Source organism: Hyperolius riggenbachi, chromosome 10, assembly GCF_040937935.1.
Source record: "Hyperolius riggenbachi isolate aHypRig1 chromosome 10, aHypRig1.pri, whole genome shotgun sequence".
In the NCBI taxonomy this organism is placed as follows: domain Eukaryota; kingdom Metazoa; phylum Chordata; class Amphibia; order Anura; family Hyperoliidae; genus Hyperolius; species Hyperolius riggenbachi.
This window is the reverse complement of record NC_090655.1, coordinates 279393733-279682090: the sequence shown is the minus strand read 5'-3', so window position 1 is coordinate 279682090 and position 288358 is coordinate 279393733. Positions and strand designations below refer to the sequence as shown.

At 48.6% G+C, this 288358-nt stretch overlaps 2 protein-coding genes and 2 pseudogenes across 2 annotated transcripts in view; all 4 read left to right on the top strand.

The window, feature by feature from the left end:
- The window catches only part of LOC137537242 (zinc finger protein 208-like), a 154282-nt pseudogene extending 123868 nt beyond the window's left edge, over nucleotides 1–30414 (top strand).
- A 22126-nt stretch (nucleotides 30415–52540) lies between these two features.
- On the top strand, nucleotides 52541–151389 carry LOC137537241 (zinc finger protein 208-like; annotated as a pseudogene).
- Nucleotides 151390–152200: 811 nt separating this feature from the next.
- Nucleotides 152201–216002, top strand: LOC137537240 (zinc finger protein 83-like). Its single transcript, XM_068259333.1, has 5 exons — nucleotides 152201–152233; nucleotides 162158–162209; nucleotides 175478–175575; nucleotides 175678–176266; nucleotides 213837–216002. Exons 1-5 carry the CDS (start codon nucleotides 152201–152203, stop codon nucleotides 215135–215137), a joined length of 2073 nt encoding a protein of 690 aa, XP_068115434.1. The 3' UTR covers nucleotides 215138–216002.
- Nucleotides 216003–275294: 59292 nt separating this feature from the next.
- Nucleotides 275295–288358, top strand: part of LOC137537238 (uncharacterized) — a 37960-nt gene continuing 24896 nt past the window's right edge. The window contains exon 1 of the mRNA XM_068259332.1: nucleotides 275295–275769. Within this exon, the coding sequence (XP_068115433.1) occupies nucleotides 275614–275769 (156 nt within the window). The 5' untranslated portion in view covers nucleotides 275295–275613. The remainder of the gene's footprint in view (nucleotides 275770–288358) is intronic.

Here is a 288358-nt window from a genome sequence, read left to right as displayed (position 1 = left end):
CTCTTGTTTTGTCCATATTGTGTGCAGTCACAGAGATGCAGTGAAAGGTATGCACTGACTGCTGGTATAATACAATGTGCAGCCACACAGATGCAGCGAAAAGTATGCAGTGACTGGTAGTATAATACAATGTGCAATCACACAGATGCAGTGAAAAGTTTGCAGTGACTGGTGGTATAATACAATGTGCAGTCACACAGGTGCAGTGAAAAGGTATTCACTGACTGGTATATAAAACAGTGTGCAGTCACACAGGTGCAGTAAAAGGTATACAGTGGCTGGTGGTATAATACAATGTGCAGTGAAAAGGTATTCACTGACTGGTATATAAAACAGTGTGCAGTCACACAGATGCAGTGAAAGGTATGCTGTGACTGGTGATATAATACAATGTGCAGTCACACAGGTTAAGTGAAAAGGTATGCAGTGACTGCTGGTGGCATAATATAATGTGCAGTCACACAGGTGCAGTGAAAAGGTATGCACTGAATCTGGCACAGTATAGTAATTAGCAAGTGCCAGCTGTGACAGACAGGGTTGTATATGCAGTGTCAATGGCACGCACACACACACACACACACACACACAAAACACATCACAAGAAGATTAGCTCTCAAAAGAGCTGTTTTGTGGTGCTTTTCAGCAACAAATTTCAGCAAGGAGCAAGCTAACAAGAGCCTAACTAAGCTTTCCCTATCTCAAGCAACCTCTCTCACTGAGCAGGCAGCAGACAGAGTGAGAACATGGCCGATGCTGCTGCCTTTTATAAGGGGGGCTCCAGGAGGGAATGGAGCCTGATTGGCTGCCATGTGTCTGCTGACTGTGATGTAGAGGGTCAACATTTAGCCCAATGATGTAGTATAGGGGGCGGGTCGAACTTCCTAAGTGTTCGCAGTTCACCGCAAACATCGGTTGTTCGTGCGAACAAGTTCGCCGGCGAACCGTTCGGGCCATCTCTAGCAGTCACACAGATGCAGTGAAATGTATGCAGTGACTGATATAATACAGCGTGCAGTCACAAAGATGCGGTGAAAGGTATGCACTGACTGGTATAATACAATGTGCAGTCACAGAGATGCAGTGAAAGGTATGCACTGACTGGTATAATACAATGTGCAGTCACACAGATGCAGTGAAATGTATGCACTGACTGTGCTGGGCCTGGCACAGTATAGCAAGGGCCAGCTGCGACAGACTGGGCTGTATATGCAGTGTCAATGGCACACACACAAAAAAAAAAGATCACAAGAACATTAGCTCTCAAAAGAACTGTTTTGTGTTGCTTTTCAGCAACAAATATCAGCAAGGAGCAAGCTAACAAGAGCTAACTAACGCTTTCCTTATCTCTCCAGCAATGTCTCTCCCTTCTCTCACTAAGCAGGTAGCAGACAGAGTGAGAAAATGGCCGACGGGCCATCTGTGTAATTAATAAGAATTCTAATTGGTCAATTGGTTCTTCCTTTATGCTGGGTACACACTATGAGATTTTCTGGCCGATTTACTGTCAAATAGATTATTTTGCTTTCCGATCGATTTCCGAGCATTTTCCGATCGATTTCCTATTAGGCTTAACCGAAATTGATTGGAAAATGCTCAGCAATCGATCGGAAAGCAAATCGGAACAGGTTGGAAATAATCGATCTGACAGTAAATCGGACAGGTTGGAAATAATCGATCTGACAGTAAATCGGACAGAAAATCTCATAGTGTGTACCCAGCATTATACAAACAACTGCAGATCAATGGCAGCCTCTGTCAAGGTCATCAGATTTGCTGATGCCACCCACCACCATTGTTGGCCTTGTCACCACTAAAGACGAGCGGGCCTACCGCCAGCAAGTTGTCAGGATACGTTACTGATGCAGGGAGAACAGATTGGTCCTCAACACAGCCAAAGCTGTCAGGATGATCACAGATTTCAGGAAGCAGGTCGCTCACCACCTCCAATCCACATTGAGGGCACTGAAGTGGCAAGAGTACCCTTTGTCCACCTCCTGGGCACTATTATCTCCAATGACCTAAGCTGGAAAGCCAACACTGGCTTCACCCTGGTGAAAGCCTTGAAGAGACTCTTCTTTCTCCGCTAGTTGAAGAAGTTTGGTAACACTAGACTGCGCTGTAGTGCAGCAGAGGTGGCCTTTGGGAGGGGCAAGTGGGGTGATCTCCCCAGGCCCCGCATTTGAAGGGGGCCCCGCAGTCATGCCCGCCATGCCATGCTCATTTTGATAGTGGTGAAGGAAAGGTCTACAGAAGACTAGCTGTTTGTGCTCTGAGCAGTGTGTCATCAACAAATACACAGATCTTCCTATTTTGTTTTACGCACCTTATATTCTGCACCAACCTCCCTTTTATTGCTCAGGTTTTGTCTTCAGCATGCTTTACTGTACTATGCTGGTTGCATTTTTGTAATGAATTTGTGCACTGACAGGAACCTTGCCAAATGTCAGATTAAGGTAACGTGCAAGAGCCTCAGCCTGAGGGGCCCAATTTGGCTAAGGATGTGTGTTAGTCTGGATAGGGAACTGTGGATTGGTGCTAGGCTGGCTAAGAAACTGGAGATGGGTGCTAGGCTGGCTAAGAAACTGGAGATGGCTGCTAGGCTGGCTAAGAAACTGGAGATGGCTGCTAGGCTGCGTTGGAGAGCTGGAGATTGGTGCTAGGCTGGCTAAGAAACTGGAGATGGGTGCTAGGCTGCGTTGGAGAGCTGGAGATGGGTGCTAGGCTGGCTAAGAAACTGGAGATGGGTGCTAGGCTGCGTTGGAGAGCTGGAGATTGGTGCTAGGCTGGCTAAGAAACTGGAGATGGGTGCTAGGCTGGCTAAGAAACTGGAGATGGGTGCTAGGCTGGCTAAGAAACTGGAGATGGGTGCTAGGCTGCGTTGGAGAGCTGGAGATTAGTGCCAGGCTGGCTGGGGAGCAAGGAATTGACAAAAAAGTCATAATTGGGACATACAGATAGCAGTGAAACGTCCCAATGGGACAACAGTTATCATGGAAAATACATAACTATGCCAATTGGTTTTATCAAAATCACATAACAAAGACAAACTTAAACCTTAACAACAATGTGCCTGAATGCAGCAAGGATTATATAGGTCTGAGAGGGACACAGTGCTTCTAGTCACACATTTCACTAGGGCAGAGGGCTTAGAAGCCCGAAGATCAGAGAGGACTAGTAGCCCTGAGGCCTCCCTCACCAGGAAGTGAGAGCCAAGGCTGCCAGGCTTTGGTAAAGACGTCCAGTGCATCATTTACTATAGCGATCAGATGCTGAGAGATAAGGATATCTGATACCATTTTCTTTGTAAGCTCTAAAGATAGGGAAGGTTGCAGCCATTGCCTGGGAATATGCAGCCTGATAGCCTAGGCAATATGCTGTGCTAGCCGGTGGGAATTTCCAGCTTATCACCCAAAAGCAGCACAAGTGGATCTGGGACAATATATTCATCCAGAACTTGATTAATAAGGACCAAGACCTTAGACCAGAATTTCCTAACGATAGGACAAAACCAAATGACATGAATGTGTGTGCCAACCTGACCGCAGTTTCTAAAACATAATTCTGATTGGGCGGGGCAGATGGAGTGGAGGATTGCAGGTGTCCAGTGGGATCTGTGCAGTATTCTCAGCTCAGTCTCTATATGGGAATAGTAACTACTCCCTTTCGCCACTGTTAGGCAGCCCTTAGACCAGCGGCTTTCTTCAAGGCCATCTTCCCAGCACAACATGTGAACAATCTTGGCCATTTCAAGATTATTATCTTTTGTAAATATGGTGTGCTGAGCAATGTATGTGCCAAACCCAATTCCCGGCACAACCCAGTCATGCTTGGCAAAATAAATGATTCTGAATAAATTGGCCCTAGAGTGCGGTCGACATATGACTATAGTAGGGATTAGTTAGTGACAAGACTATGTACGCTACATCACTGCAGAAGATGGTGCTATACTAATGCAAAATAACAATAATACTGTGAAAAAAAGCGGAAAAGCCGCCGCTTTAACTCAGTGTGAGGCGGCTGTTTCCGCGGCTGGCATGGCGGAATGCGGAGAAACTGCCGCGTCTGACGCGGCGGTTGGCGCGCATGGGCTTGCTACTGACAGTCTGACCAAACGCGGGGAGGCCGCCGCCTGTGCAGATAGCGGTACGAACAACCGCACGCGCAGGCCAGCAGAGACATTGCAAAACATGACTGATGTGGCTGAGACTGATAGTCCACCTAGGTTCAGAATGACGCGCGTGCGCGCTGAGAGGCAGAGCTTATATGACAGCCAGAAGAGGGTCAGCTGACATTTCCAGCTCTTCTCATTGGTCCAGCACTTTAGGGAGGCGCTGGAGAGCGCTCTAGTATATATACTGGGTGCTGGTAATTTCTCTGGTGTCTGGCGTTGCGATCACTACGTGGTAGCACTCAGACCTGAGTCAGATCCCAAAGTGTGCTAGAACCGGCAGGAGCTGGGGATCCACACTTAGTCAGATTCTGTTGATAGTTTAAAGTCCTAATTTTGATTGTGATTATCTGTTATGACCTTCTGCTTGCCTGACCATTCTCCTGATCTCTGATTCTGTACCCTGCTATTCTGATACTCTGTTGCCAAACTCTGCTCGTCCTTGGATTCCGCATCTGTCTCCTGATTCTGTACCTTGCCATTCTGATACCCTGTTGCCGAACCCGGCCTGTCTTTAGGATTCCGCATCTGTCTCCTGAATCTGTACCTTATCTGTCTGTGTGTTAACGACCTGGCTTGTCCGACCTCGAGAACTGACCTTACTGTTAGAGGCAGTTCCCAGATCTGTTAGTGACACTCCCTCTTTGGTGTCACTCACGTTCTGTCCTTCCTACTCTCAGCCTGACTCCTCCCCCGGGAGAGTCCAGGCCTACGGAAGGAACTTTCATTTGTGCAGTACTCCTTACTGCCCTGTACCTGCTCCTGAGGCGTAGTCCTCAAAGTATTACTGTTGCACCAAACACTCTCATTACTCGGGTGTCCAGAGGTTAGAGATATATCTGATTATCGGTGATACTGCAGATCATCTATAATCGGGTATATATCTGCATTCTCGGTGATACTGCAGATCACCGGTAATCAGACCCTTTCTGTGTTACACCGATCGTTACAAATACTAGTCATGATTGTCACTGACTGTCCTCACTATCTCATAGGGCTCAAGTGCCACGTTTTCACCGTGGCAGTTCCGTTTTGGAGCCCCCTTCACGGTATAATGGGGCAGCGTGCATTCCTCATGAGGAGTCGGAGAGAAGCCTAGTCCCGCCTTCCTCACAGTGCAGGAGAATCTGGCCAATAGCAGCAGCTTCCCACCAGCCAATGCTGTTGCTGCTGTGGCCATCTAGTAAGAAGAGGAGGGAGGGGCGTTATGTAAATGAATCCCTGCGCTGTCCTCTGCACTGGAGACATGTGCAGAGGCAGAGAGGATGTGATGTTGGAGACCCGTGCTGCTGATCCCCAGGAGATTTTGACAAGTGACCTGTGCTGCAGACCAGGAGGAGATAAGAGTGACACTGTCCAGATCAGTGAGCTGCCTGAGTCCCATGCTCTTCACACACTGGTGAGTCACTTGATTTTCAGGGCATGGGACTGTCACTGAATTCTGGAGGGGGAGGGGGGAAGCTTCAGTCATTTGATGACAGGGGCTCAGGATATCATGGCATGGATATACAGTGCATGAAATGAAAGTATATAGGGCAATGGCATTGTGAGCCCTGATACAGTATGAGTTTCTGTAATACAGAAAGTGTATCAGGGCTCACAATGACATTGCCCAATGTACTTTGTAATTTTGCATCTTGCATTTTTTTTTCTCTTCAAACTCAGCCGGTATGTGACCCAGATATGACCATGTGACAGCTGTGAAGCCATCATACGTGGGTCTCAGGTTTGCATCATAGTTTGAGTTTCTCTTCTCCTCCCCTCTTCCCTCATTCCATCATCACTATACTATACCGTAAATATTTATATAGCTAAACATTCCACCTACCCATCTTAACACCTATCCATCTTAACAGCAGAGGCTCTACTTCCTCCGCCAACTGAAGAAGTTTGGCATGTCACAGAATCTCTTGACGAACTTCTATACCGCAACTATCGAATCCGTCCTCTGTTCCTCCATCCTTGTCTGGTATGCTGGCTCTACCGAAAGCGACAGACGCAAACTACAGAGGGTGATCCGGTCAGCGGAAAGGATCATAGGGAACACACTCCCTGCCCTAGACCACCTCTATAATGCCAGGTTATGCTCCAGAGCATTGAAGATTGCAAATGATCCCTCTCACCCTGGCCACCAGTTTTTCAGTCAGCTCCCCTGGGGGCGGAGGTATCTGAGGTACCGGTCCATCTCCACTAAGACCACGAGACACAAAAATAGCTTCTTCCCCTCAGCCGTAAAGTTGCTGAACTCTACAAACGCTGCTCATTCTCTCCCCCCTTAGGCTGCCCCCTGCCCCCTCCAGGCCGATCTTCTGCCTGCAACCCACATGGCTGGGGTAAATGTGCTATGTATATGTTTTGAAATGAAGTGATGTCTAACATGTTCTATGTCTCTTATGTTTCTATGTAATGCCCTGTATCTATGTGCCAAACCCAATTCCGGGCACGATTCAGTCGTGCTTGGCGAAATAAAAGCGATTTTGATTCTGATTAATATCCCTTTCCGACTACCCACTTATTTATGGGCGTGGCGGGAGCCTCCAGGGCCAGGCTGAACCTGCATTTTTTTTCTATTGTTAAATGTGATTCTGTGGAAAAGGGAAAAAAAAAGCAGTTTATCTTACCTGGGGCTTCTTCCAGTCTCCTGCAAGCGTCCTGTGCCCTCGCTGTGATTCCACGATCCTCCGATTCCCCGCAATGCTCCTCTGTCAGCTGGCAACTCGCTTGGGTACTGCGCATGCGTGGCGCAGTTTTATGCACAGCGCATGAGCAGAATGCTCCTGTCCACGGGAGTGCAATCAGTAGACACTCAGACTGGGGCTATGCATCCAGCTGGCAGAGAGGTACTACAGGTGAACAGACAGTTCACAGAATCATGGCGAGGGTGTAGAACGACTGCAAGAGGCTTAGGTAGGTTAAACGTCTATTTTTTCCTCCCACTTCAGGTATCTTCAGGCTCCAATTTTTTTTCCTCAGGGAGTGGGGAAATCCCGTTTGATAAATTGTATATTTGGTCACGTCTACCATACAGTGACCACGCCCACTCAAAGCATGGTCACACCCCTTTAATTTTCTTCAACTAGCTGTCCCTTTTTCCTGGCTACAAAAGTTGGGAGGTATGCTATCTGATCCCATTGTACAGCACCACAGAAGGCGAGAGAGTTTTATATAAATAAATAAGATTGGTGAAACGCCTCCAAAATCCTGGCCACGCACACATAATATTGTCCCCCATCTTTATACCTTGCGGTACAGACTAACCAGCAAGCTCATGGTGACCCAGAACTCATTGGAGTGTGTAAGGGACTACAATGGTCCTAAAAGCCCCCTTACTAAGATGTTAAGAAAAACAAAAATTTGCTTTCCTAAAACAGAAAGAATTTGCGATAATTCAGGTTGGAGTGAGCTCGAGATGTCTCCCAGAGCACCACTGCTGAATATATGCAAATTAACCATTGCACCCTTAGAAGCTAAACACACCTCCAGAACCACTGGAATGCAATGATGTGTCAGTTTGTTAAATTGTACAGAGCCATAATAATCCAACATGCATACAGACTGTTTTGGATTGTTTGATCCTCATCAGTGCATGGCATGGATTAATTTGGCTCTATGGAGTAGGGCTTGTAAACCGAGAGGTACAGACTAACCAGCAAGCTCATGGTGACCCAGAACTCATTGGAGTGTGTGAGGGACTACAATGGTCCTAAAAGTCCCCTTACTAAGATGTTAAGAAAAACAAAAATTTGCTTTCCTAAAACAGAAAGAATTTGCAATAATTCAGGTTGGAGTGAGCTCGAGATGTCTCCCAGAGCACCACTGCTGAATATATGCAAATTAACCATTCTACCCTTAGAAGCTAAACACACCTCCAGAACCTTGCACACCCCTCTCTCTCCCGGATACTCCCTGGCTGCTCTCCCTTCCTATGTTTGATAAATGAGGCTGCAGTTAGCAGACTGGCCACAAGATGGCAAGCTCCCCTCCACTGGAACGCAGAAACCGAAGATACAAAACCACAAAGCGGAAGTGATGAGAAAGGCCGGAAGTTGCTGGGTGGAGCATATTGTCCTGCAGCCTCTGATAGCGCTACAATCACCCAGAGGAGATCACGTGGAGAGTGACGTCATCTGGGATCTCCGCCCTCTGCTCTGCACTTCCTGTCCCAGCTTTCTTCGGAAGGTTGAGACCGGAAGTGGTGAGAGCAGAGCTCGTGCTGGAAGGGAAAGGTTACTTTGTTGATATTTTATTTCTATTATTTGCCGTCTGTAACATTTGTAAAGGGCTTTCCTCCTGTCACACTCAGTGCCTGAGAGCTGCAGCCACCAGGAGGGAGGGGAGGAGCACATAGTGGGGGAGGGGAGGACAGGTATTGGGGGGGGGGGGGGGGGGGAGGACAGGAGTGGGGAAGGGGAGGACAGGAGTGGGGGAGGAGCACATACTGGGGGAGAAGAGAACAGGTGTGGGGGAGGAGCACATAGTGGGGGAGGGGAGGACAGCTATTGGGGTGAGGGAGGAGCACATAGTGGGGGAGGAGTACATAGTGGGGAGGACAGGTATTGGGGTGGGGGAGGAGCACATAGTAGGGAGGGGAGGACAGGTATTGGGGTGTGGGAGGAGCACATAGTAGGGAGGGGGAACAGGTATTGGGGTGAGGGAGGAGCACATAGTGGGGGAGGGGATGACAGGTATTGGGGTGTGGGAGGAGCACATAGTAGGGAGGGGAGAACAGGTATTGGGGTGAGGGAGGAGCACATAGTGGGGGAGGGGAGGAACACATAGTGGGGGAGGGGACTACAGGTGTGGGGAGGGGAGGTGCAGCCACCAGGGAGCGCTCAGTAGGCAGGAGCAGTATTAGGGAATCCAGACTGACTCCTCACTGAATAGCTGCTGGATTACTGAACAGGAACAGCTGAGATTCCTTCCCAGGTCTCTGAGAGCTGCAGCCACCAGGAGGGAGGACATAGTGGGGGGAGGTATTTGGGTGGGTGTAGCGCAGAGTGGGGGAGGGGAGGACAGATTTTGGGGTAGGGAAGGAGTACAGAGTGGTGGAGGGCAGAACAGGTGTTCATTATATTCACTTCCTGTCACCAAAGCAGATAGACACGTGACTGGAGAGGTGAGAAGGATTCTGGGAGTGTCACATGACTGGAGAGGTGAGGAGGATTCTGGGAGTGTCACATGACTGCAGAGGTGAGGAGGATTCTGGAAGTGTCACATGACCTTATCTTCAGTCTCTTCATACAGAGTGTCCCTTCTGTGAAGTCTGGTGACCATCGCGGTGCCCCCACCTCACCCCCTGATATCTGAGAGACACAAGAAGCCCACAACATCCTCACTGATCTGCTGTCGGGGTGAGTTGAGCATTAGCAGGAATTATGGGACAGTATCCAGTGACAGCTAGTGATTTGTATGGTGGTGACTGTATCATTCTGTGTGTCAGGTTCCTATAAGGAGGCTCATTGTCTCATCTATTTCTTCAAGGAGGAGGGGCAATATATAGATGGACTGTACAATAAGGCATAAACTGGGCACTGACGTGTTAGGAGGGCGTCCTGTCATCATCCCCTGGTCACCTCACCTCTTACACTCGAACACCCACTTTGGATACACTTTTGATCTAACCATGTTGGACTGTATTCTGATGGCTGCATTATTTGTCAATAAATGCATGTAACAGGTCAGTGCCTGGTCTATGCCTTATTGTACAGCAAATGTGAATGCTCTTTCTTTCTTCAATCACCCGCACCACATCCTTCTGCATAAAAGCACAGCCAGTAAAAGGTGGTTGTAGAACATTGCTACATACAGTGTGGTGCAACCCCTCCACTTGCCGGGTGCTGAGCAAGCCTTTTTCTTCGTGTACTTCAGTATATAGAAGGACACCAGGACCTCTACAAGGACGCCAGGATTGAGAGTCAGCCGCTCCTCACATCAACGGGTAAGAGGAGACTCTCATTTCCTGTAAAGGAGAGAGCAGTACTTGGGGTCCACCTATATCCAGCAATGTTTCGGCATGGGGGGGGGGGGGGGGGCAGAGCTGAACTGTAACTGGCTGTAAACTATTTACTTTACACTGCGAGGCAGAGAGAGAGACAGGATCAGGATCACAGACAGAACTGCAGCTGATGTTATTTACACACATATGAAGCTATATTTCTGCTTTCTATCATTCTGAACAGATTCTAGTCACACTATTAGAGCCAGTGAAGATTGTTTCTGTATGCTGGATCTGCTGGACACCGTCCTCCACAGTAATGCCCACAGTGAAAGCTGTTCTCTGTAAATGTCATATTTTCTTCTCATAAGACCTGAAAAGATGTAAAAAAAAGCCTTTGTACTGCTATTTGCTAGTATTTCCTGGAAATATATGTGACATTTAACATTTTAGTTATCTTTCACAGTTGTCCATTAAGGGAAGAAGGTCAACATTCTTCCCAAAGTGTGAATATGTTGCGTGGCCACCATTACTCTCCAGCACTGCCTCTCTTGGGCATGGAGGTCACTAGAGCATTACAGGTGCCACTGGAATCCTCTTCCCCTCCTCCATGATGAAGCTGGTGGATGTTAGAGACCTTGCGCTCCTCCACCTTCCATATGAGGATGCCCCACAGGTGCACAATGGGGTTTAGGTCTGGACACACGCTAGGCAAGTCCAGCACTTTTACCCTCAGTTTAGCCAGGCAGTGGTCATCTTGACGGTGTGTTTGGGTCATTATCATGGTGGAAGGGAGGGGATCATGCTCTGCTTCAGAAGGTCACAGCACATGTTGACATTCATGGCTCCCTCAATAAACTGTATCTCCCTGCTGCTGACAGCACTCATGCAGCCCCAAACCATGACTCTCCCACCTCCATGCTGCACTGTAGGCAATACACACTTGTCTTTGTACTCCTCACCTGGTTGCCGCCACACACGCTTCACTCCATCTAAACCAAATAAGTATATTTTGGTCTCATCAGACTACAGGACTTGGTTTCAGTAATCCCTTTCCTTAGTCTGCTGATGCATTCAATCAGTGTGGGTGTTTTCTACAGATGTATACAGTAACAGAGACCCACCAGAGAGATGTACAGGTCCTCTTTATTCCCAGGATTGTCCACCTAGATCCCCCATCATCTGATAAACACATAGAGACAATGTATGCAGTCAGTGTGTGTGTTTCCTGCAGATGTATCCAGTAACAGAGACCCACCAGAGAGATGTACAGGTCCTCTTTATTCCCAGGATTGTCCACCTAGATCCCCCATCATCTGATAAACACATAGAGACAATGTATTCAGTCAGTGTGTGTGTTTCCTACAGATGTATCCAGTAACAGAGACCCACCAGAGAGATGTACAGGTCCTCTTTATTCCCAGGATTGTCCACCTAGATCCCCCATCATCTGATAAACATATAGAGACAATGTATTCAGTCAGTGTGTGTGTTTCCTACAGATGTATCCAGTAACAGAAACCCACCAGAGAGATGTACAGGTCCTCTTTATTCCCAGGATTGTCCACCTAGATCTCCCATCATCTGATAAACACATAGAGACAATGTATTCAGTCAGTGTGTGTGTTTCCTACAGATGTATCCAGTAACAGAAACCCACCAGAGAGATGTACAGGTCCTCTTTATTCCCAGGATTGTCCACTGCAAGGTCACACCACCCCCCACCATTATCAGGTAGGTGGGGCTGAGGGTCTCCAGAAACTCCAGACTGTATTACATTTTTCCTTTTGCATATGTTGTTATTTGTGTTCACAATTCTTATTATGTTTTATTTTGTGAACTTAGGTGGGAGAACTGATACATGGAAGTGCTGTGTTTTAAAGAGGAAGAAGACAAGACGTATGTGAGGAGTGATCAGCAGTCTATGGAGGAGGGTGACAGGATGGTGACAATTAAAGAGGAAGAAGAAGAGACGTATGTGAGGAGTGACCAGCAGTCTATGGAGGAGGGTGACCTGCTGAGGACAATTAAGGAGGAAGAAGAAGAGACATATGTGAGGAGTGATCAGCAGTCTATGGAGGAGGGTGACATGATAAGGACAATTAAAGAGGAAGAAGAAGAGACGTATGTGAGGAGTGATCAGCAGTCTATAGAGGAGGGTGACATGAGGACAAGGAAAGAGGAAGAAGATGATACATATGTGAAGAGTGATCGGCAGTCTATGGAGGAAGGTGTCATGATGGTGACAATTAAAGAGGAAGAAGAAGAGACATATGTGAGGAGTGATCAGCAGTCTATGGAGGAGGGGGACATGATGAGGACAAGTAAAGAGGAGGAAAATGTTACAGAGGGCCGAACAGGTGAGTTTTCAGCGCTAATTTAGAATAAATGTGTTTGTATATTGCTGGTGTGATTGTGTCACTGCTCACAGACTGGCCTGTTTTGGGGTTATGCGATGTAGGGGTGATTTAGTGTTACCAGCCTGTAATAATCTGATAATGGTCACTGTACATTACTGTACACAGATTGGTCACAGTAGGGGTGACTTAGTGTTACCGGCCTGTAATAAGCTGATAATGGTTACTGTACACAGATTGGTCACAGTAGGGGGTGACTTAGTGTTACAGGCCTGTAATAAGCTGATAATGGCACTGTACATTACTGTACACAGATTGGTTACAGTAGGGGGTGACTTAATGTTACCGGCCTGTAATAAGCTGATAATGGTCACTGTACATTACTGTACACAGATTGGTCACAGTAGGGGGAGTTAGTGTTACAGGCCTGTAATAAGCGGATAATGGTCACTGTACATTACTGTACACACATTGGTCACAGTAGGGCTTACTTAGTGTTACCGGCATGTAATAAGCTGATAATGGTCACTGTACATTACTGTACACAGATTGGTCACAGTAGGGGTGACTTAGTGTTACCGGCCTGTAATAAGCTGATAATGGTCACTGTACATTACTGTACACAGATTGGTCACAGTAGGGATGACTTAGTGTTACTGGCCTGTAATAAGCTGATAATGGTCACTGTACATTACTGTACACAGATTGGTCGCAGTAGGGGTGACTTAGTGTTACCAGCCTGTAATAAGCTGATAATGGTCACTGTACATTACTGTACACAGATTGGTCACAGTAGGGGCGACTTAGTGTTACCAGCCTGTAATAAGCTGATAATGGACCCTGTACATTACTGTACACAGATTGGTCACAGTGGGGGTGACTTTGTGTTACTGGCCTGTAATAAGCTGATAATGGTCACTGTACATTACTGTACACAGGTTGGTCACAGCAGGGGTGACTTAGTGTTACCAGCCTGTAATAAGCTGATAATGGTTACTGTACACAGATTGGTCACAGTAGGGGGTGACTTAGTGTTACAGGCCTGTAATAAGCTGATAATGGCACTGTACATTACTGTACACAGATTGGTTACAGTAGGGGGTGACTTAATGTTACCGGCCTGTAATAAGCTGATAATGGTCACTGTACATTGCTGTACACAGATTGGTCACAGTAGGGGGAGTTAGTGTTACAGGCCTGTAATAAGCTGATAATGGTCACTGTACATTACTGTACACACATTGGTCACAGTAGGGGTGACTTAGTGTTACCGGCATGTAATAAGCTGATAATGGTCACTGTACATTACTGTACACACATTGGTCACAGTAGGGCTTACTTAGTGTTACCGGCATGTAATAAGCTGATAATGGTCACTGTACATTACTGTACACAGATTGGTCACAGTAGGGGTGACTTAGTGTTACCGGCCTGTAATAAGCTGATAATGGTCACTGTACATTACTGTACACAGATTGGTCACAGTAGGGATGACTTAGTGTTACTGGCCTGTAATAAGCTGATAATGGTCACTGTACATTACTGTACACAGATTGGTCGCAGTAGGGGTGACTTAGTGTTACCAGCCTGTAATAAGCTGATAATGGTCACTGTACAATACTGTACACAGATTGGTCACAGTAGGGGTGACTTAGTGTTATTGGCCTGTAATAAGCTGATAATGGTCACTGTACATTACTGTACACAGATTGGTCACAGTAGGGGCGACTTAGTGTTACCAGCCTGTAATAAGCTGATAATGGACTCTGTACATTACTGTACACAGATTGGTCACAGTGGGGGTGACTTTGTGTTACTGGCCTGTAATAAGCTGATAATGGTCACTGTACATTACTGTACACAGGTTGGTCACAGCAGGGGTGACTTAGTGTTATCGGCCTGTAATAAGCTGATAATGGTCACTGTACATTACTGTACACAGATTGTTCACAGTAGGGGTGACTTAGTGTTACTGGCCTGTAATAAGCTGATAATGGTCACTGTACATTACTGTACACAGATTGGTCACAGTAGGGGTGACTTAGTGTTACCAGCCTGTAATAAGCTGATAATGGTTACTGTACACAGATTGGTCACAGTAGGGGGTGACTTAGTGTTACAGGCCTGTAATAAGCTGATAATGGCACTGTACATTACTGTACACAGATTGGTTACAGTAGGGGGTGACTTAATGTTACCGGCCTGTAATAAGCTGATAATGGTCACTGTACATTACTGTACACAGATTGGTCACAGTAGGGGGAGTTAGTGTTACAGGCCTGTAATAAGCTGATAATGGTCACTGTACATTACTGTACACACATTGGTCACAGTAGGGGTGACTTAGTGTTACCGGCATGTAATAAGCTGATAATGGTCACTGTACATTACTGTACACACATTGGTCACAGTAGGGGTGACTTAGTGTTACCGGCCTGTAATAAGCTGATAATGGTCACTGTACATTACTGTACACAGATTGGTCACAGTAGGGGTGACTTAGTGTTACTGGCCTGTAATAAGCTGATAATGGTCACTGTACATTACTGTACACAGATTGGTCACAGTAGGGGTGACTTACTGTTATTGGCCTGTAATAAGCTGATAGTGGTCACTGTACATTACTGTACACAGGTTGGTCACAGCAGGGGTGACTTAGTGTTATCGGCCTGTAATAAGCTGATAATGGTCACTGTACATTACTGTACACAGATTGGTCACAGTGGGGGTGACTTTGTGTTACAGGCCTGTAATAAGCTGATAATGGTCACTGTACATTACTGTACACAGGTTGGTCACAGTAGGGGTGATTTAGTGTTCCTGGCCTGTAATAAGCTGATAATGGTCACTGTACATTACTGTACACAGATTGGTCACAGTAGGGGGAGTTAGTGTTACAGCCTGTAATAAGCTGATAATGGCACTGTACATTACTGTACACAGATTGGTTACAGTAGGGGGAGTTAGTGTTACAGGCCTGTAATAAGCTGATAATGGTCACTGTACATTACTGTACACAGATTGGTCACAGTAGGGGTGACTTTGTGTTACCGGCCTGCAATAAGCTGATAATGGTCACTGTACATTACTGTACACAGACTGGTCACAGTAGGGGTGACTTAGTGTTACCGGCCTGTAATAAGCTGATAATGGTCACTGTACAATACTGTACACAGATTGGTCACAGTAGGGGTGACTTAGTGTTACCGGCCTGTAATAAGCTGATAATGGTCACTGTACATTACTGTACACAGATTGGTCACAATAGGGGTGACTTAGTGTTACTGGCCTGTAATAAGCTGATAATGGTCACTGTACATTACTGTACACACATTGGTCACAGTAGGGGTGACTTAGTGTTACCGGCCTGTAATAAGCTGATAATGGTCACTGTACATTACTGTACACAGACTGGTCACAGTAGGGGTGACTTAGTGTTACCGGCCTGTAATAAGCTGATAATGGTCACTGTACATTACTGTACACAGGTTGGTCACAGTAGGGGGTGACTTAGTGTTACCAGCCTGTAATAAGCTGATAATGGTCACTGTACATTACTGTACACAGATTGGTCGCAGTAGGGGGTGACTTAGTGTTATTTGTTCTGTAATAAGCTGATAATGGTCACTGTACATTACTGTACACAGATTGGTCACAGTATGGGTTGAATTAGTGTTATTGGCCTGTGAATACCTGTGACAGTGGTCGCCTAGTAACCAGTTGTAGTTAACTGATGCTCGAGTAACTCCGCCTTCACCCTTATGCTGGTCCAGAAGTGCCTGAAACGTGTTGGTGGGAGTGACCAATGCACAGGCGCCTCCACACTCTATGCTTCTAGGTGCCTGCAATCACACTACCGACCTGGAGACCGTGCGATCCCACCCCTTCATCTAGCTGACAATCTGCAGTTTGATTTCGTCCCTCCCCCCACTAGCCCTAGGGGGACAGCCGAGTGTCACAGCTTTCCCTAGTATAGCGCTGCCTTAAATCACATACAAAAACGCCTACTGACGGTCGAGCTCGCTCATGGACAGTCATCCCTGGCTGGCCAATCATAGAGTGTGACGTCATTGAGGAGACGGACGCATCCAAATGGACGCCTGCGGCTATGCACATACGGAACCTCATGCGTTCCTAGCCCGAATTCCCTAAATACCAGAAGTGACGTGCCGCTTCTCAAATTGTCACCTAGCAACTAATAAACGAAAACACAAGCGTACAGTACATCATGCCTCAACACTGATAATGTCACTAGTGATGACTCACTTCCGGTATTTAGGGAAGTCGGGCTTGGAACGCATGTGGTTCCGTATGACGTAGCGCTCTATGTTTGGCCAGCCAGGGATGACTGTCCACGAGCGAGCGAGGACGTCAGTAGGCGTTTTTGTACGTGACCGTCCCCGTTTGACGCAGTGCGCCTGATTGGCTGATGAACAGCCAGGAAGTGGCACTGACGTCAATGGATTTAACTGATCGGCGGGTGTTTCGGAGGTGCTTTTGAGCGTTGCCTCACCTGGCTGTCTTGTGTAGAAGGTAATAGGTAAATGGTTAACATTTTTAATTTGCATATAGACATGCATGTTCCCCATCAGGTCCGCCATGTAATCCCGCCCAGCAGGACACCGATTGGGGTTTTATTGGGGGTGGGGTATTTAAGACACTGCACTTGGTTTGTTTTGTATGGCTATTGCAATTTGAGAAAGGGCTATGCCCGAAACAACATTTGTCATTGTACATGCCACCACTTTGATGCAATAAAAGAGCTTATCATTTACTTTTGGAGGGGTGTCGGCTTCCTTGCTGATTTCATATAGGCTAGCGAGGTACAGGTGTCCCCTAGTATAGGCAGGTAGGTACAGGTGTCCCCAGTATAGGCTAGCTAGGTACAGGTGTCGCCTATTATAGGCAAGTAGGTACAGGTGTCCACCAGTATAGGCAAGTAGGTACAGGTGTCCCCTAGTATAGGCAAGTAGGTACAGGTGTCCCCTAGTATAGGCTAGGTAGGTACAGGTGTCACTCAGTATAGGCAGGTAGGTACAGGTGTCCCCTAGTATAGGCAAGTAGGTACAGGTGTCCCCCAGTATAGGCTAGGTAGGTACAGGTGTCCCCAGTATAGGCTAGGTAGGTACAGGTGTCCCCTAGTATAGGCAAGTAGGTACAGGTGTCCCCCAGTATAGGCTAGGTAGGTACAGGTGTCCCCTAGTATAGGCAAGTAGGTACAGGTGTCCCCCAGTATAGGCTAGGTAGGTACAGGTGTCACTCAGTATAGGCAGGTAGGTACAGGTGTCCCCTAGTATAGGCAAGTAGGTACAGGTGTCCCCTAGTATAGGCTAGGTAGGTACAGGTGTCGCTCAGTATAGGCAGGTAGGTACAGGTGTCCCCTAGTATAGGCAAGTAGGTACAGGTGTCCCCTAGTTTAGGCTAGGTAGGTACAGGTGTCCCCAGTATAGGCTAGGTAGGTACAGGTGTCCCCTAGTATAGGCAAGTAGGTACAGGTGTCCACCAGTATAGGCAAGTAGGTACAGGTGTCCACCAGTATAGGCAAAAAAACAAAAAAAACACATATATCCAGGCACATCGCCTCTAGTTAGGACATTAAATAAGTTATTAGGGAAAAGGGAGGTGCTGAAGGGGGTGTGGCCAGAAAACAGCAAAAATCTATTAACCCTTCGCACTCTCGCATGCAAATGTTCAAACAAATGCATTCACAGATTCACTCATCCAGGCACCACTGTTATCCCTACAGCTAAGGTAAAAGCCGGGGTCTTAGTTCACAGAAGAATGCATTCTTATGCTTTTTTTTTTTTTTTTTTTTTTGAAAGAATATTTTTATTGAGTTTTAAGTGGCGACAGTGCCACTACAGCATAACAAATTCAACATTATAACATTGGTGCAATACAGTCCAGGGGACGGAATATTGCTCGGCAGGATGGGGTTCTGTAACCCAGAAAAAAAAAAAGGTGGGGGGGGGGGTCTGGTCCAGTCGCATGCCTCTCCAGAAAACCGTGGTATCGGCAGTTAGATTAGTAAGTAAGTACTAATCAATTAATTCTAAATCGTAATACGAAAGCCACTTGTTCCATGTTTTAGCAAATTTCTTGGGGCATTTCCTCTTAACATATACTCGTTTAATATATATTAGGTCCTTGTGGACGTACGTTTTCCAGTGTTTCATGCGTGGGGGGATTTCTTGATTCCATTTTAACACTATCAATTTTCGTGCATAACCTACCAGTGTCCTGAATGCTGTCAGCTTGTGAGTGGATAAAAGGCTATCCTCAATACTACCCAGCAATAGGGCCTCAGGAGTAAATGGTATAAGAATACTAAATATTCTCTGAAGTTCTGCGTGGATATGTTTCCAATATGGTGCTATATGTGTGCATTGCCAGAAGACATGGAAAGAATCTGCCTTGGCCTGCGTGCATCTATTGCATGCTCCCGTTGAAGTTGGATACATTTTAAGTAATCTTGCTGGGGATAAATAGCATCTGTGGATGAATTTGAGGGCAATTAGCCTGTCTCTGGATGCAATTGTAGTCGTAAAGAAATAATTGAGGATAGCCTCCCATCTCTCTATGGTGAGGTCCGGGATGTCAGATTGCCATTTTTTGAGAAGATCCTCAGCGATTCCTCTACCCCTTGGAGGAAATAATTTGTAAAAGGTGGATACGACATGTTCAAGGTGTTCCTTGATGATTTCTGCCTCAATAGGGTGTGACTGTATCAACAGAGGGCCGTCTGTGGGGTGAAATTGTGCATTAAATGCATGCCTTAATTGTATGTATCGGAAGTACATAAAGGGGGGTACGCTAAACTCCCGTTTCAGCGTTGTGAATGATTTGAGGGAGCTAGTGTCTGTAATATCCGCTAACTTAGTAATACCGTGGTCTGCCCAGATTTTAGGGTCTGGAACAGTTAAAAAATGAGGTAGGGAGTGGTTAGCCCAGAGTGGGGTGAACGGCGAAATTTGCCCAGGGTGAGACATTAGGCGGTTTACTTTTTCCCATATTCGGACTGTATTAAGCATATTTGTGGTTGAGCGCGGGATTTGTTTACTGCCTCTGAATGGGAGGCTAGTGAGGGCGTTAAATGAGCCCATGATTTCAGCCTCCAGGACAGTAGCAGGATTTAGTGGGGATTGAGCAAACCACCAACGTATGCTAACTAAGTTAGAGGCCCAATAATAGTACTCAAAGTCTGGAAGGCCAATGCCTCCCTGGGTTTGATTGAGCTGCAAGGCTGAGAGTGCGATACGGGGATTTTTCGGGTACCACAGTAGGGCAGAAATATTTTTATTTATTTCTGCAAAGAATTTTTTGGGAAACAATACTGGACAGTTCCTGAAGCAATAAAGAAATTTGGGTAACATGTTCATTTTGATGGCGTTTGCCCGCCCTAGTAGTGTCAAAGGTAAGGATTTCCAGGCTTGGCATTTCTGTTTGAGTTTGGTTAGAACGGGGTGGAGATTTAAGCGGGTGTAGTCTTGTGGGGTTCTTGTAATTTTGATCCCTAGGTAGGTAAACTCCGACACCCATCTTTGAGGGTTTGTGGGAAGGGCAGGTATAACTTGTGTATCTAATGGTAGTATCACCGATTTGTCCCAGTTGACTTTAAAGCCAGAGTGGGAGCCATATGTTTTTATGGAGGAGAGTGCAGCTGCTAAAGAGGGGCCGGGGTCTGCTAAATATAGTAATATATCGTCTGCATAAAGAGAGATTTTTTCTGTGCAGGACCCATATTGTAACCCCCGAATCTGTGTATTGGCCCTGATCATAATGGCTAGCAGTTCAATTGCGATAGCGAACAGTGTTGGCGATAACGGGCAACCCTGTCTCGTTCCCCTTGATAGCAGGAAAGGGAGAGAAATATTTAGCCCAGTATGTACTAAGGCCCTCGGCGTGGTGTAAAGCACTCTGATCCATTGCACAAATTTAGCACTAATGCCAAACTTAAGCTTAGTCCCCCATAGAAATTCCCAATCCACCACGTCGAAGGCCTTTTCGGCATCAAGGGATACTACCACACACGAGCCAACTTGCTCATGAGTTATTTCAAGATTAGTCATCAACCGTCTCAGGTTAATGTCGGTCCCCTTACCCGGAATAAACCCAGATTGGTCTGAGTGTATTATTTTGGTGATAATTGAGTTTAGTCGGATGGAAAGTATTTTAGCTAACAATTTGTAATCCTGATTTAGTAAGGATATCGGCGGTATGATTGACATAGTGTTAGGTCTTTGCCTTTTTTAGGGAGGACAGTAATTAGCGCTTCTTGCATTGAATGAGGAAGGTTGCCAGTTTCGAGAATGTGTTTGAATAATCGGAGAAGGCGTGGGGTGAGCATTTTTTTGTATTGTTTATAGAAGGCCGCTGGCAGCCCGTCTGTGCCAGGGGACTTAGAGTCCGGCAGACCCTTGATGACTTCTCTAATCTCTTCCTCAGTGATGTCCGCTTCCAGGAAAACTCTGTCATCAGCAGACACCACTGGGAAGTGCAGAGTATCTAAAAATGCCATGATTTGTGGTGATGGGCTAGGCTGGGGTGAGGAGTATAGTTCTTTATAGTAAGCTGTGAATTCATTATTTATAGCTTGGGCGTTGCTCAAAGTCTCACCTGCTCGGTTTTGAATTAAGCCAATATGATAGCTAGGTCGCTCTTCCCCTATCAGGTATGCTAGCAGTTTGCCAGTCTTATCTCCCTGTTCATATATACGGGTGCATTTTGCTAGGTCAGCCTTTGACAGAACGGATTTTTGTTTATCTGATAGGTGTGCCAGTGATGTTTGCCAGGTATCGTATGATGCTTTGGATTTATTAGTGATGTATTGCCTCTCAGCCTCTGTTGCTGCCTCTTCTGCTTTGGTTGAATATATCTTATCCTGTGTTCTGGCTTCTGAAATGGCTCTGATAAATTGACCTCTTGCCACGGCCTTAAAGGTGTCCCAGACTACTCGGGGTGTGGCTGATTTGACATTCTCTGGCCAGAAATGTTGAAGTGGTTCTATAACGCTCGTTTGTACGGAATCATGTGAAAGCCATCGTTCTGACAGTTTCCATAGAGGTCTCGGTTTATTATGGGGTAAGTCTAGTGATATTAATAAAGGGGCATGGTCGGAGATCCCCCAAGGAAGAAGTTTGATCGAGTTTACCCATGTCGCAGCCGCAGTGTTTGCTAGTGCTAGGTCTATTCTAGATAGGGAGGCGTATGAGGAGGAGTGGCATGTGTATCCTGGTTCTGTGGGATTTTTAATTTTCCAGAGGTCTAATAATCCAAAGGATTGGGCCCAGTGAGTTTAGCCCTCGTACATTCCAAAATATTATGTTAGTCATAGTGAAGAATGAGTGATTACCTTGATCAGGATAAAAACACGTAGCGTGATGGTTTCTGGAGAGCAAGACGCCAGGCATGTGACCAGACCAGGGCCATTACAGTCAGATGTGCCGAGCAAGCAGGACTGCATTAACAAAAACAAGTTAAACATTTTAACATTTGAAAAATAAAAAAATGGGGGGAAAACCTGGGAGTGTTTCCCCATATTCGTAACACCCATTGCCCACCTTGCTACAACTTGCTAACTGATGTAGCTTAGTCCCCGAACAATGATCGCCCCTTTGGTAGGCTATCCGCCTGTGAAGGGACGAATTTGCAGGCTAAGACCGGTACCCTAAGGGTCCGTCTTAGTGTGGGTAGTGGCCAAAGGCAGAGGTCCGCTGCCCAGCGGCTCCCGACATTTGTCAGGAGGTTAGAACTTGGTTGTCAGCTTTGTCATATATGTTTACTGTGCTGTAATGGAGTAGCAGTGGACAGGAATTAAATCTATGTATGACCAGGCGTTTTCAGGCTTGAACTTGTAAGGGTGAGGGCAGGTGAAATGTAGAAGGGAAGGAGAGAAGGGGAATGGGGAAGGGAGAGGGGGGAAGGGAGAGTGGGAACAAAGGGGGGGGGGGGGTATCTAGGTAAGGCCAATAGGTGAGGGAGTAGGCGGGGTTAGGTCAATTATTGAATAGGCTTATCAGTTATTAATTTTATGGGAATTGTCCTCTTTTGACGTATATAACAAATCTGAGAAGGATCATTGCAGGTCAGATATCTCTCAGTCTATGATAAAGTTGAGTAAATGTTGATAGCAATAATTGTATCATTGTGCCATTGTCTACAAGCACTGGCTTAAGATAACGTCAGTATGGGGTAGCTCTCTATTTAGGTAGTTAGTAAAGTCCCCCCCCCCCCCCCCCCCCATAATGGCGCAAAATGTATGTTAGAAAAGGATATGATGTCCGCTTACTATTTATACAAGTATCCAGCCAGGCTGCGCTTTAAGGAGAGAGATGTAAGTCGAAAAAGGGGGGGGGGGGAGTAAAGGGGGGGGGGGTGATGGAAGGAGAGAAGGGTAAGTATAGTTAAGAGGAGGGGAGAGCAGAGAGAGCGAGTATTAAAGAGAATATAGCTTAAGATACAAGGTGTCAGTGTGTGCGCCATTGCAGGTTAATATTTACTATAATCATTGCTAAAGCTTTGAAGGAGGATGTTGTTATCTGACCTGCAATTCCATGTGGTGCCCCATAGATATACAAGTATAGTGCTCATCAGGCCTCGTCTCGTGGAGCGAGAACGCAGTGTTTTACAGTAGCTTCTGTGTTTAGTTAGCCTGAATATGTGGTCACAGTGCCACCTATTGGTTCATAGCTTAATTGGCCAGAGTATTACTCTGGCAACTTATCATAGCTTAAAGGTGCAGTGGTAATTTAACTTATCAAGCGTATAACAATCTTAGCATATAACAGTTTTCTGCTTTCTAAAACCTTCTAAAAGTGAGGAACATTTAACTCCAATGTATAACAGTAATTATCTATTATGATAAGAAAGAAGGTTGCTCCCATCCTATAATAAGCCTCCATATTATGGATTCCTCTTATGTAACAAAGTTCAGTTCCAAAGGTTAGAAAAATTCATGCAGCAGTAAGCCATCGGTATAATGTTGTTCCTCTGCAGAGTTGTTTTATAATACAGGGCGTACAGACGGTGAAAGCGCAGGAGGGTTCCCGCCAAGGTAAACTGCTTGAGCTGGACAACGTAAGAGTAATGACAGTTACAGTCTAGAAATTGAAATTCCGTGTCTTGTTGCGAGGGGGAGTATTAAAACATTTATGGAGGCGCTGCATATCGTTTTCTTTCTAAATACGAGATGAGAAAATTCAGCTTGGAGGGGAAAGCAGTTATGCAACCATGTATGTTTCCTCGGGTATCCGAGTATTCCTTAGGATAACAGCTCCCTTGGTAGCATGGGTCAAAGGAGACATATCGTTAAATACATGTAGTTCCCCTGTCGGTGCCTATTTGTGGAGGGAGAATGATTAGTATAGTGGGTACGGGCCTATTTACACCATTTCTTGAGAGACATATATAAATTGCTGGACTATATTAATCTTTAGCCCGTGGCTGGGGAGAAGAAAATGTGTCTAAAGCTGCATTACAACAACATTCTAAGTAGCTCCCTCCTGGATAGAATAATGTGCAGCAACGTGATCTAACAGTGCTCTTGTCTCCACCTGCCCTGTTGTATCGGGCTGCTCCTTATGCAGTATTCATGTCGGAATGGAGCAGGAGAAAAAGAAGTTTAATTAAAGCTAAAGTCAGACGTTCTGCAGCACAGTGTCTCTAAAGGAACCGACAGGAAAAAAAAAATTTTGGTCTAATGTTCTTCATTACGAAAATATAAAGTTTAACTCACCGGTCTTATTGGAGGTATAATGGATGAGAGCATAAACCAAGTGGTAGAAATAAACACCCCTTACTCATTTCCATTAGAAGCAGGGAGTTTTTCAAGCCAGGTTAAGACTTCTCCTGGTGTCTCAAAGAAGAGGACGGTATCCCGATGTTGGACTCTGAGTCTGGCTGGGAAAAGCATGGCGTACTTGATTTGGTTGTCACGCAGCTTGGCCTTGACATGTTGGAAGTTTTGCCTTTGTTTCTGGGTTTCTGTAGTGTAGTCAGGGAATAACATCAATCGGGCATAACCCAGTTTCAGGTCTGCTTTTTTCCTTGCTGCGGCGAGGATTGCATCCCTGTCTCTGTAGTTGAGAAGGCGGAAGATGATCGGTCTCGGATAGGCGCCCGGGGGGGTCCTTGCGCGCCGGCAGTCGATGTGCTCTTTCAATTACAAAATGGGCTGAAAAGGTGTCATCTGGTAGCAAATCTCTAAGGAGGTTTTCAATGCAGGATTCAACATCTGCACCTTCTGTTCCCTCAGGGAGGCCCAGCAGTCGGAGGTTATTTCTCCTGTTCCTATTTTCGGCATCATTAGCCCTGGCCTCCAGCTGTGTGATTCTTTTGGTATTATCCGGGATGGAGGCCTCATGGCGCTGGAGAATGTCTTCCACTGCTGAGGTGCGGCGCTCCAGGTCGGTGGTTCTGTCTCTGATCACAGCTACGTCTTGCCTGAGCAGCCCAAATTTGGCTTCCATGTGGTCAATTTTTATAGTAAGGGCCACTTGGCATGTTTTAATGGCCTCCATGAGCTCCGCAGTATTAGGTAGGGCGGCGCCTTCTGCCATGCGGTCCTCCGCCATGATGGAGTTGTTCGGCGGGGAGGTAGCTGCAGCGGGTTTCTGTGCCAGCGGTGTTGGCGGGGGAGCTTCTAGTGTAGATCCGCTGTCTTGCTTTTCCTTCTTCTTTCCCCCCATGTCGCCGTAAGGTGTAAAACGGCGTGGGGATCTCTGAGAGCGGGCAGGGCCGGGAGAGTCAGCGAGGTCCGGCTGGTACTCTGCACTGCCTTCTGCTGACGGCTCCAGGGGGGAATCCCAGTCCTCCAGGGTGTGCAGACGGGAAAAACCTTCCAAGAGGCAAAGTTTAAACGTGTCAGCAGGGTGATGATTATGGATTCTGTATGCTGGGCAGCGGAGCTCCGGTAAAAGCCGTCTGCCTAGTTAGCCATCTTGGCCACGGCCCCATGCATTCTTATGCTTAGTCACCTATACTTTACCTGGGTACTTCTGCGCAGTATAGGTGACTAAGCATAAGAATGCATTCTTCTGTGAACTAAAACCCCGGCTTTTAACTTTGCTGTAGAGATAACAGTGGAGCCTGGATGAGTGAATCTGTGAATGCATTTGTTTGAATATTTGCATGCGAGAGTGCGAAAGGTTAATAGATTTTTGCTGTTTTCTGGCCACACCCCCTTCAGCACCTCCCTTTTCCTTAATAACTTATTTAATGTCCTAACTAGAGGCGATGTGCCTGGATATATGTATTTTTTCCTTGTTACTGACCCCTGTGGCTAGGGTCTAGTTCAGTGCACTCCCTCCTTACCCTGTATGTGTTTGTCAGCATGCACACAGCTTATGCTGGTGTATGTGCATGGTGCACATGGATACATTACGTTAGCTCCCTTGTGCGATTGGTAAGATGCGCTGTATGTCCCAGGAGAGGACGTCAGGAGGTGTGCTCCTAATCCCTAATTAGGTTTGATGCAATAAATGTGTTTGCATGTCTGCACTATGCATGTTTCAGGGCCAGAGTTAGGACACCTATGTTTACCTGGGTACTTCTGCGCAGTATAGGTGACTAAGCATAAGAATGCATTCCTTTGTGAACTAAAACGCCAGCTTTTAACTTAGCTGTAGGGACAACAGTGGTGCCTGGATGAGTGAATCTGTGAATGCATTTGTTTGAACATTTTCATGCGAGAGTGCGAAGGGTTAATAGATTTTCCCTAGTATAGGCAGGTAGGTACAGGTGTCCCCCTGTATAGGCTACCTAGGTACAGGTATTGCTCAGTGTAGGCTAAGTAGGTTCAGGTGTCTCTCTGTATAGGCTAGGTAGGTAGGGACAGGTGTCACTCAGTATCAGCAGGTAGGTACAGGTGTCCCCCTGTATAGGTAGGTAGGTACAGGTGTTGCTCAGTATAGGCTAGCTAGGCACAGGTGTCCACTAGTATAGGCTGGCTAGGTACAGGTGTCGCTCAGTATAGGCTAGGTAGGTACAGGTGTAGCTCAGGATAGGCAGGTAGGTACAGGTGTCCCTCTGTACAGGCTAGGTAGGTACAGGTGTTGCTCAGGATAGGCAGGTAGGTACAGGTGTCCCTCTGTATAGGCAGGTAGGTACAGCTGTCCCCCTGTATAGGCTACAGGTGGTAGTATAGGCAGTTATGTACACGTGTCCCCCTGTATATACTAGGTAGGTACAGGTATTGCTCAGTATAGGCAGGTAGGTACAGGTGTCCCCCTGTATAGGCTAGGTAGGTAGGGACAGGTGTCACTCAGTATAGGCAGGTATGTACATGTGTCCCCCTGTATAGGCTACCTAGCTACAGGTATCGCTCAGTATAGGCTAGGTAGGTACAGGTGTCGCTCAGGATAGGCAGGTGGGTACAGGTGTCACTCAGGATAGGCAGGTAGGTACAGGTGTCTCTCTGTATAGGCAGGTAGGTACAGCTGTCCCCCTGTATAGGCTAGGTAGGTAGGGACAGGTGTCACTCAGTATAGGCAGGTAGGTACAGGTGTCCCCCTGTATAGGCAGGTAGGTATAGGTGTCCCCCTGTATAGGCTAGGTAGGTACAGGTATCACTTAGTATAGGCAGGTAGGTACAGGTGTCCCCCAGTATAGGCAGGTAGGTACAGGTGTCCCCCTGTATAGGCAGGTAGGTACAGGTGTCACTCAGTATAGGCAAGTAGGTACAGCTGTCCCCCTGTATAGGCTAGGTAGGTAGGGACAGGTGTCACTCAGTATAGGCAGGTAGGTACAGGTGTCCCCCTGTATAGGCAGGTAGGTATAGGTGTCCCCCTGTATAGGCTAGGTAGGTACAGGTATCACTTAGTATAGGCAGGTAGGTACAGGTGTCCCCCAGTATAGGCAGGTAGGTACAGGTGTCCCCCTGTACAGGTATCGCTCAGTATAGGCTAGGTAGGTACAGCTGTCTTCTTGTTTTGGCTACCTAGGTACAGGTTGTCACTCAGTGTAGGCAGGTAGGTACAGTTTTCTCCCTTTATAGGCAAGGTAGGTACAGGTGTCCCCCTGTATAGGTAGGTAGGTACAGTTGTTGCTTAGTATAGGCAGGTAGGTACAGGTGTCCCCCTGTATAGGCTAGGTAGGTACAGGTGTCACTCAGTATAGGCAGGTAGGTAAGGGTGTCCCCCTGTATAGGCTAGGTAGGTACAGGTGTCACTCAGTATAGGCAGGTAGGTACAGGTGTCCCCCAGTATAGGCAGGTAGGTACAGGTGTCCCCCAGTATAGGCAGGTAGGTACAGGTGTCCCCCAGTATAGGCAGGTAGGTACAGGTGTCCCCCAGTATAGGCAGGTAGGTACAGGTGTCCCCCTGTATAGGCAGGTAGGTACAGGTGTCACTCAGTATAGGCAAGTAGGTACAGGTGTCCCCCTTTATAGGCTAGCTAGACACAGGTATCGCTCAGTATAGGCTATGTAGGTACAGGTGTCCCCTAGTATAGGCTAGGTAGGTACAGGTGTCCCCTACTATAGGCTAGGTAGGTACAGGTGTCCCCCTGTATAGGCTAGGTAGGTACAGGTGTCGCTCAGTATAGACTAGGTAGGTACAGGTGTCCCCCTGTATAGGCTAGGTAGGTACAGGTGTTGCTTAGTATAGGCTAGGTAGGTACTGGTGTCGCTTAGTATAGGCTAGGTAGGTACAGGTGTCGCTTAGTATAGGCTAGGTAGGTACAGGTGTCCCCCAGTATAGGCTAGGTAGGTACAGGTGTCCCCCAGTATAGGTTAGCTAGGTACAGATGTCCCCCAGTATAGGCTAGGCAGGTAGGTACAGGTGTCCCCAGTATAGGTTAGCTAAGTACAGGTGTCCTCCTAGCCCCACAGTACAAGTTAGCTAGGTGTATGGGCTGCTGTACACTATAGGCAGCGATAACAAAGGGAGGTAAAGTGCCCCCCCCCCTTCCTGTCACTGTGTTAGGCATTCCGCTTTCTGCAAAAATTCCTTGCCCAACACAGTGTCAGGCATACTGCTCAGGAGTTTATTATTGCACTTTTCTTCTGGTGGATATAAAGTGTCAGAGCTGCATCCACTAGGGGGCACTCTATAGGCGGTAGCAGTGTTAGGGAGGCTTGCCCAAGGTCTCCTACTGGATAGGTGAAAGTCTAATGTTTCAGTACACTACAGAAAATAATGAACTTTATCATAATATGCTAATTTTTTTAGAAGGACCTGTATGTGCCGGGATCACGCGAAAACGGCTTGACCGATTTGTACGAAATTTGGTATGCAGATCCACTACTACCTGGGATGATATGTTCTGGGGGTCTCGCATCCCCCCCTGCACACTTCGGCGGAGCTACAAACAGCAAATCAGATTTCACCCATTTATGTCAATGGAAAAGGCTGCCATTCTCACAGTAATCGAGACACAGTCCCCACACTTGGCACAGTTGGTCACTTGGTGACCGAGGTTACAAATCCAGGAAAAGTGGGCGGAGCATAAAATAGCCAATCAAATTTCAGCCATTCATTTTAAATGGGAAAATGTATACTGCAGCCATTCTTACACTGTTAATCGCAGGTTTTTCAAACTTGGGACACTTGGTCACTGTGTAAATAATATTAAGATTCAGGAAAGTGGATAGAGCCTACAACAGCCAATCAAAATTCACCTATTGATTTTCAAGGTGAATATTTTTACTGCTGCCATTCTTACACTGTTCAGGAAGTGATGATGTTTCTCTATTTGCAGCGCGGAGTCCCCACATCAGGAACCTCTCAGAGACTCGTCTCTCTGTATCCACAGACTGTACAACGGATGATGATGTCACTGGACAAGAGTCTCCTGCAGATATCCTGGTGACCCCAAATATTCCCCCAGACCCCCCTCACCTGTCTAACCCTGAGGGGCCTCATACCCAGCACAGCTCTCCCCCTGCTGGGGGGTCACATTCCTGTGCCACATGTGGGAAATGTTATGCATGGAAATCACATCTTGTCATACATGAGAGATCTCACACTGGTGAGAAGCCCTATTCATGTGCTGAGTGTGGGAAATGTTTTATTCAGAAATCACACCTTGTCAGTCATGAGAGATCTCACACCGGTGAGAAGCCATATTCATGTGCTGAGTGTGGGAAATGTTTTATGCGGGAATCACAGCTTGTCAGCCATGAGAGATCTCACACTGGTGAGAAGCCATATTCATGTGCTGAGTGTGGGAAATGGTTTGTGAGCAAGTCAGACCTTGCCAGACATGAGAGAACTCACACTGGTGAGAAGCCCTATTTATGTGCTGAGTGTGGGAAATGTTTTGTGAGTAAATCAAACCTTAGCCAACATGAGAGAACTCACACTGGTGAAAAGTTCTATTCATGTGCTGAATGTGGGAAATGTTTTGTGAGTAAAACAAACCTTGGCCATCATGAGAGAATTCACACGGGCGAAAACCTCTATTCATGTGCTGAGTGTGGGAAATGTTTTGGGCGAAAATCAAACCTTGGACAACATGAGAGAATTCATACTGGTGAGAAGCCCTATACATGTGCTGAGTGTGGGAAATCTTTTGCATATCAATCAAGTCTTGTCATACATGAGAGATCTCACACTGGGGAGAAGCCCTATTCATGTGCTGAGTGTGGGAAATGTTTTGTACAGAAATCACAACTTATTAAACATGAGAGATCTCACTCTGGAGAGAAGCCCTACTCATGTGCTGAGTGTGGGAAATGTTTTGTACAGAAATCACAACTTATTAAACATGAGAGATCTCACTCTGGAGAGAAGCCCTACTCATGTGCTGAGTGTGGGAAATGTTTTGTACAGAAATTGCATCTTATCAGACATGAAAGAATTCACACTGGAGAGAAGCTCTAAATTGCTGCTTGTCAAATATTTGTCAATTATTGTATTGTATTGAATTTATTAAAACTACTATTGTTGAAAAAAACAAAAACACCCACTTAGGGCCAAGACACACTCTAAGCGATTTCTGAGCACTTTAAAAAAAACACTCCCATTCACTTGCATTAAAATCATGCTAAAATCGCAGTGATTGGGAAAAACGCCATCACGAAAATTTTTCTGCTATTTTAATGCAAGTGAATGGGATAGTTATTTTTTAAAGCGCTGATGACCAGAAAGTGCTCAGAAAATTGTTTATAGTGTGTCTCAGCCGTAAGGATTTTTTTTTTCAACAATAATTTTGTTGTTGTTGTTGTTTTAATAAAACCCTGAGTACAAAACATAAATGCAATAATCCTACAGAACTTGCACAAGATATGAAATGACGTGTACACTGAGTCATGATATGTCAAACAGAAGTATATAAGACAGAAAAAGCTAAGGAACAAGGAGACCGTCACAGGTAGGATAGAATTATCATCATTCTAATGCTGGGAAACTTATCCTAAATCCATCCACAGATGTAATATCAGGCTGATTGGGCAGAACGAGCGAGTGATCGCACACAAACCTTCCTGTATCACACAGAGTAATGCTTTGTGCGCGGCAGATCTGGTGATAACTGCTGTAATATCAGGCTGATTGGGCAGAACTAGCGAGTGATCGCGCACAAACCTTCCTGTATCACGCGGAGTAATGCTTTGTGCGCGGCAGATCCGGTGATAACTGCTGTAATATCCGGCTGATTGGGCAGAACGAGCGAGTGATCGCGCACAAACCTTCTTTTATCACATGGAGTAATGCTTTGCGCGCGGCAGATCCGGTGATAACTGCTGTAATATCAGGCTAATTGGGCAGAACGAGCGAGTGATCGTGCACAAACCTTCCTGTATCACACAGAGTAATGCTTTGTGCGCGGCAGATCCGGTGATAACTGCTGTAATATCAGGCTGATTGGGCAGAACGAGCGAGTGATTGCGCACAAACCTTCCTGTATCACGCGGAGTAATGCTTTGTGCACGCGGCAGATCATGTGATAACTGCTGTAATATCAGGTTGATTGGGCAGAACGAGCGAGTGATCGCGCACAAACCTTCCTTTATCACACGGAGTAATGCTTTGTGCGCGGCAGATCCGGTGATAACTGCTGTAATATCAGGCTGATTGGGCAGAACGAGCGAGTGATTGCGCACAAACCTTCCTGTATCACACGGAGTAATGCTTTGTGCGCGGCAGATCATGTGATAACTGCTGTGATATCCGGCTGATTGGGGAGAACCAGCGAGTGATCGCGCACAAACCTTCCTTTATCACACAGAGTATTGCTTTGTGCACGCGGCAGATCCGGTGATAACTGCTGTGATATCAGGCTGATTGGGCAGAACTAGCGAGTGATCGCGCACAAACCTTCCTGTATCACGCGGAGTAATGCTTTGTGCGCGGCAGATCCGGTGATAACTGCTGTAATATCCGGCTGATTGGGCAGAACGAGCGAGTGATCGCGCACAAACCTTCCTGTATCACGCAGAGTAATGCTTTGTGCACGGCAGATCATGTGATAACTGCTGTAATATCAGGCTGATTGGGCAGAACGAGCGAGTGATCGCGCACAAACCTTCCTGTATCACGCAGAGTAATGCTTTGTGCGCGGCAGATCATGTGATAACTGCTGTAATATCAGGCTGATTGGGCAGAACGAGCGAGTGATCGCGCACAAACCTTCCTGTATCACGCGGAGTAATGCTTTGTGCGCGGCAGATCCAGTGATAACTGCTGTAATATCAGGCTGATTGGGCAGAACGAGCGAGTGATCGTGCACAAACCTTCCTGTATCACGCGGAGTATTGCTTTGTGCACGCGGCAGATCCGGTGATAACTGCTGTAATATCAGGCTGATTGGGCAGAACGAGCTAGTGATCGCGCACAAACCTTCCTGTATCACGCAGAGTATTGCTTTGTGCGCGGCAGATCCGGTGATAACTGCTGTAATATCCGGCTGATTGGGCAGAACGAGCGAGTGATCGCGCACAAACCTTCTTTTATCACACGGAGTAATGCTTTGCGCGCGGCAGATCCGGTGATAACTGCTGTAATATCAGGCTAATTGGGCAGAACGAGCGAGTGATCGCGCACAAACCTTCCTGTATCACACAGAGTAATGCTTTGTGCGCGGCAGATCCGGTGATAACTGCTGTAATATCAGGCTGATTGGGCAGAACGAGCGAGTGATTGCGCACAAACCTTCCTGTATCACGCGGAGTAATGCTTTGTGCACGTGGCAGATCATGTGATAACTGCTGTAATATCCGGCTGATTGGGCAGAACGAGCGAGTGATCGCGCACAAACCTTCCTGTATCACACGGAGTAATGCTTTGTGCGCGGCAGATCATGTGATAACTGCTGTGATATCCGGCTGATTGGGGAGAACCAGCGAGTGATCGCGCACAAACCTTCCTTTATCACACGGAGTATTGCCTTGTGCACGCGGCAGATCTGGTGATAACTGCTGTGATATCAGGCTGATTGGGCAGAACGAGTGAGTGATCGCGCACAAACCTTCCTGTATCACGCAGAGTATTGCTTTGTGCGCGGCAGATCCGGTGATAACTGCTGTAATATCAGGCTGATTGGGCAGAACTAGCGAGTGATCGCGCACAAACCTTCCTGTATCACGCGGAGTAATGCTTTGTGCGCGGCAGATCCGGTGATAACTGCTGTAATATCCGGCTGATTGGGCAGAACGAGCGAGTGATCGTGCACAAACCTTCCTGTATCACGCGGAGTAATGCTTTGTGCACGCGGCAGATCATGTGATAACTGCTGTAATATCCGGCTGATTGGGCAGAACGAGCGAGTAATCGCGCACAAACCTTCCTTTATCACACGGAGTAATGCTTTGTGCACGCGGCAGATCCGGTGATAACTGCTGTGATATCAGGCTGATTGGGCAGAACGAGCGAGTGATCGCACACAAACCTTCCTGTATCACGCAGAGTAATGCTTTGCGCACGGCAGATCATGTGATAACTGCTGTAATATCAGGCTGATTGGGCAGAACGAGTGAGTGATCGCGCACAAACCTTCCTGTATCACGCAGAGTAATGCTTTGTGCGCGGCAGATCATGTGATAACTGCTGTAATATCAGGCTGATTGGGCAGAACGAGCGAGTGATCGCACACAAACCTTCCTGTATCACGCAGAGTAATGCTTTGCGCACGGCAGATCATGTGATAACTGCTGTAATATCAGGCTGATTGGGCAGAACGAGTGAGTGATCGCGCACAAACCTTCCTGTATCACGCAGAGTATTGCTTTGTGCGCGGCAGATCTGGTGATAACTGCTGTAATATCAGGCTGATTGAGCAGAGCTAGCGAGTGATCGCGCACAAACCTTCCTGTATCACGCGGAGTAATGCTTTGTGAGCGGCAGATCCGGTGATAACTGCTGTAATATCCGGCTGATTGGGCAGAACGAGCGAGTGATCGCGCACAAACCTTCCTGTATCACGCGGAGTAATGCTTTGTGCACGGCAGATCCGGTGATAACTGCTGTAATATCCGGCTGATTGGGCAGAACGAGCGAGTGATCACGCACAAACCTTCCTGTATCACGCAGAGTAATGCTTTGCGCACGCGGCAGATCCGGTGAGAACTGCTGTAATAGCAGTTTTCACGCTTTACCGAATCGAGCCCAAGATGTATTACCATGTTCTAATGAGGTGAGATACATCAGTGAGGGGCGTTTCACACTGACCTTTTTAGCTAAATGGATCCGGTTTCCACTTCAATGGATCCGTAAGCTTGGTCCACACTGGCAAACAGATCCATCAAAACGGAACTGATCACTAGTTGATCTGATCCATTTTCACTCCGTTGCCACTCTGGTCTGCTGAGCAGGCGGTTGATGGAAGGAAGGTTTCTTACCAAGGCTCCCGTCTCTTCCCCTTGCGTATCACGTCACGTCACTTGACTACCGCGCTTCCTCCAACCCGGAAGGAGGAAGTGTGGTAGTCACATGACAGAACATGGGACGGAATTGAAGAGGAAGAAGACTGAAGCTTGGCTAAGAAACCCTCCCTCCCTCACCCGCCCGCTCAGGTACAGTTTAGCATCCCCACATTCCCACCACCCCCCGTGGAGCAGACCCCCACCCCCCAGTGGATTTTACCCTTAGAACGGTCAATTTCTTCACTAGTGTGATTTTCTTTTTTTATTGATTTTTTTTTTTTGATGTGCTCAATTCAGAGTCATAATTTGACCCCATAAAGTGAAAATGAGAATTTTAGACTTCCAGAAAGTTCTATATGTCCTTGTTATTTACCAATTGGGAGCTGTAGATGTGGGGTTATTAGAAGCTCCCATTCATCCATACTGACCTGAGGACAGGAGATTTCCCTCTCTGTCTCTCTGTGTCTTTGTTTTATATTCAGGAAACATGAAGAGATTTAAGCTGAATGCACAAAGTCCAGTAAGATGAGCAGAGAGGGATTTGTCTTCCAGCAATCTTACGCTGGACACACCCAGGACTGATATTCAGAGAGACTGGATCACTGTGACTGTGACGGGATCTTCCAGGCAACTCCTGATTTCTCTGCATAATTTTAGGGGTAACTTTATAGATCTATATTGTTACGCCCTCATAGAGGAAGACTGGCAGCTATATTACCTGATAATACTATAAATAGGATAGCAGCAAAATATAAGGTATTAGTAGTCAGATGTATTCCCAGGTCATATTATACTCCAGCATAAATAATGCAGATACACCCCAATGCCTCAGTGCTGCACCCCAAATGTAAATTAGAGGTGAGATACAGGAATTCTGGGGTGGGGAGGGGGACAGGTTATTGTTATATGTGTTACAGTCACTGCTATAGACACCCCAATGCCTCAGTGCTGCACCCCAAATGTAAATTAGGAGATGATTGGATACAGGTGATTGGGCTGGAGGTGAGATACAGGAATTCTGGGGTGGAGAGGGGGACAGGTTATTGTTATGTGTTACAGTCACTGCTATAGACACCCCAATGCCTCAGTGCTGCGACCCAAATGTAAATTAGGAGATGATTGGATACAGGTGTTTGGGGTGGAGGTGAGATACATGAATTCTGGGGTGGAGAGGGGGACAGGTTATTGTTATATGTGTTACAATCACTGCTATAGACACCCCAATGCCTCAGTGCTGCACCCCAAATGTAAATTAGGAGATGATTGGATACAGGTGTTTGGGCTGGAGGTGAGATACAGGAATTCTGGGGTGGAGAGGGGGCAGGTTATTGTTATATGTGTTACAGTCACTGCTATAGACACCCCAATGCCTCAGTGCTGCACCCCAAATGTAAATTAGGAGATTATTGGATACAGGTGTTTGGGCTGGAGGTGAGATACAGGAATTCTGGGGTGGAGAGGGGGCAGGTTATTGTTATATGTGTTACAATCACTGCTATAGACACCCCAATGCCTCAGTGCTGCACCCCAAATGTAAATTAGAAGATGATTGGATACAGGTGTTTGGGGTGGAGGTGAGATACATGAATTCTGGGGTGGAGAGGGGGACAGGTTATTGTTATATGTGTTACAATCATTCTATAGACTCCCCAATGCCTCAGTGCTGCACCCCAAATGTAAATTAGGAGATTATTGGATACAGGTGTTTGGGGTGGAGGTGAGATACATGAATTCTGGGGTGGAGAGGGGGACAGGTTATTGTTATATGTGTTACAATCACTGCTATAGACACCCCAATGCCTCAGTGCTGCACCCCAAATGTAAATTAGGAGATGATTGGATACAGGTGTTTGGGCTGGAGGTGAGATACAGGAATTCTGGGGTGGAGAGGGGGACAGGTTATTGTTATATGTGTTACAGTCACTGCTATAGACACCCCAATGCCTCAGTGCTTCACCCCAAATGTAAATTAGGAGATGATTGGATACAGGTGTTTGGGCTGGAGGTGAGATACAGGAATTCTGGGGTGGAGAGGGGGACAGGTTATTGTTATATGTGTTACAATCACTGCTATAGACACCCCAATGCCTCAGTGCTGCACCCCAAATGTAAATTAGGAGATTATTGGATACAGGTGTTTGGGCTGGAGGTGAGATACAGGAATTCTGGGGTGGAGAGGGGGACAGGTTATTGTTATATGTGTTACAATCACATGCTATAGACACCCCAATGCCTCAGTGCTGCACCCCAAATGTAAATTAGGAGATGATTGGATACAGGTGTTTGGGCTGGAGGTGAGATACAGGAATTCTGGGGTGGAGAGGGGGACAGGTTGTTGTTATATGTGATACAATCACTGCTAAGACACCCCAATGCCTCAGTGCTGCACACTAAATGTAAATTAGGAGATGATTGGATACAGGTGTTTGGGCTGGAGGTGAGATACAGGAATTCTGGGGTGGAGAGGGGGACAGGTTATTGTTATATGTGTTACAATCACTCTATAGACACCCCAATGCCTCAGTGCTGCACCCCAAATGTAAATTAGGAGATGATTGGATACAGGTGTTTGGGCTGGAGGTGAGATACAGGAATTCTGGGGTGGAGAGGGGAACAGGTTATTGTTATATGTGTTACAATCACTGCTATAGACACCCCAATGCCTCAGTGCTGCACCCCAAATGTAAATTAGGAGATGATTGGATACAGGTGTTTGGGCTGGAGGTGAGATACAGGAATTCTGGGGTGGAGAGGGGGACAGGTTATTGTTATATGTGTTACAGTCACTGCTATAGACACCCCAATGGCTCAGTGCTGCACCCCAAATGTAAATTAGGAGATGATTGGATACAGGTGTTTGGGCTGGAGGTGAGATACAGGAATTCTGGGGGTGGTGAGGGGGACAGGTTATTGTTATATGTGTTACAGTCACTGCTATAGACACCCCAATGCCTCAGTGCTGCACCCCAAATGTAAATTAGGAGATGATTGGATACAGGTGTTTGGGCTGGAGGTGAGATACAGGAATTCTGGGGTGGAGAGGGGGACAGGTTGTTGTTATATGTGATACAATCACTGCTAAGACACCCCAATGCCTCAGTGCTGCACACTAAATGTAAATTAGGAGATGATTGGATACAGGTGTTTGGGCTGGAGGTGAGATACAGGAATTCTGGGGGTGGTGAGGGGGACAGGTTATTGTTATATGTGTTACAGTCACTGCTATAGACACCCCAATGCCTCAGTGCTGCACCCCAAATGTAAATTAGGAGATGATTGGATACAGGTGTTTGGGCTGGAGGTGAGATACAGGAATTCTGGGGTGGAGAGGGGGACAGGTTATTGTTATATGTGTTACAGTCACTGCTATAGACACCCCAATGCCTCAGTGCTGCACCCCAAATGTAAATTAGGAGATGATTGGATACAGGTGTTTGGGCTGGAGGTGAGATACAGGAATTCTGGGGTGGAGAGGGGGACAGGTTATTGTTATATGTGTTACAGTCACTGCTATAGACACCCCAATGCCTCAGTGCTGCACCCCAAATGTAAATTAGGAGATGGTTGGATACAGGTGTTTGGGCTGGAGGTGAGATACAGGAATTCTGGGGTGGAGAGGGGGACAGGTTATTGTTATATGTGTTACAGTCACTGCTATAGACACCCCAATGCCTCAGTGCTGCACCCCAAATGTAAATTAGGAGATGATTGGATACAGGTGTCTGGGCTGGAGGTGAGATACAGGAATTCTGGGGTGGAGAGGGGGACAGGTTATTGTTATATGTGTTACAGTCACTGCTATAGACACCCCAATGCCTCAGTGCTGCACCCCAAATGTAAATTAGGAGATGATTGGATGCAGGTGTTTGGGATGGAGGTGAGATACAGGAATTCTGGGGTGGAGAGGGGGACAGGTTATTGTTATATGTGTTACAGTCACTGCTATAGACACCCCAATGCCTCAGTGCTGCACCCCAAATGTAAATTAGAAGATGATTGGATACAGGTGTTTGGGCTGGAGGTGAGATACAGGAATTCTGGGGTGGAGAGGGGGACTGGTTATTGTTATGTGTGTTACAATCACTGCTATAGACACCCCAATGCCTCAGTGCTGCACCCCAAATGTAAATTAGGAGATGATTGGATACAGGTGTTTGGGCTGGAGGTGAGATACAGGAATTCTGGGGTGGAGAGGGGGACAGGTTATTGTTATGTGTGTTACAATCACTGCTATAGACACCCCAATGCCTCAGAGCTGCACCCCAGATGTAAATTAGGAGATGATTGGATACAGGTTTTTGGGCTGGAGGTGAGATGCAGGAATTCTGGGGTGGAGAGGGGGACAGGTTATTGTTATATGTGTTACAGTCACTGCTATAGACACCCCAATGCCTCAGTGCTGCACCCCAGATGTAAATTAGGAGATGATTGGATACAGGTTTTTGGGCTGGAGGTGAGATGCAGGAATTCTGGGGTGGAGAGGGGGACAGGTTATTGTTATGTGTGTTACACTCACTGCTATAGGCACCCCAATGCCTCAGCGCTGCACCCCAAATGTAAATTAGGAGATGATTGGATACAGGTGTTGGGGTTGAGGTGAGATACAGGAATTCTGGGGTGGAGAGGGGGACAGGTTATTGTTATATGTGTTACAGTCACTGCTATAGACACCCCAATGCCTCAGTGCTGCACCCCAAATGTAAATTAGGAGATGGTTGGATACAGGTGTTTGGGCTGGAGGTGAGATACAGGAATTCTGGGGGGGAGAGGGGGACAGGTTATTGTTGTATGTGTTACAATCACTGCTATAGACACCCCAATGCCTCAGTGCTGCACCCCAAATGTAAATTAGGAGATGATTGGATACAGGTGTTTGGGCTGGAGGTGAGATACAGGAATTCTGGGGTGGAGAGGGGGACAGGTTATTGTTATATGTGTTACAGTCACTGCTATAGACACCCCAATGCCTCAGTGCTGCACCCCAAATGTAAATTAGGAGATGATTGGATGCAGGTGTTTGGGATGGAGGTGAGATACAGGAATTCTGGGGTGGAGAGGGGGACAGGTTATTGTTATATGTGTTACAGTCAGTGCTATAGACACCCGAATGCCTCAGTGCTGCACCCCAAATGTAAATTAGGAGATGATTGGATACAGGTGTTTGGGCTGGAGGTGAGATACAGGAATTCTGGGGTGGAGAGGGGGACAGGTTATTGTTATATGTGTTACAGTCACTTCTATAGACACCCCAATGCCTCAGTGCTGCACCCCAAATGTAAATTAGGAGATGATTGGATGCAGGTGTTTGGGATGGAGGTGAGATACAGGAATTCTGGGGTGGAGAGGGGGACAGGTTATTGTTATATGTGTTACAGTCACTGCTATAGACACCCCAATGCCTCAGTGCTGCACCCCAAATGTAAATTAGAAGATGATTGGATACAGGTGTTTGGGCTGGAGGTGAGATACAGGAATTCTGGGGTGGAGAGGGGGACTGGTTATTGTTATGTGTGTTACAATCACTGCTATAGACACCCCAATGCCTCAGTGCTGCACCCCAAATGTAAATTAGGAGATGATTGGATACAGGTGTTTGGGCTGGAGGTGAGATGCAGGAATTCTGGGGTGGAGAGGAGGACAGGTTATTGTTATATGTGTTACAGTCACTGCTATAGACACCCCAATGCCTCAGTGCTGCACCCCAAATGTAAATTAGGAGATGATTGGATACAGGTGTTTGGGATGGAGGTGAGATACAGGAATTCTGGGGTGGAGAGGGGGACAGGTTATTGTTATATGTGTTACAGTCAGTGCTATAGACACCCGAATGCCTCAGTGCTGCACCCCAAATGTAAATTAGGAGATGATTGGATACAGGTGTTTGGGCTGGAGGTGAGATACAGGAATTCTGGGGTGGAGAGGGGGACTGGTTATTGTTATGTGTGTTACAATCACTGCTATAGACACCCCAATGCCTCAGTGCTGCACCCCAAATGTAAATTAGGAGATGATTGGATACAGGTGTTTGGGCTGGAGGTGAGATGCAGGAATTCTGGGGTGGAGAGAGGGACAGGTTACTGTTATATGTGTTACAGTCACTGCTATAGACACCCCAATGCCTCAGTGCTGCACCCCAAATGTAAATTAGGAGATGATTGGATACAGGTGTTTGGGCTGGAGGTGAGATACAGGAATTCTGGGGTGGAGAGGGGGACAGGTTATTGTTAGATATGTTACAGTCACTGCTATAGACACCCCAATGCCTCAGTGCTGCACCCCAAATGTAAATTAGGAGATGATTGGATACAGGTGTTTGGGCTGGAGGTGAGATACAGGAATTCTGGGGTGGAGAGGGGGACAGGTTGTTGTTATATGTGATACAATCACTGCTAAGACACCCCAATGCCTCAGTGCTGCACCCCAAATGTAAATTAGGAGATGATTGGATACAGGTTTTTGGGCTGGAGGTGAGATACAGGAATTCTGGGGTGGAGAGGGGGACAGGTTATTGTTATATGTGTTACAGTCACTGCTATAGACACCCCAATGCCTCAGTGCTGCACCCCAAATGTAAATTAGGAGATGATTGGATACAGGTGTTTGGGCTGGAGGTGAGATACAGGAATTCTGGGGTGGAGAGGGGGACAGGTTATTGTTATATGTATTACAGTTACTGCTATAGACACCCCAATGCCTCAGTGCTGCACCCCAAATGTAAATTAGGAGATGATTGGATACAGGTGTTTGGGCTGGAGGTGAGATACAGGAATTCTGGGGTGGAGAGGGGGACAGGTTATTGTTATATGTGTTACAGTCACTGCTATAGACACCCCAATGCCTCAGTGCTGCACCCCAAATGTAAATTAGGAGATGATTGGATACAGGTGTTTGGGCTGGAGGTGAGATACAGGAGTTCTGGGGTGGAGAGGGGGACGGGTTATTGTTATGTGTTACAATCACTGCTATAGACACCCCAATGCCTCAGTGCTGCACCCCAAATGTAAATTAGGAGATGATTGGATACAGGTGTTTGGGCTGGAGGTGAGATACAGGAATTCTGGGGTGGAGAGGGGGACAGGTTATTGTTATATGTATTACAGTTACTGCTATAGACACCCCAATGCCTCAGTGCTGCACCCCAAATGTAAATTAGGAGATGATTGGATACAGGTTTTTGGGCTGGAGGTGAGATACAGGAATTCTGGGGTGGGGAGGGGGACAGGTTATTGTTATGTGTTACAGTCACTGCTATAGACACCCCAATGCCTCAGTGCTGCACCCCAAATGTAAATTAGGAGATGATTGGATACAGGTGTTTGGGGGTTGAGGTGAGATACAGGAATTCTGGGGTGGAGAGGGGGACAGGTTATTGTTATGTGTGTTACAGTCACTGCTATAGACAAATGTGGGAAGCTATAGAAGGTATGTCAGTATCGTGCCTAGAGTGTAGTCAGCAGCTCAACCTAAAATGGGGCAACCCCAGAACCCCTAATGTGTAAACAAATATATATCAGAAATAGGCAGCACTAAATACTAGAAATATTTATTAATAATCCTCTCAATTGCAAAGTTTAAGATCTAGCGACTCAATGTGGACGTATCCACTCACTAGCAATGAAATATGGCAAATATCATGTCCACATGCACGCACCAATCGCCTCCACAAACCTACTGCAGTAGGAAAAAATTGATAAGTGCACTAATCGTGTTGCTCAAAAATATATAAAAAATATATATAAAAATGTATAAAAAATCAATCAATAAAAATTCAATAATAGACCATTTGATAGCAACGTAATTGTTTGGCAGTATAATTGAATTGGAGTATCTTCAATGAGTGCACCATATATAGTCCATTTAAATTTCATATAAACTGATGCAAAGTATTCAATGTTGTCCGTATAAGGAATTATCCACACTCCACAGCGATTAAGAGGCTACAATATATGATGCAAAATGTCCATAATGGGAAAGGATCTTCACAAAGTAATGAGTGCTGTACTCACGATCCCCCACGTAGATAGGATGATGGTATCCGGAGCCGCTCGATCCCGTGTGTCCCGGCCGGTGACTGCACGGGAGAGTCTTGGACCCACTGCGGATGGATTAGCAGTGACGTCGGGCTAGCTTGCCCGGCTCCAGCGCGGGTAATGTAGCGTCCCTTCACTCGCTTGAGGAACGGTTCCCCGGATCTCCGTGTTGCGGTGTGTTAGTGAGACACACCTCCTTCCTCACTGGTCGTCACGTCACTGGAGGATTAGCCAATCGCTGACGCGTTTCGAAGGAGACGTCCTTCTTTCTCAAAGCTGGCTGTGGGTTGGAGGGGTCTGTCTTTTAAAGGGATTGTGATGTCACTAACATTACGGCAAGGTTATTCAAAAGCATAAAGCTCCAAATCTTAATCCAAGCCAGCCGGCACAAGGGTATTCAGGTTGTAAATCCAGTTCGTTTCGTGTCTAGACATTTCAAGAATATAATCTCCTCCCCTCCACGGTTTCTTCACCAGTTCTACGGCACAGAATCTAGTACCCTTAATCTTGCAATTGTGTTGCTGTTTAAAATGATCAGAAAGCGGGTGTTTTTTATTCCCTTTTATGATGTTAACAGTCAAAGAAATGAGGGGGGAAACTAATGGGGGTTATTTTAAAAATTGCGGATTCTGTAGGATGTGTAGGGAATCATGTATGCCAGTTGAACGATTGAGCGAGATCGTCTCCACTACAGAGGGTAACAGTTTTTCTATTAAAGACATCGTGAACTGTGACACTAAAGGTGTCATTTATGTTATTGTTTGTCCATGTCAAAAACAGTATGTGGGGAGGACGAAACGCCCCCTTAAAGAACGCCTAGGAGAACATTGTGCTAACATCATAAAAGGGAATAAAAAACACCCGCTTTCTGATCATTTTAAACAGCAACACAATTGCAAGATTAAGGGTACTAGATTCTGTGCCGTAGAACTGGTGAAGAAACCGTGGAGGGGAGGAGATTATATTCTTGAAATGTCTAGACACGAAACGAACTGGATTTACAACCTGAATACCCTTGTGCCGGCTGGCTTGGATTAAGATTTGGAGCTTTATGCTTTTGAGTAACCTTGCCGTAATGTTAGTGACATCACAGTCCCTTTAAAAGACAGACCCCTCCAACCCACAGCCAGCTTTGAGAAAGAAGGACGTCTCCTTCGAAACGCGTCAGCGATTGGCTAATCCTCCAGTGACGTGACGACCAGTGAGGAAGGAGGTGTGTCTCACTAACACACCGCAACACGGAGATCCGGGGAACCGTTCCTCAAGCGAGTGAAGGGACGCTACATTACCCGCGCTGGAGCCGGGCAAGCTAGCCCGACGTCACTGCTAATCCATCCGCAGTGGGTCCGAGACTCTCCCGTGCAGTCACCGGCCGGGACACACGGGATCGAGCGGCTCCGGATACCATCATCCTATCTACGTGGGGGATCGGGAGTACAGCACTCATTACTTTGTGAAGATCCTTTCCCATTATGGACATTTTGCATCATATATTGTAGCCTCTTAATCGCTGTGGAGTGTGGATAATTCCTTATACGGACAACATTGAATACTTTGCATCAGTTTATATGAAATTTAAATGGACTATATATGGTGCACTCATTGAAGATACTCCAATTCAATTCAATTATACTGCCAAACAATTACGTTGCTATCAAATGGTCTATTATTGAATTTTTATTGATTGATTTTTTATACATTTTTATTTATATTTTTTATATATTTTTGAGCAACACTATTAATGCACTTATTAATTTTTTCCTGCTGCAGTAGGTTTGTGGAGGCGATTGGTGCGTGCATGTGGACATGATATTTGCCATATTTCATTGCTAGTGAGTGGATACGTCCACATTGAGTCGCTAGATCTTAAACTTTGCAATTGAGAGGATTATTAATAAATATTTCTACTATTTAGTGCTGCCTATTTCTGATATATAAATGTGGGAAGCTGTTGCTGGAAATGATTCTGTGTTACGTAACAAAATAAATCCTTTCAGAATGGAAATCTGATGCATCTCCAAGTGTCTCTCCTGTGATTGAAGCTGCTAATAAAGATATTCCTCTGGACAATGTGCTGTATATTGTACTCTTTTATTTATCTCTAAGTTAGCCAATAAATGGTATTATCCTGATTCAAAGCCTCTACTACTTCTAAATAGATAACAAGCCTTTTTTCCTCCATACACAGCTCATGTCCCCTTGTTTGTTGTACAACCCTAGAGAGACAAGGCCCCTCTGCCAAGCTTATGTCTTGCCTTCTGATGTATTTATATATGTTAATCAGGTCACCTCTCAGTCATCTTTATCTGCTGCATTCCAGCGGTTCTGGAGGTGTGTTTAGCTATCAGAGACAACAAAGAGATGATTTGCAGAATGAAGACACAGGCAGAGAGTGTTTCCTGACTGGCAATGATTACATTTGCAGATTAGCCAAAGATAAGCCAGCTTCTACTGCTCTCTGCAATGAAAGTAAACATATTTACCAACAGAAAATGAGTAAGAGTAGTGTCAGTGCACTGGACTGTGCCAAAAAAGACTGCTGGAGTGCTGTAACCCAATTAAGATCCATACATTCAGCTGGGTATGAAAATTAAATGCCAATTCAGTTAATTATATAATGGAAGACGCCGAGAGCCCAGTATAGTGCAGTATGTACTGTAAATTGGGTATGGAAGGTAAGTATACGTAGGTTATACTCACAAACAAGGGTTACCGTCCAGGTAACCACTATGAAGGCAGGTGAGGAGATTAGACCGGTCCCCACTCAGGATTAAGAAGTCGCTCTCTGTAGTTTGGGAAAAAGGAAGAATCCCCCTCCACCAGGGGTGGAAACAACTGCAATGGTAGTACAGAGGTGCTAACAGGGTAAAAACAATATGGCCTCAATTCATAAAGCATTCCCGCAAGCGGTAATGCTGAAAACAGCAGACTTTACCGACCACTTAGCAGAATGTCAATTCATAAAGGCTGTTACCGCATGAAACGCTGACATTACCGACCAGGGAGATAAATTACCGACTTGGCTGTAGTTACCTCCAACACATGTCAGTAAATTGTCAGCAAATGTCAATTCATAAAGCCTTCAACATGCGGTAAGCCTGAGGATAATTACCGACACCTCTGGTGGAGTCTTAACAAGTTACCGACACCTCTGGTGAGGTGTTAACAATGCAAAGTGCATGGAGCCAAAGTCTGTGTGAGTCTTCTGTGTGAGTCATCTGTGCAGGCAGGGAATGTCTGTGTGAGTCGTCTGTGCGAGTCATCTGTACAGACAGGGAATGTCTGTGTGAGTCGTCTGTGCGAGTCATCTGTGCAGGCAGGGAAAGTTTGTGTGAGTCATCTGTGCGAGTCATCTGTACGAGTCATCTGTGCAGGCAGGGAAAGTCTGTGTGAGTCATCTGTGCAAGTTATCTGTACGAGTCATCTGTGCATGCAGGGAAAGTCTGTGAGTCGTCTGTATGAGTCATCTGTGCAGGCAGGGAAAGTCTGTGCGAGTCATCTGTGCATGCAGGGAAAGTCTGTGAGTCGTCTGTGTGAGTCATCTGTGCAGGCAGGGAAAGTCTGTGTGAGTGAGTCCTCTGTGCGAGTCATCTGTGCAGGGCAAAAGAGATATCGCCACACTGCTCTACTCTACCGCTCAATGGGCTGCGGTAATTTACCGACCTTCAACGGCAGCTAGGAAAATCTTTATGAATTAGCTCACAGACCGGGAAAATACCAAGTGCGGTATTTTCCCGACACGATTTTTTTATCGCACTGCTTTTTATGAATCGAGGCCTATTTCTTTAAAATGGATAAAATGAAGTAGGTAGCGGTGGACTTATCCCTCCAAAACAGACACAAAAATTGTTTTGAGCAACAATGCGGACATTCTTTACTCCATCGCCTCGCCTTAGCCCTTCCGGATCCACCCTCCACCAACGCCTGGACCGGCAGGTAGCCGACTACCTGGCCTTAAGTGCGGATATAGACACTGAGCAGCAATGAACCCCTGGGAAGCCTGAGGTCCCAAGGAAGTGCCACAGCACTTTGGCATGAAACAGCTGTGGACACCTCCCACTGCTTCTACCTCTCTCCTGGTAACTGTACTGTAGCCTGTATAAAATTTTTACCATTTAAGAAGTTAATAAACTGAATTTCAATAGTAGTACAGAGGCACCAACAGGGTAAAAACAATATTTCTTTGAAATGGATAAAATGAAGTAGGTAGCGGTGGACTTACCCCTCCAAAAGAGACACAAAAAAAATCAGTTTATTTACATACTCCGAACAAAGTGCAACGCGTTTCACGGGTAGATCCCACTTCCTCAGGCAATACATAGGAGCATATCACCAATGCGGTCCGGTACGTAGCCTGGCGCCTCTGAGGTGCCTCCGGCACCTACTAGCCATCTCCTCTTGCTCTTCCTCAGTGATGTCAGGCAAGTTCTCCTCCTCCCCCCAGCCACAAACAATACCACGAGAAAGGTGAGCAGCACAAGCCCCCTGCGATGCCTGCTGCGGTTGTTCTACAGCCTCAATGCCACCGTCCTCCTCTGACTCCTCTTCCCCAGAGAACTCCTCCTCCCCCCTCTTTGATGCCGCAGATGTTGTTTCCAACAAATCTTCCTGTGAAGGTGCAAGGGAGAAAGCAGCTGAAGATGCTGCACTTGGAGGACGAGGAGGCGGAGGATGGCTTTGCATTTCTGTGCTGCTTTTCCTCAGGTGGTCAACCCATTGCTGTTTGTGCTTCTTCATCATGTGCCTTCATAAGGCAGTTGTCCCTACGTGGGTCTTGGTCTTTCCACGACTCAATTTTTGGTGGCAGAGAGTACAGATGGCATTGCTCTCATCTGAGGCAGACGCACACAAAAAATTCCACACCGCTGGGCCCTGGGGTGATGGCACTTTGGTGGTGGCGGCAGCAGCTGACCTTAAAGGACATGTTGGCTGGCTGTTTCTGACTACGAGCTCCCCCTGCTTCTTTCAGCAACTCGTCTCCTCCTACTTCTCTCTGACTCCCCCTCTGAACTGTCTCCCTGTTCATCTTGTCTATTGGGAACCCACGTGATATCCATGGCAATATCATCATCATCATCATCATAATCATCCTCCACAGCCTTGCTTGTATCAGACACCTCCAAAACTGCACCAACAACAGGTACTTCATCATCCTCACATCTTACGTCCATACTGACACCTAAATTATGACATATGAGGTGGTGTAACATGCTTAGCGCCTTCATCTTGTAACAATAATGGCTGTGAATCAGTTAATTCCCCACCAAATAACTCCTGCGAAGTGTCAAATGGAGCGGATGTGGTGCTAGTAGTGGTGGCTGCCAGCTGAGAGTTAAGTGGGGGGCCAGAATCAGAGCAGGAAGAGGAAGATATGTCACGGTTCTGTGCGGCAGCTGAGAAAGATGAGGTGTTCTGTGTTAAATAGTCAACTAGGTCCTGACAATCTTGGGAGTTGATGGCACGTGCCTTCTGAACACTGTACTTTGGTTGAGGGCAACGCGAAATCACGTCAGCACAACCTCGAACAGACCTGCCGGATGGCCTACCTCTGGCTCTGCCTCTTGTTTTGTCCATATAGGGGGGGATGAAGTGAAAGGTATACACTGACTGGGCTAATACAATGTGAAGTCACAGAGATGCAGTCACTGGTGATATAATACAATGTGCAGTCACACAGGTGCAGGGAAAGGTATACACTGACTGCTGGTATAATACAATGTGCAGTCACACAGATGCAGTGAAAGGTATGCAGTGACTGGTGGTATAGTACAATGTGCAGTCACACAGGTGCAGTGAAAAGGTATGCACTGACTGGTATATAAAACAGTGTGCAGTCACACAGGTGCAGTGAAAGGTATGCAGTGACTGGTGGTATAATACAATGTGCAGTCACACAGGTGCAGTGAAAAGGTATGCACTGAATGTGCTGGGCCTGGCACAGTATAGTAATTAGCAAGGGCCAGCTGCAACAGACTGTATATGCAATGTCAGTGGCGCGCACACACACAAAAAAACACATCACAAGAACATTAGCTCCCAAAAGAGCTGTTTTGTGGTGCTTGTCAGCAACAAATATCAGCAAGGAGCAAGCTAACAAGACCTAACTATGCTTTCCCGATCTCTCCAGCAACCTCTCTCCCTTCTCTCACTAAGCAGGCAGCAGAGTGAGAAAATGGCCGACGCTGATGCCTTTTAAAGGGGGGGGGGGGGTCCAGGAGGGAGTGCAGCCTGATTGGCTGCCATGTGTCTGCTGACTGCGATGTAGAGGGTCAAAGTTTAGCCCAATGACATGGTATAGGGGGCAAATCAAACTCTCTATGTGTTCACAGTTCGCCTCGAACGCGATCCGCTGGGATTCGCCGGCTAACCGTTCGGGCCATCTCTATAATTAATAAGAATTCTAATTGGTCAATTGGTTCTTCCTTTATACAAACAACTGCAGATCAATGGCAGTCTCTGTCAAGGTCATCAGATTTGCTGATGCCACCACCATTGTAGGCCTTGTCACTAATAAAGACAAGCGGGCCAACCAGTGACAGCGGGCCTGTCACTGGTGCAGGGAGAACAGATTGGTCCTCAACACAGCCAAAGCTGTCAGGATGATTACAGATTTCAGGAAGCAGGTCCCTCACCATCTCCAATCCACATTGAGGGCACTGAAGTGGCAAGAGTACCCTTTGTCCACCTCATGGGCACTATTATCTCCAATGACCTAAGCTGGAAAACCAACACTGGCTCCACCCTGGTGAAAGCCTTGAAGAGACTCTTCTTTCTCCGCCAGTTGAAGAAGTTTGGCAACACTAGAGTGTGCTGTAGTGCACTGCAGTGAGTACTGCAAACGATCCCTCTCACCCAGAACACTACTTTAATCAGCTTCCATCAGGCCTGTGGTTTCAGGCTATCTCCACCAGACCTGCAAGGCTCAGGAACTCTTTTTTTTTTTTCCCCTGTATCGTCAGCCTCTTTAACTCCATCCACGCACCTCACTCCACCAGGTTCGGTTCCCACCCCCCCTTCCTTCCTGGTCCACAAGTTGCTGCTAGTGAGTATCTGTCTGCGAGGCATTGTAACCACTGCAGCTTACTGTGTCACTATCACTTTGATGATTAGTCTCCACAGACTGTTATTATTATTCCTTTTACTTTAAAAAAAGTTTTTATTGACAAGAAAGTCATAATTGGGACATACAGATAGCAGTGAAACGTCCCAATTGGACAACAGTTATCATGGAAAATACATAACTATGCCAATTGGTTTTATCAAAATCACATAACAAAGACAAACTTAACCTTAACAACAATATGCCTGAATACAGCAAAGATTATATATGTCCGAGAGACAGAGTGCTTCTAGTCACACATTTTATTAGGGGCAGAGGGGTTAGAAGCCCGAAGATCAGAGAGGACAAGTAGCCCCGAGGCCTCCCTCACCATGAAGTGAGAGCCAAGGCTGCCAGGCTTTGGTGAAGACATCCAGTGCATCATTGACTACTAGCAATCAGACGCTCAGAGGTAAGGATATCTGATACCATTTTCTGTGTAAGCTCTAAAGATAGGGAAGGTTGCAGCCATTGCCTGGGAATATGCAGCCTGATAGCCTAGGCAATATGCTGCTAGCCGGGCCTGATAGCCTAGGCAATATGCTGCTAGCCGGGCCTGATAGCCTAGGCCAGTGGTTCCCAACCCATGTGTCGCGGCAACGTCGGGTATGTGTCGCCATTCTGCCTTTGGAATCCAATAGCAGGCATTAAACCACGGAGGAGATGGCTGTAGTATTTCTTCCACTCCTCCAACGGTGGATCCAATCATGTGCTAGCTGTTGAGACAGGGACGCGACAGGTGGGCGGGCATGTTACATCACACCCCCAGCAGGTGATTAGCATAAAACTTAGTATACTAGTAGAGTGGGTGGTTTTGATAGGTCTTTCTTGCTCATTGGTGAGAGCTACGATGTGGTAGAGGGGTGGGTGGTTCCAGAATGCTCCCTTGAGCCTATTATCTTGGCTCTTATTTTACAGTCCCCACGGCACTGTAGCACTATGGGTAATGTAGTTTGGGACCACATGATCACCCTCCTGGTCCCTGATTGGATCAGATTACAGAAGCTAGTGCCCCATGCACTGACAGCGGGAGTTTGTGAACAGTTGTGGACTCATAGCTGGCTGACTAAATGTAAGTACCTGTTTTTTTTTTCTCTCCTTTTGCACAATCAATCTGTACTTGAAGACTATGCATATTAGAGGTGGGCAGTTCTAGTCAGGTTCGGGTGGGAATGAGAACATTATGTCTGATACAGTGGTTTCACAGCTTTAGCTTGGGTGATGGTGTCTGATGCATGTATTTAGGGGCAGTTCAGCTTGTTGAAAGGCAGACTGAGATACATCCTCCATATGCTATTTTTTTAATAAAAGAGCTATGTTTTAAAGAGCTTTAGTTATTTGGTTGTGGCAACCAGATCTTTGGACTGTAGCATGGCCCCAGCTGCAATTACTATGCAGCAATCACTATCATTAGCATTGTGCCAGTAGCAGCAGTTATCACTGTGTCAACAGCAGCAGCAATCACTGATTAGCAGCTACCACTATTAAATCCGAAACTAGATTGTGGCTCATTGAAAAACAAATGATTTTTATTAATATTCGTGAAAGGCTCTAGGCTTTATTTTTAAGGTATTTAAGGATAATGTGTTTTTTTAAATCCATTTTGTCACTATTATTAGTATTTTTCTATTATACGTATTTGATGTGTCACGGAGATCTGAACGATTGGCGTGATGTGTCACGACTTCAGAAAGGTTGGGAACCACTGGCCTAGGCAATATGCTGCTAGCTGGGCCTGATAGCCTAGGCAATATGCTGCTAGCCGGTGTTGTGGGAATTTCCAGCGTATCATCCAAAAGCAGCACAAGTGGATCTGGGACAATATATTCATCCAGAACTTGATTAATAAGGACCAAGACCTTAGACCAGAATTTCCTAACGATAGGACAAAACCAAAAGACATGAATGTGTGTGCCAACCTGACTGCAGTTTCTAAAACATAGTTCTGATTGGGTGGAATGGATGGAGCGGAGGATTGCAGGTGTCATGTGGGATCTGTGCAGTATTCTCAGCTTAGTCTCTATATAGGAATAGTAACTACTCCCTTTCGCCAGGGTTACATAGCTCCCAACTGTCCCTCTTTCAGAGGGACAGTCCCTCTTTGGGAGCCCTGTCCCTCTTTCTTCCTCATTTGTCCCTCTTTCAGGACTTTGTCCCTCTTTCTAAGTAAATACAGTATATATATTTCTCTACTAAAAAATGTGTTTATTCCCATCCTTTAAATTGATATATTACTAATTATAAAATTTTAATATGAAGGAAAATGAAACAGGATAGAAAGGACCAGTGTGGTTTGAATTATAAAAAAAACCCACATTTTTCTTAAAATCTTTATGGTATGCGTGACTAGGGGTGTGATGGGGGGGGGGGGGTGAGAGCAGGGGTGTGGCAGGGGCGTGGCTTAAGTGTCCCTCTTTCTCATCTGAAATAGTTGGCAGGTATGGGGTTAAGCAGGCCTTAGACCAGCAGCTTTCAGACATGGAAAGTCCAAGGTCATTTTCTCAGCGCAACATGGGACCAGTCTTGGCCATTTTAAGATTATTGCTATTGTCTTTTGTAAATATGGTGTGCTGAGCTATGTGTCATGCTTGGTAAAATAAATGATTCTGAATAAAATGGCCTTAGCGTGCTGTTGACATATGACTATAGTAGGGATTAGATGATATACTCTGTACAGCGCTGTGGAAGATGGTGCTATACAAATACAAAATAATAATACTGTAGTCATATCACTGACCGTGCTCAGAGGAGCTCACTACCCTTACATTGTACAGCACCACAGAAGGTGAAAGAATTTTACATAAATAAGTTTGGGAGACGCCTCTAAAATTCTGGCCGCGCCCAGATGATATTGTCCCCGCCCATATACCTAGCCACACCCCTCTCCCCCGGATACTCCCTGGCTGCTCTCTTCCCGTGATTGATAAATGAGGCTGCAGTTAGCTGACTGATCACAAGATGGCGAGCTCACCTCCACCAGCTGGAACGCAGAAACCGGAAAAACAGAACCACAGAGAGGAAGTGATGAGGAGGCCGGAAGTTGCAGGGCGGAGCATATTGTTCTGCAGCCTCTGTTAGAGCTACAATCACACAGAGGTCAAGTGGGGAGTGATGTCACTGGGAATCCCCGCCCAGAGCCTCTGCACTTCCTGTCCCAGCTGTCCTCGGAAGGTAGAGACCGGAAGTGGGGAGAGCAGAGCTCGCGCTGGCTGCAGAGGAGGGGAAAGGTTACTTTGTTTATATTTTATTTCCATTATCTGCCGTCTGTAACTATAATTAATAATAATTGTAACATTTGTAAAGGGCTTTCCTCCTGTCACACTCAGTGCCTGAGAGCTGCAGCCACCAGGGGGAGGAGCACATAGTGGGGGAGGACACAGGTGTCTGTGGGGGAGGGGAGGACAGAGTGGAGGAGGGGAGAACAGGTATTAATGCTATTCACTTCCCATCACCAAAGCAGATAGACACTAGTGTTGTCCGGATCATGAACGATTCGGATATTTGATCCGAATCTCTTTTGTGAGTCGAATCATCCGGATCATAAAAATGAGTGATTTGGATCGCAAAGGGGGCGGGGACAGAAGTGGCACGCCCCCCTCTCAGCGGGCAGCGGGGTGCTGGAAGCAGAGCAGCAGAGATGAATTGCTCTGTTGGAGGGGAGCCAGCCTTGCAAGGACAGGTAGATGAGAGAGAGGGGACATGGGTGCCACGGCCAGATATGTGTAGAGCACACATACTGGCTATAACGTGCTGCTCATTATAGGCTGTGTGTTCTGTAGTTGTGCATAGTGAACAAATGGGAAACTTTTGGCTCAGAAGCACAGCTCAGTAACTTTGCAGGAAGCGTGCTGGGCAAGGACAGGCACTGTGATTGCAGTGCAATATGATCCTCCTGCACTGCTCTAAACAGCTGCAATTAATTTCTCCCTATATTTATGATGAGTGTTCGAGGTGAGAAAAGGACACATTTGGGGAATGATTTCTTTCACTGTGAGATGTTTGCATTTAAAGTATACAGATGAAGATATAGGTGTAATATTTTTAAAGCATATGATTGCAACATGTGAGTAATGTGTGCAAAAAACATTTCTGCTCTCTGCTCTTCGTCCTCTCCCTGCCCTTCTCTGTCCACCATCTCCCCCTTCTCTGTCTGTCCACTTGCTGCCCTTCTCTGTCCATCCACCCCCTTCTCTGTCCGTCCATCCCCTCCCCTTCTCTGTCCGTCCATCCCCTCCCCTTCTCTGTCTGTCCACTGCAGGGAAAGTCCTGTTTTGCTAGTCATTTCACCCCCCGAATTCTTCCCTAGTAAAATGATTCGAGATTCGGATCAAAGATCCGGATCTTTTCAATGCTACGATTCGAATCATCCGAATCATTGAAAAGATCCAAACTTCCCATCTCTAATAGACACCCCCTGCTTTAATGACAGCAGACTTACACCTGACTGGAGAGGTGATCAGGATTGTGGGAGTGTCACATGAGTGGAGAGGTAAGGAGGATTCTGGGAGTGTCACATGACCTTACCTTCAGTCTTTCCATACAGAGCCTCCCTTCTGTGAAGTCTGGTGACCATCGCAGTGCCCCCACCTCACCCCCTGATATCTGAGAGACACGAGAAGCCCACAACAGCCTCACTGATCTGCTGTCGGGGTGAGTTGAGCATTAGCAGGAATTATGGGACAGTATCCAGTGACAGCTAGTGATTTGTATGGTGGTTATTGGCACCCGGACACACGGACTCCCTGCAATACAGGCACTGCTATTGACCTGACGAAGCGGCTGTGACCGTGAAACGCGTTGTCATCTAGTGCACCATTAAAATTATTCCCTTTTTACTTCTGATTGTCTCTATTTCCTAAAGGGACACCTATAAGGTAGGACAACCTATTTTGTAGTAGTTGGATACTGCCTTATAGAGCAGGGGTCCCCAACCTTTTTAAGCCCGGGGCCCACTATCCCGACCAAACTTTTCTCTGGGGCCCCCCGGGGGAGGGGGGGCGTGGTTAGTGGCGGCGGCAGCCCCCCCCCCCCCCCCTCTTTTCCCTCATTTTGAGTGTAGTATATAGATAAGTAGGTATCTAGGTAAGTAGGTATCTAGGTATAGTTGCCCCCAGTATAGGTAGCTAACACAGTTGCCCCTGTATAAGGACTATAGTTGCCTCAGTATAGTTAGTTAGGTAGTATAGTTACCCCAATATAGTTAGTATAGTTACCCCAGTATAGTTAGTACAGTTACCCCAGTATAGCAAGTACAGTTACCACACTATAGCTAGTACAGTTACCACAGTATAGCAAGTACAGTTGCCACAGTATAGCTAGTACAGTTACCACAGTATAGCAAGTACAGTTGCCACAGTATAGCAAGTACAGTTACCACAGTATAGCAAGTACAGTTACCACAGTATAGCAAGTACAGTTACCACAGTATAGCAAGTACAGTTACCACAGTATAGCTAGTAGAGTTACCACAGTATAGCAAGTACAGTTACCACAGTATAGCAAGTACAGTTGCCACAGTATAGCTAGTACAGTTGCCACAGTATAGCTAGTACAGTTACCACAGTATAGCAAGTACAGTTGCCACAGTATAGCAAGTACAGTTACCACAGTATAGCTAGTACAGTTGCCACAGTATAGCTAGTACAGTTACCACAGTATAGCAAGTACAGTTACCACAGTATAGCTAGTACAGTTACCACAGTATAGCAAGTACAGTTGCCACAGTATAGCTAGTACAGTTGCCACAGTATAGCAAGTACAGTTAGCCCAGTATAGCAAGTACAGTTAGCCCAGTATAGCAAGTACAGTTACCACAGTATAGCAAGTACAGTTGCCACAGTATAGCAAGTACAGTTAGCCCAGTATAGCAAGTACAGTTACCACAGTATAGCAAGTACAGTTACCACAGTATAGCTAGTACAGTTACCACAGTATAGCAAGTACAGTTACCACAGTATAGCAAGTACAGTTGCCACAGTATAGCTAGTACAGTTGCCACAGTATAGCTAGTACAGTTACCACAGTATAGCAAGTACAGTTACCACAGTATAGCTAGTACAGTTACCACAGTATAGCAAGTACAGTTACCACAGTATAGCAAGTACAGTTGCCACAGTATAGCAAGTACAGTTATCACAGTATAGCAAGTACAGTTGCCACAGTATAGCAAGTACAGTTACCACAGTATAGCTAGTACAGTTACCCCAGTATAGCTAGTACAGTTACCACAGTATAGCAAGTACAGTTACCACAGTATAGCAAGTACAGTTGCCACAGTATAGCAAGTACAGTTGCCACAGTATAGCAAGTACAGGTACCACAGTATAGCAAGTATAGTTAGCCCAGTATAGCAAGTACAGGTACCACAGTATAGCAAGTACAGTTACCACAGTATAGCAAGTACAGTTGCCACAGTATAGCAAGTACAGGTACCACAGTATAGCAAGTATAGTTAGCCCAGTATAGCAAGTACAGGTACCACAGTATAGCAAGTACAGTTACCACAGTATAGCAAGTACAGTTACCACAGTATAGCAAGTACAGTTGCCACAGTATAGCAAGTACAGGTACCACAGTATAGCAAGTATAGTTAGCCCAGTATAGCAAGTATAGTTAGCCCAGTATAGCAAGTACAGTTAGCCCAGTATAGCAAGTACAGTTAGCCCAGTATAGCAAGTACAGTTAGCCCAGTATACCTAGTACAGTTAGCCCAGTATAGCAAGTACAGTTAGCCCAGTATACCTAGTACAGTTAGCCCAGTGTAGCCAGTAGTTACCCCAGTATAGTTGCCCCAGTGTAGCTAGCAGAGGTGCCCTCCCCCCCCTGCGGCCGCCGCTCCTGTTACCTTATGAGCGGGCGGCTGCTTCCTTCCTTATATTCCTCCAGCCTCGGCTTTCCTCTTCGCAGCATGTCGTATTACAGCAGCGCTTCCTGCGCGACTGCTGTAAGGAGGGAAGGAGGTGGGGTAGCGGCTTTCTGTAGCGGCGATACGCATCACCATTACTATGGGAACCGCTGTCCCGGCTCCCTTGGCTCCTTACAGCAGCCGCGCAGGAAGCGCTGCTGTAATACGACATGCTGCGAAGAGGAGAGCCGCGGCTGAAGGAATATAAGGAAGGAAGCGGACGCCCGCTCATAAGGTAACAGGAGCGGCGGCCGCGGGGGGAGAGGGAGAAGCTGCGGCCCCCCAGAAATCTGCCCAAGGACCCCCAGGGGGCCACGGCCCCCAGGTTGGGGACCCATGTTATAGAGTATTATATTGAACATCCTTTCCCGGGCGCCTCCTACCTGTACCCAGCATGGTGGTGACTGTATCATTCTGTGTGTCAGGTTCCTATAAGGAGGCTCATTGTCTCATCTATTTCTCCATGGAGGAGGGGCAATATATAGAAGGCCACTAGGACCTCTACAAGGACGGCATGATGGAGATTCAGACACTCCTCACATCACTAGGTTAGAGGAGACTTTCTTGTAAAGGAGAGAGTAGTACTTGGGGTCCACCTAGATCCATCTCCTCCCTTCCCCCTCATCATCTGGTAAACATGCTCAGTATCTCACAAAAAAGTACATCCTTATAGAACAACTATCAAAGAACTACTAAAAAGCTTTTCCGAGGTCTCTCAGCTCAGCCTGTGTTGAAAATATTTTTTTTTACACTGCGAGGCAGAGAGAGAGCGACAGGATCAGACACACAGACAGAACTGCAGCTGATGTTATTTACACACATTTGAAGCTATATTTCTGCTCTCTATCATTCTGAACAGATTCTAGTCACACTATTACAACCAGTGAAGATTGTTTCTGTATGCAGGATCTGCTGGACACAGCTTTCCACAGTAATGCCCACAGTGGAAGCTGTTCTCTGTAAATGTCATATTTTCTTCTCATAAGGTCTGAAAAGATGAAAAAAAAAAAAAAGCCTTTGTATTGCTATTTGCTAGTAACTCCTGGAAATATATGTGACATTTAGAATTTTATTTATCTTTCACAGTTGTACTTTAACCAGCTGAGCGGTCTGGACGAGCTCAGCTCGTCCAGTACCGCCGGAGCCTGCCGCTCAGGCCCTGCTGGGCCGATTTGGCTCAAATAAAAAGCAGCACACGCAGCCGGCACTTTGCCAGCCGCGTGTGCTGCCTGATCGCCGCTGCAGTGCGGCGATCCGCTGCATGCAGCGGCGAAAGAGGGTCCCCCCAGCCGCCTGAGCCCAGCGTAGCCGGAACAAAGAGTTCCGGCCAGCGCTAAGGGCTGGATCGGAGGCGGCTGACGTCCATGACGGCACTCCGCTCGTCGCCATGGCGACGAGGTAAGCGAAACAAGGAAGGCTGCTCATTGCGGCCTTCCTTGTTTATTCTGGGCGCCGGAGGCGATCGGAAGATCGCCTCCGGAGCGCCCTCTAGTGGGCTTTCATGCAGCCAACTTTCAGTTGGCTGCATGAAATAGTTTTTTTTTTATTAAAAAAAAATTCTCCCGCAGCCTCCCTGGCGATCTTAATAGAACGCCAGGGTGGTTAAGGGAAGAATGTCAACATTCTGCTAGTGTCAATGTTTTGTGTGGCTGCCATTATTTTTTTCTTCACTCTCTTGGGCATGGAGGTCACTGGAGCTTTACAGGTGGCCACTGGAATCCTCTTCCCCCTCCTCCATGATGAAGGTGGGGGATGTTAGAGACCTTGCTCTCCTCCACTTTCCATATGAGGATGCCCCGCAGGTGCACAATGGGGTTTAGGTCTGGAGACGCGCTTGGCAAGTCCAGCACTTTTACCCTCAGTTTGTTTAGCAAGTCAGTGGTCATCTTGGAGGTGTGTTTGGAGTCATTATCATGGTGCAATGCTGCCCACTTTTAAAAGATAGGGGATCATGCTCTGCTTCAGTATGTCACAGTACATGTTGGCATTCATGGCTTCCTCAATGAGCTGTAGCTTCCTACTGCTGGCAGCACTCATGCAGCCCCAAACCATGACACTTCCACCACCATGCTTCACTGTAGGCAATACACACTTGTCTTTGTACTCCTCACCTGGTTGCCACTATACACGCTTCATCTAAAGCAAATAAGTTTATATTGGTCTCATCAGACCACAGGACTCGGTTCCAGTAAGCCCAGTCCTTAGTCTGCTTGTTTTCAGCAAACTGTTTGCAGGCTTTCTTGTGCATTATCTTTAGAAGCTGCTTCCTCCTGGGCCGACAGCCATGCAGACTCATTTGAAAGTGTGTGCTGTGTATGACCTGAGCACTGACAACCCCCCCCCCCCTCCCCCTGCCATTTACTAACATGGTGATCCTTAAAGGTCTTTTTCTGGCGGTGCGGCAGGTGCCACATACCGCATTGCTGCCGCCAGTTTGCAGTGTGAAACTGGCCTAACACTTTTGTGAGACATGTATTTAGTCTGTGTGTTTCCTACAGATGTATCCAATAACAGAAACTCACCAGAGAGATTTACAGGTCCGCTCTATTCCCAGGATTGTCCACAGGAAGGTCACACCACCCCCCACCATTATCAGGTAAGTGGAACTGAGGGTCACCAGAGACTTCAAACTGTATTACATTCTTCCGTCTGCATATGCTGTTATCTGTGTTCAAAATTCATATTAGGTTTCATTTTTTGAACATAGGTGGGAGAACTGATACATGGAAGTACTGTGGCTAAAGAGGAAGAAGAGACGTATGTGAGGAGTGATCAGCAGTCTATGGAGGAGGGAGACATGATAAGGACAATTAAAGAAGAAGAACAGGAAACATATGTGAGGAGTGATCAGCAGTCTATGAAGGAGGGTTGCATGATGAGGAAAATTAAAGAGGAAGAAGAAGAGGCCTATGTGAGGAGTGATCAGCAGTCTATGGAAAAGGGTGACATGATGAGGACAAGTAAAGAGGAAGAAGAAGAGGCCTATGTGAGGAGTGATCAGCAGTCTATGGAGAAGGGTTACATGATGGGAACAAATAAAGAGGAAGACGAGACATATGTGAGGAGTGATCAGCAGTCTATGGAGGAGGGAGACAGGATGAGGACAAGTAAAGAGGAAGAAGAGACGTATGTGAGGAGTGATCAGCCGTCTATGGAGGAGGGTGACATGATGAGGACATGTAAAGAGGAAGAAGAAGAGACGTATGTGAGGAGTGATCAGCTGTCTATGGAGGAGGGTGACAGGATGAGGACAAGTAAAGAGGAAGAAGAGACGTATGTGAGGAGTGATCAGCCGTCTATGGAGGAGGGTGACATGATGAGGACATGTAAAGAGGAAGAAGAAGAGGTATATGTGAGGAGTGATCTGCAGTCTATGGAGGAGGGAGACATGATGAGGACAAGTAAAGAGGAAGAAGAAGAAGAGACGTATGTGAGGGGTGATCAGCAGTCTATGGAGGGGGGTGACATGAGGACAAGTACAGAGGAAGAAGAAGAAATGTATGTGATGAGTGATCAGCAGTCTATTGAGGAGGGTGACAGGATGAGGACAAGTAAAGAGGAAGAAGAAGAGACATATGTGAGGAGTGATCAGCAGTCTATGGTGGAAGGTGCCATGATGGTGACAAGTAAAGAGGAAGAAGAAGAGACATATGTGATGAGTGATCAGCAGTCTATGGAGGAGGGTGACAGGATGAGGACATGTAAAGAGGAGGACAATGTTACAGAGGGCAGAACAGGTGAGTTATCAGCAGTAATATAGAATAAATGTGTAAGTACATTGCTGGTGTCACTGCTAACAGACTGGCCTGTTTGGGGTTACGTGATGTACTTATTAGATTTTTGTAAATCTCAACTGCTTCCAGGCCAGCAGTCTCTGGTCCCTTAAGAGCCAGTGACATTTTTCGGTCTAAAAACGGTCATTGATGACCCACCGCTACAGCGGTCCAGAAGAGGTTACACTATCATTCTTGATTGTGTTTTGTAACAGGTTACTAATAATAACAATACAAGACACAGAACATTTATAATACAGTGGGTTGCAAAAGTATTTGGCCCCCTTGAAGTTTTCCACATTTTTTATCACATTACTGCCACAAACATGAATCAATGTTATTGGAATTCCACGTGAAAGACCAATACAAAGTGGTGTACACATGAGAAGTGGAACGAAAATCATACATGATTCCAAACATTTTTTAGAAATAAATAACTGCAAAGTGGGGTGTGCGTAATTATTCGGCCCCCTAAGTCAATACTTTGTAGAACCACCTTTTGCTGCAATTACAGCTGCCAGTCTTTTAGGGTATGTCTCTACCAGCTTTACACATCTAGAGACTGAAATCCTTGCCCATTCTTCTTTGCAAAACAGCTCCAGCTCAGTCAGATTAGATGGACAGCGTTTGTGAACAGCAGTTTTCAGATCTTGCCACAGATTTTCGATTGGATTTAGATCTGGACTTTGACTGGGCCATTCTAACACATTGATATGTTTTGTTTTAAACCATTCCATTGTTGCCCTGGCTTTATGTTTAGGGTCATTGTCCTGCTGGAAGGTGAACCTCCGCCCCAGTCTCAAGTCTTTTGCAGTATCCAAGAGGTTTTCTTCCAAGTTTGCCCTGTATTTGGCTCCATCCATCTTACCATCAACTCTGACCAGCTTCCCTGTCCCTGCTGAAGAGAAGCACCCCCAGAGCATGATGCTGCCACCACCATATTTGACAGTGGGGATGGCGTGTTCAGAGTGATGTGCAGTGTTAGTTTTCCGACACACATAGCGTTTTGCATTTTGGCCAAAAAGTTCCATTTTGGTCTCATCTGACCAGAGCACCTTCTTCTACATGGTTGCTGTGTCCCCCACATGGCTTGTGGCAAACTGCAAACAGGACTTCTTATGCTTTCTGTTAACAATGCCTTTCTTCTCGCCATTCGAAGGGGATAGGAGGCGCCCGTGTAGTGTATTAGGTGTTCTCTTTATACAAAGAGACTCCACAGGTACTTCAAATAGAGTCTGGAGAGCCTGAGCGCCAAGAAGGCTTGGCGCTCAGGCTCTCCAGACTCTATTTGAAGCACCTGTCATTGACCTGAGGAAGCGGCTTGGACCGCGAAACGCGTTGTCTGTTGTGCTAAATAAACCTTCTTAACCTTTTACCAAGTGCAGTCTCTTTGTATAAAGAGAACACCTAATACACTACACGGGCGCCTTCTATCCCCTTCGGAAAACGATCTTGTATTACCCCATTCGTGGGGTTCTTCGTGACTTACGAGAAGCGAAGCCTTTTTCTAAGGAGCAGCGACCAACGATGATAAAGACCGAGTGGGGACGGGACTTCCCTACACGCCTATACAAGTGGTTGCCTTAAAGCAACCTACACTTGTGAGTATACTTACTCTTAATTTTAATTTCCTTATCTGAAGATAATACACCATAAGGGCTCCTGGTACCCCTGCGGGTTTTTCTTCTCTTTTCTCTATACTGACCAGGTTTCTTCTCGCCACTCTTCCATAAAGGCCAACTTTGTACAGTGCATGACTAATAGTTGTCCTATGGACAGAGTCTCCCACCTGAGCTGTAGATCTCTGCAACACGGCCAGAGTCACCATGGGCCTCTTGACTGCATTTCTGATCAGCGCTCTCCTTGTTCGGCCTGTGAGTTTAGGTGGATGGCCTTGTCTTGGTAGGTTTACAAAAAAGTGGGATCAGCGCATCACCAGGCCGCCTCCAAATGGCCTCCGATCAGAGATGCGCTGAGCCCCCCCAGAGACTGCAAACGCACCTTGAACCCAAATAGAGGCTCTGCATATACACCAAAAGCATGGCTGTTAAGTGGGAGCGGCTGACCAAAAATGAATTAAATTAGTACATAGCATTGAAATGAACAGCGCAACTTAAAAACAGATGAGTGCCTACTTGCAAAAGAGTGCAGACCCCACTTATGGGATAAAATACACACTGAGCATACACATGACCTGTCTACCAATGAAGGATGTTGGTTTCCTGTAACAGCTTGGGACGACTGCTTAACAAGTTGCATGCAAGCTGTTACAGGAAACCAACATCCTCCAGTGGTAGACAGGTCATGTGTATGCTCAGTGTGTATTTTATCCCATAAGTGGGGCTTGCACTCTTTTGCAGGTAGGCCTTCATCTGTTTTTAAGTAGTGCTGTTCATTTCCTTGCTATGTACTAATTTAATACATTTTTGGTCAGCCGCTCCCACTTAACAGCTTTGCTTTTGGTGTATATGCAGAGTCTTTGTTTGGGTTCAAGGTGCGTTTGCAGTCTCTGGGGGGCTCAGCGCATCTCTGATCGGAGGCCATTCGGAGGCGGCCTGGTGATGTGCTGATCCCACTTTTTGCGCAATTTTCAATTTTACTTGGTAGCGTGCCCAGGTTATGCATATGCATAGGTAGGATTTAGTTAGTGTTAGATCCCCTCCCGTGGAGGATTGACTTCTTCGCAGTGGGAGGGACGAGTACTTATAATGGTCACTGTACATTACTGTACACAGATTGGTCACAGTAGGGGTGACTTAGTGTTACTGGCCTGTAATAAGCTGATAATGGTCACTGTACATTACTGTACACAGATTGGTCACAGTAGGGGTGACTTAGTGTTACTGGCCTGTAATAAGCTGATAATGGTCACTGTACATTACTGTACACAGATTGGTCACAGTAGGGGGTGACTTAGTGTTACTGACCTGTAATAAGCTGATAATGGTCACTGTACATTACTGTACACAGATTGGTCACAGTAGGGGGTGACTTAGTGTTACTGACCTGTAATAAGCTGATAATGGTCACTGTACATTACTGTACACAGATTGGTCACAGTAGTGGTGACTTAGTGTTTCCGGCCTGTAATAAGCTGATAATGGTTACTGTACACAGATTGGTCACAGTAGGGGGTGACTTAGTGTTACTGACCTGTAATAAGCTGATAATGGTCACTGTACATTACTGTACACAGATTGGTCACAGTAGGGGGTGACTTAAGCAGCGTACACACGCCGGACTTTAGGCAACGACGGGTCCGTCGTTGCCTCCCGCTGGGTGGGCGTGCCAGCGACAGTCCGGCGTGTGTACGCTCTGTCGTCAGACTGATACGGCTGTTTCTGAGCGATCCGCCCGGCGGATCGCTCAGAAACAGCCGTATCAGTCTGACGACAGAGCGTACACACGCCGGACTGTCGCTGGCACGCCCACCCAACGGGAGGCAACGACGGACCCGTCGTTGCCTAAAGTCCGGCGTGTGTACGGACCTTTAGTGTTACTGACCTGTAATAAGCTGATAATGGTCACTGTACATTACTGTACACACTGTCATAGGCATCAGCCTAGGAGAGTTGATCGCTTTTGTGCCTCCCAGGGGGACAGCCGAGTGTCACAGCTGTCCCCAGTACAGCGCTGCCTTAGATCGCATCGCTGTACATTGTAAATAGATGGCGGTCTCCGCTGGGAGACTGATGAGCAATGATGGAGCAGAGCTCCCGCAGGATTTGACGCCAGTCGGCGTTAGGTGGACCTGGAGGAGCCATCGCATTTACCCCCATCAGCGTGACGCGGTTGTAAGACAGTTAATAAAAGCTTGAAACACAAAATCTAAACTAAATTTCAAAATTACTCCCCAAAATCTCTGATCATTTACATTTCCGAGCTGCAGCTGCTCAACCAGCACTAATACAAATGTAAAGGTGGCCACATATCTAGTAATGATGGGCAGATTCCACCTCGAGACAAATCTTTCTCTAATCAAATCTGATCAGAGAGCGATTGGTCAGCTGCCCATACTCCGCAAGCTGATTCCCGATAACCACTTAGGTAAGTACAGATGTCACCTAGTATAGGTAGGTAGGTAGGTACAGGTGTTGCTTAGTATAGGCTAGGTAGGTACTGGTGTCGCTTAGTATAGGCTAGGTAGGTACAGGTGTCGCTCAGTATAGGCTAGGTAGGTACAGGTGTCGCTTAGTATAGGCTAGGTAGGTACAGGTGTCCCCCCTGTATAGGCTAGGTAGGTACAGGTGTCGCTCAGTATAGGCTAGGTAGGTACAGGTGTCCCCCCTGTATAGGCTAGGTAGGTACAGGTGTCACTTAGTATAGGCTAGGTAGGTACAGGTGTCCCCCCTGTATAGGCTAGGTAGGTACAGGTGTCGCTTAGTATAGGCTAGGTAGGTACTGGTGTCGCTTAGTATAGGCTAGGTAGGTACAGGTGCTGCTTAGTATAGGCTAGGTAGGTACAGGTGTCCCCCCTGTATAGGCTAGGTAGGTACAGGTGTCGCTTAGTATAGGCTAGGTAGGTACAGGTGTCGCTTAGTATAGGCTAGGTAGGTACAGGTGTCACCCAGTATAGGCTAGGTAGGTACAAGTGTCCCCCAGTATAGGCAGGTAGGTACAGGTGTCGCTCAGTATAGGCTAGCTAGGTACAGGTGTCCCCCTGTATAGGCTAGGTAGGTACAGGTGTCGCTCAGTATAGGCAGGTAGGTACAGGTGTCCCCCTGTATAGGCTAGGTAGGTACAGGTGTCCCCCTGTATAGGCTAGGTAGGTACAGGTGTCCCCCTGTATAGGCTAGGTAGGTACAGGTGTTGCTCAGTATAGGCAGGTAGGTACAGGTGTCCCCCTGTATAGGCTAGGTAGGTACAGGTGTTGCTCAGTATAGGCAGGTAGGTACAGGTGTCCCCCTGTATAGGCTAGGTAGGTACAGGTGTCGCTCAGTATAGGCAGGTAGGTACAGGTGTCTCCCTGTATAGGCTAGGTAGGTACAGGTGTCCCCCTGTATAGGCTAGGTAGGTACAGGTGTTGCTCAGTATAGGCAGGTAGGTACAGGTGTCACCCTGTATAGGCAGGTAGGTACAGGTGTCCCCCAGTATAGGCAGGTAGGTACAGGTGTCCCCCAGTATAGGCAGGTAGGTACAGGTTGTCACTCAGTATAGGCTAGGTAGGTACAGGTGTCCCCCTGTATAGGCTAGGTAGGTACAGGTGTTGCTCAGTATAGGCAGGTAGGTACAGGTGTCCCCCTGTATAGGCTAGGTAGGTACAGGTGTCCACCTGTTTTACTTATCATCAAGCCTGGATCCAGCGATCGCAGCCTCCCTGCACGGCAGCGGTACCCTTTGGTATGAGGATCTTGATTGAGCAGCATCATGACGTCGATGTCATGACTGTACCGACGTCCAGACGCTGCTCAGTCCGGATCCTCCTCATACCAGAGGGCAGAGCCGGGTCTTCAACCAGGCACTACAAGCGTCTGCTTAGGGCCCCATTCAGGGTCTAATTTAGAGCCCTGTCAGCATGTCATTTTTTTGTCCTAACATGCCAGCTGCTGCTGCTCTGGCTAAGGGGCCCCAGCATGTAATAACTGGACTGCAGAGTGCCTCTCTATCTGCCTGCTTGTTGTAACGAGATGCTCTCCACTCCAGCCTCACCATGTGACTCTAGTCAGCGTGCTCACTGTGGCTGGGAGACGCTGCTGACCTCATGGCGCACTGCAGTGAGACTGAGATCCCGGGCAGCGAGGAAGATGAGAAACATCAGGTCTCCTTCCCCCAGTCAGTGGCACATATTCCTTGTTCTCATGGCATCTCTCTCCAGCTTCAGCAAATGCTAAGGAGAGACAAGATGCAGCTAAGCCCTCCCCATCCCCACAACAAACACTCTGCAAGTAGCAGGAAATATGGTTGTTCTCCATAATATAGGGCAGACACAGGGGCACTGATAGCACAGGAGGACACAGTGACATATAAGTCAGGAAGTCTCAGGACAGAAATCCCTCCAGCGTGCTCCGTAATGCAGAGGCTGTGTGGCTGTGTGACCTCCAATGGACCTCAGCCAGACACAGGTAATAAAGTGCAGCAGATACAAATCAGTGGAGCTGCGTGACATCTCTAATGTTATGTGATTCCTGACAGAGCTTTCCTGTGTTGTAGCCTGTGTTTGTAAATTACATTTTCCATATAAAGGTGCCCATAAGTTAAATGATGACTGAGCAGATCGATCTCTGATCGTAGGGAGATCTCTTGGCTGCCTATACACCCCAGGTTCATTCAGAAGCGAGAGATTTTAGCATAAAACCTCTTGGGAATCAGCCTTGTGATGCCGCCTCCATCACTGCCCCCCACCCATGCAATTAATACTTTACCTGTCCGCTTTCACCCGTCGTGGTCCCCATTCATCTTCTGTATTGCGGACGGGCTTCCGACGTTAAGCACATGGGATGTGTGATGTCACAGACGCTAGGTACGCTGACCAGACGTCCCGCTTTACCCGGGACAGGTCCCGGATTCGGGGTCCCCATGTTGCATGAGGCATCGGGACTCTGGCCACTGTACCATTGCATGAATATCCAGTTCATAGGCCGCAGCCCCGCTCCAGCAGCCTGCATAGTGTTCGGCTGACAGAGCAGGGCTACGGGAAGATGGCGTCCGAAGCCCTGTACTGGAGACTATTTGTGTCTCCAGTACAGGGCTTCGGGCGCCATCTTCCTGTAGCCCTGCTATTCCTCTCAGCACCAGAGATTGCAGTAGCAAGATTGTCCGGGGGGAGCTGCGCGCCAGAGGCCAGCCGGTTGAGGAGACTTCTGTCAGGTGAGTAAATTCTTTGTTTTCTGCTGAAATGTGGCCCAAGTTGCGTTTATTTTCTGCTGAAATGTGGCCCAAATTGCTTTTGTTTTCTGCTGAAATGTGGCCTAAATTCCGTTTTTCTGCTAAAATGTGGCCCAAATTGCGTTTGTTTTCTGCTGAAATGTGGCCTAAATTGCGTTTTTCTGCTGAAATGTGACCCAAATTGCATTTGTTTTTTTTACTGCAATGTGGCCCAAATGGCGTTTATTTTCTGCTAAAATGCGGCCCAAAATGCGGTTTTCTGCTAAAATGTTGCCCAAATTGCGTTTATTTTCTGCTGAAATGTAGCCCAAATTGCGTTTGTTTTCTGCTGAAATGTGGCCCAAATTCCGTTTTTCTGCTAAAATGTGGCCCAAATTGCGTTTGTTTTCTGCTGAAATGTGGCCCAAATTGTGTTTGTTTTCTGCTGAAATGTGACCCAAATTGCATTTGTTTTTTTACTGCAATGTGGCCCAAATGGCGTTTATTTTCTGCTGAAATGCGGCCCAAAATGCGTTTTTCTGCTAAAATGTTGCCCAAATTGCGTTTATTTTCTGCTGAAATGTAGCCCAAATTGCGTTTATTTTCTGCTGAAATGTGGCCCAAATTGCATTTGTTTTCTGCTGAAATGTGGCCCACATTGCGTTTATTTTCTGGTGTCTGGGGTAACAGTTGCTGCATTTATTATTTAACGGTCATAGTTGGCTATATTGGCTGCTTTTTTTTGGCGCCCCCCCCCCCCCCCCCCCCCCCGTCCCAGGTTGGACCCAGAAAAATCTGGTCACTGTATGCTAGGTGATCTACAGAGGCCAGCGGCAATGCGGATGATGCATGGGAACCACGGCAGGAGCGACAGGATAGGTAAAGTATTAATTGCATGGGTGGGGGCACCTTCACATTATGGGAAACATAGCTAGTGGTTCTGCCGTGTTTGCCACACGTCCAAATGTCACACGTTGTTACTGCCGCGCACCCCATCGACCACGTCATTCCAACGTCTTGCAGCATTTCCATCTGATATATTTTACCAATTTCACATTGAGGGAGCCCATGGTGTACAGGGGCTGGAGGAAGCCCCAGGTAAGTATAAATGTTTGTGTACCACTTGCCTTATGTATCAGTGCATGATTGACTTGTATATATAGAGCACTGGGTAAGGGATTGTGCTGGGATTGTGAATTGGTTTGTCTCACACCTTGTGGAAATGGGTAGTGCAATTTTTTTTAATTGCCTACATTTGCCTATTGGGGACATGCGGTGGCTGCATTTATCTATTGAAGGTATATAATGGCTGCATTTGTCGATTGGCACACATACAGTGGCTGTATTTGCCAATTGGGTGGCACACGGTGGCTGCATTTGTTGATTGGGGGCACACAGTGTGGTGGTGGTGGAGGGCCCAAATCTGCTACTTTGCTTAGGGCCCCATTTGGCCTTAATCCGGCTCTGCCAGAGAGTATTGCTGCCTGCAGGGAGGCTTCCATCGCTGGATCCAAGCTTGATGGTAAGTAAATGGCTGGATCGGGGGGATTCAAATAACTCTGACTTTTATGCAAATATAATGCAAATTGTATGCAGATAATCAGATTTGTCAGGAAATGCATTTGATTGGCTGAATTCCTAGCTAATACAATCTTCATGCAAGGCAAAGTTATTGTCATGTGATTGGCCGCCTGTAATGAGCACAACCTTCTGCAGTTCTCTGTCAGGCTGATAACTAGCGATGGTCTGTGACATGCTAATAACTCTGAGCTGGTGCATATTGTATGCTAATTATCAGGGCTGTGAAGTCGGTACAACAATCATCCGAGTCCTCAGTTTATTATTCCACCGACTCTGGCTCCTCCCCCTCAATTCATCACTGCCAAAGCTTAGGAACTTTAACCACTTCTGGATACCGGGTGGTTTTGCTGATCGGTGCTGCGTGGGCTCTCCAGCCCACAGCACCGATCAGCTAGCAGCCAGGCCGATCAGACTTCCCCCCTTTTTTCCCCACTAGGGGGATGTCCTGCTGGGGGGGTCTGATCGCCGCCGGCTGCTTGCGCTTGCGGGGGGGGGCTCTCTTCAAAGCCCCCCTCCGCAGCGCTTCCTGGCCGCCTTCCCCTTCCCTCCCTCTACCTCCCCCTGTGAGCGGCGCAGGACGGAATTCCGTCCTGCGCCGGATAGGATAGGCTTCAGCCTATCAGGTGCCGGCGGTCCCCGGCCAATCAGAGGCCGGGGATCGCCGATCTCCGCCACGGCGCTGCTGCGCAGCAGCGCCGTATACATGTACACACCGGGGAAGATCTTCCCCGTGTGTTTACATTTACCCTGCGAGCCACGATCGGAGGCTCGCAGGGTGTTCACGGAGACACCCTCCGTGAACTGACATGGAACATGCAATCCACTTCAGGATTGAGGGGCGTAGTTAAGCGTACGCCGAATCCTGAAGTGGTTAAAGCTACAGTATTTTAAGATGACATCTGCTTTTGAGAACAAAAACCTCCTGGACAGGAAGCTAACACTCTACCCTGTCAGCCATCCTGGCCTTTCATTGTCCTCGTGAATGCCCAACATGTCATTTGTATACAGTATAATCTATATACAGTGGCTTGCAAAAGTATTCGGCCCCCTTAAAGTTTTCCACATTTTGTCACATTACTGCCACAAACATGCATCAATTTTATTGGAATTCCACGTGAAAGACCAACACAAAGTGGTGTACATGTGAGAAGTGGATCGAAAATCATACATCATTCCAAACATTTTTTACAAATAACTGCAAAGTGGGGTGTGTGTAATTATTCGGCCCCCTGAGTCAATACTTAGTAGAACCACCTTTTGCTGCAATTACAGCTGCCAGTCTTTTAGGGTATGTCTCTACCAGCTGTGCACATCTAGAGACTGAAATCCTTGCCCATTCTTCTTTGCAAAACAGCTACAGCTCAGTCAGATTAGATGGACAACGTTTGTGAACAGCAGTTTTCAGATCTTGCCACAGATTCTCGATGGGAAGATGGATGGAGTCAAATACAGGGCAAACTTGGAAGAATCAACTCTGACCAGCTTCCCTGTCCCTGCTGAAGAGATGCACCCCCCGAGCATGAAGCTGCCACCACCATATTTGACAGTGGGGATGGTGTGTTCAGAGTGATGTGCAGTGTTAGTTTTCCACCACACATACTTTAGCGTTTTGCATTTTGGCCAAAAAGTTCCATTTTGGTCTCATCTGACCAGAGCACCTTCTTCCACATGGTTGCTGTGTCCCCCACATGGCTTGTGGCAAACTGCAAACGGGACTTCTTATGCTTTCTGTTAACAATGCCTTTCTTCTTGCCACTCTTCCATAAAGGCCAACTTTGTACAGTGCATGACTAATAGTTGTGCTATGGACAGAGTCTCCCACCTGAGCTGTAGATCTCTGCAGCTCGTCCAGATTTACCATGGGCCTCTTGACTGCATTTCTGATCAGCGCTCTCCTTGTTCGGCCTGTGAGTTTAGGTGGACGGCCTTGTCTTGGTAGGTTTACAGTTGTGCTATACTCCTTCCATTTCTGAATGATCGCTTGAACAGTGCTCCGTGGGATGTTCAAGGCTTTGGAAATCTTTTTGTAGCCTAAGCCTGCTTTAAATTTCTCAATAGCTTGATCCCTGACCTGTCTTGTGTGTTCTTTGGACTTCACGGTGTTGTTGCTCCCAATACTCTCTTAGACAACCTCTGAGGCCCTCACAGAGCAGCTGTATTTGTACTGACATTAGATTACATACAGGTGCACTCTATTTAGTCATTAGCACTTATCAGGCAATGTCTATAGGCAACTGACTGCACTCAGATCAAAGGGGGCCGAATAATTATGCACACACCACTTTGCAGTTATTGATTTGTAAAAAATGTTTGGAATCATGTATGATTTTCGTTCCACTTCTTATGTGTACACCACTTTGTATTGGTCTTTCATGTGGAATTCCAAAAAAAATTGATTCATGTTTGTGGCAGTAATATGACAATATGTGCAAAACTTCAAGGGGGCCGAATACTTTTGCAACCCACTGTATATAAAATCAGATGTATGTGTCTGTTTGTGCCGCGATCCCTCGAAAACGGCTTGACCGATTTGAAAAAAAAAACTTGGTATAGAGATCCCTTACTACCTGGAATGATATGTTCTGGGGGTCTCACGCCCCCCCCCCCTGCACACCTGGGCGGAGCTACAAACAGCAAATTAGATTTCCCCATTCATGTCAATGGAAAAAATGGAAAAGGCTGCCATTCTCACAGTAATCAAGCCAGAGTCCCCACACTTGGTACAGTTGGCCACTTGGTGACCGAGGTTAAAATCCAGGAAAAGTGGGCGGCGCATAAAACAGCCAATCCAATTTTAGCCATTCATTTTAAAGGAGAACTGTAGAGAGAGGGATATGGAGGCTGCCATATTTATTTCCATTTAAGCAATACCAGTTACCTGGCCCTCCTGCTGATCCTCTGCCTCTAATACTTTCAGCCATAGGCCCTGAACAAGCATGCAACAGATCTGGTTTTTCTTACAATTTTGACAGATATGACCAGTATAGCTGCATGTTAGATCAGCAGGGCTTCCAGGCAACTGGTATTGCTTAAAAGGGAATAAATATGGCAGCCTCCATATACCTCTTACTACAGTTTTCAGTCGCTTTAAATGGGATAATGTATACTGCAGCCATTCAGACTGTTAATCGCAGGGTTTTCAAACTTGGCACACTTGGTCACTGGGTGAATGAGATTAAAATTCAGGAAAGTGGGTGGAGCCTACAACAGCCAATCAAAATTCACCTATTGATTTTCAAGGTAAATATTTATACTGCTGCCATTCTTACATTGTTCAGGAAGTGATGATGTTTCTCTATTTGCAGCGTGGAGTCCCGGCATCAGGAACCTCTCAGAGACTCGTCTCTCTGTATCCACAGACTGTACAACGGATGATGATGTCACTGGACAAGAGTCTCCTGCAGATATCCTGGTGACCCCAAATATTCCCCCAGACTCCCCTCACCTGTCTAACCCTGAGGGGCCTCATACCCAGCACAGCTCACCCCCTGCTGGAGGGCCTTACTCCTGTTCCACATGTGGGAAATGTTTTGTGCGGGAATCAAAGCTTGTGAGACATAAGAGATATCACACCGGTGAGAAGCCATATTCATGTGCTGAGTGTGGGAAATGTTTTGGGAGTAAATCAGACCTTGTCACACATGAGAGAACTCACACTGGGGAGAAGCCCTATTCATGTGCTGAGTGTGGGAAATGTTTTGTGAGTAAATCAAACCTTGGCCAACATGAGAGAACTCACACTGGTGAAAAGCGCTATTCTTGTGCTGAGTGCGGGAAATGTTTTGTGAGTAAATCAAACCTTGGACATCATGAGAGAATTCACACTGGTGAAAACCTCTATTCATGTGCTGAGTGTGGGAAATGTTTTGGGAGAAAATCAAACCTTGGACAACATGAGAGAATTCATACTGGTGAGAAGCCCTATACGTGTGCTGAGTGTGGGAAATGTTTTGCACAGAAAGCATACCTTGCCATACATGAGAGAACTCACACTGGTGAGAAGCCCTATTCATGTGCTGAGTGTGGGAAATGTTTTGGGAGTAAATCAGACCTTGTCAAACATGAGAAAATTCATATTGGAGAAAAGCTCTATTCGTGTGCTGAGTGTGGGAAATGTTTTCAGAGTAAATCATACCTTGTCCAACATGAGAGACTTCACACTGGTGAGATGCCCTATACATGTGCTGAGTGTGGGAAATGTTTTTCATATAAATCAAGTCTTGTCACACATGAGAAATCTCACACTGGCAAAAAGCCCTATTCATGTGCTGAGTGTGGGAAATGCTTTGGGCGTAAATCATACCTTGTCCAACATGAGAGATCTCACACTGGTGAGAAGCCCTATTCATGTGCTGAGTGTGGGAAATGTTTTGTACAGAAATCACATCTTATCAAACATGAGAGATCTCACTCTGGAGAGAAACTCTATTCATGTTCTGAGTGTGGGAAATGTTTTGTACAGAAATCGCATCTCATCAGACATGATAGAATTCACACTGGAGAGAAGCTCTAACTTGTTGCTTGTCAGATATTTGTGTTGAGTGTTGAAACAATAGCGAAACAATTATTGTGTTGAAACAAAAACAAAAAATAAATACCCACTTAGGGCTGAGACACACTATAAGCTATTTTCTGAGCACTTTCTGGCCATTGGCGCTTTCTAAGCACTTTAAAAAAACCGCTCCCATTCACTTGCATAAAATCGCTGCGATTGTGAAAAACGCAATCACGAAGATTTTTCTGTGATTTTAATGCAAGTGAAAGGGAGTTTTTGTTGTTTTTTTTTTTTCCCTAAAACCGCTGATCATCAGGAAGTGCTCAGAAAATCGCTTAACCTCCTTAGCGGTATGCCCGGCACTGTGTTGGTCATACCGCCGGCTGGCCCCAGGAGTCCCCCATTATAAATGTAAGCGATCGGATAGTTGTAATATCTTCAGCTAGCACTAGGCTAGCTAGTAGTGGTGGTCCGGCATCCTTAGGTTACGTTTGATCCCCCCGATCGCCGCTAAATACATTACCCCCCTGGATCCAGCGATCGCTGCAGCCTCTCCGGACACCTCCGCTCTTCTCTATGGGGAGGATCGGGTCTGCGCATGACATCATGATGGCGCTGACGTCATGTTCGATCCTCCCCAAAGAGAAGAGCCGTCCTCTGTCCCTCAGGGGTCTAGTAGCCCTCTGTACAGTGGCGATGTAAATATTTACCTTCCCGACTCCTGCGCAGGCGCTGTGGCGGCTTTCGGCTCCGAAATAGGCGGAAATACCCGATCGCCGGCGGGTCTGCTCTACTGCGCAGGTCACCGGCGCCTGCGCAGTAGAGTGGACCCGACTGAGATCGGGTATTTCCGCCTATTTCGGAGCTGAAAGCTGCCACAGCACCTCCGCTGGAGCCTGCAAAGGTAAATATTGAACTAACAGTTGGGTCTGTCGCCGGCTGTTCTGAGGGCTGTGGCGAGACCCCCGTGGCACAGAGGACGGCGTAGGAAGCCTCATTAGGATCCTGAGGCTTCCCTCCACCCGAGGTGAGTTCCCCCCAGGGGAACTTTTTGAGTTTACAGTGTCTCTTGAAGTGTATTTTTTTTTTTTTTAAACCATATTTTTTTTGTTTCAATAAAACCCTGAGTACAAAACATAAATGCAATAATCCTACAGAACTTGCATGAGATATGAAATAGCGTGTACACTGAGTCATGATATGTCAACCAGAAGTATATAAGACAGAAAAAGCTAAGGAACAAGGAGACCGTCACAGGTAGGATAGAATTATCATCATTCTAATGCTGGGAAACTTATCCTAAATCCATCCACAGATGTGATATCAGGCTGATTGGGCAGAACAAGCTGTCCAGCTGATCTGTACAAGTGGAGCAGTGATCAAACAATCAACCAATTGGAAAGCAGACCATCACTTGGAAGATCACATTCAGTACAAGTTCAGGGCCTGCTGGTATATAATATGTGCACTTTTAATCAATGTGATCTAACTGTAACTATTGTAGATAACAAGTTTAATGTAATTAAAAAAACGGTAATACAAACAATTTCACTTTTCTGCATAAGATGTATTACAACGTTCTACTGAGGTGAGGTACATCAGCAAGGGTCGTTTCACACTGCCATTTTTAGCCAAATGGATCGGATTTCCACTTCACCGGATCCGTAAGGTTTGGTCCACACCGGCAAACTGATCCGTGAAAGCGGATCTGATCACCGGTCGATCTGATCCATTGCCACTCCGGTCTGCTGAGCAGGCGGGTGAGGGAAGGAAGGTTTCTTACAAAGGCTTCCGTCTCTTCTCCTTGCCTACCACGTCATGTCATGTGACTACCACGCTTCCTCCTTCAACTAGAAGGAGGAAGTGTGGTAGTCACATGACATGACATGGAATTGATGAGGAAGAAGACTGAAGTTTGGGTAACAAGCCCTCCCTCCCTCACCCACCCGCTCATGTACAGTTTAGCCCCCCCTGTCCATTTCTTCACTAGTGTGATTTTTTTTTTCTGGGTGCTGAATGAACCAGACATTAGGTCACACTGATATGGCTGCTTTGCTCAATTTAGAGTCAGAATTTGACCCCATAAAGTTCTATATATGATTGTTATTTACCAATTGGAGCTGTGGATGTGGGAATTTTAGAATCTCCCATTCATCCAGACTGAACTGAAGAAAGGAGATTTCCCTCTCTCTGTTTGCTCTAATTACATCAAGTCCAGTAAGATGAGAAGAGATGGATTTATCTTCCAGCAATGTTATTCTGGGCACACACAGGGCTGTTATTCAGAGAGATTGGATCACTGTGACTGTGACGGGATCTTCCAGGGATCTCGTGGTTTCTCTACATAATTTTAGGGGTAACATTATAGATCTATATTGTTAGGCCCTAACACATGAAGTTTGGCAACTATTTTACATAATACTATAAATATGATAGCAGCAAAATATAAGGTATTAGAAGTTAGATGTATTCCCAGGTCATATTACACTCAGCACAAATAATGCAAATACACTCCAATGCCTCAGTGCTGCACCCCAAATATAAATTAGGAGATGGTTGGATACAGGTGTTTGGGCTGGAGGTGAGATACAGGACTTCTGGGGTGGAGAGGGGGACAGGTTATTGTTATATGTGTTACACTCACTGCTATAGACACCCCAATGCCTCAGTGCTGCACCCCAAATGTAAATTAGGAGATGATTGGATACAGGTGTTTGGGCTGGAGGTGAGATACAGGAATTCTGGGGTGGAGAGGGGGACAGGTTATTGTTATATGTTTTACACTCACTGCTATAGACACCCCAATGCCTCAGTGCTGCACCCCAAATGTAAATTAGATGATTGGATACAGGTGTTTGGGGTTGAGGTGAGATACAGGAATTCTGGGGTGGAGAGGGGGACAGGTTATTGTTATGTGTGTTACAGTCACTGCTATAGACACCCCAATGCCTCAGTGCTGCACCCCAAATGTAAATTAGATGATTGGATACAGGTGTTTGGGGTTGAGGTGAGATACAGGAATTCTGGGGTGGAGAGGGGGACAGGTTATTGTTATGTGTTACAGTCACTGCTATAGACACCCTAATGCCTCAGTGCTGCACCCCAAATGTAAATTAGGAGATGATTGGATACAGGTGTTTGGGCTGGAGGTGAGATACAGGAATTCTGGGGGTGAGAGGGGGACAGGTTATTGTTATGTGTTACAGTCACTGCTATAGACACCCCAATGCCTCAGTGCTGCACCCCAAATGTAAATTAGGAGATGATTGGATACAGGTGTTTGGGCTGGAGGTGAGATACAGGAATTCTGGGGTAGAGAGGGGGACTGGTTATTGTTATATGTGTTACAATCACTGCTATAGACACCCCAATGCCTCAGTGCTGCACCCCAAATGTAAATTAGGAGATGATTGGATACAGGTGTTTGGGCTGGAGGTGAGATACAGGAATTCTGGGGTGGAGAGGGGGACAGGTTATTGTTATATGTGTTACAGTCACTGCTATAGACACCCCAATGCCTCAGTGCTGCACCCCAAATGTAAATTAGGAGATGATTGGATACAGGTGTTTGGGTTGAGGTGAGATACAGAAATTCTGGGGTGGAGAGGAGGACAGGTTATTGTTATATGTGTTACAGTCACTGCTATAGACACCCCAATGCCTCAGTGCTGCACCCCAAATGTAAATTAGGAGATGATTGGATACAGGTGTTTGGGCTGGAGGTGAGATACGGGAATTCTGGGGTGGAGAGGGGGACAGGTTATCGTTATATGTGTTACAATCACTGCTATAGACACCCCAATGCCTCAGTGCTGCACCCCAAATGTAAATTAGGAGATGATTGGATACAGGTGTTTGGGCTGGAGGTGAGATACAGGAATTCTGGGGTGGAGAGGGGGACAGGCTATTGGTATATGTGTTACAATCACTGCTATAGACACCCCAATGCCTCAGTGCTGCACACTAAATGTAAATTAGGAGTTGATTGGATACAGGTGTTTGGGCTGGAGGTGAGATACAGGAATTCTGGGGTGGAGAGGGGACAGGTTATTGTTATATGTGTTACAGTCACTGCTATAGACACCCCAATGCCTCAGTGCTGCACCCCAAATGTAAATTAGGAGATGATTGGATACAGGCGTTTGGGGTTGAGGTGAGATACAGGAATTCTGGGGTGGAGAGGGGGACAGGTTATTGTTATGTGTTACAGTCCCTGCTATAGACAAATGCGGGAAGCTGTTGCTGGAAATGATTCTGTGTCAGGTAACAAAATAAATATGTTATAATGGAAATAAGATGCATCTCCAAATATCTCTCCTGTGATTAAAGCTGCTAATAAAGTTAATCTCTGGATAATGTGCTGTATATTGTACTCTTTTATTTATCTCTAAGTTAGCCAATAAATGTTATCATCCTGATTCAAAGCTTCTACTGCTTCTAAATAGATGGCAAGCCTTTTTTCCTCCATACACAGCTCATGTCCCCTTGTTTGTAATACAACCCCAGAGAGGAAAAGCCCACCTGCCAAGCTTATGTATTGCCCTCTGATGTATTTATATATGTTAATCAGGTCACCTCTCAGTCATCTTTAGTTGCCGCATTCCAGCGGTTCTGGAGGTGTGTTTAGCTATCAGGGACAACAAAGAGATGATTTTCAGAATGAAGACACAGGCAGAGAGTGTTTCCTGGCTGGCAATGATTACATTTACAGATTAGGAAAAGATAAGCCAGCTTCTACTGCTCTCTGCAATGAAAGTAAAGAAGTAAAAGAAATTCCTGAAACTTTAGATTTGGGAATATAATCCCACTTTATATAGCCACGTGCCCCTATATAATCAGTATCCTGTAGTTGATGTCCAATTAGCAATATTATGTCTATAGAGGTGCAAACTGGCACCACTATGCAGCAGGAGAGGAGCAGCTGGTGTTGGGAACCAGAAGCGTGCACTCAGGAAGATACAATCACATGGTAATTAGAGGAACAGCGAGGCACTGCTACCTAAAAGCCCCTTAATCCAGTTGGGCGGACGCAGCGGTACAAAACACTGGGCGTGTCAGAGCCTGACCGCTGTTTTACAAGCTAGAACTTGCTGTATCATGTTTTACCTCTGGTGAAGCAAGTTCTAGCTTGGTAACTCCACCTTCAGTATAGGTAGCCAGGTGACCCTTCTCCCTTCAGTATAGATAGCCAGGTGACCCCTCCTTCAGTATAGGTAGCCAGGTTACCTCCCTTCAGTATAGATAGCCAGGTGGCCCCTCCTTTAGTATAGGTATACAGGTGACCCCCTCTTCAGTAAATGTATCCAGGTGACCCCCACTCTTCAGTATAGATAGCCAGGTGACTTCTCCTTTCAGTATAGGTAGCCAGGTCACCCCCCCCCCCCTTTCAATATAGGTAACCAGGAGACCCCTCCCCCTTCAGTAAAGATAGCCAGGCGACCCCACCCCTTCAGTATAGGTAGCCAGGTGACCCCCCCTTCAGTATAGGTAGCCAGGTGACCCCCCCTTCAGTATAGGTAGCCAGGTGACCCACCCCTTCAGTATAGGTAGCCAGGTGACCTCCCCCTTCAGTATAGGTAGCCAGGTGACCCCCCCTTCAGTATAGGTAGTCAGGTGACCCCTCCCCCTTCAGTATAGGTAGCCAGGTGACTTATTTCAGTATAGATAGCCAGGTGACCCCCCCTACCTTCAGTATAGGTTGCCAGGTGACCTCCCCCTTCAGTATAGGCAGCCAGGTGACCCCCCCTTCAGTATAGCCAGGTGACCCCCCCTCCAATATAGGTAGCCAGGTGACCTCCCCCTCCAGTATAGGTAGCCAGGTGACCTCCCCCTCCAGTATAGGTAGCCAGGTGACCTCCCCCTTCAGTATAGGTAGCCAGGTGACCTCCCCCTTCAGTATAGGTATCCAGGTGACCCCCCTACCTTCAGTATAGGTATCCAGGTGACCCCCCTACCTTCAGTATAGGTAGCCAGGTAACCCCCCTCCAGTATAGGTAGCCAGATGACCCCCCTCCCTTCAGCATAGGTAGCCAGGTACCCCCCCCCCCCTTCAGTATAGATAGCCAGGTGACCTCCCTCCCTTCAGCATAGATAGCCAGGTGACCCCCCTTCAGTATAGATAGCCAGGTGACCCCCCCCCCCCCTTCAGTATAGGTAGCCAGGTGACCCCCCCCCATTCAGTATAGATAGCCAGGTGACCCCCCCTCCCTTCAGCATAGATAGCCAGGTGACCCCCCTTCAGTATAGATAGCCAGGTGACCCCCTTCAGTATAGATAGCCAGGTGACCCCCCCTTCAGTATATGTATCTAGGTAACCCTCCAACCCTTCAGTATTGATAGCTAGGTGACGCTACCTTCAGTATAGGTAGCCAGGTGACCCCCCTTCAGTATATGTATCTAGGTAACCCTCCAACCCTTCAGTATAGATAGCCAGGTGACGCCCCCTTCAGTATAGGTAGCCAGATGACCCCCTCCCTTCAGTATAGGTAGCCAGGTGACCCCCCTTCAGTATAGGTAGTCAGGTGACCCCCCTTCCTTCAATATAGGTAGCCAGATGACCCCCCTCCCTTCAGTATAGGTAACCAGGTGACCCCTCCCTTCAGTATAGGTAGCCAGGTGACCCCCCTTCTTCCCATATAGGTAATTCCCTTGAAGCTGAACACAGAAATAGTCACTGCCACATCTTTATCCCTTATCTCCAGTAGCTGGAGACTCTGGTCACATCAGAATTAGATTTATTTTGCTAAGTGTGACGGATGCCGCACTTAGAATTATTTTTGGTACACATTGGCATTGGACATAGCACATTTCATAAAATGGAAAACTGTCATAATGCAAAAAGTAAAAACACAGACAGTATAGAAACAAGCGTGCTGATGTAGGGGCCTATATATCATTTGGCAGTAGTGTGAGGTGACCGTGGCGCTATGCTCGGAGGACATTCTGAGTGGGGATGCTCTAGTTAAAAAGGAGCACAGCTTTTGGGAAAAAGGAGTTCCTGTGCCTGGAAGTTTTAGTTGGAATAGCTCTGTAGCGGCGTCCTGAGCGCTTGTGGTTGAAGAAGCGACTGCCGGGGTGGCGGGGGTCTTGTGCAATCCTGTTTGCCCTGTTGCTTAGCCTAGATGCATGACGGAGGTCCAGTGGTGGCAGCGGAGTCCCGATGATTCTTTCCGCTGCTTTGCTCACTCTTTGTAATTTTTGAAGGGGGGTCACCTGGCTACCTATACTGAAGGGGGCGTCACCTGGCTATCAATACTGAAGGGTTGGAGGGTTACCTAGATACATATACTGAAGGGGGGGTCACCTGGCTATCTATACTGAAGGGGGTCACCTGGCTATCTATGCTGAAGGGGGGCCACCATGCTACCTATACTGAAGGGGGGGGGGTCACCTGTCTATCTATACTGAAGGGGGTTCACCTGGCTATCTATACTGAAGGGGGGTCACCTGGCTATCTATGCTGAAGGGAGGGGGGTCACCTGGCTATCTATACTGAATGGGGGGGGTCACCTGGCTACTTATACTGAAGGGGGGGGGTCACCTGGCTATCTATACTGAAGGGGGGTCACCTGGCTATCTATGCTGAAGGGGGGGAGGTCACCTGGCTATCTATACTGAAGGGGGGGGGGGGTACCTGGCTACCTATGCTGAAGGGAGGGGGGTCATCTGGCTACCTATACTGGAGGGGGGTTACCTGGCTACCTATACTGTAGGGGGAATTACCTGGCTACCTATACTGGAGGGGGAGGTCACCTGGCTACCTATACTGAAGGTAGGGGGGTCACCTGGATACCTATACTGAAGGGGGAGGTCACCTGGCTACCTATACTGAAGGGGGAGGTCACCTGGCTACCTATACTGGAGGGGGAGGTCACCTGGCTACCTATACTGGAGGGGGGGTCACCTGGCTATACTGAAGGGGGGGTCACCTGACTACCTATACTGAAGGGGGAGGTCACCTGGCAACCTATACTGAAGGTAGGGGGGGTCACCTGGCTATCTATTTGTCACTTGCGGTGGCACCTGCATACCATACGATGATAGAGGAGCAAAGGATAGACTCAATAGTGGCTGTGTAGAAGCTTTTCATCAGCTCTTGGGGCATACCGAACTTCTTCAGCTGTCTCAGGAAGAACAGCCTTTGCTGGGCTTTCTTTTGGCATTTGGTGGTGTTTTCTCCCCACCTCAAATCTTTGCTGATGGTTGTGCCCAAGAACCGAACGTTGGGTACTCTGGCCACCTCACTGCCTTCAATGATAACTGGATTGAGAGGGGGAGGGTGCTTCCTGAAGTCCACAATCAGCTCCACAGTCTTTGCAGCGTTTAGGACAAGCTTGTTGCTCTTACACCAATTGCAGATACGGTCAATCTCGCTACGGTAAGCGCGTTCGTCCTCTCTGTTGATCAGGCCGAGGATAGTGGTGTCATCTGCAAATTTAACGACCATAACGCAGTCTGAGGTTGAGACGCAGCAGTTCATGTACAGGGAAAACAGGATCGGGGACAGTACACACCCTTGGGGAGCACCAGTGTTAGTGGTTCTCTCCTGGGAGGAGCAGCTGCTGACTGTTACTAGTTGCTTCCTGTTGGTGAGGAAGTCCTTGATCCACCCGCACAGAGTGTGGTCGACTCCAAGTTGCGCTAAGTTGTCGTACAGGATGTTTGGACAGATAGTATTAAAGGTGGAGCTGAAGTCCAGGAAGAGGATTCTGGCATAGGTGTCAGGCCTGTCTAGATGTTCCAGGATGAAGGCCAGGCTAATGTTGATGGCATCCTCTATGGATCTGTTGGCTGGCTCTATATGCAAATTGAAGTGGGTCCTGGAGAGCGTCAGTGGCCCCTTTCAGATGGGCGAGGAGCTGACTGATGGATACACAGACTAGTGGCTGGCCGAGGAGGAAGAGATGAAGGTGCAGCACTGCTCATCAGTAGCAGGAGACTCTCTGGTCATATGATGGGAGGTGCTGACTGACTGATAGTGACACAGACCATTGGCTGGCCGAGGAGGGAGAGATGAAGGTGCAGCGCTGCTCAACAGTAGCTGGAGACTCTCTGGTCACATGATGAGAGGTGCTGACTGACAGATACACAGACCAGTGGCTGGCCGAGGAGCGAGAGATGAAGGTGCAGCGCTGCTCATCAGTAGCAGGAGACTCTCTGGTCACATGATGGGAGGAGCTGACTGATAGCTACACAGACCAGTGGCTGGCCGAGGAGCGAGAGATGAAGGTGCAGCACTGCTCATCAATAGCAGGAGACTCTCTGGTCACATGATGGGAGGAGCTGACTGATGGATACACAGACCAGTGGCTGGACGAGGAGGGAGAGATGAAGGTGCAGCGCAGCTCATCAGTAGCTGGAGACTCTCTGGTCACATGATGGGAGGAGCTGACTGATGGATACACAGACCAGTGGCTGGCCAAGGAGGGAGAGATGAAGGTGCAGCGCTGCTCATCAGTAGCTGGAGACTCTCTGGTCACATGATGGGAGGAGCTGACTGATGGATACACAGACCATTGGCTGGCCGGGGAGGGAGAGTTGAAGGTGCAGCGCTGCTCATCAGTAGCTGGAGACTATCTAGTCACATGATGAGAGGTGCTGACTGACATACACAGACCAGTGGCTGGCTGAGGAGGGAGAGATGAAGGTGCAGCGCTGCTCATCAGTAGCTGGAGACTCTCTGGTCACATGATGAGAGGTGCTGACTGACGTACACAGACCAGTGGCTGGCTGAGGAGGGAGAGATGAAGGTGCAGCACTGCTCATCAGTAGCTGGAGACTCTCTGGTCACATGATGGGAGGAGCTGACTGATGGATACACAGACCATTGGCTGGCCGAGGAGGGAGAGATGAAGGTGCAGCGCTGCTCATCAGTAGCTGGAGATAATCTAGTCACATGATGAGAAGTGCTGACTGACATACACAGACCAGTGGCTGGCCGAGGAGGGAGAGATGAAGGTGCAGCGCTGCTCATCAGTAGCTGGAGACTCTCTGGTCACATGATGGCAGGAGCTGACTGACAGATACACAGACCATTGGCTGGCCGAGGAGGGAGAGATGAAGGTGCAGCGCTGCTCATCAGTAGCTGGAGACTCTCTGGTCACATGATGGGAGGAGCTGACTGATGGATACACAGACCATTGGCTGGCCGAGGAGGGAGAGATGAAGGTGCAGTGCTGCTCATCAGTAGCTGGAGACTATCTGGTCACATGATGAGAGATGCTGACTGATGGCTACACAGACCAGTGGCTGGCCGAGGAGTGAGAGATGAAGGTGCAGTGCTGATCATCAGTAGCTGGAGACTCTCTGGTCACATGATGGGAGGAGCTGACTGATGGATACACAGACCAGTGGCTGGCTGAGGAGGGAAAGATGAAGGTGCAGCACTGCTCATCAGTAGCAGGAGACTCTCTGGTCACATGATGGGAGGAGCTGACTGATGGATACACAGACCAGTGGCTGGCCAAGGAGGGAGAGATGAAGGTGCAGCGCTGCTCATCAGTAGCTGGAGACTCTCTGGTCACATGATGGGAGGAGCTGACTGATGGATACACAGACCATTGGCTGGCTGGGGAGGGAGAGTTGAAGGTGCAGCGCTGCTCATCAGTAGCTGGAGACTATCTAGTCACATGATGAGAGGTGCTGACTGACATACACAGACCAGTGGCTGCCTGAGGAGGGAGAGATGAAGGTGCAGCGCTGCTCATCAGTAGCTGGAGACTCTCTGGTCACATGATGAGAGGTGCTGACTGACGTACACAGACCAGTGACTGGCTGAGGAGGGAGAGATGAAGGTGCAGCACTGCTCATCAGTAGCTGGAGACTCTCTGGTCACATGATGGGAGGAGCTGACTGATGGATACACAGACCATTGGCTGGCCGAGGAGGGAGAGATGAAGGTGCAGCGCTGCTCATCAGTAGCTGGAGATAATCTAGTCACATGATGAGAAGTGCTGACTGACAGATACACAGACCATTGGCTGGCCGAGTAGGGAGAGATGAAGGTGCAGCGCTGCTCATCAGTAGCTGGAGACTCTCTGGTCACATGATGGGAGGAGCTGACTGATGGATACACAGACCATTGGCTGGCCGAGGAGGGAGAGATGAAGGTGCAGTGCTGCTCATCAGTAGCTGGAGACTATCTGGTCACATGATGAGAGATGCTGACTGATGGCTACACAGACCAGTGGCTGGCCGAGGAGTGAGAGATGAAGGTGCAGTGCTGATCATCAGTAGCTGGAGACTCTCTGGTCACATGATGGGAGGAGCTGACTGATGGATACACAGACCAGTGGCTGGCTGAGGAGGGAGAGATGAAGGTGCAGCACTGCTCATCAGTAGCAGGAGACTCTCTGGTCACGTGATGGGAGGAGCTGACTGACGGATACACAGTCCAGTGGCTGGCTGAGTAGGGAGAGATGAAGGTGCAGTGCTGGTCATCAGTAGCTGGAGACTCTCTGGTCACATGATGAGAGGTGCTGACTGACATACACAGACCAGTGGCTGGCCGAGGAGCGAGAGATGAAGGTGCAGCGCTGCTCATCAGTAGCAGGAGACTCTCCGGTCACATGATGGGAGGAGCTGACTGATGGATACACAGACCAGTGGAGAGATGAAGGTGCAGTGCTGGTCATCAGTAGCTGGAGACTCTCTGGTCACATGATGAGAGGTGCTGACTGACATACACAGACCAGTGGCTGGCCGAGGAGCGAGAGATGAAGGTGCAGCGCTGCTCATCAGTAGCAGGAGACTCTCCGGTCACATGATGGGAGGAGCTGACTGATGGATACACAGACCAGTGGCTGGCCGAGGAGGGAGAGATGAAGGTGCAGTGCTGATCATCAGTAGCTGGAGACTCTCTGGTCACATGATGGGAGGAGCTAACTGATGGATACACAGACCAGTGGCTGGCCGAGGAGTGAGAGATGAAGGTGCAGTGCTGCTCATCAGTAGCTGGAGACTCTCTGGTCCCATGATGGGAGGAGCTGACTGATGGGTACACAGACCAGTGGCTGGCCAAGGAGGGAGAGATGAAGGTGCAGCGCTGCTCATCAGTAGCTGGAGACTCTCTGGTCACATGATGGGAGGAGCTGACTGATGGATACACAGACCATTGGCTGGCCGAGGAGGGAGAGATGAAGGTGCAGCGCTGCTCATCAGTAGCTGGAGATAATCTAGTCACATGATGAGAAGTGCTGACTGACAGATACACAGACCATTGGCTGGCCGAGGAGGGAGAGATGAAGGTGCAGCGCTGCTCATCAGAAGCTGGAGACTCTCTGGTCACATGATGGGAGGAGCTGACTGATGGATACACAGACCATTGGCTGGCCGAGGAGGGAGAGATGAAGGTGCAGTGCTGATCATCAGTAGCTGGAGACTCTCTGGTCACATGATGGGAGGAGCTGACTGATGGATACACAGACCAGTGGCTGGCTGAGGAGGGAGAGATGAAGGTGCAGCACTGCTCATCAGTAGCAGGAGACTCTCTGGTCACGTGATGGGAGGAGCTGACTGACGGATACACAGTCCAGTGGCTGGCTGAGTAGGGAGAGATGAAGGTGCAGTGCTGGTCATCAGTAGCTGGAGACTCTCTGGTCACATGATGAGAGGTGCTGACTGACATACACAGACCAGTGGCTGGCCGAGGAGTGAGAGATGAAGGTGCAGTGCTGCTCATCAGTAGCTGGAGACTCTCTGGTCACATGATGGGAGGAGCTGACTGATGGATACACAGACCATTGGCTGGCCGAGGAGGGAGAGATGAAGGTGCAGTGCTGATCATCAGTAGCTGGAGACTCTCTGGTCACATGATGGGAGGAGCTGACTGATGGATACACAGACCAGTGGCTGGCTGAGGAGGGAGAGATGAAGGTGCAGCACTGCTCATCAGTAGCTGGAGACTCTCTGGTCACATGATGGGAGGAGCTGACTGACGGATACACAGTCCAGTGGCTGGCTGAGTAGGGAGAGATGAAGGTGCAGTGCTGGTCATCAGTAGCTGGAGACTCTCTGGTCACATGATGAGAGGTGCTGACTGACATACACAGACCAGTGGCTGGCCGAGGAGTGAGAGATGAAGGTGCAGTGCTGCTCATCAGTAGCTGGAGACTCTCTGGTCCCATGATGGGAGGAGCTGACTGATGGGTACACAGACCATTGGCTGGCCGAGGAGTAGGAGAGAAGAAGGTGGAGTGAAGCCTTCAAGCGGTGACTATTTCTGTGCTTGCAATGCTGCTATTCAGGGGGCGCCACTAGTATCTGTGTCCCAGCAGCAGGCCCCACTTTAATCAGACATTCCCTCCGGGCCCATGGCAATTTGCTTGTTGCCTTGTGGATAATCCGGCCCTAGTAGACAGCATGGTGGCACAGTGGACAGCACTCTCACCTTGCAGCACTGGGTCCCAGGTGTGGATACCAGCCAGGGCACTATCTGTAGAGTTTGTATAGTCTCCCCGTGTCTGTGTGGGTTTCCTCCACACACTCAGGTTTCCCCCCACATCTCAAAAACATACAGATAAGTTACCGTAATTTCCTTACCAATAACTTAGCCCAATAGTATGGTTGATATGACTATAGTAGGGATGAGATTCTGAGTCACTCTAAGGGACAGTCAGTGACATTACAATATACTCTGTACAGCACCACATAATGTGAGAATTTCACATAAATACATAAATTGAAGAACGCCTCCAAAATCCTGGTCACAGATGACAATAGCCCCTCCCTTATACCTAGGCCACACCCCTCTCTCTCCCAGATACTCCCTGGCTGCTCTCTTTTCCTATGATTGATAAATGAGGCTGCAGTTAGCTGACTGACCACGCCCAGAAGATATTGTCCCCGCCCTCATACCTAGCCACACCCCTTTATCTTCCGGATACTCCCTGGCTGCTCTCTCTTCCTATGACTGATAAATGAGGCTGCAGTTAGCTTACTGACCACGCCCAGATGATATTGTCCCCGCCCTCATACCTAGCCACACCCCTCTATCTCCCGGATACTCCCTGGCTGCTCTCTCTTCCTATGACTGATAAATGAGGCTGCAGTTACCTGATTGACCACGCCCAGATGATATTGTCCCCGCCCTCATACCTGGCCACACCACTCTCTCTCCCGGATACTCCCTGGCTGCTCTTCCTATGACTGATAAATTAGGCTGCAGTTAGCTGACTGACCACGCCCAGATGATATTGTCCCTGCCCTCAAACCTAGCCACACCCCTTTATCTTCCGGATACTCCCTGGCTGCTCTCTCTTCCTATGACTGATAAATGAGGCTGCAGTTAGCTCACTGACCACACCCAGATGATATTGTCCCCGCCCTCATACCTAGCCACACCCCTCTATCTCCCGGATACTCCCTGGCTGCTCTCTCTTCCTATGACTGATAAATGAGGCTCCAGTTACCTGACTGACCACGCCCAGATGATATTGTCCCCGCCCTCATACCTAGCCACACCCCTCTCTCTCCCGGATACTCCCTGGCTGCTCTCTTTTCCTATGACTGATAAATGAGGCTGCAGTTACCTGACTGACCACACCCAGATGATATTGTCCCCGCCCATATACCTAGCCACACCCCTCTCTCCCGGACACTCCCTGGCTGCTCTCCCTTCCTGTGATTGATAAATGAGGCTGCAGTTACCTGACTGACCACACCCAGATGATATTGTCCCCGCCCATATACCTAGCCACACCCCTCTCTAACAGACGCTCCCTGGCTGCTCTCCCTTCCTGTGATCGATAAATGAGGCTGCAGTTAGCTAACTGACCACAAGATGGCGAGCTCCCATCCACCAGTCGGAACGCAGAAACCGGAAATCTATATCCACAGAGAGGAAGTGATGGGGAGGCCGCAAGTTGGTGGGTGGAGCATATTGTCCTGCAGGTTCTGAGCGCTACAATCGCACAGGAGGTCACGAGGTGAGAAAGTGACATCGCTAGTAATCCCCGCCCAGAGCTCTCTGCACTTCCTGTCCCAGCTGTCCTTCAGAAGAAAAGACCGGAAGTGGTGATAGAGCGGAAGTGGTGAGAGCAGAGCTCGTGCTGGAGGGAAAAGGTTACTTTGTTTATATTATATTTCCAATGTTTGCCGCCTGTAACTAATAATTAATAATAATTGTAACATTTGTAAAGGGCTTTCCTCCTGTCACACCCAGTGCCTGAGAGATGCAGCCACCAGGGGGAGGGGAGGACAGGTATTAGGGTGAGGGGAGGAGCACATAGAGGGGAGTACCGGTATTGGGGTGGGGGAGGAGCGCATAGTGGGGGAGGGAGGCAGGTATTGGGGTGAGGGAGGAGCACGTAGTGGGGTAGGGGAGGACAGGTATTGGGGTGAGGGGGAGGAGCACATAGTGGGGGAGGGGAGAACAGGTATTGGGGTGAGGGAGGAGCACATAGTGAGGGAGGGGAGGACAGGTATTGGGGTGGGGGAGGAGCACATAGTGGGGGAGGATAGGTATTGAGGTGAGGTAAGGAGCACATAGTGGGGGACAGGACAGGTATTGGGGTGAAGGAGGAGCACATAGAGGGGGAGGGGGCAGGTATTGGGGGGGAGGGGAGGACCAGTGTTGGGGAGGAGCACATGGGGGAAGGACAGGAGTGGGGGAAGAGCACAAGGTGAGGTAGGGGAGGTGCAGCCACCAGGGGGCGCTCAGTATGCATTAGCAGTATTAGAGGGTCCCGACTGAGTTTTTACTGAATAGCTGCTGGATTACTGAACAGGAACAGCTGAGATTGGAACCCAGATCTCCTGTGTCAGAGGCAGAGCCTTTACCCAGCACACTATCCAGCCGCTTATATAGTGGGGGAGGAAAGGTATTGGGGTGAGGCAGGAACACCGAGTGGGGGAGGGGAGGAGCAGATAGTGGGGGAGGGGAGGACAGGTATTGGGATGAGGGAGGAGCAAATAGTGGGGGAGGGGAGAACAGAGATTGGTGTGGGGGAAGAGAGGACAATTAATTTATTGAAGAACCATAGTGGAGGATGAGGTAGTTGTGGAGATGGGATATTACCAGACTGTGTATTGGCATGTCAGCAGCATCACTTGAAGTAGCTCACAAACCAAAAAAGTGTGGGCACCTCTGGCATAGAGGGCATTCTGTGTCACACCAAAGTGGATAGACACTCCCTGCTTTAATGACTGGAGAGGTGAGGAGGATTCTGGGAGTGTCACATGACTGCAGAGGTGAGGAGGTTTCTGGGAGTTTCACATGACTGGAGAGGTGAGGAGGATTCTGGGAGTGTCACATGACCTTACCTTCAGTCTCTCCATACAGAGTCTCCCTTCTGTGACATCTGGTGACCATCGCGGTGCCCCCACCTCACCCACTGATATCTGAGAGACAAGAGAAGCCCACAACATCCTCACTGATCTGCTGTCGGGGTGAGTTGAGCAGTAGCAGGAATTATGGGACAGTATCCAGTGACAGCCAGTGATTTGTATGGTGGTGACTGTATCATTCTCTGTGTCAGGTTCCTATAAGGAGGCTCATTGTCTCATCTATTTCTCCATGGAGGAGGGGCAGTATATAGAAGGACAGCAGGACCTCTACAAGGACGCCATGATGGAGAATCAGCTGCCCCTCACATCACCGGGTAAGAGGAGACTTTCATTACTCATACAGGAGAGAGCAGTACTTGGGGTCCACCTAGATCCAGACCCCCTCCACCCATCATTTGATAAACACATGCAGGCTCTCACAGAAAAAAAGTACATCCATAAGGGAAGAATGTCAACATTCTGCTTAAAGTATCAATATGTTGCGTGGCCACCATTATTCTCCAGCACTGCTGTATCTCTCTTGGGGGTGTAGATCACTAGATTGTCACAGGTCACCACTGGAATCCTCTTCCACTCCTCCATGATGATAATGGTGGATGTTAGAGGGAGGGTTCACGGAGAAAAAAAATACTAATCCACTTACCTGGGGCTTCCTCCAGCCCGTGTCAGGCAGGACGTGACCTCGACTATGCCCTGGAGGCTCCTGGTCTTCTCCGGTGGCTCACCCAACCTGGTCGGGCTCTTGTGCCAAAAATCAAGGCAGAGCGGCCATGCACATCCCATGTAAAACTTTACTTTATTGAAAAAATGTAAAAGGCATACATTACATTCCGTCAGACAAATGGAGAGAGGTGTACAAGCAGTTCAGGGTGGTCTACAGCCGTTTCGCGCCGTCTGTGCTGTGGCGCATCATCAGGACTGATGATGCGCCACAGCACAGACGGCGCGAAACGGCTGTAGACCTCCCTGAACTGCTTGTACACCTCTCTCCATTTGTCTGACGGAATGTAATGTATGCCTTTTACATTTTTTCAATAAAGTAAAGTTTTACATGGGATGTGCATGGCCGCTCTGCCTTGATTTTTGGAATTACCCTCTTGTTGGCAAGATCGCACTCCCAGTACTGAATAGCCTTACCTGTGCACAGTATACTTCTTCCCTTTTTTTGAAATATACAACTGGTCGGGCTCTTGTGCGCTCCAACGTGCGTCTCACGCCATCGCACTGATGTCATCGGACGTCCTCCAGACTGTACTGCGCTGGCGCAGTACCGTCCGTAGGACGTCCGATGACTTCAGCGTGACCGCGTGAGATGCACGTTGGAGCGCACAAGAGCCCGACCAGGAAGCCGGCCTGGCCAGGTCGGGTGAGCCACCGGAGAGGACCGGGAGCCTCCGGAGTGCCGTCGAGGGCACGTCCTGCCTGCCACGGGCTGGAGGAAGCCCCAGGTAAGTGGATTAGTATTTTTTTTTTCTGTGGATCTTCCCTTTAATTAGAGACGTTGTGCTCCTCCACCTTCCACTTGTGGATGCCCCGCATGTGCACAATAAGGTTTAGGTCTGGAAACATGCTTGGCAATTCCAGCACCTCTACCCTTAGTTTCTGTAGCAAGATGGTGGTCATCCTGGAGGTGTATTTATTATTTACTATTATGTTGGAATGCTGCCCTGCAGTCCAGTTTCTGAAGGGAGGGGATCATTCTCTGCTTCAGTTGGTCACAGTACATGGTGGCATTTATGGCTCCCTCAATGAACTGTAACTTCCTACTGCTGGCAGCACTCATGTGGCCCCAAACCATGACTCTCCCACCACCATGCTTCACTGTAGGCAAGACACACCGGTCTTTGTACCTGGTTGCCGCCACACACGCTTCACTCCATCTGAACCAAATAAGTTTATGTTGGTCTCATCAGACCGCAGAAGGTTCCAGTAATCCCTGTCCATAGTCTGCTTGTCTTCAGCAAACTGTTTGCAGGCTTTCTTGTGCATTATCTCTAGAAGAGGCTTCCTGCTAGGGTGACAGCCACACAGACTGATTTAATGGAGTGTGTTGTGTATGACCTGAGCACTCCCCCCCCCCACACACACACACACTCAGCACTTTAGCAATGTTGCCAGCACTCACTCTTTGCAAAAGACAGGGTTCTGGCAATCTAGTTAAAGCCCAGAGCCATGTTTATGTAGAGCAACAATTCCTCTATAAGCTCCTCAGAGAGTTCTCTGCCATGAGGAGCCATGCTGAGCTTCCAGTGACCAGTATGAGAGAGTGTGAGAGCGATAACACCAAATGTAACACACCTCCTGCTCCCCAGTCACACCTGAGACCTTGTAACACTAACCAGTCACATGACCCCGGGGAGGGAAAGTGTCAGATTGGGCAGAATTCCTCTATAAGCTCCTCAGAGAGTTCTCTGCCATGAGCAGCAATGCTGAGCTTCCAGTGACCAGTATGAGAGAGTGTGAGAGCGATAACACCAAATGTAACGCACCTCCTGCTCCCCAGTCACACCTGAGACCTGTAACACTAACCAGTCACATGACCCCGGGGAGGGAAAATGTCTGATTGGGCAGAATTCCTCTATAAGCTCCTCAGAGAGTTCTCTGCCATGAGGAGCCATGCTGAGCTTCCAGTGACCAGTATGAGGGAGTGTGAGAGCGATAACACCAAATGTAACACACCTCCTGCTCCCCAGTCACACCTGAGACCTTGTAACACTAACCAGTCACATGACCCCGGGGAGGGAAGGTTTTTAATTGGGCACAATCTTGACATTCTTTATTTAGGGGTTTGCTCACTTTTGTTGGGGGTTGATTCACTTTGTAGGACGAGATCCCTGCACTTCGGCCCAAAAGGTTGCCTGTCAAGTGACAGGCAGCCTATTGGGCCAATCAAAGTGTTGGGATCTCTTTCTACGAAGTCACTGGACCTGACAGGGTCCAGAGTGGGACAACTGGAGCGGCCATTAGTTTTGGGGGGAGTGCGAGTAAGTTAGTAGCGCATGCTCCAGCAGTAGCGTGCCTACTTTGAAAATGTTACTTGTGCTGCCACACTAAGCTGCGCTGCTTGAGCAGTATACCTTAGTGAATCAACCCTACTGATTTGTCTGTGAGTCAGATGCAGCCATCAAAAGAGCCACATCTGCCTCCCGAGCCATAGCTTCCCTAACCTAGATCCTCCATCATCTGATAAACACATAGAGACAATGTATTCAGTCATTGTGTGTGTTTCCTACATATGTATCCAGTAACAGAAACCCACCAGAGAGATGTACAGGTCCTCTTTATTCCCAGGATTGTCCACCTAGATCCTCCATCATCTGATAAACACATAGAGACAATGTATTCAGTCAGTGTGTGTGTTTCCTACAGATGTATCCAGTAACAGAAACCCACCAGAGAAATGTACAGGTCCTCTTTATTCCCGGGATTGTCCACCTAGATCCCCCATCATCTGATAAACACATAGAGACAATGTATTCAGTCAGTGTGTGTGTTTCCTACAGATGTATCCAGTAACAGAAACCCACCAGAGAGATGAACAGGTCCTCTTTATTCCCAGGATTGCCCACCTGGATCCCCCATCATCTGATAAACACATAGAGACAATGTATTCAGTCAGTGTGTGTGTTTCCTACAGATGTATCCAGTAACAGAAACCCACCAGAGAGATGTACAGGTCCTCTTTATTCCCAGGATTGCCCACCTAGATCCCCCATCATCTGATAAACACATAGAGACAATGTATTCAGTCAGTGTGTGTTTCCTACAGATGTATCCAGTAACAGAAACCCACCAGAGAGATGTACAGGTCCTCTTTATTCCCAGGATTGCCCACCTAGATCCCCCATCATCTGATAATCACATAGAGACAATGTATTCAGTCAGTGTGTGTGTTTCCTACAGATGTATCCAGTAACAGAAACCCACCAGAGAGATGTACAGGTCCTCTTTATTTCCAGGATTGCCCACCTAGATCCCCCATCATCTGATAAACACATAGAGACAATGTATTCAGTCAGTGTGTGTGTTTCCTACAGATATATCCAGTAACAGAAACCCACCAGAGAGATGTACAGGTCCTCTTTATTTCCAGGATTGCCCACCTAGATCCCCCATCATCTGATAAACACATAGAGACAATGTATTCAGTCAGTGTGTGTGTTTCCTACAGATGTATCCAGTAACAGAAACCCACCAGAGAGATGTACAGGTCCTCTTTATTCCCAGGATTGTCCACCTAGATCCCCCATCATCTGATAATCACATAGAGACAATGTATTCAGTCGGTGTGTGTGTTTCCTACAGATGTATCCAGTAACAGAAACCCACCAGAGAGATGTACAGGTCCTCTTTATTCCCAGGATTGCCCACCTAGATCCCCCATCATCTGATAATCACATAGAGACAATGTATTCAGTCAGTGTGTGTTTCCTACAGATGTATCCAGTAACAGAAACCCACCAGAGAGATGTACAGGTCCTCTTTATTCCCAGGATTGTCCACAGCAAGGTCACACCACCCCCCACTATTATCAGGTAGGTGGGACTGAGGGTCCCCAGAGACCCCAAACTGTATTACATTTTCTCTCTGCATATACTGTTATATCTGTTAAATTCATATTAGGTTTCATTTTGTGAACTTAGGTGGCAGAACTGATACATGTAAGTGCTGTGGTTAAAGATGAAGAAGAGATGTATGTGAAGAGAGTTTACCTGTCTATGGACGAGGGTGACATGATGAAGACAATTAAAGAGGAAGAAGAAGAGACATATGTGAGGAGTGATCAGCAGTCTATGGAGGAGGGTGACATGAGGACAATTAAAGAGGAAGAAGAAGAGACATATGTGAGGAGTGATCAGCAATCTATGGAGGAGGGTGACATGATGAGGACAAGTAAAGAGGAAGAAGAAGAGACATATGTGAGGAGTGATCAGCAGTCTATGGAGGAGGGTGTCATGATGGTGACAATTAAAGAGGAGGAAGAAGAGACGTATGTGAGGAGTGATCAGCAGTCTATAGAGGAGGGTGACATGATGAGGACAAGTAAAGAGGAAGACAATGTTACAGAGGGCAGAACAGGTGAGTTATCAGCAGTAATATAGAATAAATGTTAATGTATATTGCTGGTGGGATTGAGTCACTGCTCACAGACTGCCTATATTAGTTGTTATTAAATGTTCATGTTAGATTTTAGTAAATTTATAACATCTTCCAGACCAGCAGTCGCTGGCCCCTTAAGGACCAGAGACTTTTTGGTCCGAAAATGGGGCTCACTGACATCACGCCGCTAACGCGGTCCAGAAGAGGTTACATTTTCATTTTTAATTGTGACAGTACACAGATTGGTCACAGTAGGGGGTGACTTAGTGTTACCGGCCTGTAATAAGCTTATAATGGTCACTGTACATTACTGTACACAGATTGGTCACAGTAGGAGTGATTTAGTGTTACCAGCCTGTAATAATCTGATAATGGTCACTGTACATTACTGTACACAGATTGGTCACAGTAGGGGTGATTTAGTGTTACTAGCCTGTAATAAGCTGATAATGGTCACTGTACATTAATGTACACAGATTGGTCACAGTAGGGGTGACTTAGTGTTACTGGCCTGTAATAAGCTGATACTGGTCACTGTACATTACTGTACACAGATTGGTCACAGTAGGGGTGACTTAGTGTTACCGGCCTGTAATAAGCTGATAATGGTCACTGTACATTACTGTACACAAATTGGTCACAGTAGGGGGTGTCTTAGTGTTACTGGCCTGTAATAAGCTGATAATGGTCACTGTACATTACTGTACACAGATTGGTCACAGTAGGGGTGACTTAAGGTCCGTACACACGACGGACTGGAGGCAACGACGGGTCCGTCGTCACCTCCCGCTGGGTGGGCGTTCCAACGACAGTCCGGCGTGTGTACGCACTGTCGGTGAACTGATACGGCTGCTTCTGAGCGATCCGCCCGGCTGGTGTTACCAGCCTGTAATAAACACAGGGGAGCAGAGGTGGCACAGAGGGGGACACTGGAAGCACAGGGGAGCAGAGGTGGCACAGAAGGGGACACTGGAAGCACAGGGGAGCAGAGGTGGCACAGAAGGGGACACTGGAAGCACAGGGGAGCAGAGGTGGCACAGAGGGGGACACTGGAAGCACAGGGGAGCAGAGGTGGCACAGAAGGGGACACTGGAAGCACAGGGGAGCAGAGGTGGCACAGAGGGGGACACTGGAAGCACAGGGGAGCAGAGGTGGCACAGAGGGGGACACTGGAAGCACAGGGGAGCAGAGGTGGCACAGAGGGGGACACTGGAAGCACAGGGGAGCAGAGGTTGCACAGAGGGGAACACTGGAAGCACAGGGGAGCAGAGGTGGCACAGAGGAGGACACTGGAAGCACAGGGGAGCAGAGGTGGCACAGAGGGGGACACTGGAAGCACAGGGGAGCAGACGTGGCACAGAGGGGGACACTGGAAGCACAGGCGAGCAGAGGTGGCACAGAGGGGGACACTGGAAGCACAGGGGAGCAGAGGTTGCACAGAGGGGGACACTGGAAGCACAGGGGAGCAGAGGTTGCACAGAGAGGGACACTGGAAGCACAGGGGAGCAGAGGAGGCACAGAGAGGGACACTGGAAGCACAGGGGAGCAGAGGGGGACACTGGAAGCACAGGCGGGCATTAAGAAGGTACAGGGAACAGAGATGGCAGAGTGTTACAGTTCTTATCTTGTTTGTTAACCGTGGACTACCTGTATATTCCAAGCACAGTAATAGTTCTCCCACTCTTGCATATAAATCAGCCCATACAGAGGGTTAGGTAGCCAAACATCCATACCCGCCATGTAATTAGGCAGCCAATAGGCCACTGATACCACACTGGTCATATAATGTGTTCCTGCCTCCTGATACACAGGACAGCAACAATCAAGTCTGCCCAATCAAACTTCAGTTTGTCAGATAGTTGAAGGGGCGGGATCAAGCTCTGTCCAGATCGGTTGCAGAGTGGTTGCAGGCATCTAGATGCATAGAGTGAGGAGGCGTCGTCGTCTGTGCACTGGCCACTCCCACAAATGTGTTTTGATCACTTCCGAATCTTCATAATGATGTGGGAGGAGTTACCCAAGCATCACTTAAGTACAGTTTGGTTACTAGGCAACCACTGTCACAGGTATTCTACAAGCACCAGTCCTAATTCCCATCATGTAACCACATATCACATTCTTAATCAAAGAGCTGAGAGACGATTACTGAGTCATTATTATGCTGATCACATGTCTGATGACATCATTTTACAAGAACACGTTTAGTGTCAGCTCATTGGTCACACCGCGTGCAGCCAGTGTGTGTGTGTGTGTTTTTTTTTCCAATTTTTATTTATTGAGAAACCTTTTTACACAATATAAAAAAACAAAGTGACCACAAAGAATGCACTATAGACCGTATGGTTGACATGATAGTACCTTGATAGGTAAAGATAGGATTTCCCAATCTCCTGCTATCAAACATATCTCGTCATAAAGGCTAATATATAAAAGGCAAAAAGGAAGCGATTCTTCTGTCTCTAATGGGTGGATCCAGCATACATTAATCCAGAGATTTCATTCTTTATAGGCCTTTAAAGCAGGGCTGTGGAGTCGGAGTCAGAGCCATTTGGGTACCCTGAAATCAGAGTTGGAGTCGGAGTCGTGGTTTTGTAAACTGAGGAGGTGGAGTCGGAAGATTTTTGTACCGACTCCACAGCCCTAATTTAAAGAGACATTGAAGCGAAAAAAATTATGATATAATGAATTGATTGTGTAGTACAAATAATTACTAGATCATTAGTAGCAAATAAAATATTCTCCTATTTTTATTTTTGGTTATATAGGTTTTTTTTTTTTTTTTTTTTTTTTTTAATAACATTGCATCATTCTTTAATATTTGCAGTTTACACACTATTCGGCATTCTAAGTGATTTTACAGAGCAGGCCAGTGAACTTTTGACCTCTGTTCTCTGGAGAGGAAAATAAAATGCAATGACAGTTGAGATGATAAGCTTCCGAAGACAGAGCTCTCTGCGACTTTGAAAGTCGTGGAGCTCAATGGCTCTTTTGCATAGACAACAACTGCAATTTCTTAACTCTTCCTGTGCTGGAAACAATATTAGACTTATATCTCTGCTCCTAATGTACAAATCATTATATCATCATTTTTTTTTTCTGCTTCAGTGTCTCTTTAACTTCCAACTTTCCTTTGGTATCTACAGCAGTGCCAGGAGGGCGAGTTACCATTTTTCCAATGGTAACTCGCCCTCCTAGGATTCCTCTATAAAGTCTACAGCAGAAGGCAATATTAAACATTAGCAGAGAGTTTCTAATATTCTGCTGTGCAGAGCTTTGGATGTCTTGTTGGCAGAGTCTATCTTGTATTAAAACACAGAGTTGGTGAACATCAAACAAACTTAAAGGAACCCTGATCTCTCCATAAAATCACAGTATGGACTTACCTAGGGCTTCCTCCAGCCCACCGCAGCTTTGCGAGGTCCCCCCAGCGTCGTCCTGGCTTCTCTCCCGATCCCACTGGTGGCTCTGTTATTTAGCAACTTCGGCCTGAAGCTGTCTGTGCACATCCCCGCCGTGCATGCAAGTAATATTACACTGACTGGCGTGAGAGTCCTGCACATGCGCAGTTCAGTCTTAGAAAACCTCTAGTGCGCTTGGCCAAGACTGAGACTTGCATTTGCCATATACTCCTACACCATTGCCTGATGAAGCAAGGTCCTACCTGTGAATCACGTTGCAATGAACCTTGGAGTACAGTGTTCTCCCCAGGCTCTTTTAGCCGGGTGCTCCACCCGGCTAGTTTTGGTGAGCACCCAGCTGTCATCACCTCACCTGCTCCTATGCTATAAGCAGAGCTGCGCACAGAAGCACCAGCCCTGCATTCTCTCATATTGCCAAACCCAGCAACATTTTCATGCCACCCAGCTGGAAAAAAAATTCTGGGTAGCACACTGGAGTGTATCAATACATTTTCTCTGTTTTTAACGTTAATACATCTTTGTGTCTGCTTGGAGGAGTTAAGTCCTCCACTGCCTCCCCATGTTTTAAAAGTTTTATCTATTTTGGCGCCTCCGTTCACCTTGTACTATACCTGGTGGAGGGGTGTTACCCCTTTCTTCTGATCTACTGACAGCAACTTCTTAACCCTGAGTGGGGACCGGTCTAATCTCCCCACCTGCCTACATAACGAAATGAAGACACGGCACTCAGGAGCTGTTTGCAGCCACAAGCTGTATTGATGCAGACAGTACACTACATGTTTCGGGCGGAGCCCTTCATCAGGTGTGCCTACATAGTGGTTACCTGAGTGGTAACCATGGCTTGTGAGTATACAGAAACTTACTCTATCATCAATTAATCCTTACCGGTACATACTACTCTATATTGGGCTCGTGTCATTCTTTATTTATACATTTGTCAATGTTTCCTGTCGATTCCAGGCAGATACGATCACAGTGACCTCCAGACATGTAATACAGATTGCTCTTACCCTCTCCACAGTTCGAAATAATCAGACACCATAAGGTCACTAGCCTGTGTGTGACTCTAGGGAATGTCTTGAGCGCTGGCTGAATAAGGGCAGTGCACAAATTTTGTCTGCTTTGCCTGTGATTTTGTACATGAGAAGATTAGAACATTGCTGCAGACTGAGACAGATGTTTTTACAAACCCTGGGGAGCAGGGACAGTGTACAAACTCCAACGTTTCTATAATTCCTTATCTGTGTGGTGGGCACATGCAATCATTAGAACAAAGGTACAGATAGTAGACAGGTTGTTTTTACAGACCATTATTTTTTTTCGGGACCCTTATCAGTTTGCCGCCTCTAGAAAGGGCAGCTCTGAAATATTTGCCTCGGGTCGCGTCATGGTAGATCTGGCACTGGAGGCAGAGAGCGTCATCTGCCTTTGACAATGAGACAGGGAGTGTCTTCTGCCTTTGCTGATAAAATAGAGATATGTTATCTTGAGCTGCTCCCTACAGTGAAAGTATTTGTTCTATTACATGCTCAGTGTTATGTAAACATAAAGGCACCTTTTCCATTTTTGATAATCAATTGTGCAATGAACAAGAGTTAAGGTGCCCATACACTCATCAGATTGGCAGCAGATAGATAAGAAATGCATCTGATGATCTATCTGATGCGTTTTTAGAACATTTTTTACCAGGATAGAATTCCAATAGATTTCAGTTTGAAATCTATTGAAATTCGATCTGATGGCATTTTTTTGCCATCAGATTTCCATTAAGGCCAATGCAAACTGATAAGCAATCTCATCAGATCGACCTAAATTTTCCACCCTGCCAGTTCGATGGAAATCCATTGAAATCGATCGAAATCGGCCATTGATCGGTCGATTGGCCAACCGATTTGCAAACGATCAATCGATCGATCGGTCGGCCAGAAAATCGGCTGAGTGTATGGGCCCCTTTAGAAGCAACCTTTGGTTGAAAGACCAGTTGTTTTAGCGTATTGTACTGATTTAGTAAATGGTAATAAGAATGTGTAAAGCTGGCCATACACTGGCCCGATTTGCGCCCGTTTCGACAGCAGATTCGATCACTGGGATCGAATCTGCTGCCAATCGTTCACGCTACACGCCGAATTTCGATCCATTTCGTCCAATCCCGTCGATCGCGCCGTGCGGAAAATAACCGTTGATCGCCCGCGGGTAAAGAGCGCATTGCTTGCGGCGTTCGAGTGCCCGACGACCGACACAATAGAGCCCGCATACATTACCTGCTCCGCCGGCGCGACTCCAGTCTCCCGGTCACCGCTGCTCTGTCTGCGCTCTGGTCTCTAGGTCCGGCATGCCTCACTTCTTCTAGCCCGGCAGGAAGTTTAAACAGTAGAGCGCCCTCTACTGTTTAAACTTCCTGCCGGGCTAGAAGAAGTGAGGCATGCTGGAGACCAGAGCGCAGACAGAGCAGCGGTGACCGGGAGACTGGAGTCGCGCCGGCGGAGCAGGTAATGTATGCGGGCGGGCGGGGGCAGCAGCAGCACCACCACCACCACAACAGATTGTGAACGGTTTCAGGCTGAAATCGGTTCACAATCTGTTTGCTGTAAAGGTAGCCATACGATCCCTCTCTGATCAGATTCGATGAGATAGGGATCTGTCTGTTGGTCGAATCTGATGGCAAATCGACCAGTGTATGGCCACCTTTAGTGACACCACATTGCTCTACAAACATAACACAGATTTCTTGCTATAATTACCTACAGCACATCCAGAAAGTGTTCACAGTGCATCACTTTTCCAGATTTCATTTTGTTATGTTAAAGCCTGATTTCAAAATGGATTAAATTCATTTTTTTTCCTTAGAATTTTACACACAACACCCCATTATGACAATGTGAAAAAAAAGTCTACTTGAGGTTTTGGCAAATGTATTAAAAATAAAACATTTGATAAAGCACATGTACATGAGTGTTCACAGCCTTTGCCATGGAGCTCAAAATTGAGCTCAGGTGCACCCTGTTTCCCCTGATCATCCGTGGGATGTTTCTGCAGCTTCATTGGAGTCCATCTGTGGTAAATTCAGCTGATTGGACATGATTCGGAAAGGCACACACCTGTCTATAGAAGGTCCCACAGTTGACAGTTCATGTCAGACCACAAACCAAGCATGAAGTCAAAGGAATTGTCTGTAGACCTCAGAGACAGGATTGTCTTCAGGCACAAATCTGGGGAACGTTATCGAAAAATTTTTGCTGCTTTGAAGTTCCCAGTGAGCATAGTGGCCTCCAGCATCCGTAAGAGGAAGAAGTTCAAAACCACCAGGACTCTTATTAGAGCTGGCCAGCCTTCTAAAGTGAGCAATTGGGGAGAAGGGCCTTTGTCAAGGAGGTGACCAGGAACATGATAATCGCTCTGTCAGAGCTTCTCTGTCACCAATCCGGCCTGTATGGCAGAGTGGCCAGACAGAAGCCACTCCTTAGTGAAAAGCACATGGCTTCCCCAAAAAGGCACCTGAAGGACTCTCAGACTATGAGAAACATAATTATCTAGTCTGATGAGACAAAGATTGCACTCTTTAGTGTGAATGCCAGGCATCACGTTTGGAGGAAACCAGGCACCGCTCATCACCAGCAAAGTAGAAAAGATGACTGGGTCTCAATCTGGATTCATGCAATTAAAGCAAAATTTTTATTGTGCCATAGCAGTGAAAACACTACATTTCGGCACAAAGCCTTTATCAAGTGTCACTTGATAAAGGCTTTGTGACGAAATGTTGTGTTTTTTACTGCTATGGCACAATAAAACTTTTGCTATAATTGCATAAATCCAGGTTGAGACCCAGTCATCTTTTCTACTTTGCTGGTCTACTGTTGCACCTTTGCTGGATCCCCGTTCGACTGGTTGACTCCCTGGTAGTTACTTGATGATTTGCAGTTGAGCTACTGGACTTTTTTCTACTGTGGACCGCTCATCACCTGGCCAATACCATCCCTACAGTGAAGCATGGTGGTGGCAGCATCATTACCAAGCCAATCCCATCCCTACAGTGAAGCATGGTGGTGGCAGCATCCTGCTGTGGGAATGTTTTTCAGCTGCAGGAACTGGGAGACTAGTCAGGAAAGAGGGAAGATGACTGCAGCAATGTACAGAGACATCCTGGATGAAAACCTGCTCCAGAGCACTCTTAAACTCAGATTGGAGCGATGGTGTAATGCCTGTATACTAGATACTAGCAGATATATAGAAATCGAAAAGTCGGGGATAGCCAAAGGTCATACACATATCAGAAACAGGTACCAGGAGTCAGACAAAATCAGAGTCGTTAACAGGCCGAGGTCTAAACCAAGTATGTTTGCAGTACAGGAAGGGTGAGACTAAACAAAGTGAGGGACACACCGGGTCATACACAGGAAAACAATCAGGAGAATATACAATATACAAGACTGATCTAACTAGAGTACATGTATATCGGCAGTGTCTGCATATATATATATATATATATATATATATATATATATATATATATATATATATATATATATATATATATATATATATATATATATATATATATATATATATATATATATATATATATATATATATATCTATCGCTCTGAAAACTAGCTGACTTAGGCACAATAGCAAGGCAAGGTCCAGCGCTCAGCGAACTGATGGCTTTAACGGACAGCATGTAACTGAATGTCCAGGTCTTATATGGCAGGAATAGAGCACAGACCAAGCCCCCAAGAAAATCAGACCAATCATCAACATCCCTGCAGCAAGTGTCAGCTGACCACAGGAATCAGCTGACACACCTCAGACACGCATCCTTAACCTATAAAGGCAGCTCTGAGCTGTGCACGTCCTCCTAGGGAGACTGCCAGAAACAACACGCTGACCCACATCTACAGCGGAGCCGGGTGTGATGATATACCTGGGGTACAGGAGACCAGTTAGCTGAGGGCAGCAACCCTTGCGGCTCACCGACTGGGGCCCCTGGAAGTGAAACAGTGGAGCCCAGTAAGCAAGGGGCAGGAGCGCTTGTGAAACCAGTGGTAGAGCAGGTTTGGAAACACAGCACTCCCGCAGGCTGAGTCCGGCACTGCAATGACTCAGCAGCCGAGAAAGTCCAGTAACAGGTGCCAGGCAGGAGAAGACGTGGAACTTGGAACAGGCAGGAGTCGGCAACAAATCGGGTACTCGTACAATCCGGGGTCTGGCAACAAATCGGGTCCTCAGGCAAGCAGTGGTCGGCAACAAATCGGGCAGTCGGACAAAGCAAAGGTCGGCAGGGAAGCGGGTAGTCAGGCAGGCCAAGGTCAACATCCAGGAATCAGAAACGGGCAGAGCAAGGCTCACTCACGGGAGTGCAACACACACAAAAGCTGCAATACTACAGCACCCGAGTGTTGCACTCTCCAGACTTTTATAGGCCGTTTTGGCGCGCACAGCGCAACGCGCCACACGCCCGCGCATGCGCACACACGCGCAACATACACGCGCATGCACACGCGCAGACGCGCGCAACCGAATGCACACGCGTACACGCGCGCAATAACAACATGCATAAACAGAACATCCCTCACGCGCGTGCGTGCACAGCATCCAACGCCAGCATCTTATAACGCCAACGTCTTCGCCGCACCATGCAACGCGCATGGGCAAGCACCGACAGCCCACCACGCAGGGAAGACCGCCGAGACCCACCAGGACGACTGCCAGCATCCGTATGTACAAGCCGCCTCGTCTGGACAGGTAACTGACCGTGACAATGCCCCCCCCCCCAAGGGGCAGCCTCCGTATGCCAACTGGAACTGGCTTATCTGGGTATTTCTCATGGAAGTCCTTAATTAGTCTTGAGGCATCGATATTAACAGCAGGTTCCCATGTGTTTTCCTCTGGTCCATAACCTTTCCATTTGACGAGACACTGAACCTGACTACCCCTTTTCCTAGAATCCAGGATCTCCTCCACCTCAAATTCCTCTTCTCCATCCACCATGATTGGTGGAGGTGGGAGTATCTCCCGATCTGGAAATGGATCCACAGATGATGGTTTCAGAAGGGAGGCATGAAACACTGGATGGATCTTAAGATTCGACGGTAAGTCTAGTTCATAGGCCACCTGGCCAATTTTCCTCTTCACCGGGAATGGTCCAATAAATCTGGGTCCCAATTTCTTGGACGGACAAGATAATTTCAAGTTTACCGTAGACAACAGTACACAGTCTCCAGGCTTGAATTCCACTTCACCCCTCCTGTGACGATCCGCCTTCCTCTTAAAGGTGGCTTGAGCTCGGGCCATAACTTGTTGCAACAGCTTATTATTTTCCGAAAAGAATTTTACAATATCAGTAACAGCTGGCGCTGGAGATTCAGGAATGAGATCTGGCAGGAATGTAGGATGATAACCGTAATTGGCAAAAAATGGTGACTGTTGAGTAGAAGAATGAATGGAATTGTTGTATGCAAATTCGGCCAATGGGAGCAACCGGGCCCAGTTGTCTTGAGCGGTAGAAGAGAAGCACCTAAGATATTGTTCGAGGGTTTGGTTGGTACGCTCCGTTTGGCCATTAGATTGAGGGTGGTATGCGGATGAAAAATGAAGTTGTATGTTGAGTATTTTGCAGAGAGCTTTCCGGAACTGTGATGTAAACTGTGATCCTCGATCAGAGGTAATATCAGCTGGAACCCCATGGATGCGGACAATCTCCTTGATGAATGTGTTTGCAGTTGTCTGAGCAGAAGGAATACTGCACATGGGTAAAAAATGTGCCATCTTTGACAACCGGTCTACTATAACAAAAATCGTGTTACATCCCTCGGATACAGGTAATTCAACAATGAAATCCATTGAAATGGAAAACCATGGCCTGGGGGGAACAGGAAGTGGATTCAACAATCCTAATGGTCTCAACCTAGATCCTTTGGAACGATTACAGACCAGGCATGTGGTTACATATGTCTTACAGTCCTTGCTGAGATTGGGCCACCAAAAATGACGTTGGACCAGTTCTTGGGTCTTTACACATCCAAAGTGACCCGCCATCTTATGATCATGGAAGAACTTGAGTACTGAAACACGATTTTTCCTGGGTACAAATATTTTATCTCCATAGAACCAAAGACCCTCCTTCTGTGTCAAAGGATGATTAACTCTCTCGGAGAGCACTGACGCCTCCTGTCGAATCTGATCAACCAATTTTGATTGCATCATCAGGAAGTTATGCTCGGTCAACATGGTGTCAGGTGGAGCTTGAAACTCATCATCTGGAAACATCCGGGAGAGGGCATCCAGCTTTGTATTCTTTGATCCTGGTCTATAAGTTATATGGAATGTGAAACGACAGAAGAAAAGCGCCCATCTAGCTTGTCTAGGGTTTAGTCGTTTGGCTGTTTTAAGGTATTCCAGGTTACGATGGTCAGTATATATTACAATTGGATGAACTGCCCCCTCCAGTAAATATCTCCACTCTTCAAGAGCACACTTGATTGCCAACAATTCTCTGTCTCCCACGCTGTAATTCCTCTCGGCGTCTGATAATTTCCTTGAAAAGAAGGCAACCGGATGAAGTGCTGCCTTAAGGCCTTGGCGTTGGGAGAGCACCGCTCCTACTGCACTTTCAGAAGCATCTACTTCCAGAGTAAAAGCTAAGGCTGGATCAGGGTGCTTAAGGATAGGGGCTGAAGTGAATAACTGTTTGAGCTTGTCGAATGCTGCTTGGGCCTGTGGAGTCCAAAGAAAACGAGTCTGCTGGCGTGTAAGTTGTGTAATTGGTAATATGATTGCTGAAAATTTTTTGATGAATTTGCGATAAAAATTCGCAAAACCTATGAACCTCTGGATTGCTTTTTTATTAGCAGGAGCGGGCCATTCCAGGATTGCTTGAATCTTTTGGGGATCCATAATGAATCCATCTGGAGAGATGATTAGCCCCAAAAACTGAATTGAATGTCTCTCGAATTCGCATTTTTCTGCTTTAACATACAAATGATGTGACCTCAGTCTTGCGAGAACCCGTGAAACTTGGTAACGGTGATCCTCTAGAGACGTGGAGTAAACCAGGATGTCATCTAAGTAAACGATTAAGAACAAGTCGATGAAATCTTTAAGTACATCATTTATAAAGTACTGAAATGTAGCAGGAGAATTACAAAGCCCGAAAGGCATGACGAGATATTCATATTGACCGTAACGGGATCTGAAGGCTTTCTTCCATTCGGCACCCTTCCGTATACGTATTAAGTTATATGCCTCTCTCAGATCTAATTTCGTGAAGACTTTGGCTTCTCTTAATTTCTGGAACAGTTCTGGCATCAAAGGTAGGGGATAACGATTTTTGACCGTTATTTTATTTAGCTCCCGGTAGTCGATACAAGGGCGAAGAGTCTTATCCTTTTTCTCAACGAAGAAGATACCTGCTCCTGCAGGAGAAACAGAAGGACGTATGAACCCCTTTTCCAAATTTTCCTCGATATACTGTTTAAGGATTTTCTGTTCAGGTTCAGATAAAGGGAACACTTGGCCAAAGGGTATAGCCGCACCAGGTAACAAGTCTATGGGGCAATCCTAGGGGCGATGTGGAGGTAGCTGGTCTGCCCCCTTCTTATCGAAAACATCCAGAAACTCATGATATTGGGAAGGAATGAGTTCGGTCAGGTTTGCGGAACATAGCAGAGATCCGGAATCCTTTGCTTCCTCCTGAGAGCAGAAATCCTTGCAATATGAAGAAGTGAATGACACCTTTCCAGTGATCCAGTTAATTGCCGGGTTATGGGCACGAAGCCAAGGCAGCCCCAGGATGACTGGATACAAAGGGGATGCTACAAGATCGAATTTGAGATATTCCTGATGAATTCCGGAAATACGGGAACTCACGGGAGTAGATTCCATAGTTACTGGTCCGGAGCTAATTAATGTTCCATCAGCCAGGTGGATATGGAGAGGTTCCTTCCGGGGTTGAATGGGAAACTGGTGGGTTGTGGCGAGTGATATATCCAGGAAACAGCTACAGGCTCCAGAATCGATTATGGCAGTAGTCTCAAGGATTCTTCCTGGGAGCTGAAAGGAAATAGGGATAATGAAATGGTTTGAATTGAAAGAGGGACAGGTTGGAAGTGACATTTTGGTAGCAGGATCCTTACCCGTAGGTCTTACTGGGCAGGAACGGATGAAATGACCAGTGGCTCCACAGTAAAAACATAGATTGCTCTGTCTCCTTCTTGTTCTCTCCTCCATTGATAATGCGGGACGGATTATTCCCAACTGCATAGGTTCCGGTGAATCTAGAGAGGAGGCGGATGTCGGGGCCGGAGAAGGACTTGAAGGTACCCAGACTGAACAGCTGGTCCCAGCTGATTTTTCTAATTGGCGTTCTCTAAGGCGGCGGTCAATTTGAAGGGATGTTTGAATCAGCTCATCTAGGGTGACGGGTGTTGCAATTCTTGCTAATTCGTCCTTTAGATATTCGGACAGACCTAGGCGATACTGGTGGCGAAGAGCTGGTTCATTCCAATCTATATCTGCCGCCCAGCGGCGGAACTCCGAGGTATACTCCTCCACGGGTCGTCGCCCTTGGCGAAGGTTACGTAGAGAAGCTTCGGCTGTAGCACTCCGCTGGGGGTCGTCATAGAGGATCGCCATGTTTTCAAAAAAAGCATCTAAAGTGGCTAAGCACTGATGTTTTTGCTCCATTAGCTGGTGAGCCCATGACTGCGGTTCTCCTAGTAACAGCGAGATAACAAACCCAACTTTAGTTTCTTCGAACACAAAGGTCCGGGGTTGGAGGGAGAAGAATAGCTGACAGGCATTCTTAAAGGCCCTGAATTTGGTTCTATCCCCTGAAAAGCGCTCAGGTGTTGGCACACGTGGTTCAGGTGCGGGAACTGCTAGTACGGGGCCTGGGGGTGCAACAGCGGGAGCAGGAGGAGCAACGACAGCGGCGGGAGCAGGGGCCGCAGCAGCAAATCTGGCAGGTTGGTTTATATTGGGTAGAGTGTTGATGCGCTCCTCCAGCTGATTGTGAGCTGCTTGAAGCTCCTTGATTGCTTCTGTTAAGTTACTCATCTGCTTGCATAGGGTGCTCAGCACATTTGCTGCCTCAGCGGTCTCCATATTTTGGCTGTAGTATTTTGTAATGATGTACCTGGGGTACAGAAGACCAGTTAGCTGAGGGCAGCAACCCTTGCGGCTCACCGACTGGGGCCCCTGGAAGTGAAACAGGGGAGCCCAGTAAGCAAGGGGCAGGAGCGCTTGTGAAACCAGTGGTAGAGCAGGTTTGGAAACACAGCACTCCCGCAGGCTGAGTCCGGCACTGCAATGACTCAGCAGCCGAGAAAGTCCAGTAACAGGTGCCAGGCAGGAGAAGACGTGGAACTTGGAACAGGCAGGAGTCGGCAACAAATCGGGTACTCGTACAATCCGGGGTCTGGCAACAAATCGGGTCCTCAGGCAAGCAGTGGTCGGCAACAAATCGGGCAGTCGGACAAAGCAAAGGTCGGCAGGGAAGCGGGTAGTCAGGCAGGCCAAGGTCAACATCCAGGAATCAGAAACGGGCAGAGCAAGGCTCACTCACGGGAGTGCAACACACACAAAAGCTGCAATACTACAGCACCCGAGTGTTGCACTCTCCAGACTGTTATAGGCCGTTTTGGCGCGCACAGCGCAACGCGTCACACGCCCGCGCATGCGCACACGCGCGCAACATACACGCGCAGACGCGCGCAACCGAATGCGCACGCACGCAAAGACGCGCGCACATGCATGCGCACACGCGCAATAACAACATGCATAAACAGAACATCCCTCACGCGCGCGCGTGCACAGCATCCAACGCCAGCATCTTATAACGTCAACGTCTTCGCCGCACCATGCAACGCGCATGGGCAAGCACCGACAGCCCACCACGCAGGGAAGACCGCCGAGACCCACCAGGACGACTGCCAGCATCCGTATGTACAAGCCGCCTCGTCTGGACAGGTAACTGACCGTGACACCGGGGAAGCGTCTGAACAAAGAGGAAGAGGAAGCTTCTTGCAGCTGCTCAGAATTGTCAGAGCAGCCTCCAGAGACAACACCAGATAAGTTTGTTACAGATGGTTCATCTTTCAGCTGGATAACGACTATAAGCACACAGCCAAGGTATCAAAGGAGTGGCTTCAGGACAACTCTGTGAATGTCCTTGAGTGGCCAGCCAGAGCCCAGACTTGAATCCGATTGATCTCCCTGAAGGTTTTTTCATATGGCTGAGCATCGACACTCAAATAAAACCTCAAGTAACGTTTTTTCATGTTGTCATTATGGGGTGTTGTGGGTGGAACTCATGAAATGAATGTGATTGTGGAAGAAGTGATGCGCTGTGAATACTTTGCGGATACACTGTATAGATCTGTTGTCACAGGAGTAACACATTGCTTCCATTGTCTCATCAAGCTCTATAATTTACTGCTTTCCATGTATGGCCAATGCTTTATGTGTAGGGAGGGGCAATGACATACAAATAACTCTGACTTGTATGCAAATATAATGCAAATTGTATGCAGATAATCAGATTTGTCAGGAAATGCATTTGATTGGCTGAATTCCTAGCTAATAAACTTTTCATGCAAGGCAAAGTTATTGTCATGTGATTGGCCGCCTGTAATGAGTACAACCTTCTGCAGTTCTCTGTCAGGCTGATAGTCTAGTGATGGTCAGTAACATGCCAATAACTCTAAAATGGTGAATATTGTATGCTAATTAACAGGCCTTATAAGTCGGTTCAAAAATCATGTCTCCTCCTCCTCTTCCTCCTCGTTCATCACTACCAAAGCTTAGGAATTTTAAATCTGCTTTTGGGAACAAAAAGTTCCTGGCCAGGAAGCTGACATTCTACCTTGTCGCCCATCCTGGCCCGTCATTGCCAATGTAAAAACCCCAACACGTCATTTGTATAATAAGATTCACCGAAGCACCATATCTGCTGGGTTCAAGCGTGTAGCCCCACCACCTTGCAGGATAAGCCCTCTGCCTTGTATGTATCTGATATAGGAAAGGCCAGGGCCATTTTCTACAAGGGATGGAGCTATGCAACGGAACCCAGCTGATACGGAATCTTATCAAACAATGTGTTGGGACATTCTAACTTTTAATCATTAGTGTCTGTGTAAGAGTGATGTGCAGGTACTCTGCAGAAGAATGAGGGGATTCTTCCTCCATTACACATTCTTCATGCACAATCTGAACATGGATCAGGACCTAAGCAACTGTGGGTACATGTAAGAGTGATGTGCATGGAGAATGAGAGGATTCTTCCTCTATTACACATTCTTCATGCATGATCTGAGCATGGATCAGGCCCTAGGCAATGTAACTGTGGGTACATGTAAGAGTGATGTGCAGGTACTCTGCAGGGGAATAAGGCGATTCTTCCTCTATTATACATTCTTCATGCACAATCTGAACATGGATCAGGCCCTAGGCAAAATGACTGTGGGTACATGTAAGAGTGATGTGCAGGTACTCTGCTGGAGAATGAGGGGATTCTTCCTCTATTACACATTCTTCATGTACAATCTGAACCAGGTTTACAGATGATGGACAACACCTCTGTGATCAGTGTGCACAACATTCTCAGTGGATTCAAAACAGCCCTGCAGGGAGTGCATATGTAGCATTTATACAGTGGCTTGCAAAAGTATTCGGCCCCCTTTTTCTACATTTTGTCACACTACTGCCACAAACATGAATCAATTTTATTGGAATTCCACGTGAAAGACCAATACAAAGTGATGTACACGTGAGAAGTGGAACGAAAATCATACATCATTCCAAACATTTTTTACAACTAAATAACTGCAAAGTGGGATGTGTGTAATTATTCAGCCCCCTTTGGACTGAGTGCAGTCAGTTGCCCATAGACATTGCCTGATGAGTGCTAATGACTAAATAGAGTGCACCTGTGTGTAATCTAATGTCAGTACAAATACAGCTGCTCTGTGACGGCCTCAGAGGTTGTCTAAGAGAATATTGGGAGCAACAACACCATGAAGTTCAAAGAACACACCAGACAGGTCAGGGATAAAGTTATTGAGAAATGTAAAGCAGGCTTAGGCTACAAAAAGATTTCCAGAGCCTTGAACATCCCACGGAGCACTGTTCAAGCGATCATTCAGAGATGGAAGGAGTATGGCACAATTGTACACCTACCAAGACAAGGCCGTCCACCTAAACTCACAGGCCGAACAAGGAGAGCGCTGATCAGAAATGCAGTCAAGAGGCCCATGGTGACTCTGGACGAGCTGCAGAGATCTACAGCTCAGGTGGGAGACTCTGTCCATAGGACAACTATTAGTCATGCACTGTACAAAGTTGGCTTTTATGGAAGAGTGGCAAGAAGAAAGCCATTGTTAACAGAAAAGCATAAGAAGTCCCGTTTGGAGTTTGCCACAAGCCATGTGGGGGACACAACAACCATGTGGAAGAAGGTGCTCTGGTCAGATGAGACCAAAATGGAACTTTTTGACCAAAATGCAAACTATGTGTGGTGGAAAACTAACACTGCACATTACTCTGAACACACCATCCCCACTTTAAAATATGGTGGTGGCAGCATCATGCTCTGGGGTTGCTTCTCTTCAGCAGGGACAGGGAAGCTGGTCAGAGTTGATTGGAAGATGGATGGAGCCAAATACAGGCCAAACTTGGAAGAAAACTTCTTGGAGGCTGCAAAACACTTGAGACTGGGGCGGAGGTTCACCTTCCAGCAGGACAACGACCCTAAACATAAAGCCAGGGCAACAATGGAATGGTTTAAAACAAAACATATCCATGTGTTAGAATGGCCCAGTCAAAGTCCAGATGTAAATTCAATTGAGAATCTGTGGCAAGATCTGAAAACTGCTAGCAACCAGAAAAATCCCGCTGCACCAGTTGGTTGGGTGAAATAGAAAATCCTTTATTTGATCTGTTAATCCATCATCAGTGTAGCAATAAAAAGCTCACGCGTATCGGAGCATAAAATGGCTCCTTAATTCACAAACGCTGTCCATCTAATCTGACTGAGCTGGGCAAGGATTTCCGTCTCTAGATGTGCAAAGCTGGTAGAGACATACCCTAAAAGACTGGCAGCTGTAATTGCAGCAAAAGGTGTTTCTACAAAGTATTGACTCAGGGGGCTGAATAATTATTGACTCAGGGGACTGAATAATTATTCACACCCCACTTTGCAGTTATTTATTTGTAAAAAATGTTTGGAATGATGTATGATTTTCGTTCCACTTCTCACGTGTACAGCACTTTGTATTGGTCTTTCACATGGAATTCCAATACAATTGATTCATGTTTGTGGCAGTAATGTGACAAAATGTGGAAAACTTCAAGGGGGCCAAATACTTTTGCAAGCAACTATAACTGCTGTATAACTAAAACTATTGTCGAGAACCCCAAATTTAATAACCTCAAATGAATTGATTTCATGAGTAAAGGAAGTTTGAAAATCACATAGAATTGGTACAGGAGCAGACAGTAGTTACATGTGGTAAGTTAACACTCAGTGAGATGCAAATAATTATTGAGTTGATGCAGGATTATGTAAATTTTGTATGAAAAATTATAGTTTGAAATGGACTAATCAGCTCCTGCAAAGGTGGAATTTGATAAGTCAATTTTCTAGCTGCATAAATTTGAATACAAAATTTGCATAAACTTGCATTAACAGAATTATTTGCATCTCATTGACCCTCCTTACTAGTGACACAACTACACATCAGGCTTTATTCTTACAGCAGAGATGTTATTTATTATATATGTTACGGCCAGAACCCCAAGTGTGGCCACTTCTAGTTCTGGCCGGCCAATGTGCGAAGTGGAATGATTCCTGTGAAGATTAATGTATTTTCTGGCCGTCTCTGGCCAAATGTAGCAAAAGTTAGTTAATTTTATGAAATGAAGCCGGCGGCAATGTAACGAGTGAAGCCGCCGACTTCCGTTCTCTCTCCTCCCCAATACTAGCAGCGGGGGGGGGGAGGGGGGGAAAGCGTGTCCCCTCCGGAGTCGTTCGTCGCGGCAGGCAATCCTGCTGTTCCTGCAGAGCGGGTGCTGACAGAAGCGATGTCTGCAGCCTCCCTGCTCTGCTTCCCTGCAGCCACGAACGACTCTCGGGGGACATGCGTGTCCCCCGCCGGCTGCCCATAGGAGAGAGAGAGGCAGGGGGGAGGAGAGAGCGCTGAAGCCGATGGCTTCACCCATTACATTGCCGCCGGTTTCATTTCATTAAATTAACTAACTTTTGCTACATCTGGCCAGAGACGGCCAGAAAATACATTAATCTTCACAGGAATCATTCCATTTCTAACATTGGCCACAGCGCAGCGGCCACTTCGCACATTGGCCGGCCAGAACCCGAAGTGGCCGGCCAGAATGGGAAGTGGCTACACTTCGGGTTCTGGCCGTAACATATATAAAAGATTCCTGGGTACACAGCAGATATATCGTCACAATCGGCTATGTATACGCTTTATTGCAGCAGCACAAGTAACACGTTTTTGATTGGTTTATTATGTCATGTTTGTGGACTAAGCACAGCTATTACTGTATATACAGGTCATTTCTGATGACTATTATTGGAGATATAGAACATTTTATTTTTTCATTTTTTTTTGATAACTTTCAAGCTTTATTCAAGCAAAAAAGAAAAACAAATGTGAACTGTTTTATTCTTTTACTTGCAGTTAAAATGTATTAGGAGTCGGAGCATTTCTGTATGTCTCCAGGTACCCCAAAGTTGCTTCAACTCCACATTTCTGCTAATTAAATGCAAAGTTATTCCAATTTGCATAAACCTTACATCAACTTGGAATTATCAGCAGCTCACTGACCCTCCCTAATGATAATTGCTCCTCCCCTCAGTATTCTCTAACAGGAAGTGATGATGTTTCTCTATTTGCAGCGTGGAGTCCCGACATCAGGAACCTCTCAGAGACTCGTCTCTCTGTATCCACAGACTGTATAATGGATGATGATGTCACTGGACCAGAGTCTCCTGCAGATATCCTGGTTACCCCAAATATTCCCCCAGACTGCCCTTACCTTTCTAATCCTGAGGGGCCTCATACCCAGCACAGCTCTCCCCCTGCTGGAGGGTCTTATTCCTGTTCCACGTGTGGGAAATGTTATGTTCGGAAATCAAGCCTTGTCATACATGAGAGATCTCACACTGGTGAGAAGCCCTATTCATGTGCTGAGTGTGGGAAATGTTTTGTGTGTAAATCAAACCTTTTCCAACATCAGAAAATTCACACTGTTGAGAAGCCCTTTGGGTGTGCTGAGTGTGGGAAATGTTTTGGGCATAAATCACTTCTTATCAGTCATGAGAGATCTCACACTGGTGAGAAGCTGTATTCATGTGCCGAGTGTGGGAAATGTTTTGTGTGGAAATCGCACCTTGACCAACATGAGCGATCACACACTGGTGAGAAGCCCTTTTCATGTGCTGAGTGTGGGAAATGTTTCATGAGTAAATCACACCTTGTCCAACATGAGAAAATTCACACTGGTGAGAAGCCCTATTCATGTGCTGAGTGTGGGAAATGTTTTGGGCATAAATCACTGCTTGTTAGTCATGAGAGATCTCACACTGTTGAGAAGCCCTATTCATGTATTGAGTGTGGGAAATGTTTTGTGTGGAAATCGCACCTTGTCCAACATGAGCGATCACACACTGGTGAGAAGCCCTATTCATGTACTGAGTGTGGGAAATGTTTTGGGCATAAATCACTTCTTGTCAGTCATGAGAGATTTCACACTGGTGAAAAGCGTTATTTATGTGCTGAGTGTGGGAAATGTTTTGTGCTTATATCACAACTTGTCGAACATAAGAGAATTCACACTGGTGAGAAGCCCTATACATGTGTTGAGTGTGGGAAACGGTTTCAGCGTAAATCGTACCTTGTTAATCATGAGAGATCTCACACTGGCGAAAAACCTTATTCATGTGCTGAGTGTGGGAAATGTTTTGCCCAGAAATCCGATTTAGCCAGACACGTGAGAACTCACACTGGTGAGAAGCCGTATTTATGTGCTGAGTGTGGGAAATGTTTTATACAGAAATCAAGCCTTCTCAGACATGGAAGATATCACACTGATGAGAAGTCCTAAAAATGTGCTGAGCGTGGGAAATATTTGGTAATAAAATAAGACCTTGTCGTACATGAGAGATATCATAGTTATGAGACTCTATATTCATGTGCTGAGTGTGGGAAATGTTTTATACAGAAATCACACCTTGTCAGACATGAGAGATCTCACTGGAGAGAAGCCCTAAATCGCTGCTTTGTGTTGAGTGTGGGAAATGTCTTGAACATAAGTGTCCATTTACAACGTTTCTTGTATTTCTTGCACAGAGCACATGGCAGCATATTTACTCAGACTCTCGAGGACTCTTTCATGCTGCTCAGTGCATTGGGATGTAAAGCATTGAAGTCCCTGAACTGATGACATAAACATGGGGGACTGATTCAGGTGCTTCTGATCCAGTTCTGAAACATGCCTTAAAGGACTTACGAGGCCAGATTTTCAAAAAAAACATAAAAAAAGTTAGATACCTGTGCGTGTTTGCAAGGCACGGAGGACGCCGTCCGCGCCCTCCGCGCCGTTCCGCCTGGTCCCCGCTGCTTAATATGCCCCCGAACGACCCCCGACCGCACGGCCCGGGTCGGGCTCTCTAGCCTTCACAAAGATGGCGGCCGGTGCTGGCCGCGGCTGCGCAGTCCGCATAGCCGCGAGTGCGGCTGCGCAGCTCTAAGGCCACCTCCCCGATCCACGCTACTGTTACGTGGATCGGGGGGTTGGCCTTAGAGCTGCGCAGCCGCACTCGCGGCTATGCGGACTGCGCAGCCGCGGCCAGCTCCGGCGGCCATCTTGGTACAGGCTGGGGAGCACGACCCGGGCCGCGCGGTCGGGGACTGTTCGGGGGCATATTAAGCAGCGGGGACCAGGCGGAACGGCACGGAGGGCGCGGACGGCGTCCTCCGTGCCTTGCAAACATGCACAGGTATCTAACTTTTTTTATGTTTTTTTTGAAAATCTGGCCTCGTAAGTCCTTTAAGAAGAAACATAGAGTTTGGAAAGCTTGCAAAGAATTCTTGTACCATTAGTCATTAAAGGTGTCACCTAAACAACTTTTGTTGTTATATCTTCGGATTCTCTGACATTATTGTCAGATCTGACAGGATTAGCTGCATGCTTGTTTCTGGTGTTATTTAGACACTACTGCAGTCAAATACACCAACAGGCAGGACAGGCAACTGTTATTGTTTAAAAGTAAATAAATATGGCAGCTTCCATATCCCTCTCACTTCAGGTGTCATTTAAAGCAAACCTGAACTGAAAATTAAAAGTCAAAATAAACCCACACACGTCATACTTACCTCCCATGTAGTTACTCATCATTCTCTCTCTCTTAAAAATGGTCATTACCCCCTAACAGCTTTCTGCTCCGCACACTGTTAAAACGTTATATAACCCACTTGAGCCATAAGGAAACATGGACATTACCTTGCTCATCAGTTGTCCTTTCAGTTATAACTGGCAGCAACTGGTATTTAACTGACAGCAACTGATAAGTTAAGTTCTGACAAAATCTTCTCAGAACTGGAAGGAATTGTTGTAAGAAGAAAATGTTGAGCTTCTGAGAGGAATTAACGACGAGGTAAGTGTGTAATATTCATTTGTAGGTACATCATGTGTTTATTTTAACCACTTGAGGACCACAGTATTTTCGCCCCTTGAGGACCAGAGCCTTTTTTTCCATTCAGACCACTGCAGCTTTCACGGTTTATTGCTCGGTCATACAACCTACCGCCTAAATGAATTTTACCTCCTTTTCTTCTAATACAGCTTTTTTTTGGTGCTATTTGATTGCTGCTGCGAGTTTTAGTTTTTATTACATTCATCAAAAAAGACATGAATTTTGTCAAAAAAATGACTTTTTTAACTTTCTGTGCTGACATTTTTCAACTAAAGTAAAATTTCCTATACATTTGAGCGCGAAAGTTATTCTGCTACATGTCTTTGATAAAAAAAAAAAAAAAAAACATTCAGTGTATATTTATTGGATTGGGTAAAAGTTATAGCGTTTACAAACTATGGTGCCAAAAGTGAATTTTCCCATTTTCAAGCATCTCTGACTTTTCTAACCACCTGACATGACTTTTCTACCCCCCAAATGACCCCATTTTGGAAAGAAGACATCCCAAAGTATTCAGTGAAAGGCATGGTGAGTTCATAGAAGATTTTATTTTTTGTCACAAGTTAGCGGAAAATGACACTTTGTGACAAAAAAAAAAAAAAAAGTTTCCATTTCTTCTAACTTGCGACAAAAAAAAAATGAAATCTGCCACGGACTCACTATGCTCCTCTCTGAATACCTTGAAGTGTCTACTTTCCAAATTGGGGTCATTTGTGTGGTGTGTTCACTGTCCTGGCATTTTGGGGAGTGCCTAATTGTAAGCACCCCGTAAAGCCTAAAGATGCTCATTGGACTTTGGGCCCCTTAGCGCAGTTAGGCTGCAAAAAAAGTGCCACACATGTGGAGAAGTAGTATAATGTGTTTTGGGGTGTATTTTTACACATACCCATGCTGGGTGGGAGAAATATGACAATTTTTTGATTTTTTTTTTACACACAATTGTCTATTTACAGAGATATTTCTCCCACTCAGCATGGGTATGTGTAAAAAAAGAACACACCCCAAGGTATTCTGTTAGGAGTATGGTGAGTTCATAGAAGATTTTATTTTTTGTCACAAGTTAGCGGAAATTGATTTTAATTGTTTTTTTTCACAAAGTGTCATTTTCCGCTAACTTGTGACAAAAATAAAATCTTCTATGAACTCACCATACTCCTAACCGAATACCTTTGGGTGTCTTCTTTCTAAAATGGGGTCATTTGTGGGGTTCCTATACTGCCCTGGCATTTTAGGGGCCCTAAACCGTGAGGAGTAGTCTTGAAACCAAATGTCGCAAAATGACCTGTGAAATCCTAAAGGTACTCATTGGACTTTGGGCCCCTTAGCGCACTTAGGGTGCAAAAAAGTGCCACACATGTGGTACCGCCGTACTTAGGAGAAGTAGTATAATGTGTTTTGGGGTATATTTTTACACATACAGATGCTGGGTGGGAGAAATATCTCTGTAAATGACATTTTTTTTTTTTTTTTTTTACACACAATTGTCCATTTACAGAGAGATTTCTCCCACCCAGCATGGGTATGTATAAAAGTACACCCCAAAACACGTTATACTACTTCTTCTGAGTACGGCAATACCACATGTGTGGCACTTTTTTTGCAACCTAGGTGCGCTAAGGGGCCCAACGTCCTATTCACAGGTCATTTTGAGGCATTTGGATCCTAGACTACTCATCACGGTTTAGGGCCCCTAAAATGCCAGGGCAGTATAGGAACCCCACAAGTGACCCCATTTTAGAAAAGACACCCCAAGGTATTCTGTTAGGAGTATGGTGAGTTCATAGAAGATTTTTTTTTTGTCACAAGTTAGCGGAAAATGACACTTTGTGAAAAAAAAAAACAATACAAATCAATTTCCGCTAACTTGTGACAAAAAATAAAATCTTCTATGAACTCATCATACACTTAACAGAATACCTTGGGGTGTCTTCTTTCTAAAATCGGGTCACTTGTGGGGTTCCTTTACTGCCCTGGCATTTTAGGGGCCCTAAACCGTGAGGAATAGTCTTGAACCCAAATGTCGCAAAATTACCTGTGAAATCCTAAAGGTACTCATTGGACTTTGGGCCCCTTAGCACAGTTAGGCTGCAAAAAAGTGTCACACATGTGGTATCGCCGTACTTAGGAGAAGTAGTATAATGTGTTTTGTGGTGTATTTTTACATATAACCATGCTGGGTGGGAGAAATATCTCTGTAAATGACACATTTTTGATTTCTTTTACACACAATTGTCCATTTACAGAGAGATTTCTCCCACCCAGCATGGGTATGTGTAAAAATACACCACAAAACACATTATACTACTTCTCCTGAGTACGGCGATACCACATGTGTGACACTTTTTTGCAGCCTAGGTGCGCTAAGGGGCCCAACGTCCTATTCACAGGTCATTTTGAGGCATTTGTTTTCTAGACTACTCCTCATGGTTTAGGGCCCCTAAAATGCCAGGGCAGTATAGGAACCCCACAAGTGACCCCATTTTAGAAAGAAGACACCCCAAGGTGTTCCGTTAGGTGTATGGTGAGTTCATAGAAGATTTTATTTTTTGTCACAAGTTAGTGAAAAATGACACTTTGTGAAAACAACAATAAAAATCAATTTCCGCTAACTTTTGACAAAAATAAAATCTTCTATGAACTCGTCATACACCTAACAGAATACCTTGGGGTGTCTTTTTTCTAAAATGGGGTCACTTGTGGGGTTCCTATACTGCCCTGGCATTTTACGGGCCCAAAACCGTGAGTAGTCTAGAAACCAAATTTCTCAAAATGACTGTTCAGGGGTATAAGCATCTGCAAATTTTGATGACAGGTGGTCTATGAGGGGGCAAATTTTGTGGAACCGGTCATAAGCAGGGCGGCCTCTTAGATGACAGGTTGTATTGGGCCTGATCTGATGGATAGGAGTGCTAGGGGGGTGACAGGAGGTGATTGATGGGTGTCTCAGGGGGTGGTTAGAGGGGAAAATAGATGCAATCAATGCACTGGGGAGGTGATCGGAAGGGGATCTGAGGGTTTGGCCGAGTGATCAAGAGCCCACACGGGGCAAATTAGGGCCTGGTCTGATGGGTAGTGTGCTAGGGGGTGACAGGTGGTGACAGGGGGTGATTGATGGGTGTCTCAAGGTGTGATTAGAGGGGGGAAATAGATGCAAGCAATGCACTGGCAAGGTGATCAGGGCTAGGGTCTGAGGGCGTTCTGAGGGTGTGGGTGGGTGATTGGGTGCCCTAGGGGCAGATAGGGGTCTAATCTGATGGGTATCAGTGACGGGCTGATTGATGGGTGATCAGTGGGTGATTAGATGGCAGAACAGATGTAAACAATGCACTTTGGAGATGATCTGAGGGTAGGTCTGGGGCAATCTGATGGTGTGGGTGGGTGATCAGATTGCCCGCAAGGGGCAGGGTAGGGGCTGATTGATGGGTGGCAGTGACAGGGGGTGATTGATGGGTGGCAGTGACAGGGGGTGATTGACAGGTGATTGACAGGTGATCAGTGGGTTATTACAGGGAAGAACAGATGTAAATAATGCACTGGCGAATTGATAAGGGGGGGTCTGAGGGCAATCTGAGCGTGTGGGTGATTGGGTGCCCGCAAGGGGCAGATTAGGGTCTAATCTGATGGGTAACAGTGACAGGTGGTGATAGGGGTTGATTGATGGGTAATTAGTGGGTGTTTAGAGGAGAGAACAGATGTAAACACTGCACTTGGGAGGTGATCTGATGTCGGATCTGCAGGCGATCTATTGGTGTGGGTGGGTGATCAGATTGCCCGCAAGGGGCAGGTTAGGGGCTGATTGATGGGTGGCAGTGACAGGGGGTGATTGATGGGTGATTGACAGGTGATCAGTGGGTTATTACAGGGGGGGGGTCTGGGGAGAATCTGTGGGGCGGGGGGTAATCAGGAGGGAGCAAGGGGGTAGCTTAGGGTTAAAAAAAATAGCGTTGACAGATAGTGACATGGAGTGATTGATGGGTGATTAGGGAGGTGACTGGGTGCTAACAGTGGTCTGGGGGGTGGGCGGGGGGGTTGTCTGAGGGGTGCTGTGGGCGATCACGGGGCGGGGGGGGAAATCAGTGTGCTTGGGTGCAGACTAGGGTGGCTGCAGCCTGCCCTGGTGGTCCCTCGGACACTGGGACCACCAGGGCAGGAGGCAGCCTGTATAATAGGCTTTGTATACATTACAAAGCCTATTATACAATGTGTCAGCGGCGATCCGGGTGCTAGTAACCCGCCAGCGCTTCCGAACGGCCGGCGGGTTACAGCGCGAGGGGGGCGGAGCCAGTCGCCGGCGGCTGATCGCGTCACAAATGACGCGATCGCCGCATAACCACGCCTGCCGCCACCGCTGATGGGCGTATTGCGATCGTTTGGGCCCAGCCCTTGCCGCCGCCCATCAGCTTAACCACTTGATGACCCACCCTTTACCCCCCCTTAAGGACCAGCGCTGTGTTTAGTGATCTGTGCTGGGTGGGCTCTGCAGCCCCCAGCACAGATCAGGTAGCAGGCAGAGAGATCAGATTGCCCCCCTTTTTTCCCCACTAGGGGGATGATGTGCTGGGGGGGTCCGATCTCTCCTGCCTGCGTGTGGCTGGCGGGGGGGGCACCTCAAAGCCCCCCTCCGTGGCGAAATTCCCCCCTCCCTCTCCTACCTGCTCCCCCCCGGAGATCGGGGCTGCACGCTATCCGTCCTGTGCAGCCAGTAACAGGCTGTCCCCTGTCACATGGTGGCGATCCCCGGCCGCTGATTGGCCGGGGATCGCCGATCTGCCTTACGGCGCTGCTGCGCAGCAGCGCCGTACAATGTGAACAAAGCAGATTATTTCCGCTTGTGTTTACATTTAGCCTGCGAGCCGCCATCGGCGGCCCGCAGGCTATTCACGGAGCCCCCCGCCGTGAATTGACAGGAAGCAGCCGCTCGCGCGAGCGGCTGCTTCCTGATTAATCAGCCTGCAGCTGGCGACGCAGTACTGCATCGCTGGTCCTGCAGCTGCCACTTTGCGACGCGCGTTATGAGTGCGCGGTCGGCAAGTGGTTAAGGCGGTCGGCAAGTGGTTAAATAATGTTACTCGGTTCAGGTTCCCTTTAAAGAGAAAACTGCTTTATCATGAGATGCTATGTAATTTTACATTGTATGATCCGTCTCCGGCCCAGTTCTCATGCTAAATGCCTCATCTGGGTGAGTTAGTGAGGGAAGTGGACTCAGTAGGAAGACTCACCTGACTTAAAGGATACCCGAAGTGACATGTGACATGATGAGACAGACATGGGTATGTACAGTGCCTAGCACACAAATAACTGTGCTGTGTTTCTTTTTTTCATTCTCTGCCTGAAAGAGTTAAATATCACAATGGAGGCACAAAGCTGCAAAGGGGCCACTTCTGACTCCCCAGTCATTCCAGGGCTGCTCCTCTCCGATTGGTTTATATCTTTACAGCAGAAATCATATAGAGCAGTGTTCCCCAGCCCTGTCCACAGGGCCCACCAACAGTGCACATTTTGTGGAAATCCACAGAGGTAGTTAATCAGCTTTGCTGAGACACTAATTACCTCACCTGTGAATATTTGTGATTACCTGCAAAACATGTACTGTTGGTGGGCCTTAAAGAGAATCTGTACTGTGAAAATCTTACATAAATAAACATACTAGCCTGTTTGTCATCTTCTTCTAGCCGCCTCTGTGACATTTTTGCAGCTCCCCACTGCTTTCTTGGTAAAATCAAGGTTTTATTCATTGCTTTTGGAAACAATGAAGATGGACGCAAATATACATCAGAGCAGGTTTGCAGTGGCTCCTCTCAAAAGCGATTTGATTGGTGGAATGTTACTCCCAGTGTTGCCTTAGCTGCTTGTCTGGGCTCTACTCTGATCACTCTGCACTCACAGCTGTTCACAAGGTCACAGCTCCATGAGCTGCAGACACACTGGCTGTGAGCAGAGACCTTGCCATACACACAGCACACAGGAGAGCAGAGGGGGGCGTGCATAACTTCTCCCTATCACAGCAGAGGCAGTGCATTCCTCTCTGGGTCTACAAAGCTTGACAAAGAAAACAATATTAGATATATTACAAAGACAGTTCAACTAGAAAAGGCTGCAGTAATCCAGACCACATTAGAACAGGTATAGGACCTTATAGGATAGAGAAAATAAGGCTGAAAATTTTGTTTCAGAGTCTCTTTAAGGATAGGGTTGGGGAACTCATAAGGTCTCTACAATCCTCAAACTAGAGCTATGATTTTCTTATAACTTCCAAGTGAGAGTCCTCATGCATAGAGGTGATATTCAGATAGAATGGAAATCTTATGACAAGTGTTTTAGGCCAGAACACTCCCTTCTCAGAACAAACTCCACTTCCTGGGTGAACTCCATGAAGCAGGATAGATAAACCTCGCTTTTCACTCAAGCCCTGGTGTATCATATCTGACGCGGATAAAGATCTTTACTTAAAGGGAACCTTAACTGAGAAAGATATGGATTGTTCCTATTAAAATAATACCAGTTGCCTGACTCTCCTGCTGATTCTGTGTCTCTAATCCATTTAGCGACAGCCCCTGAACAAGCATGCAGCAGATCAGGGGCTCTGACTGAAGTTAGACTGGATTAGCTGCATGCTTGTTTCAGGTGTGTCATTCAGCCACTACTGCTACTGCCAAAGAGATCAGCAGGACTGCCAGACAACTGGTATTGTTTAAAAGGAAACAGCCATATCCCTCTCAGTTGAAGCAAACCCAAACCAAACATTTTTTTTTGTATTAAGGGAGGGGGGACACCAACAGCCCAATAGTGTGATATTGTATAGATGATAATTAATAATGAGTAATATAACAATTTAATACTCACAAACCAGGGTTACCATTAGGCAACCACTGTGAAGGCAGGTGGGGAGATTAACCTGACCCACTCAGGATTAAAAGTCGCTCTCTGTAGATGGGAAGAAGATGGGTACAACCCTCCACCAAGGGTGGACTTAGCAATATGTAGAAGCTTTCCAGAGGCGCCAATGGAATAAAAGTCACTTAAACGAGCTTAAAACCGATGGGGCAGAGGTGGGCCTATCCCATCCATGCAGACAAAGCAAACAAAGGAAGGACTGTGGCATCAACAGTCAAACAACAATTTTATTTATACTCCACAGTAAAAATAGGCAACGCGTTTCACGGGCTCAATCCCGCTTCATCAGGCCAATCAAAAAGGAGCATACAGCTTAACAGCATCAAAACCACACTGAGCGCCTCTGTTCCTTAGGCACTTGCAAACCCCTTAGCCGATAGCACTGCTGAATGACCTTCACTAACCAGGCTGAAATAGTTCTGGAAGACACTGACTGCCCCCTTTTACACCCTCGATGGTTAATAAACAAGTTTTCTGAAGACCTAAACGGTGCTGTAGCGGCCATATAGGCTTTAAGACATCTTCCTATGTCCAAGGAATGTAAACCTTGATCTGAGGTTGGCAATGTGAGTTCCTGGTTAATATGAAATGACTTGGAGACCTTTGGTATGTGATGAAGGACCGGTCTAATAACAACTCTGTCTGGGAAAAACTCCAGCAAATTGCCTGTGCATCCCAAGGATTGAAGGTCAGACACCCTTTTCGCTGATGCGATGGCCACCAGAAAAACAGCTTTTAATGTAATTTGCTCCACCGAGGCAGATTCCACCGGATGAAATGGACGAGAGGCTAATACCTCCAGAACTAAGGACAAGTCCCACTGCGGGAAGAAAGGCTTCCTTGGAGGACTTATCTTTGTAACTGCTTGTATGAACTGTATGACTAGTGGGTGCTGTGCCCATCTTGTCCCAGTCAATGCAGACAAGGCTGATATCCGGACCTTAATTGCGGCTAGGCTCAAGCTCTTCTCCACCGCAGATTGCAGAAACTCCAATATATTATGAATGAGTTGAATTCTAGGATCAAAATCCTTTTCTTTTGAAAAACAGATAAACTTCTCCCAAATCCTATGGTAAGTATTGTTCGTAGTTGGCTTTCTTGACCTTAGCAAAGTTGCGATTACTTGGTCTGAGCACCCCACACTCAAGAATCTTTCCCTCTCAAGATCCACACCACGAATCCGTGGTAGACTGTAAGGTTGAGACACACTGAGGCTCATCGCTAGGGAGAACCAAGGTCTTCTCGGCCAGAAAGGAAGAATAGTTATGATCGTGCATAACTCGGTTGAGACCCTCTGGAGAAACTTTGGTATCAATGGAAACGGAGGGAAAGCGTACCCCCGCTTGAACGTCCAAACTTGAGACAGACAGTCCACATCCGATGACCGGGGATGATGGAATCGAGAGAAGAATCTCGGGAGTTTCGTGTTCTCCGGAGTTGCCCAAAGATCGCACTGCGGCAGCCCCCATCTTTCCACTATGTCCCGGAAGATCTCTCTGTTCAAGGACCACTCGTGCGGACTGTAAAACTGGGGGACCTGGAATGTAAAGATTCTGGGGACCTGGAATGTAAAGTGCAGATAATCCCCTCAAATTCCTTTGGGCCCATAACATTATGTGGCTGGTCTCTTGGAGAAGAGTCCGACTTCTGGTTCCCCCTTGCCTGTTTATATACGACACCGCCGTAGTATTGTCTATCCTCAGGAGTACAATCTTGTTCCAGATCTCGTGAGAGAAGGATTATAGGGCCAGAAAGGTTGCACAAAGTTCTAGCAGGTTTGACGGAACCCTGTGCTGAGACACATTCCATTTCCTTTGCACGCAAGCTCCCTCGCAGTGGGCTCCCCATCCTTCCTGACTGGCGTCTGTAGTTATTACTACTGGCTTGTCTTGTACAATCTGATGAGAGTTCTCGAGATGTGTCGGTTCAAGCCTCCAAGTCAGGGACTTCTTCACCTCCTGGGGTAAAATTAGTCTCTGTGACATATCCCCCTTTCCCCAATTTTTTAGGAAAATTTTTTGTAGACCCCGAAGGTTCCAGTGAGCCCACTTGACCATGGGGATGGTTGCTGATAAAGACCCCAGGGTGCTTAAGCACTCTGAGGCTGTCAGGTAACTGCAAGAAAGAACCCATCTGATTTTCTGAATTAAAGATAACATCTTCTGATCTGGTAGACATAATCTGTTCTGTGCTGTCATAAATCTCGCTCCCAGGTAGATCATATCCTGGGCAGGGGTCAATTGACTTTTTGAAAAATGTATAATCCAACCGAGAGACTGGAGGAAGTCCAAGACTATACTCTGATGTTGTAGAAGGATTTCCCGGTCCTGGTGTAACAATAGGATGTCGTCGAGATAATGAAACACTCGGATTCCTCTCAACCTGAGAACTGCAATAGCTGGTAGCAGCACCTTGGAAAAGGTTTGCGGCGCTGTGGATATGCCGAATGGAAGGCACCGGAATTGAAAGTGTTGTCCCTTTACCGCGAATCTGAGATATTTTTGAAATCCTTCGGCAATTGGTATATGAAGGTAGGCGTCTTGAAGATCGATTGTACACATCCAGTCCTGAATCTGCACTTGTTTCACAATTGTCTGGAGAGATTCCATCTTGAAATGATGAATATTTATGAACCTGTTGAGGAACTTGAGATCCAGAATCGGCCGCCAACCTCCTGAGGCCTTTAGGACCACGAATAATGGAGAATAGATTCCAGAGAAGTGTTGATGCCCCGGGACTGTGATTATTGCCTTGCTTGCCTGAAGAGTATTTACAAAGTCCAGGAGTACCTGCCTCTTTAAGGGTTGAGCAGGGATCTTTGTTGCCACAAATCTTGTACGAGGAGGCCTTCTTTTGAAACTCCAAGAGTGCCCCTTTTGGATGGTTCTCAGTACCCATGGATCTTTCACAGCATCCACCCAGACCGTCCAGAAGAGACCTAATCTGGCACCGACTGGAGATGCCTGGGTGGATATCCCCTCAAAAGGGCTTCTGTCCTTGTTGGGAAGACGAAGAGACTTGCTTTGACTTGCCAGCCCTGAGAAATGAAGACTGAGTCCCCCTCCAATTCCGATTAAAGGGTTTCCCTGGCCTGTATGACCTCGCTTGTTGTAATCTATTTGTGTACGTCTTCTTAGGATGCTGAAAAGATTGTCGAGGTTTCCGATCCTGTGGAATCAACCCCGACTTTCCCCCCGTCACTTTGGCAATCGCCTCGTCCATCTCCGGACCGAATAGATGAATACCGTCGAATGGAATCTTGCACCAGTTATTACGCGAGGAAGGATCCGCCGACCAGGGTTTTAGCCATAAGGTTCTCTTCGCCGTAACATTGTACAGCATGGCTTTCGCAGAAGATCGTATCGTATCTATCGCCGCTTCCCCTATATAATCTCCCACCTTAGCTCCCTCTCCACTGCCACGCTAGAGACGCCGGAAGAAGCCGCATCCATAGACGTCAGGCGGCCAATCAGGCGCGTCCCGCCTCTCGCGAGACCAGCAAGCCAATCCAGTGCTCTCCCCTGGCTCTTAACCCGATGGTGGCCGGCTACATACTTAGTCTCATTTAGAGACTGTGATGCGCCACTCAGGCTGTGCGGGAGAGGCTGAACCTGCACAGCGCACTGCTCAAAAAAGGTAGGGAGAAAAAACGAGCAAGACTGGGGGGAAAAAAAAGTGAACTTGTCCAGAGAGGACAGGAAAAAAAGAATGGCGAGGGGGGAGTGGTTCAAGCTTTTCTAGTGGACTGTCCTCCGGGTTTAGGGGGCGGGGCTAAACCCAGTTGTATGCCGCCATGTTTGATCCTGGAAATAAACACTCCTTCAAGCCTATGAGCATTTCAGTGCATGCTTTTCACCCTTCTCTTTTCATAACTAAGGTTATACAGATGGCAGACATTACTTCTGAGCTTAGTAGGAGGTTTTAGATCATCGGTGTGTTTGTCATCAGCTACCCTCCCTCACAGGGGTGTGGTCTATGTGAAATCTCACACAAGCTGAGATCACCTCCCCTGTGACATCAGCAGCAGCAGCCTGTGTTTTGTATTTGTTTTTTTTTATCTCCTTCACCAGTCTGTAGGATTCTGTCCCGGCAATATGAAGGGAAGGGAGTGGTTCTGCCAATAAATGTAAAATATTTTATATTTGTCATCATGCAGCTGAAAAAAGGCTGCTATTTATTATAAGTTAGAAAATAGATTATATTTCTGAAATCTTGTATTTTTAATTTGGGTCCACTTTAAGGTTTCCTTTAACATTATCTCCATAGTGGAGTGCACGGCAGCAAGATGGTTGTCATTTTCACCCTCTGAAAAATTACAATCCAGACTGCAAAGGGTTAATGATCAGTTGTATGTTATTTAGCCCCGCCCCTCAGCACCTGCTCTGCAGTAGCCTGGCTCTCCTTATTAGTGGAGGAATCCGAATGCTCTGCATTTATTCTGCTACGTGGCAAGCTACTTCTCAATAAAATTCAAAACTTACTAAGGGCTGGTGCACACCAATAGCGATTCTGAGCGCTTTTAAAATCGTCAGTGATTGGCTAATTAAAAACGCTTGGCTAATGTATTTGAATGGGATGGTGCACACCAGAGCGCTGGGCGTTTTTCCCAAACGCAAACTCGGGTCCTGCAGCATTTTTGCTGACTTCTGAGACGATTCAGCCTCAATGTTAAAGAGCAACTGTCAGGCTGCAGAAGCTAATTTAAACCTCTATTCTCCTGTGTTAAACAGTTTAGAAGGAAGCCCAAAAGCAATTAGTGAAGATAAAAATCTCAGTTACCTTTGATGTGTGCTTATCAGCAAGTCTGTTATTCTTAAGAAGACGCAAGACGCATACTATACTGCAAAGCATTCTGGGGCTCTCCCCTCGGCTGCTAATGAGACGTTACAGCAGCTTGTAATCGCGTAGCACTGATAAATCTCGGGCAGAGTACACTGCAGGAGTCAGCTATTGTTCCTAGCCACATGGCTCATTAATATTCACTGCACACTGTGTTATTTAGTACCAGCTTATCTGTGATCAGGAAGCAGGCAGGACATGACGACACATTTGACAGAAAAACATGGAGCCTGCCATGAGCTGTCAGGAGCATCTATCTCTGCATATACTATATACAAATTCTGTGAAATCCAAACGTGGACAGTGAAATGCATATGTAATGTAAGTACAGCCAATCTTTAGCTACTGATATATGTGTTTATTTTCTCTGAGACCTTATACCTAACAGCTCCTCTTTAAGTACAGGAAAGTGGAAAATCGCTCTGAAATGCGCTAGATCAGAATGATTTTCCAAGCTTTTTTTGTTACAGAAGCTGTTCAGTTACAGTTCTACTGTACCAAAATATAAAAAATGCTACACCAAAATGCTCAACAAATCGCTATGCATGTGTAGAAAATCGCTCTGCACATGACTAGAATCGCTCTGAAAAATCACTTCAAAAAGCGATGAGTGTTTGCGATGAGTGTTTGCAATTATGCTAGCGCTATTTGGTGTGCACTGGGCCTAAGAAGCAATCGTGCTGACCAACACACTCATGCCTCTAAGCAAGCAAGCAACTAATAATGTATATAGACAGTCACTAGTCTGCAAAAATGATTTATTTAACCACTTCAGTACCAGCAGTCTCTGGCCCCTTAATAATTGTAGGGATAACATAGCTCTATATTGTTACGCCCTCACAGAGGAAGATTGGCAGCTATTTTACATGATAATACTATAAATATGACAGCAGCAATAGATAAGGAATTAGAAGTCAGATGTATTCACAGGCCATATTATACTCCAGCACAAATAATGCAGATACACCCCAATGCCTCAGTGCTGCACCCCAAATGTAAATAAGGAGATGATTGGATACAGGTGTTTGGGCTGGAGGTGAGATACAGGAATTCTGGGGTGGAGAGGGGGACAGGTTATTGTTATATGTGTTACAGTCACTGCTATAGACACCCTAATGCCTCAGTGCTGCACCCCAAATGTAAATTAGGAGATGATTGGATACAGGTGTTTGGGCTGGAGGGGAGATACAGGAATTCTGGGGTGGAGAGGGGGACAGGTTATTGTTATGTGTTACAGTCACTGCTATAGACACCCCAATGCCTCAGCGCTGCACCCCAAATGTAAATTAGGAGGTGATTGGATACAGGTGTTTGGGCTGGAGGTGAGATGCAGGAATTCTGGGGTGGAGAGGGGGACAGGTTATTGTTATGTGTTACAATCACTGCTATAGACACCCCAATGCCTCAGTGCTGCACCCCAAATGTAAATTAGGAGATGGTTGGATACAGGTGTTTGGGCTGGAGGTGAGATACAGGAATTCTGGGGTGGAGAGAGGGACAGGTTATTGTTATATGTGCTACAATCACTGCTATACACACCCCAATGTCTCAGTGCTGCACCCCAAATGTAAATTAGGAGATGATTGGATACAGGTGTTTGGGCTGGAGGTGAGATGCAGGAATTCTGTGGTGGAGAGGGGGACAGGTTATTGTTATATGTGTTACAATCACTGCTATAGACAAATGTGGGAAGCTGTTGCTGGAAATGATTCTGTGTTATGTAACAAAATAAATCCTATTAGAATGGAAATCTGATGTGTCTCCAAGTATCTCTCCTGTGATTAAAGCTGCTAATAAAGTTATTCCTCTGAATAATGTGCTGAATATCAGCTGTATTTTGATTCATTTCTCTGCATGTAATGTAAGATGTACTATTAAGTTCAGATTAACTATAAGAAAATAAATTGCTGAGGTAAGCTCAGTGTTTGCAGCAAGAGCTCTCTGTAACATTGCAAGTAATTTTCGGTTCGCGAACGTGAATTTGCTGCAAAGATTTGCGAACCGACGAACCTCAATAGACTTCAATGGGCAGCCGAATTCTAAAACCTATAGGAACTGTTTCTGGTCACAAAAGTGATGGAACAGTTGTTTCAAGGGGCCTAACGCCTGGGCTGTGGCATGCCAGAGGGGAATCCATGGCAAAAGTCCCATTAAATGTTGCGTAGTTGATGCAAAGTTATGTTTCAATCTCTAAAGAACAGAAATCACATTACATTCCTACATTTGGGGAATAAAGTGCTGCTTTAGAACGTCCGGTGTGTGTACATGTCCATCATCAGGTAGTGTAAGGGTTAGGCCCTCTTTACATGGACAGACCAAACTCCCTGTTTAACGCACCACAAACAACCGCAAAGAGCATTGTCAATAGTTGACACCCTCAGGACATCAACGTTAGTCCTCTCGGCAGCAGTCTTTGTGTACTGTTGTGTAGTGGTCGCCGTTTTTGTGTGCACGGTCATGGGAGTGCAGGCGATGACGGTTTTCCAGCCTCTATAGTCAGGCTGAGGTAGTTCAATGACAGTAAAGTGACCAAAAAAAAAACCACTGATTCTGCAGTGTGGGCTCAGTGTTGGCCAAATACGGTTTTTTGATCACCTGAGGTGACCATAAAAAAAAGAAAAAGTTTTGCCAAAATGTATCCAGCCGATTGAAGTTAGTCAGTCCACAATGAAGCAACGACCTTATCATCTTGGGTGTGGCAACACACTCATATAGGTCATTGCTTCATTGTGATACGCAAGCCCCTTCACCACGACAAGGTAGTGATCACGAAAGGGAATTGGCACATGTACATCCTTTTTTTTTTTTTTTTTTTTTTTTGCAGCCACTGCAAATTAGGTTTTGGAGCAGCTGCTACCTGTATAAAATATAAGATATTGCGGTTTGGATCCTAGTTGGTGGTGGCGGAGAAGGACAGCTGTGTGGGGAGTCATGCGGCGTGCAGAGAGGAAAGACAGCTGTTTGGGGACTGAGTGACAAGTCTTCCTGCATGCAGTAACCCTCCAGGATCCATGCCTCATTCATCTTAATAAAGGTCAGGTAGTCAACACTTTGGTGACCTAGGTGACTTGTCAGTGACAATCCCTCTTGCTGCAATGAAGGTCCTTTCTGACAGGAAGCTTGAGGCGGGGCAAGCCAGAAGTTGGATGGCAAATTGTGACAGCTCTGGCCACAGGTCAAGCCTGCGCACCCAGTAGTTCAGGGGTTCATCGCTCAGAGGGTCAATATCAGCAGTTAATGCCAGGTAGTCCGCTACCTGTTGGTCGAGGCGTTCTCTGAGGGTAGATCCTGAAGGGTTGTGGTAGCTACCACAAGGCAGGCTCGGGGTTACCGCTCTGAGCTGCGGTTTTATTTCCTGAGCTTGACTCGGGGCTACCGCCAGGCAGGGGTGTTGCTAGCCCCAAAGATCAGTGTCCCGTATCTATTCTGGGGTGCCCCGGAAGTCCACCAGGCAGAGTCAGCTGTGGTGCCTCAATGGGGGCATGCTGGGAGCTTTGGGGCCTCAATCAGGGGTAGTATTCTGGGTGCTGTGATGCCTTTATGGGGGCAAGCAGGAAGCTGTGGTCCTTCTATGGGGCTTGCTGGGCGTTGTGGTGTCTCAATGGCAGGGCTGTGGAAGCATAGGAGTGGGTCCAATAGAAGGTCAGAGAATGCTATGGGGGAACTGCTAGAAAACCTGGCAGCAGGCCAGCCAGCACAGAAGCCAATCAACTGCTTAGTTATGTTTAAATGACAGTCTATTTATGTGCTATGCTGCATTTATATATTTATTTTTTGTATTAAAGGACACCCAAAGTGACTTGTGACACGATGAGATAGACGTGTATGTACCGTGCCTAGCACACATATAACTATGCTGTGTTCCTTTTTTCTTTCTCTGCCTGAAAGAGTTAAATATCAGGTATATAAGTGGCTGACTCACTCCTTACTCAGACAGGAAGTGACTACAGTGTGACCCTCACTGATAAGAAATTCCCCTTTTTATCTCTTTCTTGCTCTCAGAAGCCATTTTCTGCTAGGAAATTGTTTTATAATTGGAATTTCTTATCAGTGAGGGTCACACTGTAGTTATTTCCTGTCTGAGTCAGGACTGAGTCAGCCACTTACATACCTGATATTTAACTCTTTCAGGCAGAGAAAGGAAAAAAAGGAACACAACATAGTTATTTGTGTGCTAGGCACTGTACAAACACATATCGATCTCATCATGTCACATGTCACTTCTGGTATCCTTTAATAGAAAGGGGGCTTCATCCAACATTTTGCTAAACAGGCCTTTTTAGACCGCTGTTTGTGTAAATTTGGCTCCACCATGACCACACCTACATTTGGTGCATGGCCACACCCATTTCCCCCCTGAAGTGCCCAAGATCTCTTAGGATCCTAGCAACACCCCTGCCGCCAGGGAGGTTAATAAGGGCTGAGAATATAGACCAGAATTTCCTAACAATAGGACTAAACCAAAAGATATGAATGTTGAATAGTTCTGATTGGGCGGGGCAAATGGAGTGGAAAATTGCAGGTGTCCAGTGGGCTCTGTGTAGTATTCTCAGTTTAGTCTCTATATGGGAATAGTAACTACTCCCTTTTGCCGGGGTTAGGCAGGCCTTAGACCAGCAGCTTTCTGTCATGGAAAGTCCAAGGTCATCTTCCCAACGTAACGTGGGTCAATCTTGGCCATTTCAAGATTATTGTCTTTTGTAAATATGGTGTGCTGAGCTATGTATGTGCCAAACCTAATTCTGGGCACAACCAGTCATGTTTACAAAATAAATGATTCTGATTCTGAATAAATTGGCCCTAGAGTGCAGTCAACATAAGACTATACTAGGGATTAGTTAGTGACAAGACTATGTACTCTGTACAGCGCTGTGGAAGATGGCGCTATACAAAATAATAATACTAATCATATCACTGACCGTCATCAAAGGAGCTGGAGGTGAAAGCGTTTTACATAAATAAGTTTGGGGAAACGCCTCCAAAATCCTGGCCACGCCCAGATTATATTTCCCCGCCCTCATACCCTGCCACACCCCTCTATCTTCCGGATACTCCCTGGCTGCTCTCCCTTCCTGTGATTGATAAATGAGGCTGCAGTTAGCTGACTGACCACAAGATGGCGAGCACCTCTTCACCAGCTGGAACGCAGAAACCGGAAATACAGAACCACAGACAGGAGCACCATGCAACTTCCAGCCTCTCATCATTTCCTCTCTGTGGTTCTGTATATTGGCCTGCAGCCTCTTATAGCGCTACAATCGCCCAGAGGAGGTCACGTGGGGAATGACGTCACCGGGACCTCTGCTTCCTCGGCAGAAAGAGACCGGAAGTGGTGAGAGCAGAGCTCGTGCTGGCTGCAGAGGAGGGGAAAGGTTATTTTGTTTATATTTTATTTCCATTTTCCCGTTTATAATTAATAGTAACTAACATTTGTAAAGGGCTTTCCTCCTGTCACACCCAGTGCCTGAGAGCTGCAGCCACCAGGGGGGAGGAGCACAGAGTGGGGGAGGGGAGGACAGGTATTGGGGGAGGAGCACACAGTGGGGGAGGGGAGAACAAGTATTGGGGTGAGTGGAGGAGCACATAGTGGGGGAGGAGAACATAGGGAGACAGGTATTGTAGTGGGGGAGGAGAGGATAGGTATTGAGGTACAGCGGAGCACATAGTGGGTAGGGGAGGATGGGTATTGGGGTAGCACGTAGTTGGGGAGGGGAGGGTAGGTAATGTAGTGTGGAGGAACTATAGTGTAGTGGAGGATGAGGTAGTTCTGGAGATGGGAATATTACCAGGCTGTGTATTAGTATTTCAGTAAAATGTGCTGTTAGGAAGTGTATAGTGTAGAGGGCATTCTGTGCACTTCCTGTCTGTCACACCTAAGCGGATAGACACCCCCTGCTTTACTGACTGTGGGCAGCGCGGTGGCGTAGTGGTTAGCGCTCTTGCCTTGCAGCGCTGGGTCCCCGGTTCGAATATCAGCCAGGGTACTATCTGCAAGGAGTTTGTATGGTCTCCCCATGTCTGCGTGGGTTTTCTCCGGGCACTCCGGTTTCCTCCCACATCCTAAAAACATACAGATAAGTTAATTGGCTTCCCCCTAAATTGGCCTTAAACTACAATACATACGCTACATGATACATACATACACATATGACTATAGTAGGGATTAGATTGTGAGCTCCTTTGAGGGACAGTTAGTGACAAGACAATATACTCTGTACAGTGCTGCGTAAGATGTCGGCGCTATATAAATACTAAATAATAATAATAATTACTGATGGCAGACTGCATGACTGGAGAGGTGAGGAGCATTCTGGGAGTGTCACATGACTGGAGAGGTGAGGAGGGTTGTGGGAGTGTCACATGACTGGAGAGATGAGTTTTCTGGCAGTGTCACATGAATGGAGAGGTGAGGAGGATTCTGGGAGTGTCACATGACTGGAGAGATGAGATTTCTGGGAGTGTCACATGAATGGAGAGGTGAGGAGGATTCTGGAAGTGTCACATGACCTTACCTTCAGTCTCTCCATACAGAGTCTCCCTTCTGTGAAGTCTGGTAGCCATTGCGGTGCCCCCACCTCACCCCCTGATATCTGAGAGACACGAGAAGCCCACAACATCCTCACTGATCTGCTGTTGGGGTGAGTTGAGCATTAGCAGGAATTATGGGGCAGTATCCAGTGACAGCCAGTGATTTGTATGTTGGTGACTGTATCATTTTGTGTGTCAGGTTCCTATAAGGAGGCTCATTGTCTCATCTATTTCTCCATCATCTATAGGACACCAGGACCTCTACAAGGACCCCATGATGGAGAGTCAGCCGCCCCTCACATCACCGGGTAAGAGGAGACTTTCATTTCTTGTACAGGAGAGAGCAGTACTTGGGGTCCACCTAGCTCCAGTTTCCCCCCTCCCCATCATCTGATAAACACAGACAATAACTCACAACAAAGAGTACACCCTTAATAGAAGGATGTGAACATTCTGCCCAAAGTGTGAATATGTTGTGTTGCCACCATTATTCTCCAGCACTGCCTCTCTTGGGTATGGAGGTCACTAGAGCATCACAGGTCACCACTGGAATCCTCTTCCCCTCCTCCATGATGAAGCTGGTGGAAGTTAGAGACCTAGCGCTCCTCCCCCTTCCATATGAGGTTGCCCCGCAGGTGCACAGTGGGGTTTAGGTCTGGAGACACGCTTGGCAAGTCCAGCACTTTTACCCTCAGTTTAGCAAGGCAGTGGTCATCTAGGAGGTGTGTTTGGGATCATAATCATGGTGGAATACTGCCCTGCAGCCCATTGTCTGAAGCAAGGGGATCATGCCTTGCTTCAGTGTGTCATAGTACATGTTGGCATTCATGGTTCCCTCAATAACCTGCAGCTCCCCAGTGCCAGCAGTACTCATGCTGCCCCAAACCATGACTCTCCCACCACCATGCTTCACTGTAGGCAAGACTTATTGGGCTTGATTCACTAAAGCATGCTAACACTTAGCACAACAGTGATAAGCCGCTTTGCACGTGATATCAAGCGTGTACAGGTATGACTGTTTGCAAGCTCTCTTGTGCATCATCTCTGGAAGAGGCTTCCTTCTGGGGCAGCAGCCACACAGACTGATTTGATGGAATGGGCTGTGTATGAAGACCCCCCCCCCCCCCCACACACACACACACACACACACACACACACACACAGCATTTCAGCAATGTTGCCAGCACTCATATGTCTATTTACAAAAGTCAGGGTGCTGGCAATCTTCTTAATGCCTAGGCCATGTTTATATAGAGTAACAATTCTTCTATAAGATCCTCAGAGAGTTCTCTGCCATGAGGGGCCATGCTGAGCTTCCAGTGATCAGTATGAGAGAGTGTGAGAGCGCTAACACCAAATGTAACACACCTCCTGCTCCCCAGTCACACCTGAGGCCTTGTAACACTAACCAGTCACATGACCCCGGGGAGGGGAAATGTCCGAATGGTCAGAATTATGGCATTCTTCACTTAGGGGTGTACTTACTCCTGTTGCCAATAAAAATACAATAATATATTTACAAAAATGTGAGAGGTGTACCCACTTTTGTGAGACACTGTAGAGACAATGCATTCAGTCAGTTTGTGTGTTTCCTACAGATGTATCCAGTAACAGAAACTCACCAGAGAGATGTACAGGTCCTCTTTATTCCCGGGATTGTCCACCTAGATCCCCCCCATCATCTGATAAACACGTAGAGACAATGTATTCAGTCAGTGTATGTGTTTCCTACAGATGTATCCAGTAACAGAAACCCACCAGAGAGATGTACAGGTCCTCTTTATTCCCAGGATTGTCCACCTAGATCCCCCATCATCTGATAAACATATAGAGACAATGTATTCAGTCAGTGTGTGTGTTTCCTACAGATGTGTCCAGTAACAGAAACCCACCACAGAGATGTACAGGTCCTCTTTATTCCCAGGATTGTCCACAGGAAGATCACACCATCCCCCACTATTATCAGGTAGGTGGGACTCAGGGTCCCCAGAGACTCTAAACTGTATTACATTTTCTCTCTGCATATACTGTTATCTGTGTTAAATTCATATTCGGTTTCATTTTGTGAACTTAGAATGGAGAACTGATACATGTAAGCGCTGTGGTTAAAAAGGAAGAAGAAGAGACGTATGTGAGGAGTGATCAGCAGTCTAGGGAGGAGGGTGACATGATGAGGACAATTAAACAGGAAGAAGAAGAGACCTATGTGAGGAGTGATCAGCAGTCTATTGAGGAGGGTGACATGATGGTGACAATTAAAGAGGAAGAAGAAGAGACATATGTGAGGAGTGATCAGCAGTCTATGGAGGAGGGTGACATGATGAGGACAATTAAGCAGGAAGAAGAAGAGACATATGTGAGGAGTGATCAGCAGTCTATTGAGGAGGGTGACATGATGGTGACAATTAAAGAGGAAGAAGAAGAGACGTATGTGAGGAGTGATCAGCAGTGTATGGAGAAGGGTGACATGATGAGGACAAGTAAAGAGGAAGAAGAAGAGGCGTATGTGAGGAGTGATCAGCAGTCTATGGAGAAGGGTGACATGATGAGGACAAGTAAAGAGGAAGAAGAAGAGGCGTATGTGAGGAGTGATCAGCAGTCTATGGAGGAGCGAGGCATGATGAGGACAAGTAAAGAGGAGGCCAATGTTACAGAGGGCAGAACAGGTGAGTAATCAGCAGTGTATATAGAATAAATGTGTATGTATATTGCTGGTGTGATTGTGTCACTGCTAACAGACTGGCCTGTTTTGGGGTTACGTGATGTACTTGTTAGATTTTTGTCAATCACAACTGCTTCCAGGCCAGCAGTCTCTGGTCCCTTAAGAGCCAGTGACTTTTTTTGGTATAAAAATGGGGCTTATTGATGACCCGCTACTACAGCAGTCCAGAAGAGGTTAGACTATCATTCTTGATTGTGTTTGGTGACAGGTTACTAATAATGACAAGACAAGACACAGAACATTTATATCACGCTTTTCTCCTGGCGGACTCAAAGCACCAGAGCTTCAGCCACTAGGACACACATTGCAGTAGCAGTCTTGCCCAAGGTCACCTGCTGAATAGTTGCTGGCCTACTGAATAGAAAGAGCCAAGATTTGAACCCTTCTTGCCACCTTTGTCAGAGGCAGAGCCCTTACCCAGCACACTATCCAGCCACTAATAACCGTGCAGACACCCTGATGTCTTTAGCTATGTTCTGTTTTGTGGATAGGGGAGGGGGTGATGGAGGGAGGAGCATCCGGCTACATCTCACAGGAGCAATACAATGCTGATCAGGGGAGGACTTTACAACTCTGACAGCCACTAAATTGTCACATGACCGACCATTCATTTCAAGTGATAAAAATCTATTGTGGGAGTGTGGTTTAACCACTTACGGATGACACCAATTGAAATCTACGCCCTGTTTTGATGCTGAACTTGCTGGCAGGGCATAGATTTCAATTCACCGCCGCCGCAGGTTGTGGCCGCTTTTGTCGCTCTTGACAATTTCGCCACAGCTCACTCGCTCTGCCGTCTCTATAATGGCAGAGTCCTGTGAGCCAGTGAGGAGGTTCCTGACCTGTCTATCAACAACTCCCATTGGCTTACACTGAAAGACAGTTAGGAGCCAATGGAAGAGGCTCCTGACCGGCTCACAGGAACTCTGCCGTCATAGAAACGGGCGAGTGGGTGGCTGAGGTTGATGGCGGTTGCGGCGGATATGTGAAGCGATTTGTTGATGTTCCGTCGTTTCTGGTCCTTAAGGGGGCAGAGACTGCTGGTATTTAAAGAGACTCTGAAGCGAGAATAATTCTCGCTTCAGAGCTCATAATTAGCAGGGGCATGTGTGCCCCTGCTAAACCGCCGCTATGCCGCGGCTAAACGGGGGTCCCTTCACCCCCAAACCCACCCCCGCAAGCATTGGTCGCAGAGTTGGTCGTATATTTTCTCTTCCTAGAGGCAGGGCTAACGGCTGCAGCCCTGCCTCTAGTCGCGTCTATCAGACGCGCATCGCCGCCTCTCAGTGAAGGAAGACTGAGAGGGGCGGGGGAGAGGCGGAGATACGAGTTGACAGACACGCGGGGGAGGGCTGCGGCGGTTAGCCCTGCCCCAACCAGGAAGAGATCCCCGGCTTCTCGGAGGGGATTTGTGAGGTGAGGGACCCCCGTTTAGCGGCGCGATTGCGGCGGTTTAGCAGGGGCACACATGCCCCTGCTATCTATGAGGTCTGAAGCGAGATTTATTCTCGCTTCAGACTCTCTTTAAAGAGGAACTGTTGCGAAAATCTTAAAATTTAAAACGCATACAAAAGTACATTTCTTCCAGAGTAAAATGAGCCATACATTACTTTTCTCCTATGTTGCTGTCACTTACAGTAGGCAGTAGAAATCTGACATTATCGATAGGTTTTGGGTCAGTCTATCTCTTCATGGGGGATTCTCAGCATGGCCTTTGATCTTTATAAAGACATTCCCTGAAAAAGATTTATACAAATATGCTGACCAGCCTCCCTGCTCATCGTACACTTCTTTGGCAGTTGGACGGAGCAACTGCCATTCACTAAGTGCTTTTAAAAATAAAGAAAACCCTGGGAACCCCCCTAAGAGAAGATGGGTTAGTCCAAAATCTGTCGGTAATGTCAGATTTCTACTACTTACTGTAAGTGACAGCGACATAGGAGAAAAGTAATTTATGGCTCATTTTACTCCGGAAGAAACATACTCCTTATTTGTGTATGTTTACGTGTATTTTTAATTTTAAGATTTTCATGACAGAGGTCCTTTAAAGGTGCATTATGGTGAAAGATTGTAAATTTTAAAATATGTGCAAACATATACAGATAAGTACATTTTTTTTTTCCAAAGTAAAATGAGCTATAAATTACTTTTCTCCTTTGTTGCTGTCACTTACAGTAGGTAGTAGACATCTGACAGAAGTGACAGGTTTTGGACTAGTCCATCTCTTCATATGGGATTCTCAGGGATTTATTTATTTTCAAAAGCACTTAGTGAATGGCAGTTGCTCTGTCCATCTGCCAAAAAACTGTGTAGCGAGCAGGGAAGCTGGCCAGCATCACTGTTTAAATTATTTTTAGAAAATATCTTTATAAAGAATAAAAGCCTTGCTGAGACTCCCCTATGAAGAGATGGACTAGTCCAAAACCTGTCGCTTCTGTCAAATTTCTACTACCTAATGTAAATGACAGCAACATAGGAGAAAAGTAATTTATGGCTTATTTTACTCTGGAAAAAAACATGCTTCTTATTTGTCTGTTTGCACATATTTTAAATTTAAAAATGTTTCGCCATAGTGCCCTTTTAAGTGGTTAAATTATTTCTACCAGCCTGTAATAAGCTGATAATGGTCACTGAACATTACTGTACACAGATTGGTCACAGTAGGGGTGACTTTGTGGTACGACTTAGTGGTACTGGCCTGTAATAAGATAACGGTCACTGTACATTACTATACACAGATTGGTCACAGTAGGGGTGAGTTAGTGTTACCGGCCTGTGATAAGCTGATAATGGTCACTGTACATTACTGTACACAGATTGGTCACAGTAGGGGTGACTTAGTGTTACCGGCCTGTAATAAGCTGATAATGGTCACTGTACATTACTGTACACAGATTGGTCACAGTAGGGGTGACTTAGTGTTACCGGCCTGTAATAAGCTGATAATGGTCACTGTACATTACTGTACACAGATTGGTAACAGTAGGGGTGACTTAGTGTTACTGGCCTGTAATAAGCTGATAATGGTCACTGTACATTACTGTACACAGATTGGTCACAGTAGGGGTGACTTAGTGTTACTGGCCTGTAATAAGCTGATAATGGTCACTGTACATTACTGTACACAGATTGGTCACAGTAGGGGGGACTTAGTGTTACTGGCCTATAATAAGCTGATAATGGTCACTGTACATTACTGTACACAGATTGGTCACAGTAGGGGGAGACTTATGTATATGAGTATATATGTATGTATATCCAGCTACAGAAGTATTAGTGGTTTGGGATCTCCATGACATAAATGGATAATTCCTCCACCTCGCAGCTCCTATAATTTAGTGTTGTGTAATTTCACAATATTTTTATTCTCACAATTGGAGACAAGAGAAAAAGGTACATTGAAAATTCAGGAAATAAAATCCATTTAGGATACATTGTAAAATGATTAGAGAGAACTTTTTTTTTCTTTTTTAAAGACCTATTCTTTTTTTTTTTTTTTGTTGAGAAAATCAAGTTTAAAAAAACTCAGCTGTGCTATATAAGGCGTTCCGAGATCTGCAGACGCATCCTATACATTGTAATGCAAACCTGTGGTCAGCGCCGGGTGCCTATGGAAGTTTGCATTGATTACAGGAAATCAACTCAATTTCATAATCATAATTATTTATAGTGATACTTGCCAAATGCTAGTAAGCATTTTTTATTTTTGCGTAAGCTTAGTTAGCTGCTACGATCAAGGTAGACACTATTGACCTTGCCACTGAGGTGAGTACTTCCCAAAGCACAGACTCTAAGTGTCTTCACCAAACAGCCCACGGGGGCCGAAGGACTTTGCTGCCTAGTGCCCACCAGGTTGCGCTTCAGGTTGTCCTAACAGCGGCTTCGAAAACAGGTGATCCTGCGCTGTGGAGGAGTACTTGGTAGATGCAAGGTACAGAATCAGTAAGCAGAGGCATAAGTGAGACAGTCCAGGATCAGGACAGGCAGAGTTCAGTCACAAACGGGAAACGAGCAGAGAGTCGAGGCAGGCGGATAGCAAGCGTAGTCAGGGTGTAGCCAAGGTCAATCAGAGGAAGTCGATCAGGATACAGGCGAGCAGAGTAACAGGTACCACTACTGGCAAGCTGCACAAACAGACAGCACTAACATGCAGGGCAGGCAGGTTTAAATAGAGCCCTTGGCGCTAATTGGAAATGCTGTGCATGAGTACAAAGGTACGCCTTACAACGCGCATGCACACAACCATTTGCCTTAAACCGCGCATGTGTACAATTGTCTGCAATAGATTGAGCATGAGCACAGGCATCACATGCATGCATGCGGATGGCGTGACGCCATGGAATAACCCATTTAAGTAACCACCTTTCCTATGCGTGCGTGAACAGGACCCCAAACTGGATAAGCTCTACGAGAAGACTGGTGAGTATAACATTAGCACACTGTGATCATCACTGGGACGGAAGCGGGCAGAGGTAACAAAGAGGGGGACACTGATGGGACATAAGTGACATAGTGGGGGGCAGAGGGGACACTGAGGGATGGGGGGAAAGGTGACATGATCTGAGGCAGAGGTGACAGTGGGGAACATAGATGACACCGAGGGAACAGGGGGAGATGGTGGGGGCAGAGGTGGCTCAGAGGGGGGCACTGAGGGAAATGGGGGGGGGGGGGGCAGAGGTGAAATGATGGGGAGCAGAGGTGGCACAGGGGAGGACACTGGAAGCACAAGAGAGCAGAGGAGGCACAGAGGATGACACTGGAGGCACAGGAGAGCAGAGGTGGCACAGAGGAGGACACTGGAAGCACAGGGGAGCAGAGGAGGTACAGAGGATGACACTGGAGGCACAGGAGAGCAGAGGTGGCACAGAGGGGGACACTGGAAGCACAGGGGAGTAGAGGTGGCACAGAGGGGGACACTAGAAGCACAGGAGAGCAGAGGTGGCATAGAGGGGGACACTTGGAGCAGAGGTGGCACGGAGGGGGACACTGGAAGCACAGGGGAGCAGAGGTGGCACGGAGGGGGATACTGGAAGCACAGGGGAGCAGAGGAGGCACAGAGGATGACACTGGAGGCACAGGAGAGCAGAGGTGGCACAAAGGGGGACACTGGAAGCACAGGGGAGTAGATGTGGCACAGAGGGGGACACTGGAAGCACAGAGGATGACACTGGAGGCACAGGAGAGCAGAGGTGGCACAGAGGAGAACACTGGAAGCACAGTGGAGCAGAGGTGGCACAGAGGGGGACACTGGATGCACAGGGGGGCAGAGGTGGCACGGGGGGGGGGGTCACTGGAAGCACAGGGGAGCAGAGGAGGCACAGAGGGGGACACTGGAAGCACAGGGGGCAGAGGTGGCACAGAAGGGAACACTGGAAGCGCAGAGGAGGCACAGGAGAGCAGAGGAGGACACTGGAAGCACAGGGGAGCAGAGGAGGCACAGAGGGGGACACTGGAAGCACAGGGGAGCAGAGGAGGACACTGGAAGCACAGGGGAGCAGAGGAGGCACAGAGGGGGACACTGGAAGCTCAGGGGGGCAGAGGTGGCACAGACGGGGACACTGGAAGCACAGGGGAGCAGAGGTGACACAGAGGGGGGACATTGGAAGCACAGGAGAGCAGAGGTGGCACAGAGGGGGACACTGGAAGCACAGGGGGGCAGAGGTGGCACAGAGGGGAACACTGGAAACACAGGGGAGCAGAGGTGACACTGAGGAGGACACTGGAACCACAGGGGAGCAGAGGTGGAACAGAGGGGGACACTGGAAGCACAGGGGAGCAGAGGTGGCACAGAGGGGGACACTGGAAGCACAGGGGAGCAGAGAGGGACACTGGAAGCACAGGGGAGCAGAGGGGGAAACAGGGGAGCAGAGGTGGCGCAGAGGGGGACACTGGAGGCACAGGGGAGCAGAGGTGGCGCAGAGGGGGCACTGGAAGCATGGGGGGGGGGCGCAGAGGTGGCACAGAGGATGCACACAACGCTTGCTTTGATGATTTCAAGAAGGCATTTGACTCGGTGTGGCACCCAGGCCTTTTCCTAAAACTAGATAGTGGAATAGGAGGAAAAACCTATGATGTCATCAAGAGTTCATATACTGGGAACCAATGCAGTGTGAAAGTAGATGGGAAGAGAAGTGCGTTCTTCAAGCAGGGTCGAGGAGTCAGGCAGGGCTGCAGTCTGAGCCCAACGCTCTTTAATATATACATTATCCAACTGGCTGTAGCCCTGGAATCCTCCTCAGCACCAGGCCTCCTCTTGCATGACCACGAGGTGAAGTTCCTGCTGTATGCAGATGATCTCCTGCTGCTCTCCCCAACAGAAAGGGGCCTACAGGACAGCCTGGCAGTACTGGAGAGTTTCTGCACCACATGGGCACTGCCCATCAACCCAAACAAGACAAAAGTGATGGTGTTCCAGAGCAAGAATGGAAATAAACCCCCCACCTCCTCATTTATATTAAATGGCTGCCCACTGGTGACCACCAACAGTTACACCTACCTGGGGCTGGAGATCAACCAATCAGGAAGCTTTAAACCAGCAGTACAGGCCCTGAAGGAAAAATCCTGCAGAACATTTTATGCCATCAGAAGACAGCTTTACCACCTAAAACCACCAGTGAGAGTGTGGGCAAAGATATTCGACAGCATCATCACCCCAATCCTGCTCTATAGCAGTGAGGTATGGGGCCATTGAAGCACTTCAAACTCAGCCTGCCGGGCAGAGCTAGGCAGGTTCCCACTATGGCTGACTATCCAGCAGAGGGCACTCTTATACTGGGCGCATATACTGAGCAGCAACCCCAGCACTTACCACCATAAAGCCTCACTGAGCCAGGGGGGCGAGGCCATACCACGCGCTCTCAAGCAAAGCATCAGCAGCCAGCCCAGCCAAGGCCACCAACACAGGCTGACAAAAGCCCAAATAAAACGGACTATAGAAAGCTGCAAGGAACGATACATAGAGGAATGGAGAAGTGACATAAAGAATTCCAAGAAACTCGCTGTCTATCAATCACTACAGAGGGAGTACACAATGGCTCCATATCTGGGGAGGCTACATCACCACAAAGACAGACAGGTCTTGAGTTTGTACCGTCTGAGTGCCCACAGCCTGGAGGTAGAGACAGGACGACACAGACAGACATGGAAGCCCCGAGAGCAGAGACTGTGCAGACAATGCGACCAGGAGGTCTTGGAGGATGAGGCCCACTTCCTGCTACACTGCAGCAAATACGCACCTGTGAGGACCGCCCACTTCCAGAGACTCTCCGCCCACATCCAGGATTTTACCTCCACAGATGAGGAGAGGAAACTCTCCATCCTACTGGGGGAGGAGGAAACAGCCGTGCAAATAGCTGCCCGGTATGTCACAGCCTGCCACCAACTTAGAGGAACATGATACCACATGGACTGTATTCCCCCAATACCCCCCTATGGACTGTATATCCCTGTCCCCATGCTGTCCCTTACATCCTCCACACACCTATGGACTATATACCCCAACCTCCTTTATCCTTCCCTTATTCCCACAATCCCCCCTCCCCATGTTAATGTTTTGTTTTGCTTTGGAAATGCTAAATGTATTTGGTCCTGCCAATAAAGCTTTTTTGGATTGGATTGGATTGGATGACACTGGAAGCACAGGCGGGCATTGAGAAGGTACAGGGAACAGAGATGGCAGATGTTACAGTCCCTATCTCGTTTGTTAGCCGTGGACTACCTGTATATTCCAAGTAGAGTAATAGCACTTCCACACTTAGATATAGATCCATCCATACAGAGGGTTAGGCAGCTAAATATCCCTACCCACCATGTAACTAGGCAGCCAATAGGCCACTGAGACCACACAGGTCATACACTCTGTTCTGGCCTCCTGTTACACAGAACAGCAACAATCAAGCCTTGCCAGGATTCGCTGTGCATTCGGCTCTTAACCCCTCCCCCATCAAATTGCAAATTGTCGGCTAGTTGAAGGGGCGGGATCACTCTATCTCTGAGTTGGTTGCAGGCATCTAGATGCATACAGTGAGGAGGCGGCGCCTGTGCACTGGCCATTCCCACCATTGTGTTCTGGCCACTTCCGGACCTTTATAAGGGTGTGGGCGGATATTCTACAAGTACCAGGCCTAATTCCCATCATGTAACCACATATCACATTCTTAAAGAGCTGAGAGCCGATCACTGAGTCATTATTATGCTGATCACATGTCTGACATCTTTACAAGGACACGTTTAGTGTCAGCTCACCATGTGTGGCCAGCAGATAAGTCACACCTGCCTCTTGTGATACACAATCCTGTCGGATTCCCCAATTATCAGAGAACATTTTAATCTCTATATTCCAGCGAACTTCAAACCAGCCAAAGAACCACCATGGATGGAGATATAGACAGGTACAGATCTCCTTCGGTACAGGAATCTCTGTGTGTATGGTGTCTAGCAGTATTGTTACAGACGACTGCTAGTGGTGGCTGAATCTTGCAAAGTGTGGTTGAGGGCAAAAGTCTTGTTTTAGCTTAACCACTTCTGGACGAGAGCAACTTTTACATATCAGCGCTGCTCCCATTCATTCACCAATAACTTTATTACTACTTATCACACCTAAATGATCTATATATTGTTTTTTTTTCAGGACAAATTTGGCTTTTAGCATGTGATAATTTTGTTTAGTAATTACTTTATTTAAGGGAAAATAAAGGGAAAAATAGAAAAAAAAAAACCACTTTCTTCATTTACATTCATGCTAACTATAAGTTAAACCTACAAATTGTATTTGCTTAGTCATCCTGGTTATTAAAACATTTAGATTTTGTTCCTAGCACAATGTATGGTGACATTATTGTATTTGGAAAGAAAGGTGTCTTTTTCTGTTCTTTTATTTTTTCTTTCTCATTATACACTATCAATGATTACAAGACCTTATTTTCAAAAATAATAGTAATATACACTCATGGCATACATATTTAAAAAGCCATGTTCCTAAGGTAGCAATATATTTTTTTTCTATTATATTCTTTAACTTTATCATTTTACAATCTTTTATTTTGGTACAGAATATGCGAAAATTTAATTGCTTTTGATTGTTTGTGACTAAAAAGAATACACAAGACATGGGCCTCAACCCTAAAACTGTCTAAACCGTATTCTACTACTTATCACGGTTAAAATGCTACCACGTATGCCTCTTGTAGTTTTCTTACAACTTTCCCAAGTTTGATCATAATTTAGAAAATGAATTTTTATATTTTGATTGAGTTTGTCCCTACCTATTCTTTATGTGACGGGGGTCCAAGCTATAAGACACACCAAAATATATTCTACAACTCGTCATGGTTAAAACGATACCACATGTGCCACATTTAGTAACAAACTGGTGGTGCATTGGCCACAAATACAATGGACGTATATATTCGTCCTTTGTCATGAAGTGGTTAAATAAGGTGGCTCCTCCTCTCGATTTTGATTGAAACCCCTCAGGATCTGTTTCTGCAGTCATGGTAGATCCGGTACTGGAGACAGCGAGTGTCTTCTGTCTTTGCCGATGAGACAGAGGGTGTCTTCTGCCTTTGCCGATGAGACAGAGAGTGTCTTCTGCCTTTGCCGATGAGACAGAGAGTGTCTTCTGCCTTTGCCGATGAGACAGAGAGTGTCTTCTGCCTTTACCGATGAGACAGAGAGTGTCTTCTGCCTTTACCGATGAGACAGAGAGTGTCTTCTGCCTTTGCCGATGAGACAGAGAGTGTCTTCTGCCTTTGCCGATGAGACAGAGAGTGTCTTCTGCCTTTACCGATGAGACAGAGAGTGTCTTCTGCCTTTGCCGATGAGACAGAGAGTGTCTTCTGCCTTTGCCGATGAGACAGAGAGTGTCTTCTGCCTTTGCCGATGAGACAGAGAGTGTCTTCTGCCTTTGCCGATGAGACAGAGAGTGTCTTCTGCCTTTGCCGATGAGACAGAGAGTGTCTTCTGCCTTTGCCGATGAGACAGAGAGTGTCTTCTGCCTTTGCCGATGAGACAGAGAGTGTCTTCTGCCTTTGCCGATGAGACAGAGAGTGTCTTCTGCCTTTACCGATGAGACAGAGAGTGTCTTCTGCCTTTGCCGATGAGACAGAGAGTGTCTTCTGCCTTTGCCGATGAGACAGAGAGTGTCTTCTGCCTTTGCCGATGAGACAGAGAGTGTCTTCTGCCTTTGCCGATGAGACAGAGGGTGTCTTCTGCCTTTGCCGATGAGACAGAGAGTGTCTTCTGCCTTTGCCGATGAGACAGAGAGTGTCTTCTGCCTTTGCCGATGAGACAGAGAGTGTCTTCTGCCTTTGCCGATGAGACAGAGGGTGTCTTCTGCCTTTGCGGATGAGACAGAGATAAGCTATCTTGAGCTGCTCTCTGCAGTGAAAGTATTTGTTTATTCTATTACATGCTACATTTTCTATAAACATAAAGGCACTTTTCCATTTTTATTAATTATTTTTCAATAAACAAGAGATAGAAGCAAGCTTTGGTTGAAGGAGCCGTTGTTTGGGCATATTACAAATGTTAGGAGGATTATATTATGAGTTAGTAAGTTATTTTCAGACCATAAGATGCACCTAGGTTTAGAGGGAAAGAAACGGACAAAAATATATATATACTAAACCGGGTGCATCCATGGTGCCCGGGGCATCTTGTGGATCTTCTCCCCTCAATTCCTACAATCATTATGTCCCCCTTTTATCCACCTTTTGCCTTCTTTGCTCCTCCTGTGTTCTCCTTTGCCCCCCATATTGACCTCCTCTATTCCTCTGTGGCCTCCTTTGCCTCCCCCTATATGTATGACCTCCTCTGTCCCCCTCTGTCTTCCTATGTCCCCCTGTGTCCTCTCTTTCCTGCTTTTCCTCCCTGTCTCTGTCCAAGCCATTTCTGATGACTATTATCTGAGAAATCAAACATTTTATTATATTTTTTTCTTTTAATTACAGTTTAAATTTGTTAGGAGTCGGTGCATTTCTGTACGACTCCAGGTACCCCAAAGTTGCTCCTCCACTCCGACTCTATTGCTAATTATATAAAAGTTATGCAGCTGCTGTATGTGGTCTCATCTGCATAAACTTTGCATCAACTTGGAATTATAAGCAGCTCACTGACCCTCCCTAATGATAATTGTCCCTCCCCTCAGAATTCTCTAACAGAAAGTGATGATTTTTCTCTATTTGCAGTGCGGAGTCCCGGCATCAGGAACCTCACAGAGACTCAACTCTCTGTATCCACAGACTGTACAACGGATGATGATGTCACTGGACAAGATTCTCCTGCAGATATCCTGGTGACCCCAAATATTCCCCTAGGCTCCTTCCCTCACCTGTCTAACTCTGAGCGACCTCATACCCAGCACAGCTCTCCCCCTACTAGAGGGTCTTATTCTTGTTCCATGTGTGGGAAATATTTTGTGCGGAAATCAAAGCTTTTTATACATGAGAGATGTCACACTGGTGAGAATGCCTACTCATGTACTGAGTGTGGGAAATGTTTTGTACATAAATCAAAGCTTATCAGACATGAGAGATCTCACACTGGTGAGAAGCCATATTCATGTGCTGAGTGTGGGAAATGTTTTGTGCAGAAATCACATCTTGTCAGTCATGAAAGATCTCACACTGGTGAGAAGCCATTTTCATGTTCTGTGTGTGGGAAATGTTTTGTACAGAAATCACACCTTGTCAGTCATGAGAAATCTCACACTGGAGAGAAGCCCTATTCATGTGCCGAGTGTGGGAAGGGTTTTGTGTGGAAATCACACCTTGTCCAACATGAGAGATCACACACTGGCGAGAAGCCCTATTCATGTGCTGAGTGTGGGAAATGTTTTGTGAGTAAATCACATCTTGCCCAACATGAGAAAATCCACATTGGTGAGAAACCCTATTCATGTGCTGAGTGTGGGAAATGTTTTGGCCATAAATCACTGCTTCTCAGTCATGAGAGATCTCACACTGTTGAGAAGCCCTATTCATGCACTGAGTGTGGGAAATGTTTTGTGTGGAAATCACACCTTGCCCAACATGAGCGATCACACACTGGTGAGAAGCCCTATTCATGTGCTAAGTGTGGGAAATGCTTTGGGCATAAATCAATGCTTGTCAGCCATGAGAGATTTCACACTGGTGAGAAGCTCTATTCATGTGCTGAGTGTGGCAAATGTTTTGTTAGTATATCACACCTTGTTCAGCATGAGAGAATTCACACTGGTGAGAAGCCCTATACGTGTGCTGAGTGTGGGAAATGTTTTGGGCGTAAATCACTGCTTGTCATTCACAAGAGATCTCACACTGGTGAGAAACCCTATTCATGTGCTGAGTGTGGGAAAAGTTTTGTACAGAAATCATGTCTTGTTAAACATAAGAGATTACATACTGGTGAGAGGCCATACTCATGTGCTGAGTGTGGGAAATGTTTTGTGCTGAAATCACACCTTATCCAACATGAGAAATCTCATACTGGTGAAAAGCCCTACTCATGCATAGAGTGTGGGAAATGTTTTGTTCTGAAATCACATCTAGTGAGACATGAGAGATCTCACACTGGTGAGAAGCCGTATTCATGTGCTGAGTGTGGGAAAAGTTTTGTACATAAATCACAGCTTATTAGACACGAGAGATCTCACACTGGGGAGAAGCCCTATCCATGCGCTGAGTGTGGTAAATGTTTTGTACAGAAATCACATCTTATCAGACATGAGCAATCTCACACTGGGGAGAAGCCCTATTCATGTGCTGAGTGTGGGAAATGTTTTGTAGAGAAATTGCATAAGAGATCACACACTGGTGAGAGGTCCAATTCATGTGCTGAGTGTGGGAAATTTTTGGGATATAACTCAAACCTTGTCACAAAGAGGTTTCACACTGGTGAGAAGCCCTAAATTGCTGCTTTGTGTAGAGTGTGGGAAATGTCTTGAACATAAGTGTCCATTTACAATGTTTCCTTTATTTATTGCAAAGAGCATATGGCTGCATTTTTACTCAGAATCCTGAGGACGTTTTCATTTCCATAAAGTGGACCAGAGCTCTTGCAAAGAACAGACTGAAAAGTGTTCATTCCTCATAGAAATGCTGTAGAAATCATCTGCACTGAAATGTGTTTGTTTAATTTGCAGGGCTGTGGAGTCGGTACAAAAATCTTCCGACTCCGACTCCTCAGTTTCTGAAACCACGACTCCGACTCCGGGTACCCAAAATTGCTCCGACTCCTCAACTCTGACTCCACAGCCCTGTTAATTTGCCCCCTGAAAGTTCATTCAGTAAATTTTCAGGGCTTTTGTCGGGATCTCTGTGCATTGTAGCAAAGATTTCCCCTGATTGTTTTCATAGTGTGCCTAATCTTTTAGAGCAGAGAAGACGTTCTGGGCTCAGATCCACTAAGAACCAGTGACTGCTGGTACAAAAACCGGGCCTACCAACATAATGCCGCACTCTCCCGCCACTGCAGCACACTCGCCCTGCTATCGGTATGACAGCAGAGCTGTGTGAGCCGGTCAGGAGACGATTTCATTGGCTGCTGACTCTGTGATCACTGTGAGCCAACACCACAAGAGGAGCTTAATAAGAACCCCCAATGGCCTCAATTCTGGGAGGGTTTTCTAACAAATGACCTCATGTACGGTAATTTACCTCATGAGGTAATGACATTTAGCAATTCTGGTAGGTTTTAGTCATGTTTTACCTCATGCTGTAAATTATGAGGTAATTTTACTGAAATTAGCCATTCTCATGGAAATTAGGAAGCATGCTAGCACATCATTTACTGATCAGTGTAAGACCTGGAGGTAAAGTCAATTTGTGTACATTTAGCAGTTATTAGTTCCTATTGCTGTTTTAGTGGAGTTCCTATTCAGGCTGTGTAATAGAAAAGAATAGTTCAAATAAAACTTCAAATATTTACTGGATTTTTTTTTTTAATAGGGAATGCCTATAAGTATTATTTTCGTAGGTTGCTGCATAATCAAATACATCTCCCCCCCCCCCCCCCCCCAAAAAAAAAAAAAAAAAAAATTCCTAAGACTATCCTAACTTATGGAAGACAAATAAGACTACTTTACTACATACTAACCGCTGAAATACCGCACATTTTACTGAACATTTTACTGCATCTTCAGAAAAGCAGAAAAATCTTTCGGAATTGCTACAAAAATCATGAGGTATTTTACCTACAAAAATATATTTAACTCACATAGCTACCAGAATTGAGGGCAATGAGTGTTGTACTGTGTCACAGTGCGGGTAAAACCCCTTGCTTGTTGGTCTGTCGCAGTTTGACCTCACTGGCTCCTAGCATCCTGCATCTCTGACACTCCTCACTCATCCAAGTCCAGGCCATGACTCCAGATCCAGACACCACAGTGTTCCTGCAGCTGCGCAGTCCCCATTCTTATATACCCTGTGGCTAATTTGTTTTTTTAATCCTACTTCCTGTCCAGTTTGGGGTGGAGAGGTGATCTCTCATGGGTACTGTCCTGAGGTGACCTGGGAAAGATAATTGCTTTTGTTGAGTGCTGAATGAACCAGACTTTAGGTCACACTGATATGGCTATTGTGCACAATTCAGAGTCACAATTTGACCCCATAAAGTGAAAAATAAGAATGTGAGACTCCAGGAAAGTTCTATATGTCTTTGTTATTTACCAATTGGGAGCTGTGGATGTGGGAATTTTAGAAGCTCCCATTCATCCAGACTGAACTGAGGACAGGAGATCTCCCTCTCTCTGTCTCTCTGTCTCCTGTTTTATATTCAGGAAACATGAAGAGATTTGAGCTGAATGCACAAAGTCAAGTGAGATAAGAAGAGAGGGATTTATCTTCCAGCAGTGTTACGCTGGACACACCCAGGACTGATATTCAGAGAGATTGGATCACTGTGACTGTGACGGGATCTTCGAGGCAACTCCTGATTTCTGTTATTAATTTTAGGGGTAACGTTATAGATCTATAATGGTACGCCCTCACAGAGGAAGTTTGGCAACTATTTTACATGATAATACTATAAATATGACAGCAGCAAAAGAGAAGTTATTATAAGTCAGATGTATTCCCAGGTCATATTATACTCCAGCACAAATAATGCAGATACACCCCAATGCCTCAGCGCTGCACCCCAAATGTAAATTAGAAGGAGATGATTGGATACAGGTGTTTGGGCTTGGAGGGGAGATACAGGAATTCTGGGGTGGAGAGGGGGACAGGTTATTGTTATATGTGTTACAGTCACTGCTATAGACACCCCAATGCCTCAGTGCTGCACCCCAAATGTAAATTAGGAGATGATTGGATACAGGTGTTTGGGCTGGAGGTGAGATACAGGAATTCTGGGGTGCAGAGGGGGACAGGTTATTGTTATATGTATTACAATCACTGCTATAGACACCCCAATGCCTCAGTGCTGCACCCCAAATGTAAATTAGGAGATGATTGGATACAGGTGTTTGGGCTGTAGGTGAGATGCAGGAATTCTGGGGTGGAGAGGGGGACAGGTTATTATATGTGTTACAGTCACTGCTATAGACACCCCAATACCTCAGTGCTGCACCCCAAATGTAAATTAGGAGATGATTGGATACAGGTGTTTGGGCTGGAGGTGAGATGCAGGAATTCTGGGGTGGAGAGGGGGACAGGTTATTATATGTGTTACAGTCACTGCTATAGACACCCCAATACCTCAGTGCTGCACCCCAAATGTAAATTAGGAGATGATTGGATACAGGTGTTTGGGCTGGAGGTGAGATGCAGGAATTCTGGGGTGGAGGGGGGGACAGGTTATTGTTATATGTATTACAGTCACTGCTATAGACACCCCAATGCCTCAGTGCTGCACCCCAAATGTAAATTAGGAGATGATTGGATACAGGTGTTTGGGCTGGAGGTGAGATACAGGAATTCTGGGGTGGAGAGGGGGACAGGTTATTGTTATGTGTTACAGTCACTGCTATAGACACCCCAATGCCTCAGTGCTGCACCCCAAATGTAAATTAGGAGATGATTGGATACAGGTGTTTGGGCTGGAGGTGAGATGCAGGAATTCTGGGGTGGAGAGGGGGACAGGTTATTGTTATATGTGTTATAGTCACTGCTATAGACACCCCAATGCCTCAGTGCTGCACCCCAAATGTAAATTAGGAGATGGTTGGATACAGGTGTTTGGACTGGAGGTGAGATACAGGAATTCTGGGGTGGAGAGGGGGGCAGGTTATTGTTATATGTGTTACAGTCACTGCTATAGACAAATGTGGGAAGCTGTTGCTGGAAATGATTCTGTGTTATGTAACAAAATAAATCCTATTAGAATGGAAATCCGATGCATCTCCAGGTTTCTCTCTTGTGATTAAAGTGTTAATAAAGTTATTCCTCTGGATAATGTGCTGAATATCAGCTGTATTCTGATTCATTCCTTTGCATGTAATGCAAGATGTAGTATTAAGTGCAGATTAAGTATAAGAAATAAATTGCTGAGTTTATGCTAAGCTCAGTGTGTGTAGCCAGAACTCTCTGTAACATTGCAGGTCTGCAGTCTGTCTCTGGTGATGGTCAATAATATGCAAATAATTCTGAGTTGATTCAGAGTGTAGCAAACGTTTTATGTAAATATTTTTAGCTTGAAAATGGACCAATGAAATGAAGCTGAGGTCGGGTATGATTGGTCCATTGTCAGGCTGCATAATCCTGCAGCAACTTGGACAGACACGGGCTTGTTCTCCATCCCAACAGGGCGACTTCCCTTCACCTCCATCAACTCCACAAGATGCTGCCACATAATGCCAGATGCCATTGCCGACCTCCACACTGCCCGGACTGCAGAGCTGAGTCACAGGAAGCAGCAGGGAGCAGGGATACCCTTCAGTATGGCCACACTGTGATCTGACATGACCCGGATTGCAGAGCTGAGTCACAGGAAGCAGCAGGGAGCAGAGATACCCTTCAGTATGGCCACACTGTGATCTGACATGACCCGGATTGCAGAGCTGAGTCACAGGAAGCAGCAGGGAGCAGGGATACCCTTCAGTATGGCCACACTATGATCTGACATGACCCGGACTGCAGAGCTGGGTCACAGGAAGCAGCAGGGAGCAGGGATACCCCTCAGTATGGCCACACTGTGATCTGACATGACCCGGATTGCAGAGCTGAGTCACAGGAGCCGGAAGCAGCAGGGAGCAGTATGGCGACGCTGCAGGGGGGGATGGGGTGCTACCCTTGTGTAGGTATACAGCACACACTGCTCCTCTTTATGATCTGATATGACCCAGGCTGCCCTCCGTCTGCAGATGTTGCAGTCACTCATTCACACACATGTCAGCAGCCTTCCCCATCATCTGATTGTTTCCTGTCTGTCCTTACACTGAAGATGCTACAGCTGGAATCATAAAACCTCTAATTCACACATCCACCAGAACCCCCTCACTACGATGTGATATGACCCAGGCTTTCCTCTAGCTGCAGCTGTGGAAGCCACAATCACTTCCCTAAGGAATCTGGAGCCATCCAGTGCGGGGTTACTCCACCCAAAATAATACAATCCCACATGATCCATAAGATTGGGGTATTCTTGTAAAGAGGGGGTGACAAATCCTCTTCCCCTCCCTACACAGAGCACCATTGTCTGAGGTTATGAAGAAGGGGCAGAGCCCGACCTCCAGTGCCGAGGAGGAGGCGGGGTAACTACAGCCCGCCCCGGAGGTGACTCATGGGATTTGGAAGGGGACCCCAGATATCCCCCCAGGTGAAATGTGTATAGATAATTATGATCATTTATAGAGCGCCAACATATCCTTTGGCATTGTACAAAGTAAGAAACCAACATGGAGTTAGAGATGAGCTGAAATTTTCGAAATTTCACATTACTAAAATTACGCATGCGAAATTTGCGATTACGATGCGAAATTACAGTAGCGTAATTGCCATTAAAATCGTAATTGAAAATACCGTAAGCGTAATTTTCAACGCGTAATTTCGCGTTTCGGTTATGCCGTAATTTCGCATTAAACGCTACCGTAATTTCGCGTTAAACCGTAACGCTCCGTATAATATAAAAAAGCCGCCGACTTTAAGGGTTAATAGCAAAGCCCCCTTAAATGCTAAGAGCCTCAAATTTGGAGAATATATTAAGGAGATCAGGAGGAATAAGAGGAAAAATTTTTTTTTCAAAAAGACCTTATAGTTTTTGAGAAAATCGATGTTAAAGTTTCAAAGGAAAAATGTAATTATTTAAAAACCCGCCGACTTTAACGGTTAATAGCAAAGCCTGCTTAAAGTTTAGGAACACCAAATTCCCAGGCTATATTAAGGGGATCAGTGGGAATAAGAGGGAAAAAAATTATTCAAAAAGACCTTATAGTTTTTGAGAAAATCGATTTTTAAGTTTCAAGGGCGAAAATGTCTTTTAAATGCAGAAAATGTCAGTTTTTTTTGCACAGGTAACAATAGTGTATTATTTTCATAGATTCCCCCAAGTGGGAAGAGTTTTACTTACTTCGTTCTGAGTGTGGGAAATATTAAAAAAAAACGACGTGGGGTACCCCCCTCCCAGACCTCTTTAACCCCTTGTCCCCCATGCAGGCTGGGATAGCCAGAATGCGGAGCACCGGCCGCGTGGGGCTCCGCACCCTGACTATACCAGCCCGCATGGTCCATGGATTGGGGGGTCTCGGAAGGGGAGGGGCAGCCAAGCTTTCCCCTCCCCCTCCGAGCCCTTGTCCAATCCAAGGACAAGGGGCTCTTCTCCACCTCCGATGGGCGGTGGAGGTGGAGGCCGCGATTTCCTGGGGGGGAGGTTCATGGTGGAATCTGGGAGTCCCCTTTAAAAAGGGGTCCCCCAGATGCCCACCCCCCCTCCCAGGAGAAATGAGTATAGAGGTACTTGTACCCCTTACCCATTTCCTTTAAGAGTTAAAAGTAAATAAACACACAAACACTTAGAAAAAGTATTTTAATTGAACAAAAAACATAACCACGTAAAAAGTCCTTTAATATTCTTAATTAACCATTAATACTTACCTGTCCCTTTAAATAAATGATCCCACGCAATATCCTCGGAAATGTTCTATCAGTTACAATGTAACAAAGTTATTACAATGTAACAACTTTGTTACATTGTAACTACGCCGCACCCGACGTCACTCACCGCCGCCGCCGCCTCCGCGTCTGTGCTGCAGGACCCGACAGAGCTCTGAGCTATATAGCTCAGAGCTCTGAGAAGTATCTTTGTATTTTGGCTCCAAGGAGCCCCATTGGTCCTTAGCAGACCAATGGGGTTCCTTCTGATTTGAAGGAACCCCATTGGTCTGCTAAGGACCAATGGGGCTCCTTGGAGCCAAAATACAAAGATGCTTCTCAGAGCTCTGAGCTATATAGCTCAGAGCTCTGTCGGGTCCGTGCAGGACGCTAAGTCCCCGCCGGCTCCGCTGCCCTCCCCGCCTCTCCCACATGTCACCCACATGTCACCCACATGTGGGTGACATGTGGGTGACAGATGTGGGCGGGGTGGACAGCGGGAGCTGCGGGGACTTAGCGTCCTGCACGGACGCGTAATTGCTGCGGCGGCTGAGCGGCGAGTGACGTCGGGTGCGGCGTAGTTACAATGTAACAAAGTTGTTACATTGTAATAACTTTGTTACATTGTAACTGATAGAACTTTTCCGAGGCTATTTCGAGGGATCATTTATTTAAAGGGACAGGTAAGTATTAATGGTTAATTAAGAATATTAAAGGACTTTTTTCGTGGTTATGTTTTTTGTTCAATTAAAATACTTTTTCTAAGTGTTTGTGTGTTTATTTACTTTTAACTCTTAAAGGAAATGGGTAAGGGGTACAAGTACCTCTATACTCATTTCTCCTGGGAGGGGGGGTGGGCATCTGGGGGACCCCTTTTTAAAGGGGACTCCCAGATTCCACCATGAACCTCCCCCCCCAGGAAATCGCGGCCTCCACCTCCACCGCCCATCGGAGGTGGAGAAGAGCCCCTTGTCCTTGGATTGGACAAGGGCTCGGAGGGGGAGGGGAAAGCTTGGCTGCCCCTCCCCTTCCGAGACCCCCCAATCCATGGACCATGCGGGCTGGTATAGTCAGGGTGCGGAGCCCCACGCGGCCGGTGCTCCGCATTCTGGCTATCCCAGGCTGCATGGGGGACAAGGGGTTAAAGAGGTCTGGGAGGGGGGACCCCACGTCGTTTTTTTTAATATTTCCCACACTCAGAACGAAGTAAGTAAAACTCTTCCCACTTGGGGGAATCTATGAAAATAATACACTATTGTTACCTGTGCAAAAAAAACTGACATTTTCTGCATTTAAAATACATTTTCGCCCTTGAAACTTAAAAATCGATTTTCTCAAAAACTATAAGGTCTTTTTGAATAATTTTTTTTCCTCTTATTCCCACTGATCCCCTTAATATAGCCTGGGAATTTGGTGTTCCTAAAATTTAAGCAGGCTTTGCTATTAACCGTTAAAGTCGGCGGGTTTTTAAATGTTTACATTTTTCCTTTGAAACTTTAACATCGATTTTCTCAAAAACTATAAGGTCTTTTTGAAAAAAAAATTTTCCTCTTATTCCTCCTGGTCTCCTTAATATATTCTCCAAATTTGAGGCTCTTAGCATTTAAGGGGGCTTTGCTATTAACCCTTAAAGTCGGCGGCTACCTAACATTGATACATGCGTCAACTTTTCCGCTTCGGGAGCATGACCATACGCATTAATTTCGTAATAGGAGTTCCAATGCGAAAATTACGCGAAAATTACGGTTACGCGAAATTCCACGAAATCCTTCTTCATTACGATTATGTACTTACGGCCAAAAACGTAATTACACTAATTACGCGAAATTTCGCGAAATCGTAATTACTCCATTACGCTCATCTCTACATGGAGTACATAATAATACAGATAATAGTGTATGCCAAATATGGACACTGGTACAACATAGAGAATTGGTAATTACATAGACAAATGTAGCTCGATTAATAAAATGTATAACAATGTGCAAGCTATCATTGAATAACAAATTCCAGAACACAAATGGGTGAGAGAGCTCTGCCCTTGCAAGCTTACAATCTACATGAACAGGAGGTAGGAAGAGGCGGGATAATATACAATATGCACACCTAGCGGAAGTGTGTTTTTAGATTATCTAGTAAGAAGTACAATTTGGCCAGAGGTTGAAGGGGGGCTGGCCTTAGTTAGTTTGTGCAGGTCACAAAAGTGAGTTTTGAGGGAACGCTTAGAGATTTCAAAGGTTAGAGAGTGACGCCTTTGATATGTCATCTCAAATGCATTATAAACCATACAGTCCTATTTCAATTACAGAGTCCAAGAGTTAAACTTTTTCAACACAGAAGCTAATAAACCTTTCCAGCTATAAGGGCAAGTTCACACTCCAATCGCGATCGTGATTTTGCATCACGATTTTGACGCAATTTGAGTTGTCATTCCCGTTTAACAGAACACGAATCACATGGCGATCACCCCCAAAGCTCTGCATGTAGCAATCAAATAGCAGACTGCAGTGAGAATGATCTCATAGGGATACATTTGCAACAGCGCTTTGCTGATCGCCGGCGCTCAAGTGTGGACTAGCCCTAACTCACAGAACAGAGTTATAACTAGCAAGTTCTTGTCAAAGAACTCTTCCTGGCCATAAAAGCACCCCCTGCCAGGTTCTAGCAGACTTGAATTCAGAACTTCCTCTCTGCTTTGAAACACAAGCAACCACATACTAACCTTTAAAGAAAAACATTTCTTTGTTACAGCTGATAGAAATCTTGCAATAAACCTGCAGTGTGTCTACTTCCAGCTTTCATGGAAACAGACATATTGTTAACATCCTGTGTTTACCAATTAGCTGCTCTGCTGTGGCAGTCAGCTATTAAATAACAACTTCTGATTAATCTGGAGGGAATTAGACAGGCTAAACTCTAAATACATACAGGGTGCATTTTTCTATGTTTTCCTTATGCCCTGTCCCCAGGTCCACTTGAAGAGAGGCTGAAGCCATTTCATTTAGCTCTTTTTATTTCCCAGTTATCTTAAGCATAAGATCAAAGCTGATTTGCCACATCCCCATGGCAGAACAAGGTATATATCCCCCTGAAATCCCCGGAGCAAGATTCTGCAATCGCAGAATTTTGCTTCCTGGAGGAGGCAGAGCTCTGCCTCTGCTCTGGTCAATCTCCACCTCTCCCCGCCCCTCTCGGTCTTCTATCACTGATCGGCGGAGATTGACTCGACTGGAGGCAGAGTTACTGCACAAAGTTCTGCCTCCAACGGGCAGCAAAATCCACGGCCTGGAAAGGCGTGAAATTTTGCATCGGGAATTTGGGGGGATAATTACCTTGTTCTGCCACGCGGATGCAGAAAATCAGCTTTGATCTTAATGCTTAATATAACTGGGCAATAAAAAGAGCTAAATTAAATTGCTTCAGACTCTCTTTAAAGTAGCTATAAATCTCAGATTGGCTATGACAGAAATCATTAAGACAGACCTGTACCAGCCTGAGAGGCTCCAAAACACCAGGGAAAGCTTATCTACTTGCTTTGGGCTGCATCCCTCTCCAGCAGCTGTGCTCTGTGAAAATCTTGCTACCTATACATTTTCTGCTACCATTTCAAATAATATGAACTAGTCTGTGTAAAATCTTAAATTATAGGCAGCAAAATCTATATAGATCAATTTATAGAGCATGAAATGTAAATTGTTTGGATTTACCTTATAAAGATATATATTTTTTATATCACCCATGTATAAAGTAAATCAAAAACAATCAGAATGAGGGCCCTTTCACACTGTCTGCGATCAATTTGTTTTTTTTTTAAACGCCTGCGATTTACCAAACGCAAGTACAGTAAAGATACAATTGGGATCATGGGCGTGCTATTGATTGGCGTGCTCGTTGTGTCTGCCCGCCCTGCCCCCCTGCTTGATTGGCTCGCTGGGGAGGGCAGGAGTGACCGCATGGGGCAACTGGATTGGTGGGTGGACGGCACTTATACAGCGCATCACACGCTGGGAGGACACTCCTCCTGAAGAAGCTGGTAGAACCAGTGAAATCGATAGAGGATGACTTTCCTCCTTCCATGTCGGCGTCCTCCGCCCTCGCTTCCTCCACGAGCCTCTTGGATGCACCATCCCCTCCCAAGCCGACGACACAGTAAGAGACCAGCGGGCAGCACTCATCACGCTACAAGCCTATTAATTGTCATGCTTGCATTGAATTGAAAAACCTGGTTCACACAAGATTGATGCCAGTACAGGACTTGTTGGAGTTTGGCACCTAATTTCAGGAGGTTGCACAGTAAGCTCTGTGCTCATACAAACTGCTCTTTCTCATGCATTGAAAGCTGCTGAACATGCTGATTCTGATGCACTGCAAGTTGCTGAGGACGCCCTCATGTTATGTTTGACGCAGAACTGCTTTTGCACTAAGTTCTCACCATATGCATTATACTTGTATGGCTGGGAGTGAAGGCATATCCCCTTATATCTAATACATGGTGCTTGCTACTAACATCACTGCTTACTTCAAGGCTCTGCTGCTTAATGAACTGGCTGATTTACCCTTAAAATAAGCAATATTGCTGAAATCATCAGATTATATCAATCAATGCTTATATTTTTTTTTGGCATGCATTTTTTGCCTTATGTGGCTGTGCAGCCCACTTTGCATATCTAATTGACTTGAATCTTGAGTCTAATTGACAGCATATTTGATGTTTTGAGCATACTGCTCTTCTTGGGGGATACAGTGGGAGGGCCTTCAGCGGGAGTGAGGAGATGTTTGGGGCTGAAGTGCTGAAATGTGATTTTTTTTTTTAACGTGTTTTAGCATTTCACTTGATGATTAATAAAGTTTTGTAATTTTTTCTGATACATTGAGCTCTATCGGGTCATACCCCTCCCAAACTCTATCTCACAAGTTTGTATTTTTGGAATCATGGGCCTGCATTCACAATTTTCTAAAAAGGCAGGTATTTCTGCTGCATTTTAATTAAGGCCAACGTTATGAAAATCACAAACCACAAAAGCAAATATTTTGCGATATTTGGTGTGAAAGAGAGCTGAACATGGCAGCAGATTTTTCACAAATTTCACTACCTACAATTTTCCTACAGCCCTTTATTAAGATATATCCTTTATGAAATATAAAAAAATTTATGTTACGTATTAAAAGCAGATTGCTTAGATTTTGCAATAAGCAAAATGCTTGAATCAAGGTGTGTGTGCGTGTGCGTGTGCGTGTGCGTGTGCGTGTGCATGCGTGCGAATGGTTGAACATTATTTGTTGTATTAGAATCCACCTTCCCATTATGATGTGTTCCTGCTCTGATCTCGAATACTCTGCCTCTAATACTCTGAGGGCCAATGCACACCAAAAAGCGCTAGCGTAATCGCAAACACTCAGCGCTTTTTGAAGTGATTTTTCAGAGCCTATATACAGTATAGCCTATATACTGTATTTTTCAGAGTCCTTCCTATAATTGATAAATGAGGCTGCAGTTAGCTGACTGACCACAAGATGGCGAGCTCCCCACCTTCAGCTGGAACGCAGAAACCGGAAATACATAACCTCAGAGAAGAAGTGATGAGAGGCTGGAAGTGGTGGGTGGATCATATTGTCCTGCAGCCTCTGATAGCGCAATCACACATAGGAGGTCACGAGGGGGAGTGAGCCCTCTACACTTCCTGCCCCAGCTGTCCTCGACTATAAAACACAGGAAGTAGTCATAGAGCCAGAGAGCGGAAGTGGTGGGAGCAGAGGAGAAGAAGGTAAAAGCTTACTTTGTTTATACTCTATTTACATTTTTTGTTGTCTGTAACTAATACAGCTCTCATATAGCACATTGACACATAGTGGGAGAGGGAGGAGCAGGTATTGGGGTGGGGGAGGGGAGAACAGGTATTGGGGGGAGTAGCACATACTGGGGGAGGGGAGGACAGGTATTGGGGTGAGGGAGGAGCACACAGTGGGGGTGGGGAGGACAGGTATTGGGGTGGGGGAGGGGAGGACAGGTGTTGAGGTGAGGGAGGAGCACATAGTGAGGGAGGGGAGGAAGGGTATTGGGGTGAGGGAGGAGGACAGGTATTGGGGTGAGGGAGGAGCACATAGTGGGGGAGGGGAGGAGCACATAGTGGGGAAGAGGAGGACAGGTATTGGTGAGAGGGAGGAGCACATACTAGGGGAGGGAGGATAGGTATTGGGGTGGGGAGGAGCACATAGTGGGGGAGGGAAGGACAGGTATTGGGGTGAGGGAGGAGCACATAATGGGGGAGGGGAGGACAGGTATTGGTGTGAGGGAGGAGCACATAGTGGGGGAGGGGAGGACAGGTATTGGTGGGTGGGAGGAGCACATACTAGGGGAGGGAGGATAGTTATTGGGGTGGGGAAGAGCACATACTGGGGGAGGGCAGGTATTGGAGTAAGGGAGGAGCACATAGTGGGTAAGGACAGGTATTGGAGTGGGGAGGAGCATATACTGGGGGAGGGAAGGACAGGTATTGGGGGGGAGGAAGGAGCATATACTGGGGGAGGGAAGGACAGGTATTGGAGTAAGGGAGGAGCACATAGTGGGGGAGGGGAGGACAGGTATTGGGGGGAGGGAGGAGCACATACTGGGGGAGGGAAGGACAGGTATTGGAGTAAGGGAGGAGCACATAGTGGGGGAGCGGAGGACAGGTATTGGGGGAGGGAGGAGAACATAGTGGGGGAGGGGAAGACAGGTATTAGGGTGAGGGAGGAGCACATAGTGGGGGAGGGGATGACAGGTATTGGGGTGAGGCAGGAGCATATAGTGGGGGAGAGGAGGACAGGTATTGGGGTGAGGGAGGAGCACATAGTGGGGGAGGGGAGGACAGGTATTAGGGTGAGGGAGGAGCACATAGTGGGGGAGGGGAGGACAGGTATTGGGGTGGGGGAGAAGCACATAGTGGGGGAGGGGAGGACAGGTATTGGGGTGGGGAGGTGCCCATAATAGGAGAGGGAAGGACATGTGTTGGGGTGAGGGAGGAGGACACATAGTTGGGGAGAGGGGCAGGTATTGGGGTGGGGGAAGGGCAGTAGTGTAGTGGAGAGGGAAACATGGTGGAGCATGAGGTAGTTGTGCAGACTGGATATCACCAGACTGTGTATTAGCATATCAGCAGCATCACATGTAAGGAAGTGTATAACGTAGAGGGCATTCTGTGCTCTTCTTGTCTGTCACATCAAAGTAGATATTAGGGCTGAACGATTTTCTGTTTTAAACCAAAAATTGTGATCAAGGTTAAGACAAGATCGTCAGCTTTGGTTTTGCTGCAGTTTCTCTGCCGCTGGTACATGCTCTGCTCTGTGTATGTAAATAAAACAGAGCTATTCCCCTGTAGATGCTGGAGAGGAGGCCAGGGCGGGGTTAATAAATCGGACCCCACCCCCTCCCTCTTCGGATGACTGGCCTGCTGGTGAATGGGGCAGACACGGAAGGACGGCTGGTTCCGCCCCTACCCCTGGGAACCCTGCCCCCTCCCTCTCTGGGTGACTGCCAGGCTGGTGAATGGGGCACAGACACAGGAAGGACGGCTGGTTCCGCCCCTACCCCCGGGGACCCCGCCCCCTCCCTCTCCGGGTGACTGCCATGCTGGTGAATGGGGCAGACAGGGAAGGACGGCTAGTCCCACCCCTACCCCTGGGAACCCTGCCCCCTCCCTCTCTGGGTGACTGCCATGCTGGTGAATGGGGCAGACACGGAAGGACGGCTGGTCCCACCCCTACCCCCGGGGACCCCGCCCCCTCCCTCTCCGGGTGACTGCCATGCTGGTGAATGGGGCAGACAGGGAAGGACGGCTAGTCCCGCCCCTACCCCTGGGAACCCTGCCCCCTCCCTCTCTGGGTGACTGCCATGCTGGTGAATGGGGCAGACACGGAAGGACGGCTGGTTCCGCCCCTACCCCCGGAAGATGAAAAGAGCCGGAGGTGTGCTGCCCGGGAGAGCCATTAACACAGTAATTAACTTCTATCCGCGCTCTCTACCTGTCGGGGGACAGTCTGTGACAACTACTATTACTGCGGTCCCCTCTCTGCCTGTCCCGTGTGGCCTGCTGGCTGGGGGTGACAGTGACTGACACTGAAAACGTCACCTCGCTGCTGCTGGCTGGACAGCTTCTACCAATCACCCAACCACCGGCTTCTTCACACAACTATTACACTTATCATCTCCCCTGAGCACTGATAGGCTACATGGGGAGTCACTGCTGTCATGTCACACAGTATTGAGCGGTGTATAGATAGGAAGTCAGCTAGACGTATGTAGAGGTAGGGGAATATGATTATATATATATATATATATATATATATATATATATGGATGGGATTATAAATTCCTCTACCTCTACATATAGCTACAGTGTTCTCCCCAGGCTCTTTTAGCCGGGTGCTCCACCCGGCTAGTTTTGGTGAGCACCCAGCTTTCATTGGCTCACCTCCTGCTAAGCTATAAGCAGAGTTGCGCACAGAAGCACCAGCCCTGCATTCTCTCATCTTGCCCCACCCAGCTACTTTTTCATGCCACCCGGCTGGAAAACATTTCTGGGGAGAACACTGAGCTAGCTGACTTCCTATCTATACACTGCTCAGTACTGTGTGACATGACAGCAGTGACTCGCCATGTAACTTATCAGTGCTCAGGGGAGATGATGAGTGTAATAGTTGTGTGATTGCTAGAAGCTGTCCAGCCAGCAGCTGCAGCGAGGTGACGTTTTCAGTGTCCGTCACTGGGGACCGCAGTAATAGTAGTTGTCGCAGACTGTCCCCTGCCAGGTAGAGAGCGACTGAGCGATCTGATCCATCGTTGTGTAGCAAAAAAACGTGTACAGAATCGAAATTGCAATTTCTGACAAAAAACGTGCAATTTGTTCTTATTTCTCTGATCGCACATACCTTCCATTACTTCACTTAAAGTGGACTTAAATTCAGAACTTCCTCCATGCTCTAAGGCCTGGTGCACACCAAAACCCGCTTGCAGATCCGCAAAATGCTAGCAGATTTTTAAACGCTTTTTAAAATTTTTATATGGCGTTTTGCTAGCGTTTTGCGGATTGCTGCTGCGGATTTCAGTATAGTACATTTCATATATTGTTACTGAACAGCTTCTGTAACAAAAACGCCTGCAAAACCGCTCTGAACAGGCGTTTTTCAGAGCGGTTTGCGTTTCTCCTATACTTAACATTGAGGCAGAAACGCATCCACAATCCAAAAAATGCCTCACCCCGGCAATTTTCGTTTCTGCAAAACGCCTCCCGCTCTGGTGTGAACCACCCCATTGAGATACATTGACCAAGCGGATCCGCAGCCGCAAGCGGCTGCAGAAACGCAGAAAAAGCTGCTCGGTGTGCACCAGCCCTTAAAGATAACCAACGGCGTGATAACCTTTACAGAAAAACATTTCCTTGTTGCAACTTTTAGAGCTCCTACAGAGATGCTGCAGAGTGATTGCTTCCTGGTTTGCAGGGAGCACAGAAAGGGTTAACCTCCTGTGTTTACACAATGGCTCAGAATTCGGCTGTTAGGTTAAATGACACTGGCTCATTACTTGCTGAGAAGGGAGAATTAGACAGGCTGTTCTCTACAAACACATACACGGTGAATTTTTCTGTGTTTTCCTTGTCTCTTGTGCAAGAGTTCAGGTCCACTTTAAACAGCAGTCTGTCACATTTAAATCCTATCCTCACATTTCTCATCTCTGTCTGCCACTCCTCCTGCTTGCTGCTGGGGACATATTGCCCAATCCAGACCTCCTCTCCCAGACCTCATTGCACTCTGAACACCCTGCACTGACCACCTTCATTCTTTCTTACACACTAACCTGAGTAACCTGATCAGCATTCCTTGTCTGCCCAGCTCTCCTACTCCCATATCTGGTCTCTGGAATGCCCGCTCTGTAGTCAGCAAACTGTCCCATATCCATAGTCTGTTCATCACTAACGCCTTCACCTTCCTGGGGCTCACTGAGACATGGCTTACTCCAAATGATGCCATGTCTCCAGCTGCCCTCTCATACACTGCTAGATCTGGTGACAAACATGAGGGCGGGGTGGGAGTTCTCCTCTCTGGGCTCTGCTCCTTCACACCTCTTACACCAGCACCTTCACTGACTTTTTCTTCCTTTGAGGTTCATGCTATCTGTGTCTTCTCTCCTCACCACTTTCAGGTCGCTGTCATCTATCCCCCTCCTTGGCCAGCCTTCACCTTCACTGACATACCACCCTATCATTGTTTGCAAATAGAGAACTGGCAGGCATACAGTCTGACCGTGAGTGATAGGGCCTTACTGAGAGGCCATGGGGGATGATAATTGACAGTCCCAGAAAAATCTTAACCCTCCTTGGACCCTACAGCCCTCTCTAGCTACCATCTAATCTCACTTCTTCCCCTTGCTTCCAAACTGCTGGAACATCACTTCTATTTTTTCTGCTAACTCCCTGTTGGACCTTCTTTAGTCTGTACTCCGCCCTCAGCACCCCACAGAAACAGTCATCACTATTGTTGCTAATGACCTCCTAGTTGTAAAATCCAAAGGCAAATTCTCTGTACAAATACTCCTCGATCTTCCTTGTGTGTTTGATCATCCTAAGCTTCTCCAGACCCTCTCGGCACTGGGGATCAGTGGCCTAGCACAGTGTTCCCCAACCCTGTCCTCAAGGCCCACTAACACTGCATGTTTTGTATAAATCCCCAGAGGTAGTTAATCGGCTCTGCTGAGACACTAATTACCTCACCTGTGCATGTTTGTGGTTTTCTGCAAAACATTTACTGCTGGTGGGCCTTGAGGACAGGGCTGGGGAACTCTGGCCTAGCACATTCCTGGATCCATTCTTGCCTATCTGGGCGCTCCTTCATTGTCTCGTACTCAAATGCTATCTCCTCTCCGCACCCGCTGCCTGTAGGAGTACCACAAGGCTCCACACTTGGACCTCTTCTCTATTTACACTCATAGCCTGGGACAAATAATAAGCTCTTTTGATTTTCAATATCACCTCTATGCTGATGACACCCAAATGCATCTCTCAACAAACACAAGTTTGTGTTGTCGTCAGTCTTCCAAGGCTGCAGCTGCACATAGAGGCAGTAGAGTCGACAGTTGTTTTATGCTAAGTGTGCATCATCACGGACTCAGCTCCAGTAGGAGGCATCTTCTACGCCAAAACACTCCCTAAACTGTGGGCCAGCCGCGCCTGCACCGGATATCCGCATGCGCTCCACGCTGGATTGCACTGCTTCACTTCCGTATAATGGTGCCCTCAAGTAACGCACTCATCTGTCACTCAGAGGTCATGTGGTGCATTGCTCCCGCAGCCTGCTGCTATCCGGGCTATGCTCACAGAGTGAGAGGAGGGTTAACCTCCCTCTCATGTGAGCCAATGAGAGCGGTAAAAGGCGGGACCAGGCTGTATGGCACACCCTAAACTGGAGCGATTGCAAATACAATGTACTAGAAAAGTTAAGAAGAAGGTAAAAATAATGAAAGCATGCCCAAAACCACAAGTGGATAGTAACCTAGTGGGACCCCAGGGAGACTGAACAGCAACAAATAGCCCCACAAGAATATATATATAGATAGATAGAGAGAGAGAGAGAGAGAGATATCCTATAAATCTCACCACCTCCTAATCAATGCACACAATTCAATGTTGAAAAAATGTAAAGTCATGCATTTTGGTCGTACCAATGGTCTAGCACCATACAAAATAAATGGGATACAGTTGGGGACATCAAACTTGGAGAAGGACTTAGGAGTACTCATCGACAACAAGTTAAATAATCGTACTCAATGCCAAGCCGCTGCAGCTAAAGCTAACAAAATTTTGGGATGCATTAAAAGGGAAATAAAACTTTGGGATGCTAGCATATTATTGCCCCTGTTTAACTCTCTAGTAAGGCCACATCTGGAATATGGAATTCAGTTCTGGGCACCACATTACAGGAAAGATATTGCAGTTTTAGAGCAGGTGCAGAGACGAGCAACAAAATTGATACGTGGGATGGAAGGTCTCACTTACCAAGAAAGGTTAGATAAACTGGGTTTATTTAGTCTAGAGAAAAGACTCCTTAGAGGGGATCTAATTAACATGTATATATACGTCAGAGGGTAATAAAAAAGCTTTGCGGATGAGCTTTTTGTCTCTAAGCCTTCTCAAAGGACTAAAGGACATGATCTGCACATGGAGGAAAACTGTTTTAGTCATTTATTTAGGAAAGGGTTCTTTACAGTAAGAGTGATTAAGATGTGGAATGCATTGCCACAGGAAGTAGTTATGGCAAATTCTATACCTGCATTTAAAGGGGGGCTTAGATGCTTTCCTTGCGTTGAAAGACATCCATGGCTACAATTACTAGGTAATGCCCAGTGAAGTTGATCCAGGGATTTTATCTGATTGCCATCTGGAGTCGGGAAGGAATTTTTTTCCCTTGTGGGGCTAATTGGACCATGCCTTGTAAGGGTTTTTCGCCTTCCTCTGGATCAACAGGGAAATGTGAGGGAGCAGGCTGGAGTTGTACTTTGCTTTCTGGTTAAACTCGATGGACGTATGTCTTTTTTTTTTTCAACCCAAATAACTATGTAACCCATTAATAACAATCATTTATCCTATACTTTATACCAGGGTAACTTTCATGATTATCCTTCAATAATGTTCAAGGAACATGCTGAGGTCATTGCGATCCTGCAGCATTAGTTCCGGAGATAAGTAAAGCCTTTTCTTTGTAATTATTTTTTTCCAGATCTCCTCCTTGATGTGGGATCTTAATGAATTCCAGACTTACCATCTTTAAGACATTTGCATCTCCTTCATGAATATCTCTGACATGATTAATCAGTCTAGGTACACCGCCGCTTTTCACGATTGATCTACAATGCTCTACAAGGTGTTTCCTCACAGGGCGTGTCGTTTTACCGACATAGAGGAAGGAGCAAGGGCAGAAAAGGCCATTTAAAACAAATTCCACCCTGCATGTGAGAAAGTCGACAATATGAAGTGAATAGTCTCCCAAGCGTACATGATCAGTCCTGACCCTGCAGCTACAAGTCGGACAGTCACCACAAGGGTATGCACCTTTACACCCAAATTGCCCCAACCAAGTAGGTGGGCTTTTCTGAACAAGTTCACTTTGTGTCATCCTGGATCCTATAGTGGCTCGACACAGGCCCGCTTGATACCCTTGGGGAGATGTGATCCTCTCCGAGATCTGCCAGTTACGGACGATGTTTTCTCTGATTTTGGTTGACATTGGGGGAATCTAGAAGGTGAATATGAATTTATTAAACTCGCCTCTTACCTCCAGACCCTCCCCTCCAATTAAATTGGACCTGTCTAACTGACATACTCTGTCCAAGGATTGATTAATCGACACAGGATCATATCCTTGTATCTCGAACTGTCTCTTCATTTCTGCTGACTGAACTTCAAAATCTTCACTTGTAATATTATTCCCTCTAAGCCCTAACAATTGGGTAAAAGGAATCGACTTTTTCTCATGCACAGCAAAATGTAAAGGGACCTGGGCTCAAAATTCACAGCCAGCGGATAACACAACATCCCCAAATAAACAAGCTTGTTGGTGCCACATATCTAACAGGCACATGGGTTAAGCCCCTCGGCTGCAGTTTTTCTCTGGTCCGATCTTAACCACTTCAGCCTACAGCTTTGAAAATCTTATGCATCCGAGCAATGTTCACCTCCCATTCATTCGCTAATAACTATCGCTACTTATCAAAATTAATCTATATCTCGTTTTTTCCGCCACTAATTAGGCTTTCTTTGGGTAGTACATTTTGCTAAGAATTATTTTTTTTTAAATCCATCTTAACAGGAAAATTAAGATAGAAATGGAAAAAATTCATTATTTCTCAGTTTTTGGCCATTATAGTTTAAAATTAATACATGCTACAGTAATTAAAACCCATGTATTTTATGTGCCCATTTGTTCCGCTTATTACACCGTTTAAATTACGTCCCTATCACAATTTATGGCACCGATATTTTATTTAGAAATAAAGGTGCATTTTTTCAATTTGCGTCCATCACTATTTACAAGCTTATAATTTTAAAAAATTTAATAAGATACTCTCTTGACATGCATATTTAAAAAGTTCAGACCCTTAGGTAACTATTTATGTAGTTGTTTTTTTTTTTAATTGTAATTTTTTTTATTTATTTTTTAGTACAAAAATGTATTTGGGTAATTTTAGTTTGTGAGGTAAATAGCTAATTTTAGATGTAATATAATGTATTTTTTTATTTAATAAAGGTATGTGGGTGCAGTTTACTATTTGGTCACAAGATGGCCACATTCAAAAAATTCCTGGATGCGAACGATCTCGCATCCAGGAACTAAAAGAAGAAGGTGATGTTTCCTGGGGGCAGAAATACCACGCTCTCTGATGAAAAAGCGTCGGTATTTCGGCTGGGGACTTAGATCGGTGAATGGGAATTATATTCCCATTCACTGATCGGGGGGGGGGGGGGGGGGGGCAGCAGGGGCGTGCGCGGGCGCGCGCCCGATCGCGCACACCACACGGCTGCAGCAGCAGTGCTTATCTGGACGGATATATCCGTCCAGATATGGCGAAGTGGTTAATTATACAAAAGTGGAAGTATCATTAGGTTGTTTCATCGCTTCTTGAACATACTTTTCAGTTAGCATAACAACTATATTACTCCCTTATCCACCTTCTTAGTCGTCACTAGATTGTAAGATTAGCAAGGGTAAGGACTTCCTACTGTTGGTTCGTATTTTACTGTAATTTGTTACATAAACTTGTCGATTTTCAAACAGATTACATTTATTCACATACTCCAGAATATGAAGCTTTGTAGTCTGGAGTAGGTGAATACATTTATTGTGTTTGAAAATTGACAGTTTTATGTCTACTTCAGGGAGGTAAGTCCACCACTGCCTCCTTAGAAATGTTAAAGCAGTATAAAACCCTGACATAATATTCAATAAAAACATGTTTTCCTACTTTTTATATGCCATACGGTTATCATATTTGCATTTGTGCATAAGTATTATTATTCATTTAGAAATTACAAGTTCCCAAAAATACAGTTTTTTGCTTTGAGAGCTGCCTTTTCATTTTATTCATAACTGGTTTTATTCATTGCTGTATTAACGGCAGAAATGCTTTCAGTGTGTCTCTGTGTCCAGCAGCTTCTCCACAGTCAGAGAATGTGTCACATTCCTCACTTGATACATTTAAGTAAACACAAGATAACATTATCTACAACTTCGGATGCGTCCAGATTTCTCTGCACTGAACTTTCCAGCCCTGTGTGTAACCCTTTGAATGCTGTTTTAGTAAAAAAAAAGATGCTGGTTGTATATAATATGCTGTAAATAATTTTTTAGAGCAAAGAAGAAATGCTGGGTTTCATTCCGCTTTAAAGATTTCAGCATATTTTCTCCTGTTGGCACCTCTGTTTCCTGTTTCTACGATACGTGTGTCCCCCCCGGGTGGAGGGGTGCTGTTCTTCTGCTGGCACCTCTGTTTCCTGTTTCTGCGATACGTGTGTCCACCCCGGGTGGAGGGGTGCTGTTCTTCTGCTGGCACCTCTGTTTCCTGTTTCTGCGATACGTGTGTCCACCCCGGGTGGAGGGGTGCTGTTCTTCTGCTGGCACCTCTGTTTCCTGTTTCTACGATACGTGTGTCCACCCCGGGTGGAGTGGTGCTGTTCTCCTGCTGGCACCTCTGTTTCCTGTTTCTGCGATACGTGTGTGTCCCCCGGGTGGAGGGGTGCTGTTCTCCTGTTGGCACCTCTGTTTCCTGTTTCTGCGATACGTGCGTCCCCCCCCGGGTGGAGGGGTGCTGTTCTTCTGCTGGCACCTCTGTTTCCTGTTTCTGCGATACGTGTGTCCACCCCGGGTGGTGGGGTGCTGTTCTCCTGCTGGCACCTCTGTTTCCTGTTTCTGCGATACGTGTGTGTCCCCCGGGTGGAGGGGTGCTGTTCTCCTGCTGGCACCTCTGTTTCCTGTTTCTACGATACGTGTGTCCACCCCGGGTGGAGGATTGCTGTACCCTTAATCTTCCGATCTACAGAGAGCGACATCTTAATCCTGCGTGGGGACAGATCTTAATCTCCTCACCTGCATTTACAGTGGTTGCCTATTCGGTGACCCTGGTTTGCGAGTATTATTGTTTACTTACTGTTCAATTACCCTTCATTATACACTCACTTAAAGCGGAATATAACCCTGCATTTCAACTTTGCTCTAAAACATTATTTACAGCATATTATATGCAACCAGCATTTTTTTTTTTTTACTAGACCAGCATTGGAAGGGTTAAACACAGAGGTTTAAGGTTCCGGGAGAGATATGCAGAAGTTCAGATAGATACATTTAACTAAATAGAATGTAACAAGTGATAAATGTTACACACTCTTTGGCTGTCCTCCAGCTCCTTCTCAGTCAGAGACAGTGAGTCACATGCCACACTTAGATACATTTTGTTTACATAAATGTATCTATGTCAGCGGATGCCTCTGCAGTTCTGTCCAGGAACTTTAAAGCTCTGTGTAACCTTTCCAATGCTGGTCTAGTAAAAAAAAAAATGCTGATTGCATATAATATACTGTAAATAATGTTTTAGAGCAAAGTTGAAATGCAGGGTTATATTCCGCTTTAAAGGATTATTAGGAACATATAAAAATATAAAAATAAAACTTCTGCGCCTCTGCATAAAAAATAAATGCACTCTTTAATAAAATAGTTTGCAAAGTTAAACAAATCTGCACGCAGCGATAGACCAGCAGTCACTCTCCCAGCCACACACCTGACCACATTCACAAGTCTCAGGGAATACTGACCAGAATGCCCCACTGTAGATTATCGTATGCGTGCACTGATATGAACACTAAATTCTCTATTGATGCGCATCAATCTTAAAAATGGTGCTAAAAAAGTTTTTTATAAAAAGTCCTCAAGCGGTGATGTTTCAATACATGCCTTGCTTTTCAGCAGGATAGCAGACTAAAAATAACGTATATTCTTCCAAATAGTCCTTTGCTCATAACGTTTCCTCTGCAGTGTGCAATAGTTAACTCACAGTTAAGTTCATCGGCGTCAATAGTTCCAGAATACTTCGAGAGAGAGGGGAAGCAGATGGAACCACACAATTCTCCAAACCTCTGCGTAATTGCATCCACTTCAAGTCCCGGCCGGGAACACCTGTTCAATTTCTCATTAATGCAATTATCTAATCAACCAATCACATGGCAGTTGCTTCAATGCATTTAGGGGTATGGTCCTGGCCAAGAATCTCCTGAACTCTAAACTGAATGTCAGAATGGGAAAGAAAGAAAGGTGATTTAAGCAATTTTGAGCATGGCATGGTTGTTGGTGCCAGACGGGCCGGTCTGAGTATTTCACAATCTGCTCAGTTACTGGGATTTTCACGAACAACCATTTCTTAGGTTTACAAAGAATGATGTGAAAAGGGAAAAACATCCAGTATGCGGCAGTCCTGTGGGGGAAAATGCCTTGTTGATGTTAGAGGTCAGAGGAGAATGGGCCAACTGATTCAAGCTGATAGAAGAGCAACGTTGACTGAAATAACCACTCGTTACAACCGAGGTATGCAGCAAAGCATTTGTGAAGCCAATACACTCACAACCTTGAGGTGGATGGACTACAACAGCAGAAAACACCACCGGGTACCACTCATAGGAAATAGGAGAAAGAGGCTACAATTTGCACAAGCTCACCAAAATTGGATAGTTGAAGACTGGAAAAATGTTGCCTGGTCTGATGAGTCTCGATAGTCAGAATTTGGCGTAAAACAGAATGAGAACATGGATCCATCATGCCTTGTTACCACTGTGCAGGCTGGTGGTGGTGGTGTAATGGTGTGGGAGATGTTTTCTTGGCACACTTTAGGCCCCTTAGTGCCAATTGGGCATCGTTTAAATGCCACGGGCTACCTGAGCATTGTTTCTGACCATGTCCATCCCTTCATGACCCCCATGTACCCATCCTCTGATGGCTACTTCCAGCAGGATAATGCAACATGTCACAAAGCTCAAATCACTTCTAATTGGTTTCTTGAACATGACAAGGAGTTTACTGTACTACAATGGCCCCCACAGTCACCAGATCTCAACCCAATAGAGCATCTTTGGGATGTGATGGAACGGGAGCTTCCTGCCCTGGATGTGCATCCCACAAATCTCCATCAACTGCAAGATGCTATCCTATCAATATGGGCCAACATTACTAAAGAATGCTTTCAGCACCTTGTTGAATCAGTGCCACATAGAATTAAGGCAGTTCTGAAGGAGAAAGGGGGTCAAACACTGTATTAGTATGGTACTCCTAATAATCCTTTAGGTGAGTGTACATACTACACTATATTGGGCTCTCAGTGTCCCTTTTCTCTATGATCTTTTGGCATTCATGGCTCCCTCAATGAACTCAGCACCCCATCTGATAAACACATAGAGACAATGTAATCATTCAGTGTGTGTTTCCTACAGATGTCTCCAGTAACAGAAACCCTCCAGAGAGATGTACAGGTCCTCTTTATTCCCAGGATTGTCCACCTAGATCCCCCATCATCTGATAAACACATAGAGACAATGTATTCAGTCAGTGTGTGTGTTTCCTACAGATGTATCCTGTAACAGAAACCCACTAGAGAGATGTACAGGTCCTCTTTATTTCCAAGATTGCCCACCTAGATCCCCCATCATCTGATAATCACATAGAGACAATGTATTCAGTCAGTGTGTGTGTTTCCTGCAGATGTAGCCAGTAACAGAAACCCACTAGAGAGATGTACAGGTCCTCTTTATTCCCAGGATTGCCCACCTAGATCCCCCATCATCTGATAATCACATAGAGACAATGTAATCAGTCAGTGTGTGTGTTTCCTACAGATGTCTCCAGTAACAGAAACCCGCCAGAGAGATGTACAGGTCCTCTTTATTCCCAGGATTGTTCACCTAGATCCCCCATCATCTGATAAACACATAGAGACAATGTATTCAGTCAGTGTGTGTGTTTCCTACAGGTGTATCCAGTAACAGAAACCCACCAGAGAGATGTACAGGTCCTCTTTATTCCCAGGATCGTTCAAAGGAAGATCCCACCATCCCACAGTATTATCAGGTATGTGGCACTGAGGGTCCCCAGAGACTCTGAACTGTATTACACATTTTCTTTTGTATATGCTGTTCACAATTTAATTCAGCTCTCATTTTGTGAACCTAGGGTGTAGAACGGATACATGTAAGTGTTGAAGTTAAAGAGAGAGAAGAAGAGACATATGTGAAGAGTGATCAGCAGTCTATGGGGGAGGGTGACATGATGAGGACAATTAAAGAGGAAGAAGAAGAGACGTATGTGAGGAGTGATCACCAGTCTATGGAGGAGGGAGACATGATGAGGACAAGTAAAGAGGAAGAAGAAGAGATGTATGTGAGGAGTGATCAGCAGTCTATGGAGGAGGGTGACATGATGAGGACCTATAAAGAGGAAGAAGAAGAGACATATGTGAGGAGTGATCAGCAGTCTATGGAGGAGGGTGACATGAGGACAAGTAAAGAGGAAGAAGAAGAGACGTATGTGAGGAGTGATCAGCAGTCTGTGGAGGAGGATGACATGATGAGGACAAGTAAAGAGGAAGAAGAAGAGACGTATGTGAGGAGTGATCAGCAGTCTATGGAGAAGGGTGACATGATGGGGACAAGTAAAGAGGAAGAAGAAGAGACATATGTGAGGAGTGATCAGCAGTCTATGGAGAAGGGTGACACGATGAGGACAAGTAAAGAGGAAGACACTGTTACAGAGGGCAGAACAGGTGAGTAATCAGTAGAGATGGCCTGAATAGTTCGCCGGTGGAATGTTCTTGGTGAACATGGGCTGTTTGTAAAACTTTCATGTTCACATTTTTTACATTAAAGTTACTGGCTGCCGACTTTAGCGGTTGATAGCAAAGGCCCCGCACATTCTAGACACACCAAATTTGCAGGGTATGTTAAGGAGGACAGTGGGAAAGGGGGCTTTACTATTTATTGCCAAAGTCATCGGCCGTTTGCCTGCCATTTAAGTATACGGAGTCTGCCACAAACCACTGGTTCACGAACATTTGTGTTAAATTTGCATTGGCGAACACAAAATTTGATTTTGCTACATCACTAGTAATTAGCAGTAAAATAGAATAAATGTGTATGTTAGGGGTTATGTGATGTACTTGATAGATTTTTGCTGTCTTAAAGGAATACTGTAGGGGGGGTCAGGGGAGAAATGAGTTGAACCTACCCGAGGCTTCTAATGGTCCCCCGCAGACATCCTGTGCCCGCGCAGCCACTCACCGATGCTCCGGCCCGCCTCCAGTTCACTTCTGGAATTTCAGACTTTGAAGTCGGAAAAACCACTGCGCCTGCATTGCCGTGTCCTCGCTCCCGCTGATGTCTCCAGGAGCGTACTGCGCAGGCGCAAACCGTACTGGGCCCCCCGGGTAAGCTCAACTCGTTCTTCCCCCCCCTACCCTCATACTGTACTCCTTTAAACTGTCATTCTTGATTGTGATGGCGTTGGAGTTTCCTGTAGGAATGGTCAGTGAGATGCAAATAATTTCTAGTTGATGCAGTATTATGCAAATTTTGAATACAAATGTATGCAGTTTGCACATGAACCATTCAAATCCCGCTGAGGTAAAGTTTGATTGGTCCATTTTTAAGCTGCATAAGTTAACATACAAAATTTTCATAATTCTGCTTCAACTCGAAATTGACCATCTCCAGTTTCCTGTCCTGTGGAGAGGGGAGGGGGTGATGGAGGGAGGAGCATCCGGCTTCATCTCACAGCAGCAATACAATGCTGATCAGCCGAGGACTTTCCATCTCTGATAGTCACTAAATTGTCACCTGTAGCTGTAATCACCAATCAATTCAAGTGATAGAAATCTTCAGTGTGTGTGGTTAAAGGCTCGTACACACGTCTGATCGAAGGCAACGACTGGTCCGTCACCTCCCGCTGGGCAGATCGCTCAGAAACAGCCTTATCAGTCCACCGACAGACTGTACACACGCAGTACTGACTGCTGAAAACCCGCCCAGCAGGAGGTGACGACAGACCCGTCGTTGCCTTCGATCAGACGTGTGTACGAGCCTTTATATTCATTCTACCGGCCTGTAATAAGCTGATAATGGTCACTGTATATTACTGTACACAGATTGGTCACAGTAGTGGTGACTTAGTGTTACCGGCCTGTAATAAGCTGATAGTGGTTACTGTACATTACTGTACACAGATTGGTCACAGTAGGGGTGACTTAGTGTTACTGGCCTGTAATAAGCTGATAATGGTCACTGTACATTACTGTACACAGATTGGTCACAGTAGGGGGTGACTTAGTGTTTCTGGCCTGTAATAAGCTGATAGTGGTTACTGTACATTACTGTACACAGATTGGTCACAGTAGGGGTGACTTAGTGTTACTGGCCTGTAATAAGCTGATACTGGTCACTGTATATTACTGTACACAGATTGGTCACAGTAGGGGGTGACTTAGTGTTACTGGCCTGTAATAAGCTGATAGTGGTTACTGCAATATTCCCTATAGTTGCGCTCAGTCCCTTGATCCTTACATCCAGATTCCAGGGGCCAATCAGATATTGCACCTTAATGAACAGAGGATATATATAGTGTAATATGTTCTGACAAAAAAGATTAGCACCCTTTTAGTGACAGTCACACTCTGGGAGCAGTGTATATGTATAAATCGAGGTTAGATGCCCGACACCACCTATATCAAGCACTCCCCCCCTAGTTATCCCTGCTCACCAGCAGCAAAACACAGCAGGTATCACATCCAGTTCACCACACTGCTAAATGCTCAATGTTGCCGTCATCAAGGTTAATATACTTTGGACATAATCTAGGGCTCAAACAAGAAGGATCATGTGTAAAACCGTATTATTTAATACAACTTTTAAAACCAGTAATGCCCGTACATGAGAAAACAAGTAAACAGCATAAATATCACCATCTCTGGATCAGGAAGATAGCAGCGTCCCGCATCCCCTCTCCGTATGCTCCTCTTGGTGTGTAGGCCTTGGCGGAGGGCGGAGCCAAGGCCTACACACCAAGAGGAGCATACGGAGAGGGGATGCGGGACGCTGCTATCTTCCTGATCCAGAGATGGTGATATTTATGCTGTTTACTTGTTTTCTCATGTACGGGCATTACTGGTTTTAAAAGTTGTATTAAATAATACGGTTTTACACATGATCCTTCTTGTTTGAGCCCTAGATTATGTCCAAAGTATATTAACCTTGATGACGGCAACATTGAGCATTTAGCAGTGTGGTGAACTGGATGTGATACCTGCTGTGTTTTGCTGCTGGTGAGCAGGGATAACTAGGGGGGGAGTGCTTGATATAGGTGGTGTCGGGCATCTAACCTCGATTTATACATATACACTGCTCCCAGAGTGTGACTGTCACTAAAAGGGTGCTAATCTTTTTTGTCAGAACATATTACACTATATATATCCTCTGTTCATTAAGGTGCAATATCTGATTGGCCCCTGGAATCTGGATGTAAGGATCAAGGGACTGAGCGCAACTATAGGGAATATTGAAGTATATGGACGTGGTTGTCTAAATAGTGCGCACCACCTGAGACTTGAACTATTGGATTGTGTAACAGCCTTTTGTCCGAAAGGATTGTGAAGCGCAGCCTAAGGGTACTGGTATTGATAGTGGTTACTGTACATTACTGTACACAGATTGGTCACAGTAGGGGTGAGTTAGTGTTACTGGCCTGTAATAAGCTGATAATGGTCACTGTACATTGCTGTACACAGATTGGTCACAGTAGGGGTGACTTAGTGTTACTGGCCTGTAATAAGCTGATAGTGGTTACTGTACATTACTGTACACAGATTGGTCACAGTAGGGGTGAGTTAGTGTTACTGGCCTGTAATAAGCTGATAATGGTCACTGTACATTGCTGTACACAGATTGGTCACAGTAGGGGTGACTTAGTGTTACTGGCCTGTAATAAGCTGATAATGGTCACTGTACATTACTGTACACAGATTCGTCACAGTAGGGGTGCCTTATGTATAGGAGTATATATGTATATTCTGTATATCCACCTACAGAAGTTTTAGTGGTTTGGGATCTCCATGACATAAATGGATAATTTCTCCACCTCGCAGCTCCTATAATTTAGTGTTGTGTAACTTCACAATATATTTGCACAATTGGGGACAAGAAAGAGATAAAGGGACATTACAAGGGGCATGTGAGTGACACGAGGATACAATGATAATAAGAATGTGTAAGTGACACCACATTGCTCTACAAACATAACACAGATTTCTTGCTATAAGTACATAGAGGTCTGTTGTCACAGGAGTAACACATTGCTTCCATTGTCTCATCAAGCTCTACAATTTACTGCTTTCCATCAGGGCTGTTGAGTCGGGGTCGTGGAGTCGGAGTCGTGGAGTCGGGCAATTTTGGGTGCCTGGAGTCGGAGTCGGGAAAAAATGCACCGACTCCGACTCCTAATTAATTTGTAACTGTAATTAAAATAGAAACTATGATAAAATGTTCTATTTCTCAGATAATAGTCATTAAAAAAAATGTATATATACAGTAATAGCTGTGCTTAGTCCACAAAAATGAAATAAACCAATCAAAATATAGTTGCTTGTGCTGCTTCAATAAAGCAGTCCCCATATTTTTAAAGTCAGATATACATATATGATTGTGACTGTATATATGATGTGTACACAGGAATCTCTTATATATACTAAATAACATCTATGATGTAAGAATAAAGCCTGATGTGTAGCTGTGTCACTAATAGAGATGGTCAATGAGATGGAAATAATTCTGCATTGATGCTGATTTATGCAAATGTATGCACTCCCTTTGCTGATGAAATCAAATAAATTTGATATGTTGTTAAAATTTGGTTTGGTGACTACAAATTAAAGGGTACCTGAGACGGATTAAAAGTAAAGTTTTATACATACCTGGGGCTTCCTCCAGCCCCCTTCAGGCTAATCAGTCCCTCGCTGTCCTCCACCACCCGGATCTTCTGCTATGAGTCCTGGTAATTCAGCCAGTCAGCGCTGTCCGGCCGCATGCCGCTCCCACAGCCAGGAACATTCTGCACCTGCGCAATAGTGCTGCACGGGTGTAGTATGCTCCTGGCGGCGGAGTGTGTGCATGCGCACTACGCCCGACTGGCTCAAGTGGTGGAGGAGGACAACGAGGGACTGATTATCCTGAAGGCGGCTGGAGGAAGCCCCAGGTATGTATAAAACTTTAATTTCATCTGTCTCAGGTTTACTTTGTTACACAGTAGTACTATACTCTACATATGCACTCCCCACAGAGCTGCAGAGAATCCACTGAGAATGTTGTGCACATTGAACACAGAGGTGTTGTCTGTCACCCATAAACCTTGTTCAGATTGTGCATGAAGAATGTGTAATAGAGGAAGAATCTCCTCATTCCCCTGCAGAGTACCTGCACATCACTCTTACATGTACCCACACTTACATTGCCTAGTGCCTGATAGATGTTCTTTGTTCCGGTTTGTACCTTTTACAAGTACTCTTACCAAGGACTAGTTTTAGTCTAAAGGGAATAAATATAGTAGTCTACATATCCTTATCACTTCAGTTGTCTTGTAAAATTCCTAAGCATTGGCAGTTAAGATACGAATTTCATGTTACATACTTTTAATCAACAAAATTGTAATATGCAAATTAGAGGAGTCTGAGTCGAGGAGTCGGAGTCGGTGGAATCCTAAACTGAGGAGTCTGAGTCGGTGGATTTTTGGACCGACTCCACAGCCCTGCTTTCCATGTGTGGCCAATGCTTTAGCTGTAGGGAGGGTCAATGATATGCAGATAACTCTGACTTGTATGCAAATGCAATGCAAATTGTATGCAAATAATCAGATTTGTCAGGAAATGCATTTGATTGGCTGAATTCCAAACCACATAAAATTTTCATGCTAGGCAAAGTTATTGTTCTTTGGTCACCTGGAATGAGTACAACCTTCTGCAGTTCTCTGTCAGGCTGATAATTAGTAATGGTCAGTGACATGCCAATAACTCTGAGACGATACAAATTGTATGCTAATTATATACAAAGTTATGCAGCTGCTGCATATGGGCTATTCTGCATAGACCTTGCACCAACTTTGTATTATCAGCAGCTCACTGACCCTCCCTAATGATAATTGCTCCTCCCCTCAGAATTCTATAACAGGAAGTGATGATGTTTCTCTATTTGCAGCGCGGAGTCCTGGCATCAGGAACCTCTCAGAGACTTGTCGCTCTGTATCCACAGACTGTACAACGGATGATGACGTCACTGGACAAGAGTCTCCTGCAGATATCCTGGTGACCCCAAATATTCCCCCAGACTCTCCTCACCTGTATAACTCTGAGGGGCCTCATACCCAGCACAGCTCTACCCCTGCTGGAGGGCCTTATTCTTGTTCCATGTGTGGGAAATGTTTTGCACATAAATCATATTTTGTTAGTCATGAAAGATCTCACACTGCTGGGAAGCCCTATTCGTGTGCTGAGTGTGGGAAATGTTTTTTACAGAAATCTCATCTTGTCAGTCATGAGAGATCTCACACTGGAGAGAAGCCATATTCATGTACTGAATGTCGGAAATGTTTTGCATATAAATCACATCTAGTCAGACATGAGAGATCTCACACTGGAGAGAAACCTTATTCATGTTCTGAGTGTGGGAAAAGTTTTGCACTTAAATCACATCTTGTCAGTCATGAGAGATCTCACACTGGTGAGAAGCCCTATTCATGTGCTGAGTGTGGGAAATGTTTTGCACATAAATCGCATCTTGGCAGGCATCAGATTTCTCACACTGGTGAGAAGCCGCATTCATGTGCTGAGTGTGGGAAATGTTTTGGATATAAAGCAGACTTGGTCACACATGAAAGATCTCACACTGGTGAGAGGCCCTATCCATGTCCTGAGTGTGGGAAATGTTTTTTAATTAAAGCAGACCTTATCAGACATCAGGTAACTCACACTGGTGAGAAGCCTTATTCATGTGCTGAGTGTGGGAAATGTTTTGCACAGAAATCATATCTTGCAATACATAAGAAATCCCACTGTGGTAAGAACATGTTTTCATGTGCTGAGTGTGGGAAATGTTGTCGGTCTAAATTGGAGTTTGTCACACATAAGAGATCTCACACTGGTGAGAAGCTGTATCCATGTGCATATTGTGGGAAATATTTTCCACATAAATCATATCTGGTTACACATGAGAGATCTCACACTGGTGAGAAGCCCTTTTCATGTGCTGAGTGTGGGAAATGTTTTGGTAGTAAATCATACCTTGTCCAACATGAAAGATCTCACACAGGTGAAAATCGCCATTCCTGTGCTGAATGTGGGAAATGTTTTGCATGGAAATCAAATCTTGTCATACATGAAAGAACTCACGGTGGTGCAAAGCTCTATTCATGTGCTTAGTGTGGCAAATGTTTTGTTAGTAAAACATACCTTGTGCAACGTGATAGAAAGAGTTATTCATGTGCTGAGTGTGGGAAATATTTTGCACAGAAATCAGAGCTTGTCATACATAAGATCTCATGCTGGTGAGAAGCCCTTTTCATGTGCGGAGTGTGGGAAATGTTTTGGTTATAAGTGTTCTTTTACAAAGTCTTATTTCTTGGGAAGTTTACATGGCAGCATATTTACACAAAATCCTGGGGGCTTTTTCATGTTGAAGAGAACCTGTACTGAAAAAATGGCCTCTGGGGGGTACTTACCTCGGGAGGGAGAAGCCTCTGGATCCAGTTGAGGCTTTCCCTATCCTCCTCAGTCCCACAGTGGTCTCTCTAGGCCCCTCCGAAGCCACATCCAACAAACTGTTGGGCTGTAGCCCAGTAGCGTCTGCAATATTTACCTTTCCCGGCAGAAATAGCCGATCCCAGTTGGATCCGCTCTACTGCGCAGGTGACTTGTGCCTGGGAAGTAAAGCGGACCCAACTGGGATCAACTAGTTCCGCCTGATCCGAGCAGAGAGCCGCTACTGTGTCTGTGCTGGTGCGGCCTAGAAAGACCACTGTGGAAGGGGGGAAGCCTCAATCTGATCCCGAGGCTTCCCCCTCCCGAGGTAAGCACCCCCCAGGGACCCTTTTTTGTCAGTACAGGTTCTCTTTAATCAGTGCTTTAGTTTGTAAAGAGGTAAAGTCCCTTAACTGAGGTGACATGACATAAACATGGGCATTTGATAAAGGCCTGCGTGCCGAAATGTTGTGCTGTTTAGTGGCTGTGTTGCAAATAAACCAAGCTATAATTACATAAATCCAGGTGGAGACCCAGTCGTCTGTATCTTCTACATTACATATAATACTAAGCTTAGTTATAACTTCACTGCAATTGTTAATAGACCAGGTGCTTTATCTATGTAAACAAAGCAGGATCTGTCCTATGCAGCCACGGCTCTCCTGAAGAGTAAATTAAAGGGAACCAGAGACATTGGGGGGGAAGCTTTTATACATACCTGGGGCTTCCTCCAGCCCCATACGCACGGATCACTCCCACGCCACCGTCTTCCGCTGCCGGTATCCGCCGGTACCGGGTCTTGTCATTACCGCCAGTCGGCCAGCGGACGCGGCCTAGTGTCCACATCACAAGGGTTCCCTCCATATACTTACGCGTGCAGCTGCATACTGCGCAGCCACATGTGTAAGGGTATGGAGGGGAGCCCCTGTGATGCGGACAATTGGCCGCGTCTGCCAGAAGTGACGGGACCCGGTACCGGCGATAGAGACAGCGGTGGATGGTGGCGTGGGAGCGATCCAGGCTTATGGGGCTGGAGGAAGCCCCAGGTATGTATAAAACCGTTTCCTATTTTTTATTCAGCTTCATCTCTGGTTCCCTTTAAAGTAAAAATCATTATATCTGGCTGAACAACTACTCCTGATAACACAAGTGCTGAAAACAGTTATTTGTTTTTGTTGGCATATGATCATATTATACCTCACCACAAACGAAACTAGATGTAAGATACAGGAATTCTGGGGTGGAGAGGGGACAGGTTATTGTTATCGACACCCCAATGCCTCAGTGCTGCCCCCCAAATGTAAATTAGGAGATGATTGGATACAGGTGTTTGGGCTTGAGGTGAGATACAGGAATTCTGGGGTGGAGAGGGGGGGGCAGGTTATTGTTATATGTGTTACAATCACTGCTATAGACACCCCAATGCCTCAGTGCTGCCCCCCAAATGTAAATTAGGAGATGATTGGATACAGGTGTTTGGGCTGGAGGTAAGATACTGGAATTCTGGGGTGTAGAGGGGGACAGGTTATTGTTATATGTTACAATCACTGCTATAGACACCCCAATGCCTCAGTGCTGCACCCCAAATGTAAATTAGGAGATGATTGGATACAGGTGTTTGGCCTTGAGGTGAAATCCAGGAATTCTGGGATGGAGAGGGGGACAGGTTATTGTTATGTGATACAACAATATGCTTTAGACAAATGTGGGAAGCTGTTGCTCGAAGCAATTCTGTGTTATGTAACAAAATAAATCCGATTAGAATGGAAATCTGATGCATCTCCAAGTATCTTTCCTGTGATTAAAGTGTTAATAAAGTTATTCCTCTGGATAATGTGCTGAATATCAGCTGTCTTCTGATTCATTCCTTTGCATGTAATGTAAGATGTACTATTAAGTGCAAATTAACCATAAGAAAATAAATTGCTGAGGTAAGCTCAGTGTTTGCAGCCAGAGCTCTCTGTAACATTGCAAGCAGTGATGGCCCGAACATCACATTTTTGGTTCGTGAACGCAAAAGTTTGCAAGCCGGCAAAGCTCAATAGATTAAAATGGGCAGCCGAATTCTAAAACCTATAGAGACTGTTTCTGACCACAGAAGTGATGGAAAAGTTGTTTCAAGGGGCCTAACACCTGGACTGTGGCATGCCAGAGGGGAATCCATGGCAAAAGTCCCACCAAATGTTGCGTAGTTGATGCAAAGTTATGTTTTAATCTCTACAGGGCAGAAATCACATTACATTCCTACATTTGGGGAATAAAGTGCTGCTGTAGAACGTCCGGTGTGTGTACATGTCCATCAGGTAGTGTAAGGGTTAGGCCCACTTCACATGGACAGACCAAACTCCCCGTTTAACACACAACAAACAACCGCAAAGAGCATTGTCAATAGTTGACACCCTCAGGACATCAATGTTAGTCCTCTCGGCAGCAGTCTTTGTGTACTGCTGCGTAGTGGTCGCCGTTTTTGTGCGCACGGTCGTGGGAATGCAGGCGATGGCGGTTTTCCAGCCTCTATGGTCAGGCTGAGGTAGTTCAATGACAGTAAAGTGACAAAAAACACCCCCACTGATTCTGCAGTGTGGGCCCAGTATTGGCCTAATAGGCTTCATTGATCACCTGAGGTGACCATATATACAGTATAAAAAAAAGTTTTGCTAAAACTTATCCAGCTGAATAAATTTAGTCAGTCCACAATGAAGCAATGACCTTATCACCTTGGGTGTGGCAACACACTCATATAGGTCATTGCTTCATTGTGATACGCAAGCCCCTTCATCACGACAAGGTAACGATCATGAAGGGAATTGACATGCACATGTTTTTTTTTTTTTTTTTTTTTTTTGCAGCTACTGTGTAGCACCAGAGGCAAGAAAAATTTGGCATTTAATCATGCCTAAATAAAATTAGGTTTTGTAGCAGCTGCTACCTGTATAAAATGTTAACCCTCCTGGCGGGAACCCCGACCTACACTCGAGGATTTCTCTGTTCTAGGAGGTATTTTTTTTTAATGAAATTTGTTGTACCCTATGTAGCTAGCACTTCGCTAGCTACTATTGTCCCCCAAGTCCCTCCACTCTTTGTTGATCGCCGCCGTTACACGTATACATCCCCCCCTCTGGATCCTGCGATGGCACAGCCTCTCCAATCGGCTCCAGGCTCCGCTATGGGGAGGATTTGGATTGCGCATGACGTCAGACGTCATGTCCGATCGTTGCCATAGCAACGACTGAAGCTCATTGGGGAGGCTGCGGCTCTCACGGGATCGCGGCTAGGTAACATATAGTGGCGGTGATTGGGGGGATCAGAAGGGTGCGGGGGGACTTGGGGGACAATGGTAGCTAGCCTAGTGAAACAACTTTAATTTAAAAAAAATCACTTCTGCGGACGCAGCTTCAGAAACTGCGTACTGCCAGGAGGGCTAAGGCATTGCGGTTTGGACCCTAGTTGGTGGTGGCGGAGAAGGACAGCTGTGTGGGGAGTCATGCGGCCTGCAGAGAGGAAAGACAGCTGTGTGGGGACTGAGTCACTAGTCTTCCTGCATGCAGTAACCCTCCAGGATCCATGCCTCATTCATCTTAATAAAGGTCAGGTAGTCAACACTTTGGTGACCTGGGTGACTTCTCAGTGACAATCCCTCCCGCTGCAATGAAGGTCCTTTCTGACAGGACGGTGGAGGAGGGGCAAGCCAGAAGTTCAATGGCAAATTGTCACCTCTCAGGCCACAGGTCAAGCCTGCGCACCCAGTAGTCCAGGGGTTTATCGCTCAGAGTGTCAATATCAGCAGTTAATGCCAGGTAGTCCACTACCTGTTGGTTGAGGCGTTCTCTGAGGGTAGATCCTGAAGGGTTGTGGCAGCTACCACAAGTCAGGCTCATGGTTACTGCTCTGAGCTGCTGTTTTCTTTCCTGAGCTTGATTCGGGGATACCGCCAGGGAGGTTAATAAGGGCCGAGACTTACGAGCAGAATTTCCTAACGATAGGACAAAACCAAAATGTATGAATGTGTGTGCCAACCTGACCGCAGTTTCTAAAACATCGTTCTGATTGGGCGGGACAGATGGAGCGGAGGATTGTAGGTGTCCAGTTAGATCTGTGCAGTATTCTCAGGTTAGTCTCTGTATGGGAATATGAACTACTCCTTTTCGCCAGGGTTAGGCAGCCCTTAGACCAGCGGCTTTCTGTCATGGAAAGTCTGTCATCTTCCCAGCGCAACATGGGACCAATATAACAATAATACTTGAGTCACTGACAGTCCTCATAGGAGCTCACTATCTAATCCCTTACATTGTACAGCACGACAGAAGGTAAGACAGTTTTACATAAATAAACAAGTTTGGGAAAACGCCTCCAAAATCCTGGCCATGCCCAGATGATATTGTCCCCGCCCTTATACCTAGCCACACCCCTTCCTCTCCCGGATACACCCTGGCTGCTCTCCCTTCGTGTGATTGATAAATGGGGCTGCAGTTAGCTGACTGGCCACAAGATGGCGAGCTCCCCTCCCACCAGCTGGAACGCAGAAACCGGAAGGAAGTGATGAGATAGGCCGAAAGTTGCAGCGTGGAGCATATTGTCCAGCAGCCTCAGAGCTACAATCACCCACAGGAGGTCACGTGGGGTAGTGACGTCACTAGGAATCCCTGCCGTCTGTTTTCCTAGGGGAAAAAAAGAGACCGGAAGTGGTGACAGAGCGGAAGTGGTGAGAGCGGAGCTTGTGCTGGCTGCAGAGGAGGGGAAAGGTTACTGTATTTATATGTTATGTCCATTTTCCCGTCTGTAACTATAATTAATAATAATTGAAACATTTGTAAAGGGCTTTCCTCCTGTCACACCCAGTGCCTGAGAGCTGCAGCCACCAGGGGGAGGGGAGGAGCACAGAGTGGGGGAGGGGAGGACAGGTATTGGGGAGGAGCACATAGTGGGGGAGGGGAGGACAGGTATTGGGGTGAGGGAGGAGCACATAGTGGGGGGGATGACAGGTATTGGGGTGGGGAGGGCAGGTATTGGGGTGAGGGAGGAGCACATAGTGGGGAGGACAGGTGTTGGGGGAGGAGCACATAGTGGGCGAGGGCAGGTATTGGGGAAGTGGAGGAGCACATAGTGGGGGAGGAGAGGACAGGTATTGGGGTGAGGGAGGAGCACATAGTTACATAGTGGGGGAGGGTAGGTCATGTGTTAGGGTGAGGGGAGGACAGGTACTGTAGTGGGGAGGCCAAGGTGGGGGAGGGGAGGGTAAGTAATGTAGTGTGGAGGAACTATAGTGTAGTGGAGGATGAGGTAGTTGTGGAGATGGCATAACACCAGGCTGTGTATTAGTATTTCAGTAAAATGTGCTGTTAGGAAGTGCATTAGTGTAGAGGGCAATCTGTGCATTTCCTGGACCAAACATGGCGGCATACCTAGGGTATAGGCTCCGCCCCCGAACCCTGATAGGACAGTTCACTTAATAAAAGCTCAGAACCCACCCCCTCCAGCCATTCTTTTTTTCTGTCCTCGAACGGACATGTTCACTATTTGTTTTTCTTTTGTTATTTTTTTCCTTTTTTCTTTCCCCCTTAGGTATAACTTTTAAAAAGGGTACCTGTGCAGGGGTGTTGCGGGTTCAGCCTCTCCCGCAGATGCTGCTCAAAGTCCTTAAATAGGACATAGGAGCACCCTCTCTCCCCACATATGGCTGGAGGCTCTCTCTTAGGAGTCACGCTGCCGCCATTGCCGCCGGTGCCTCCGTTCACACTGGGACCACTCGGGCGCACATAGGAGGAAGCAGGAAGAGAAGATCTTGTGTCTCGCGAGAGTATGGGCGGCAGCACTGATTGGCCGGGGAGGACGCATTCGGCGTCGTGACGTCACCCGGAAGCTAAAGGAGCGCTGGTGGACTCCATTGCCGGTGTGTGCAGCGGTGGGTAGCGTTCTGTGCGCTGGGACCACTCATTTGCAGCCGGGAACCTCGGATTGGCATTGGATTTGTGGAGTACCAGGGCCAGCTGGACATTGGACGAGGGAATCCTCTTCTGGGACCAGGTATGAGAGGCACCATGACAACCAATGCAGGTTTTTAGAATGTCAGTATATGCTTTTGTGCATGCTAATATGGCCTATGCTTATTTCTCTTAAATAGAGATGGAAGCTAGTGGGCAAGTGGTGGAGATAGAGGAGGAGGTGGTTGAAGACAGGTAACAAGTTGCTAAAGGCAGCTTTCTCTGTTCTCCTCACCTAGGGTGTATTGGTTTCCCCTGCACAGGGCTCCCCTGGTCTTTAAAAGAGTGCTGTTTTTCCGTCCATTCGGATCGGATATTTTGCTGAGGGGAACATATTTTACTCTTATGTCTCCACAGACCGGGGGAAGGAGGAAGTGCTCAGATTCAGGAGCAACGGTCCTCTTCTATCAAATCGAATGCTCGCCCAAGATCACAGGAGAGAAGGGATAAGTTGGCATCTAAGAGGAGAGACTCATACGAGAGAGGAGACCAGTCTGCATCTCGGAGGAGATCCTCAAGGGATTACCATGAAAAAAGTCGATCCCGTAGCAGGAGTCCCAGGAGGCGTTATGGGGAGTCAAGGAGACGATCTCCCAGACGTCAGTCTAGAAGGTCCAGGTCCAGATCTGTGCACAGACAGGACAAGAGGAGACGTTCACCGTCTTATTATGCATATAGACATGATCCCCAGAATGACTATTATGGTTACAGGTCCCCAAGAGGGCCTCGCAGGGTATGGACCATGTCTCCTGAGTCAGACGGAGTTACTCCGTTTCAAAGGCCTGGGCAAGCGGAATGTTGGTCATGTACAAAACCAGCATTACCAGATAAGAAGGTCTGTGAGGCATGTTTTCTGGAATTAGGCCGGGAAAAGGAGTCTGATAACCAGCAAGTGCTAGCTTTTATCCAGCAGGCGGTTCAGGAAACCTTTCAGAATATGGCCTCTCAGCTTCCAAGTTCTTCTGCAGCTGCTCAGGTTCTAGCAGCCGATGTAACTCCCCAGGCAGATGCACCTCCTATTGGCTTTGATTTCTCTCTTGTTCCAGCATTTCTTACAGCCATAAAATCGGCAATAGACTGGCAGGACGAAGACGGCGCTTCGCAAGAACCGGACAAATATTATCCGCACTTGGATCAGAAACCGCAAGTTTTTCCTTTAATGAAGGTCATAAAGGATGTGGTGTTGAACGAGTGGAACAAGGTGGAGCAGAAACCTTCCTTAAACAATAGGTTTTCAAAGCTGTATCCGTTGGGGCAGGAAGACTTGAAATTATTCGATTCAGCTCCCATAGTAGATGCATCTGTTGCACGCCTAGCAAAGCATGTGACTCTGCCATTAGAGAACGCCATAGCCTTCAAGGATCCACTGGAGAGAAAGATGGACGTAGACATCAAGAAGGCCTTCCTGGCGGCAGGAGCAGCCTGTAGGCCTGCGGTGGCGTTGACATCTCTAGCAAAAGCCACGAAAGTGTGGGTAGAGAACATTGAGACGGCCCTGAACAACGACACAGATAAACAGGAGATAATAAAGGCCCTAGATGAGTTAAAGTTATCTGGAGACTTTATGGGAGAGGCTGCTATTGATGTTATTAGATCATCTGCTAGAGCAATGCTGTGGAACATAACTACTAAGAGAGCTTTATGGTTGAAACCATGGGCAGCTGATCCAGCGTCTAAATCAAATTGGTGCAAGATTCCGTTTGATGGAACTCATCTCTTTGGACCTCAGATGGACTCGGCTATTTCCAAGGTGACAGGGGGAAAGTCGGGTCTAATCCCGCAGGATAAAAGACAAAGACCTAGACAACCGTCTTCTAGAAGAAACTTTTCTAACAGATACCAACAGGCAAGGTCTTATAAGCCAGGGAGGCAGTTTGGAAAGAACTGGAGGGGTACTCAGTCTTCCTTCTTGAAGGGGAACAAGTCCAAGGTCTCTTCCGATTCCCAGCAAGCCCAGAAGCGATTTTGATGGGACGTCCACTCAGGATCATCCAGTGGGGGCCAGGCTTCAGCTCTTTTGGAGGTCTTGGGTGGGAAGTATCGTAGACCCTTGAGTAATAAGGACTCTAAGGAGGGGACACTTCTGGAGATTCTGCAGAAGGCCTCCACAGAACAGGTTTGTGATCACAAGAATGCCTCGGGGAAAAAACAAGTCGTCTTCTCTAAGGGAGTATGTTCGGTCCCTAATGAAGGAGCAGGCAGTGATTCCTGTCCCAAGCAGGGAACGCTTCGGCGGAATTTACTCACCTCTTTTTCTGGTACCAAAGGCAGCAGGAGGATGGAGACCAGTCCTAGATCTAAAGTTTCTGAACAACTATATAAGGATCAGGCGCTTCAAAATGGAGTCCCTCCAGTCTATCATACCGATGGTAGCTGTGGGCGACTGGATGTCCACTATAGACCTTTCCGATGCCTACCTGCACAATCCTATAAGAGAAGATTATCAAAGGTTTCTCAGATTTTGTGTAAAAGGAAACCATTACCAGTTCAGATGTCTTCCTTTTGGGCTGTCAACAGCTCCAAGGACCTTCACAAAGGTTCTATTACCAGCAATAGCACACATGAGAATCCAGGGCCTACAAGTATACCATTATTTGGACGATATCCTGTTGTTACATCAGAACAGGGAGGTGTTGGTTCAACATCAGAAACGACTGCTGGAATTTCTACAACACCTAGGTTGGGTAATCAACTTCAGGAAAAGTCAGCTTATACCCTCGCAGGACATGGTATTCCTGGGGGCAAGATTCCTAACCCTCAGAAACCAAGTATGTCTACCAGACCAGAAACGGTCGCTGATCCAGCGGAAGGTCTACAAAGCATTGGCAGCATCCCACCTGTCGGCGAGAGAATGCTTGAGTCTTTTGGGAACCCTATCCTCCACAATCCCAATGGTAAAGTGGGCTCACTGGCATCTGAGAGTCTTCCAGTTCTTCTTTCTAAAAGTTTGGAACAAGGTATCCCTTCTCCAATTGTTCAGGTTGCCGTCAGAAGTAAAGAGGCCACTCCTGTGGTGGACCAAAGAAATGAATTTGAGGAACAGCCTTCAGATCCAGCCGGAAGTTCCGGTAGTTGTCACGACCGATGCAAGTTTAGATGGTTGGGGAGCCCATTGCGGAGAATTCCAGTGTCAGAGCAAATGGGATTCAAGGCAAATAGGCGTACCATCGAATCTCCTGGAACTCAGGGCGGCTTTCTTGGCCCTAAAAGCCTTTCGGCACCTGATCTACGGAAAGTCGGTATTACTAAAAATAGACAATGTAACGGCAGTAGCACACATCAGGAGACAAGGAGGAACAAGAAGTTTGTCTCTGTTGAGGGAAACGGAGCGTATGATGTTATGGGCACAAAAGAATTTAGCCAACCTGACAGCATCCTATCTTCCAGGGGAGAAGAATGCCTTAGCAGACCGCCTAAGCAGGCGTTTCATGGATCCCCACGAATGGTCTCTGGACAAAGAGGTGTTCCTTCAGATAACCAAGAAGTGGGGCAGGCCTCAAATAGACCTATGGGCATCATTCCAGAACAGGAAAGTGGAGAGGTTCTTCTCACGCCATCATCATGCAGCTGCAGTAGGAGTGGATTGTCTGGTCCAGAGTTGGAACTTCACCCTGGGTTACGCATTTCCTCCCTTTCCCCTGATTTCCAGGTTTCTCCAGAGGCTTTACAAGGAATCTTGCATGATCATCGCTATTCTACCATACTGGCCGAGGAGGCCATGGTTTGCCCTAGCGGTGTCAATGAGTGTGGAAGAGCCGATGACACTACCGAAGTCTCACAACCTCTTGTCGCAGGGGAATCTACTTCATCCAGGAGTAGACAGGTTGAATTTAACTGCATGGAAACTGAAAGGAAGAGGTATATAGACTTAGGCTGCTCTAGCGGAGTGGTAGACACACTCCTGAAAGCAAGAAAGGCTTCTACCAACTCGACATATTATAGGATCTGGGAAAGATTCGCAGCTTTTGCCTCGGAAAGAGGATTTAGCGTCTTATCTCCAGAAGTGCAGCACATATTAGACTTTCTGCAATCTGGAGTGGAGAAAGGGCTGAGTGTATCTGCAGTCAAAGTTCAAGTGTCAGCACTATCTGCGTTGACAGGAAGTCGATGGGCAACACATTCTCTGATAATACAGTTCATTCAGGCAGTATTTAAAATGAGGCCTCCAAGAAAGCCGTTCTTCCCCAAATGGGACCTTTCTTTAGTGCTGTAGGTTCTATCATCACCTCCTTTTCATCCGCTGGAGAATGTTTCGTTGGAAAACCTAACATTAAAGACAGTCTTCCTGACAGCGATAGCTTCTGGGAAAAGGGTCTCAGATCTGCAAGCCTTGGGCTGTTCAAGCAACTTATTAGAATTCTTCCCAGACAGGGTGGTCATCAGGCCCGTGCTGCAGTTTATTCCCAAGGTGTCTTCCTCCTTTCATGTAAATCAAGAGGTAGTGTTGCCTAATTTCCTTGCTGAAGGAATATGTCATCCCCTGGACGTGGGTCAGTCTATCAGGGCCTTCTTAAACGCCTCTGCAACTTTCAGGAATTCGGATCGCCTGTTTATAAACTATGCAGGTCCTAGGAAGGGCAGAGAAGTGTCAGCTAGAACCATCTCTTCTTGGTTGGTTAAGATCATTAAAAAATGTTATACCTTGAAGGGTTTACCAGTGCCTAATGAGATACAGGCACATTCGACCATGGGCATGTCAGCCTCCTGGGCGTGTTTTTCAAAAGTGTCTGTTGAATCTATATGTAAAGCGGCCAGTTGGTCTTCTGTTCATACTTTCATGCATCATTACCATGTTGATCCTGCTTCTCTAACTCCAGTTGATTTTGGGAGAGCAGTTCTTGCAGTATAAATTAATAAATTTTGTATTTTTTGCAGAATTCCCTCCCTCTTGTGTGATTTGTTATATCCCATAGGTATGCCGCCATGTTTGGTCCAGGAAATCGGAAAATTGTATACTTGCCTTCCGTAATTTTCCTTTCCTGGATCAAACGATGGCGGCATATGAATCCCTCCCTCTTGTCCATTCGAGGACTGATTTTCACCAGAATGGCTGGAGGGGGTGGGTTCTGAGCTTTTATTAAGTGAACTGTCCTATCAGGGTTCGGGGCGGAGCCTATACCCTAGGTATGCCGCCATCGTTTGATCCAGGAAAGGAAAATTACGGAAGGTAAGTATACAATTTTCCGATTTCCTGCCTGTCACACCAAGTGGATAGACACCCCCTGCTTTACTGACAGCAGACTGCATGACTGGAGAGGTGAGGAGGGTTGTGGGAGTGTCACATGACTGGAGAGGTGAGGAGGATTCTGGGAGTGTCACATGACTGGAGCGGTGAGGAGGATTCTGGGAGGGTAACATGACTGGAGAGGTGAGGAGGATTCTAGGAGTGTCTCATGACTGGAGAGGTGCGGAGGATTCTGGGAGTGTCACATGACTGGAGAGGTGAGGAGGATTCTGGGAGTGTCACATGACTGCAGAGATGAGGAGGGTTCTGGGAGTGTCACATGACTGGAGAGGTGAGGAGGATTCTGGGAGTGTCACATGACTGCAGAGATGAGGAGGGTTCTGGGAGTGTCACATGACTGGAGAGGTGAGGAGGATTCTGGGAGTGTCACATGACTGGAGAGGTGAGGAGGATTCTGGGAGTGTCACATGACTGCAGAGGTGAGGAGGATTATGGGAGTGTCACATGACCTTACCTTCAGTCTCTCCATACAGAGTCTCCCTTCTGTGAAGTCTGCTGACCATCGCGGTGCCCCCACCTCACCCCCTGATATCTGAGAGACACGAGAAGCCCACAACATCCTCACTGATCTGCTGTCGGGGTGAGTTGAGCATTAGCAGGAATTATGGGACAGTATCCAGTGACAGCTAGTGATTTGTATGGTGGTGACTGTATCATTCTGTGTGTCAGGTTCCTATAAGGAGGCTCATTGTCTCATCTATTTCTCCATGGAGGAGGGGCAGTGTATAGAAGGACACCAGGACCTCTACAAGGACGCCATGATGGAGAATCAGCCACCCCTCACATCACCGGGTAAGAGGAGACTTTCATTACTTGTACAGGAGAGAGCAATACTTGTGGTCCACCTAGTTAAAGCCCCCTCCCCCCACCTTACACATCATCTGATGAACGCATGCAGGCGCTGAAAACAAAGAATGCATCCGTAAGAGAAGAATGTCAACATTCTGCTCAAAGTGTGAATATGTTGTGTGGCCATCATAACACCAAATGTAACACACCTCCTGCTCCCCAGTCACACCTGAGACCTTGTAACACTAACCAGTCACATGACCCCAGGGAGGGGAGATGTCTAATTTGGGAGAAGTGTGGCATTCTTCACTTAGCGGTGTGCTCACTCTTGTTGCCATTAAAAAATATAATAATATATTTACAAAAATGTGAGACACTGTAGAGACATTGGGCTCTATTCACAAAACTTCTCATAAAAACTTCTCATAAATGTCTTTTTGTCACCCAATTGATAAAAATAACCCTTCAGCACATTAACAAGCAAAATAATCACCCAAATCAAGTTGTTCCCGATAAACTTTATTTCAATATTACTTTTCTTACCTTAATTATATAATGTTTTTGCTCTTTGGAAGCTTAAACATGTAACATAGATAAGGTGAAAACAGGGAAAAAAAACTTTGTGAATCATGGACAATGTATTCAGTCAGTGTGTGTGTTTCCTGCAGATGTATCCAGTAACAGAAACCCACCAGAGAGATGTACAGGTCCTCTTTATTCCCAGGATTGTCCACCTAGATCCCCCATCATCTGATAATCACATAGAGACAATGTATTCAGTCAGTGTGTGTTTCCTACAGATGTATCCAGTAACAGAAACCCACCAGAGAGATGTACAGGTCCTCTTTATTCCCAGGATTGTCCACCTAGATCCCCCATCATCTGATAATCACATAGAGACAATGTATTCAGTCAGTGTGTGTTTCCTACAGATGTATCCAGTAACAGAAACCCACCAGAGAGATGTACAGGTCCTCTTTATTCCCAGGATTGTCCACCTAGATTCCCCATCATCTGATAATCACATAGAGACAATGTATTCAGTCAGTGTGTGTGTTTCCTACAGATGTATCCAGTAACAGAAATCCACCAGAGAGATGTACAGGTCCTCTTTATTCCCAGGATTGTCCACCTAGATCCCCCATCATCTGATAATCACATAGAGACAATGTATTCAGCCAGTGTGTGTGTTTCCTACAGATGTATCCAGTAACAGATCCCCACCAGAGAGATATACAGGTCCTCTTTAGTCCCAGCATTGTCCACCTAGATCCCCATCATCTGATAATCACATAGAGACAATATATTCAGTCAGTGTGTGTGTTTCCTACAGATGTATCCAGTAACAGAAACCCACCAGAGAGATATACAGGTCCTCTTTAGTCCCAGCATTGTCCACCTAGATCCCCATCATCTGATAATCACATAGAGACAATATATTCAGTCACTGTGTGTGTTTCCTGCAGATGTATCCAGTAACAGAAACCCACCAAAGAGATGTACAGGTCCTCTTTATTCCCAGGATTGTCCACCTAGATCCCCCATCATCTGATAAACACATAGAGACAATGTATTCAGTCAGTGTGTGTGTTTCCTACAGATGTATCCAGTAACAGAAACCCACCAAAGAGATGTACAGGTCCTCTTTATTCCCAGGATTGTCCACCTAGATCCCCCATCATCTGATAATCACATAGAGACAATGTATTCAGTCACTGTGTGTGTTTCCTGCAGATGTATCCAGTAACAGAAACCCACCAGAGAGATGTACAGGTCCTCTTTATTCCCAGGATTGTCCACCTAGTTCCCCCATCATCTGATAATCACATAGAGACAATGTATTCAGTCAGGGTGTGTGTTTCCTACAGAGGTATCCAGAAACAGAAACCCACCAGAGAGATGTACAGGTCCTCTTTATTCCCGGGATTGTCCACCTAGATCCCCCATCATCTGATAATCACATAGAGACAATGTATTCAGTCAGTGTGTGTGCTTCCTACAGATGTATCCAGTAACAGGAACCCACCAGAGAGATGTACAGGTCCTCTTTATTCCCAGGATTGTCCACCTAGTTCCCCCATCATCTGATAATCACATAGAGACAATGTATTCAGTCAGGGTGTGTGTTTCCTACAGAGGTATCCAGAAACAGAAACCCACCAGAGAGATGTACAGGTCCTCTTTATTCCCGGGATTGTCCACCTAGATCCCCCATCATCTGATAATCACATAGAGACAATGTATTCAGTCAGTGTGCGTGTTTCCTACAGATGTATCCAGTAACAGAAACCCACCAGAGAGATGTACAGGTCCTCTTTATTCCCAGGATTGTCCACCTAGATCCCCCATCATCTGATAAACACATAGAGACAATGTATTCAGTCAGTGTGTGTGTTTCCTACAGATGTATCCAGTAACAGAAACCCACCAGAGAGATGTACAGGTCCTCTTTATTCCCAGGATTGTCCACCTAGATCCCCCATCATCTGATAAACACATAGAGACAATGTATTCAGTCAGTGTGTGTGTTTCCTACAGATGTATCCAGTAACAGAAACCCACCAGAGAGATGTACAGGTCCTCTTTATTCCCAGGATTGTCCACCTAGATCCCCCCCCCCCCTCATCTGATAATCACATAGAGACAATGTATTCAGTCAGTGTGTGTGTTTCCTACAGATGTATCCAGTAACAGAAACCCACCAGAGAGATGTACAGGTCCTCTTTATTCCCAGGATTGTCCACCTAGATCCCCCCCCCCTCATCTGATAATCACATAGAGACAATGTATTCAGTCAGTGTGTGTGTTTCCTACAGATGTATCCAGTAACAGAAACCCACCAGAGAGATGTACAGGTCCTCTTTATTCCCAGGATTGTCCACCTAGATCCCCCATCATCTGATAAACACATAGAGACAATGTATTCAGTCAGTGTGTGTGTTTCCTACAGATGTATCCAGTAACAGGAACCCACCCAAGAGATGTACAGGTCCTCTTTATTCCCAGGATTGTCCACCTAGATCCCCATCATCTGATAAACACATAGAGACAATGTATTCAATCAGTGTGTGTGTTTCCTACAGATGTATCCAGTAACAGAAACCCACCAGAGAGATGTACAGGTCCTCTTTATTCCCAGGATTGTCCACCTAGATCCCCCATCATCTGATAAACACATAGAGACAATGTATTCAATCAGTGTGTGTGTTTCCTACAGATGTATCCAGTAACAGAAACCCACCAGAGAGATGTACAGGTCCTCTTTATTCCCAGGATTGTCCACCTAGATCCCCCATCATCTGATAATCACATAGAGACAATGTATTCAGTCAGTGTGCGTGTTTCCTACAGATGTATCCAGTAACAGAAATCCACCAGAGAGATGTACAGGTCCTCTTTATTCCCAGGATTGTCCACCTAGATCCCCCATCATCTGATAATCACATAGTGACAATGTATTCAGTCAGTGTGTGTGTTTCCTGCAGATGTATCCAGTAACAGAAACCCACCAGAGAGATGTACAGGTCCTCTTTATTCCCAGGATTGTCCACCTAGATCCCCCATCATCTGATAATCACATAGAGACAATGTATTCAGTCACTGTGTGTGTTTCCTGCAGATGTATCCAGTAACAGAAACCCACCAGAGAGATGTACAGGTCCTCTTTATTCCCAGGATTGTCCACCTAGTTCCCCCATCATCTGATAATCACATAGAGACAATGTATTCAGTCAGGGTGTGTGTTTCCTACAGATGTGTCCAGTAACAGAAACCCACCAGAGACATGTACAGGTCCTCTTTATTCCCAGGATTGTCCACCTAGATCCCCCATCATCTGATAAACACATAGAGACAATGTATTCAGTCAGTGTGTGTGTTTCCTACAGATGTATCCAGTAACAGAAACCCACCAGAGAGATGTACAGGTCCTCTTTATTCCCAGGATTGTCCACCTAGATCCCCCATCATCTGATAAACACATAGAGACAATGTATTCAGTCAGTGTGTGTGTTTCCTACAGATGTATCCAGTAACAGAAACCCACCAGAGAGATGTACAGGTCCTCTTTATTCCCAGGATTGTCCACCTAGATCCCCCCCCCTCATCTGATAATCACATAGAGACAATGTATTCAGTCAGTGTGTGTGTTTCCTACAGATGTATCCAGTAACAGAAACCCACCAGAGAGATGTACAGGTCCTCTTTATTCCCAGGATTGTCCACCTAGATCCCCCCCCCCTCATCTGATAATCACATAGAGACAATGTATTCAGTCAGTGTGTGTGTTTCCTACAGATGTATCCAGTAACAGAAACCCACCAGAGAGATGTACAGGTCCTCTTTATTCCCAGGATTGTCCACCTAGATCCCCCATCATCTGATAAACACATAGAGACAATGTATTCAGTCAGTGTGTGTGTTTCCTACAGATGTATCCAGTAACAGGAACCCACCCAAGAGATGTACAGGTCCTCTTTATTCCCAGGATTGTCCACCTAGATCCCCATCATCTGATAAACACATAGAGACAATGTATTCAATCAGTGTGTGTGTTTCCTACAGATGTATCCAGTAACAGAAACCCACCAGAGAGATGTACAGGTCCTCTTTATTCCCAGGATTGTCCACCTAGATCCCCCATCATCTGATAAACACATAGAGACAATGTATTCAATCAGTGTGTGTGTTTCCTACAGATGTATCCAGTAACAGAAACCCACCAGAGAGATGTACAGGTCCTCTTTATTCCCAGGATTGTCCACCTAGATTCCCCATCATCTGATAATCACATAGAGACAATGTATTCAGTCAGTGTGCGTGTTTCCTACAGATGTATCCAGTAACAGAAATCCACCAGAGAGATGTACAGGTCCTCTTTATTCCCAGGATTGTCCACCTAGATCCCCCATCATCTGATAATCACATAGTGACAATGTATTCAGTCAGTGTGTGTGTTTCCTGCAGATGTATCCAGTAACAGAAACCCACCAGAGAGATGTACAGGTCCTCTTTATTCCCAGGATTGTCCACCTAGATCCCCCATCATCTGATAATCACATAGTGACAATGTATTCAGTCAGTGTGTGTGTTTCCTGCAGATGTATCCAGTAACAGAAACCCACCAAAGAGATGTACAGGTCCTCTTTATTCCCAGGATTGTCCACCTAGATCCCCCATCATCTGATAATCACATAGAGACAATGTATTCAGTCAGTGTGTGTGTTTCCTACAGATGTATCCAGTAACAGAAACCCACCAAAGAGATGTACAGGTCCTCTTTATTCCCAGGATTGTCCACCTAGATCCCCCATCATCTGATAATCACATAGAGACAATGTATTCAGTCACTGTGTGTGTTTCCTGCAGATGTATCCAGTAACAGAAACCCACCAGAGAGATGTACAGGTCCTCTTTATTCCCAGGATTGTCCACCTAGTTCCCCCATCATCTGATAATCACATAGAGACAATGTATTCAGTCAGGGTGTGTGTTTCCTACAGAGGTATCCAGAAACAGAAACCCACCAGAGAGATGTACAGGTCCTCTTTATTCCCGGGATTGTCCACCTAGATCCCCCATCATCTGATAATCACATAGAGACAATGTATTCAGTCAGTGTGTGTGCTTCCTACAGATGTATCCAGTAACAGGAACCCACCAGAGAGATGTACAGGTCCTCTTTATTCCCAGGATTGTCCACCTAGATCCCCCATCATCTGATAAACACATAGAGACAATGTATTCAGTCAGTGTGTGTGTTTCCTACAGATGTGTCCAGTAACAGAAACCCACCAGAGACATGTACAGGTCCTCTTTATTCCCAGGATTGTCCACCTAGATCCCCCATCATCTGATAAACACATAGAGACAATGTATTCAGTCAGTGTGTGTGTTTCCTACAGATGTATCCAGTAACAGAAACCCACCAGAGAGATGTACAGGTCCTCTTTATTCCCAGGATTGTCCACCTAGATCCCCCATCATCTGATAAACACATAGAGACAATGTATTCAGTCAGTGTGTGTGTTTCCTACAGATGTATCCAGTAACAGAAACCCACCAGAGAGATGTACAGGTCCTCTTTATTCCCAGGATTGTCCACCTAGATCCCCCCCCCCCCCTCATCTGATAATCACATAGAGACAATGTATTCAGTCAGTGTGTGTGTTTCCTACAGATGTATCCAGTAACAGAAACCCACCAGAGAGATGTACAGGTCCTCTTTATTCCCAGGATTGTCCACCTAGATCCCCCCCCCTCATCTGATAATCACATAGAGACAATGTATTCAGTCAGTGTGTGTGTTTCCTACAGATGTATCCAGTAACAGAAACCCACCAGAGAGATGTACAGGTCCTCTTTATTCCCAGGATTGTCCACCTAGATCCCCCATCATCTGATAAACACATAGAGACAATGTATTCAGTCAGTGTGTGTGTTTCTTACAGATGTATCCAGTAACAGGAACCCACCCAAGAGATGTACAGGTCCTCTTTATTCCCAGGATTGTCCACCTAGATCCCCATCATCTGATAAACACATAGAGACAATGTATTCAATCAGTGTGTGTGTTTCCTACAGATGTATCCAGTAACAGAAACCCACCAGAGAGATGTACAGGTCCTCTTTATTCCCAGGATTGTCCACCTAGATCCCCCATCATCTGATAAACACATAGAGACAATGTATTCAATCAGTGTGTGTGTTTCCTACAGATGTATCCAGTAACAGAAACCCACCAGAGAGATGTACAGGTCCTCTTTATTCCCAGGATTGTCCACCTAGATCCCCCATCATCTGATAATCACATAGAGACAATGTATTCAGTCAGTGTGCGTGTTTCCTACAGATGTATCCAGTAACAGAAATCCACCAGAGAGATGTACAGGTCCTCTTTATTCCCAGGATTGTCCACCTAGATCCCCCATCATCTGATAATCACATAGTGACAATGTATTCAGTCAGTGTGTGTGTTTCCTGCAGATGTATCCAGTAACAGAAACCCACCAGAGAGATGTACAGGTCCTCTTTATTCCCAGGATTGTCCACCTAGATCCCCCATCATCTGATAATCACATAGAGACAATGTATTCAGTCACTGTGTGTGTTTCCTGCAGATGTATCCAGTAACAGAAACCCGCCAGAGAGATGTACAGGACCTCTTTATTCCCAGGATTGTCCACCTAGTTCCCCCATCATCTGATAATCACATAGAGACAATGTATTCAGTCAGGGTGTGTGTTTCCTACAGAAGTATCCAGAAACAGAAACCCACCAGAGAGATGTACAGGTCCTCTTTATTCCCAGGATTGTCCACCTAGTTCCCCCATCATCTGATAATCACATAGAGACAATGTATTCAGTCAGGGTGTGTGTTTCCTACAGAAGTATCCAGAAACAGAAACCCACCAGAGAGATGTACAGGTCCTCTTTATTCCCGGGATTGTCCACCTAGATCCCCCATCATCTGATAATCACATAGAGACAATGTATTCAGTCAGTGTGTGTGTGCTTCCTACAGATGTATCCAGTAACAGGAACCCACCAGAGAGATGTACAGGTCCTCTTTATTCCCAGGATTGTCCACCTAGTTCCCCCATCATCTGATAATCACATAGAGACAATGTATTCAGTCAGGGTGTGTGTTTCCTACAGAGGTATCCAGAAACAGAAACCCACCAGAGAGATGTACAGGTCCTCTTTATTCCCGGGATTGTCCACCTAGATCCCCCATCATCTGATAATCACATAGAGACAATGTATTCAGTCAGTGTGTGTGTTTCCTACAGATGTGTCCAGTAACAGAAACCCACCAGAGACATGTACAGGTCCTCTTTATTCCCAGGATTGTCCACCTAGATCCCCCATCATCTGATAAACACATAGAGACAATGTATTCAGTCAGTGTGTGTGTTTCCTACAGATGTATCCAGTAACAGAAACCCACCAGAGAGATGTACAGGTCCTCTTTATTCCCAGGATTGTCCACCTAGATCCCCCATCATCTGATAAACACATAGAGACAATGTATTCAGTCAGTGTGTGTGTTTCCTACAGATGTATCCAGTAACAGAAACCCACCAGAGAGATGTACAGGTCCTCTTTATTCCCAGGATTGTCCACCTAGATCCCCCCCCCCCTCATCTGATAATCACATAGAGACAATGTATTCAGTCAGTGTGTGTGTTTCCTACAGATGTATCCAGTAACAGAAACCCACCAGAGAGATGTACAGGTCCTCTTTATTCCCAGGATTGTCCACCTAGATCCCCCCCTCATCTGATAATCACATAGAGACAATGTATTCAGTCAGTGTGTGTGTTTCCTACAGATGTATCCAGTAACAGAAACCCACCAGAGAGATGTACAGGTCCTCTTTATTCCCAGGATTGTCCACCTAGATCCCCCATCATCTGATAAACACATAGAGACAATGTATTCAGTCAGTGTGTGTGTTTCCTACAGATGTATCCAGTAACAGGAACCCACCCAAGAGATGTACAGGTCCTCTTTATTCCCAGGATTGTCCACCTAGATCCCCATCATCTGATAAACACATAGAGACAATGTATTCAATCAGTGTGTGTGTTTCCTACAGATGTATCCAGTAACAGAAACCCACCAGAGAGATGTACAGGTCCTCTTTATTCCCAGGATTGTCCACCTAGATCCCCCATCATCTGATAAACACATAGAGACAATGTATTCAATCAGTGTGTGTGTTTCCTACAGATGTATCCAGTAACAGAAACCCACCAGAGAGATGTACAGGTCCTCTTTATTCCCAGGATTGTCCACCTAGATCCCCCATCATCTGATAATCACATAGAGACAATGTATTCAGTCAGTGTGCGTGTTTCCTACAGATGTATCCAGTAACAGAAATCCACCAGAGAGATGTACAGGTCCTCTTTATTCCCAGGATTGTCCACCTAGATCCCCCATCATCTGATAATCACATAGTGACAATGTATTCAGTCAGTGTGTGTGTTTCCTGCAGATGTATCCAGTAACAGAAACCCACCAGAGAGATGTACAGGTCCTCTTTATTCCCAGGATTGTCCACCTAGATCCCCCATCATCTGATAATCACATAGTGACAATGTATTCAGTCAGTGTGTGTGTTTCCTGCAGATGTATCCAGTAACAGAAACCCACCAAAGAGATGTACAGGTCCTCTTTATTCCCAGGATTGTCCACCTAGATCCCCCATCATCTGATAATCACATAGAGACAATGTATTCAGTCAGTGTGTGTGTTTCCTACAGATGTATCCAGTAACAGAAACCCACCAAAGAGATGTACAGGTCCTCTTTATTCCCAGGATTGTCCACCTAGATCCCCCATCATCTGATAATCACATAGAGACAATGTATTCAGTCACTGTGTGTGTTTCCTGCAGATGTATCCAGTAACAGAAACCCACCAGAGAGATGTACAGGTCCTCTTTATTCCCAGGATTGTCCACCTAGTTCCCCCATCATCTGATAATCACATAGAGACAATGTATTCAGTCAGGGTGTGTGTTTCCTACAGAGGTATCCAGAAACAGAAACCCACCAGAGAGATGTACAGGTCCTCTTTATTCCCGGGATTGTCCACCTAGATCCCCCATCATCTGATAATCACATAGAGACAATGTATTCAGTCAGTGTGTGTGCTTCCTACAGATGTATCCAGTAACAGGAACCCACCAGAGAGATGTACAGGTCCTCTTTATTCTCAGGATTGTCCACCTAGTTCCCCCATCATCTGATAATCACATAGAGACAATGTATTCAGTCAGGGTGTGTGTTTCCTACAGAGGTATCCAGAAACAGAAACCCACCAGAGAGATGTACAGGTCCTCTTTATTCCCGGGATTGTCCACCTAGATCCCCCATCATCTGATAATCACATAGAGACAATGTATTCAGTCAGTGTGTGTGTTTCCTACAGATGTGTCCAGTAACAGAAACCCACCAGAGACATGTACAGGTCCTCTTTATTCCCAGGATTGTCCACCTAGATCCCCCATCATCTGATAAACACATAGATACAATGTATTCAGTCAGTGTGTGTGTTTCCTACAGATGTATCCAGTAACAGAAACCCACCAGAGAGATGTACAGGTCCTCTTTATTCCCAGGATTGTCCACCTAGATCCCCCATCATCTGATAAACACATAGAGACAATGTATTCAGTCAGTGTGTGTGTTTCCTACAGATGTATCCAGTAACAGAAACCCACCAGAGAGATGTACAGGTCCTCTTTATTCCCAGGATTGTCCACCTAGATCCCCCCCCCCTCATCTGATAATCACATAGAGACAATGTATTCAGTCAGTGTGTGTGTTTCCTACAGATGTATCCAGTAACAGAAACCCACCAGAGAGATGTACAGGTCCTCTTTATTCCCAGGATTGTCCACCTAGATCCCCCCCCCTCATCTGATAATCACATAGAGACAATGTATTCAGTCAGTGTGTGTGTTTCCTACAGATGTATCCAGTAACAGAAACCCACCAGAGAGATGTACAGGTCCTCTTTATTCCCAGGATTGTCCACCTAGATCCCCCATCATCTGATAAACACATAGAGACAATGTATTCAGTCAGTGTGTGTGTTTCCTACAGATGTATCCAGTAACAGGAACCCACCCAAGAGATGTACAGGTCCTCTTTATTCCCAGGATTGTCCACCTAGATCCCCATCATCTGATAATCACATAGAGACAATGTATTCAATCAGTGTGTGTGTTTCCTACAGATGTATCCAGTAACAGAAACCCACCAGAGAGATGTACAGGTCCTCTTTATTCCCAGGATTGTCCACCTAGATCCCCCATCATCTGATAATCACATAGAGACAATGTATTCAGTCAGTGTGCGTGTTTCCTACAGATGTATCCAGTAACAGAAATCCACCAGAGAGATGTACAGGTCCTCTTTATTCCCAGGATTGTCCACCTAGATCCCCCATCATCTGATAATCACATAGTGACAATGTATTCAGTCAGTGTGTGTGTTTCCTGCAGATGTATCCAGTAACAGAAACCCACCAGAGAGATGTACAGGTCCTCTTTATTCCCAGGATTGTCCACCTAGATCCCCCATCATCTGATAATCACATAGTGACAATGTATTCAGTCAGTGTGTGTGTTTCCTGCAGATGTATCCAGTAACAGAAACCCACCAGAGAGATGTACAGGTCCTCTTTATTCCCAGGATTGTCCACTTAGATCCACCATCATCTGATAATCACATAGAGACAATGTATTCAGTCAGTGTGTGTGTTTCCTACAGATGTATCCAGTAACAGAAACCCACCAGAGAGATGTACAGGTCCTCTTTATTCCCAGGATTGTCCACCTAGATCCCCCATCATCTGACAATCACATAGAGACAATGTATTCAGTCAGTGTGTGTGTTTCCTACAGATGGATCCAGTAACAGAAACCCACCAGAGACATGTACAGGTCCTCTTTATTCCCTGGATTGTCCACCTAGATCCCCATAATCTGATAAACACATAGAGACAATGTATTCAGTCAGTGTGTGTGTTTCCTACAGATGTGTCCAGTAACAGGAACCCACCAGAGAGATGTACAGGTCCTCTTTATTCCCAGGATTGTCCACCTAGATCCCCTATCATCTGATAATCACATAGAGACGATGTATTCAGTCAGTGTGTGTGTTTCCTACAGATGTCTCCAGTAACAGGAACCCACCAGAGAGATGTACAGGTCCTCTTTATTCCCAGGATTGTCCACCTAGATCTCCCATCATCTGATAATCACATAGAGACAATGTATTCAGTCAGTGTGTGTGTTTCCTACAGATGTATCCAGTAACAGAAACCCACCAGAGAGATGTACAGGTCCTCTTTATTCCCGGGATTGTCCACCTAGATCCCCATCATCTGATAAACACATAGAGACAATGTATTCAGTCAGTGTGTGTGTTTCCTACAGGTGTATCCAGTAACAGAAACCCCCCAGAGAGATGTACAAGTCCTCTTTATTCCCAGGATTGTCCACCTAGATCCCCCATCATCTGATAATCACATAGAGACAATGTATTCAGTCAGTGTGTGTGTTTCCTACAGATGTCTCCAGTAACAGGAACCCACCAGAGAGATGTACAGGTCCTCTTTATTCCCAGGATTGTCCACCTAGATCCCCATCATCTGATAAACACATAGAGACAATGTATTCAGTCAGTGTGTGTGTTTCCTACACATGTATCCAGTAACAGAAACCCACCAGAGCAACGTACAGGTCCTCTTTATTCCCGGGATTGTCCACCTAGATCCCCCATCATCTGATAATCACATAGAGACAATGTATTCAGTCAGTGTGTGTGTTTCCTACAGATGTATCCAGTAACAGAAACCCACCAGAGAGATGTACAGGTCCTCTTTATTCCCAGGATTGTCCACCTAGATCCCCATCATCTGATAAACACATAGAGACAATGTATTCAGTCAGTGTGTGTGTTTCCTACAGGTGTATCCAGTAACAGAAACCCACCAGGGAGATGTACAGGTCCTCTTTATTCCCAGGATTGTCCACCTAGATCCCCCATCATCTGATAATCACATAGAGACAATGTATTCAGTCAGTGTGTGTGTTTCCTACACATGTATCCAGTAACAGAAACCCACCAGAGAGATGTACAGGTCCTCTTTATTCCCAGGATTGTCCACCTAGATCCCCCATCATCTGATAAACACACAGAGACAATGTATTCAGTCAGTGTGTGTGTTTCCTACAGATGTATCCAGTAACAGAAACCCACCAGAGAGATGTACAGGTCCTCTTTATTCCCAGGATTGTCCACCTAGATCTCCCATCATCTGATAAACACATAGAGACAATGTATTCAATCAGTGTGTGTGTTTCCTACAGATGTATCCAGTAACAGAAACCCACCAGAGAGATGTACAGATCCTCTTTATTCCCGGGATTGTCCACAGGAAGGTCACACCACCCCCCGGCATTATCAGGTAGGTGGAACTGAGGGTCTCCAGAGACTCCAAACTTTATTACATTACCCTTCTGCATATGTTGTTATCCTTGTTCACAATTTAATTCCGCTATAATTTTGTGAACCTAGGGTGTAGAACTGATACATGTAAATGTTGAGGTTAAAGAGGAAGAAGAAGAGACATATGTGAGGAGTGATCAGCAGTCTATGAAGAAGGGTGACATGATGAGGACAAGTAAAGAGGAAGAAGAAGAGATGTATGTGAGGAGTGATCAGCAGTCTATGGAGGAGGGTGACATGATGAGGACAAGTAAGGAGGAAGAAGAAGAGACATATGTGAGGAGTGATCAGCAGTCTATGGAGGAGGGTGACATGATGAGGACATGTAAAGAGGAAGAAGAAGAGACATATGTGAGGAGTGATCAGCAGTCTATGAAGGAGGGTGACATGATGAGGACAAGTAAAGAGGAAGAAGAAGAGATGTATGTGAGGAGTGATCAGCAGTCTATGGAGGAGGGTGACATGATGAGGTCAATTAAAAAGGAAGAAGAAGAAGAGACGTATGTGAGGAGTGATCATCAGTCTATGGAGAAGGGTGTCATGATGGTGACAATTAAAGAGGAAGAAGATGAGACATATGTGAGAAGTGATCAGCAGTCTATGGAGGAGGGTGACATGATGAGGACAAGTAAAGAGGAAGAAGAAGAGGCATATGTGAGGAGTGATCAGCAGTCTATGGAGGAGGGTGACATGATGAGGACATGTAAAGAGGAAGAAGAAGAGACATATGTGAGGAGTGATCAGCAGTCTATGGAGGAGGGTGACATGATGAGGACATGTAAAGAGGAAGACACTGTTACAGAGGACAGCACAGGTGAGTAATCAGTAGAGATGGCCTGTGTTTTTCGCCGTCAGACAGTTTATGGTGAACATGGGCTTTTCGCAGTTCGCATTTAACACTAATTTTTTTGTAAAACGTTCACGTTCGCATTTTTTACATTAAAGTTACCGGCTGCCGACTTTAGCGGTTGATAGCAAAGGCCCCGTACGTTCTAGACACACCAAATTTGCAGGGTATGTTGAGGAGGACAGTGGGAACTTTATCGTTTTTGAAAAAAATCAATGTTAAATCTAGAGGGAAAAAAGTGGCAAAGTTACTGCAGTAAAATGACAGAAAACGTATTAACAGGTATATAAATGTATTTATTATTATTGTTTTATGTATGTTTAGACTTTGGGATATCTAAAAAAAATGATGTGGGGTTCCCCCTCCCAAGCCTCTTTAACCCCTTGTCCCCCATGCAGGCTGAATGCGGAGTCCCGGCCACGTGGGGCTTCATACCCTGAGCTATACCAGCCCGCATGGTCCATAGTATGGGGGGGGGGCTCTGGGGGAGAGGGATGGCTCCAAGGCCTCTAATAACTGACCAATGGGGTCTAGCTCCTACGGGGGCTTTGCTATTAATCTCTAAAGTCAGCGGCCATTCACCTGCCATTTAAGGAGACACTGAAGCGAATACATTTTGCCCTTTTTACCTTATTATTCGCTTCAGTAGTCTCAGCAAAAGTAAACCACCGCATCCCCGCCACAAAACGAGGGCTACAGATCACCCAAATCCCTGTGCAAACATCCACGACCAACTTGGTCTTGGATTTTGCTGCGCTGAGAGGCAGAGCTTTCTGCTGTAGCTCTGCCCCTCCTGACGTCACTCACCGTGCGGATCGCCGTCCCTCTCTGTGAAGGAAGAGTGAGAGGGGTGGGGAGAGGCGGCGATCCGCCGCGATTGACATCAGGAGAGGCAGAGCTGAAGCTGAAAGTTTTGCCCCTTCCAGGAAATGCCGGCTAGATTGCCCCCCGGGGATTTGGGGGCTCTGCAGCCCTCGTTTTGCGGCCGGGACGTGGCGATTTACTTGTGCTGAGAGCACTGAAATGAATTATAAGGTAAAAAGGGCAAAATTTAATTCGCTTCAGTGTCTCTTTAAATCTGTGGAGCCCACCGCAAACCAACACTTCATGAACATTTGCATTAAATTTGGCGTTCCCTACATCACTGGTAATGAGCAGTAATATAGAATAAATATGTATCCGTATTGCTATTATTATACATTACTGTACACAGATTGGTCACAGTAGGGGTGACTTAGTGTTTCTGGCCTGTAATAAGCTGATAATGGTCACTGTACATGACTGTACACAGATTGGTCACAGTAGGGATGACTTGGTGTTACCAGCCTGTAATAAGCTGATAATGGTCACTGTACATTACTGTACACAGATTGGTCACAGTAGGGGTGACTTAGTGTTTCTGGCCTGTAATAAGCTGATAATGGTCACTGTACATGACTGTACACAGATTGGTCACAGTAGGGATGACTTGGTGTTACCAGCCTGTAATAAGCTGATAATGGTCACTGTACATTACTGTACACAGATTGGTCACAGTAGGGGTGACTTAGTGTTTCTGGCCTGTAATAAGCTGATAATGGTCACTGTATATTACTGTACACAGATTGGGCACAGTAGGGGTGACTTAGTGTTACTGGCCAGTAATAAGCTGATAATGGTCACTGTACATTACTGTACACAGATTGGTCACAGTAGGGGTGACTTAGTGTTACCGGCCTGTAATAAGCTGCTAATAGTCACTGTACATTACTGTACACAGATTGGGCACAGTAGGGAGTGACTTAGTTTTACCGGCCTGTAATAAGCTGATAATGGTCACTGTACATTACTGTACACAGATTGGGCACAGTAGGGGTGACTTAGTGTTACTGGCCTGTAATAAGCTGATAATGGTCACTGTATATGACTGTACACAGATTGGTCACAGTAGGGGTGACTTAGTGTTACCGGCCTGTAATAAGCTGATAATGGTCACTGTACATTACTGTACACAGATTGGGCACAGTAGGGGTGACTTAGTGTTACTGACCTGTAATAAGCTGATAATGGTCAGTGTACATTACTGTACACAGATTAGTCACAGTAGGGGTAACTTAGTGTTACCGGCCTGTAATAAGCTGATAATGGTCACTGTACATTACTGTACACATATTGGTCACAGTAGGGGTGACTTAGTGTTACCGGCCTGTAATAAGCTGATAATGGTCACTGTACATTACTGTACACAGATTGGTCACAGTAGGGGTGACTTAGTGTTACCGGCCTGTAATAAGCTGATAATGGTCACTGTACATTACTGTACACAGATTGGTCACAGTATAGGGTGACTTAGTGTTACCGGCCTGTAATAAGCTGATAATGGTCACTGTACATTACTGTACACAGATTGGTCACAGTAGGGGTGACTTAGTGTTACCAGCCTGTAATAAGCTGATAATGGTCACTGTACATTACTGTACACAGATTGGTCACAGTAGGGGTGACTTAGTGTTACTAGCCTGTAATAAGCTGATAATGGTCACTGTACATTACTGTACACAGATTGGTCACAGTATAGGGTGACTTAGTGTTACCAGCCTGTAATAAGCTGATAATGGTCACTGCACATTACTGTGCACAGATTGGTCACAGTAGGGGTGACTTAGTGTTACCGGCATGTAATAAGCTGATAATGGTCACTGTACATTACTGTACACAGATTGTTCACATTAGGGGTGACTTAGTGTTACCGGCCTGTAATAAGCTGATAATGGTCACTGTACATTACTGTACACAGATTGGTCACAGTAGGGAGTGACTTAGTGTTACTGGCCTGTAATAATCTGATAATGGTTACTGTATATTACTGTACACAGATTGGTCACAGTATAGGGTGACTTAGTGTTACCAGCCTGTAATAAGCTGATAATGGTCACTGTACATTACTGTACACAGATTGGTCACAGTAGGGAGTGACTTAGTGTTACTGGCCTGTAATAATCTGATAATGGTTACTGTATATTACTGTACACAGATTGGTCACAGTAGGGGTGACTTAGTGTTACTGTTCTGTAATAAGCTGATAATGGTCACTGTACATTACTGTACACAGATTGGTCACAGTAGGGGTGACTTAGTGTTACCGGCCTGTAATAAGCTGATAATGGTCACTGTACATTACTGTACACAGATTGGTCACAGTAGGGGTGACTTAGTGTTACTGGCCTGTAATAAGCTGATAATGGTCACTGTACATTACTGTACACAGATTGGTCACAGTAGGGGTGACTTAGTGTTACCGGCCTGTAATAAGCTGATAATGGTCACTATACATTACTGTACACAGATTGGTCACAGTAGGGGTGACTTATGTATTGGAGTATGTATGTATGTGGCTGCTTTCACAGTGGGACGTTACAGGCGCACGTTAGTGCAGCCTGTCATGCAGCCCAACTCACAGCAATGAAAAATCAATGGGCTGTTCACAGTGCCCACGTTGCCGTTACAGGGTAACGCTGCACGTTCTGGGAAAGTGCAGCGTGCTGGGCGTTATACACGGCTTTAGCCGCATTAGACTCTGTGCACATTCTCAGTAAGTTGTTTTTTTTTTTTTAATGTGGGAGAGGAGGCAGGGAGAGTCCGCTGTTGTAGCCAGCCACATGACTACTTAATATTTACTGCACTGCAGTGTTTACTTCCTGGAGCGGCCGCTGATTGGCTGGCGGGACCACGTGATGCGAAGTGCTCCGATCACGTAGTTTCCGCAGCGCATAAGACAAAAAAGGCGCACCAAGAGCTGCTTAACGCAGCTCTAGGTAGCGTCCTCCTCGAACACCACCAGGCGTTGCGTTAGGGGCACGTTATGCGCCCTATAACATCCCCGGAAACGCAACGTCCTGGTGAGAAAGAGGCCTTTATGTATATCCACCTACAGAAGTATTAGTGGTTTGGGATCTCCATGACATAAATGGAGAATTCCTCCACCTCGCAGCTCCTATAATTTAGTGTTGTGTAAGGTCACAATATCTTTATTTGCACAATTGGGGACAAGAGAGAGATAAAGGGACTTTACAAGGGGCATATGAGTGACACGAGGATACAATGGTAATAAGAATGTGTAAGTGACACCACATTGCTCTACAAACATAACACAGATGTCTTGCTATAAGTACATAGAGGTCTGTTGTCACAGGAGTCACACATTGCTGCCATTGTCTCATCAAGCTCCACAATTTACTGCTTTCCATGTATGGCCAATGCTTTAGCTGTAGGGAGGGTCAGTGAGATGTAGGTAACTCTGTACTTGTATGCAAGTATAATGCAAATTGTATGCAGATAATCAGATTTTCCAGGAAATGCATTTGATTGGCCGATTTCCAAATCACATAAAATTTTCATGCAAGGCATAGTTATTGTCCTGTGATTGGCTGCCTGTAATGAGCACAACCTTCTGCAGTTCTCAGTCAGGCTGATAACTAGTGATGGTCAGTGACATGCTAATAACTCTGAGATGGTGAAAATTGTATGCTAATTATATGCAAAGTTATGCAGCTGCTGCATATGGGCTATATCTATTCTGCAAAGAGTTTGCATCATTTTGAAATTCTCAGCAACTCACTGACCCTCCCTAATGATAATTGCTCTTCCCCTCAGAATTCTCTAACAGGAAGTGATGATGTTTCTCTATTTGCAGCGCGGAGTCCCGGCATCAGGAACCTCTCAGAGACTCGTCTCTCTGTATCCACAGACTGTACAACGCATGATGATGTCACTGGACAAGAGTCTCCTGCAGATATCCTGTTGACCCCAAATATGCCCCCAGACTCCCCTCACCTGTCTAACCCTGAGCGGCCCCAAACCCAGCACAGCTCTCCCCCTGCTGGAGGGTATTATTCCTGTTCCACATGTGGGAAATGTTTTGTAGATAAATCATATTTTGTTAGTCATGAAAGATCTCACACTGCCGGGAAGCCCTATTCATGTGCTGAGTGTGGGAAATGTTTTTTAAAGAAATCACATCTTGTCAGTCATGAGAGATCTCACACTGGTGAAAAGCCCTATTCATGTGCTGAGTGTGGGAAATGTTTTTTACAGAAATCACATCTTGTCAGTCATGAGAGATCTCACACTGGTGAGAAGCCCCATTCATGTGCAGAGTGTGGGAAATGTTTTGCAAATAAATCACATCTAGTCAGACATGAGAGAACTCACACTGGTGAGAAGCCTTATCCATGTGCCGAGTGTGGGAAATGTTTTGCACTTAAATCATATCTTGTCAGTCATGAGAGATCTCACACTGGAGTGAAGCCTTATTCGTGTGCTGAGTGTGGCAAATGGTTTGCACATAAATCACATCTTGACAGGCATCACATATCTCACACTGGTGAGAAGCCATATTCATGTGCTGAGTGTGGGAAATGTTTTGGATTTAAAGCAGACTTGGTCACACATGAGAGATCTCATACTGGTGAGAAGCCCTATTCATGTTCGGAGTGTGGGAAATGTTTTGGAATAAAAGCAGACCTTATCAGGCATGAGGTAATTCACACTGGTGAGAAGCCTTATTCATGTGCTGAGTGTGGGAAATGTTTTGCACAGAAATCATATCTTGCAATACATAAGAGATCCCACTGTGGTAAGGACACTTTTCCATGTGCTGAGTGTGGGACATGTTGTCGGTCTAAATTGGAGCTTGACACACATGAGAGATCTCACACTGGTGAGAAGCTGTATCCATGTTCATATTGTGGGAAATGTTTTCCACAGAAATCATTTCTTGTTACACATGAGAGATGGCACACTGGTGAGAAGCCCTTTTCATGTGCTGAGTGTGGGAAATGTTTTGCAAATAAATCACATCTAGTCAGACATGAGAGATCTCACACGGGTGAGAAGCCTTTTCCATGTGCTGAGTGTGGGAAATGTTTTGCACTTAAATCACATTTTGTCAGTCATGAGAGGACTCACTGGAGTGAAGCCCTATTTGTGTGCTGAGTGTGGGAAATGTTTTGGATATAAAGCAGACTTGGTCACACATGAGAGATCTCACACTGGTGAGAAGCTGTATCCATGTTCATATTGTGGGAAATGTTTTCCACAGAAATCATTTCTTGTTACACATGAGATCTCACACTAGTGAGAAGCCCTTTTCATGTGCTGAGTGTGGGAAATGTTTTGGTAGTAAATCATACCTTGTCCAACTTGAAAGATCTCACACAGGTGAGAGTCGTCATGCCCGGCTGAGTGTGGGAAATGTTTTGCATGGAAATCAAATCTTGTCATGGGGTGCAAAGCTCTATTCATGAGCTTAGTGTGAGAAATGTTTTGTTAGTAAAACATTCCTTGTCCAACATGAAAGTGTTATTCATGTGCTGAGTGTGGGAAATATTTTGCATAGAAATCAGAACTTGTCACACATGAGAGATGTCACACTGGTGAGAAGCCCTATTCATGTGCTGAGTGTGGGAAATATTTTGCATAGAAATCAGAACTTGTCACACATGAGAGATGTCACACCAGTGTGAAGTCCTATTCATGTGCTGAGTGTGGGAAATGTTTTGGTTGTAAGTCAAACCTTGTACAACATGAAAGGGATCCGATTGAGGGTGGTCTCTCTAGGCTCCTCTGAAGTCTGCAATATTTACCTTCCCCTAGCCCATCCCAGTCGGATCCACTCTACTGCGTAGGAGACTTGCCTCTGTGTAGTAGAGAGGATCCGAATAGGATCGGCTGTTTCCACCTGATCTGAGCAGAGAGCCGCTACTGCGCCTGTGCTGGAGCCAGGTAAGGTAATTATTTACATGGCCAACGTTCTGAGCGGCCTAGAGAGACCACCGCTGGGGGGGGGGGGGGGGGGTTGTGGAGACCCACTGGTCTGTATCTTCTACATTACATATAATACTAAGCTTAGTTGTAACTTCACTGCAATTGTTAATAGACCAGGTGCTTTATCTATGTAAACAAGGCAGGATCTGCTGAAGAGTAAATTAACCTCTTCAGGACCGTATGCCTACATACGCTTTTTTTTACAATTTTGGCCACTGCAGCTTTAGGGCATCGCTGCAGAGCCATACAACTTGGCACACAAGTGATTCCCCCCCCCCCCCCCTTTCTGCTCACCAACAGAGCTTTCTGTTGGTGGGCTCTGATCCCTCCTGCATTGTTTATTTTTTATTTATTTATTTCTCTTTTTTTTTTTTTAAATACATTTTTGCCATTTTTATATTTATTTTTTTAACACCCCCCCCCCCCCACACACACACACACCAATTACAGTGATCGGCTCTCATAAACATCAGCCTATGAGAGGCGATCACTCTCTGAGTGTCCCAGGGGGACAGCCGAGTGTCACAGCTGTCCCCAGTACAGCGCTGCCTTAGATCGCAGTGCTGTACACTGTAAATAGACGGCAGTTTTGCCCTCTAACAGTCTTAGCGGCGATTGCCGCTGGGGGACTGATGACGAAGCGGAGATGCGCGAACATAAGCACGTGCGATCTCCTGCAAACCCCCCCAGGACTTAACGTCAATTGGTGGTAATGGGGCTGCAGTCGCATTTACGTCAATTGCTGTGGTGCGCTCGTTAAGCGGTTAAAGAGAATCTGTATTGTTAAAATCGCACAAAAGTAAATATACCAGTGCGTTAGGGGACATCTCCTATTACCCTCTGTCACAATTTCGCCGCTCCCCGCTGCATTAAAAGTGGTTAAAAACAGTTTTAAAAAGTTTGTTTATAAACAAACAAAATGACCACCAAAACAGGAAGTAGGTTGATGTACAGTATGTCCACACATAGAAAATACATCCATACACAAGCAGGCTGTATACAGCCTTCCTTTTGAATCTCAAGAGATCATTTGTGTGTTTCTTTCCCCCTGCAGCTCTCATCCACTGAATAGTGACAGGCTGTTTTTTCCTGCAGAGTGCAGACAGCTCTGCCCGTCTGTAATTCCTCAGTATGTGAAAGCCCAGCCAGCTCAGAGGACGATTTATCCAGCTTGTAAAAGATAATAGAGCAGAGAGAGGCTGCCCTAATCTAAATAACACACAGGCAGTGTGCATACAGGGGCCTGGAGGGGGGAGATGCATCACAGAACCACAACACTGAAGAACTTGGCAGCCTTCCAGACACATGGCGACAAGTCCTACAGGGGAAATATAAGCTGATTTATTCCAGAGATGGTGATAGTAGAACGTGCTGCAGTAAGCCAGAGCATATTAGAATAGGTTTTGGAACTTGTAGGATGCTAGAAAACAGGATGAAATTTTTGTAACAGAGTCTCTTTAAAGCAAAAAACTATATTTTCATCCTTCTCAGGTACCATTTAATTCGTAGTCACCAAACCAAATTTTAACAACATATCAAATTATTTGATTTCATCAGCAAAGAGAGTGCATACATTTGCATAAATCAGAATCAACGCAGAATTATTTCCATCTCATTGACCATCTCTATTAGTGACACAGCTACACATCAGGCTTTATTCTTACAGCATAGATGTTATTTAGTATATATAAGAGATTCCTGTGTACACATCATATATACAGTCACAATCAGATGTGTATATCTGACTTAAAAAATACGGGGACTGTTTTATTGAAGCGGCACAAGTAACTAATGTTGATTGGTCTATTTCATTTTTGTGGACTAAGCACAGCTATTACTGTATGTATAAATTATTTATGATGACTATTATCTGAGAAATAGAACATTTTATCATATTTTCTATTTTAATTACAGTTTAAATTCATTAGGAGTCGGAGTCGGTGCATTTTTTCCCGACTCCAGGCACCCAAAATTACTCCGATTCCACAGCCCTATTAGACACCCCAATGCCTCAGTGCTGCACCCCAAATGTAAATTAGGAGATGATTGGATACAGGTGTTTGGGCTTGAGGTGAGATACAGGAATTCTGGGGTGGAGAGGGGGGCAGGTTATTGTTATATGTGTTACAGTCACTGCTATAGACACCCCAATGCCTCAGTGCTGCACCCCAAATGTAAATTAGGAGATGATTGGATACAGGTGTTTGGGTTGGAGGTGAGATACAGGAATTCTGGGGTGTAGAGGGGGACAGGTTATTGTTATATGTGTTACCGTCACTGCTATAGACACCCCAATGCCTCAGTGCTGCACCCCAAATGTAAATTAGGAGATGATTGGATACAGGTGATTGGGCTGGAGGTGAGATACAGGAATTCTGGGGTGGAGAGGGGGACAGGTTATTGTTATATGTGTTACAATCACTGCTATAGACACCCCAATGCCTCAGTGCTGCACCCCAAATGTAAATTAGGAGATGATTGGATACAGGTGTTTGGGCTGGAGGTGAGATACAGGAATTCTGGGGTGGAGAGGGGGACAGGTTATTGTTATGTGTTACAATCACTGCTATAGACACCCCAATGCCTCAGTGCTGCACCCCACATGTAAATTAGGAGATGATTGGATACAGGTGATTGGGCTGGAGGTGAGATACAGGAATTCTGGGGTGGAGAGGGGGACAGGTTATTGTTGTGTGTTACAGTCACTGCTATAGACACCCCAATGCCTCAGTGCTGCACCCCAAATGTAAATTAGGAGATGATTAGATACAGGTGTTTGGGCTCAAGGTGAGATACAGGAATTCTGGGGTGGAGAGGGGGACAGGTTATTGTTGTGTGTTACAGTCACTGCTATAGACACCCTAATGCCTCAGTGCTGCACCCCACATGTAAATTAGGAGATGATTGGATACAGGTGTTTGGGCTGGAGGTGAGATACAGGAATTCTGGGGAGGAGAGGGGGATAGGTTATTGTTATATGTGTTACAATCACTGCTATAGACACCCCAATGCCTCAGTGCTGCACCCCAAATGTAAATTAGGAGATGATTGGATACAGGTGTTTGGGCTGGAGGTGAGATACAGGAATTCTGGGGTGGAGAGGGGGACAAGTTATTGTTATATGTGCTACAATCACTGCTATAGACACCCCAATGCCTCAGTGCTGCACCCCAAATGTAAATTAGGAGATGATTGGATACAGGTGTTTGGGCTGGAGGTGAGATACAGGAATTCTGGGGTGGAGAGGGGGACAGGTTATTGTTATATGTGTTACAGTCACTGCTATAGACACCCCAATGCCTCAGTGCTGCACCCCAAATGTAAATTAGGAGATGATTGGATGCAGGTGTTTGGGCTGGAGGTGAGATACAGGAATTCTGGGGTGGAGAGGGGGACAGGTTATTGTTATATGTGTTACAATCACTGCTATAGACACCCCAATGCCTCAGTGCTGCACCCAAATGTAAATTAGGAGATGATTGGATAAAGGTGATTGGGCAGGAGGGGAGATACAGGAATTCTGGGGTGGAGAGGGGGCAGGTTATTGTTATGTGTTACAATCACTGCTATAGACACTCCAAAGCCTCAGTGCTGCACCCAAAATGTAAATTAGCAGATGATTGGATACAGGTGTTTGGGCTGGAGGTGAGATACAGGAATTCTGGGGTGGAGAGGGGGACAGGTTATTGTTATGTGTTACAATCACTGCTATAGACACCCCAATGCCTCAGTGCTGCACCCCAAATGTAAATTAGGAGATGATTGGATGCAGGTGTTTGGGGCTGGAGGTGAGATACAGGAATTCTGGGGAGGAGAGGGGGACAGGTTATTGTTATATGTATTACAGTCACTGCTATAGACACCCCAATGCCTCAGTGCTGCACCCCAAATGTAAATTAGGAGATGATTGGATACAGGTGTTTGGGCTGGAGGTGAGATACAGGAATTCTGGGGTGGAGAGGGGGACAGGTTATTGTTATATGTGTTACACTCACTGCTATAGACACCCCAATGCCTCAGTGCTGCACCCCAAATGTAAATTAGGAGATTGGATACAGGTGTTTGGGCTGGAGGTGAGATACAGGAATTCTGGGGTGGAGAGGGGGACAGGTTACTGTTATATGTGTTACAGTCACTGCTATACACAAATGTGGGAAGCTGTTGGTGGAAACGATTCTGTGTTATGTAACAAAATAAATCCTATTAGAATGGAAATCTGATGCGACTCCAAGTGTCTCTCCTGTGATTAAAGTCATACATTTTATTCATCATGTTACTTTTATCAATGTAATTACCAATTCTGTATTTTGTACTAGTTTTGTATTTTGTATATTGGTGTATACCACCATTGTCTGTATTATTATGTACCCCATGTTTGTATCAATAATCCTCTCAAAAAGTTGTAGGCACAGTGTCCAGAAAAAGGTTTCTCCAGAAGCGAGATAATACAGCGTGAAGCTAGAGGGCACTTCTGTGTCCTGATGCTACCATGTTACACATATGCATTGCATTTGATTTAAATAGTAAATAAGAATATGAACTTCCTTGCTTCCATTTAATGTATACTATACCCTCCTCTCAGGCGATGTCTGGTCATTCAAAAGCCGCTGTCTCATCCGCCACTCTTACTGGCCAGTTAGCAGAGTGCAGAGAGACTAGCAGGCAGGATATGAATTGCAGGGCTGGTCCGTTCAAAGAAAGCTGCCGTCTTCCACAGACAAACGAGCTGGCAGGGGACCTTGCACTCCACGCTGATTCCGGCAGTCCTCCAGGGACGTCACTGTTGCGTATTACGTATGGGCGCTAACGTTTCAAGGGGTACGCCCCTCTTCTTCAGAGCTGTCCATCACTCGCCCTCTTCAGCTTATGTTCACTCCTGCCCCCTCTAAAGCCCTCCTCCTTCGCCTTGGTAACCATTTGGGTACGCATGCAGTTGCGTCCAAGGATTATATGTTACAAACAATTGTTGCAAATAATAAAAAACATTAACGAAAAATCCTTGATTATTTCGATACTGACTTCCAGCATTCTTACATAAGTATGTGTTCGGTCTCGAGAAAGCCCTCATTGTGGGGCGAAACGGCCGTCGACTACACCTCCGCACCTCTGTTCACTGTCATGGCCTGATAAGTATCTTACATTTTCCATATTTTTAAGCCGTGTATTTCTAATGTTTTTTACAAGGAAGAAAATTAAAAGTTGAAGTTTTATATTGGATGAGCTGCTCCTGGAATTGCTTTGCCTCTTTTTGTATTACATTCTTACATAAGTAGTTCATGATCTCTTCTTTCAGCACAGCGTTTTGTACTCAAATAAACAGAATCTCTGCAGGCAAATTGTAATTTAGCTTAAAAAAAGCATACAGCTTAAAATCACAATTCAGCCCCTAATGCTGGGGATACACGGTGCGTTTCTGTACCGTGTATCGACCAGCTGATCCGGCCAGCTGATAATATTCAGCTGGCCCGATCAAGCCGCTCGACTCCCGCCCGCTCGATCCCCGCCGGCGGACAATGGCAGGAAATCGAGCGGTGATAAGGAAGCGCTCTGGCGGGGACGAGCGGCAATCGATCCGCGCGGACGAGTGGGGATGCGTCTGGGGTCGATCCGGCGGCTAATCGGCCATCGGATCGACCCGTGTATTCCCAGCATTAGGGGTCATAGTGTCCATTAGATATATCCATGAGGGTTCTGTTCATGATAATTTCTTTATATAGTCCCCTCCAATCCACAAAACGATGAGCCCTGGCTGTGTGACGCTGAGGGGCCTTCTCCTTCTCAGAGATGGGGACTGGCTGGGCCATGATAAGGCAGGTGAGGGAGATGCTGTAATACCCACTCCTCCCCTGTATGGCTGTGTGACCCTGAGGGGCCTTCTCCTTCTCAGGGCTGGGGGGCTGGCTGGGACATGATAAGGCAGGTGAGGGAGATGCTGTAATACCCACTCCTCCCCTGTATGGCTGTGTGACGCTGAGGGGCCTTCTCCTTCTCAGGGCTAGGGGACTGGCTGGGTCATGATAAGGCAGGTGAGATGCTGTAATACCCACTCCTCCCCTGTATGGCTGTGTGACGCTGAGGGGCCTTCTCCTTCTCAGGGCTGGGGGACTGGCTGGGACATGATAAGGCAGGTGAGGGAGATGCTGTAATACCCACTCCTCCCCTGTATGGCTGTGTGACGCTGAGGGGCCTTCTCCTTCTCAGAGATGGGGACTGGCTGGGCCATGATAAGGCAGGTGAGGGAGATGCTGTAATACCCACTCCTCCCCTGTATGGCTGTGTGACCCTGAGGGGCCTTCTCCTTCTCAGGGCTGGGGGGCTGGCTGGGACATGATAAGGCAGGTGAGGGAGATGCTGTAATACCCACTCCTCCCCTGTATGGCTGTGTGACGCTGAGGGGCCTTCTCCTTCTCAGGGCTAGGGGACTGGCTGGGTCATGATAAGGCAGGTGAGATGCTGTAATACCCACTCCTCCCCTGTATGGCTGTGTGACGCTGAGGGGCCTTCTCCTTCTCAGGGCTGGGGGACTGGCTGGGACATGATAAGGCAGGTGAGGGAGATGCTGTAATACCCACTCCTCCCCTGTATGGCTGTGTGACGCTGAGGGGCCTTCTCCTTCTCAGAGATGGGGACTGGCTGGGCCATGATAAGGCAGGTGAGGGAGATGCTGTAATACCCACTCCTCCCCTGTATGGCTGTGTGACCCTGAGGGGCCTTCTCCTTCTCAAGGCTGGGGGGCTGGCTGGGACATAAGGCAGGTGAGGGAGATGCTGTAATACCCACTCCTCCCCTGTATGGCTGTGTGACGCTGAGGGGCCTTCTCCTTCTCAGGGCTGGGGGACTGGCTGGGTCATGATAAGGCAGGTGAGATGCTGTAATACCCACTCCTCCCCTGTATGGCTGTGTGACACTGAGGGGCCTTCTCCTTCTCAGGGCTGGGGGGCTGGCTGGGACATGATAAGGCAGGTGAGGGAGATGTTATGATACCCACTCCTCCCCTGTATGGCTGTGTGACGTTGAGGGACCTTCTCCTTCTCAGGGCTGGGGGCTGGCTGGGTCATGATAAGGCAGGTGAGGGAGATGCTGTAATACCCACTCCTCCCCTGTATGGCTGTGTGACCCTGAGGGGCCTTCTCCTTCTCAGGGCTGGGGGCTGACTGGGACATAAGGCAGGTGAGGGAGATGCTGTAATACCCACTCCTCCCCTGTATGGCTGTGTGACGCTGAGGGGCCTTCTCCTTCTCAGAGATGGGGACTGGCTGGGCCATGATAAGGCAGGTGAGGGAGATGCTGTAATACCCACTCCTCCCCTGTATGGCTGTGTTACCCTGAGGGGCCTTCTCCTTCTCAGGGCTGGGGGGCTGGCTGGGACATGATAAGGCAGGTGAGGGAGATGCTGTAATACCCACTCCTCCCCTGTATGGCTGTGTGACGCTGAGGGGCCTTCTCCTTCTCAGGGCTAGGGGACTGGCTGGGTCATGATAAGGCAGGTGAGATGCTGTAATACCCACTCCTCCCCTGTATGGCTGTGTGACGCTGAGGGGCCTTCTCCTTCTCAGGGCTGGGGGACTGGCTGGGACATGATAAGGCAGGTGAGGGAGATGCTGTAATACCCACTCCTCCCCTGTATGGCTGTGTGACGCTGAGGGGCCTTCTCCTTCTCAGAGATGGGGACTGGCTGGGCCATGATAAGGCAGGTGAGGGAGATGCTGTAATACCCACTCCTCCCCTGTATGGCTGTGTGACCCTGAGGGGCCTTCTCCTTCTCAGGGCTGGGGGGCTGGCTGGGACATAAGGCAGGTGAGGGAGATGCTGTAATACCCACTCCTCCCCTGTATGGCTGTGTGACGCTGAGGGGCCTTCTCCTTCTCAGGGCTGGGGGACTGGCTGGGTCATGATAAGGCAGGTGAGATGCTGTAATACCCACTCCTCCCCTGTATGGCTGTGTGACACTGAGGGGCCTTCTCCTTCTCAGGGCTGGGGGGCTGACTGGGACATAAGGCAGGTGAGGGAGATGCTGTAATACCCACTCCTCCCCTGTATGGCTGTGTGACGCTGAGGGGCCTTCTCCTTCTCAGGGCTGGGGGACTGGCTGGGACATGATAAGGCAGGCGAGGGAGATGCTGTAATACCCACTCCTCCCCTGTATGGCTGTGTGACACTGGGGGGCCTTCTCCTTCTCAGGGCTGGGGGGCTGGCTGGGACATAAGGCAGGTGAGGTGCTGTAATACCCACTCCTCCCCTGTATGGCTGTGTGACACTGGGGGGCTTCTCCTTCTCAGGGCTGGTCGGCTGGCTGGGACATAAGGCAGGTGAGTGAGATGCTGTAATACCCACTACTCCCCTGTATGGCTGTGTGACGCTGAGGGGCCTTCTCCTTCTCAGGGCTGAGGGGACTGGCTGGGACATAAGGCAGGCGAGGGAGATGCTGTAATACCCACTCCTCCCCTGTATGGCTGTGTGACGCTGAGGGGCCTTCTCCTTCTCAGGGCTGGGGGACTGGCTGGGACATGATAAGGCAGGTGAGATGCTGTAATACCCACTCCTCCCCTGTATGGCTGTGTGACGCTGAGGGACCTTCTCCTTCTCAGGGTTGGGGGACTGGCTGGGACATGATAAGGCAGGTGAGGGAGATGCTGTAATACCCACTCCTCCCCTGTATGGCTGTGTGACCCTGAGGGACCTTCTCCTTCTCAGGGCTGGGGGACTGGCTGGGACATGATAAGGCAGGTGAGGGAGATGCTGTAATACCCACTCCTCCCCTGTATGGCTGTGTGACGCTGAGGGGTCTTCTCCTTCTCAGGGCTGGGGGACTGGCTGGGACATGATAAGGCAGGTGAGGTGCTGTAATACCCACTCCTCCCCTGTATGGCTGTGTGACGCTGAGGGACCTTCTCCTTCTCAGAGCTTGGGGACTGGCTGGGACATGATAAGGCAGGTGAGTGAGATGCTGTAATACCCACTCCTCCCCTGTATGGCTGTGTGACGCTGAGGGGCCTTCTCAGGGCTGGGGGGACTGGCTGGGACATAAGGCAGGTGAGGGAGATGCTGTAATACCCACTCCTCCCCTGTATGGCTGTGTGACCCTGAGGGACCTTCTCCTTCTCAGAGCTGGGGGACTGGCTGGGACATAAGGCAGGTGAGTGAGATGCTGTAATACCCACTCCTCCCCCGTATGGCTGTGTGACGCTGAGGGGCCTTCTCCTCAGGGCTGAGGGGACTGGCTGGGACATGATAAGGCAGGTGAGTGAGATGCTGTAATACCCACTCCTCCCCTGTATGGCTGTGTGACGCTAAGGGGCCTTCTCCTTCTCAGGGCTGGGGGGCTGGCTGGGTCATGATAAGGCAGGTGAGGTAGATGCTCTAATACCCACTCCTCCCCTGTATGGCTGTGTGACGCTGAGGGGTCTTCTCCTTCTCAGGGCTAGGGGACTGGCTGGGTCATGATAAGGCAGGTGAGATGCTGTAATACCCACTCCTCCCCTGTATGGCTGTGTGACGCTGAGGGGCCTTCTCCTTCTCAGGGCTGGGGGACTGGCTGGGACATGATAAGGCAGGTGAGGGAGATGCTGTAATACCCACTCCTCCCCTGTATGGCTGTGTGACGCTGAGGGGCCTTCTCAGAGATGGGGACTGGCTGGGCCATGATAAGGCAGGTGAGGGAGATGCTGTAATACCCACTCCTCCCCTGTATGGCTGTGTGACCCTGAGGGGCCTTCTCCTTCTCAGGGCTGGGGGGCTGGCTGGGACATGATAAGGCAGGTGAGGGAGATGCTGTAATACCCACTCCTCCCCTGTATGGCTGTGTGACCCTGAGGGGCCTTCTCCTTCTCAGGGCTGGGGGACTGGCTGGGTCATGATAAGGCAGGTGAGATGCTGTAATACCCACTCCTCCCCTGTATGGCTGTGTGACACTGAGGGGCCTTCTCCTTCTCAGGGCTGGGGGGCTGGCTGGGACATATTAAGGCAGGTGAGGGAGATGTTATAATACCCACTCCTCCCCTGTATGGCTGTGTGACGTTGAGGGACCTTCTCCTTCTCAGGGCTGGGGGCGGGCTGGGTCATGATAAGGCAGGTGAGGGAGATGCTGTAATACCCACTCCTCCCCTGTATGGCTGTGTGACACTGAGGGGCCTTCTCCTTCTCAGGGCTGGGGGGCTGGCTGGGACATATTAAGGCAGGTGAGGGAGATGTTATAATACCCACTCCTCCCCTGTATGGCTGTGTGACGTTGAGGGACCTTCTCCTTCTCAGGGCTGGGGGCTGGCTGGGTCATGATAAGGCAGGTGAGTGAGATGCTGTAATACCCACTCCTCCCCTGTATGGCTGTGTGACCCTGAGGGGCCTTCTCAGGGCTGGGGACTGGCTGGGACATGATAAGGCAGGTGAGGGAGATGCTGTAATACCCACTCCTCCCCTGTATGGCTGTGTGACGCTGAGGGGTCTTCTCCTTCTCAGGGCTGGGGGCTAGCTGGGACATGATAAGGCAGGTGAGGGAGATGCTGTAATACCCACTCCTCCCCTGTATGGCTGTGTGACCCTGAGGGGCCTTCTCCTTCTCAGGGCTGGGGGCTGGCTGGGACATAAGGCAGGTGAGGGAGATGCTGTAATACCCACTCCTCCCCTGTATGGCTGTGTGACGCTGAGGGGCCTTCTCCTTCTCAGGGCTGGGGGACTGGCTGGGACATGATAAGGCAGGCGAGGGAGATGCTGTAATACCCACTCCTCCCCTGTATGGCTGTGTGACACTGGGGGGCTTCTCCTTCTCAGGGCTGGTCGGCTGGCTGGGACATAAGGCAGGTGAGGGAGATGCTGTAATACCCACTACTCCCCTGTATGGCTCTGTGACGCTGAGGGGCCTTCTCCTTCTCAGGGCTGAGGGGACTGGCTGGGACATGATAAGGCAGGCGAGGGAGATGCTGTAATACCCACTCCTCCCCTGTATGGCTGTGTGACGCTGAGGGGCCTTCTCCTTCTCAGGGCTGGGGGACTGGCTGGGACATGATAAGGCAGGTGAGATGCTGTAATACCCACTCCTCCCCTGTATGGCTGTGTGACGCTGAGGGACCTTCTCCTTCTCAGGGCTGGGGGACTGGCTGGGACATGATAAGGCAGGTGAGGGAGATGCTGTAATACCCACTCCTCCCCTGTATGGCTGTGTGACCCTGAGGGGTCTTCTCCTTCTCAGGGCTGGGGGACTGGCTGGGACATAAGGCAGGTGAGGTGCTGTAATACCCACTCCTCCCCTGTATGGCTGTGTGACGCTGAGAGACCTTCTCCTTCTCAGAGCTGGGGGACTGGCTGGGACATGATAAGGCAGGTGAGTGAGATGCTGTAATACCCACTCCTCCCCTGTATGGCTGTGTGACGCTGAGGGGCCTTCTCCTTCTCAGAGATGGGGACTGGCTGGGACATGATAAGGCAGGTGAGGGAGATGCTGTAATACCCACTCCTCCCCTGTATGGCTGTGTGACGCTGAGGGGCCTTCTACTTCTCAGAGCTGGGGGACTGGCTGGGACATGATAAGGCAGGTGGGTGAAATGCTGTAATACCCACTCCTCCCCTGTATGGCTGTGTGACGCTGAGGGGCCTTCTCAGGGCTGGGGGACTGGCTGGGACATAAGGCAGGTGAGGGAGATGCTGTAATACCCACTCCTCCCCTGTATGGCTGTGTGACCCTGAGGGACCTTCTCCTTCTCAGAGCTGGGGGACTGGCTGGGACATAAGGCAGGTGAGTGAGATGCTGTAATACCCACTCCTCCCCCGTATGGCTGTGTGACGCTGAGGGGCCTTCTCCTCAGGGCTGAAAGGACTGGCTGGCACATAAGGCAGGTGAGGGAGATGCTGTAATACCCACTCCTCCCCTGTATGGCTGTGTGACGCTGAGGGGCCTTCTCCTTCTCAGAGATGGGGACTGGCTGGGCCATGATAAGGCAGGTGAGGGAGATGCTGTAATACCCACTCCTCCCCTGTATGGCTGTGTGACCCTGAGGGGCCTTCTCCTTCTCAGGGCTGGGGGGCTGGCTGGGACATGATAAGGCAGGTGAGGGAGATGCTGTAATACCCACTCCTCCCCTGTATGGCTGTGTGACACTGAGGGGCCTTCTCCTTCTCAGGGCTGGGGGGCTGGCTGGGCCATGACAAGGCAGGTGAGGGAGATGCTGTAATACCCACTCCTCCCCTGTATGGCTGTGTGACCCTGAGGGGCCTTCTACTTCTCAGGCTGGGGGACTGGCTGGGACATAAGGGGGTGAGGGAGATGCTGTAATACCCACTCCTCCCCTGTATGGCTGTGTGACCCTGAGGGGCCTTCTCCTTCTTAGGGCTGGGGGGCTGGCTGGGACATAAGGCAGGTGAGGGAGATGCTGTAATACCCACTCCACCCCTGTATGGCTGTGTGACACTGAGGGGCCTTCTCCTTCTCAGGGCTGGGGGACTGGCTGGGACATGATAAGGCAGGTGAGGTGCTGTAATACCCACTCCTCCCCTGTATGGCTGTGTGACACTGAGGGTCGTTCTCCTTCTCAGGGCTGGGGGGCTGGCTGGGACATGATAAGGCAGGTGAGGGAGATACTGTAATACCCACTCCTCCCCTGTATGGCTGTGTGACGCTGAGGGGCGTTCTCCTTCTCAGGGCTGGGGGACTGGCTGGGTCATGATAAGGCAGGTGAGGTAGATGCTGTAATACCCACTCCTCCCCTGTATGGCTGTGTGACGCTGAGGGGCCTTCTCCTTCTCAGGGCTGGGGGACTGGCTGGGTCATGATAAGGCAGGTGAGGGAGATGCTGTAATACCCACTCCTCCCCTGTATGGCTGTGTGACACTGGGGGGCCTTCTCCTTCTCAGGGCTGGGGGGCTGGTTGGGACATAAGGCAAGTGAGGAAGATGCTGCAATACCCACTTCTCCCCTGTATGGCTGTGTGACGCTGAGGGGCCTTCTCCTTCTCAGGGCTGGGGGGCTGGCTGGGACATGATAAGGCAGGTGAGGGAGATACTGTAATATCCACTCCTCCCCTGTATGGCTGTGTGACGCTGAGGGGCCTTCTCCTTCTCAGGGCTGGGGGATTGGCTGGGACATATGGCAGGTGAGGGAGATGCTGTAATACCCACTCCTCCCCTGTATGGCTGTGTGACGCTGAGGGGCCTTCTCCTTCTCAGGGTTGGGGGACTGGCTGGGACATGATAAGGCAGGTGAGGGAGATGCTGTAATACCCACTCCTCCCCTGTATGGCTGTGTGACGCTGAGGGGCCTTCTCAGGGTTGGGGGGCTGGCTGGGCCATGATAAGGCTTGTGAGGGAGATGCTGTAATACCCACTCCTCCCCTGTATGACTGTGTGACGCTGAGGGGCCTTCACCTTCTCAGGGCTGGGGGCTGGCTGGGACATGATAAGGCAGGTGAGGTGCTGTAATACCCACTCCTCCCCTGTATGGCTGTGTAACCCTGAGGGGCTTCTCCTTCTCAGGGCTGGGGGGCTGGCTGGGACATGATAAGGCAGGTGGGTGAAATGCTGTAATACCCACTCCTCCCCTGTATGGCTGTGTGACGCTGAGGGGCCTTCTCAGGGCTGGGGGACTGGCTGGGACATAAGGCAGGTGAGGGAGATGCTGTAATACCCACTCCTCCCCTGTATGGCTGTGTGACCCTGAGGTACCTTCTCCTTCTCAGAGCTGGGGGACTGGCTGGGACATAAGGCAGGTGAGTGAGATGCTGTAATACCCACTCCTCCCCCGTATGGCTGTGTGACGCTGAGGGGCCTTCTCCTCAGGGCTGAAAGGACTGGCTGGGACATAAGGCAGGTGAGGGAGATGCTGTAATACCCACTCCTCCCCTGTATGGCTGTGTGACGCTGAGGGGCCTTCTCCTTCTCAGAGATGGGGACTGGCTGGGCCATGATAAGGCAGGTGAGGGAGATGCTGTAATACCCACTCCTCCCCTGTATGGCTGTGTGACCCTGAGGGGCCTTCTCCTTCTCAGGGCTGGGGGGCTGGCTGGGACATGATAAGGCAGGTGAGGGAGATGCTGTAATACCCACTCCTCCCCTGTATGGCTGTGTGACACTGAGGGGCCTTCTCCTTCTCAGGGCTGGGGGGCTGGCTGGGCCATGACAAGGCAGGTGAGGGAGATGCTGTAATACCCACTCCTCCCCTGTATGGCTGTGTGACCCTGAGGGGCCTTCTACTTCTCAGGCTGGGGGACTGGCTGGGACATAAGGCAGGTGAGGGAGATGCTGTAATACCCTCTCCTCCCCTGTATGGCTGTGTGACACTGAGGGGCCTTCTCCTTCTCAGGGTTGGGGGACTGGCTGGGACATGATAAGGCAGGTGATGGAGATGCTGTAATACCCACTCCTCCCCTGTATGGCTGTGTGACCCTGAGGGGCCTTCTCCTTCTTAGGGCTGGGGGACTGGCTGGGACATGATAAGGCAGGTGAGGGAGATGCTGTAATACCCACTCCTCCCCTGTATGGCTGTGTGACGCTGAGGGGCCTTCTCCTTCTCAGGGCTGGGGACTGGCTGGGACATGATAAGGCAGGTGAGGTGCTGTAATACCCACTCCTCCCCTGTATGGCTGTGTGACACTGAGGGGCGTTCTCCTTCTCAGGGCTGGGGGGCTGGCTGGGACATGATAAGGCAGGTGAGGTAGATGCTGTAATACCCACTCCTCCCCTGTATGGCTGTGTGACGCTGAGGGGCCTTCTCCTTCTCAGGGCTGGGGGACTGGCTGGGTCATGATAAGGCAGGTGAGGGAGATGCTGTAATACCCACTCCTCCCCTGTATGGCTGTGTGACACTGGGGGGCCTTCTCCTTCTCAGGGCTGGGGGGCTGGTTGGGACATAAGGCAAGTGAGGAAGATGCTGCAATACCCACTTCTCCCCTGTATGGCTGTGTGACGCTGAGGGGCCTTCTCCTTCTCAGGGCTGGGGGGCTGGCTGGGACATGATAAGGCAGGTGAGGGAGATGCTGTAATACCCACTCCTCCCCTGTATGGCTGTGTGACGCTGAGGGGCCTTCTCCTTCTCAGGGCTGGGGGACTGGCTGGGACATATGGCAGGTGAGGGAGATGCTGTAATACCCACTCCTCCCCTGTATGGCTGTGTGACGCTGAGGCGCCTTCTCCTTCTCAGGGCTGGGGGCTGGCTGGGACATAAGGCAGGTGAGGGAGATGCTGTAATACCCACTCCTCCCCTGTATGGCTGTGTGACGCTGAGGGGCCCTTCTCAGGGTTGGGGGGCTGGCTGGGCCATGATAAGGCTTGTGAGGGAGATGCTGTAATACCCACTCCTCCCCTGTATGACTGTGTGACGCTGAGGGGCCTTCACCTTCTCAGGGCTGGCTGGGACATGATAAGGCAGGTGAGGTGCTGTAATACCCACTCCTCCCCTGTATGGCTGTGTGACGCTGAGGGGCCTTCTCCTTCTCAGGGCTGGGGGACTGGCTGGGACATGATAAGGCAGGGGAGGGAGATGCTGTAATACCCACTCCTCCCCTGTATGGCTATGTGACGCTGAGGGGCCTTCTCCTTCTCAGGGCTGGGGGACTGGCTGGGACATGATAAGGCAGGGGAGGGAGATGCTGTAATACCCACTCCTCCCCTGTATGGCTGTGTTACGCTGAGGGGCTTCTCCTTCTCAGGGCTGGGGGGCTGGCTGGGCCATGATAAGGCAGGTGAGGTGCTGTAATACCCACTCCTCCCCTGTATGGCTGTGTGACGCTGAGGGGTCTTCTCCTTCTCAGGGCTGGGGACTGGCTGGGACATGATAAGGCAGGTGAGGGAGATGCTGTAATACCCAATCCTCCCCTGTATGGCTGTGTGACGCTGAGGGGCCTTCTCCTTCTCAGGGCTGGGGACTGGCTGGGACGTGATAAGGCAGGTGAGGGAGATGCTGTAATACCCACTCCTCCCCTGTATGGCTGTGTGATGCTGAGGGGCCTTCTCCTTCTCAGGGCTGGGGGGCTGGCTGGGACATGATAAGGCAGGTGAGGTAGATGCTGTAATACCCACTCCTCCCCTGTATGGCTGTGTGACGCTAAGGGGCCTTCTCCTTCTCAGGGCTGGGGGACTGGCTGGGACATGATAAGGCAGGTGAGGGAGATGCTGTAATACCCACTCCTCCCCTGTATGGCTCTGTGACCCTGAGGGTCCTTCTCCTTCTCAGGGCTGGGGGGTGGCTGAGACATGATAAGGCAGGTGAGAGAGATGCTGTAATACCCACTCCTCCCCTGTATGGCTGTGTGATGCTGAGGGGCCTTCTCCTTCTCAGGGCTGGGGGGCTGGCTGGGCCATGATAAGGCAGGTGAGGTGCTGTAATACCCACTCCTCCCCTGTATGGCTGTGTGACGCTGAGGGGCCTTCTCCTTCTCAGGGCTGGGGGACTGGCTGGGACATGATAAGGCAGGTGAGAGAGATGCTGTAATACCCACTCCTCCCCTGTATGGCTGTGTGACGCTGAGGGGCCTTCTCCTTCTCAGGGCTGGGGGGCTGGCTGGGCCATAATAAGGCAGGTGAGATGCTGTAATACCCACTCCTCCCCTGTATGGCTGTGTGACGCTCAGGGGCCTTCTCCTTCTCAGGGCTGGGGGACTGGCTGGGACATGATAAGGCAGGTGAGGGAGATGCTGTAATACCCACTCCTCCCCTGTATGGCTGTGTGACGCTGAGGGGCCTTCTCCTTCTCAGGGCTGGGGGGCTGGCTGGGACATGATAAGGCAGGTGAGTGAGATGCTGTAATACCCACTCCCTCCCCTGTATGGCTGTGTAACCCTGAGGGGCCTTCTCCTTCTCAGGGCTGGGGGGCTGGCTGGGACATGATAAGGCAGGTGAGTGAGATGCTGTAATTCCCACTCCTCCCCTGTATGGCTGTGTGACCCTGAGGGGCCTTCTCCTTCTGAGGGCTAGGGGGCTGGCTGGGACATGATAAGGCAGGTGAGTGAGATGCTGTAATACCCACTCCTCCCCTGTATGGCTGTGTGACGCTGAGGGGCCTTCTCCTTCTCAGGGCTGGGGGGCTGGCTGGGAAATGATAAGGCAGGTGAGGTAGATGCTGTAATACCCACTCCTCCCCTGTATGGCTGTGTGATGCTGAGGGGTCTTCTCCTTCTCAGGGCTGGGGGGCTGGCTGGGCCATGATAAGGCAGGTGAGGTGCTGTAATACCCACTCCCTCCCCTGTATGGCTGTGTGACGCTGAGGGGCCTTCTCCTTCTCAGGGCTGGGGGGCTGGCTGGGCCATGATAAGGCAGGTGAGGTGCTGTAATACCCACTCCTCCCCTGTATGGCTGTGTGACGCTGAGTGGCCTTCTCCTTCTCAGGGCTGGGGGACTGGCTGGGACATGATAAGGCAGGTGAGAGAGATGCTGTAATACCCACTCCTCCCCTGTATGGCTGTGTGACGCTGAGGGGCCTTCTCCTTCTCAGGGCTGGGGGACTGGCTGGGACATGATAAGGCAGGTGAGAGAGATGCTGTAATACCCACTCCTCCCCTGTATGGCTGTGTGACGCTGAGGGGCCTTCTCCTTCTCAGGGCTGGGGGGCTGGCTGGGCCATGATAAGGCAGGTGAGATGCTGTAATACCCACTCCTCCCCTGTATGGCTGTGTGACGCTCAGGGGCCTTCTCCTTCTCAGGGCTGGGGGACTGGCTGGGACATGATAAGGCAGGTGAGGGAGATGCTGTAATACCCACTCCTCCCCTGTATGGCTGTGTGACGCTGAGGGGCCTTCTCCTTCTCAGGGCTGGGGGGCTGGCTGGGACATGATAAGGCAGGTGAGTGAGATGCTGTAATACCCACTCCCTCCCCTGTATGGCTGTGTGACCCTGAGGGGCCTTCTCCTTCTCAGGGCTGGGGGGCTGGCTGGGACATGATAAGGCAGGTGAGTGAGATGCTGTAATTCCCACTCCTCCCCTGTATGGCTGTGTGACCCTGAGGGGCCTTCTCCTTCTGAGGGCTAGGGGGCTGGCTGGGACATGATAAGGCAGGTGAGTGAGATGCTGTAATACCCACTCCTCCCCTGTATGGCTGTGTGACGCTGAGGGGCCTTCTCCTTCTCAGGGCTGGGGGGCTGGCTGGGAAATGATAAGGCAGGTGAGGTAGATGCTGTAATACCCACTCCTCCCCTGTATGGCTGTGTGGCGCTAAGGGGCCTTCTCCTTCTCAGGGCTGGGGGACTGGCTGGGACATGATAAGGCAGGTGAGAGAGATGCTGTAATACCCACTCCTCCCCTGTATGGCTGTGTGATGCTGAGGGGTCTTCTCCTTCTCAGGGCTGGGGGGCTGGCTGGGCCATGATAAGGCAGGTGAGGTGCTGTAATACCCACTCCCTCCCCTGTATGGCTGTGTGACGCTGAGGGGCCTTCTCCTTCTCAGGGCTGGGGGGCTGGCTGGGCCATGATAAGGCAGGTGAGGTGCTGTAATACCCACTCCTCCCCTGTATGGCTGTGTGACGCTGAGTGGCCTTCTCCTTCTCAGGGCTGGGGGACTGGCTGGGACATGATAAGGCAGGTGAGAGAGATGCTGTAATACCCACTCCTCCCCTGTATGGCTGTGTGACGCTGAGGGGCCTTCTCCTTCTCAGGGCTGGGGGACTGGCTGGGACATGATAAGGCAGGTGAGAGAGATGCTGTAATACCCCTCCTCCCCTGTATGGCTGTGTGACCCTGAGGGTCCTTCTCCTTCTCAGGGCTGGGGGGCTGGCTGGGACATGATAAGGCAGGTGAGTGAGATGCTGTAATACCCACTCCTCCCCTGTATGGCTGTGTGACGCTGAGGGGCCTTCTCCTTCTCAGGGCTGGGGGGCTGGCTGGGACATGATAAGGCAGGTGAGGGAGATGCTGTAATACCCACTTCTCCCCTGTATGGCTGTGTGATGCTGAGGGGCCTTCTCCTTCTCAGGGCTGGGGGGCTGGCTGGGCCATGATAAGGCAGGTGAGATGCTGTAATACCCACTCCTCCCCTGTATGGCTGTGTGACGCTGAGGGGCCTTCTCCTTCTCAGGGCTGGGGGGCTGGCTGGGCCATGAAAAGGCAGGTGAGATGCTGTAATACCCACTCCTCCCCTGTATGGCTGTGTGACGCTGAGGGGCCTTCTCCTTCTCAGGGCTGGGGGACTGGCTGGGACATAAGGCAGGTGAGGGAGATGCTGTTATACCCACTCCTCCCCTGTATGGCTGTGTGACCCTGAGGGGCTTCTCCTCCTCAGGGCTGGGGACTGGCTGGGACATGATAAGGCAGGTGAGAGAGATGCTGTAATACCCACTCCTACCCTGTATGGCTGTGTGACCCTGAGGGGCCTTCTCCTCCTCAGGGCTGGGGGCTGGCTGGGCCATGATAAGGCAGGTGAGTGAGATGCTGTAATACCCACTCCCCCCCCCTGTATGGCTGTGTGACCCTGAGGGGCCTTCTCCTTCTCAGGCTGGGTCATGATAAGGCAGGTGAGGGAGATGCTGTAATACCCACTCCTCCCCTGTATGGCTGTGTGTAACGCTGAGGGGCCTTCTCCTTCTCAGGGCTGGGGGGCTGGCTGGGACATAAGGCAGGTGAGGGAGATGCTGTAATACCCACTCCTCCCCTGTATGGCTGTGTGACGCTGAGGGGCCTTCTCCTTCTCAGGGCTGGGGGGCTGGCTGGGACATGATAAGGCAGGTGAGGGAGATGCTGTTATACCCACTCCTCCTCTGTATGGCTGTGTGACCCTGAGGGGCCTTCTCCTTCTCAGGGCTGGGGGACTGGCTGGGACATGATAAGGCAGGTGAGGGAGATGCTGTAATACCCACTCCTCCCCTGTATGGCTGTGTGACCCTGAGGGGCCTTCTCCTTCTCAGGCTGGGGGACTGGCTGGGACATGATAAGGCAGGTGAGGGAGATGCTGTAATACCCACTCCTCCCCTGTATGGCTGTGTGACGCTGAGGGGCCTTCTCCTTCTCAGGGCTGGGGGACTGGCTGGGACATGATAAGGCAGGTGAGGGAGATGCTGTAATACCCACTCCTCCCCTGTATGGCTGTGTGACGCTGAGGGGCCTTCTCCTTCTCAGGGCTGGGGGCTTGGCTGGGTCATGATAAGGCAGGTGAGGGAGATGCTGTAATACCCACTCCTCCCCTGTATGGCTGTGTGACGCTGAGGGGTCTTCTCCTTCTCAGGGCTGGGGGACTGGCTGGGACATAAGGCAGGTGAGGGAGATGCTGTAATACCCACTCCTCCCCTGTATGGCTGTGTGACGCTGAGGGGCCTTCTCCTTCTCAGGGCTGGGGGGCTGGCTGGGTCATGATAAGGCAGGTGAGGGAGATGCTATAATACCCACTCCTCCCCTGTATGGCTGTGTGACGCTGAGGGGCCTTCTCCTTCTCAGGGCTGGGGGGCTGGCTGGGTCATGACAAGGCAGGTGAGGGAGATGTTGTAATACCCACTCCTCCCCTGTATGGGTGTGTGACAGTGAGGGGCCTTCTCAGGGCTGGGGGACTGGCTGGGACATGATAAGGCAGAGGAGTGAGATGCTGTAATACCCTCTCCTCCCCTGTATGGCTGTGTGACCCTGAGGGTTCTTCTCCTTCTCAGGGCTGGGGGACTGGCTGGGATATGATAAGGCAGGTGAGGGAGATGCTGTAATACCCACTCCTCCCCTGTATGGCTGTGTGACGCTGAGGGGCCTTCTCCTTCTCAGGGCTGGGGGGCTGGCTGGGCCATGATAAGGCAGGTGAGATGCTGTAATACCCACTCCTCCCCTGTATGGCTGTGTGACGCTGAGGGGCCTTCTCCTTCTCAGGGCTGGGGACTGGCTGGGACATGATAAGGCAGGTGAGGGAGGTGCTGTAATACCCACTCCTCCCCTGTATGGCTGTGTGACGCTGAGGGGCCTTCTCCCTTTCAGGGCTGGGGGGCTGGCTGGGACATGATAAGGCAGGTGAGTGAGGTGCTGTAATACCCACTCCTCCTCTGTATGGCTGTGTGACCCTGAGGGGACTTCTCCTTCTCAGGGCTGGGGGACTGGCTGGGACATGATAAGGCAGAGGAGTGAGATGCTGTAATACCCACTCCTCCCCTGTATGGCTGTGTGACCCTGAGGGGCCTTCTCCTTCTCAGGGCTGGGGGGGCTGGCTGGGACATGATAAGGCAGGTGAGGGAGATGCTGTAATACCCACTCCTCCCCTGTGTGGCTGTGTGACGCTGAGGGGCCTTCTCCTTCTCAGGGCTGAGGGGGCTGTCTGGGTCATGATAAGGCAGGTGAGGGAGATGCTGTAATACCCACTCCTCCCCTGTATGGCTGTGTGACGCTGAGGGGCCTTCTCCTTCTCAGGGCTGGGGGACTGGCTGGGACATGATAAGGCAGGTGAGGGAGATGCTGTAATACCCACTCCTCCCCTGTATGGCTGTGTGACGCTGAGGGGCCTTCTCCTTCTCAGGGGGGGGGGGGCTGGCTGGGTCATGATAAGGCAGGTGAAGGAGATGCTGTAATACCCACTCCTCCCCTGTATGGCTGTGTGACACTGAGGGGCCTTCTCCTTCTCAGGGCTGGGGGCTTGGCTGGGTCATGATAAGGCAGGTGAGTGAGATGCTGTAATACCCACTCCTCCCCTGTATGGCTGTGTGACGCTAAGGGGCCTTCTCCTTCTCAGGGCTGGGGGGCTGGCTGGGTCATGATAAGGCAGGTGAGTGAGATGCTGTAATACCCACTCCTCCCCTGTATGGCTGTGTGACGCTGAGGGGCCTTCTCCTTCTGAGGGCTGGGGGACTGGCTGGGACATGATAAGGCAGGTGAGATGCTGTAATACCCACTCCTCCCCTGTATGGCTGTGTGACGCTGAGGGGCCTTCTCCTTCTCAGGGCTGGGGGGCTGGCTGGGCCATGACAAGGCAGGTGAGGGAGATGCTGTAATACCCACTCCTCCCCTGTATGGGTGTGTGACAGTGAGGGGCCTTCTCCTTCTCAGGGTTGGGGGACTGGCTGGGACATGATAATACAGGTGAGGGAGATGCTGTAATACCCAATCCTCCCCTGTATGGCTGTGTGACCCTGAGGGGCCTTCTCCTTCTTAGGGCTGGGGGACTGGCTGGGACATAAGGCAGGTGAGGGAGATGCTGTAATACCCACTCCTCCCCTGTATGGCTGTGTGACACTGGGGGGCCTTCTCCTTCTCAGGGCTGGGGGACTGGCTGGGACATGATAAGGCAGGTGAGTGAGATGCTGTAATACCCACTCCTCCCCTGTATGGCTGTGTGACGCTGAGGGGCCTTCTCCTTCTCAGGGCTGGGGGACTGGCTGGGCCATGATAAGGCAGGTGAGTGAGATGCTGTAATACCCACTCCTCCCCTGTATGGCTGTGTGACACTGGGGGGCCTTCTCCTTCTCAGGGCTGGGGACTGGCTGGGACATGATAAGGCAGGTGAGGGAGATGCTGTAATACCCACTCCTCCCCTGTATTGCTGTGTGACACTGAGGGGCCTTCTCCTTCTCAGGGCTGGGGGACTGGCTGGGACATGATAAGGCAGGTGAGGGAGATGCTGTAATACCCACTCCTCCCCTGTATGGCTGTGTGACGCTGAGGGGCCTTCTCCTTCTCACGGCTGGGGGGCTGGCTGGGCCATGATAAGGCAGGTGAGGGAGATGCTGTAATACCCACTCCTCCCCTGTATGGCTGTGTGACGCTGAGGGGCCTACTCCTTCTCAGGGCTGGGGGGCTGGCTGGGTTAGGATAAGGCAGGTGAGGGAGATGCTGTAATACCCACTCCTCCCCTGTATGGCTGTGTGACGCTGAGGGACCTTCTCCTTCTCAGGGCTGGGGGAATGGCTGGGCCATGAAAAGGCAGGTGAGATGCTGTAATACCCTCTCCTCCCCTGTATGGCTGTGGGACGCTGAGGGGCCTTCTCCTTCTCAGGGCTGGGGGGCTGGCTGGGACATGATAAGGCAGGTGAGATGCTGTAATACCCACTCCTCCCCTGTATGGCTGTGTGACGCTGAGGGGCCTTCTCCTTCTCAGGGCTGGGGGGATGGCTGGGACATGATAAGGCAGGTGAGGGAGATGCTGTAATACCCACTCCTCCCCTGTATGGCTGTGTCACCCTGAGGGACCTTCTCCTTCTCAGGGCTGGGGGGCTTGGCTGGGTCATGATAAGGCAGGTGAGATGCTGTAATACCCATTCCTCCCCTGTATGGCTGTGTGACGCTGAGGGGCCTTCTCCTTCTCAGGGCTGGGGACTGGCTGGGACATGATAAGGCAGGTGAGGGAGATGCTGTAATACCCACTCCTCCTCTGTATGGCTGTGTGACGCTGAGGGGCCTTCTCCCTTTCAGGGCTGGGGGGCTGGCTGGGAAATGATAAGGCAGGTGAGTGAGGTGCTGTAATACCCACTCCTCCTCTGTATGGCTGTGTGACACTGAGGGGCCTTCTCCTTCTCAGAGATGGGGACTGGCTGGGACATGATAAGGCAGGTGAGTGAGATGCTGTAATACCCACTCCTCCCCTGTTTGGCTGTGTGACGCTGAGGGACCTTCTCCTTCTCAGGGCTGGGGACTGGCTGGGACATGATAAGGCAGGTGAGTGAGATGCTGTAATGCCCACTCCTCCCCTGTATGGCTGTGTGACGCTGAGGGACCTTCTCCTTCTCAGAGATGAGGACTGGCTGGGACATGATAAGGCAGAGGAGTGAGATGCTGTAATACCCACTCCTCCCCTGTATGGCTGTGTGACCCTGAGGGGCCTTCTCCTTCTCAGGGCTGGGGGGCTGGCTGGGACATAAGGCAGGTGAGGGAGATGCTGTAATACCCACTCCTCCCCTGTATGGCTGTGTGACGCTGAGGGGCCTTCTCCTTCTCAGGGCTGGGGGGCTGGCTGGGACATGATAAGGCAGGTGAGAGAGATGCTGTAATACCCACTCCTCCCCTGTATGGCTGTGTGACGCTAAGGGGCCTTCTCCTTCTCAGGGCTGGGGGGCTGGCTGGGACATGATAAGGCAGGTGAGGGAGATGCTGTAATACCCACTCCTCCCCTGTATGGGTGTGTGACCCTGAGGGGCCTTCTCCTTCTTAGGGCTGGGGGACTGTCTGGGACATGATAAGGCAGGTGAGGGAGATGCTGTAATACCCACTCCTCCCCTGTATGGCTGTGTGACGCTGAGGGGCCTTCTCCTTCTCAGGGCTGGGGGGCTGGCTGGGACATGATAAGGCAGGTGAGGGAGATGCTGTAATACCCACTCCTCCCCTGTATGGCTGTGTGACGCTGAGGGGCCTTCTCCTTCTCAGGGCTGGGGGGCTGGCTGGGACATAAGGCAGGTGAGATGCTGTAATACCCACTCCTCCCCTGTATGGCTGTGTGACGCTGAGGGGCCTTCTCCTTCTCAGGGCTGGGGGGCTGGCTGGGACATGATAAGGCAGGTGAGGGAGATGCTGTAATACCCACTCCTCCCCTGTATGGCTGTGTGACGCTGAGAGGCCTTCTCCTTCTCAGGGCTGGGGGGCTGGCTGGGACATGATAAGGCAGGTGAGGGAGATGCTGTAATACCCACTCCTCCCCTGTATGGCTGTGTGACGCTGAGGGGCCTTCTCCTTCTCAGGGCTGGGGGGCTGGCTGGGCCATGATAAGGCAGGTGAGATGCTGTAATACCCACTCCTCCCCTGTATGGCTGTGTGACGCTGAGGGGCCTTCTCCTTCTCAGGGCTGGGGACTGGCTGGGACATGATAAGGCAGGTGAGGGAGGTGCTGTAATACCCACTCCTCCCCTGTATGGCTGTGTGACGCTGAGGGGCCTTCTCCCTTTCAGGGCTGGGGGGCTGGCTGGGACATGATAAGGCAGGTGAGTGAGGTGCTGTAATACCCACTCCTCCTCTGTATGGCTGTGTGACCCTGAGGGGACTTCTCCTTCTCAGGGCTGGGGGACTGGCTGGGACATGATAAGGCAGAGGAGTGAGATGCTGTAATACCCACTCCTCCCCTGTATGGCTGTGTGACCCTGAGGGGCCTTCTCCTTCTCAGGGCTGGGGGGCTGGCTGGGACATGATAAGGCAGGTGAGGGAGATGCTGTAATACCCACTCCTCCCCTGTGTGGCTGTGTGACGCTGAGGGGCCTTCTCCTTCTCAGGGCTGAGGGGGCTGTCTGGGTCATAAGGCAGGTGAGGGAGATGCTGTAATACCCACTCCTCCCCTGTATGGCTGTGTGACGCTGAGGGGCCTTCTCCTTCTCAGGGCTGGGGGACTGGCTGGGTCATGACAAGGCAGGTGAGGGAGATGCTGTAATACTCACTCCTCCCCTGTATGGGTGTGTGACAGTGAGGGGCCTTCTCAGGGCTGGGGGACTGGCTGGGACATGATAAGGCAGAGGAGTGAGATGCTGTAATACCCACTCCTCCCCTGTATGGCTGTGTGACCCTGAGGGGCCTTCTCCTTCTCAGGGCTGGGGGACTGGCTGGGACATGATAAGGCAGGTGAGGGAGATGCTGTAATACCCACTCCTCCCCTGTATGGCTGTGTGACGCTGAGGGGCCTTCTCCTTCTCAGGGGGGGGGGGGGGGGGGGCTGGCTGGGTCATGATAAGGCAGGTGAAGGAGATGCTGTAATACCCACTCCTCCCCTGTATGGCTGTGTGACACTGAGGGGCCTTCTCCTTCTCAGGGCTGGGGGCTTGGCTGGGTCATGATAAGGCAGGTGAGGGAGATGCTGTAATACCCACTCCTCCCCTGTATGGCTGTGTGACGCTGAGGGGCCTTCTCCTTCTCAGGGCTGGGGGGCTGGCTGGGTCATGATAAGGCAGGTGAGTGAGATGCTGTAATACCCACTCCTCCCCTGTATGGCTGTGTGACGCTGAGGGGCCTTCTCCTTCTCAGGGCTGGGGGACTGGCTGGGACATGATAAGGCAGGTGAGATGCTGTAATACCCACTCCTCCCCTGTATGGCTGTGTGACGCTGAGGGGCCTTCTCCTTCTCAGGGCTGGGGGGCTGGCTGGGCCATGACAAGGCAGGTGAGGGAGATGCTGTAATACCCACTCCTCCCCTGTATGGGTGTGTGACAGTGAGGGGCCTTCTCCTTCTCAGGGTTGGGGGACTGGCTGGGACATGATAATACAGGTGAGGGAGATGCTGTAATACCCAATCCTCCCCTGTATGGCTGTGTGACCCTGAGGGGCCTTCTCCTTCTTAGGGCTGGGGGACTGGCTGGGACATAAGGCAGGTGAGGGAGATGCTGTAATACCCACTCCTCCCCTGTATGGCTGTGTGACACTGGGGGGCCTTCTCCTTCTCAGGGCTGGGGGACTGGCTGGGACATGATAAGGCAGGTGAGTGAGATGCTGTAATACCCACTCCTCCCCTGTATGGCTGTGTGATGCTGAGGGGCCTTCTCCTTCTCAGGGCTGGGGGACTGGCTGGGCCATGATAAGGCAGGTGAGTGAGATGCTGTAATACCCACTCCTCCCCTGTATGGCTGTGTGACACTGGGGGGCCTTCTCCTTCTCAGGGCTAGGGGGCTGGCTGGGACATAATAAGGCAGAGGAGTGAGATGCTGTAATACCCACTCCTCCCCTGTATGGCTGTGTGACAATGAGGGGCCTTCTCCTTCTCAGGGCTGGGGACTGGCTGGGACATGATAAGGCAGGTGAGGGAGATGCTGTAATACCCACTCCTCCCCTGTATTGCTGTGTGACACTGAGGGGCCTTCTCCTTCTCAGGGCTGGGGGACTGGCTGGGACATGATAAGGCAGGTGAGGGAGATGCTGTAATACCCACTCCTCCCCTGTATGGCTGTGTGACGCTGAGGGGCCTTCTCCTTCTCACGGCTGGGGGGCTGGCTGGGCCATGATAAGGCAGGTGAGGGAGATGCTGTAATACCCACTCCTCCCCTGTATGGCTGTGTGACGCTGAGGGGCCTTCTCCTTCTCAGGGCTGGGGGGCTGGCTGGGTTAGGATAAGGCAGGTGAGGGAGATGCTGTAATACCCACTCCTCCCCTGTATGGCTGTGTGACGCTGAGGGACCTTCTCCTTCTCAGGGCTGGGGGAATGGCTGGGCCATGAAAAGGCAGGTGAGATGCTGTAATACCCACTCCTCCCCTGTATGGCTGTGGGACGCTGAGGGGCCTTCTCCTTCTCAGGGCTGGGGGGCTGGCTGGGACATGATAAGGCAGGTGAGATGCTGTAATACCCACTCCTCCCCTGTATGGCTGTGTGACGCTGAGGGGCCTTCTCCTTCTCAGGGCTGGGGGGATGGCTGGGACATGATAAGGCAGGTGAGGGAGATGCTGTAATACCCACTCCTCCCCTGTATGGCTGTGTCACCCTGAGGGACCTTCTCCTTCTCAGGGCTGGGGGGCTTGGCTGGGTAATGATAAGGCAGGTGAGATGCTGTAATACCCATTCCTCCCCTGTATGGCTGTGTGACGCTGAGGGGCCTTCTCCTTCTCAGGGCTGGGGACTGGCTGGGACATGATAAGGCAGGTGAGGGAGATGCTGTAATACCCACTCCTCCTCTGTATGGCTGTGTGACGCTGAGGGGCCTTCTCCCTTTCAGGGCTGGGGGGCTGGCTGGGACATGATAAGGCAGGTGAGTGAGGTGCTGTAATACCCACTCCTCCTCTGTATGGCTGTGTGACACTGAGGGGCCTTCTCCTTCTCAGAGATGGGGACTGGCTGGGACATGATAAGGCAGGTGAGTGAGATGCTGTAATACCCACTCCTCCCCTGTATGGCTGTGTGACGCTAAGGGACCTTCTCCTTCTCAGGGCTGGGGGACTGGCAGGGACATGATAAGGCAGGTGAGTGAGATGCTGTAATACCCACTCCTCCCCTGTATGGCTGTGTGACGCTGAGGGACCTTCTCCTTCTCAGGGCTGGGGACTGGCTGGGACATGATAAGGCAGGTGAGTGAGATGCTGTAATGCCCACTCCTCCCCTGTATGGCTGTGTGACGCTGAGGGACCTTCTCCTTCTCAGAGATGAGGACTGGCTGGGACATGATAAGGCAGAGGAGTGAGATGCTGTAATACCCACTCCTCCCCTGTATGGCTGTGTGACCCTGAGGGGCCTTCTCCTTCTCAGGGCTGGGGGGCTGGCTGGGACATAAGGCAGGTGAGGGAGATGCTGTAATACCCACTCCTCCCCTGTATGGCTGTGTGACGCTGAGGGGCCTTCTCCTTCTCAGGGCTGGGGGGCTGGCTGGGACATGATAAGGCAGGTGAGAGAGATGCTGTAATACCCACTCCTCCCCTGTATGGCTGTGTGACGCTAAGGGGCCTTCTCCTTCTCAGGGCTGGGGGGCTGGCTGGGACATGATAAGGCAGGTGAGGGAGATGCTGTAATACCCACTCCTCCCCTGTATGGGTGTGTGACCCTGAGGGGCCTTCTCCTTCTTAGGGCTGGGGGACTGTCTGGGACATGATAAGGCAGGTGAGGGAGATGCTGTAATACCCACTCCTCCCCTGTATGGCTGTGTGACGCTGAGGGGCCTTCTCCTTCTCAGGGCTGGGGGGCTGGCTGGGACATGATAAGGCAGGTGAGGGAGATGCTGTAATACCCACTCCTCCCCTGTATGGCTGTGTGACGCTGAGGGGCCTTCTCCTTCTCAGGGCTGGGGGGCTGGCTGGGACATAAGGCAGGTGAGATGCTGTAATACCCACTCCTCCCCTGTATGGCTGTGTGACGCTGAGGGGCCTTCTCCTTCTCAGGGCTGGGGGGCTGGCTGGGACATGATAAGGCAGGTGAGGGAGATGCTGTAATACCCACTCCTCCCCTGTATGGCTGTGTGACGCTGAGAGGCCTTCTCCTTCTCAGGGCTGGGGGGCTGGCTGGGACATGATAAGGCAGGTGAGGGAGATGCTGTAATACCCACTCCTCCCCTGTATGGCTGTGTGACGCTGAGAGGCCTTATCCTTCTCAGGGTTGGGGGACTGGCTGGGACATAAGGCAGGCGACGGAGATGCTGTAATACCCACTCCTCCCCTGTATGGCTGTGTGGCGCTGAGGGGCTTTCTCCTTCTCAGGGCTGGGGGGCTGGCTGGGACATGATAAGGCAGGTGAGGGAGATGCTGTAATACCCACTCCTCCCCTGTATGGCTGTGTGACGCTGAGAGGCCTTCTCCTTCTCAGGGCTGGGGGGCTGGCTGGGACTTGATAAGGCAGGTGAGGGAGATGCTGTAATACCCACTCCTCCCCTGTATGGCTGTGTGACGCTGAGGGGCCTTCTCCTTCTCAGGGCTGGGGGGCTGGCTGGGACTTGATAAGGCAGGTGAGGGAGATGCTGTAATACCCACTCCTCCCCTGTATGGCTGTGTGACGCTGAGGGGCCTTCTCCTTCTCAGGGCTGGGGGGATGGCTGGGACATGATAAGGCAGGTGAGGGAGATGCTGTAATACCCACTCCTCCCCTGTATGGCTGTGTCACCCTGAGGGACCTTCTCCTTCTCAGGGCTGGGGGGCTTGGCTGGGTAATGATAAGGCAGGTGAGATGCTGTAATACCCATTCCTCCCCTGTATGGCTGTGTGACGCTGAGGGGCCTTCTCCTTCTCAGGGCTGGGGACTGGCTGGGACATGATAAGGCAGGTGAGGGAGATGCTGTAATACCCACTCCTCCTCTGTATGGCTGTGTGACGCTGAGGGGCCTTCTCCCTTTCAGGGCTGGGGGGCTGGCTGGGACATGATAAGGCAGGTGAGTGAGGTGCTGTAATACCCACTCCTCCTCTGTATGGCTGTGTGACACTGAGGGGCCTTCTCCTTCTCAGAGATGGGGACTGGCTGGGACATGATAAGGCAGGTGAGTGAGATGCTGTAATACCCACTCCTCCCCTGTATGGCTGTGTGACGCTAAGGGACCTTCTCCTTCTCAGGGCTGGGGGACTGGCAGGGACATGATAAGGCAGGTGAGTGAGATGCTGTAATACCCACTCCTCCCCTGTATGGCTGTGTGACGCTGAGGGACCTTCTCCTTCTCAGGGCTGGGGACTGGCTGGGACATGATAAGGCAGGTGAGTGAGATGCTGTAATGCCCACTCCTCCCCTGTATGGCTGTGTGACGCTGAGGGACCTTCTCCTTCTCAGAGATGAGGACTGGCTGGGACATGATAAGGCAGAGGAGTGAGATGCTGTAATACCCACTCCTCCCCTGTATGGCTGTGTGACCCTGAGGGGCCTTCTCCTTCTCAGGGCTGGGGGGCTGGCTGGGACATAAGGCAGGTGAGGGAGATGCTGTAATACCCACTCCTCCCCTGTATGGCTGTGTGACGCTGAGGGGCCTTCTCCTTCTCAGGGCTGGGGGGCTGGCTGGGACATGATAAGGCAGGTGAGAGAGATGCTGTAATACCCACTCCTCCCCTGTATGGCTGTGTGACGCTAAGGGGCCTTCTCCTTCTCAGGGCTGGGGGGCTGGCTGGGACATGATAAGGCAGGTGAGGGAGATGCTGTAATACCCACTCCTCCCCTGTATGGGTGTGTGACCCTGAGGGGCCTTCTCCTTCTTAGGGCTGGGGGACTGTCTGGGACATGATAAGGCAGGTGAGGGAGATGCTGTAATACCCACTCCTCCCCTGTATGGCTGTGTGACGCTGAGGGGCCTTCTCCTTCTCAGGGCTGGGGGGCTGGCTGGGACATGATAAGGCAGGTGAGGGAGATGCTGTAATACCCACTCCTCCCCTGTATGGCTGTGTGACGCTGAGGGGCCTTCTCCTTCTCAGGGCTGGGGGGCTGGCTGGGACATAAGGCAGGTGAGATGCTGTAATACCCACTCCTCCCCTGTATGGCTGTGTGACGCTGAGGGGCCTTCTCCTTCTCAGGGCTGGGGGGCTGGCTGGGACATGATAAGGCAGGTGAGGGAGATGCTGTAATACCCACTCCTCCCCTGTATGGCTGTGTGACGCTGAGAGGCCTTCTCCTTCTCAGGGCTGGGGGGCTGGCTGGGACATGATAAGGCAGGTGAGGGAGATGCTGTAATACCCACTCCTCCCCTGTATGGCTGTGTGACGCTGAGAGGCCTTATCCTTCTCAGGGTTGGGGGACTGGCTGGGACATAAGGCAGGCGACGGAGATGCTGTAATACCCACTCCTCCCCTGTATGGCTGTGTGGCGCTGAGGGGCTTTCTCCTTCTCAGGGCTGGGGGGCTGGCTGGGACATGATAAGGCAGGTGAGGGAGATGCTGTAATACCCACTCCTCCCCTGTATGGCTGTGTGACGCTGAGAGGCCTTCTCCTTCTCAGGGCTGGGGGGCTGGCTGGGACTTGATAAGGCAGGTGAGGGAGATGCTGTAATACCCACTCCTCCCCTGTATGGCTGTGTGACGCTGAGGGGCCTTCTCCTTCTCAGGGCTGGGGGGCTGGCTGGGACATGATAAGGCAGGTGAGGGAGATGCTGTAATACCCATTCCTCCCCTGTATGGCTGTGTGACGCTGAGGGGCCTTCTCCTTCTCGGGGCTGAGGGGACTGGCTGGGACATAAGGCAGGTGAGGGAGATGCTGTAATACCCACTCCTCCCCTGTATGGCTGTGTGACGCTGAGGGGCCTTCTCCTTCTCAGGGCTGGGGAGCTGGCTGGGACGGGATAAGGCAGGTTAGAGAGATGCTGTAATACCCACTCCTCCCCTGTATGGCTGTGTGAAGCTGAGGGGCCTTCTCCTTCTCAGGGCTGGGGGACTGGCTGGGACATGATAAGGCAGGTGAAGGAGATGCTGTAATACCCACTCCTCCCCTGTATGGCTGTGTGATGCTGAGGGGCCTTCTCCTTCTCAGGGCTGGGGGGACTGGCTGGGACGGTATAAGGCAGGTGAGGGAGATGCTGTAATACCCACTCCTCCCCTGTATGGCTGTGTGACGCTGAGGGGCCTTCTCCTTCTCAGGGCTGGGGGGCTGGCTGGGACATAAGGCAGAGGAGTGAGATGCTGTAATACCCACTCCTCCCCTGTATGGCTGTGTGACGCTGAGGGGCCTACTCCTTCTCAGGGCTGGGGGGGCTGGCTGGGTTATGATAAGGCAGGTGAGTGAGATGCTGTAATACCCACTCCTCCCCTGTATAGCTGTGTGACCCTGAGGGGCCTTCTCCTTCTCAGGGCTGGGGGCTTGGCTGGGACATGATAAGGCAGGTGAGATGCTGTAATACCCACCCCTCCCCTGTATGGCTGTGTGATGCTGAGGGGCCTTCTCCTTCTCAGGGCTGGGGGTGGCTGGGACATGATAAGGCAGGTGAGTGAGATGCTGTAATACCCACTCCTCCCCTGTATGGCTGTGTGATGCTGAGAGGCCTTCTCCTTCTCAGGGCTGGGGGGCTGGCTGGAACATGATAAGGCAGGTGAGGGAGATGCTGTAATACCCACTCCTCCCCTGTATGGCTGTGTGACGCTGAGGGGCCTTCTCCTTCTCAGGGCTGGGGGGCTGGCTGGGACATGATAAGGCAGGTGAGGGAGATGCTGTAATACCCACTCCTCCCCTGTATGGCTGTGTGACGCTGAGGGACCTTCTCCTTCTCAGGGCTGGGGGACTGGCTGGGACATGATAAGGCAGGTGAGGGAGATGCTATTATACCCACTCCTCCCCTGTATAGCTGTGTGACCCTGAGGGACCTTCTCCTTCTCAGGGCTGGGGGACTGGCTGGGACATGATAAGGCATGTGAGTGAGATGCTGTAATACCCACTCCTCCCCTGTATGGCTGTGTGACGCTGAGGGGCCTTCTCCTTCTCAGGGCTGGGGGGCCGGCTGGGACATGATAAGGCAGGTGAGTGAGATGCTGTAATACCCACCCCTCCCCTGTATGGCTGTGTGATGCTGAGGGGCCTTCTCCTTCTCAGGGCTGGGGGGACTGGCTGGGACATAAGGCAGGTGAGTGAGATGCTGTAATACCCACTCCTCCCCTGTATGGCTGTGTGACGCTGAGGGGCCTTCTCCTTCTCAGGGCTGGGGGGCTGGCTGGGACATTATAAGGCAGGTGAGTGAGATGCTGTAATACCCACCCCTCCCCTGTATGGCTGTGTGATGCTGAGAGGCCTTCTCCTTCTCAGGGCTGGGGGGCTGGCTGGGACATGATAAGGCAGAGGAGTGAGATGCTGTAATACCCACTCCTCCCCTGTTTGGCTGTGTGACCCTGAGAGGCCTTCTACTTCTCGGGGGCTGGCTGGGACATGATAAGGCAGAGGAGTGAGATGCTGTAATACCCACTCCTCCCCTGTATGGCTGTGTGACGCTGAGGGGCCTTCTCCTTCTCAGGGCTGGGGGACTGGCTGGGTCATGATAAGGCAGGTGAGGGAGATGCTGTAATACCCACTCCCTTCCCTGTATAGCTGTGTGACGCTGAGGGGCCTTCTCCTTCTCAGGGCTTGGGGACTGGCTGGGACATAAGGCAGGTGAGTGAGATGCTGTAATACCCACTCCTCCCCTGTATGGCTGTGTGACGCTGAGGGGCCTTCTCCTTCTCAGGGCTGGGGGACTGGCTGGGACATGATAAGGCAGGTGAAGGAGATGCTGTAATACCCACTCCTCCCCTGTATGGCTGTGTGACGCTGAGGGGCCTTCTCCTTCTCAGGGCTGGGGGGACTGGCTGGGACATAAGGCAGGTGAGTGAGATGCTGTAATACCCACTCCTCCCCTGTATAGCTGTGTGACCCTGAGGGGCCTTCTCCTTCTCAGGGCTGGGGAGGGGGGCTGGGCCATGATAAGGCAGGTGAGATGCTGTAATACCCACTCCTCCCCTCTATGGATGTGTGACGCTGAGGGGCCTTCTCCTTCTCAGGGCTGGGGGCTTGGCTGGGACATGATAAGGCAGGTGAGATGCTGTGATACCCACTCCTCCCCTGTATGGCTGTGTGACCGTGAGGGGCCTTCTCCTTCTCAGGGCTGGGGGACTGGCTGGGACATGATAAGGCAGAGGAGTGAGATGCTGTAATACCCACTCCTCCCCTGTATGGCTGTGTGACGCTGAGGGGCCTTCTCCTTCTCGGGGGCTGGGGGCTGGCTGGGACATTATAAGGCAGGTGAGTGAGATGCTGTAATACCCACTCCTCCCCCGTATGGCTGTGTGACGCTGAGGGGCCTTCTCCTTCTCAGGGCTGGGGGGCTGGCTGGGACTTGATAAGGCAGAGGAGTGAGATGCTGTAATACCCACTCCTCCCCTGTATGGCTGTGTGACGCTGAGGGGCCTTCTCCTTCTCAGGGCTGGGGGACTGGCTGGAACATGATAAGGCAGGTGAGGGAGATGCTGTAATACCCACTCCTCCCCTGTATGGCTGTGTGACCCAGAGGGGCTTCTCCTTCTCAGGGCTGGGGGGCTGGCTGGGTCATGATAAGGCAGGTGAGGGAGATGCTGTAATACCCACTCCTCCCCTGTATGGCTGTGTGACGCTGAGGGGCCTTCTCCTTCTCAGGCTGGGGGACTGGCTGGGCCATGATAAGGCAGAGGAGTGAGATGCTGTAATACCCACTCATCCCCTGTATGGCTGTGTGACGCTGAGGGGCCTTCTCCTTCTCAGGGCTGGGGGGCTGGCTGGGCCATAATAAGGCAGAGGAGTGAGATGCTGTAATACCCACTCATCCCCTGTATGGCTGTGTGACGCTGAGGGGCCTTCTCCTTCTCAGGGCTGGGGAGCTGGCTGGGCCATGATAAGGTAGGTGAGGGAGATGCTGTAATACCCACTCCTCCTCTGTATGGCTGTGTGACCCTGAGTGGCCGTCTCCTTCTCAGGGCTGGGGGACTGGCTGGGACGGGATAAGGCAGGTGAAATGCCGTAATACCCACTCCTCCCCTGTATGGCTGTGTGACGCTGAGGGGCCTTCTCCTTCTCAGGGCTGGGGGACTGGCTGGGACATGATAAGGCAGGTGAGTGAGATGCTGTAATACCCACTCCTCCCCTGTATGACTGTGTGACGCTGAGGGGCCTTCTCCTTCTCAGGCTGGGGGACTGGCTGGGACATGATAAGGCAGGTGAGGGAGATGCTGTAATACCCACTCCTCCTCTGTATGGCTGTGTGACCCTGAGTGGCCGTCTCCTTCTCAGGGCTGGGGGACTGGCTGGGACGGGATAAGGCAGGTGAAATGCCGTAATACCCACTCCTCCCCTGTATGGCTGTGTGACGCTGAGGGGCCTTCTCCTTCTCAGGGCTGGGGGACTGGCTGGGACATGATAAGGCAGGTGAGTGAGATGCTGTAATACCCACTCCTCCCCTGTATGGCTGTGTGACGCTGAGGGGCCTTCTCCTTCTCAGGCTGGGGGACTGGCTGGGACATGATAAGGCAGGTGAGGGAGATGCTGTAATACCCACTCTTCCCCTGTATGGCTGTGTGACGCTGAGGGGCCTTCTCCTTCTCAGGGCTGGTGGGCTGGCTGGGACATAAGGCAGGTGAGTGAGATGCTGTAATACCCACTCCTCCCCTGTATGGCTGTGTGACGCTGAGGGGCCTTCTCCTTCTCAGGCTGGGGGACTGGCTGGGACATGATAAGGCAGGTGAGGGAGATGCTGTAATACCCACTCTTCCCCTGTATGGCTGTGTGACGCTGAGGGGCCTTCTCCTTCTCAGGGCTGAGGGGCTGGCTGGGACATGATAAGGCAGGTGAGATGCTGTAATACCCACTCCTCCCCTGTATGGCTGTGTGATGCTGAGGGGCCTTCTCCTTCTCAGGGCTGGGGGGCTGGCTGGGACATAAGGCAGGTGAGATGCTGTAATACCCACTCCTCCCCTGTATGGCTGTGTGACGCTGAGGGGCCTTCTCCTTCTCAGGGCTGGGGGGTGGCTGGGACATGATAAGGCAGGTGGGTGAGATGCTGTAATATCCACTCCTCCCCTGTATGGCTGTGTGACCCTGAGGCGCCTTCTCCTTCTCAGGGCTGGGGGACTGGCTGGGACATAAGGCAGGTGAGGGAGATGCTGTAATACCCACTCCTCCCCTGTATGGCTGTGTGACGCTGAGGGGCCTTCTCCTTCTCAGGGCTGGGGAACTGGCTGGGACATGATAAGGCAGGTGAGGGAGATGCTGTAATATCCACTCCTCCCCTGTATGGCTGTGTGACGCTGAGGGGCCTTCTCCTTCTCAGGGCTGGGGGACTGGCTGGGACGGGATAAGGCAGGTGAAATGCCGTAATACCCACTCCTCCCCTGTATGGCTGTGTGACGCTGAGGGGCCTTCTCCTTCTCAGGGCTGGGGGACTGGCTGGGACATGATAAGGCAGGTGAGTGAGATGCTGTAATACCCACTCCTCCCCTGTATGGCTGTGTGACGCTGAGGGGCCTTCTCCTTCTCAGGCTGGGGGACTGGCTGGGACATGATAAGGCAGGTGAGGGAGATGCTGTAATACCCACTCCTCCTCTGTATGGCTGTGTGACCCTGAGTGGCCGTCTCCTTCTCAGGGCTGGGGGACTGGCTGGGACGGGATAAGGCAGGTGAAATGCCGTAATACCCACTCCTCCCCTGTATGGCTGTGTGACGCTGAGGGGCCTTCTCCTTCTCAGGGCTGGGGGACTGGCTGGGACATGATAAGGCAGGTGAGTGAGATGCTGTAATACCCACTCCTCCCCTGTATGGCTGTGTGACGCTGAGGGGCCTTCTCCTTCTCAGGCTGGGGGACTGGCTGGGACATGATAAGGCAGGTGAGGGAGATGCTGTAATATCCACTCTTCCCCTGTATGGCTGTGTGACGCTGAGGGGCCTTCTCCTTCTCAGGGCTGGGGGGCTGGCTGGGACATGATAAGGCAGGTGAGTGAGATGCTGTAATACCCACTCCTCCCCTGTATGGCTGTGTGACGCTGAGGGGCCTTCTCCTTCTCAGGCTGGGAGACTGGCTGGGACATGATAAGGCAGGTGAGGGAGATGCTGTAATACCCACTCTTCCCCTGTATGGCTGTGTGACGCTGAGGGGCCTTCTCCTTCTCAGGGCTGAGGGGCTGGCTGGGACATGATAAGGCAGGTGAGATGCTGTAATACCCACTCCTCCCCTGTATGGCTGTGTGATGCTGAGGGGCCTTCTCCTTCTCAGGGCTGGGGGGCTGGCTGGGACATAAGGCAGGTGAGATGCTGTAATACCCACTCCTCCCCTGTATGGCTGTGTGACGCTGAGGGGCCTTCTCCTTCTCAGGGCTGGGGGGTGGCTGGGACATGATAAGGCAGGTGGGTGAGATGCTGTAATATCCACTCCTCCCCTGTATGGCTGTGTGACCCTGAGGGGCCTTCTCCTTCTCAGGGCTGGGGGACTGGCTGGGACATAAGGCAGGTGAGGGAGATGCTGTAATACCCACTCCTCCCCTGTATGGCTGTGTGACGCTGAGGGGCCTTCTCCTTCTCAGGGCTGGGGAACTGGCTGGGACATGATAAGGCAGGTGAGGGAGATGCTGTAATATCCACTCCTCCCCTGTATGGTTGTGTGACGCTGAGGGGCCTTCTCCTTCTCAGGGCTGGGGGACTGGCTGGGACATGATAAGGCAGGTGAGGGCTGTGCTGTAATACCCACTCCTCCCCTGTATGGCTGTGTGACACTGAGGGGCCTTCTCCTTCTCAGGGCTGGGGGGCTGGCTGTGACATGATAAGGCAGAGGAGTGAGATGCTGTAATACCCACTCCTCCCCTGTATGGCTGTGTGACGCTGAGGGGCCTTCTCCTTCTCAGGCTGGGGGGCTGGCTGGGACATGATAAGGCAGGTGAGCGAGATGCTGTAATACCCACTCCTCCCCTGTATGGCTGTGTGACCCTGAGGGACCTTCTCCTTCTCAGGGCTGGGGGACTGGCTGGGACATGATAAGGCAGGTGAGGGAGATGCTGTAATACCCACTCCTTCCCTGTATGGTTGTGTGATGCTGAGGGGCCTTCTCCTTCTCAGGGCTGGGGGGACTGGCTGGGACATGATAAGGCAGGTGAGGGAGATGCTATTATACCCACTCCTCTCCTGTATGGCTGTGTGACCCTGAGGGGCCTTCTCCTTCTCAGGCTGGGGGACTGGCTGGGACATGATAAGGCAGGTGAGGGAAATGCTGTAATACCCACTCCTCCCCTGTATGGCTGTGTGACGCTGAGGGGGCCTTCTCCTTCTCAGAGCTGGGGGGCTTGCTGGGACATGATAAGGCAGAGGAGTGAGGTGCTGTAATACCCACTCCTCTCCTGTATGGCTGTGTGACGCTGAGGGGCCTTCTCCTTCTCAGAGCTGGGGGACTGGCTGGGTCATGATAAGGCAGGCGAGGGAGATGCTGTAATACCAACTCCTCCCCTGTATGGCTGTGTGACGCTGAGGGGCCTTCTCCCTCTCAGGGCTGGGGGGCTGGCTGGGACATAAGGCAGAGGAGTGAGATGCTGTAATACCCACTCCTCCCCTGTATGGCTGTGTGACGCTGAGGGGCATTCTCCTTCTCAGGGCTGGGGGGACTGGCTGGGACGGGATAAGGCAGGTGAGGGAGATGCTGTAATATCCACTCCTCCCCTGTATGGCTGTGTGACGCTGAGGGGCCTTCTCCTTCTCAGGGCTGGGGGGTGGCTGGGTCATGATAAGGCAGGTGAGGGAGATGCTATTATACCCACTCCTCCCCTGTATGGCTGTGTGACCCTGAGGGGCCTTCTCCTTCTCAGGGCTGGGGGGCTGGCTGGGACATAAGGCAGGTGAGATGCTGTAACACCCACTCCTCCCCTGTATGGCTGTGTGATGCTGAGGGGCCTGCTCCTTCTCAGGGTTGGGGGACTGGCTGGGACATGATAAGGCAGGTGAGGGAGATGCTGTAATACCCACTCCCCCCCTGTATGGCTGTGTGATGCTGAGGGGCCTTCTCCTTCTCAGGGCTGGGGGGACTGGCTGGGACATAAGGCAGGTGAGTGAGATGCTGTAATACCCACTCCTCCCCTGTATGGCTGTGTGACGCTGAGGGGCCTTCTCCTTCTCAGGGCTGGGGGGCTGGCTGGGTCATGATAAGGCAGGTGAGGGAGATGCTGTAATACCCACTCCTCCCCTGTATGGCTGTGTGACGCTGAGGGGCCTTCTCCTTCTCAGAGCTGGGGGACTGGCTGGGTCATTATAAGTCAGGCGAGGGAGATGCTGTAATACCCACTCCTCCCCTGTATGGCTGTGTGACCCTGAGGGGCCTTCTCCTCAGGGCTGGGGGGCTGGCTGGGACATAAGGCAGAGGAGTGAGGTGCTGTAATACCCACTCCTCCCCTGTATGGCTGTGTGATGCTGAGGGGCCTTCTCCTTCTCAGGGCTGGGGGGCTGGCTGGGACATGATAAGGCAGGTGAGTGAGATGCTGTAATACCCACTCCTCCCCTGTACGGCTGTGTGACGCTGAGGGGCCTTCTCCTTCTCAGGGGCTGGGGGGACTGGCTGGGACATTATAAGGCAGGTGAGTGAGATGCTGTAATACCCACTCCTCCCCTGTATGGCTGTGTGATGCTGAGAGGCCTTCTCCTTCTCAGGGCTGGGGGGCTGGCTGGGACATGATAAGGCAGAGGAGTGAGGTGCTGTAATACCCACTCCTCCCCTGTATGGCTGTGTGACGCTGAGGGGCCTTCTCCTTCTCAGGGCTGGGGGACTAGCTGGAACATGATAAGGCAGGTGAGGGAGATGCTGTAATACCCACTCCTCCCCTGTATGGCTGTGTGACCCTGAGGGGCCTTCTCCTTCTCAGGGCTGGGGGGCTGGCTGGGACATGATAAGGCAGGTGAGATGCTGTAATACCCACTCCTCCCCTGTATGGCTGTGTGACGCTGAGGGGCTTCTCCTTCTCAGGGCTGGGGGGCTGGCTGGGACATGATAAGGCAGGTGAGATGCTGTAATACCCACTCCTCCCCTGTATGGCTGTGTGACGCTGAGGGGCCTTCTCCTTCTCAGGGCTGGGGGACTGGCTGGGACATGATAAGGCAGGTGAGGGAGATGCTGTAATACCCACTCCTCCCCTGTATGGCTGTGTGACGCTGAGGGGCCTTCTCCTTCTCAGGGCTGGGGGGGCTGGCTGCGTCATGATAAGGCAGGTGAGGTGCTGTAATACCCACTCCTCCCCTGTATGGCTGTGTGACGCTGAGGGGCCTTCTCCTTCTCAGGCTGGGGGACTGGCTGGGACATGATAAGGCAGGTGAGGGAGATGCTGTAATACCCACTCCTCCCCTGTATGGCTGTGTGACCCTGAGGGGCCTTCTCCTTCTCAGGGCTGGGGGGCTGGCTGGGACATGATAAGGCAGGTGAGATGCTGTAATACCCACTCCTCCCCTGTATGGCTGTGTGACGCTGAGGGGCCTTCTCCTTCTCAGGCTGAGGGGCTGGCTGGGCCATGATAAGGCAGGTGAGGGAGATGCTGTAATACCCACTCCTCCCCTGTATGGCTGTGTGACGCTGAGGGGCATTCTCCTTCTCAGGCTGGGGGGCTGGCTGGGCCATGATAAGGCAGGTGAGGGAGATGCTGTAATACCCACTCCTCCCCTGTATGGCTGTGTGACGCTGAGGGGCCTTCTCCTTCTCAGGGCTGGGGGGCTGGCTGGGACATGATAAGGCAGGTGAGGGAGATGCTGTAATACCCACTCCTCCCCTGTATGGCTGTGTGACACTGAGGGACCTTCTCCTTCTCAGGGCTGGGGGACTGGCTGGGACATGATAAGGCAGGTGAGGGAGATGCTGTAATACCCACTCCTCCCCTGTATGGCTGTGTGACGCTGAGGGGCCTTCTCCTTCTCAGGGCTGGGGGGCTGGCTGGGACATGATAAGGCAGGTGAGATGCTGTAATACCCACTCCTCCCCTGTATGGCTGTGTGACGCTGAGGGGCCTTCTCCTTCTCAGGGCTGGGGGGCTGGCTGGGACATGATAAGGCAGGTGAGGGAGATGCTGTAATACCCACTCCTCCCCTGTATGGCTGTGTGACACTGGGGGGCCTTCTCCTTCTCAGGCTGGGGGGCTGGCTGGGCCATGATAAGGCAGGTGAGGGAGATGCTGTAATACCCACTCCTCCCCTGCATTGCTGCCTGGGTCTGACCCCTATTACTAGAAGCTACAAAGATGCATCCATGCTGCACTGGGCAAATACATATTCATCTAATCTGAGAAGCTGGGCGGGAGTGTGAGGGAGTAGCTGTGGCAAAATAATCAGCCTGAGGTTGTGGAGGATTTGTAGCTGAACTGGCACAAAAAGGGGGAACAATACCGAGGTAAATAAGAAGGGCTGAATGAGAAGGTAAATGGGGGCTGGATAGCTGCTGACACTAAATAATAGAACAGAATAGCAATCATTAGCAGCCTTTGCTCCTGCGGTGTTCTCGCTGCTCTGCTTGTGTCTGTAAAGAGGTTGCTTCCCGCTTCCTGCTGTATATATTGTGCCCTGGCCCCGGGAACTCCACCTTTACTCAACACCTTATGGTTTCCAGGTGTGGTCATCTCTGGACCCACCCACAGATCACGCCCCCTTTCACCTAGCTCCGCCCTGCTCTGGGATTTCTGGAAGTCAGACAGTTCTGAATAGAGGTGTCGTTCCAGCAGTTTGGAAGCAAAGGGGAGAAGTGAGGCTGGATGGTAATTAGGGAGGGCTGTAGGGACCAAAAAACATTTTTTTTTTTATCCGTGGTGCGATGATTTCTTCTTTAAAATAGGAACTGTAGTGAAAATAACATAATGAATTACATTGTTTATTTTTTTATACAATATTCATGTATAGATTATATAGTCAGTGTTTGGGCATTGTAAAATCCTTCCTCCCCCTGATTTATATTCTGCATTGTATCACTGGTGATGACCTCTTTAGTTCTGCCAGGTGATGTGTATTGTAACATGTTGCATTGCCTTGCATTGTAACATGTAGTATTATGGCAGCACACTGCTGCAGTGCATTACCTCTTAACGCACACATTACCAGGTACAGGGAAGCATACTTTTCCTTGACTGTATGCTGTACCTACTTTATGCGATGGTAATGCTGCGTTAATGTGCGTTATCATTTTTTGTTGCGTTACGTTGTACTGCTGCGTTGTGACTTTAATGTCACATCACAATGCAGCGTCCCACTGTGGTCCTGGCCTTACAGAGGAACTCTAACCCCGGATTCAATTTCATCCCAATCAGTAGCTGATACCCCCTTTCCCCCAGGAAATCTTTACCTTTTCTTGAATAGTTCATCAGGGGGTGTGTGTGGCTTATATTGTGGTGAAACCCCTCCCACAATGTGATGTCATGACCATGGTCCTAACAGTTTGCTGTCTATGAACATTGTTGCATTGTGGGAAATAACGTTTTTTTTCCAACTGCCATGAAAGCAGTATTTCCCTCTGTGCATAGAACACTCAGTAATGAACATTACTAAAAATAAAATCTTCTATGAACTCACCATACTCCTAACGGAATACCTTGGGGTGTCTTTCTAAAATGGGCTCACTTGTGGGGTTCCTATACTGCCCTGGCATTTTAGGGGCCCTAAACCGTGAGGTGTAGTCTTGAAACCAAATGTCGCAAAATTGCCTGTGAAATCCTAAAGGTACTCATTGGACTTTGGGCCCCTTAGCACAGTTAGGCTGCAAAAAAGTGCCACACATGTGGTATCGCCGTACTCAGGAGAAGTAGTATAATGTGTTTTGGGGTGTATTTTTACACATACCCATGCTGGGTGGGAGAAATATGTATGGTGAGTTCATAGAAGGTTTTATTCTTGGTTGCACTCGATTGACGTATGTCTTTTTTCAACCCAAATAACTATGTAACTATTATTATTATTGATTTATAAAGCGCCAACATATTCCATGGCGCTGTACAAAGTAAGAAACAAACATGGTAACTATGTAACAAGTTAGCAGAAATTGATTTTTATTGTTTTTTTTTTCACAAAGTGTCATTTTCCACTAACTTGTGACAAAAAATAAAATCTTCTATGAACTCACCCTACTCCTAACAGAATACCTTGGGGTGTCTTCTTTCTAACATGGGGTCACTTGGTGGGGTTTCTATACTGCCCTGGCATTTTAGGGGCCCAAAACCGTGAGGAGTAGTCTGGAAACCAAATGCCTCAAAATGACTTTTCAGGGGTATAAGCATCTGCAAGTTTTGATGACAGGTGGTCTATGAGGGGCCGAATTTTTTGGAACCGGTCATAAGCAGGGTGGCCTCTTACATGACAGGTTGTATTGGCACTGAAGTGCAGGAAGCGCAGGATGTTCTCAAATCGTGACCTGGACATGGCAGCAGAGAACATGGGCATGTGATGTATTGGGTGCGTAGACCAATAAGACCGCAATACATTCTATTTGACTAGACCCATGTTAAGGAGAAGGCCCCAAAAATGTTACATTCGGAATCTTGGAGTGGTTTCGACCGAAAAGGCTGGGCATGGTAGCTTCTTGGATTGGCGGTTGCGTATTGTGTGGCATAACAGTTGGTCTCAGCCACAATTAAGTCGTAGAGACCAGCAGTGATCAGGAAAAAAAATTCTGTCACTGCGGTGGGGCGAGTGAGGGTTTGGCCAAGTGATCAGAAGCCCACAGGGGGTAGATTAGGGCCTGATCTGATGGATAGGAGTGCTAGGGGGTGACAGGAGGTGATTGATGGGTGTCTCAGGGGTGATTAGAGGGGAGAATAGATGCAATCAATGCTCTGGGGAGGTGATTGGAAGGGGTCTGAGGGGGATCTGAGGGTTTGACCGAGTGATCAGGAGCCCACAAGGGGCAGATCTGATGGGTAGGTGTGCTAGGGGGTGACAGGAGGTGATTGATGGGTGTCTCAGGGTGTGATTAGAGGGGGGAATAGATGCAAGCAATGCACTGGGGAGGTGATCAGGGGGGGTCTGAGGGCTATCTGAGGGTGTGGGCAGGTGATTGGGTGCCCGCAAGGGGCAGATAAGGGTCTTATCTGATGGGTAGCAGTGACAGGTGGTGAAAAGGGGTGATTGATAGGTGATCAGTGGGTGATTAGAGGGGAGAACAGATGCAAATAATGCACTGGGGAGGTGATAAGGGGGGGGGGGGTCTGAGGGCAATATGAGGGTGTGGGCGGGCGCTTGGGTGCCCGCAAGGGGCGGATTAGGGTCTGATCTGATGGGTAGCAGTGACGGGGTGATTGATAGGTGATCAGTAGGTGATTACAGGGGAGAACAGATGTGAATAATGCACTGGCGAGTTTATCAGAGGGGGTCTGAGGGCGATCTGAGGGTGTGAGCGGGTGATTGGGTGCCCGTAAGGGGCAGATTAGGGTCTGATCTGATGGGTAGCAGTGACAGGGGGTGATTAGAGGGGAGAACAGATGTAAAACATGCACTTCGGAGGCGATCTGAGGGCAGGTCTGCGGGCGATCTGAGGGTGAGGGTGGGTGATCAGGTGCCCGCAAGGGGCAGGATAGGGTCTGATTTGATGGGTGGCAGTGACAGGGGGTGATTGATGGGTGATTGACAGGTGATCAGTGGGTGATTACAGGGGAGAGTAGATGTATACATTACACAGGGGGGGGGGGTCTGGGGAGGGTCTTAGGGTGTGTGTGTGTGTGTGGGGGGGGGGGGTGATCAGGAGCCCCCAGGGGGCAGTTTAGGGCCTAATCTAAAAAATAGCGTTGACAGATAGTGACGGAGTGATTGATGGGTGAGTAGGGGAGTGATTGGGTGCAAACAGGGGTCTGAGGGGGTGATCAGGGGGGAAATCTGAGGGGTGCTGTGGGCGATCAGGGGGCAGGAGGTTCGAATCAGTGTGTTTTTGTGTGTACTAGGGGGGTTGCCTCCTGCCCTGGTGGTTCCTTGATCACTGGGACCACCAGGGCAGGAGGCAGCCTGTATAATACACTTTGTATACATTACAAAGTGTATTATACACTTTGCAGTGGCAGATCGGGGGTTAACAACCCGCCGGCGCTTCTGAATGGCCGGCGGGTTAACATCGCGGGTGGGCGGAGCCTATTGCTGGCGGATGCACGCTCATCGATGCGCGCGATCCCGGCAACTTAGTCCTCCAGGAGCTGCCGCCGATCTGCGTTAGCCGGTTCGGGGGTCCCACTTTGTTGCCGCCCATCGGTAGTGGGCGGTCGGCAAGTGGTTAAAAGTGCAACGCAAGGACAGTGGGCCCAAGTTTTGGTAACCTTTTCCCCAGAAAATTCACATAATTGTGCAGATTTTCTCAATAAAATACACGTAATGTGAGCAGATTTGCCAAGAAAATACGTTCAATCATGTCAGCAGATTTGCCCAGAAAATACGTTCAATCATGTCAGCAGATTTGACCAGAAAATACGTTCAATCATGTCAGCAGATTTGACCAAAAAACATGTTCAATCATGTTGGCAGATTTGACCAAAAAACATGTTCAATCATGTGGCAGATTTGACCAGAAAATACGTTCAATCATGTCAGCAGATTTGACCAGAAAATACATGCAATCATGTGGCAGATTTGACCAGAAAATAAGTGGAATCATGTGGCAGATTTGCCCAGAAAATACATGCAATCATGTTGGCAGATTTACCCAGAAAATACATGCAATCATGTGGCAGATTTACCCAGAAAATACATGCAATCATGTCGCAGATTTGCCCAGAAAATACATGCAATCATGTCGGCAGATTTGCCCAGAAAATACATGCAATCATGTCGGCAGATTTGCCCAGAAAATACATGCAATCATGTCGGCAGATTTGCCCAGAAAATACATGTAATCATGTAGCAGATTTGTCCAGAAAATACATGGAATCATGTGGCAGATTTGCCCAGAAAAGACATGCAATCATGTGGCAGATTTGCCCAGAAAAGACATGCAATCATGGGGCAGACCTGGCCAGAAAATACATGCAATCATGTGGAAGATTTGCCCAGAAAATACATGCAATCATGTGGAAGATTTGCCCAGAAAATACATGCAATCATGTGGAAGATTTGACCAGAAAATACATACAATCATGTAGCAGATTTGACCTGAAAATGCATGGAATCATGTGGCAGATTTGACCAGAAAAGACATGCAATCATGTGGCAGATTTGCCCAGAAAAGACATGCAATCATGGGGCAGACCTGGCCAGAAAATACATGCAATCATGTGGAAGATTTGCCCAGAAAATACATGCAATCATGTGGAAGATTTGCCCAGAAAATACATGCAATCATGTGGAAGATTTGACCAGAAAATACATACAATCATGTGGAAGATTTGACCAGAAAATACATGCAATCATGTGGAAGATTTGACCAGAAAATACATGCAATCATGTGGAAGATTTGACCAGAAAATACATGCAATCATGTGGAAGGCCTGACCAGAAAATACATGCAATCATGTGGCAGACCTGGCCAGAACATACACCTGCTAATATGAATAAAAAAAAAATACATTTACTCATCTGCGCTAGACCTCCTATCCCGGCCTCCGTCCGGCGCGCAGCTCCCACGATCCTCTGCAGCCGCCAGCCAGTAACTGAAACTCCTGCGCTGAGAGCAAGGCTACGGGAAAATGGCGCCCGAAGCCCTACACTGCAGACTCAAGGTCTCCAGAGCAGGGCTTCGGACACCATTTTACCGTAGCCCTGCTCTGCCGCTGCCGGAGCTGCAGGCTACTGCTGCCGATAAATTGACACGGCGTCTATTAGATGCCGAAAAGTTCACGCTGGGGGGGGGGTGTTTGAAGAAGTTTAGGGGGTGTTTCAGCACCCCAAAGCACCCCCCTGGCGCCGCCACTGATGGTGGCTGTCATATTTATTTCCTGCCTGCCAGCCCTGCTTGTCTATTTGGCTGCAGTAGTGTCTGAATCACACCAGAAACAAGCATGCAGCTAATCTTGTCAGATCTGACAATGATACGTCAGAAACACCTGATCTGCTGCATGCTTGTTAAGGGTCTATGGCAAAAGTGTTAGAGGCAGAGGATCTGCAGGACAGCCAGGCAACTGGTATTGTTTAAAGGGAAATAAATATGGCAGCCTCCATTGAACTCTCATTACAGTTGTCCTTTTAAAGAAGGGAGAATGCCAGTTGAGATGGAGAATGGTTGAATAGTAGTGAGGAGAGCTGAGGGATTAGAGGGAATACGGTCCCGGGCACAGGTAGTGAGGAGAGCTGAGGGATAAGATGAGAGGGAATAGGGTCCAGGACACAGGTAGTGAGGAGAGCTGAGGGATGAGAGGGAATAGGGTCCAGGGCACAGGTAGTGAGGAGAGCTGAGGGATAAGATGAGAGGGAATAGGGTCCAGGGCACAGGTAGTGAGGAGAGATGAGGGATTAGAGGGAATACAGTCCAGGGCACAGATAGTGAGGAGAGCTGAGGGATAAGAGGAGAGGGAATAGGATCCAGGGCACAGGTAGTGAGGAGAGCTGAGGGATAGGATGAGAGGGAATAGGGTCCAGGGCACAGGTAGTGAGGATAGCTGAGGGATAAGATGAGAGGGAATAGGGTCCTGGGCACAGGTAGTGAGTAGAGCTGAGGGAATAAGATGAGAGGGAATAGGGTCCAGGGCACAGGTAGTGAGGACAGCTGGGGGATAAGATGAGAGGGAATAGGGTCCAGGGCACAGGTAGTGAGGAGAGCTGAGGGATAAGATGAGCAGGAATAGGGTCCAGGGCAAAGGTAGTGAAAAGAGCTGAGGGATAAGATGAGAGGGAATAGGGTCCAGGGCACAGGTAGTGAGGAGAGCTGAGGGATGAGAGGGAATAGGGTCCAGGGCACAGGTAGTGAGGAGAGCTGAGGGATAAGAGGAGAGGGAATAGGATCCAGGAAACAGGTAGTGAGGAGAGCTGAGGGATAAGAGGAGAGGGAATAGGATCCAGGGCACAGGTAGTGAGGAGAGCTGAGGGATAAGAGGAGAGGGAATAGGGTCCAGGGCACAGGTAGTGAGGAGAGCTGAGGGATGAGAGGGAATAGGGTCCAGGGCACAGGTAGTGAGGAGAGCTGAGGGATAAGATGAGAGGGAATAGGGTCCAGGGCAGAGGTAGTGAGTAGAGCTGAGGGATAAGATGAGAGGGAATAGGGTCCAGGGCACAGGTAGTGAGGAGAGCTGAGGGATAAGATGAGAGGGAATAGGGTCCAGGGCACAGGTAGTGAGGAGAGCTGAGGGATGAGAGGGAATAGGGTCCAGGGCACAGGTAGTGAGGAGAGCTGAGGGATGAGAGGGAATAGGGTCCAAGGCACAGGTAGTGAGGAGAGCTGAGGGATAAGATGAGGGGGAATAGGGTCCAGGGCACAGGTAGTGAGGAGAGCTGAGGGATAAGATGAGAGGGAATAGGGTCCAGGGCACAGGTAGTGAGGAGAGCTGAGGGATAAGATGAGAGGGAATAGGGTCCAGGGCACAGGCAGTGAGGAGAGCTGAGGGATGAGAGGGAATGGGGTCCAGGGCACAGGTAGTGAGGAGAGCTGAGGGATAAGATGGAATAGGGTCCAGGGCACAGGAAGTGAGGAGAGGTGAGGGATAAGAGGGAATAGGGTCCAGGGCACAGGTAGTGAGGAGAGCTGAGGGATAAGAGGAGAGGGAATAGGGTCCAGGGCACAGGTAGTGAGGAGAGCTGAGGGATAAGAGGAGAGGGAATAGGGTCCAGGGCACAGGTAGTGAGGAGAGCTGAGGGATAAGAGGGAATAGGGCCCAGGACACAGGTAGTGAGGAGAGCTGAGGGATAAGAGGGAATAGGGTCCAGGGCACAGGTAGTGAGGAGAGCTGAGGGATGAGAGGGAAAAGGGTCCAGGGCACAGGTAGTGAGGAGAGCTGGGGGATAAGAGAGAATAGGGTCCAGGGCACAGGTAGTGAGGAGAGCTGAGGGATAAGAGGAGAGGGAATAGGGTCCCGGACACAGGTAGTGAGGAGAGCTGGTGGATAAGATGAGAGGGAATAGGGTCCAGGGTACAGGTAGTGAGGAGAGCTGAGGGATAAGATGAGAGGGAATAGGGTCCAGGGCACAGGTAGTGAGGAGAGCTGAGGGATAAGATGAGAGGGAATAAGGTCCAGGGCACAGGTAGTGAGGAGAGCTGAGGGATAAGATGGAATAGGGTCCAGGGCACAGGAAGTGAGGAGAGGTGAGGGATAAGAGGGAATAGGGTCCAGGGCACAGGTAGTGAGGAGAGCTGAGGGATGAGATGAGAGGGAATAGGGTCCAGGGCACAGGTAGTGAGGAGAGCTGAGGGATAAGAGGGAATAGGGCCCAGGACACAGGTAGTGAGGAGAGCTGAGGGATAAGAGGGAATAGGGTCCAGGGCACAGGTAGTGAGGAGAGCTGAGGGATGAGAGGGAAAAGGGTCCAGGGCACAGGTAGTGAGGAGAGCTGGGGGATAAGAGGGAATAGGGTCCAGGGCACAGGTAGTGAGGAGAGCTGAGGGATAAGAGGAGAGGGAATAGGGTCCCGGACACAGGTAGTGAGGAGAGCTGGTGGATAAGATGAGAGGGAATAGGGTCCAGGGTACAGGTAGTGAGGAGAGCTGAGGGATAAGATGAGAGGGAATAGGGTCCAGAGCACAGGTAGTGAGGAGAGCAGGGGCATAAGATAAGAGGGAATAGGGTCCAGGGCACAGGTAGTGAGGAGAGCTGAGGAATAAGATGAGAGGGAATTAGGTCCAGGGCACAGGTAGTGAGGAGAGCTGAGGGATAAGAGGGAATAGGGTCCCGTGCACAGGTAGTGAGGAGAGCTGAGGGATAAGATGAGAGGGAATAGAGTCCAGGGCACAGGTAGTGAGGAGAGCTGAGGGATAAGATGAGAGGGAATAGGGTCCAGGGCACAGGTAGTGAGGAGAGCTGAGGGATAAGAGGAGAGGGAATAGGGTCCCGGACACAGGTAGTGAGGAGAGCTGAGGGATAAGATGAGAGGGAATATGGTCCGGGGCACAGGTAGTGAGGAGAGCTGAGGGATAAGACGAGAGGGAATAGGGTCCGGGGCACAGGTAGTGAGGAGAGCTGAGGGATAAGAGGAGAGGGAATAGAGTCCAGGGCACAGGTAGTGAGGAGAGCTGAGGGATAAGAGGAGAGGGAATAGGGTCCAGGGCACAGGTAGTGAGGAGAGCTGAGGGATAAGATGAGAGGGAATAGGGTCCAGGGCACAGGTAGTGAGGGGAGCTGAGGGATGAGAGGGAATAGGGTCCAGGGCACAGGTAGTGAGGAGAGCTGAGGGATAAGGTAAGAGGGAATATGGTCCGGGGCACAGGTAGTGAGGAGAGCTGAGGGATAAGATGAGAGGGAATAGGGCCCAGGGCACAGGTAGTGAGGAGAGCTGGGGGATAAGATGAGAGGGAATAGGATCAGGGGCACAGGTAGTGAGGAGAGCTGAGGGATAAGAGGAGAGGGAATGGGGTCCCGGACACAGGTAGTGAGGAGAGTTAAGGGATTAGAGGGAATAGGGTCCAGGACACAGGTAGTGAGGAGAGCTGAGGGATAAGAGGAGAGGGAATGGGGTCCAGGGCACAGTTAGTGAGGAGAGCTGAGGGATTAGAGGGAATGGGGTCCAGGGCACAGGTAGTGAGGAGAGCAGAGGGATGAGAGGGAATACGGTCCCGGGCACAGGTAGTGAGGAGAGCTGAGGGAAAAAATAAGAGGGAATAGGGTGCAGGGCACAGGTAGTGAGGAGAGCTGAGGGATGAGAGGGAATAGGGTCCAGGGCACAGGTAGTGAGGAGAGCTGAGGGATAAGAGGGAATAGGGTCCAGGGCACAGGTAGTGAAGAGAGCTGAGGGATAAGATGAGAGGGAATAGGGTCCAGGGCACAGGTAGTGAGGAGAGCTGAGGGATGAGAGGGAATAGGGTCCAGGGCACAGATAGTGAGGACAGCTGAGGGATAAGAGGGAATAGGGTCCAGGGCACAGGTAGTGAGGAGAGGTGAGGGATGAGAGGGAATAGGGCCCAGGGCACAGGTAGTGAGGAGAGCTGAGGGATAAGATAAGAGGGAATAGGGTCCAGGGCACAGGTAGTGAGGAGAGCTGAGGGATTAGAGGGAATAGGGTCCAGGGCACAGGTAGTGAGGAGAGCTGAGGGATAAGATGAAAGGGAATAGGGTCCAGGGCACAGGTAGTGAGGAGAGCTGAGGTATAAGATGAAAGGGAATAGGGTCCAGGGCACAGGTAGTGAGGAGAGCTGAGGGATGAGAGGGAATAGGGTCCAGGGCACAGGTAGTGAGGAGAGCTGAGGGATAAGACAAGAGGGAATAGGGTCCAGGGCACAGGTAGTGAGGAGAGCTGAGGGATAAGAGGGAATAGGGTCCAGGGCACAGGTAGTGAGGAGAGCTCAGGGATAAGAGGGAATAGAGTCCAGGCCACAGGTAGTGAGGAGAGCTGAGGGATAAGATGAGAGGGAATAAGGTCCAGGGCACAGGTAGTGAGGAGAGCTGAGGGATGAGAGGGAATAGGGTCCAGGGCACAGATAGTGAGGAGAGCTGAGGGATAAGAGGGAATAGGGTCCAGTGCACAGGTAGTGAGGAGAGCTGAGGGATGAGAGGGAATAGGGCCCAGGGCACAGGTAGTGAGGAGAGGTGAGGGATAAGATAAGAGGGAATAGGGTCCAGGGCACAGGTAGTGAGAAGAGCTGAGGGATTAGAGGGAATAGGGTCCAGGGCACAGGTAGTGAGGAGAGCTGAGAGATAGGATGAAAGGAAATAGGGTCCAGGGCACAGGTAGTGAGGAGAGCTGAGGGATGAGAGGGAATAGGGTCCAGGGCACAGGTAGTGAGGAGAGCTGAGGGATAAGACAAGAGGGAATAGGGTCCAGGGCACAGGTAGTGAGGAGAGCTGAGGGATAAGAGGGAATAGGGTCCAGGGCACAGGTAGTGAGGAGAGCTGAGGGATAAGATAAGAGGGAATAGGGTCCAGGGCACAGGTAGTGAGAGAGCTGAGGGATAAGATGAGGGAATAGGGTCCAGGGCACAGGTAGTGAGGAGAGCTGAGGGGCAAGATGAGGGGGAATAGGGTCCAGGACACAGGTAGTGAGGAGGGCTGAGGGATAAGATGAGAGGGAATAGGGTCCAGGGCACAGGTAGTGAGGAGAGCTGAGGGATAAGATGAGAGGGAATAGGGCCCAGGGCACAGGTAGTGAGGAGAGCTGAGGGATAAGAGGGAATAGGGTCCAGGGCACAGGTAGTGAGGAGAGCTGAGGGATAAGAGGGAATAGGGCCCAGGGCACAGGTAGTGAGGAGAGCTGAGGGATGAGAGGGAATAGGGTCCAGGGCACAGGTAGTTAGGAGAGCTGAGGGATGAGCGGGAACAGGGTCCAGGGCACAGGTAGTGAGGAGAGCTGAGGGATAAGATAAGAGGAAATAGGGTCCCGGGCACAGGTAGTGAGGAGAGCTGAGGGATAAGATGAGGGAATAGGGTCCAGGGTACAGGTAGTGAGGAGAGCTGAGGGGCAAGATGAGGGGGAATAGGGTCCAGGGCACAGGTAGTGAGGAGAGCTGAGGGATAAGATGAGAGGGAATAGGGTCCAGGGCACAGGTAGTGAGGAGAGCTGAGGGATAAGATGAGAGGGAATAGGGTCCAGGACACAGGTAGTGAGGAGGGCTGAGGGATAAGATGAGAGGGAATAGGGTCCAGGGCTCAGGTAATGAGGAGAGCTGAGGGATAAGATGAGAGGGAATAGGATCCAGGGCACAAGTAGTGAGGAGAGCTGAGGGATAAGAGGGAATAGGGTCCCGGGCACAGGTAGTGAGGAGAGCTGAGGGATAAGAGGGAATAGGGCCCAGGGCACAGGTGGTGAGGAGAGCTGAGGTATAAGATGAGATAGAATAGGGTCCGGGGCACAGGTAGTGAGGAGAGCTGAGGGATTAGAGGGAATAGGGTCCAGGGCACAGGTAGTGAGGAGAGCTGAGGGATGAGAGGGAATAGGGTCCAGGGCACAGGTAGTGAGGAGAGCTGAGGGATAAGAGGGAATAGGGTCCAGGGCACAGGTAGTGAGGAGAGCTGAGGGATAAGGTAAGAGGGAATAGGGTCCAGGGCACAGGTAGTGAGGAGAGCTGAGGGATGAGAGGGAATAGGGTCCAGGGCACAGGTAGTGAGGAGAGCTGAGGGATAAGAGGGAATAGGGTCCAGGGTACAGGTAGTGAGGAGAGCTGAGGGATAAGATGAGAGGGAATAGGGCCCAGGGCACAGGTAGTGAGGAGAGCTGAGGGATGAGAGGGAATAGGGTCCAGGGCACAGGTAGTGAGGAGAGCTGAGGGATAAGAGGGAATAGGGTCCAGGGCACAGGTAGTGAGGAGAGCTGAGGGATAAGGTAAGAGGGAATAGGGCCCAGGGCACAGGTAGTGAGGAGAGCTGAGGGATAAGATGAGAGGGAATAGGGTCCAGGGTACAGGTAGTGAGGAGAGCTGAGGGATGAGATAAGAGGGAATAAGGTCCAGGGCACAGGTAGTGAGGAGAGCTGAGGGATAAGATGAGAGGGAATAGGGTCCAGGGCACTGGTAGTGAGGAGAGCAGAGGGATGAGATGAGAGGGAATAAGGTCCAGGGCACAGGTAGTGAGGAGAGCTGAGGGATAAGATGAGAGGGAATAGGGTCCAGGGCACAGGTAGTGAGGAGAGCTGAGGGATAAGATAATAGGGAATGGGGTCCAGGGCACAGGTAGTGAGGAGAGCTGAGGGATAAGATGAGAGGGAATAGGGTCCTGGACACAGGTAGTGAGGAGGGCTGAGGGATGAGAGGGAATAGGGTCCAGGGCACAGGTAGTGAGGAGAGCTGAGGGATAAGAGGGAATAGGGTCCTGGGCACAGGTAGTGAGGAGTGCTGAGGGATAAGATGAGAGGGAATAGGGCCCAGGGCACAGGTAGTGAGGAGAGCTGGGGGATAAGATGAGAGGGAATAGGGTCCAGGGCACAGGTAGTGAGGAGAGCTGAGGGATGAGAGGGAATAGGGTCCAGGGCACAGGTAGTGAGGAGAGCTGAGGGATAAGATGAGAGGGAATAGGGTCCAGGGCACAGGTAGTGAGGAGAGCTGAGGGATAAGATAAGAGGGAATAGGGTCCAGGGCACAGGTAGTGAGGAGAGCTGAGGGATGAGAGGGAATAGGGTCCAGAGCACAGGTAGTGAGGAGAGCTGAGGGAGGAGAGGGAATAGGGTCCAGGGCACAGGTAGTGAGGAGAGCTGAGGGATAAGATGAGGGGGAATAGGGTCCAGGGCACAGGTAGTGAGGAGAGCTGAGGGATAAGATGAGAGGGAATAGGGTCCAGGGTACAGGTAGTGAGGAGAGCTGAGGGATAAGATGAGAGGGAATAGGGTCCAGGGTACAGGTAGTGAGGAGAGCTGAGGGATAAGATGAGAGGGAATAGGGTCCAGGGCACAGGTAGTGAGTAGTGTTGGGCGAACATCTAGATGTTCGGGTTCGGGCCGAACAGGCCGAACATGGCCGCGATGTTCGGGTGTTCGACCCGAACTCCGAACATAATGGAAGTCAATGGGGACCCGAACTTTCATGCTTTGTAAAGCCTCCTTACATGCTACATACCCTAAATTTACAGGGTATGTGCACCTTGGGAGTGGGTACAAGAGGAAAAAAAAATTTAGCAAAAAGAGCTTATAGTTTTTGAGAAAATCGATTTTAAAGTTTCAAAGGGAAAACTGTCTTTTAAATGCGGGAAATGTCTGTTTTCTTTGCACAGGTAACATGCTTTTTGTCCGCATGCAGTCATAAATGTAATACATATAAGAGGTTCCAGGAAAAGGGACCGGTAACGCTAACCCAGCAGCAGCACACGTGATGGAACAGGAGGAGGGTGGCGCAGGAGGAGAAGGCCACGCTTTGAGACACAACAACCCAGGCCTTGCATGAGGACAAGAAGCGTGCGGATAGCAAGCCCTACAATGCTAGAAAATTTGCCACTGCTGAGCAATTGCCCTTTGAAAAGATGTGAGATTTTGGAAAGTGAAATAGGGAGGCAATGAAAGCCTATGGGGGATTTTACCAATTTTGCACCCCTGTAACTCTGGTTTGCAGAGATGTAGGGACCCCATCTTTGGAATCCAAGTCTAACAATATGTCTTCTACCTGCATGAGACATTTCGTGAAATTCAGACGTTGCTAACGGCCATGGCTGAGATTTATGTACGTCAGCATCACTACCATTGAAATTGCCCAAATAAACAGGTTTTTGTGACCCTAGGCTATGACCTCTTCGGGCTAGGACTGCATTGAACGCGACCCACGCATTGTGCGCATTCTGGACAACACCAATTACTGGGTTTATACCCTTCTGGATCCACGGTACAAACACAATGTTCCAAAACTGCTTGAAGAAAGAGTCAGACAGGTCAAAATGGAAGAATACCAGCAGGCCCTTGTGGAGACTTTAGAGAGGAGATTGACATCCTCCCCCTCCTCTAGCCAGTTGTACACCGACAGACTGACTTCCGCAAACCCAGGACGACCAGGAGGGCAGCAAACAACACAAGCCGCAGCTAGTGCCCAAAAGGGAATGGTATCGGCAGTGTCCTTGGAGTGGGAAAATTTTCTGACACCCATGCAGCAGCACACAGAACAGCAAGCGTGCAGATCCACCTCCAACACCGATCGCCTGGAGAAGATGGTCAAGGACTACATGTCAGATGGCATAGCTGTGTTGAACAATCCATCTGCACTCTTCAACTATTGGGTATCGAAGCTAGACACCTGGCACGAACTGGCAATGTACGCAATAGAGGTGCTGGCTTGCCCGGCAGCCAGCGTTATGTCGGAACGCTGTTTCAGTGCTGCCGGAGGCATCGTCACAGATCGGCGTATTCGCCTCTCCACAGAAAATGCAGACCGTCTGACTCAAATTAAAATGAATCAATCCTGGATTGGAAACGACTACGCAACACTCCCGGACCCCAACCAAGTAACATGAACAATGAACATCTGTGATGGGTTAGCGTTTCCGGTCCCTGTTTATTGAACCTCTTATCTGTATTACATTTATGACTGCATGGCGACAAAATGCAAATTGCTATCTGCACGCTTCTTGTCCTCATGCAAGGCCTGGGTTGTTGTGTCTCAAAGCGTGGCCTTCTCCTCCTGCGCCGCCCTCCTCCTGTTCCATCACGTGTGCTGCTGCTGGGTTAGCGTTATCGGTCCCTTTTCCTGGAACCTCTTATCTGTATTACATTTATGACTGCATGCCGACAAAAAGCATGTTACCTGTGCAAAGAAAACAGACATTTCCCGCATTTAAAAGACAGTTTTCGATTTTCTCAAAAACTATAAGCTCTTTTTGCTAAATTTTTTTTCCTCTTGTACCCACTCGCAAGGTGCACATACCCTGTAAATTTGGGGTATGTAGCATGTAAGGAGGCTTTACAAAGCACGAAAGTTCGGGTCCCCATTGACTTCCATTATGTTCGGAGTTCGGCTTGAACACCCGAACATCGCGGCCATGTTCGGTTCGAACCCGAACATCTAGATGTTCGCCCAACACTACACGTGACCCGTTCGGCCAATCACAGCGCTAGCGGAACGTTCGGGGAACGTTCGGCCATGCGCTCTTAGTTCGGCCATATGGCCGAACAGTTTGGCCGAACACCATCAGGTGTTCGGCCGAACTCGAACATCACCCGAACAGGGTGATGTTCTGCAGAACCCGAACAGTGGCGAACACTGTTCGCCCAACACTAGTAGTGAGGAGAGCTGAGGGATAAGATGAAAAGGAAAAGGGTCCATGGCACAGGTAATGAGGAGAGCTGATGGATAAGATGAAAGGGAATAGGGTCCAGGGCACAGGTAGTGAGGAGAGCTGAGGGATAAGATGAGGGAATAGGGTCCAGGGTACAGGTAGTGAGGAGAGCTGAGGGACAAGATGATTGGGAATAGGGTCCAGGATACAGGTAGTGAGGAGAGCAGAGGGATGAGATGAGAGGGAATAAGGTCCAGGGCACAGGTAGTGAGGAGAGCTGAGGGATAAGGTGAGAGGGAATAGGGTCCAGGGCACAGGTAGTGAGGAGAGCTGAGGGATAAGATAATAGGGAATGGGGTCCAGGGCACAGGTAGTGAGGAGAGCTGAGGGATTAGAGGGAATAGGGCCCAGGACACAGGTAGTGAGGAGAGCTGAGGGATAAGATGAGAGGGAATAGGGTCCAGGGCACAGGTAGTGAGGAGGGCTGAGGGATAAGATGAGAGGGAATAGGGCCCAGGGCACAGGTGGTGAGGAGAGCTGAGGGATAAGATGAGATGGAATAGGGTCCGGGGCACAGGTAGTGAGGAGAGCTGAGGGATAAGAGGGAATAGGGTCCAGGGCACAGGTAGTGAGGAGAGCTGAGGGATAAGAGGGATTAGGGTCCAGGGCACAGGTAATGAGGAGAGCTGAGGGATGAGAGGTAATAGGGTCCAGGGCACAGGTAGTGAGGAGAGCTGAGGGATAAGAGGGAATAGGGTCCAGGGCACAGGTAGTGAGGAGGGCTGAGGGATAAGATGAGAGGGAATAGGGTCCAGGTCACAGGTAGTGAGGAGAGCTGAAGGATAATGTAAGAGGGAATAGGGTCCAGGGCACAGGTAGTGAGAAGAGCTGAGGGATGAGAGGGAATAGGGTCCAGGGCACAGGTAGTGAGGAGAGCTGAGGGATGAGAGGGAATAGGGACCAGAGCACAGGTAGTGACGAGAGCTGAGGGATAAGAGGGAATAGGGTCCAGGGCACAGGTAGTGAGGAGAGCTGAGAGATAAGGTAAGAGGGAATAGGGTCCAGGGCACAGGTAGTGAGGAGAGCTGAGGGATAAGATGAGAGGGAGAAGGGTCCAGGGCACAGGTAGTGAGGAGAGCTGAGGGATGAGATAAGAGGGAATAGGGTCCAGGGCACAGGTAGTGAGGAGGGCTGAGGGATTAGAGGGAATAGGGTCTAGGGCACAGGTAGTGAGGAGAGCAGAGGGATGAGATGAAAGGGAATAAGGTCCAGGGCACAGGTAGTGAGGAGAGCTGAGGGATAAGATGAGAGGGAATAGGGTCCAGGGCACAGGTAGTGAGGAGGGCTGAGGGATAAGATGAGAGGGAATGGGGTCCAGGGCACAGGTAGTGAGGAGAGCTGAGGGATAAGAGGGAATAGGGTCCAGGGCACAGGTAGTGAAGAGGGCTGAGGGAATAGGGTCCAGGGCACAGGTAGTGAGGAGAGCAGAGGGATGAGATGAGAGGGAATAAGGTCCAGGGCACAGGTAGTGAGGAGAGCTGAGGGATAAGGTGAGAGGGAATAGGGTCCAGGGCACAGGTAGTGAGGAGAGCTGAGGGATAAGATCATAGGGAATGGGGTCCAGGGCACAGGTAGTGAGGAGAGCTGAGGGATTAGAGGGAATAGGGCCCAGGACACAGGTAGTGAGGAGAGCTGAGGGATAAGATGAGAGGGAATAGGGTCCAGGGCACAGGTAGTGAGGAGAGCTGAGGGATAAGATGAGAGGGAATAGGGTCCAGGGCACAGGTAGTGAGGAGAGCTGAGGGATAAGATGAGAGGGAATAGGGTCCAGGGCACAGGTAGTGAGGAGAGCTGAGGGATAAGATGAGAGGGAATATGGTCCAGGGCACAGGTAGTGAGGAGAGCTGAGGGATAAGAGGGAATTTGGTCTAGGGCACAGGTAGTGAGGAGAGCTGAGGGATAAGATGAGAGGGAATAGGGTCCCGGGCACAGGTAGTGAGGAGAGCTGAGGGATAACATGAGAGGGAATAGGGTCCAGGGCACAGGTAGTGAGGAGAGCTGAGGGATAAGATGAGATGGAATAGGGCCCAGGGCACAGGTAGCGAGGAGAGCTGAGGGATTAGAGGGAATAGGGTCCAGGGCACAGGTAGTAAGGAGAGCTGAGGGATTAGAGGGAATAGGGTCCAGGGCACGGGTAGTGAGGAGAGCTGAGGGATAAGATGAAAGGGAATAGGGTCCAGGGTACAGGTAGTGAGGAGAGCTGAGGGATAAGATGAGAGGGAATAGGGTCCAGGGCACAGGTAGTGAGGAGAGCTGAGGGATGAGAGGGAATAGGGTCACGGGCACAGGTAGTGAGGAGAGCTGAGGGATTAGAGGGAATAGAGCCCAGGGCACAGGTAGTGAGGAGAGCTGAGGGATAAAATGAGAGGGAATAGGGTCCAGAGCACAGGTAGTGAGGAGAGCTGAGGGATTAGAGGGAATAGGGCCCAGGGCACAGGTAGTGAGGAGAGCTGAGGGATAAGATGAGAGGGAATAGGGTCCAGGGCACAGGTAGTGAGGAGAGCTGAGGGATGAGCGGGAATAGGGTCCAGGGCACAGGTAGTGAGGAGAGTTGGGGGATTAGAGGGAATGAGGCCCAGGGCACAGGTAGTGAGGTGAGCTAAGGGGTTAGAGGGAATGGGGTCCAGGGCACAGGTAGTGAGGAGAGCTGAGGGATTAAAGGGAATGAGGCCCAGGGCACAGGTAGTGAGATGATCTTTAGAGATCAGTGTAGAAAGGCTTGTTCCTCTAAAGCCGTTAGAAAGGGGAAGTCAGAGTGAGTCATCAGAAAGGGGAAGTCAGAGTGACTGGCCAGATGGAGGGGGGGAGGGGGAGTTTCTAGTGGGTAAGGAAACAGGCAGAGCAGTTTCTCGCTTACTAGTGAGGTTTCATAAAGCATTGATTCTACCCTGGATTGGAGAGACGGCTGGGAGGAGAGCATTGCATGCATATAGGCCTGGCATTGAGTGTATCCCTGATACCCAGAGGGATTGTGAGAGGCGAGGGGAGCCCATTTATTGCCCCACAGGCTTGATCACACTACTGCAGCACACAATCGGTGACTGTGATTCCGTGTGGGGGACAGTCTTCTGCTCTTGCTGGAGGATTTACTGTACCATTGCTGTGAAGGCGCTTACTGGAAATATATTGTAACTGTATTACCCAGATTATCCTCCCCTTATTATCTATCCAAGGGCAGCAGCACCCTGTACCGATCACTGACCACATCACTGAGGATGGAGGAGGACCAGAGTCACATGACCACATCACTGAGGATGGAGGAGGACCAGAGTCACGTGATCACATCACTGAGGATGGAGGAGGACCAGAGTCACATGACCGAGAGGATATTCAACCTCACCCTGAAAATCATCTGTCTGCTGCCCGGAGAGGTGAGGGGGGTTCTGGGAGGTCACATGACATAACCTATCTCTTAATAAAACATATACCTTAATAAAACATATAAAAGCTTGGCGGATGAGCTTTTTGTCCCTAGGCCTTCTCAAAGGACTAGAGGACATGATCTGTGCATGGAGGAAAAAACGTTTTAGCCATTTATTTAGGAAAGCGTTCTTTACAGTAAGAGTGATTAAGATGTGGACTGCATTGCCACAGGACGTAGTTATGGCAAATTCTATACCTGCATTTAAAAGGGGCTTAGATGCTTTCCTTGCGTTGAAAGACATCCATGGCTACAATTACTAGGTAATGCCCAGTGATGTTGATCCAGGGATTTTATCTGATTGCCATCTGGAGTGCGGAAGGAATTTTTTCCCTTTTGGGGCTTATTGGACCATGCCTTGTAAGGGAATTTTTCGCAGGGGCATTGCTAGGATCCTAAGAGAAAGGGGGGCACTTTTGGGCACTCCAGTCACAAAATGGGTGTGGCCATGCTCCAGAATGTGGGTGTGGTTTTGGGTGGAGTCAAATTAACATGAACTTAACAGCGGTCAGAGTAGGCTTGCCCAGCAAAATGTTCGATGAAGCCCTCTCTCCATTAATACAAAACAAATGCAGCAAATCACATAAATAGTCAGTGTCACGTAAACACAACTAGGCAGAGTTTCCTGGCTTCTGTGCTGGCTGCTCTGGCTTTCAGCTGGGCAGGCGGGCCTGCTGCAAGGTTATCTGGCATTCCCCCCTATAGCATTCCCTGACCTTCCTCTAGTGGACTCCCTGCCATGCTCCAATGGACCTCCCATTGAGGCATCACAACTCCCAGCATGCCCCAATAGAAGAACCACAGTTCCCTGCATGCCTCCATAATGGCATCACAGCACCTAGCATGGCACCACAGCACCCAATATGCCCACATAGAGGCACCATAGCACCCAGCATGGCACCACAGCACATAGCAATGGGGGGTATGGGGCACGCTGGGTGCTGTGGTGCCTCTGTGGGGCATGCTGGTTACTGTGTGGTGCCGTGCTGGGTGCTGTGGTGCCTCTGTGGGGAATGTTGGGTACTGTGTGGTGCCGTGCTGGGTGCCTCTGTGGGGCATGCTGGGTACTGTGTGGTGCTGTGGTGCCTCTGTGGGACATGCTGGGTACTGTGTGGTGCCATGCTGGGTGCTGTGGTGCCTCTGTGGGACATGTTGGGTACTGTGTGGTGCCAGGCTGGGTGCTGTGGTGCCTCTGTGGGACATGCTGGGTACTGTGTGGTGCCGTGCTGGGTGCTGTGGTGCCTCTGTGGGGCATGCTGGGTACTGTGTGGTGCCGTGCTGGGTGCTGTGGTGCCTCTGTGGGGAATGTTGGGTACTGTGTGGTGCCATGCTGGGTGCTGTGGTGCCTCTGTGGGGCATGTTGGGTACTGTGTGGAGCCGTGCTGGGTGCTGTGGTGCCTCTGTGGGGCATGCTGGGTACTGTGTGGTGCCGTGCTGGGTGCTGTGGTGCCTCTGTAGGGAATGTTGGGTACTGTGTGGTGCCATGCTGGGTGCTGTGGTGTCTCTGTGGGGCATGCTGGGTACTGTGTGGTGCCGTGCTGGGTGCTGTGGTGCCTCTGTGGGGCATGCTGGGTACTGTGTGGTGCCGTGCTGGGTGCTGTGATGTCTCTGTGGGGCATGTTGGGTACTGTATGGTGCCATGCTGGGTGCTGTGGTGCCTCTGTGGGGCATGCTGGGTACTGTGTGGTTCCGTGCTGGGTGCTGTGGTGCCTCTGTGGGGAATGTTGGGTACTGTGTGGTGCCGTGCTGGGTGCTGTGGTGCCTCTGTGGGGCATGTTGAATACTGTGTGGTGCTGTGCTGGGTGCCTCTGTGGGGCATGTTGGGTACTGTGTGGTGCCATGCTGGGTGCTGTGGTGCCTCTGTGGGGAATGTTGGGTACTGTGTTGTGCCGTGCTGGGTGCTGTGGTGCCTCTGTGGGGCATGTTGGGTACTGTGTGGTGCCGTGCTGGGTGCTGTGGTGCCTCTGTGGGGAATGTTGGGTACTGTGTGGTGCCGTGCTGGGTGCTGTGGTGCCTCTGTGGGGAATGTTGGGTACTGTGTGGTGCCGTGCTGGGTGCTGTGGTGCCACTGTGGGGCACGTTGGGTACTGTGTGGTGCCGTGCTGGGTGCTGTGGTGCCTCTGTGGGGCATGCTGGGTACTGTGTGGTGCCGTGCTGGGTGCTGTGGTGCCTCTGTGGGGCATGTTGGGTACTGTGTGGTGCCATGCTGAATGCTGTGGTGCCTCTGTGGGGCATGTTGGGTACTGTGTGGTGCTATGGTGCCTCTGTGGGGCATGCTGGGTACTGTGTGGTGCCGTGCTGTTGCTGGGTGCAGTGGTGCCTCTGTGGGGCATGCTGGGTACTGTGTGGTGACGTGCTGGGTGCAGTGGTGCCTCTGTGGGGCATGTTGGATACTGCGTGGTTCCGTGCTGGGTGCTGTGGTGCCTCTGTGGGACATGCTGGGTACTGTGTGGTGCCATGCTGTGGTGCCTCTGTGGGACATGCTGGGAACTGTGTGGTGCCGTGCTGGGTGCTGTGGTGCCGCTGTGGGGCATGTTGGGTACTGTGCGGTGCCGTGCTGTGGTGCCTCTGTGGGGCATGTTGGGTACTGTGTGGTGCCGTGCTGGGTGCTGTGGTGCCTCTGTGGGGCATGTTGGGTACTGTGTGGTGCCGTGCTGGGTGCTGTGGTGCCTCTGTGGGGCATGTTGGGTACTGTGTGGTGCCGTGCTGTGGTGCCTCTGTGGGACATGCTGGGTACTGTGTGGTGCCGTGCTGTGGTGCCTCTGTAGGGCATGCTGGGTACTGTGTGGTGCCGTGCTGGGTGCTGTGGTTCCTCTGTGGGGCATACTGGGTACTGTGTGGTGCCGTGCTGCGTGCCTCTGTGGGGCATGCTGGGTACTGAGTGGTGCCGTGCTGTGGTGCCTCTGTGGGGCATGTTGGGTACTGTGTGGTGCTATGCTGGGTGCTGTGGTGCCTCTGTGGGGAATGTTGGGTACTGTGTGGTGCCGTGCTGGGTGCTGTGGTGCCACTGTGGGGCATGCTGGGTACTGTGTGGTGCCGTGCTGGGTGCTGTGGTGCCTCTGTGGGGCATGCTGGGTACTGTGTGGTGCCGTGCTGGGTGCTGTGGTGCCTCTGTGGGGCATGTTGGGTACTGTGTGGTGCCATGCTGGGTGCTGTGGTGCCTCTGAGGGGAATGTTGGGTACTGTGTGGTGCTGTGGTGCCACTGTGGGGCACGTTGGGTACTGTGTGGTGCCGTGCTGGGTGCTGTGGTGCCTCTGTGGGGCATGCTGGGTACTGTGTGGTGCCGTGCTGGGTGCTGTGGTGCCTCTGTGGGGCATGTTGGGTACTGTGTGGTGCCATGCTGGGTGCTGTGGTGCCTCTGAGGGGAATGTTGGGTACTGTGTGGTGCCGTGCTGGGTGCTGTGGTGCCTCTGTGGGGCATGTTGGGTACTGTGTGGTGCTATGGTGCCTCTGTGGGGCATGCTGGGTACTGTGTGGTGCCGTGCTGGGTGCTGTGGTGCCTCTGTGGGGCATGCTGGGTACTGTGTGGTGCCGTGCTGGGTGCTGTGGTGCCTCTGTGGGACATGCTGGGTACTGTGTGGTGCCGTGCTGGGTGCTGTGGTGCCGCTGTGGGGCATGTTGGGTACTGTGCGGTGCCGTGCTGTGGTGCCTCTGTGGGGCATGCTGGGTACTGTGTGGTGCCGTGCTGGGTGCTGTGGTGCCTCTGTGGGGCATGCTGGGTACTGTGTGGTGCCGTGCTGGGTGCTGTGGTGCCTCTGTGGGGCATGCTGGGTACTGTGTGGTGCCGTGCTGGGTGCTGTGGTGCCTCTGTGGGACATGCTGGGAACTGTGTGGTGCCGTGCTGGGTGCTGTGGTGCCGCTGTGGGGCATGTTGGGTACTGTGCGGTGCCGTGCTGTGGTGCCTCTGTGGGGCATGTTGGGTACTGTGTGGTGCCATGCTGGGTGCTGTGGTGCCTCTGTGGGGCATGTTGGGTACTGTGTGGTGCCGTGCTGGGAGCTGTGGTGCCTCTGTGTGACATGCTGGGTACTGTGTGGTGCCGTGCTGTGGTGCCTCTGTGGGGCATGCTGGGTACTGTGTGGTGCCGTTCTGGGTGCTGTGGTGCCTCTGTGGGGCATACTGGGTACTGTGTGGTGCCGTGCTGCGTGCCTCTGTGGGGCATGCTGGGTACTGTGTGGTGCCGTGCTGTGGTGCCTCTGTGGGACATGCTGGGTACTGTGTGGTGCCGTGCTGGGTGCTGTGGGGCCTCTGTGGGGAATGTTGGATACTGTGTGGTTCCATGCTGGGTGCTGTGGTGCCTCTGTGGGGCATGTTGGGTACTGTATGGTGCCATGCTGGGTGCTCTGGTGTCATGCTGCATGCTGTGGTGCCTCTGTGGGGCATGTTGGGTACTGTGTTGTGCCGTGCTGGGTGCTGTGGTGCCTCTGTGGGGCATGTTGGGTACTGTGTGGTGCCGTGCTGGGTGCTGTGGTGCCTCTGTGGGGCATGTTGGGTACAGTGTGGTGCCGTGCTGGGTGCTGTGGTGCCTCTGTGGGGAATGTTGGGTACTGTGTGGATCCGTGCTGGGTGCTGTGGTGCCTCTGTGGGGCATGTTGGATACTGTGTGGTGCCGTGCTGGGTGCCTCTGTGGGGCATGTTGGGTACTGTGTATAGCCGTGCTGTGGTGCCTCTGTGGGGAATGTTGGTTACTGTGTGGTGCCGTGCTGGGTGCTGTGGTGCCTCTGTGGGGCATGTTGGGTACTGTGTGGTGCTGTGCTGGGTGCTGGGGTGCCTCTGTGGGGAATGTTGGGTACTGTGTGGTGCCGTGCTGGGTGCTGTGGTGCCTCTGTGGGGCATGTTGGGTACTGTGTAGTGCCGTGCTGGTTGCCTCTGTGGGGCATGTTGGGTACTGTGTGGTGCCGTGCTGGGTGCTGTGGTGCCTCTGTGGGACATGTTGGGTACTGTGTGGTGCCGGGCTGGGTGCTGTGGTGCCTCTGTGGGGCATGCTGGGTACTGTGTGGTGCCGTGCTGGGTGCTGTGGTGCCTCTGTGGGGCATGCTGGGTACTGTGTGGTGCCGTGCTGGGTGCTGTGGTGCCTCTGTGGGGAATGTTGGGTACTGTGTGGTGCCATGCTGGGTGCTGTGGTGCCTCTGTGGGGCATGTTGGGTACTGTGTTGTGCCGTGCTGGGTGCTGTGGTGCCTCTGTGGGGCATGCTGGGTACTGTGTGGTGCCGTGCTGGGTGCTGTGGTGCCTCTGTAGGGAATGTTGGGTACTGTGTGGTGCCATTCTGGGTGCTGTGGTGTCTCTGTGGGGCATGCTGGGTACTGTGTGGTGCCGTGCTGGGTGCTGTGGTGCCTCTGTGGGGCATGCTGGGTACTGTGTGGTGCCGTGCTGGGTGCTGTGATGTCTCTGTGGGGCATGTTGGGTACTGTATGGTGCCATGCTGGGTGCTGTGGTGCCTCTGTGGGGAATGTTGGGTACTGTGTGGTGCCGTGCTGGGTGCTGTGGTGCCTCTGTGGGGCATGTTGAATACTGTGTGGTGCCGTTGTAAGGTACCTTGAGGGTTGGAGACCGATGTGCTGGAGGTAGCAGCTCTTGCAACTTACCAACGGGAAACCCTGGAGTGGAAACAGGAATCTCCAGTTGGCACGGGGCAGGAGCGCTTGCAGGAAGTCACTGTAGCGCTCCCACAGGTTGAGTCTGGTACTGCAATGACTCAAACACCAGGTAGACTTGATGAGGACTGAAGCAGATCCAGGAACGGGCACAGGTCTGGCAGCAAAGCGGATACTCAAACAGGCGGTGGTCGGCAGCAGAGAGGGTAGTCGTACTTGGCAAAGGTCGGCAACAGAGCGGGTAATCAGACAGGCAGTGGTCGGCAGCAGAGAGGGTAGTCGTACTTGGCAAAGGTCGGCAACAGAGCGGGTAATCAGACAGGCAGTGGTCGGCAGCAGAGAGGGTAGTCGTACTTGGCAAAGGTCGGCAACAGAGCGGGTAGTCAGACGAGCCAGGTTCAGTAACATCAGATCAGGGCAGAGCTTAGTCAGCACACGGGAACACACACACTCACAGAACTTGCTGCAATACTACAGCAACCAGAGTGTGGTGCTCTCCAGGCTTAAATAGGCCGTTTGGGCGTGCCCAGCGTAACGTACGACGCGCGTGCGCAGAAACGCACGGCGCCACGCAACGCCCACGTCAGAGCAACATGTACAAACAGACGCCCCTCACGCGCGCGTGCACGCGGCACTCACAACAACGCCTTCCGGCGCCATTGCCTGCGCCGCCCGACGCGACGCGCATGAGCGCACCACGCCAGGCCGCCGATTATGGAGACCGGCCGAGATGCCCCCGGACGCCTGCCGACATCCGTGCGTGCCAGCCGCCTCGCCTGGACAGGTAACTGACCGTGACAATGCCCCCTCCTTAAAGGCAGCCTCCGGATGCCCTCCGATACAGGCTTATGAGGGTATTTCCGATGAAACTCCTTAACTAGGCGATTAGCATGAATATTAACAGCTGGCTCCCAAGAGCTCTCTTCCGGACCATAGCCTTCCCATTTGACCAGATACTGGATTTTTCTACCTCTTCTCCTAGAGTCCAGAATAGCCTCCACCTCAAATTCCTCTTCTCCATCAATTTCAATAGGTGCTGGAGGGCCCACATTGCGATCTGGAAAAACATCTGCAACTGCTGGTTTAAGAAGAGACACATGGAAAACTGGGTGGATCTTGAGAGTCTTGGGAAGTGTAAGCTCATAAGCCACTTGACCAATCTTCTTTTTTACAGGGAAGGGACCGATATACTTAGGTCCCAGTTTGCGTGAAGGACCTGGCAATTTCAGATGTGCAGTAGATAAAAACACAGTATCTCCCACTGTTAATTCCAGCTCACCTCTTCTATGGACATCAGCATTTCTCTTAAACGCCTCTTGTGCTTTAGCCATGTTGTCCTGAAGAAGCTTGTTATTGTCAGAGAGGAAGTGGACTAGCTCCCCTGCAGCTGGTACAGATGCTTCTGGAATTAGATTAGGCAAGAAGGTGGGATGAAACCCGTAATTTGCAAAAAACGGGGATTGTTGAATAGCTGAATGACAGGAATTATTGTAAGCAAATTCAGCCAAAGGTAACAGATGAAGCCAATTATCCTGTGTAGTAGTCAAAAAACACCTAAGGTACTGTTCTAAAGTCTGATTTGTTCGTTCCGTTTGTCCATTTGACTGAGGGTGGTAGGCCGATGAAAAATGTAATTGTATATCCAGTAGTTTGCATAATGCTCTCCAAAACCGGGAAGTAAACTGAGTCCCTCTGTCAGAGACTATATCTCCTGGGACACCATGCAGCCGAACAATTTCTCTGATAAAGGTAGTAGCTGTTGTTTGTGCAGACGGCGTATTATGCATGGGTATGAAGTGCGCCATCTTAGACAATCGGTCTATTACCACAAAAATGGTGTTAAATCCTTCCGAAACAGGCAATTCCACAATAAAATCCATGGCAATTGAAAACCAGGGTCTTGGAGGCACTGGTAGAGGATCTAAGAGTCCCCATGGCTTCAATCTAGATCCTTTGGCACAACAACAGGTTCTACAGGCTCTCACGTACTCTTTACAATCCTTCCTTAGATTAGGCCACCAAAAGGAACGTTGCACCAGCTCCTGAGTCTTGGATACCCCAAAATGACCTGCCAGTTGATGGTCATGACACAGTTTTAACACTGATGTGCGAAGATCTTGAGGAATAAAGATTTTATCTTCATGATACCATAGACCATCCTTGAACATTAGAAATGACTCATCTGTATCAGAAAGCCCGAATTTACTCTGCTGAATTTGCTTGACCAGATCAGGTTGTAGAATCAGGAAATTATGACTTGACAGAATTGTATCTGGACAAACTGGTGACACTTCCTCCTCCGGAAACATCCGAGATAAGGCATCTGGTTTGATGTTCTTTGACCCAGGTCGATATGTTATGTGGAAAGAGAATCTAGAAAAAAAAAGTGCCCATCTTGCTTGTCTGGGGTTCAGTCTCTTAGCAGTCTTTAGATACTCAAGATTTTGATGATCCGTGTAGATCAAAATAGGGTGACTTGCACCTTCCAGTAAGTACCTCCATTCCTCTAAAGCGTTCTTAATTGCCAACAATTCTCTATCCCCGACATCATAATTCCTCTCAGCAGGAGTCAGTTTCCTAGAGAAATATGCCACTGGATGTAGCAGGAATTTCACCCCTTGTCTCTGAGATAGAACTGCTCCCACCGCCATTTCAGATGCATCCACTTCCAATAAATAAGGCAAGGCAGGGTCAGGGTGTCTAAGAATGGGAGCAGTTGTAAACAATTCTTTGAGTCTTTCAAAAGAGGCTTGCGCTTCAGTACTCCAGACAAATCGTTCTTGCTGACGAGTAAGTTGAGTGATAGGTAAGATTATTGCTGAAAAATGTTTGATGAACCTGCGGTAAAAATTTGCAAAACCGATAAACCGTTGAACTGCCTTCTTGTTCGTAGGAGGTGGCCAATCGATGATTGCCTGAATCTTTTGTGGATCCATGGTAAATCCTTCTGCAGAGATGATAAGACCCAAGAACTGAATTGATTCTTTTTCAAACTCGCATTTTTCTGCCTTTACATAAAGTTTATGCAACCTAAGCCGAGACAGAACTTGACCTACTTGAGAGCGATGAATCTCCACTGAAGGCGAGAATACAAGGATGTCATCCAAGTAGACGATAATGAAATGATCCAAGAAGTCCTTAAGAACATCGTTAATGAAGTGTTGGAAGGTAGCTGGGGCATTACATAGCCCAAATGGCATGACCCGATATTCGAAGTGACCAAATCTAGACCTGAAGGCTGTCTTCCATTCGTCCCCAGCCCTTATTCTTATCAAATTGTATGCACCTCTAAGATCTAATTTGGTAAAGATTTTGGCTTCTCTTAATTTTTGAAACAGCTCAGGGACCAAAGGTAACGGGTATCGATTCTTGATTGTGATCTTGTTTAATTCACGATAATCGATACATGGACGAAGAGTCTTGTCCTTCTTTTCTACAAAGAAAATCCCCGCACCCGCCGGGGAAGTGGATGGTTGTATGAATCCTTTTTTGAGATTTTCTTCTATATATTGTCTTAAGGTTTCTTGTTCAGGATCAGAAAGGGGAAACATACGACCAAAAGGAATTGGTGCTCCAGGATGTAGGTCAATTGGACAGTCGTAAGGACGATGTGGGGGTAGCTGATCAGCCCACTTTTTATCGAAAACATCGAGATACTTATGATATTGGACTGGGATGACTTCTTGCAATGAGGAGGTGCATAATAATGATCCTGTTGGAGCAGGTACATGACATTGTCTGCAATAACTGGACTCAAATGACACAGAACCAGATGACCAATTGATGATGGGATTATGTGCCTGAAGCCAAGGTAGTCCTAGGATAACAGGGTATACTGGGGAGGATACTAGGTCAAACTTTAAAAGCTCCTGATGATCCTGGTTAATGCTGGTAAGGATGGGTAAGGATTCAACTGTAACAGGACCTGAGCTTATGCCGGAACCATCAGCAAGATGGATAAACAATGGCTCCTTGCGAGGTTGTGTCGGAAATTGGTGAGTAGAAGCATATGTAATGTCCAAAAAGCAACTACAGGCTCCGGAATCTATGATGGCGTGTGCATTAAGGATTCTTCCTGGGAGCTGGAAAGAAACAGGTATAGACAAAAGATTAGTAAAAGCTACTGTAGGCTGGGTTGGAGAAGCTCTGATGAAAATTTCCTTACCGGAAGGTCGGACAGGGCAAGCTCTGAGGAAGTGACCAGAAGCTCCACAATACAGGCATAGGTTGCATTGACGGCGTCTCATTCTCTCTTCAGCAGATAAAGATGGGCGGATAAGACCTAATTGCATCGGTTCAGACTGATCAGAAGCTGATGCTGTTGCAGGAGCCGGAGTTACAGAAGATGGAAACCATAGTGGTCGGGCGGTGTTTTTCCTTTCCAGAAGACGCTCTCGAAAGCGGCGATCCAGCTGGATAGCCGCCTTGACCAATTCCTCCAGAGTATCAGGGACTCCTATTCTTGCCAACTCATCCTTGAGTTGGTCTGACAACCCCATACGGTATTGGAACTTTAAGGCAGACTCGTTCCAATCCGTGTCCGCGGCCCACCTTCTAAACTCCGAGGTGTACTCCTCCACCGGTCTGCGTCCTTGACGTAAATTTTGTAAGGAAGACTCAGCAGTAGCAATACGTTGCGGATCGTCATATAATATCGCCATAGCTTCAAAGAGTGATTGTACAGAGGCAAGAGTCTGATGTTTTTGCTCCATCAAATGATGAGCCCATGATTGGGGTTCCCCTTGAAGTAATGATATAATAAATCCCACCTTTGTTTCTTCATTGGCGAAGGTCCTTGGTTGCAGAGCAAAGTAAAGTTGACAGGAGTTCCGAAAGGTACGGAATTTAGTGCGGTCACCAGAAAATCGATCAGGCAGTGGTACTCGGGGTTCAGGAGCTGGTGGCAAAACTGGAACTGAAGCTGGAGTAGGCGGAACTGGCTCTGAGGCCACAGGAGCAGAATGGCTAGGGGTGACTGCAGCTGAACCATCACTGTTAGCAAGTGTGTTGATACGTCCTTCTAGTCGAACATGTCCGGCCTGTAGTTCTTTGAAAGCATCAGTTAAAGTAGCCATTTGGGTGCAAAGAGTGCTCAGAACATTCGCTACCTCAGCGGTCTCCATTTGGCTATAGTATTTTGTAAGGTATGTGCTGGAGGTAGCAGCTCTTGCAACTTACCAACGGGAAACCCTGGAGTGGAAACAGGAATCTCCAGTTGGCACGGGGCAGGAGCGCTTGCAGGAAGTCACTGTAGCGCTCCCACAGGTTGAGTCTGGTACTGCAATGACTCAAACACCAGGTAGACTTGAGGACTGAAGCAGATCCAGGAACGGGCACAGGTCTGGCAGCAAAGCGGATACTCAAACAGGCGGTGGTCGGCAGCAGAGAGGGTAGTCGTACTTGGCAAAGGTCGGCAACAGAGCGGGTAATCAGACAGGCAGTGGTCGGCAGCAGAGAGGGTAGTCGTACTTGGCAAAGGTCGGCAACAGAGCGGGTAATCAGACAGGCAAAGGTCGGCAACAGAGCGGGTAGTCAGACGAGCCAGCTTCAGTAACATCAGATCAGGGCAGAGCTTAGTCAGCACACGGGAACACATACACTCACAGAACTTGCTGCAATACTACAGCAACCAGAGTGTGGTGCTCTCCAGGCTTAAATAGGCCGTTTGGGCGTGCCCAGCGTAACGTACGACGCGCGTGCGCAGAAACGCACGGCGCCACGCAACGCCCACGTCAGAGCAACATGTACAAACAGACGCCCCTCACGCGCGCGCGTGCACGCGGCACTCACAACAACGCCTTCCGGCGCCATTGCCTGCGCCGCCCGACGCGACGCGCATGAGCGCACCACGCCAGGCCGCCGATTATGGAGACCGGCCGAGATGCCCCCGGACGCCTGCCAACATCCGTGCGTGCCAGCCGCCTCGCCTGGACAGGTAACTGACCGTGACAGCCGTGCTGGGTGCCTCTGTGGGGCATGTTGGGTACTGTGTGGTGCCATGCTGGGTGCTGTGGTGCCTCTGTGGGGAATGTTGGGTACTGTGTTGTGCCGTGCTGGGTGCTGTGGTGCCACTGTGGGGCACGTTGGGTACTCTGTGGTGCCGTGCTGGGTGCTGTGGTGCCTCTGTGGGGCATGTTGGGTACTGTGTGGTGCCGTGCTGGGTGCTGTGGTGCCTCTGTGGGGCATGTTGGGTACTGTGTGGTGCCGTGCTGGGTGCTGTGGTGCCACTGTGGGGCACGTTGGGTACTCTGTGGTGCCGTGCTGGGTGCTGTGGTGCCTCTGTGGGGAATGTTGGGTACTGTGTGGTGCCGTGCTGGGTACTGTGGTGTCTCTGTGGGGCATGTTGGGTACTGTGTGGTGCCATGCTGGGTGCTGTGGTGCCTCTGTGGGGAATGTTGGGTACTGTGTGGTGCCGTGCTGGGTGCTGTGGTGTCTCTGTGGGGCATGTTGGGTACTGTGTGGTGCCGTGCTGGGTGCTGTGGTGCCTCTGTGGGGAATGTTGGGTACTGTGTGGTGCCGTGCTGGGTGCTGTGGTGCCACTGTGGGGCACGTTGGGTACTGTGTGGTGCCGTGCTGGGTGCTGTGGTGCCTCTGTGGGGCATGCTGGGTACTGTGTGGTGCCGTGCTGGGTGCTGTGGTGCCTCTGTGGGGCATGTTGGGTACTGTGTGGTGCCATGCTGGGTGCTGTGGTGCCTCTGTGGGGCATGTTGGGTACTGTGTGGTGCTATGGTGCCTCTGTGGGGCATGCTGGGTACTGTGTGGTGCCGTGCTGGGTGCAGTGGTGCCTCTGTGGGGCATGCTGGGTACTGTGTGGTGACGTGCTGGGTGCAGTGGTGCCTCTGTGGGGCATGTTGGATACTGCGTGGTTCCGTGCTGGGTGCTGTGGTGCCTCTGTGGGACATGCTGGGTACTGTGTGGTGCCATGCTGTGGTGCCTCTGTGGGAC

Excerpts from the sequence above, each read along its gene's own strand:
- LOC137537240 (XM_068259333.1), top strand. The coding sequence starts at position 152,201 with ATGAAGAGATTTGAGCTGAATGCACAAAGTCAA. Across the intron at positions 162,210-175,477 it reads TGGGAGCAGAGGAGAAGAAG|GTGTATCCAGTAACAGAAAC; the intron begins GTAAAAGCTTAC and ends TGTTTCCTACAG. Across the intron at positions 176,267-213,836 it reads TGTTACAGAGGGCAGAACAG|CGCGGAGTCCCGGCATCAGG; the intron begins GTGAGTAATCAG and ends CTCTATTTGCAG.